This window comes from Vulpes lagopus, chromosome 4, assembly GCF_018345385.1.
Source record: "Vulpes lagopus strain Blue_001 chromosome 4, ASM1834538v1, whole genome shotgun sequence".
Lineage (NCBI taxonomy): Eukaryota > Metazoa > Chordata > Mammalia > Carnivora > Canidae > Vulpes > Vulpes lagopus.
In genome coordinates, this window is record NC_054827.1 from 85,161,620 (window position 1) to 85,427,017 (window position 265,398).

At 37.7% G+C, this 265,398-nt stretch overlaps 2 protein-coding genes and 1 pseudogene across 4 annotated transcripts; 2 read left to right on the plus strand and 1 right to left on the minus strand.

Moving 5' to 3' along the window:
- The first annotated feature begins 11,411 nt into the window (after positions 1–11,411).
- On the plus strand, positions 11,412–13,051 carry RPS23 (ribosomal protein S23). The gene is made up of 4 exons (XM_041752106.1): positions 11,412–11,555; positions 11,986–12,145; positions 12,614–12,734; positions 12,860–13,051. The coding sequence occupies exons 1-4, from the start codon at positions 11,552–11,554 to the stop codon at positions 13,004–13,006; spliced, it is 432 nt and encodes a 143-aa protein (XP_041608040.1). The 5' UTR covers positions 11,412–11,551; the 3' UTR covers positions 13,007–13,051.
- Positions 13,052–25,052: 12,001 nt separating this feature from the next.
- ATG10 (autophagy related 10) lies at positions 25,053–240,389 on the minus strand. 3 transcript variants are annotated; one of them, XM_041752105.1, is made up of 8 exons: positions 239,764–240,389; positions 227,562–227,681; positions 178,539–178,646; positions 100,034–100,172; positions 85,967–86,064; positions 27,096–27,193; positions 26,335–26,451; positions 25,053–26,219 (listed from the first exon to the last, which is right to left on the minus strand). In XM_041752105.1, the coding sequence occupies exons 2-7, from the start codon at positions 227,667–227,669 to the stop codon at positions 26,340–26,342; spliced, it is 663 nt and encodes a 220-aa protein (XP_041608039.1). In that variant the 5' UTR covers positions 227,670–227,681; positions 239,764–240,389; the 3' UTR covers positions 25,053–26,219; positions 26,335–26,339. The 3 variants fall into 3 exon arrangements, with proteins under 3 accessions (XP_041608039.1, XP_041608038.1, XP_041608037.1); XM_041752104.1 differs by lacking the exon at positions 239,764–240,389 and adding an exon at positions 239,239–239,618 and having other exon boundaries at positions 25,053–26,011; XM_041752103.1 differs by lacking the exon at positions 239,764–240,389 and adding an exon at positions 239,239–239,616.
- LOC121489420 lies at positions 206,673–210,189 on the plus strand (annotated as a pseudogene).
- Positions 240,390–265,398: the final 25,009 nt, after the last annotated feature.

Sequence of the window (265,398 nt, forward strand, 5' to 3'; positions counted from 1 at the left end):
AAGATTTTATTTATTTATTCATGAGAGACAGAGAGAGAGAGAGAGAGAGAGGCAGAGATACAGGCAGAGAGAGAAGCAGGCTCCATGCAGGGAGCCCGATGTGGGACTCGATCCCAGGACTCCAGGATTATGTCCTGAGCGGAAGGCAGATGCTAAACCACTGAGCCACCCAGGGATCTCAAAACCCAAGTTACATCAGTCCATTAGTATGTACGTCTTGTTTCTTGTAGAGGGGTGTGATGCTGTGGTAGTTAATACACATCAACTTTACTGGGACACAAGGTACCCAGGTATTTCGTTAAATATTATTCTGGCTGTGTCTCTGACAGTGCTTCTAAATGAGATTAATATTTGTATCAGTAGACTGAGTAAAGCAAATTGCCTTCCCCAATATGAGTGGCTTCATCCAATCCACTGGAGGTTGGAATAGAATAAAAAAGTGGAAGGGAGATTTCACTTTCTCTACCTATCTTGGAGCAGGGAATTCAGTCTCTTCCTGCCTTCAGACTCACAAGTTCTGGAATTATACTAACTATTGGCTCTCCTGGGTCTCTAGCTTGCTGACAACAGATATCGGAATTTCTCAGCCTCCAATAACTGCATGAGCCATTCCTACAATAAATCATATATAGGATTAATTCCGCATATGCATATATATTTGGCTTCCTCTGGAGAATCCAGACCAATACAGACTCTTATATTAAGTTCAGAGCCTAATTGCTGCCATGATTTCTACTAATTTTCATCAAATCAACTTCTGAGTTGATTAGAATTGGGTTAGTAAAAAAAAAAAAAAAAAAAGAATTGAGTTAGTAAATGAAATACTTATAATTGCTTTTTATTTAAATGTTAATTTTTCTTTTGATTACCCTTTGACTTCTTGGAACACAAAAAATATATCAAATTAGTGGCATCTGTTTATGTTCTTGGTTCTCAAGCTAAACTGAGACAAGAGTCCCGCTGTTTCATAAAAGTGTCCATTAGACAAATATTGCCGTATGCTACATGCTGGGAATACAAGACAAAAAAGACCCAATCCTCACCCCAATGAGGCTCCAAGCCCGGTGATGTGCAGAAAAGTGAACACATAATTGCTGAAGTAAACACTTTAGGGCAGTTTCACATAGCAAATCAGTGACTTCCACTGATCCTGGCCACACCTCCACTCCAAGCAATGGCTGATGAGAGGTAGAGGGAGGCAGTTATATAATAGATTGGGACAAGAGATGAGCCATAACTAACTCTTTTGAAAAGCTGAAGCAGCTTTCCAATTCTTGATTCTACTCTCTTGAGGTCAGTATGTATCTCTTACTACTGAAGTCTGTGACTTATCCCAGTGTCCTTCCAAAAACTTGGTTTTTATTCTTAACACAGCCCAAAATGAGTTTCTGTTAACTATAGTGCAAAAAGAAATTTCATTGGAAAGGTTCTCTAAGTACCAAATTTAATGTGATAATTAGAAGCATGGACTAGGAAGGGAGGTTTAAATGTTAGGGAGAGCGTAACAGACTCAGGCCCTAAGAAAAGAAAGGCCTCCAACGCTTCCAAAAATACTCTCACTAGAGACCCACGTGCAGGTCCCCACCTTGACAGAGACTGAGTTCTAATTCACAAAAATAAAATTAGTCTTGAGAATATGTGCTTTTTTGATGCTGCCCTATTGTTCAGGCCTTCATTTACAGTAAGTGCAAAATAGATTCTTTGGACAAAAATTAATCAGCACACTTAGTTTCAAAGAGAGCACTGTATACCACCATGTGCTACAAATCTAAGATGTTGTCTGCTAAATAGTTAACATAAGTTTGGAAATTTTAACTTAAAATCTGAGTAAATTTTAATATTCATTGGAAATTTTAACTTAACCTATCCAAGTAAATTTTAAATACCCATTGGCAAATGAGCACATTATTCCATACTATGAAATATGATACTCGTGGTGGGGTTCTGGTTTAAGATGGTTATGTTCTAAGACCTTGAACTCACTTCCTCCCACAGACATGCTGAATCTACCACTACATATGGAACCATTTCCTTTTTTAAAAAGTCCTAAAGGTGGGCTGAGTGATGACTGCATATCAGGCAAACAAGAAGAAAACCAAATCAAAGTGTGTGAGAGGCTGGGACACCATCTCACCATAAACCCCACCCCAGGTGTGGCAACCCACAACCTCCCAGGAACTCAAACCAGAGCTCCTCCCTGAGTAGTGACGAGTTCGAACTCCACATTGGACACCTCAACTTTTAAGACATGTACTTGAAAGATGAGATCCCAAAACATTCAATTTTGAAAACCGATGGGGTTCATGTTCAAGACCCACAAGACAGTAGTGATCTAAGAAATGATCTGTAAAGGGCTCTCTCCCTCAGATAGACTCACCCTGGGGCTCAGCTCAGAGGCGGTTGATCACATCCAGACTTACAATAAAGGAAGTTCACTCCCTAATATCAAAACCTTGACCTGAGGAGCAGGCATCTAATTTAACACACACACCCATGTATGTTTCTATATATTTGTTGTTGGAAGGTGTTTATCATGGATAAATGGATAAAGAAATTACAGTATATTTACATGGAATATTATATACATGGAATATTATTCAACCATAAAAAAGAATGAAATCTTTCCATTTGTAGCAACAGGGATGGACCTCAACGGCATTAAGCTACATGAAATAAGCCAGAGAAAAACAAATGCCATACAATCTCTCTTGTCTGTAGAATGTAAAAACAAAACAAAAGAAAACAACCAAGCTCATAGATACAGAGAACAGACAGGTGGTTATCAGAGGCATGGGGTAATGGAGAATGGGAAAGAAGGGTAAACTGCTTTTTTTTTTAGTTTAAATAAATTGAATAAACATTCTTTTAAAAATGAAAAATGACTATAATCTATGAAATTGTTTCAGATTCATTCATTTGGGTTATCTTGATAATCAGTAATGACTTCTAGAACCAACAATATTAAATCAGTGGAGAAATTACTGCTGTCCTTTTTGTACCTATATAAACCTAGAACTCCCTCATTTTTTTCTTTCTCTCTTCTTCTAATTCCTCACTCATTTTTCTCTCTTGTTCTTTTTTTTAATTAAAAGATTTTATTTATTTATTCATGATAGACACACACACAGAGAGAGAGAGGCAGAGACACAAGCAGAGGGAGAAGCAGGCTCCGTGCAGGGAACCTGATGTGGGACTCGATCCTGACTCCAGGATCACACCCTGGGCCGAAAGCAGGCCCCAAATCGCTGAGCTAAGGGGAAAAAAAATCCCATTTTACCTTACATAAAGTCCTTTAAGCAATAAAGTTTTAGTGATATAAAATGCACATTTATTTTTATAAGTTTTTATATTTATATTGTAACTTACATATTATTATATTTAAATTATCTAGAAATAGTCCTAGTGAAATTTCACTTTACTGTGGAATGCAAAAGCTGAAAGAGTGATCCCTGGCCACTCCCCATCACTTAAGATCAGCTGGTCCTCACTGAACTCAGAGAGAACAGACCTGGCCCATCACTGGATTCTTTAAATCTCTCCAAGAAATGAGATTCTAAAACTTAATATTCCATTGAGTGAAAGAAATTACCTTTCTTTTCCTAGTGAGAAAAATTATCTTTTATCATTTCTCACCACTCAAAGGTCCCTGCTGAAATAAAAGTCTACTTTCTTTTGTTTGGTTCTCAGCCAAGTTAGAGAATATCTGGGGAATAACTTTCAATATGTATATTAAAATGATAACTCCTTTCCAGAAACTTCACAAAGGGCATCAAAGACCAGCATTGTCAATTCCCCCTAGATCCTACATAGGGGTTTAATTATAATAACAAGATTTTAAAGACCAGGCCTGAATATTGTTAAGTTTATACGGTAATACACACATATTTCTTTAGTTCCACCTTGGAATAGATATGAGAAGAAATATTCGCTGCACTAAGAGTAGCTAGAATGGGAGGATAAGAAATCTCATTCATTTTGGATAAGGGAAAAATTGTGTTTAATAATTTAATCAGGTAAAATGAAGCACTCAACTTTCATCACTAGTAGTTTTACGGAGCACGTAATCATCGGTCTTATTCTTGCTGCTTCTTCATCCTCACTTAAAGCTGTTATTTCAACTTGTCACATTTCCATAGCAACTAATACCTCAATTTTTATAGTTAAAACACTTGGAGTCATTTCTAACTACTCTAAATGCTCCAATATAAATTGTCAACATCGTTTAAACCCTTAGCTGCTCTTGCTCAAAAGCTAACTTCTCTCTCAAACGGTACAAAAAATCAGCATCATTCTTGACCTAAATCTCATCAACCAGTCCAATTTATGAAAACCCATCTTTTTTCTTAGTTAGGGGGTAGGAGGACTCTGAGGTAAGTCAAACCATACTTTTCTGCCTCGCCCTGAGTGCTAAACCAACTGAAAAATAAAACAAGGGAAAAGATAAGTGGAGACCAAAATACCACTCTCATTACTGGGGAAGGCCAAGAAGGCCAACAAAGCCTACCGCAGGAACAAAATGGATTGTAATCAAACCCCTCCCCACAGAAGATGGACATGACTGCCTGCCAGGGCGGTGGGCTCTCAAGAGGGAGTAGAGGCCTGCCCCAGAAGAAACGGGAAAGGTATACTCCATGGGGAGTCTGGGTCTCTAAAAGGAAAAAAAGAGTTGAACATACCTAGACTATTTTTCCTAATTTAGCACAGATGTCATCCTTACCGGGCACAGAATGGGTAAACTGGTAGAGAAAGAAGGAGTTACACTAATTTAACTTTCTATTCAGAAGGAAACACCAGAAGAGGGAAACACTTGTTCTCCTTCTTGTCCCTGCTTTCCCAACATTTCAAGAACTACCAAACACAGTTCTTTCATAACAAAGTTTCTATCAGTTTTCATATACCTCTGGTCACCTACAGATACCAGGTTGCAACTTATAATAAGAAAGAATACTGTAATCTTAGGAGCTGTGTACCCTTTACTTTTCCTGATGCTTTGCTGGCTAAAAAATTATATTTCATCAATTTTGTGCCTTATTTACTTAATATTCATCATAATTTTTTCTAAATTCCTCAAAAATCAGGATTTTGCTTTTATGACTAATCTGGAAACCAACAAACATGTTCTGGTTAAGTAACTTCTTTAAGTCTCAATTTCCTCTCTGTAAAACAGGGCTAATAATAGCACTACCACACAGGTGTTGTTTTGAGGAACAAAAAATATTAGGCATGTGAAGTCCTTTCTCTGACACCTAAATAGAGCTCAAAAAAACTATTAGAGATGATAGTGCTGGTGAGGTCAATGATTTTGCTCTTCCCATCATGATCTAAGTACAAATTTTTTTTAAGATTTTATTTATTTATTCATGAGAAACACACAGAGAGAAGTAGACACATAGGCAGAAGGAGAAGGAGGCTCCCAGCAGGCGCCTGATGCGTAACTCGATCCCAGGACCCCAGGATCAGACCTGAGCCAAAGGTAGATGTTCAACCACTGAGCCACTCAGGCGTCCCCTAAGTCCAAATTATATTCAGAATTTTATGACATCTCTTCATCTCCAACGACCTGTGCTATTGCATCAGTTCCCTCCTTGGATAAACCAAGTCCTCTCTTGCCCCTTCATAGTGCCCTTCCCTAGCAGGCAGAGTGATATTTTTAAAATGTAGATCAGATCAGGGTGCCTAGATGGCTCAGTTGGTTAAACTTGTGACTCTTGATTTTGGCTCAGGTCATGATCTCAAGGTTGTGAGACCTCAACGTTGTGAGAGCTCATTGGGCTCCCTGCCCAATGGGGAGTCTGCTTCTCTTCCTCTCCCTCCCTCTCCTTCTGCCCCTTCCCTTGCTTGCACACAGGGGCTTTCTCTCTAAAATAAATTTTAAAAGATTTATTTTTTTTAATGTAGATCAGATCTTGTCATTCTCTTATTTGAAGTCCCCCAATGGCCTCTCATCATATTCAGAATAAAGTGCAAACGCCTTATCCTGGCCTACAGCTTAGACTTTAGCTAGTCCTGTCCAAGTCTCTAACTTCACCTTCCTCTATTTTCCTGCTGACTTACTGTGCTTCAGCCTTCTTTCTTTTCCTCTAATTCCTAAACCTAATTCTTGGTTAGGGGCCCTTTTAAGAAATTTAGGCCCAGATCAAAGAAAATTCCTTCTCTTTTCAGGCTTCAAATTAAGTAATAAATTCTTTATCAGGAAATGTAAAACAAGCTCCAAAAACAAAAACTAAATCCTTTTTTTCCTCTTCTTAGCTATAGTAATCAAATTCCTTCATTCATAACACTTTCTGACCACTGGTTTATGCCTTATTTACTTGTTTTTATAATATTATAATAATTAAACTCACTACCTAAAATAAACCATAACTCAACATCCAACTATGATCCCCACCCCTCTCTCCCTCCTCTCATCACTATTATCATCCTGAATACAGGACACAGAAGACCTGAATTGCACTATCAACTACTTTGGGCTAATTAAGATCTATAAAACATTCCTCCCAATATCAGCAGAAAATATTTTCTTTTCAAGTGTACATGGAACATTCACCATATGTGACTATATTCTGGGCTATAAAGCAAATGTCAACAAAAATCTTTTTTTTCTTAAAGATTTTATTTATTTATTCATTAGAGACAGAGAGAGAGAGAGAGAGAGAGAGAGAGAGAGAGAGGCAGAGACACAGGCAAAGGGAGAAGCAGGCTCCATGCAGGGAGCCCAATGTGGGACTCGATCCTGGGTCTCCAGGATCAATCACGCCCTGGGCTGAAGGCGGCGCTAAACCACTGAACCACCCGGGCTGCCCAACAAAAATCTTTTAAAGTAAAATAAAAAGCCTTTCTTAGACCATAATGGAATTAAACTAGTAATGAACAACACAGATATTTGGTAAATCCCCAAATATTTGGAAATTAAGAAACACAATTCTAAATAATCTATTGTTCAAAGGGGAAATTAGTAAATGCTTTGAATTGAATTAAAACTAGAATATAACAGGGATGTCTGGGTGGCCCAGTTGGTTAAGCATCTGACTTTGGTTCAGGTCATCATCTCAGGGTCCTGGGATTCAGTGTGTTCGGCTCCCTGCTTAGCAGGGAGTCTGCTTTTCCCTCTTCTGGTGCTTCTCCCCCTGCTGGAGCTCTCTCACTCTCACAAATAAATGAATAAAACATTTTTTTAAAAAACTAGAATATAACATACCAAAACTCATTGGCATGCAGCTCAAGCAATGCTTAGATATTTATACCATTAAATATACAGAAAGAACAAAAGTCTCAAATCAGTGATCTAACTTTTCACTTTGAAAAACTGGAAAATGAAAAAAAGAAAAACTGGAAAATGAAAAGCAAACTTAAATCCAAAGTAAACAGAAGAAAAAAGAAAAACAATAAAGTGAACATAAGAAAGTAAATGATACACAAAAGACCAGAAATCAATGAAAATGAATTCATTGAAATTATTACATTTCCTAATGAAATTGAATTCATAATTAAAAACCTCCCAACAACACATATAAACCTTCATATATTCACGCATAATAGAAAGTCTGAACAGCTTTATGAAGCAATTATTAAAACTCAGAAGAGAGGCACCTGGTGGCTCGGTTGGTTAAGCATCCAACTCTTGATTTCAGCTCAGATCATTATGTCAGGTTGTGAGATTGAGCCCTGTGTCAGGCTCCGCATCGAGTGTGGAACCTGCTTAAGATTCTCTCTCTCTCTCTCTCTAATAAATAAATAAATCCTTTAAAAAAATTCCTCCCAGAAAGCACTATAGTATCACAGTTATTCTAAATTCTGTCCCTAATCAAAATAGCCGAGTCCTTTCCTGTTCCTTACTGCAGGTAATTCAGTAATTCATTTCTTCTTATGCTGTTCAGAAATATCTTCCTTTCTCAAGTTCTTGAATTTATTTGTATTTGTTTTCTATTAAGAAATTAAAATTTTTGTTGTTGATATGTAGGTCCTCAGTCTGTCTGGAGTTGATTTTGTTTCCTGACATGATCTAATTTAATGTGAGGAACCTGTTTTTGTGCAGCAATATCAGTCTTCCCTTTATACACTGATCTGACACCTAATTCTGTTATCTAATAATATTCTACATTCATGAGTCTCCTGCTGGCCTATTCTATTCATTGGTCAATTTACCTACTTCTGTACTAAAACTGTATCATCCTTCTTAGCTTCATAGAAATTTCTCATATCTGATTGGGCCTAGGGCTTCATAAGTGTTCTCACTATCCCGGGCTCTTGACTCCTCCAGCCTCAATGTCATGGTTCACTGTAACTCTCTCCTTGCCATCACTCTCAACTCCCTTGCCCTTCGTTCACCCCATTCACCTGAGTAGACCTTCCCCCCCCCTTCATCTATTAAGTCATTATATTGAATGAATCTGAATACACAAAGCCATGCTGACTGATATAACTTTCTAATGTGCCCTCAGAACTGTTCAACATTCCTAAATTCTCTTCTCAAACTATCCTCCCACACTTCTAGATTAGTAGGAGGCAAAATTCATATATTGAAACCTGTTCCGCAATGATATGGGGCCTTCGGGAGGTGATTGGGTCATAAGGGTACAGTCCTTGTGAATGAGATTAGGGCCCTTATAAAAAGACCCCAATACGAAAATTATCTTTCAATAAAACTGGAAAAAACAAATAAATAAAATGGAACCCCCAGAGAGCTGCCTTGGCCCTTCTGCTATTTGAGACAGCAAAGAGAGCTGTCCATGAACCAAGAGGTAAGCTCTCATATCAAATCTGCCAGCACCGTGATCTTGGACTTCCCAATCTCCATAACTGCAAGAAATAAATTTCTGTTATTTATAAGCTACCCAATCTATAGTATTTTGTTAGAGTAGCCTGAATGGACTAAGACACTGTCCCTCAGTAGAAGGGGAATAATAAAAGTATTCACCTTTTACTGTTATAAGAATTAAATGAGTTAATAAATGTAAGGCACCTAAAACAGTACGTGGCATATTGTTTGTGTATCGAATAATAATATTTAAATAGGGTTATTTTGGATGATTTCAGACCCTATCCTCTCTCCTCCAATGTCTTTTCCCTCCTCTTTCTCTGCACAGATGGCCTTGCTGAATTCGCCAAGGAAGGAGCAACCAAGAGAAGTTCCACGTCTCCCCATCAACAAATCTTTCAGTTTACTTGCAGTTATAGCCCTTCTTTGTTACTACAGATAACCTGTTATTATTCCTAAGATCAATTCCTCCACTTGGGCACCCCTCTAGTCTCCTCAAAGACTTATTTATGCAATTATCCCCTTTCTCAAATGAACTATCCTTTTTTTTCTTCTCTACTAGAACAATCCCCTAAAAAGTGTCATAAAATCTGCCATCTTAAACAAACTCATCCTGATTCCACATCCCCCTCATGATAGCACCCCTCTTCTCCGCAGATCATAGAAAAATCCCTTCCAAAAGTAGGTCTACAGATGCTGTCTACGCCTCCTTCTTTCCCATAATCTCTTGGCTCCAGTCCCATAAGGCTTACATCTTCACCACGGCACAGGATCCCCACATGACAAAGTCACCAATATCCTCCACATTGCCAAATGCAAGACAGTTCTCAGTCCTCATCTTACCCCCCATTGTCACATTTGCTCACTTCTATTTCTCCACTTGGCTTTGATTAGAATATAGCATTGGCTTCACCTACCTCCCTTCTGCGTCACTAAGTCTCACCCAGGGCTCAGGTCTCTAACTTTCCTCTCTTCTACCTACACTCACCCCCAAGTGACCTTACCTAGGGCTACGCTTTTCAATACTGATGACTCCCTGGAACTCCATATGTATATACCCAACTACCCACTTCCCACCTCTACTTGGATGCCTAACAGGATCTCAAACTTACGCATCCATAACAGAACTCTTAATCTCCCCTTCTAAATCTGCTCCTCTCCCAGTATAATCCACGCAGTAAATAACACCGCAAGTCACCCATTTGCGCAAGGTGAAAACCCCAACTCCAATCTCACATCTTATAGCCCTCAGCAAATCCTACTGGCTCAGCCATTCACCTTATCCAACCACTTTTTTTCCACCTGACAGTCTAAGCCATCATTACTGGATATCTCAACTGGAGCATCCTAACACCCTCTCAACTGGCCTCGCAGACTCATCGCTTACAGCTTTTTCTCCTCCTATATATAAAATTATATCCTATGTTGCTGCTCCCCTGCTCAAAACTTCCCAATGGCATCCAACCACATACCGAGGAAACACAGCTTTTACCATGAGCTTCCGGCTCCAGGTTTCCCTGTGAGCCTCTCAGGCCTTACCCAGGGCCACGCTGGTCCTCACTCAGGAGCTCCCCCTCCCTGATCCTTGGGTCTGGAAAAGTACCAGCCGGGCAGCCTGGGGGGGAGCGGGGGTAAGGCAGCGATTTAGGGACGCCTTCAGCCCAGGGCGTGACCCCGGGGTCCCGGATTCGAGTCCCACGTCGGGCTCCCTGCAGGGAGCCTCTTGCTTCTGCCTCTGCCTGGGTTTCTGCCTCTTTCTCTGTGCCTCTCATGAATAAATAATTTTTTTTTAAAGTACCATCCCGTTGTCCTTCCTGGAAGCTCTACCCCATACACGGGTTTAAACGGCCCCTGTCCTTAGCAGCTCAGCTCAACGTGATCTCCACGGAAACGGCTTCTGAAACCACCCCATCCGCAAGTCCCTGACACCTACTTTTATATTCTCTATAACGCTGATCAGAATTTAAAACGTTCCTGTTTATTTCTAAATGCACTTTACATATATTTCTGCCTGCCAGCACCTAGAACAGCAATTTCATAAAAACAAGACACCCTCCCCTCATTCACTATTGCATCCCCGGAGCCTAGAACGGTTACCTGGCAGGAAGAAAACATTGTAAAAAATAGTTGTGTGATAAACCAGCATCCCAGAAATCCCTCAAATCTAGTCCATTCTACAGGAGAAACGTATGCTTTAAGAAAGTTAAATGAATCACCCAAGGTCACACAACCCGTAAGTGGTAGCTTTGGTTTCAAGGCTTGGAAACCTCCAATTACTACAGCACATCGCTTCCGAATTTTTTTTTCCCCGCAATTTACGATTCTGCTCGCGAGTCGGGGTTGAAGCTCAGGTGGCCCGCCCTGCACGCTCGCGGGTCCCCTCGCTTTGCCCCGCCTCCGCTCGCTAAGCCCCGCCTCCGCTCGCTAAGCCCCGCCCCGTGTCCCTAAGCCCCGCCCCCGCGGGTTTGCAAGCGCGCCTGCGCCCTCCAGCGAGTCTCATGCAAAGGATTCTGGGATTGGTAGTCCGCACTCCTCTTGTCGCCAGCAGTGACTTAAAACCGAAATAAAAACAATGTAAGCGAAGCGACACTGAATGCCACACGAACTGAGTAAGGCCCAGGTTCTGGGAAGTGGCGCAAGCTTGTCGTTTTCAAACCAGGGGCGCCAGCTTCGGGGCAGGCGCTGCGCAGACAGCTGCATGGGGTCCTCGGCTGGGCGGGGCTTGTTCGCGGTGGCTTGTGGCTCCTTCCTGCCTCGCTTCTCTCTTTCGCTCAGGCCCGTGGCGCCGGCAGGATGGGTGAGCTGGCGGCGGCCGGGCCGGGGGGTGGGGGTGGGGGGTCGCCGGCCGAACTCGGGGGTCGGGGGCCGGGCGGGCAGGGACAGGGCGGCGAGGAGGACGCTGCCGGGCGGCCCGACGGGGAAGGCCAGGGGAGCGCGGGCCCGCGAGCCCACGGCCCGGAGCGGGAGGGCCCATGCGGGGCCCCGGCCGCGCCGCCGCTGACGGGCGCTGGGCCGCGGGAGCTGCGCCGGGGCTCGGCGCCTGGGAGGGCGCGTCCATGCGGGCGTCCGCGTGCGCGCCTGGGTTGGTTCCGGGAGCCTGAGGGCCGCGCCACGTGCTGAGGCGGCGCGCGAGGGCCTGCGGGCTGCCGCCGGGCGAGGCGGGAGTCCTCGGAGACGTGAGGCGTGACCGCGGCGTACGGACCGACTAACCGGGGCTTCGCTCGCAGGCAAGTGTCGCGGCCTCCGTACCGCCCGGAAGCTCCGCAGCCACCGGCGGGACCAGAAGTGGCATGATAAGCAGTACAAGAAGGCCCACCTGGGCACGGCGCTGAAGGCCAACCCCTTCGGGGGCGCTTCCCACGCGAAGGGAATCGTGCTGGAGAAGGTGTAAGTGGGGGCGCAGGGCCCTCGCGGTGCGGGAGCTCCCCCGGCGAGGCGAGGCGAGGCGCGCGGCCGCCGCCGCACGGGGTCGGCAGCCGCGTGAGGTGGGGGGAGGCGGCAACGGAGGGGGTCCCGAGCGCTTCCGACGTGCGCACGGCCCCCAGCCGTCGGTCCTCGCCTTGGCGACCAGCCTTGGCATCTTTCTATTCGGGGAGATTAAGGTAAGTTTCTTGCGGGAGGTTACGGTTTCCTGGCGGTCGGGTTTTGAATCCAGGCTCAACAGCTTTGTTTCTCCGTGCGTGTTTGTTGTTTTGCATCTGGTCAAGGGGCCGGAGGTCTTGTCCCTGATGTGCTGGACTGAGGAGAAGCTTGGTCCGTGTCGGGACTTGGCTGATTTAGGAGCAGACTGAAAAGGTGGAACCCGTAGGGTTTCTAGGGAAGGCAGCTCACGGTGCTGTGCCGCTTGTGTTCCAGGGGGGTTGAAGCCAAACAGCCAAATTCTGCCATCAGGAAGTGCGTCCGGGTCCAGCTGATCAAGAACGGCAAAAAGATCACAGCCTTTGTACCCAATGATGGTTGTTTGAACTTTATTGAGGCAAGTATTTCAGTTTCTGGTATCTGTTCCTGAGAGCGTGTTTTTTCCCACTTTTTTATATGACGAATGGGTATTTTTTAGCGATTGCCAATGATACCAGCAGTAAACTGTTGATTTTATTCCAGGAAAATGATGAGGTTCTGGTGGCTGGATTTGGTCGCAAAGGTCATGCTGTCGGTGACATTCCTGGAGTTCGCTTTAAAGTTGTCAAAGTAGCCAATGTCTCTCTCCTGGCCTTGTACAAAGGCAAGAAGGAAAGACCAAGATCATAAGTTTTGGTGGTAAAAACAGGACAATAAATTTTCATATACCAGAAATGTTTTGTGTCTTATTTTCCTTAACTGCAGAGGTGACGGTGTGTGCTTAACCATTTCAGGAGACTGGGATTCATAGTTTTTCTTCTCTTCGTGGAATAAACAAATCCGCAGCTAATAAATCCAGAATAAATGCACAGTATCCCTGTGTAGAGGGCTTTTGGAGCTCACTGTACTTAAAGCAGGAATCGTGCTGGGAAACCATGCCAATGTGCATCCTGTGATCATCTCCTGGGGACCCAGTATGGTAAATAGCACCCTCACGTTGCTCCCTGTTTGGGGGTTCAAGTATCTAAAGGTTCACGATCCATGTTGTATTTGTGTTTATGACAAGAAGGGCACTGGGTGACTGAGTGGATACAAGTCAATGGATGTGTGTACACCAGGCAAATTAGACCTGGAAGAAAAACTTGGGGTGTTCAGCTATAGAAAAGATGAACCTAGATGCTCTTGGTCCTGACCTTGTCAGCAACTGATATATTTTGACCTTGGGGTTTATTTCACATCACAAAGTGTAAGTAATGAGTTAGAAATGCTCAAGAAGTGTTAATAGCTTGGCAGTTGTTGGAAGCTGGGTGTTGGGTGCGTGAGGCAAGTTCTTTTTCATTCTTATTCCAGTATAGTTACCATATGTCAGCATTAGGGTGTACAACACAGTGCTACAATTCCATGAATCCCTCGGTGCTCATCCTGACAAGTGTCCTTAATCCCACCACTTATTTTAGCTGGCAACGATCAGTTCGTTCTCTATTTAGTTAATGTCTCTTGGTATTGTCCATAAGTTGTCTCAAAATTTCCATAGGAGAAAAAATGGTAAAATCTCATGACTAAAGTGAAACTAGCTTTCTTGAATCCCATCAGAGGACTGCTGCTGGCAGTGGGTTAACTTGATCTCTGATCAAAGCATAATGTTAGGTTACGTGTAGGACCTTGGAGAATAGAACTGCTTTGGCTTTCCATTGCCCGTAAGACCAAGACCATGAACCTTTCCACAGCACAGGAGATGTGTGTTGTGTTTTGTCTGATGCTTGCCTGTTCAGCAATAATGCCCTCTCCCTCGCTAAAATTTGCATTCCCCATGCAGCTTCAGGAAGTCCCTCATGCTACCTGCTGCTTCTCCCATCTTAGACCACTGATCCCCAAACCTCAAATTGTGTTTATGCTTGCTATGAATGATTGACTTGTCTTTCCACAACATTGGAAAGTGGCTGTTTTTTCAAAGACTGAAATACAAAGTTTGGCATACAACATTGTATAAATTCAGGAGCTACATGTTAATTTGATACATTTATGTGTGGTAGTGAGACAGGCTGCCCTTGGTTTCTATTCCAGGGCTTACTAGAGCATGTAGTTGTACAGGTATTAGTTATGTCCTTCTCGAAGGCTGACCAGATGCTTTTGGATGGATATAACTGACCCAACCCAAGAGACCTCTGGGTCCTGCCCACCTGGCCTGAACCACAAGAGGCCACCAAGGATCACAGTTCATCCCCATAGTCAGCACTGGGTCAGCCACGGTACAGGGAGCGAGGAGGTGCTGCCTGGCCTTGCAGGAGGGAAGAGGCAGGGGCAGGGCTAGAAGACCGTGGAAGGGATACCCACCCACACCTCTACAGTGTGTCGTTTACTGCTCTGATGAGATCTCAGCCAAACCTGTAGAGACACACCTGGGAGTTAAGATACCTTGTGTCAGTGGCTCGCATTTGTCTGCTGGGTGCACCCTGGACACCTATAGCTAAGAGACTGACAGATGGACACCTAAATCCACCTCTGATGCCTCAAACCGCAAAGTTTTTGAAACTGATCTGTCTCCTTATGCCTCATTCTGCCTCCTGTGTATTCCCCCCCACCTTGTGACTGATGCTGTCCCTTCTTGGGTCCAGCATGAAGTGTGTGTCCCGCCCTGTGCTGTGCCTGACTGCATGGAAGCTGTAGGGTGAGAGAAATGAGACACTAATCATGGGTGCAAAATTTAAGCCAAGTCCCAGCAGATTTTTCCTATAGAGACAAAAGCTAATTCTAAAATTTTTATCAAAAGGCAAAGGAACTAGAGTAGTTAATACTGAAAGTGAAGGATAAAGGGTGAAGCAATCACAAAACTTGATTTTATGATTTATAGCTACAGTAATCAAGACGGTGTGGTATTGAAGGGGGGCAGAGACATCAACAAAATATAAACAGACTTACATAGGTAAGAACTGATTTTTGACAAAGGTACAAAAGCAGTTTAATGGAGGAAGGATAGAGGATAGTTTTTACAATAAACAGTACAGACTTCAGTTTGCTAAAAGAATGGACCTCAACCTAAATCTCACCCGTTATACAGAAATTAACACAAAATGGGTCATATATCTGCATGTAAAGCTATAAAATTGATAGAATCAAGCAAAATATCTTCATGACTTCGGTGAAGAGCTCTTGGTACACCAAAAGTACATTACACACACACACAAAAGAAAGGATACATTGGACTTTTTTCAAAATTTTACTCTGAAAAGTCTTAAGAGAATGAAAATATAAATCACAAACTAGACAAAAATATTTGTAAATCATATATCCAACAACAAACTTGAGTCGAAGTATATAAAGAACTTTCTAATCTCAAAAGTAAGGAAACAAATGGTCCTGTTACAAAACATGAATTTCCAATTTGTTTCATTCTAGTAAGATGTCTGGTGGCAGGATTTAATCATAATGGTCATGGCTATGGAAAACACACCTGGAGTCCGTTTCAAGGTTGTCCAAATAGCTAACGTTTCTCTGATGGCTTTGCATAGTCAAGAAAAGAGACTAAGGTCATAAATTATCACATTACTATAAAATTTTCATGAACAGTGGCATGTATAATCTTTATTTTAACGTATAAAATCTTTAAATGGACCATTCAAGTATTAGCTCCCATTTCTTAGGACCGTATAGTTGGGGGATTTTCTTAGGTTGTACTGAGCATTCTTAGTTTCTAGCACAATTGCTGTCCATATTATTTGGTAAAGTGATGTTAGTATGTGAAGAAGATACATGGATTTTAAACCTTATTATCATAATAATGTGACCATAGGAGTTCTAGACCAAAGCATTAAAACATTAAAATTGTATGTTTTAAGCATAAATTGTCTCATAGGAGAAAGTCGTTTTTAGAGTGACACATTTGAAGGGATTCATGAGGGGATCCCTGGGTGGCTCAGTGGTTTAGCGCCTGCCTTTGGCCCAGGGTGCAATCCTGGAGTCCCAGGATCAAGTCCCACGTCAGGCTCCTGGCATGAAGCCTGCTTCTCTCTCTCTCTCTCTCTCTCTCTCTCTCTCTCTCATAAATAAATAAATAAATAAATAAATAAATAAATAAATAAATAAATAAATAAAAATCTATCTTAAAAAAAAATGAAGGGATTCATGAGCCACAGATAACTAACATTTCCAAATATGCACATGCACAGTCGTCACCTCATTCAGGTTGTTACGCCTTTAATATATGGTGTATATCTTCAAAAATGAGGGGGCCCCTCACACACAGAATATTGGAACTTCAGCCAGACCTGATGAGCACCATCAAAATCCCTTAACATAATTCTTCCCAGACAATCTGAAGCTTTCAAATAGCAATTCCAGTGCCAAGGAGAGCTGCTCTTCAGGAGGGAGAAGAGGAAATCGTGGCCCCAGATCACTCCTTCACATCTTCCAGAAAAGTACTTTCCACAGGTCCTTACCAGTGATCTCCTTATTTGTGGTAATAAGAAGTTATTGACATGAATTCTGTTCTTTATTCACAATGAGTTTTTGTTTTGTTTTGTTTTTTTCTTTAAGTCTAGCTTTCTAAAATCTTTTTTGCTTTGGTTAATTAGAAACAGAACAGGGGTCAAGTTACCTGGGTGGGCTAAAAGTGTAGGACATACTGAACATGCCCAAATTTTCAAAAAAAGGGCAGATGCTAATGAAAATATTATGCTTCCTTACCTCTTTTACTAGTCAGCTAATGCTTAAATCTACACAATAGTGGAGAAAGCAAGGCACATTTTAAATAGTATTTCATTTCAATCACAGCTGAGAACAGTTGAGAGAAACATTACTTGTTGAAACATACCATTAACACCTTTGGAAACAGTGACATGAAATAGGTTGTTTTGTCATATCTTTTTTTTCCCCATCAGCTTTGTGACTTTATCCAGACTTATAAGCCTTTATACCTTTTCCTATATAATTTGACAGGTGCTCTGGTTTGTGTGTATTGGCAGGTAAGTAGGACCACTTTCCCCCTCTTTAGGTTCCTAGTAGGTTCCATTTTTTTCCCCAATCTTTTTATTTTTTAAAGATTTTCTTTCTTTATTCATGAGAGATAGAAAGAGGCAGAGACACAGGCAGAGGGAGAAGCAGGCTCCCTGGGGGGAGCCCAATATGGGAATTGATCCCAGGACCCCAGGATCACACCCGGAGCCAAAGGCAGACACTCAACTGCTGAGCCACCCAGGCGTCCTTGACCAAGATTCTTGATCTAGGATTTGTCTCTTTAGATTTTAAATAGTCTAGGGACCTCCTGCGACTGTATGCAGAATTTCCTCCCTCCCCCCCCCCCCACACACACTTTTTTAAAGAGAGAGGCTGCATATGTGTGCACACCTGGGGGGCAGGGACAGTGAGGGGCAGACAGAGAGGGGGAGAGACAATCTTTTTTTTTTTTTTAATTTTTATTTATTTATGATAGTCACAGAGAGAGAGAGAGAGAGAGAGGCAGAGACACAGGCGGAGGAAGAAGCAGACTCCATGCACCGGGAGCCCGACGTGGGATTCGATCCCGGGTCTCCAGGATCGCGCCCTGGGCCAAAGGCAGGCGCCAAACCGCTGCGCCACCCAGGGATCCCGGGAGAGACAATCTTAAACAGGCTCCACACCCAGCACGGAGCCTGAGATGGGGCTCGATCTCACACCCCTGAGATCATGACAAGGTGAAATCAAGAGTAGGATGCTTAACCAACTGAGTACCCAGGTGCCCCATGTATGCAGAATTTTCTGATCTATATCAGCGATGTGTGTGTGCGCATACACACTTCCACATATATGGCACACACATTTTTCTGAAAATAGGTTCTATATATTTTCAGACTTAAAGGGTCCCTTCACAAGAAAATAGACATTGTTTAAATCTATAAAACTAGATTTGGCCACATATTACCTAACTGTCCATTTTAATCACAGCTGAGAAGAGTCACAAGAAGTTGTCTACGGTTTAACATCATTTAAGAAATGTCTCCAATGTGGTGAAGATCTGTGGATGGATCATCCAGTCTGCAGCACCTGCAAAATGTACATTTCACGAATGTGTACTTTGATGTCAGCTGGAACAGAGGGCATTTCAGAAGAAAGTTGCCCCATGTCACTGGCAAAGGTATAATCAGAAAGAGGGTGCAAAGCTCCACCTCAGGGGTTGAAGCAAGCGGAGGACCAGAACTCAAATGTTTTAACATCTAAGACTGGAGTAAAACTTGTCAGAATAGATCAAATGAAAAATGTTTAGCATGCACCTGTAAAAACAAATGACATAATGTCTGCAATTTTCTTTAAAATATTTATGCAAATATAAAGTTAAGGTTAAATGAAGCAAACATGGCAAAAATCTTGGTAATTACTGATTCTGATGTATAAGTATGTGAGTTCATTATATTATTTTCTTTACCTTTGAGTACATATAAGATTTTCCATAACATTTTTTATATTACATGCATATCCTAATTGTTTAACTCTATGCTTTCTGGTTTTACCAGAACCAAGGTATGGACGGTCAGCTCTGATAGGAAAAAAAACGAAGATTTTTTGGGGCAATAAAATGGACAATAAAGAATCTGGAAAAACAACCCCAGCAGCACTGAGAAATGCATAGCATATTGAGAAGAAACAAAGCTGAGAGTCCATGCACATTCTAGCAGGACATGAAGAGAAAAATGATCGATTCTGTAATTAAAGCAAAGGAAAACAAAATTATTTTCACAGAGTTTAGGAAATCGTAAAATACAGAATACTTCTGAGATATAAATCAGTATAGCCTTACTGGTGAACAGTTTAGGGACATGAATCAAAAGCCTTAAGACACTCCGTATCCTTTGATCAGTTCATTCCCTTAGTAACAGTACAACCAAAAGAAACCAAATGTAAGCAACTGTTTCTGCACACATTTCTCACTTCTATTCTGAAAGCGCTCTGAGGAAGGGGCTGTGTCTACCTTGCCACACAGGAGGCTAAATGCTCAATGAATGTATATTAATTAAACAGTGAGGGATTAGAAACAACCTAAAAGTCCAACAATAGGATTATTTGGGACATTTTTTAAAAAGATTTTATTTATTCATGAAAGATACAGAGAAAGGCAGAGACACAACACAGGCAGAGGGAGAAGCAGGCTCCATGCAGGGAGCCCGATGCGGGACTCGATCTCGGGACCCCAGGCTCACGCTCTGGGCTGAAGGCAGATGCTCAACCGCTGAGCCACCCAAGGATCCCAAGGGACATTTTGATATAGAAGATTACTAGTCATTTTAAGTTGTTTTTTCAAAGAGCCACATGACATGGGAGAATGTTGCCAATATAATATTAAATGCAAAAAATCATAATGTAAAACCATATATGGAATGATCCTAATTAAATATATATTTAAACTAATATGAAGAAATACATCAAAAGTTAACTGCAGTTATCCATGGGTGATTTACACTTAAGCACATTTAAATTTTTCTCCTTCAAGTGTTTCTGTGGCTTCCAAGTTATCTATGAGGACTAAAATCTTTTCTAAAAGTGAATTTTAGGGATGCCTGGATGGCTCGGCAGTTGAGCATCTGCCTTCAGCCCATGGCATGGTCCAGGGATTGGTCCCATCCGCATCGGGGCTCCCTGCATAGAGCCTGCCTCTCCTGTGTCGCTCATGAATAAATAAAAAAAATCTCTTGTTTTTAAAGTGAATTTTGGTTTCACAGTCTACAGCTAGGTAAGTGTAGCATTATAAAAAGCCAACATCTTTGCCTTCCTCTAATGCAAGTTCCCACTCTCCACTCTCTGAGGTGGCCTCTCTTACAAATTGTGTGTGTGTCCTAGGTCATGTTTAATGTTTCTACATACATATACTGCATATGTACTCTAGAAAATGTGTGGTATTGGTGTATTTTTTACATAAATAGTGTTAAGTTGCATGCATATTTATCAAGTTTCTGTTTTCTTTTTTTTAATTTATGAGAGTCACAGAGAGAGACAGAGACACAGGTGGAGGGAGAAGCAGGCTCCATGCACCGGGAGCCGGATGTGGGATTCGATCCCGGGTCTCCAGGATCGCGCCCTGGGCCAAAGGCAGGCGCCAAACCGCTGCGCCACCCAGGGATCCCCTCTGTTTTCTGTTTTAACTCAGCAACCTATTCATGAGAGCTGCCTGTGTGGGGACTGGATGGAGTCATTCCCCTGAACTGCTGTAGAGCATCACATCTGAGTTAGCCATTTCTCTGTTAATAAGCAGGTATGGGCCTGGCTATTCTCTCTGAATCTATTAAAGAAAACGACGGAGGAGACCACATCCCACTTCTCAGCTGGTGTCAGGAAAATAAATTATCTCAAAGGAAAGAGTGGGCCACAGTTCCCAAAAGAGGAAAGCATGTCCAGTTCCTGGTGCCGGCAGAAAGCCCAGCAGAGCCTTCCCCTGTGCTCAGGAGTCAGCCACATATACAGACATTCCGCCGAGATGGAGTACGTGCCGGGCACCATGCTAAAGCTGAAGATCTCGCACACGTGTGCAAGTCACGATGCACGAAAGGCAGCAGAGGCACTGACCTGTGATCTCCAGGTTAACCTATCAGGCAGGATATGCTTACTTACATTTTCGCCTCGGGTTTAACAGTGATGTCTGGGTATTTGAAAACCTTCAAAGTAACCCAAGAAATCATAATGCAGCCACAGGTTTTATTTACTCTCGTGTAAAGTATATTTCAGTGTAGGAAAAAATGTGAGTTTCCAGTTTGTTTTTAATAATTTACAAATGGGACGTGGTGATCTCTAAAATCACTTTGTTTTCACAGTACTTGCAATAAGGCGCTTTTACCACTAGGTGATGCTATTGACAACACAAAAGGTAAAAGCAAAGCCTAGAGTAGGGCTTGACAACACTACAGCGTTTAAGAATAAAAACGTGAAAGCACTTTTACAGACAAGCCCTATAAAAAGACCTATGTGCATAATTAAGTATCTCAGTTGCCATGGGCACACCGGTAGTTCAGTACTGCCTATATCCTTCCAGAATAACCTTCGGCAACTTACTGGTCAGCAGTAGAAGGGGCAATCCAAGGGTCCTAGATTTGGAAGGGAGCTTATTTATCCATCAGTTTTCAAATCCCTGTTCCCTGGAGTTAGAAATATATTTACATCACCACTTAGCATGCATGCATGCAAATACGCACACACCCATATAGATTTTATATGTATGAAACCAAAGTCGTCTCAGAAAACAGTAATATTCTTACCATGTGCTTTTTTTCTCATGTATTTGTAAAATAATAGAACATACACAGATTGTTCTCTGCCCCCCAGTTCCTGGTACAGAGCTCCTAAAATCCTTATAATGTCCCACATGATAAGAGCATGGGAGGAGCATCTCTTCCAATATCTGGCCTTTGATTCTGGTTCCTGACACAGAGTTCCTAAATCCCTTGGAATTTCCTGGATGACAGGAGTGTCTTTTGTTCTAAGGAGGTGACTTTTGGTGACTTTGGTGGGTTCTTGGATAGTTTCAGGATGGGGGCTGATCACCAGATAGACCTAGCTCTGATTAGAAGCTTGGGACTTTCAGGCCTATCCTCCATCCTCTGGGAACGGGGGGTGGGCAGCTAGAAGTAGAGTTAGTGACCATGCATGCCTATGTAATGACGCGTCCATCAAATCACCAAAGTATGAGGTCCAGAGAGCTTCCAGGCTGGTGAACACATCCATGTGTCAGGAGGGTGCTGCACCCAATTCCATGGGGACAAAAGCTCTTATGCCTGCCCTATGTAGCTCTTCATTTGGGTATTCATCTGTATTCTTTATCACATCCTTTGTTATTTAATAAAGTGGTAAACATAAGGGTTTACCTAAATACTATGAGCCATTCTAGCAAATTGTTGAACCCAGTGAGGGGGTCATGGTAATCCTGGTTTATAGTCAGTCAGAAATACAGGTGACCACCTGGGACTTGTGACTAGAGTCTTAAAGTCAGGCAGTCTGGTGGGACTGAAGTCTTAAGTTACAGGATTTGATCCTCACTCCATACTGATAGTGTCAGAACTGAACTGAATTGTAGGGCCCCAGCTGGTACTGCAGGATTGTTTGTTGTGTGAAAACCCACACATCTAGAGTCTGAAGTGTTGTGAGTGTAGTAGTATGAGAGTAAAGAAAAGAAGACACACAGGGAATGTTTTCCAAGACATTTTCTATTTCATATATATATATGTCATAAACTAATAACTGGATTTTATTTGATCTCACACACTTCCTTCCATTTAATACAGTAGGAAAGAGAGGCTGAGAGAGGTGGAGTGACTTGCCCCAAGTACCACAGCCAGGACTCAGGGTTTTCAGGACACTGGCAGGTTTTGTTTTGGAAGGCTCTGGGCAAAAATTGAAAAATGTCCTTGGCACACTCCCAACCCTTTCTGTGCTCCTACTTCTACAGCCTGTGGGCCAGAACCCGCTGGTGAAAAAACTGACAAAGTGTAGATGTGATTAGTTATATGCAACTGTCATTTTAAAAATACAGGATCTTTCTAAAATGCAAACGTGATCACTTTACCTCCTCTACTTAAATTACCCCAGTGGCTCTTTCTGGTTTTCTGGCCAAATACAAATTCTCAGTGTGGCAATAAATCTCATCCAGGCCTGGCCCCGGTCCTGCTAGCCAACCTCACTCTTTATCACTTCCCATGCATTTTCAAGGACTTTCCTGCATTCTTGACCTGGTTAAATCCTAAGTTTTTCATACTCCACTCACATTCCTCTTCTACAACCTTCTCGGGCCCTTGCTTTGCACGTCTTTGCCAGCACACATCCTCTGTCCCTGAATCTTCTAGTCTGTCTTTTCCACTGGCCTGTGGTTCTTAAGAGCCAGGGTCATGTCTTTCCACTTGTCATCCCTGGCAGCTAGCCTAGGGCTCAGTATATAAGAGGAACTTAATAGGTATCTGCTGGAGTAAATATCTGCATATTCTTACTCTCACATTTTAATGGGGGGGGGGGCGGCAATCCAACTCACTGGAATATCAGCTCTCTGAATTATGTAAGAGCTGGTTTTAACAATGCAGACCTCCATTTTCTCATATCTTGAGAGTATGACTAAGAACTGTATCTATCTCAGGAAAAGTGGATGCAAAAGCCCAGTTTTAACTTCCTTTTTTTTCTCTTTATTCTAATACAACTGTGTTAGGAGGATGTTTTTTAGCCCTCAAAGTGTAGGCTAGTACCAAATGATCAAAACAGCCTCTGGTCACCCACTCAAATCCCCAGACTGAGAGCCTTCCCTGGATCCCGTAAGAGAGGCAGATAGCAACTCTTCTGTGCGCACCGCCTTGCAACATACCCCCAAAAAGTGGGTCAGTGAGTTACTTACTACCCATCGTTAAGGAGGGGAAGAAATTAAGAGTGAAAGGAGGACAATTAAATGCCAATGTGACCAAGTATAGTAAGTAATGAAAGGCCAAGTTGACCAGTGGGGGCTGTGGTGGTCAGAGATGGCTTTGTAAGAGTGAATTATATAGATTAGGTTGAGAATTGAGTAGAGGGATCAAGAAGGAAGCATATCCTTCCTATCCACAGTCAGATAAGGATGTGAGCAGAGAAGACTTGCCTGATCAGAGGCCCATTTGTGTTGGGAGGAGTTGGGCCTGAAATGAGGTGGAAGGGGGAAGGCATGCTAGCGCTGGGCAAGACGGGCCAATTATCCCTTATCACCCTTGTCCCATGTGGCATTGTGTTGGTCATGAAGCTCATTCCGGTTGACTTACCATTTTGATCTCCTCCCTGCTCTTGTTAGGCAAGTGAGATGAATATTAATGGACTTTTTAAACACAGAAAAATGGTAAAAGACCTGGGTGGCTCAGTTGGTTAAGCGACTGCCTTCAGCTCAGGTCATGATCTCAGGGTCCTGGGATGGAGCCCTGCAGCTTCATAGTTGGGCTTCCTGTTCTGTGAGGAGTCTGCTTCTCCCTCTCCCTCTGCCCTTCCCCCTGCCCATGCACACACACTCTCCCCCCACACACAACCCCCCGCCCCGGTCTCTCAAATAAATACACTCTTAAAAAAAAAAAAGAAATGGTAAAAGACTAAAGAAGATTAGGAAAATTAGCCCAAATCACACAGCTAGCAGCTAGCCAAAACTCACAGTCTAGATCTCTACACTTCTATTTCACAGACCCAAGAATTGTAGCTGCTCTCACAAATCACATAACTGAGGACCAGAGGTGAAGGGTTTTCCAAGGCTACAGAAAAGCAGAGTTTAGGATATTGGCTGGTAGCAGCTTTACCCAGCTTTAATTCTGATTGAAGGAGTTTTGCATTATATTAACTAGAGAAGAAACCCAGAGGGGAAAATCCTCATATTGCAGAGAAAGAACTGTTACTTCGACAAAACAAAATATTTTCTAATGTTTTACAACTGTTGGGATAACAGTCTGTTAGATAGCTGCATTCTTAAACATGGAAATTTTTATCAACTAAAAATTAAAAGTTTTTTTTTAAGTGAAAAATATTCTGAAAAGAAATTGAGCTGCCTGAAGAGAGGGATCTATCTGGGGAGGGAGGTCTCTACAACCTTCAAGAGCTTTGCAGAACTTTTTCTTGCCACTGATGAATTTTAAGGTCTCCATCAATCAGAGAAAAAAAATTAACTTAAAAACAACACCACCAACACCAAAACAAAAAACCTACACACTGTCCCTACAGTGACTGACTACTATCATTGCAGAATCTGTTAGCAAAGGATAACTATTATTTCCAGATAAGTACATCATCCAGATGACACATTATTATAATTTATTTAGGTTTTTTTTACCCCAGAAATGACATGGTCTGAGAAATGACTTGCTGAGAAATCTGTGTTTACATTAAGGAGTGGGGGTGGGGGGAAAATCCCTGCAGAAGTTGAAAAGATGTTAAGTGGTAAATACCAAAATGCCCAGCAAGCATGTAAGCAGGCTCTCATCCCAGCATGAATATGTGCAGCTCAGCATTTTAAAATTTACTTTTAGCTTTTCTAGCAGTTTGAATTAACCCATTCTCTACTTCTGCTCCCTGTGTGAGAGCCCAGCCCTGAACCTACAGACTAAAAGTGTGGGCTCAGTCTTCAGCGATTGGCCAGCAGATAATCCCCTCACCCTGACTGCTTCCTCCGAATGGGCTGCCTCCTGAACAAATGTCTCCTGGATGTTCTTAACAACCAGGAGGCCCAGGGCAATGCCCAGACAAACGTTAGGAAGGAAGTCCAGCTATTTGGAGCTCTACACAGAATTGGAAAAGGCCTGTTGGGAGACCAAACCAATTCAGATAAATGCCACACTAAAGGTACATCCAGACCAGAGGTTCTCCAGAAGCAAGTATGTCAAAACCACCCCAGATAAGCTGTTTTAGGAGATGGACCCCGGCATCTGCAATCATAAAAGATCCTCAGGTGACCCTAAAGTACATCCCTCTTCACAGACACTAATCTAGATTCTCTAAAGAGGCAATTACATTTTTGTCTTAATTTCAGCCCCTGGCAAGATAAAATGAAAAACAAAGCAAGTAACTCCAAACCAAAAATTCTTCCAGATTAGGGTTTCAGCATATCAGTTACTGCAGACATTTGCTTCCAATGGAAAAATAAATCCATGTCGAAATCTTGGTGAGTTGAACTACTGCACGTTATTTGTCCGATTAATCAGGGCTGGCCAGGTACAGTTCTGGTATTCTTCACGCCACAATTTCTAGGTTCTTTGGCTCAATAGAAGAAAGCGAAGAACAAGAACAAAAGCCAAGAGAATAAAAGAGGGTTACCTGAACAGTACAGACTTATTTCAAGAATAACAATTCTGAAGTAAAGTCATCCACTCCTGCAAATGGGTTTGCATTATTATAGCAAAGTCTAATATGCTTCCTCAATGCTTGGTCACTGGTTGGTTGGAAACTTAAACGGTCCATATTCAGCCTATTAAAGATGAAAGAAGACTTAATATTTGATGGGGCCAGTAGGGCCCCCACGTGCAAGAGAGACAACAGGATCTTTATAATAGCAAAATATGCAGTGCAGACTTCCCTTTTACCTTGGTCAATTCACATTTCCTTCATCCTGAGAAGCTGTTCTGGCATAACTCAGAGGTAGGTGTAGCCCAACAACTGGCCCTACAACACTCAGCCATGATGTGATGTAGTTGACACTCCTAGGAAACAAGTGAAAATACAGGCAATTCTAATGTTTTCATTGAGGTGGAGTAGTAGTAGAAAATCATTACCAACAGAAGAGAAGAACTGTCTTCGAAGACATGTGCCCACCATGTGGAATCCCAGCATTTCCAAGTGTCAGCTCCATTGCCTGACACGGACTTGAGATCCAAGGAGACTGAGGTAGCGAAAGGGGGAGTTAAAGGGCGTTGAGGCTCCTAACTCCTCTTGATGATTCCAATTTTACACTTAAAATTTATAGCACTGGCTAAGGTAGTGGAGTGTGGTGGTTAAGAGCATGGCTCTAGAGGCAAAAACACCCAGGTTAAAACCCCAGTTCTACCACTTAACTAGTTGTGTGAACTTGGCCAAGTCATTTAACCTCCCTGTGCTTTAGCTTTCTCCTCTGTAAACTGGGTAAAATAATGGAACTTAGCTTATGGGGTGTTATAAAAATCCAATGTCATTAATTATCTAAAATATTTAGAACAGTGCCTAGCACACAGGAAAAATCAATAAATGTTAGCCATTACTATTATTACAAAAAATATTTCTTTTTTAGCTTAGCTTTTAGAGTCACATAAAAAGATTTACACTTTTAAAATAAGAGTAAAAGCCAATGTATCTTGATGGTGTTTCTTACCTATTGATTTTTCGAGAATTCTTTAACACAGGAGTCATGAATTCATTCGTCTTGCAGGGATGAAGTACAAAGAAGGGTTGTCCAAGTATCGGATGCTCCTGTAAGAATCAGAGTTGGTCCCGGATTGCCAGTGTGAATTACTTCGAAAAAGTTAAAACACACAATCTGGTTTGTTAAAATAAAAGTTTTGTTTTAAATTCCAAGTTACTAAATTAAGATACAGATCAATTTCGGTTTTGAAATATAATTCATAATCCAAACATGAGAACAAGCTGGAGAAGAGGAGTCATGGATTAATACAGCCTTACAATCAAGTGCAAGGGGCACGAGGTTTTGTTTACACACTACGAACTATAGATACATTTTCAGTTCTAACTCTTTGTCAACTAGTGTTTCTCTTCAGCTGAGAATCATTCTCCAGCTTTTCCTCAAGGATGTGAGGAGCGCCTGACCTCGGAACAATACACTTCATTCACCTCTTTGTAAGAGGACCAAAATCTTCCGCACATTTTTCTACACGAACTTTGCCAACAAGTTGCCTATTTCAAGCCTGAGTGTGGCACCAGCAGGCTCACGGGGTAGAATGGCAGGGGGGAGCAGGAGCACGGCTGGCATTATTTAAATTGCTGTCCTTCTGTTTGTCCATCTCTCCTTCTGAGTTTGTTCATCTGGCTTGTTTTTCTTTTTTTAAGATTTTATTATTTATTTGAGAGACAGAGACAGGGGGAGTGAGAGAGAGGATAAATGAGGAGGAGGGACAGAAGCAGGCTCCCCGCTGAGCAGGGCCTGCTGATGAGGAGGGGGAGGAGGGGGGACTCAACCCCAGGACCCTGGGATCACACCCCAAGCCAGGGCAGACCTTTAACTGAGCCACCCACGTGCCCCTGTTTACCTGCTTTGATCATTCAGTCTTTCTCAGGCTCATAGGGCCATCTCTGTAAGTGAGAAGCCCATTGGATGGGAAGGGTCAGCAGGAGAGAACATGGGCAGAGGGAGAAGCAGGCTCCCCGCTGAGTGGTGGCGCTGACGCCAGGCCCCAGATCATGCCCCGAGCCACAGGCAGACGCTTAAGCAACTTAGCCACCAGGCGCCCTCCGCGGCCTTAATGAGAGAATGGCCACAGGGCAGTGCTGGTCAGGCTGCTGCCAGGGCGGGAGATGCACCTCATTTGGCAAACAACGGGGAGCCCCGGGAGGTTTCTATGCAGTGCGTGGCCTAGCACGAACTGTACCAACACAAAAACAGTTGTTATTATTATTATTTTTAAATACTTTATTTTTCTCACGAGAGACACAGAGGGAGAGGCAGAGACATAGGCAGGGGGAGGAGCAGGCTCCCTGCTGGGAGCCTGAAGCAGGACTCGATCCCAGGACCCTGGGAGCCAAAGGCAGGCACTTAACCACTGAGCCACCCAGGCGTCCCCTAAAACAATTATTGGACAATAAATTTATTGACTGTTAACATCGTGGATTCGCCATTATGCCAAAGACTGCAACCTCAAATATTGTTATGGTTTAAATGTTTGCGTCCCCCAAATTTGTAGGTTGAAATCCTAATATTAGCCCAGTGTGATGGTATCACAGGAGGTGGGGCCTTTGGGAGGTGATCAGGTCATGAGGGTAGAGCCTCGTGTTTGAGATTTAGGACTTTATAAAAGAGACCCCCAAACGCTAGCTTACCCCTCTCTGCCACGTGAGGACACAATAAGTGTGCGACCTGAAAGAGGGCCCTCGGGAGAACAGCCAGGTACCCTGATCTCAGACTTCAGAATTGTGAGAAATAAATGACTGTTGTCTATAAACTACCCAATCTGTGGGGGTTTGTTATGGCTGCCCAAGCAATCTAAGACAAATATCTACAAAAACGGCGCAGGTGACCTGAAGGAAGGAAGTCAGTTCAATACACCAGCAGGTGAAAAGGACTGTGGGCAAAAGGAGAGTGCTCCCAGCCAAGGCTATGCTTGCTACTCTGCTCCAGCCAACTGTGCCATGTGGGAATGCAGGTTCAGTGTGCCAGGTCCTTCCCATTTGTCAAAATAGCCTAGGAATCCAGATTTTTATGTAAAACCTCCTAAATTTAAATTTTGGCACTTAAAAAAAAATCATAGAATGGGCCAAATAAAACAAGCCTGTTGGCTGGATTTGGACGAGGGGCCTAGCTTCTTCTCTTGGCTGCTTCTCCTTTTCTCAGCCAGTCCAAGGAGAAGCTGAACTCAGAGCATCCCTGGAAAGAATTACGTGTGGTTGTTGCTGATAACTCTACCCTCCAACCCCAAAACACTCACGTCTGTGTGCATGTGTACAAACCTACTCACAGGAAATTAGAGGCACCTCCGCTGTGTATTGGAGACACTGAGTGTGGAGATTTGCGGGTGCAAATCTGTGCTGAGGGTTCAGGTATCCGCTGGGTGTGGGTGGGTGTATGTCTCCCAAGTGTCACCTGTAGAGTCTGCTCAGGGGCCTGACTCTTAGCGCAGAGCCTGAGCTCCCTTCATTCCTGATCTTTCTCTACTGTTCCCTCCCATCCCTAAGCAGACCCTGGGGTCACAGCCTAAATGTGTTTGCTTGAAGCAAGTCCTCCTGTCCAGCTTGATTGTGGCTCCCCTTGCCTGCCTTCAACTAGTATTTATTAATTCAACACTTATCTATTGATCATCTCTTACGTGTCTGCCAGGAACAGTTCTGGATATAGTAACAGAGATCACTATATCTCAAAGATAAAGCCCCTGATCCCATGGAACCTATGTGCCAGTGCAGGAAGCAGCCAATAAATACACAGAACAAATAAAGAAATAAGATAATCCAAATAATTGTAAGTTCCATGAATAAAATAAAAAGGGTCCCTTGATTTTGAGAGCATCTGGAACCCAAAAACTCCTTGTTGTTGTTAAATAAATCCCTTAAGGATGTTGTTAATCATGACCACTCTTCTAGCAATGTGTCAGAAGCACCCATAATCACTTCCACGGTTAAACTGTGGATGGCCAACTCCCAATGCTTTCTCAAGTGTAACAGCTTCTCTCAGTGGTGGCAAATTAACCAAACCATTAATTACTTTTCAAATACAGATAGAAAATTAATTTTTAAAATATCCCCACATCCTTGTTTCTAAATATATAAGAGTACTGAATACAGGCCTTGAGTTATCATGCATATAATAGTGATTATACAATGTAGAAAAGTAAAAGGTTTCCCCGATGTGATTATAATTCACATATTCTCTCATTCACTCACTTGGCAAATATTAAGTCTTCTTGTCTGATAATTTTTTAATGATTTAACCCTAACTGAAGGCAAAAGGATCCATAGTTTTGAAATGTGGCCAGGGGTGCCTGGGGAGCTCGGTCAGTTAAGCATCTGCCTTCAGCTCAGGTCATGATCCTGGGGTCCTGGGATGGAGCCCCTCATCATCATGGTCACCGGGCCCCCTGCTCAGCGGAGGGCCTGCTTCTCCCTCTCCCTCTGCTGTTCCCTGCTTGTCCTCTCACTCTCTCTCTAGTAAATAAAAAAAAAAACTTTAAGTCAATAAATAAATAAGCAAAATAAATGTAGTTAATCTTAGGGATACCTTAATGCTGCAGGAGTGAGAGAACTCAAAGTTAGCCTTGTGACCTGAGCCAATACCTGAGCCAATCAATTTATATTCAGAGCAAGGTGGAGAATTTACAAATAATTTGAGGCATCTGATCAGTGTAGACAATCAATCTGGATAGTACTTTCCAAAAGCCCTTTTTCTGCAATGGAGATTTTTTAAGGCTCGTGTGATCAGGAAAGATTATCCGTGGTTTCCACTTTCTCCCTGAGACAGCCAGAATCAGAGATGAAAGCCGTCTTTCATTTTTAGTTTAGGAATTATGTGCCGGAGTTCAAAAAAAAAATCTAAAATCCTACACCTTATTTGTTTAACATACCATTTTCAGAAATGGAAGAACATCAAAACTGTCAGGATCTTTTTAGTGACATTTCTTAGATCAATTCAGAAGGTAAATTTGTGTGAAAGTGCTACCATCTGCTGTCAGTACTAATGAACTGATGCAAATCTGCACCGAGAAAAATGTCAGTGTGGAAATACATGCAGCCAATGAACTGTGTTAGGCTTACAACTCAATAAACACTTCTACTGGAACAAAGTTCTGCTAAATGGTTTTCCGTGAAAATAGAAATGATGGGTCAGATTTCTATCTCTGTAACTCCAGAGGAGTTATATAGGCACATTCTCCTATGAAATTTAATTTAGCAATGGTTAAATGTCTCATAAAATAAGTCTGACATGAATGCTGTGAATTGGTTTCAGAACTATTAGATATGACTATCACAAGGAAATGATAATACTGCACCTTCATTCTTACATCTAATAAAGGGGATGAATTTCTTGGTTCGTTTCTTAATTTTCCTGGCTCTCCAGGAGGGCACAAATATAATTTCACATACTAAGCTTTCAGCCAGTTTCATATTCCAGACTGATCAAATTTGCCTTCCACTCGGGGCACATTCCTTAGAAATGGAGAGGGATATTTCCCTAAGCCTGCTTCCTCAAGCAGGGAAAGGAAAAAGGCTATTGAACATCTACAGTATGAGACACTGTACAAGTGCTCTGCATGGGGTCATCTACCCAAATAATTCTTTGAGGAAGGCTTCCTTTTTGCCACTTTGGAGAACAGGTTCAAAAGGGTTATGCTTAAAGGCCCCCATGTAGTGAGGGGTGACGCAGCTCCCAGGTCCAGGCTTACATCGCACCTCCTCACCCCGCTGACCAGAGGTGGCATCAAGGATGTTTAATCCTTTCTAGTCTATCTTTTAAAAAATCTATTTACTTTTATTTCAAAATAATGTATTTTCATAAAAAGTAGAAGGGCAATACAAAGAGAGAGCTCAGAAAATACAGAGAAGAATGAAGAGTAAAAGCAAGATAGCCTAGAATTGCCCGACTCAGATTGAATCACTCACTATTTGGTGAACTTCAAACTTTTGCAGGTACACACATGTAGTCTTCTATTGCTTTTTACTCACTGAAGAGAGTTATTTCTCAAGTGCCTACTGCATGCCACTCCCTGCCATATGTTTTTTGTTAGTGTTCTTGAAGTTTCTTTGTCTTCTGTCTTATGGATTTCTGTTACTTAATTTTATTTTTGCCCTACATATAATTTTGTTTGGATTTATTTTGTTGTTCTTAATTTTTAAATGTTCCATGGGTGTTTAAGAATATGTATAAAGAATATCTAGGGACACCTGGCTCAGTCAGCTAAGCATCTGCCTTCAGCTCAGGTCATGATCCCAGGGTCCTGAGATTGAGCCCCACATCCGGCTCCCTGCTCATCGAGGAGCCTGCTTCTTCCTCTCCCCCCAATTTGTGCTATTTTAGTTGCTAACTCTGTCTCCCTCCCTCCCTCCCTCTCTCTCAAATAAATAAATAAAATCTTAAAAAAAAAAAAAAAAGAATATGTAATCATGAGGTGTTGGCTAGAGTGTTTCCCAGGTGTCACTAGATCAAGCTAGGTTATTGTGTTGTCCAGTTTCTAGATTCCTATCCATGAATTTCTAAAAGAAGCTTAAATCTCCTCTATAGTAGCTGGTTTGTCCATTTCTGTTTGTAGTTTGTCGATTCTTGCTCTATATATCCTGAAGCTGCTTTATTTAAATGCAAATATTTTCCTAAGGAATGAACCTTTAATACAAAGTGATCATATTTATCTCTGATGATGCTTTCTGCCCCCCAAAAAGGACTTTAGACAAAAATATAGCTGCACCAGCCTTCTATTTACCTTATGCATTTAAAAAAATTTAAAAAATTAGAAAACTAGATATTTACTTATATTTATGTACAGTTTACCATGAAACTACTTACTGTTCTCCAAACACACTATTTTTCTTACCTCCAAACCTTTGCACACAATCTTCTGTCTGGGAGACCCTCCCACCCTTCTCACCTACTAATGCCCATTTCTCTCCTACAGATCTCAGCTTTCCTTTAGCCAGTCCTGCATCAGGTCCCTCCCTCTGTATTTCCACTGCACCTCCTGCTCAAGCCTACTGTTTAACTCCACACCATTCTGCACAGGGAATTGACTCTTTATAGGAGTCTTCTGTTACTATACTGTAATTCCTTGAGGGCAGAGGAAGTATTCTGATTACTATTTTAATCTCAGCATCCATAACAGTGCCTTTCACCTAATAGGCACTCAGTAAATACTAGTGGAATTACTGCAGAGACGAATACATGCTACTGTGCCCAAGGAAATAATTGGCACATGCAGCCTGTTTTATAAAGGGGGACATTCGTGTGCAATGCACCACTGGCCCCTGATGCCACTGTGGGGATGTTAAAGGAAAAGAAACATTTTCTGCCATTGTTACAAAACCAGGGGCAGCACATTCTGTACATTTATTATGAGTCTCCAGATAAGATTAGAATCTCAATATCTGGGATCCCTGGGTGGCGCAGTGGTTTGGCGCCTGCCTTTGGCCCAGGGCGCGATCCTGGAGACCCGGGATCGAATCCCACATCAGGCTCCCGGTGCATGGAGCCTGCTTCTCCCTCTGCCTATGTCTCTGCCTCTCTCTCTCTCTGTGACTATCATAAATAAATAAAAATTAAAAAAAAAAGAAAAAAGAATCTCAATATCTGTTTTCCCAAATATTTCTTCCAAAGTGCATCTAAGAACAAAGGAGAGGGTCTAAAGGCATAGTTAGGATAACTCTCCATGTAAAAACTTATATCAACTAGGGTGCCTGGGTGGCTCAGTCAGTTGAGTGGCTGACTCTTGATTTTGGCTTAGGTCATGGTCTCAGAGTCCTGGGATCAAGCCTTGTGTCACGTCAGGCTCTGTGCTCAGCGGGAGTCTGCTTCAGGATTCTCTCTCTTCCGCTGCCCCTCCCTCTGCTCACTCTCTCTCTCTCAAATAAATAAATGGATCTTTGAAAAAAAAAACAATTATGCCAACCCTGCAATATATTCTAAAATCAATCTCTTGGTTTCCATAAAAAACAATATCCTATAACACTACCAAAAAAATTGATGTACCATGCATGATACATATTTTATTTTAAGATTCGTTTATTTATTCATGAAAGACACAGAGAAAGAGAGGAAGAGACACAGGCAGAGGGAGAAGCAGGCTCCTTGCAGGGCGCCTGACGTGGGACTCGATCCTGGATCCTGGGATCATACCCTGAGCCGAAGGCAGACGCTCAACCACTGAGCCACCCAGGCATCCATGATATATATTTTAATTCTCTGAGTTAGCCTACCACCACTACACCACAGTATCCCCCTGACACGTGTTAGCCAGACTAAGAAACTAAGAAACACTACTAAAATATATGAAATATATAACAAACTCACGAATTTCTACTTAACTCACTCCTATATTCATGTGTTTTTCACAAATGCATTCAATAAATATCACTGAGTACCTACTGTGGGTAAGACTCCATGATAAACATTCATCCACCTATCCTTCTATCCACCTATTCATTTACTCAAAGCAATATTTATGGAGCACAATTCTGTATGCCGGGCACTGTTCTGGGCACTGGAGATATAAGCATACTCAAGATAGAAGCAAAATCTGCTCTCATGGAGTTTATAGTCTAGTTTTAGATATAAAATAACTAGAAATATATAAAATAACATCTCATTATCTCCACTCCTGAGGTTTACAGTCCAGCTGCACCCCCAATACTAAAAGTCCTGGTCTGCATCTCTAGGAGAGAGAATTCCAATAAGTCTTTCACCACTCACTCCCCTCCACTTAGGATTTCTAAAGAGAATGGAAAAAGAGGTCTTTAGGGAGAACTGAAATGTCATTTGGCCTGATGGTGGGGGGTGAGTAAGTAGTAGGACTCATGAGCAGAAACCAGAAAAGCTGGCAGAAAGACACCCTCTATGGGAGTGATTTTTCTTTCATCATTTGGAGAAGAGACACGAGGAGGCTTCCCACTTCAGAGAGGACTGTAGGGATCTCAGTGGCACTGGGAAAGAATGAGATGTTCCCCCACTGTGAGATGGAGGGTATCCTGAGGACAGTCTGCAGGTGCTGGAGGCCAAAGATGGGCTCACCAATAAATGAGAGGCAACCCAGGCCTGAGGACCCATGGATGGAAAGATTCTTTGTTCTCATGGTAAGAGCCTGATGCCTCCTCAACTACTATTTTCACCCTACAACCCTAATGCTTGTTGTACTGTGAGGGGTTTCCATAACACTGTGTTGAGTGCAGTGCAGTTGGAAACACCAGACTGTACATGGGGTGTATATTTTTATGAGCTAAGAGGGACCTGGAGTCAATTGGAACAGGACATCTCCTCTCCACTCCTCCTCTCTCCCAGTCATTAGAGCATCCACAATTCAAGGGTTACAGAAATTACTATAATACACAACAGATCACATACAGCTCAAGAGGTACCAATCCAGGAGTATGGGAATTCAGAGAAAGGAGAGGTCAGTTCTGATTGGCAGGAGGAGGGGAAACAAAGACTTCCTGAAGTCATGGCGCTTCATCCCATCCAGGACTTAAACAGAGGGCAGGACTAGAGGCAGGAAAGACAAACCTGTGGCTGTAGGCCCTAAGACAGAACAAGATTACTCTAAGCTTTGTGGGAAGGGAGTTCAGTGACGGACACACAGACTTCCATCTATTAAGTAAGATCGAGAAGTCTGGGGCAGCCTGGGTGGCTCAGCGGTTTAGCACCACCTTCTGCCCAGGGCCTGATCCTGGAGACCGGGGATCGAGTCCCACGTTGGGCTCCCTGCAAGGAGCCTGCTTCTCCCTCTGCCTGTGTCTCTGCCTCTCTCTCTCTCTCTCTCTCTCTCTGTCTCTCTCTCTTTCCTCTCTGTGTATTCTCATGAATAAATAAATAAAATCTTTAAAAAAAAAAAAAGATTGAGAAGTCTGGTAAAGTTAGAGAAGAAAAATGCCTATTTTTTTATTGTGTTGGTGACATTATTAAATAAATGAAGCGATCCCTGTAAGATCCAAAGGATTCTCTGGAAGTGATCAACACCTACATAAGATAAAGAAGCCAGGTTTGAAGTACAAGCAATCCTCTTGTGTAGTTTTGAAAAGAGACAGGGGAGGAAAAACAAGGGGGGGGGGAAAGAAATATCCTAGGACAGACATCTATCCCCAGTAGTGTGTGAAGATGCAGATACAAAGACAGTGAGAGTATATTTAAAAATAGATACATGTGGGAAAGAAATGGGCACCTTGCCCAAGTACCGTGAAAGGTCAGCGAGTTTCTCCTTGTTTCTTGGACAGGCAGAGGGAGATCAGTGAAGAAGCTACGCTTTGCTCAAGCTGCACCTGTCGGCATTTTGTGGCCAGTTAATTGGGAGTAAAACTCTAAAGGCGTTCGGAAAAGTAGATTTAAAAATAAAAAGGAGAGTTCTTCAAATTCACATGCTGCACAGAAGTCACCAGGCTTCCCAGAATTTTTATTAAAAATTACAAACATCACAGCAATAGTTCTTAGACACCACTTCCTCTGCTAACAAAAACTTTCCTTTCATGGCTCCAGAGGGAGTCCAGAAACTAATTCTCCCACTCCTGCAAACATCTACAAAGGGCTCCCTCCCCGGGCTGCTGACAGTCCCAACTCCAACTCCTGCATTAGAAAGCAGAGTCTGAATATATTTATAGACTCTATATGGGTTGTTGCTTTAAGCAACACCATTAATATGTCAGAATTCTGAGTTCCTAAACTTATTCAGTTATCAATTTGTTGTACATTATTTAATCTCTCCGTATTTTGATATGCAAACTAGAAATAGCACTGCTGATACTTCACAGGGTGAAAGGAGATAACCAACAAGACCATTATGAAGCTTGCTGGGGGAAAAAGAGCTTATGTAAATGTCTATTAATTAAACAGAAACGGCTGCACAGCTAGGTCAGGCATGATGAGAAGACTGAACAACCCATCCCAGCCACCAGCATCAAAAAGAAGAACTGAACATTTAATCCTGATAGCACTTGTTGGTTGCATTTTATAAAGAACATTAAATTGTAATATCTGTAACATGACACAGACTAGCATATTTCAGACCATCCTCAAAGAATTCTTTGATAGAACAGAAACTTATTAGAGACAACAGCCAAAAACAAAAAGAGCCAGCCAATTACTAATGAAGAACTTGTAAAAAGCTAATCAAAGCTCTCATCCAGAGAAAATGAGAAAATCTGAGGCTCAGAATGATTTTGTATATTGATGAGATTTTTATATAGCGTCACAGAAAGAAAAATACAACAGATTTAAATGAAGACAAAAAGGACTCTAAGTCTCTGGTTAAAAGCCTTGTTATGTTCCACGTCAACGTTTTTATTAAAAATGTTCCATTCTGGTGGAAACATCCATTTTTTAAAAATACCTGATGAGTAGTGGTATCGGTAGAGGACACTCTCAGTCCGTCTCTCTCTAGGCAAACGCCTAAGTGTCAGGAGAGCCAGACAGAGCCTTCATTCCGCCTCCACCCAACTAGTAGAAAATTGCTCAGAGGGGTGGCTTAGCCAAGGTCATAGCACCCAGAAATGATGGAGCTCACGTCCAGATTCCAGAACACAGCACAGTCTTTCCCTGCCATTGCCAAGCCTGCTAAGGACTAAACGCAGCACTTCGGCATGAAAGAACTTGCAGGCATTACATTTATTCTATTTTTGTCTTAAAGGAAAACAATTAGGAACTTGTTCTTTCCAAGTATTAATTCTTTTATTTTTTCTTCCACTCTGTTACATAATGGTGACAATTTCTGGCTCACTAAGTCTATTTCTGAGCTACTCACTAAAACAGTGACACTATTTTAGAGCTTAGGTATGTTGGGGTATAATAGAGAGGTGAATCAGCAATCATAAAATTCAAGGATTTTCAAGAACAAACTCACAAACAACCTAGTTCACTGATAATCAGATATTAATGTCTAGGAACTATCATACAGGAAGATGTTTTATGAGCAACACAAAATAAAATAGCAGTCTGTTAGTATAATTACTTTTTAGAATGGTGCCAAATACTATTTTAATGCAACGAAAAGGCATACAGATGAATCTTCAAGATGACTTTTTAAAAAAATATCAAAATGCTCTCTTCAGATAAATATAATCAATATAAATTCCTAATAAAAGCACCCTAGTTTACAACTAAAAGTTATGTATTTCCTTCCTGCTTCTTATCCAACTTTCGTAATAAAAGATCCTTTTTTATTCCCAGAAGCAGATTTCCCAGGGATTTAAGTTAAAATTAGTTTTTCTCTTTAGAAGATCTCTCAAAAGAGACTCTGTGAAGAAAATTCCTAAGGATGTGATAAACCCATTACAAATCTGTTATTACGTGTTTAATAATGAAAAATGTTAGGCAAAGATATATAAAAATTTAGCTACTATGAGATAATGCTCCCACTTTTTAGATCAGTAATTATTTGAAATAAGGTAACAAAAACAATACTATCAATATGCTAGAGTATTAAGAAATTACATTCTTCCATATAAAACTGAAACAACAGATTTTCTTCAGAAAACAATTGTATTCCTGGTATTTTGCAAGCAAGTAGTATGGGCAACGATGGCAGATACTTATTTTTAAAGATATTTTATTAAAAATGTAAGCAATGTTAGGATAAAAAAAATGTACATTCTAATCCCACTTCCCAGCGAAATCCATTTTTTTCATTTCTCCATAGTAACTTCTACTGGAATTTTAAGAACTGATTTTTATAGCTTGGATCTAGTTCAGTAGTTTCTAGACAAGAAAGTCTATGAAAAAAAGAAAGCCTAAAACTGAAAAAGAAAACCAGTACCAGGAAATCCAAGCAGGCTTCACACATGAAGTCAAGGCTGAGCTCAGATATCACTGTTATTCTTGCACACATCTCTTCACACCAGCGAAGTCAACAAATTTGATGATCGCTTCAGACTAGGTCATCCTTGAGTTTTTGTTTTTCCTTTCTCTTAAAGGTTGATTTCTTCCCAATTTTATTGCTATCTACTTACTTATCTTTCATAGTTATGTACACAGTGAATATATCATTTTGTGATTTTTTTCTCTTTAGCTCTTAACGTCATTTAATATATACTTTTCTGTATTTTATATACTCCTTGTAATTTTCTTTTAGTCACATAATATTCCATCTGGCTAATATAACAGACTTTACCATTATACCCCCATCAGATATTTAGAACCCTTTCCAGTTTTATACTATTATACATTGTGTGTGTGTGTGTGTGTGTGTGTGTATTACAAATTGTGGATTATTTCCTTAAAATAACATTTCAGGAATAAGTAAAAACAGTGGGGATATCTATATGGCTGTTGATCTGTATTATCACATTTCCCTGCAAAATTATTAAACTAATGTATATTGCAACCAATATAAACTACTTGACTAGTCCCTCACTGTTTTAAGTAGCACTATCTTCATGTTAGAATTAAATCCTCCACAGAAATATTTCACACAAACATCACACAGACTTTATGAAGACTCCAGGCAACTAGATTTGGCTTTATGCCACTTCTGACTTGGCCATAGGATGCAACCCTTGGGAATTACTGATTTGAGGCAGGAGAACAAACATATGGAGAAGGGTTAGAGCTCAGAGTAGGGTTGGGTGACTCTCTCAAATGCTAATAAACACATTATGTCCCTGCTGCTGCTTTTCCAGATTGGCTGGGGTAGGGTCACCAACTTCTCAGAAAGCTATGCCAAAGCTTCCGTCTCTCAGAGCATGCTTGCATTATCTGACCTGAGTCTCCAGCAGGAGACACCTGAGTGTCAGAGGGCCATGAAAATAGGCCATAACAAATCACATTAACTAAAGCTCATGCTCTCCTCAGATCCTGTGGCAGTCGGTATAAATATGGCTATAGTATTATCATATCAATCCTCTAAAAGCTCTTGACTTTTCTTGGCAAAGGCCTGGAAAATAATGTTAAGTGTGAAAACCAGCACCCAACACTGTCTATTCATTATGATTACAACTATGGATATGCTCACATGAAACCTACCCACCAAGAAAATGATATCCAAACTTTCATCTTGCGGCATGGCACGAAATAAGAATGTCAAACTGATGTAAGTATAATTGGCAGCAAACACACCTGAGGGAATGTGAATTTTCTTCAATGCTTTTTTTTTTAATGTTGAAAACACTCTATTTTTAGCATGTTCCTCATGAGGCCTATTCTTTCTTTCTTTTCTTTTCTTTTCTTTTTTTTTTTTTTTTTTGTCCTAGCTGGTGCTCCTCTAGAAGTAGGAACAGCTGCTTTTCCAACACGATGTAAAACTCTCAGCACTCATCTAGAACAGCCTCCCCATTTTGGCCTCAGGACAAGATCCACTCTGAGAGTGGCCCACCTACAGACAGATCACAGGACAAATCTAGCTCCCCGTCAAGGGCAAGGGCTCTCTCCCAGGCAATACACATACAGTAATCAGGTTGAGAGGGCATGGGGTTGTCCATGTACTGACCTTCTCTGTGAAGCGTTGGAGATACTCACCCGAGGTCGTTCACAGAGCCAAACCAACTTTCCACTAGGGAAGCCTCAGCATTCTAAAATTTTGCTTAGCTTCCCAACTTGATAAAGAAGATATTATTCTTAACACCTGGTACTCAGAAAACAAAAAGGGGATTTTATGCCAGTACTTTCACTTGCATCTTCACTCCTCTAAGTCAGCATTTTATTCCAAAGTCTTTGAGCATTTTTGTTTATACACACCTACACTTTAAAAATATGTATCAATTGGGGCACCTCGTTGATGCAGTTGTTTAAATGTCCATCTCTTGTTTTCAGCTTAGGTCGTGATCAGAGAGTCATGAGACCGAGCCGTGAGTTAGGCTCTGTACTCAGCTCAGAGTCTGCTTAAGATCCTCTTTCCCTCGGTCCTTCTGCCCTTCTCTAAAATAGATAAATGAATCTTAAACACACACACACACACACACACACACACACACACCCAGGAACAGAAGTTGACTTCTAAATTTTTCCTTAAATAGTTAAAAAGGGTGTAATTTCTGGTATATTATAAATACTGACCATTTTAAATACATGTTTTTATACATATACAGTTTTAAATAATATTATTATGTCACTCTCTTAAATGTATTCAATTGGAAATAAATGCCACAGCATTATGACACCCACTATCATTCATTTTAAAAATATATGAACAATTGGATATTTTACATTTTTCTCCTTGAATTATCTCCATTCTGCTCCTGTCAAAGAACTTTATCCTAATGTATATTTTATGCTTAAAAGCTTTTTATTGATCATATTCTTGTAAACAAAAAATAGAAATTCATTTTCCAAAATTTCCTCTAACCATTTTGCTCTAAGTGTTAAATTAACTAAGACAACTGAGTTTTCATTATAATTATTAATAATAATCAGTTCATCAAAACTAAATATGTTATAAAATTTGGTAAAAAATAAACATAAAAAGTGAAATATTTTTGGAAATCATAATAGCATCACTTAGTATATACTACAGGTCATACTTTTTTTATACAGGTATGAAGCCACTTAATCCTCACAACACCCTACTATTATTAACCCTGTTTTATAGACACAGAAACTAAGGTAGAGAAAGCTCCTCAAGGTCACAGAGCCTGGATCTGCACACTGACTCTGGTTCCACGGTCCAGTCACTTAACCACTGTCCGGAACGACTCAACTCTTAAAAATAGAGATTAAGAAAAAAAAAATAGAGATTAAGGACAGAAGAGGGGGGCTAGAATAAAGGGGGTGTCCAAGTGCTCCTTAGTGCCCTGGCTGAGCAATGCACCATGGTAAGGGCTTGGGATGGGTGTGAGGGACGATGCCTTTGTTTTCCACAGTGACAGAAAGGCAAAGAGGGAAAGTGGGAAAGGAAAATCTTGGCCACAAGTGCCTTTTTAGACAGATGGATTTTATGAGAGGGTGCATATGGAAGTGGAAGATCTGGAAATTAATTCCTTTAAAATTCTCCATACACACACACCCTCTGGGAAGTCTTCACATACACCCGAGGGTTACATACACTCCAGTATGAATGCAACTGGATTCAGTCTCTGGTACAATAAAAATTAGAGGTTTTGTGAAACATTTGTAATGCTTAGGAACAAAATTTAATTAAAATTTAAATTACTTTAACCCTTGAATTTTATTTTAAAATGGCAGTTAATTTCAATAATTTGGAAGGACACAAATGCTAAAATGTAACAGGATAGTAATAAGCATAACTATAATCTACATGGTAGTTTTATAATGATTAGATATAACGCATGAAAAGATAGCAGGTCAGTAATAGAGCCATGCATAAAACCCTCCTCTCAAAATCTTTATTTGCATTTCTATTACTGAAATCATTTCCTAATAATGAAGTTGCCATGAGAGAAGCTCCATTACTAAGGAATCACTGTTACAGAAACAACGTTATTAAAGCATTGCTATGTACAGGAACTTTTATTAGAATGATACAAGTTGTATATCATTGTAATAAAGCTTCCATTATAATCCTAATTGCATAAAGCTATGTTTGAGTATAGCGATGCTAGAGCTGTAGGACTTTTAATAAAGTATCAAAATAATGCTTTGGTAATAGGATTGTTTAGCATACTAATACTTCAGGGAAGACTGAACTGACTAATGGATGATGTCTATGCCACTGATTACACACATCATACCAAGAATTAAAAAGAACCCACATGTACTTAGTAACATCCAGCACAGTCATGTGTGTGTTGAGGTGCACACACCACAGTTCTCTTCGGTGTAACAACTCAGTACGTCCAATTCACTAACTGGAAGAACAGCAAATTGCCAAAATGGACATTTGTAACTGTGATAATTAAGAGGTTTAGGTTCAGATCTATGGAGACCTGGTTATCAAATAGTTAACAATAAATTATACAGACCCACAGACATGAACACAGACGTATCTTGAGAATTGCCTGTTAGGAGCGCTACTGGGGAAACTGAATTTTTGTTGGTGGTAAAGGGAGGGTGAGGTGGGGTGGGAGGGAGGGAGAGAGAGATTAAATATTATTTGGAGAGCTCACTCTAAGATGCTACTCTATGTCATCCATATGTGACACTATGATCCTTCTGAGTTAACAACTAGACTTAGCTGTTACTGGACTTAGGTCCATACCAGAGAGTTTGGGTATATTTGTACAAATATTTGGTTTTGTCTGCAGTCTGATAGAGTCAAGTATTCAGCTGTTCCCTCTGAAAGCATATATAACATTGACCACCAGAGACCACCAGAGAGCCATCAATCACCCAATAGGCGTGAAGCTGGTCTTTAATAGACCTGCCCTGTGCATACCTGCAAGGAAGGCCCCAGGCCATCTGAAAAGGGCTTCAGCAGAGACAACAGCAGCAGGGGCCTGAAGGTGGCTCTGCCACGGCCATGTTCACCATCAGATAATGCGGTCAAGGCCATTTTGGTTTTGAGATCACCTGTGGCCGATGGATTAACCTGGAATCTGCCTGGACAGCAAGATACTTTTACCTTTGAATACAAGTGTCTCCTTTTCGGAGTTCCCCCTTGGCCTCAGCCTTCCAGATGTGATAAACTGCAAAAGTTGGGTAGGGTTCACTTAGGGCCTAGAGGTACATTTTCCCTACTGACTCAGGTGATCAAGGGCAAATATGAGTATTCCCATAGTGTGACAGTCCCCAAATCTTTGTAGCACCTGAGAGGAAGGTACGTCAGCTGGAAATGTGATTTTTCAGGATTCTAACATTATCTCATTAAATATGATCAACCCAAACTAGTTTGCACTGAAGACAGTGAGGGACTCTTGTTTTTGAACTACTTACAAAATTTGAAATCTCTTGAGGTGAGAGTGTGTGACACTAAGACAGTAAAAGAGCTTAATTATTCAACTGGTCGACTAAACACCTGCAAAAACAGAAGTATCCAAAATGTTTAAAGGTGTTCAATGAATTTAACCAGAAATTTGAAATCAGAAATTAAAAAAAAAAAAAAACCTATTTGAATTTTGGCATTTGTGTGAATTTGCAGCTTACAATGCTCTGATGTCCTTATTTTTAACATGTGGGGGGTAGGGGGAGAGGGAAGCACCCCAATCTTTCCAATCAGGGCTTGCAAGGAAAAGCTAAACTCTCACTGTGAAAATAATAGTCTTTATACAAAAGCCTTACATCAAAGTGGTGAAGACTCAAGAGGCTTGAATAAATAAATACTGATTGATTTTTTTTTTTCCTTTGGAAACTGATTCTAACTTCACCACCTTGCATCTCCCTATCTTCTCCACAAACATTTTGTCAGCATCCACCAAAGCGTAGCTTTTCTTTACCCAGCCCACCCTCCCTTCCTCTATCCCCTTGAAGGCAGTCCAGTCCCACACACTACCTCTTTCCCTCCAGGCTGCCACAGCCTCCTGCCTGGTTTCCTTTGCTCCAGCCCCTCCACTCCCTCACCCTGCACAGATACCCAATTCATCACCTCAATTACCAATTTTATGTCATTCTCTTGCTCAAAATCATTCCTTATTACTCACAGCTTATTAAACAAAGCTTAACCTTTGGGCCATGGGAATCCCTTTGGAATAATGTGTAATGCACACAAGGCTCTGCCTACAATTCAAGGAGTTCACATACATCCTTGAAGCCTAGGGATTTGTGATCCTTAAAAAAAAAAAACAACCCAAAACTATGAAGCGTGAACTGTGTGGCCCTTGATTCAGTTTCCCTGCCAGCTGGCATCAAACTATTTTTATATTCTATCAAGAGTACCCCTAAATCACAGACAAGAGTGAAGTCTCCACTGAGTACCCACCGTATGCCAGGAGCAACTCTAAGCCCCAAAGACACGGCAGCAAATAAAACAACAAAGGTTCTTCTGTTGCTCATACTCTAGAAACTCACAGTTATCCTGATGTGTCTTGTCACACCTTGACCTACTACAGCATATCCTCAAAGGTATGCAGTTCCTAGTTTTAGAAACCTAGCTCTTCATGTATCTTACACTCTTTTCAATTGAGTTTGTTCTCTATTCTCAGTTTACCTTGTATTTCCTCACTTCTGTGCTGATCCCTCTACCTGGAATAAATCCTTCACCTCCCTCCCCATCTACCAAATATTCAAAGACAACTTCAAGCCTCTCTCTTTTCAGGAAGTCTTTCTAGAAACATTTCAGCTCACAATAAAACTCTTCTTATAATCTTTATCAGTGATCTTGTACTTTTTCATATACTGCTTATAGCTTCTCTTTAGAGCTGTCTTATTATATAACTTGTTATTATTAATTCTGCTGTGTAATCTCTGAATTATTGCCTCATCTTTGGAAAGGGGAACTCTGTTATAGATTTCTATTTCCTGACCAATGCTGTCCATCACAGTGCCTCTTAGACACACCACCACTAAATCTCTCTTTGTTGGCTATTGTGGATTGATGGCAAGAGATGATGCCACTAAAATAATAAAACTTCTCTCTAACTTTCAGAGGGGATCCCAAGAAATTTCAGGGCAGCTTTCTCTGCCTGGGGATTGATAGTATGACCAAAGTGATGCACAGCTTAGCAAACCAACCCAACCACTGTTATTTATAATTCTGATGGTGAGCCACCTATGTGCAGTCATCAGCATACAGACAATATGTAATGAGGTGGTTTATATTCTAAATAATAATTTGCTTTTGCCATCTACATATGGCAGATATTGGATGCATTCTTATCTGACCTAACCTTCATGTAAACACCTGAATCACAATCTTTGAAGGCAACAAAGGGCATCTTAAAACAAACAAAGAACCAGATAGCAAATGATAATGTACCGAATGCAGCCTTGTTTGGTGCTATTAGTCACTGTAAATGCATTCGCTATCTCTGTCTGCATCTATAACTCTCACCATCATTTCCTCACAGAGTAAACAAATGTTGCTTATAAACTTCCCCATACAGTCTGCCTTCGCAGGATTTTCTAACCTACCAAGGTGCCTTGTTAAAACCAAGTATATGGCATATAAATTACAATGCTATTCTTAGGACCGTATCAGAGATGGTGTGACTAAATTTCTTAAGCATGGGACTTGTTTTCTTTGAAACCTGAAAGAACAATATGTCTTGATTGTTATCCTGGCATGTACGGTTCTACTCATGCCTATGCAACTGCACAGTTGATGTGCCTTTGAAATCCTGAAGAATGTCATCTACCTTCCAGAGCCTGGGGCAATCTCCACATGGTTGCTATTTACCCCAGTGACAGATCTCCATAAAGCCACAATCACCAAATGCTCTACCAAATGATGATTGATGGCAAAAAATATCAGTGTATCTCTAGATAAGTATGATGTTATTTGTTATTTGAGCTTATGTCCTATACTAACCACACGGTTGTTATTGAATTTGCCGAAATCGTTAATGAAGACGATGTTTATCATCAACTTAGGATCATTAATAACACTAATAGCTAATATTTATCCTGTGTTTGCATACTATGTGCTAGGACTTATCCTAAATATTTTACACTTATTATTTTATTTGATCCATGTAACAACCCCATTAAGTACTGTCACTATTTTACAGATGAGGGAACTGAGGCATAGAGAGGCTTGGTACCTTGCTCCAAGCTTCATGATGAGTTTGGAAAAGCCAGAATTTGAATCCAAGCAGTTTGGCACTGAATCAATATTCTTAACCATTATTTTTGTTCAATGGGTTGGTATACAGCCAGGTGTCTAGTATTAATAATTCTAAGTTTTCCTCAAAGAACCTTTACCTTCACAACGAAACATGTTCCGTGTAATTGTTTGTATTATTGACTTTGTGATGACCAACAATTTGTCGAACTAGGTGGTTCCAGCTAAAACAAGCACAAAATCACCAGGAATGCTTCTGTTCTTTCTATAATACTTGGGAGAGGGTACTAGTCAAGCCATCACAGACATTTTCTCTGATAGATTCTGCTTCTATGGCATAAGAAGACACACACTAATCAGTATCACATTTTGGCCTACTTCAAGCATGACCTTTAAAACAACTCTGATACAAGCTTCTCTGTTAACACATTTACCAAAAGACTAGCAAAACCTTTATTTGGTGAATATTTTGATTGGGAGTGCAAAGTCAGGGCTTCAGACTTGGAATTAACGCTGAATTTGCTGATTATGCACTCAATGGCTATTGGCCTTCTGTACCGCCTCTATATTCCTTGAGCATTTATCAGTCTGAATCATCTATTTGACACTTAGTATTTACTTGTTGCTATCATTAATTTTTCTTATTTGTATCTGTATTTTTGCAGGTCTGCATCTTATGTTGCCAGCACCAGGTCCTTGAACCATTTCTATGTTATGGATTCGGAGTCCAGTCAAATGGCCTAAGGTTGCCTTGGCTCTCACTTCTCTGGCTTTTGGGAAAACCTCAAAGTAAACAGACACTAAAACAAGTGGCAATATCAAAACAAGTTACCTGGATTGCCCTGTTCTGTTCCTGTGATAATCTGACATCTGGGAGTTTTCTAAATTATTATCGTCCTTGGCACCTGATCTGCAGTTGTTTGTTTGTTTGTTTGTTTTTTAAACCCTATCAGATCACATCAATGAACATTTATTAGCCCTTAGTTATGCAAAAGTTACACACTGCTTAAGCATGTTACACAAATAATAACAAAATATAGACACTACTGTGGAAGAGGCTGCACTTAAGTAGGATACTGCACTTAAGTATCTTTGACCAGTTTCCAGTTGGTATTCTAAATAGGGAAATGCAGAGGCATCAAAAGGGCTTGCCATGAAAACTCAGAAAGGATCACCAGGCCAAGTGGGAAAGTGTTCCAGATGGAGGGAAGCAGCCTGGTGTAGAGACGGCCTCCTACAGCTAGAGAACAGGACAAAAAGAAGTTGTTATGTGTTGGGGGAAAGTTGGACCATGTATTTCCTCAACCAGCACCCTCACCACCAGCTCCTTCACTGATTTTTACGTATTTCCTCTCCTAATATTTCCCTCTAACATCATTTTCCTCCTAGTATTATTACTTCTCCATCCCTAATGTTATTGGCCCACTTCAGTAATCTTCTAACCAAAACCACAGGGGCTCTATCATTTCAAAAGAAGTTGGAGAATCACAGTGTATATGTTGAAAGAACAAGCCTTCCTTGATAGAGCCTCTGTTCTGTCCTGCTTCATCTCTCACTCCTGCTCCTGGTCATGGTTTGGGGACCCTGCACACACTGCTTGCTTCCTTTACTCCCCTCCTCCTTACCCATGTATAAGACTAACTACTCAGGCTCCATTTAGGAGGCCTTTGCTCATTCTCCTGGACAGGAAAATGCACTTGTTCCTCACCCACCTCTCTACACACTTTCATGATGACTCTTATCCTACTGTTCCACAATGGCTTGTTTGCACATTTGTCTCTCCACCAGAATATAAGTTCTAAGGGCAAAGACTGTGTGTTAATTGTGTCTGAACCCCAGAGCTAACACAGCTCCTTACTTATAATAGGTGTTCATTTAATATTTGGGAATGAAAGAGAAAAAAGTGAATTACTGCTACTCTCTCCCCAGAGTCTAATATTAAGACTGGAAGTAATAAAGCATGCAGATTAAATTGTACAGTTAAAATCAGCTGTATAGAAGAAATGTTCCCATGTGAAGCAAGCTTTCTCCATGTGGCCAGGTGGACTATAGCTAATCAAATGTTGGACTGCTGCAAATGATTAGCCCAGGAGTCCTCTTTGGATGGTGCACTAAATGGTGTTAGGATGCTAGCCTGACTCCCTCAGTAACATAAGCCTCAGCTAAGGTGGCTGGTGAAAATCTCTTCCCTATCTACAATGCCACAGTTAATCAGAGAAAACTGTTTGGATTACAAAACCATTACATGCCAAGACTATGTCTCTATAGAACCTAGTAAACAGTCAGTGCCTATTAAGTGTTGACTATTAATACAGTCTTTTCACTAAAAAATAAGACAATCAATGGAACCACCATCCTAGCATGTTAATTAATTCTTGGTGTGAAAAGAAATGCTAATCTCCATTTTAAAACATCAATCATGGAAAATAAACTGAAATGTGACCAGATTTTAAAATGCTACTTGTTCTAAAATCAGATGTAAATGAAAGCTTCCAGGATTCTGTAAGAGGCGATTACATGGTGCTAAGAATCTCCATTTAAACTCAATCTTCTAGGAAACTTTAAAATACTTTTTCCAGTTTGAAACTGTTCCCTAATATCACTCCTTATATGCTTTCCTTGTCTAAGAAGCTTTGCTCTATAAAAATTTCTCCAAATTTCTAAGTGAAATATTACAGGATTTCCCAGAAGCATTAGCGACGGTTCCTTAGCAACTGTTGATATGTCTCAAAACAACCTGAGACAATCTTCTCTGAGACATATAGTCTCTCCCTCTCTCTGCTAACAGAATTCCACAATATGGCACAAAAGATTCTTGTGGCTAAAAATAGCTGCCGACACACATTTTTAAACTTGACGGAGTCTTAATGATTTAAGTCTTCCATATCACAGCTTTGGATAGGTGCACCTCAACAACAGTATATCAAAGGGTTCTGTGTGGAGAGATTTTAGAATCTTTTTCTTTTTTAATCACACCATTAACACTCTTGACATTTCAGAAATAATGTTTATCGATTTTGGTGTTAGCACTCCCATAAATTAAGTGATGTAATGGACGGAATTATTGTGGTACTATAAAGAACGTGTCATTCAGATTGTTAACTACATATTAGAAAAAGCACACACTCTGGATTCATGTAAAAATAGCCCCAAATCGGGATAGTAAATAGGAGATGAAGGAAACTGACATATTCCAATGATTGATGGGTCTATCTCCACCATTCCCTCCTGGCTGTTGTACCAAAAACAACTGAATTTGTTTAATAAAAGCAATCTATAATAGCAATGATCATTCTGCATATATACATACACACACACTCACACATGCCACCCAAAGATAAGAATAAAACATATAAATTCAAGGTTATTTACCCTAAAGAAGTCAATATAATGAAAAGTATTAGGAATGGGGAAAAAAAGCATTTAGAACAAGTAGCAAGAAAGAACCACATGGTACAGAAAGCAAAAATGGCCCCTAGTAATCTGTGGGGCTCTACACTTTTCACAAGGAATTTGCTCTTTCACTAGAAGAAAGTCAGAGTCTAGCCAAAATCTGTGATGATGGTTCTGGGGTGGAGGTAGGTAAGGATGAAAATGGTAAAATCCCCATGCACTGGGCAGACTGGATGAATTCCTGTGCGTGTGTGTGTGTGGGGGTGATGTGACCTATATAGGATTTACACCTCATAGGGTTATTATGAGGAGTAAACAAAGTAACGCACATAAAAAATAACACAGTGCTTGGTATATAACAAGAGCTTAACAAATGTTAGTTGTGATCATCATCATCATCACCATCACCACCACCATCATTTCTCCATTTTATAGAGGAAGACACTGAGTTTCCAAGGAAGTTAAGTGACATACTCACGGTCACACAGCTATCGAGGAACTGGGCAGAGGCTGATGTCTGCCGAATTGCAAAGCCTGTGATCTTTCCAACTTCACCACAGGTTTAAGCATTCCTTTAGAAGTTAAGCATTTTGTTTCTAGGAAATGGGTTGCAAATAAAAAGAACATAAGATGCCTCTACTATCTTCATTCCTATAATAGTAAACTCAAATAAATCTATTGAAGACTCTTAATAGCATGAGTTTTATTGGCTAGGCATATTAGAATAATCTATTGCTAGGCTAAGACATTTCCTGGTCATAGGTTAAGTATCTAGAAGTGGCTTTTGCTGAAGTGTTGCCAGTCTGTCATTGATCCCTCGTTCTATACATACCCAATTAGCATTCTTGAAGTCACACAAGTTGCTGAGGTGACTAGTTTGTGTTGTTTCAAAACAATAATGTTAGTGTGAATGGATATAATGGATAATTTTACTATATCAGAACATCAAAACCCATTCATTTGAGAGTCCATTAAATAAGTCCAAATATAAATTAATATATATTTATGTTTTAGTTTGAATAGACAGAGAGAAAAGTACTTGAAAATCAAAGGGCAGAAGATTTATTTTTAGTCCAGGATATACTGAAGAGTTAATAGTCCTAAGCCAGTGTGGCTCAGAGACAGAGCAAAATTCACTAATTTGAATCTCTTTTTGTTGCCCTTCCTCTTTGCTCTCTCAAACAGACAAGCTAATAAGCAGTGAGGACATATCTAGGAACTACAGAATATTTCTGCAGTTTCTATTTTCTAAATCATCAAGCTGTTCTTTAGTTTTATAGAGCAGTTTTTCAATTGTTGAGGCTCTTTCTGCAGAAAGGCAATTTGATTTCTATCCTTGGCTTTTCGATTTTACATTCCATCATCACTAAACATTGATTAAGCTTGCTGCAATACACTCCCTTCTATTTGGGTCTTTGAATACTCAGAAAGTCATTATTTATTACAATGTAACAATCTGGAATATTTTTTAAATATGCTTAATGCAGGTGCCTCTTTATCAGTGTTAACCTTTGCTTTTTTTGCCTCAGAAAAAAAATGAACTGATGTTTCTTAACAAATATGGCACACCTAATTAAAATGTTTTTTTTATTTTTTATTTATTTATTTTTAAGATTGTATTTATTTATTCATGAGAGACACAGAGAGACAGAGGCAGAGACAAAGGCAGAGGGAGAAGCCGACTCCATGCAGGGGGCCCGATGTGGGACTCGATCCCAGGTCTCCAGGATCACACCCTGGGCTGAAGGTGGCGCTAAACCGCTGGACCACCAGGGCTGCCCTCAAATGGTTTTTTAAAGGACATATAAAAATTAAAATTCTTTTTCTGAGAATATCATCATTTAAAAAAAAGAAAGCTCAGGTCTGGTAGGCAGCTTTCTAAAGTGGCTCAATAATCCTTATCTCCTGGTATTCATTCCATGTGCAATCCCCTCTCCCTGCATGTGAGCTGGACCTCATTACTTGCTTCTAATGAGTAGGATACGGCCCAAGTGATGGGATGTCACTTCCATAATTAGGCTACCAAAGGCTGTGGATTCTACAATACTAGCTTTCTCTCTCTTCCTGATGCTACTTCTTGTCTTCTCACTTCCTCACTCTCATGGAGCACATTGCCATGTTGGGAAATGTTCTACGGAGAGACTCATATGGCAAGGAACCAAATGAGCCCTCATCCAACAGCCAGTGAAGAATTGAATCCCGTCAACAATCACAGGAGTGAGCCAGAAAGTGGATCCTTCCCAGCTGAACCTTGACATGACTGCCGCTGCACAGTGAGAAAGCCAGGGCCAGAAGATCCAGCTAAGCCACACCTGTTTTCCTTACCCACAGAAACTGGAAGATAATAAATGCTCTAAGCCACTAAACTTGATATACAGTGATAAATAGCAAATAAAAATTCTAAAATGCATAATGTCATCACATTCATACTATTTACTAAGTGTTCGTAAGAACTTCTATGCCAGGCACTTGGCTAGGTTCTAGGAACGCTGTGGACAATGAACACATGTGGTCCTTGTTCATCTGGGCCCAGGAGAAGACTGTCCTGTATGCCTTTCTCTGTCAATTTGCATTTGGTTCTCCACAGGAATTTGAAGAGTTTTCGCTGCATATAATAAGAGAGGCCCCTGGCCTCAGACATATACTCACCTGTAATAGGCTGTTGGTAAGCTATAGCCTGGTCTGAACAATTATCCCCTGCTCCAAGGGGTTGACAGTCTTCTTCTCAGGTACAGCAAGAGTTCTGAATATGCAGGTAGTGATACTTTACTACTCAGATTCTTTTACACAAGAAGGGTAAGAACAGCCTTGAATAAGGCATGTTAAAAAAAAAAAACACCTTATCCCATTAGCCTAATCATAATAGTAATTATAATTGGAGCCCAATTATAATTGTTGCAACAACAATGCAACTTCAAATCTTTTGTAAATTAGTAGTCGTCATGTGGTTATATTAAACTATTCCTATCAGGCTTACAAAATATCATACATTTAGCTCATTGTCATACCTATGCTTTTTGTTCTAGTTTTACTTGTCAAAAAAAGTCACCTATATTCACATTGCCTTCAGATTTTGTGGTACATTCTTTTGGTGGTAAATTTGTATTCCTGAAGATCAATTACATTTTTAGAAACATCTTAAATCATTTATACTTAAATATCTGTGGTAATCAAAGATTACCACGTGGAAGTCCATAGATATGAGCAGACATTTTACTCTTCTAGCTTCTGAAAGCACAATTAGGCCAAGGAGTAGTTTAGGGAGTACACAGAAGTGAAATTAAGGCAGAACCCCACAATCAAACTGTGAAACTGTAACCCCAAATGTTTGTGATCAATTTTTTTCAAAACTTACTTTAAAAGACAATATGTAAGGCCCAAAGTGGAGAGAATACAACTCTAGTTTGAATAATTCATAAGAATGTGTCAACATAAAAGAAAGAATTATCAGAGAACAGAGACAATGGGAGTCAGAGAGTACACCTAGACAGTGTTCATGTAGCAGCATCCAGGACAAAGAAATGTAGGAGAATTAACCCATGAGCTAAGTGCTGGATGTAATGGTGAGCACAAAGATATCACGAACTCTCCATTTTAGCAGGGCAGATGACAGACAAAGTGACTAGTTTAACCAGTAGGAATATGCATGATAGAGTCAAACACACCAAGCTAGATATTACCATTAAAATCATCCAACTTTCCTTGCTTGCTTCTAGGCTCACCAAGTAATACTCTTATTATAAGATGGCTTCCAGTAATCTTCCTCAATGCTGATCAGCTAACATAAGCTTTCACCTACATTTGGCATAGTCATAAATTAATACACCGACATTCTAAGTTTTCCCTGTTAGTCACTTCACTGGTTAGCATCCCTGAGTTTTGCCCAAAATGCTGAAGGAAGGTGGTAGCAAGAGGAAGAAAAGTCTCCAAATAGGACTTGGAGAAGCAATTAGAAGTAGCCAAGGCGGGGAGAGATGACAAGTCAAAACCATGGTCAGGAGGAAATAAACTTAGAACCTGGAAGATGAGAACCTGTTTCAAGTCTAAACAAGAAGTATGAAACAGAAATTGGAGAGTGAGAACCAAATTAAATGTCTTTGAGTTAAGATAAGTTACAAATGAAATAAAGCCAAAGAATAATGAAGGTATAAAGTTCAGGACTAAGTGTATTCAAATATGTCACAAATCGTTGTTGTTTGCTGGTCTGAGAAACAGAGAACAGTGGAATCATTTATTGGAAGCAAAAAGGGTGGATGAGGGGAGGAGTGGACTGGGGAAGAGGAACATCAATTCTATTGGGGCTACTTGAGGTTTGAGATGCCATCAAACTACCACATAGACTGCTTAAATAAATTAGTCTGGACTGCACAGCAGTCTCTGAGCTGAAGACTGAACTTGAGTCACTGACATATAAAAGATATTTAAAGACACAGAACTGGTTAAAACCACTTAGGAAGAGAATGCAGACAGAGAAGGTATCCTAAGCCCTGGGGGCACCCTAACACTGGCAGATCTAATACAGAATTAACTCGAGGAGTGGGACTGCTGGGTCAAAGGGCATGTACATTTAATAACTGTTCTAGATACTGTCAAATTGAAGTCCACTGAGGTTGTACTCATTTACTCTCAATAGCACAGTATGAAAATAGCCTTTCTTCTCATATGCTTCTCAGTATTATGTGTTTTCAAACTTATATTATCTTTGCTAATGAGGTAGTTTTAATTTTTTTAAGAATATAATTTTTTTACACTTATTTTTATTTAAGTTTGATTTGCCAACATATAGTATAACACCCCGTGTGAGCAGGGTGGGCACCCCATCAGTACCCTGCCCTCCTCAGTACCCGTCACCCAGTTACTCCATCCTCCCACCCACCTCCCAGTATAGTTTTAATTTTCATTATGCTTTGTATAAGTAGGCTGGAATATCTTATCAAATATTTAAGATGCTTGTTTGTACCCATCTATGAACTTCCTGTTCATAACCTCTGAAAGGAAAGTTTTTCAAGACAGGTGATAATCAGGATGCTTATATAGCAATGGAAAGGACCCTGTGGCAGGAAGACATGACGATGGAAAAGAGCAGGGGTGTTACTGTGAGAGCCACATCCCCGAGAAGGAAGAGGATCTGGAGCATAAGCCAGGGGCTGCGGTTGGAAAGGGAAAGGTCCACTTTTCCTATGATAATAGGAGTAAAAGTGGAATGTCTGGGTATAAATGTTGGCAGGCTTGAGGATTTGTGCTAAGAAAATGAGATGGCTCTTTCCTGATTATGTTTATTCTCACTACGAGGTATGGGGCATGCAGGGAAGACCAGCTCAAACCATGACAGGTAAAGGTATGAAACAGGGAAGTAGGAAAGTGAATATACTAAAGGAACAGCATCAAATGACCTGGCCATCTTGTGTGTCCTTTCAGGTGGTGTGGGCTTCCACAACATGACTGACTTTCTTCTCAGAGATGTTCAGTTGCTTGGAGATGGGCACAACATGAGAGAGATAGAGGACATTAAAAGGATTTGGAAGAGAATGATTACTGATCTGGGTCATCAAGCCTATACCTGCTATGGAGAGGTGTGAGAATGTTGAGGCACAGAGGTGGTGAGTGTAAAAAGCAAATGGGTAAATGGACTGAAGGACTTGGTGCAGGTGGAAACTGTTGGCATGGGAATACGTGAGTATGTGAATGACAGGCAATCCTGGAAAGCAATCAGGATGGTATATGGTGACTCAGCCCTGGCCACAAGGTGTTGTATATTTTACACCAGGTTAAAGACGTCATGAGCCTCATGTGACAGTTCAAGATGTCCAGGAAAGAGAAGGCTTCAGGGGAAGAGAGACCTAGATTCAATTAAAGACAATAATTAAAAGAGATATTAAGTGGAAAGGCTGAGAATAATTGAAAATTTCTCCCCGCCCCCATGGAAGAGGAATTACAGATAGCATAGTGAAAAGTATGGCATGGAGGGAGAAGTGGGAAACATAGTTGGGGGACAGAGGGGGCAGAAAAGAATGAGTCTGAGGATCCAGGAGAAGTTAGATGAGTGGAGGTCATAACATCATGGGTAGAGAATGATCCAGAATCTGTAGGCTGTATATAAGAAATAATGAAATCATAATAAACTATAAGATATAAAGAAATGAGGCAGTTTCCATAAATGTACACTTTACAATGATCCACAGAATAGTAAATTCCTAGCAGACAATATTGCAACTGGTTCCCTTTGGACTTAAGATTTTAGAATCCTATTGTATACTACGGAAAGAAGCTGGTTCAATGTTTTACAACTGGAAGCTATTGTGCTAAAATTAAAACCTGGAAGTGTTCTTTATGATGATAAGCCTCCTTATCTCTACAGGAGAAATTTTAAGTTCTAATTAAACTTCTAAATTAACCTAAATGGAAGCCCAGCTTATTTAATAGAATTCTAGAATTTTATATTATATGTAAACTTAGATGTCATCTAGTTCAACAAATCCATCCTAAAGAAAGAAAGGGGGAAAAAAGTTTACATTGACCCTCCCTTCCTCCAAACTCTCCAACTTTCTCAGCCTCTTCTCAGCACATATCCTTTAACTTTTGTCCTGACAAAAATATGACAGCCCCTTAAGACTCTCTTTTCCTTGCAGTCATCTCAAGTAGAAACTCAGTGCTGGGGCAGGGGAAGTTCTTCCCACTGTCAATTCCAAACAGCCCCTGCCTAACCTTCATCAAAAAGCTCCAGCTCAAACAAGTTCCATGTCCATCATAGATCTCACTAGAAACTAGACAAGTTGAAAAAAATTTAACATCTGTTTGAAGGCATTCAAGAGTTACAAAAACAAGGGATTACAGGACAAAAAAATCAGGAGGGGAAGGAAGCCGAGCAAAGTGAAGCTGGAATTTGGAACTGCCTTTTGCTTTTGTGACTGTTGATTCTGAAAGTTCATAGTCCACCAAGGAAGAGGGCCTGTGGTAAACACATGAGGATTTTGGATGGGATTTAGAAGGACTAAACTTCAAAAGTAAGGGTACTGGAAACGGATCAGTCCTTACAGCAGCTGAAGCCCAGCTTCGAAACATCTCAATCCTTAACTGGATCAATATGATCAGAAATTGCACTGCCCTAAGCTAGCTGCCTGCCTGAGGCATAAATAAATCCTCTCTGGAGAAAAATAACATTTCATAGAGTCTTAGATTATCTCTGTAAGTCTTATACACATAATATCTGGATCCTAATAAAAAGAAGCTAGTAAATATGTAGAGAGATGAAAAGACTTCACCAAAACCCAAGAGAAAAAACAGACAATAGAAACAACCCCATGATCCAGATACAGAATTTTGCAGGCATGGACTTCAGACTTCTATTAATATATTCAGGACAAGCTTGAGCATTTTGGTAGGAAACGGGACTTTTTTTTAATGAACTAAATTAAAACGCTAGACCCGAAAATACTGTAACTCAAATTTAGATCTCAATGAAAGGCTTTCATAGAATATTTACATAGATGAAACTGGAAGATAGGTCAGGGAAAAAAATCTAGAATGAAGCATAGAGAAACAAAAATGAAGAGGAAAACAGCATGACAGACATACAATATATGGTAAAGAGGTCTAAATACCTGTAGTTAGAGTCACCTAAAGAGAGAAAAGAGAGTCTAGGGCAGAAGCAATATATTTAAAGAGAAATGGCCACAAATTTTCAAAAACCAATGGAAAACATTATGCCACATAATCAAAGGGAACTATGAATCTCAAGGAGGATAGATATAGACCAGAAAACATATAAGTAATGGCTAAAAAAAAAAACAAGTTCATCTTGAAAGCAGCGAGAGAAAAACAAGGACCACCTTCAAAGAAGCCACAATTAGATGATAGCTATATACTACTACATCTATAGAAGAAATCATATCTTTTATTAAAAACCTTCCCATAAAGAAAATCCAGACCCAGATACTTCATTGATTAACTTTCCCAGACACTTAAAGAAGAAATAATGTGAACATAACATAAACTCCTCCAGAGGGGGAAAATAAAATCCCTTCTCAACCCATCTTGTGAGGTAATGTATCCTTGATATCTGAAACTGAAAAGAAAGAAAAAAAAAGAAAAATTATAGGCCAATTTCTTATGAATACGAGTGAAAATGTTCTAAGCAAAATATCAGCAAACAATCCAGCAATATAGTAAAGGGGAATTATATTAAAAACAAATTAGATTTTTTCCCCAAGAATGTAAGGTTAATTTAACATTTGAAAATCAATCAATGTAACTGACCCCATTAAGAGAATAAAAGAGAAAAGTCATTGATCATCCCAAAGATGCAGATAAACCACTGAATTAAAAAAACAGCACCTGAAAAACACTGAGTAACCTAGGAATAGAGGAAGCCTCCTTTAATCACATAAATAATACCTATAATAAAACCTAATGTAAATCTCATACTTAATGTATTGAAAGATTCCCTTTAAATTGGGAATGAGATGCCCATATCACCACTTCTATTCAGCAACATACTGGAGGCCATAGACAAAGCAAGAAGCTAAGAAAATTCAATAAAAGATATGGCACACCTGTAAGTAGGATACTCTAAAATGATATTAAAAGGGGAAAAATTAACTAAAATAAAGGAGGGATATACCATATTCAAACTGGAAGAGTCAATATTGTAAAAACTCTCCACTAACTCCAGCTTGATCTCTAGATCTAACTTAATACCAAAGTCCCAGAATGAATTTGTGGAAATTGACAGGCTGCTTATAAAATGTAAATGAAAATGAAGAGTCAGGAACAGCTAAGAAAAAGAATGAAATGAGGCAATTTCCTCCACTGGATATCAAGACAGTATAAACCTACAGTAACAAAGATAGTATGGCACTGACAAACAGAGACAACTGAATAAATAGAGAATCCAGAAACAGGCCTATTCATATGTGGGAATTTAATATGTAACAAAGGTGACAGAGCAGTGTGGAAAGGACAATCTTCTTGATAAATGGTGCTGTGCCACCAATTGTACATTCATATGGTAAAAAAAATGAAATTTGACCTATACCACACACCACAGACAAAAACCAATTCCCGGTGGCTCACAGAAATAATCTGAAAGATAAAATAATAAAGAATCTAGGTAACACAGCTGCCCAATAGCATAATTAACAGCCACAAGTGACTATTTAAATTAATTATTTAATAAAATTTAAAAACCAGTTCCTCTGTCACACTAGCCACATTTCCAGGGCTTGACAGCCACATATGTCTAATGACTATTGTATTGGAAAGTACAGATATAAACATCTTTATTTTTAGATAAATTTCTATTGAACAGCACTGGGCATAGACTACCTTCATGGTCCCGGTGTAGACAATTATCTCAAACAATCCACAGAAAAGCACAAAGCATGAAAAGAGTCATAAATTAGACTACATTAAAACAAAAACTTCTGATTATCAAGACACCAGCAAGGAAATCAGAAATCAAGCTATCATGTAGAAGAAGCCATCTGCTATACATAAATCCACCAAATTCATACCCAAAATATACAAAAAATTCCTACAAGTCAGGAAGAGAAAGACAGGCAACTCAATAGGGGGGAAAATGGCAATAGATCCGAACAGGCACTTCACAAAAGAATGTATGAATCTCATTAATTATCAGGGAAATCAAATTTAAATCACAGTGAAATACTAAGACATATCCATGAGAATGGTTACATTTTTAAAGAATGACAAACAGTTGTCAAAAGACAGAGCAACAGAAATTTCTATGCTGCTAACAGGAGTGTTTATTGATATGATAGTTTTGGAAAATTGATATTATCTATTAAACTAGAACATATCCATACTCTATGATCCAGTGATTCTATTCTTAGTATACACCTAAGAGAAGTACATATGTCTGTGCTCCAAAAGACATGAACATAGAATGACTATAGCTTAAACTTGGGGTGGGGAGGGCCATATGTCTATCAACAGTAGAAAGATAAATTGTGGTGTAGTCATACAATGAAATAGAGTACTATACAGCAATGTAAATCAATGAACTCCTGCTATATGCAACAACACAGATGAATTTCACAAACATGATATTGTGCTTTAGTAACCAAAATTAGAAGAGTACAGTACATGGTATATGATTCCATTTATGTAAAGGTCAAAAAACAGGCAAAATTAATGTAAGGTTTTAGAAACCAGACAATGGTTTTATTTATGGAAAAGGGAAAGAAAGTGAGTCGAAGCAGGCATGAGGTGGGGGCCTCTGAGACTTCAGAAGTGTACTTCTTGACTGAATGATGGCTACACAAATAGAATCACTACATGAAAATTAATATCTGCATATATCAGATTCATATACTTTTGTTAATATACGCTGTGCTTCATAAGAGAATGTTTAAAAAAATCAGCTCCTTTGATGTACATGCCATCTGATTCTAATACCTTCTACCTCTTTCTCATTGCTGTTATTTATTTATCTAGCCTCTAAAATTTTAGCATTTGATTCAGTCTTTCCTTCTACCTCAAGGCCCACTATCATCTAAGGTGACTCTCCGTCCACATGGATGAGGCATGCAACACTCTGGCCTCTCCTTCTTGAATTCCACTTCAACTAAGTACTCCAACAGCCTCACTGAAAAATTTATCAACACCAAGAGTCACTTTCTCCTCTAAAGACATTGTCAGACTAAAACACCTTATCTTTTCAGATCTCTTAGAAGATACCCCAGTCTTCAGTTCTTTAACCTCATGGGAACCTCTGGTCCACATTTTCCATGAGCTCACCTCCTTTCTTCCTATTTAAACTTAGATTCTATTCTTAGTCATTTCAATCACTGTCTTACCAATATTCTCAATTCCTTGCCTACTGTCTCTCCATTTTAACACCTGGCAAAATCCTAATTTTGGCTGATTCTATTGCACTTGGACCCAGGTTGCTAAGCAGTGCTTGAGAAGATCACATAACTTGATTTGCCTCAAGTGGACCTTCCATGCCTCCTCCTTGTCCTGACATATTTCTCTAGTCTACTCTTCCATCCCCCATGGAAGGAAGTCAAATCTTCTCCATTCTTTCTAAAGCTATGAAATCCCTCTCTGTCAGCAGATGAGATTGCTTCCAACTTCACAGAAAATATAGAAACCATAAAATATCCTTTTCTTGCCAAACTAAAAATACATCTGAATCCATAACCATATCTTGTTCTTTATAACTTCTGTTAAAAAGGAAGAGTCGTCTCTTGTCCCTCCATCACCCTCAGCTTTTCTGGGACTTTGTTCCTTCAATTCTCTTCTTCCTATATCTTCTCTCTCCATTGGCTCTTTCCTATTGGTTTTTAAAATATCCAAGTCTTTTCCATCTTAAAAAAAAACCTACCACAGTGAAATATAAAATCTTCCTTCCCCTCCATTTTTCTCTCCAAGAATCATCCTATATTCCTCTCCCAGTTAATGACAAAAATATTAATTCTGTGCCTACTTCCTCAACCCCCCTTCAGGCATCACACCATGACAGTCTGTTTATTCACTCTAGCTACACAAACAACCTGGTTGTGGTGGACCCAATGGGCACACTTCAGGGTTTTTTTTACCTGGCTTTTCTGTATACTCAGTATATCCACAGTGCCGAAACCCACTCTTCCCTAAGGCTCCAGGGCCTCAGAACCTCCCGTGATTCCTCCTATACCTCTGCCTACCCTTTCTTAGGGCCTTTCATAGACAGTCTTCTGCTCACCTCTCAAATGACAGAATGCTTTAGAATTCACTTTTAGGCCATTTTCTCTTTTCATTTTATATATGCTTGGATGACCTCATCTACTCACATGGCTTCAGTTACTATTTATTGCTGATAACTTTCAAATCCATATTTCTGTATCTGGCATGTCTCATGAGGTTCAGAGACATGACACTTGAATGTCTTGCATGCTCTATTCTCTAAACTTAGGATCTTGAAAACTGAATTCATTCCATTCCTCCTTTGTGGGTGGTATTATCCATCATCCACATTCCCTAGCACTATAATTCCACCTTCTAAATATAATATCTCTCTATCTCTAGTATCATCCTTTATTTCCACATGCCTCCACCCCAATCAAGGCCATCATCATATTTTTCTTGGTTTACTTCCTCTTTCTCCTAATTGGCCTCCTCCTCCAGTTTTGTTCCCTTCCAATCATCTCCTTATTAGAGCCAGAGAAAGCAACTCCTTGCTTAAACATTTATCTTATCATCAAAATATAAGATTCATAAGAATAGAGACCATGTCAATATTGCTAGCCTATCAATTACTATAGTGTCTGGTACAGAGTAAAAGTCAAGAAATATTTGTGAAAGAGATAAATAAATTAATATCAGTGATTTCACCTAATATGGAAATAACGTAGAAATGTCCCTGAAGACTTCATACAGATGCCACATCCGTTTTTATTCTCCACTGTACCCCAGAGTCTAGCACAAGTCTGACCCACCTTTGTTGAATCAATGAATGAGAATAAAAATATGAGATATTAATGTGCCTGCAAAAATGACATATAAAGTGCTATATAGAGGCACCTGCGTGGCTCAATTAGGTAAGTGTCCAACTCTTGATTTCAGCTTAGGTCATGATCTCAGGGTTGTGAGATCAAGCCCCATATTGGGATCTGTGCTGGGTGTGGAGTCTGCTTAAAATTCTCTCTCTCCCTCTCCCTCTGTCCCTTGTCTCCATAAATAAATAAATAAATAAATAAATAAACAAACAAACAAATAGTGTTATACAAATAAATATAAAGTTTTAAGATGCAAAGAACAAAGCAGTACTATTTTTCATATCGAAAAGAACTTGCCAGTTTACCCTACCACTGTTCTCCATATCCCCTTCTCTGCCTTATTTTTCCCATAGCAGACTATAAAATATTCTTATTTATTTTGTTTATTGGTATCTTTCCCAATAGATTATATATTCCACTAGGGCAGTAACTTACATCTGTTCTGTTACGGAATACATATGAAGTGCTCAATGATTATTATTAAATTAACTGTATCTGGGATTGTGCTAGATATATTATATATTTTATCTTATTAGTCTTTAAAATAACACTCTAGCTAGATCCCTTTATCTCCATTTTAGAGATTTTCAAAAAGACTCTCATAGCAGTAACATCATTTATTTAAGGTATATAAGAATACTACAGAAGAAACCAAAAGGTAAGGCAAACAGAAGCACAAATAAGATATAGTAAAAAAAAAAAAAAATATATATATATATATATATATATATATATATATATATATATATCAGTCATTACAATAAAAGTTAACAGATTAAACTCTCTGGTTTAAATACAAAAATTATGGACTTGACATTCTAAAGCACAGCATTATAGGAAGAAATATGTACAGTACTTAAATGTAAGAACACTATAGTTCCAGTGCCAGCCAAGATGGAGCAATAAGCTCAATAAGCCTATGTTTCTCATTGATTAAAACTCAAAAACCAAAATTTAAAAAGCAACTATCCTAGGACTCCAAAAATTTAACAATAGTAGCAGATTGGAAAGAGTAGCAAACTTGAAGAAAAACTGGTATGGGAGTAAGTTCCCTGGTGTTTCTTCTCTTTCCTAGCTTTGACCTGAGGTTCGTCCCACTGTGGAATTGTGTTAGAAGCACAGACAACAAAAACACTGGGATAAACCCCTCTTTGGACAGACAGCCAGGAAAAGGGGTCTCTGCGAGTTGAAAAAGATGGGGGGGAGATCTTTTGTTTTCTTTCCCTCTTTTTCTCTCTCACAGTCCTGCCCCACAGATGGTCTCAGCCATGGGCCTACACTGCAGTGGCAGCTAAAACTTTAAGAAAAACAAACAAAACAAACGAAAAAACCTGGTTTTTATGAGAGTTACTGTGAAAAGGAGACACTGTGATTTGAAAAGTGTGAAAGAATACATGTTTGTTTTTCTTCTCTCTTTCTTCATGCTGCTTTGTCTCAAGGGTAGTCCCAGTCACATGCAACTCTATGCACAGCAAGAGGCTAAAACTCCAAGAGAAGCTCTGTCTTTCCAGGCAGACCAGGAAAAGGAGCCTTTAAGACCCAGCTAGCAGGGAGGAGACCTGAGGCATAGACATCTGGAGAAATGGATTTCCTGATTTGATATACAAATAGGTACACGCCCCAGACTTACCCCTAAATCGTGCATGTTCAGGACAGATCCAAACCAGCCTAGCAAAAATTATGAGAACTGACCTGAAATTTATTTTTTTTAAAGATTTTATTTATTTATTCATGAGAGACACACAGAAAAAGAGAGGCAGAGACACAGGCAGAGGGAGAAGCAGGCTCCATGCAGGTAGCCCAACGTGGAACTCAATCCTGGGTCTCCAGGATCATGCCCTAGGCTGAAGGCGGCGCTAAGCCGCTGGGCCACTGGGGCTGCCCCAGCAATTTATTTTTTAAAAGATTTTATTTATTTATTTGACAGACAGAAAGAGCATGAGCAAGAGGAGTGGCAGACAGAGGGAGAGGGAGAAGCAGGCTCCCCTCTGAGCAGGGAGCCTGATGCGGGGCTTGAACCCAAGATCCTGGGATCATGACCTGAGCAGAAGACAGGCACTCAACCAACCGAGCCACCCTGGCACCCCTGAACTGCAATCTAAAATACTACTCAAGCCTCAAAGAAATGCCCAGGAAGTGCATGCAGAGGAGAGATGCAAAGCAGCAGAGCAAATGCTTAGAAGATTAAACTAACATTGGAAACACCACTCCGAGAGGATGACATAGAACTTGCAGTCTGAACCTCAGTGGGCTGACAGCCTGCTAAGATAAACAAACAAACAAAATCAACATTCTCTTGAGAATGTTATGACTTAATAGTCATATGAATTTCATAATCTAATAGCCTAATGACTGGGATATAATTTTAAATTACTTGACAAACCAAGAACCAGGAAAATTTGACCAATTCTCAAGAGGAAAGACAGATCCCAATTGCAGAATGTCCCAAATATTGGATTATTACACAAACACATTAAAGCAGCTATTGTACATGCTGTAGGAGGTAAAGCCAAATACTCTTGAAATGCATGAAAAAATAGAAGTTCTCCACAGATACAAATAAAAAAAAAAGAACCAAGTGGAAACTCTGAAAAATATAATATCTGAAATGATAAATTCATTGGATGGGTCTCTGGCAGAATGAAGACCATAATGGAACAAGTTAGAAAATCTGAATATAGATTAACAGAAACTACCCAATCTAAAGAAGAAAGGAAAAAAAAAAGATTTAAAAAATTGTGGGACTCTATAAAAGTGTCCAAGACTATTCATGTCCCCAGAAAAACATCAAGAAAAAAACCTGTACGTTAATTTCTCTCATGAAAATAAATACAAAAATCCTCAACATCAGCAAATTGAAGCATAGAGAGAGAAGCCTATTGGGACGCCTGGGTGGCTCAGTGGTTGAGTGTCTGCCTGTGGCTCAGAGCGTGATCCTGGGGCTCCAGGATCAAGTTCCACTTCTGGCTCCTTGCATGGAGCCTGCTTCTCCTTCTGCTTGTGTCTCTGCCTCTCTCTGTGTCTCTCATGAACAAATAAATAAAATCTTTTTAAAAAGCCTTTGACAAAATTGAATATCCATTCATGATTTTTAAAAAATTCTCATCAAGCTAACAAAGAGGGAATTTCCTTAAGGAACATCTAGTAGAGGGGATCTACAGCTAACATTTTATTGAATGGAAAACAGAATTAATTACATTTAACAGAGAAATATTGAGTGCTTTTCTTCTAAGATCAAGGAAAAGGCAAAGGTGTTGTCTCTTATATTAATCAAGGTTTTCCAAAGAAACGGAACCAAGAGGACGTGTGTGTGTGTGCATGTGTGTGTTTAGATGGATGACAGATAGATAGATAGATAGATAGATAGATAGATAGATAGATAGATAGATAGCAAAAAAATATTTTAAGGAATTGACACTCACATGATTGTGGCAGCTTTGCCAAGTTCAAAATATGCAGGGTAGGCTATCAGCCTGGAGACCCATAGAAGAGTTGCATTTAGAATTCAAAAGCAGTTTGTTGGCAGAATTTCTTCTTGCTTGGGGAAGCCAGTCTTTTTCTATTAAGGCCTTCAACTGATTGAATGTGGCACATGCACATTATAGAGGGTAACCTGCTTTACTCAAAGTCTACTGATTTGTATGTGAATCTCATCTAAAGAATACCATCGCAGAAATATCTAGAATAATGTTTGACAAATATCTGGGCACTATGTCCTAGTCAAGACATATAAAATTAGCCATCACAGCTCTCATCACGCATATTCAACATTATCCTGGAAGTCTTAGCCAGTCAATATGGCAAGAGAAAGGAGAAAAAGGCATACAGGTTAATAAGGAAAAAAATAAAACTGTCTTTTTTCACAGTTGACACAATTATCAATATAGAAAAGCCCCAAAACTATAACAAAGCTCCTAGAACTAGTAAGTTAATTTAGCAAGGTCTCAGGATATATGGCCAATATATAAAAATCAATTGTATTTTCTATTTCTATATAATAACAATGAACAGATTTGAAATTTTTAAAAATACTAATTATAATAGCATCAAAGCCTGAAATACATAGGTAATAATTTAAGAAATACATATAGGATCTAAATGCTTAAAACTATAAAAAGCACTGATGAAAGAAAGCAAAAAAGACATACAAAAATAGAGTTATACCTTTTCACATAGTGAAAAACTCATTATTGTTAAGATGCTATTTCTCTCCAAATTGATCTATATAGATCAGAGACAATTCCATTAAAAATTCCAAATTTTGTGGATATTGACAAGCTGGTTCTAAAATTTATATGAAAAGGCAAAGGAATAGCTGACACAATTTCAAAAAAGAAGAACAATGTTGAGAGACTTACACTCTGAATTCAAGACTTAATATAAAGGCTACAATAAGCACGGCAGTGTGGTATTGGTGAAAGGACAGAAAAATAGATCAATGGAAAAGAAAAGAAAGTCTAAAAATAGATCCACTCATATATGGCCAATTGATTTTTGACAAAGGTACAAGGTAACTCCATCAAAAAAGAACAATCTCTTATCAAATTGTGCTGGAACAACTGGACATCCACATGCAAAAAAAATAAAATAAACCTGAACCCATACTCATACCTTACACAAAAATTAACTTAAAATGGAACACAGGTATATGTAAAAATTAAAGCTTTAAAATATCTAGGAAAAAATCTTTGTGATCTTGGCTAGGCAAAGAGTTATTTGATATAATACTAAAAGTACAGTACAAAAATATTTTTTGACAAACTGGACTTCCTATTATTTAAATGCTTTTGCTCTTTGAGTGACACTACTAAAAGAATCAAAGGAGTCACACACTGGGAAACAGTATTTGTACATCACATATCTGGTAAAGGACTTGCATCTAGAATATGTAAAGAACTCTCAAAACCCAATAATGAGAATGCAAAGCATCCAATTAAAAAATGGACAAAAGATTTGAAAAGATATTTCACCAAAGAAAATACAGGAATGTCAAATAAACACATCAAAAAGATACTCAACACCATTAGTCATTAAGTAAATGCAACATAAAAACATTTAAAAAATGACATTATTCTACATTAATTGATATGGTTAAAACAAATTTAAAAACTGACAATGCCAAGTGCTGGTGAGGATGTAATTTTCTGACATTGGCCTTAGCAACTTCTTTCTAGATATGTCTTCTCAGGCAACAGAAACAAAAACAAAAACAAAAATAAACTATTGGGATTACATCAAAATAAAAAGATTTTACACAGCAAAGGAAACTATGAACAAAACAAAAATGCAATCTAGTAAAGGGAAGATGTTTGCAAATGATATATCCTATAAGGGGCTAATATCTAAAATATACAGTGAATTAGGGCACTGGGGTGGCTCATTTGGTTAAGCATCTTGATTTCAGCTCAGTTCGTGATCTCAAGGTCATCAGATGGAGCCCTGCATGGAGTTCCACACTAGACACAGGGTCTGCTTGAGATTCTCTCTCTCTCCCTCTCTCTCTGCCCCTCCTCCTGCTCATGATCTCTAAATAAATAAATAAATAAATAAATAAATAAATAAATAAATAAAATAAAAAATATAAAGAACTTATGTCAACTCAGCACCCCAAACTCCCCCCCCAAATAATCCAAATAAAAATGGGCAGAGGACCTGAACATTTTTCCAAAGTAGACATACAGATGGCCAACAGACACATGAAAAGATGCTCAACACACTACTCATCAGGGAAATGCAAATCTAAACTACAGTGATGTCAGAATGGCTCAAATAAAAAAAGACAAGAAACAACAAGTGTTGGTGAGGATGTAGGGAAAAGGGAACCCTCCTGCACTGTTGGTAGAGATATAAATTGGTACAGCAGTTAAAGAGGTGCCTCAGAAATTTAACAATAGAAACATCACCCTTCTGATGATGACATGAGATGATAAAATGCCTATGTGATAAGATGAACTGAGGTGAATGACACAGGCATTGCAGTGTAGTGTCAGGTTACTACTGACTCTGAGGATCTGTCAGGAGAATCATCTGCCTCCAGACCATGGTTGATCACTGATAATTAAAACCTCAGAAAGCAAAACTGTGGATAAAAGGGGGACTACTGTGTATTGTATAAATCTATATATGACATTCTGAGAAAGGCAAAGCACAGGCACAGAGAGCAAGGGTTGGGGTGAGAGAAAGTGTTGACTACACAGAGTAGCACCTGGCAGTCTGGGGCCAGTAAAAAAGACTGTACAGTATCCTGATTGTGGCAAGAGTTACACAACTCTATGTGTTTGTCAATAGTTACAAAACTGTTCACCAAAAAAAAGTCAATTTTACTATATGAAATTTTTAAAATAACGTTCTATTTACCAGGAAAAAAATAAACCAGAGAAAGATGAATAATTAAAAGTAGATAAAGATTTATCAAACAAATACCACCTAAAATAAAGTTGGTATAGCTATATTAATGTCAGGCAAAATAAATTTTGGGCAACTCGTCCAAAGACATATATATATAGCTTGTAAAAAGCACATCCAGCCTTTAGTCCACCTCTTTCTTTCTTTCTTTCTTTCTTTCTTTCTTTCTTTCTTTCTTTCTTTCTTTCTTTCTTTCTATAAAGTCTATGCTCTTTTTTAAATATATATATCTTAATGACTCAGGGTCTATTTATTAAGACTTAGGAAATTTATCAATTAAAAAGAAAAGTTTGAGACAATTCCTCACAAGCACAAAAATTTCACCATGAAATAAATAGTTTTCATATGCTGAGAAAAATCAGTAAATATTCTTCCAGAAAAATGTTTACTTAACTAATATTGGCGAGACTGTTTTTGTTTGACTTGGAGATTTTTTTTTTTACTTTGTTTTCTTTTCATGAAAATAGAAACAATCCATCACTCCCACTCAAAATTTCAAAATTTTTCTAAGTTCTTTCTTAAAAAAATCAATCTTTTTCTGAAACTGACTTCTGAAAAATAAATATTAGCATTTAGAATTGAAAAATCCCTGCAGCTGAGAAAAATGATCAAAGGAACCTGCCTGGTTTTGATTGAAACATCTGCAGGAAAAACTAGGGGAAATTAGCTATATAATGTATCCATGTGAGAGCTGAATGTGCACATATATATACCTGAAAATGTTTAGGGCACATCACGCTCCTTTCCAGAAGTTAACGGTGAATCATATTAAGTAACAACTTACACTAACAAAATTAGGATGCTCGGTCTTCAGAAGAATCAATGTGAAAAGTCATGCAAAACAGCAATTAAATAAAGTTTCAAGCAAGTCCCCAAATCCCAAGAACCTATTCTAGTACTGTTCCCTTCTGGGATTTTCTTTTCAATTAAAATGCAACAGCTGCCTGTCCTTAGAATATTGCGAAATGAGAGTAATAACCTCTCAGACCATAGATTCAGATTGTGGAAACTCTGCTTCTGAAAGTGAGTTTAAAGTTGAGGTCAAAACTACAGAAAACATGTAGAAAATGTGCGTTCTAAAGAATGCAGCCTTCTATTTTGGTTATTAAATGGGAACGTGGTTTATTTAGCTCACCTAGTATTACTTAAAATGTCTACAAATAAAATCTAGAATTGGGCAGGTGAATTAAATGGAAACCCCATGGGAAATACACTGCATTACCAGCTAAATCCCCTTAATTAACCTTCCCTAGGCCCAGTCCCTCTCTCATTTTTCACTCATATTTTCACTCTTAAAAATGAGGGCTTCTCTTTTCCATGGCAGGGCATGTAACATCACACAGTAATTAGGACTTGGAGAAAACACTCATAGATCAGGAAACAGACTTCATTTCCTGATGAACACTAGCCCTTGGCAAGGGTTCTCAGGGTACTTGGACTCAGATGAGGTAAGTCACCTGAGACCCTGAACGTGAACTTCGTATGGGTGCAAAAATAATTTTATCTATAGACACAGACAGACAGAAATAAACTAAAGGGCCCTTAAAATTCCCAAACTATCATGCAGAAAGTCACCACTATCCTTAGACAGACTGGTTTGGAAAACTTCTCATCTCAGAATGTCTGGTTGGTTATGCTATACTTCACATTCCTTCAGTCTCCACCCAATCCTGGCTGAAAAGTTTGGGATGGTTAAGAAGATCTTCCCAAATTTGTTCTTTGTGGGCCAGAAGAAGACAGGAGAACTTTTCTTCAGGTAATAAGGGAATCAAGACCCAAGCCAATGTTGGGAAGAGAGAGCTGAGGTTTGTGCATCAGGAAGATCACTCTCAAATACCAAGGTCATGAAACCAGAGTGTCAACACCAGAGTTAAACAACAAAATCCTTGAAACCAGACAGGAATGAGACAAGAGTAAAAGCAGACTTTGCAAAAGCAAGGAAAAAAGGGTGTCCCGGGTGATTTCCCTGAGCCACCTTGGTGTGTCTGCAGATTGGCCTTGGTATCTAAGGTATAAGTGAGCTGAAAGAAAAAAAGGAGACACTACCGGGACTCGTGGAAACTTAGTATCCTTCATTTCAAAGTTAACTGGCTACATTATTATTATTATTATTATTACTACTACTACTATTACTATTATTATTATTATTATAAGGGAGTTCTAGAACATACCCAAAGGGCCAAAAGTCTGTGCCTTGTGAGATGCCAGAATGGACAGCTAAATTCCAACACCCTGATCATCTTCCTTCAGAGTCATATCATTAGTTGTTAAAACCAACTTGTCTGACAGAATGAACTCTGTGACATCCAAGGCTATGGAATCTAAGAACCATTTTTATTCACTCACTCTGCAAAATAACTTTGGCAGATGCAAAGGTAGGCTTGGCCACACTGATCTCAGTTAAGACCAAAAGGCTTTTTTTCTGAGCAACCTGCTAGAAACAGTATAGACTTATATATTCCTGACTCAACTCTCTCAAAAGATTGACCTGACATGTCTCAATACTAAAATTCCCTTTGTCAAGAAACAAGGCAAGGTTAGTTATCTAGCTTAACATATTCAAGAGACCAGCACTAACGGACATTTAGCCTTTCTTGCTGGTGACATTGATGTCAAACATGCCTGTGAAGAAATTAAATAAAACGTGGAAAATAATTGCATTTTATTGGTTTTTTTCTATGTATGAGATGTACTTTGGAGGATCTAAAGTGACCATTTTACGGGGCTCTTACAGGTTTTTCTCCTTTATGGGCTGTTTGAAATTAATCTGATTATAGATCATGGAGCTCTCTGCTGCATATTAACATATCTGGCTGTTAATATGGCTGTATATTAACAAATCTAAGTTTTTCAAACCTGCCTACTGCCATGTGAGGGTTTGAGCAACAGGTCCTTGAGTTCTTGGTTATTAAGGACTATTTGAATAAGGCTGGGGGGTGAGGGTGCGGGTAGGGAGAAAGCCTGACAGAAAGAGTCATATTGATTAAAGGAAGCTACTTAGACATGTATTCAATTCAATTTAACTCCTTTTACCAGCAAGTGGTTTTAAAAATTGGCTACATTATCTGTAGCATTCAACTCGAGATGTATTGTAGGGTATGCAAAGATATATCTATGTCTCAATAGGAAGCTGTAGGTTTAGCCACAGGCCTAGTAACAACTATAGATTGTAGAATGAAACTGCTCATGGCATTTCGGGGAGAAGCACTGTGGAGATAGATTCCCACAGGCACTGATGGGCTACTTCTGTTCTCACAGCCTTGGGACACGGCTCCCATGATTTGCCAAGCGCATTATATAAAACACAGCACACTAAAAAGCTGAGGGTCTCTCCTGAGAAAGGAGATTCACTACCATAACTCTTTGAATGTTATTTTGAATGAGAACTACAAAACTCTTTATTTAGTTATTTATTTAGTTTATAAGTAAATACAACCCCTATGTACTCTAGACCAGCTTCTTCCTCAATAAGCTATCACTTTGTGCCTGTTATATACTGCTGCAGGAAACGTGAGGCTCCACAATTATTCTATTGACCACTGCAGTGCTATATTTTATACGAAATAGAAATTATGCCCATGACTCTTCCTTTTCACAGTATTAATGGATTAACAATAATAATTACTCACATACCTAGCATCAGTGCTAGGAATCACATGCATTCACTCACATAATTCTTACAACAACCTAATGAGGTAGTCCTTATAATAGTCTCCATATAGAAATAATTTTCCATTCTGAGAATGAGGAAGGGGAAATGTCAAGTAATGTGTCCTTGAATCTGTCCTTAGTTGCAATGTTAATAAGCAGAACTTGAATAAGAACCTAAGTGTTTCTGACTTCAGAGCCAAACTCCCAACCTGTTGAAAAAAAACTATCCGTGGGTCCAACTATATATTACTCTAGCAGTCAAAGTTCAGTTGCAAAAAACCAGAATCTACGCTGACTAGCTGAAGCCTTTATTGGGAGGGCTAAATAAACAAATTCTAAGTGACTTTCCAAGAACAACTTCCGAGTTCATACTGGAGAACTGGACACCATGCGACCAACTGCTTCTTGTCAGATCAAGAATCTGCCATTCTAGAATCATAGCCCCACTCTCGTGATCAGAAACCTCCCTCTACTATGGCCCCACCAGGGCCACACCACACCTGCTGCAATTCACACCAGCAAAATGACTGCCCCATCCTTGGCCTTTTGACTCACTCAAAGCTACTGACTGAACAATGGAGCCAGAGAGAACCTCCATGACCTGCAGTGTTTCCAACCAAGTGCAGCCTCCAGCCCTTTTGCCTTCCAAATCCTGCACAAGTGCATCTGATGTGAAGAACCTTAATCAGATTCAGACCCCTCTCCAAGAGGGAGATAGAGATTGTGTTTTAGCTTTCCAGGGTCTGCAGTACAGGAAGAGCACAAGACAAGGAGGGCAGGGTGAATGTCGAGTTCTAATGCACCATAGTCACTACAAGTTCCAAGGATTTGGATGTCCTGTTGAGGGGTCTCCTGATTAGGGTTGCAAAATACTGTATACCTAGGAAAAGTTTCCAGAGTTTTCATCAAATTCTCAAAGAGGTCCATGACCCAGAAAGGGGACATATCTACTTTAATATATCTGTAATATGACAACAACTTGAGAACAAGATTAGCACTGTGGGAGGAGCTAAGACATAGTGATTAAGATAGGAGCTCAAAAGCTTATTAGCTCAAATTCTGGTTCTACCACTTAGTAGACGCATGACCTTTAGCAGGTTGTCTGATGCCTTTGTGCCTTAAAATTTGGGGAACAGACCCAACCTAACAGGGATGTTCAGAAGATTAAGGTAAATGGTATGTATGTGTATTCAGCAGAATGCTCGGCACTTGAGAAATGCCCCCTAAATGTTAGCTATTGTTACCAGAAAAATCCTTAGACAAGATAAATTCTAATGTTAAAAGACTTGCATTCATGCCCCACACATATATTTCCACTTTCATAAGCTTACAGAAGTGAGTATTTGATGTCCTGTGACAGTACACAGAAAGACAAGTGCCTGTTTATATGGTGATGACCTTATTCTATTTAAAGAATACATTAATCCAGCAGCTAATTACTGACAGGAGGAACAGTTTAACAGTACCAAAACCAAATTTGCCAGTTTGGGAAGACGTTCTTTGGGACCCACATGGATAGTACTTTGAAAGTATTCAAAATGCTAACTCTTAATTGTTTTCAGGAAGGTGTATTAATAGTTACATCATCTGGCAGGCCACTTCAGATACAGTCTTACTCAGTCAAATATTCCATACAAGTCTTGTTATCTGGGGGAGGTGGATGACATAATTCTTGCTGGCAAAAATCTTGCTATCTGATATCCTATCTTCTGTACTTAAAGGAGCAGGACTTACAGGCTTCCATAATTCTGCTCAATCATTTGTGTAAATCTAATAAGGCTTACAAAGAAAAAAAAAACAGCCTCAGAACTGCTGGCAGGTACTCTCTGGACAGGAGAAACAATGCTCAGTGTTGGCAACAATGGAAATCAGACCCTTTAATTATGACCATACGTCAACTTCCCTAGTGTCTAAAGTGTATGTGCCAATGAACTGCAAGAAAAACCTACATTTCAGCTATTCATCAGTAACTTCAGTATTCAACTACATGGTTCCAATCAGAAGCCTAGTTGACATCAGACTGTAGCACATTAAGAAGAACAATTATGACCAGTGTCAGTGAGCACTTAGGGAAGTGGGTTCTCTAATATACTACTGGTAGTACGATTTAGCACAACTTTTCTGATATTGACATGGAAATATTTAACAAAATCTTTAAAACTGAATACTTACTGACTCACCAGTTTCACTTCTAAGAATTTATTCCAAAAAAATAATCTGACAACTACATAAATTATACTTACAAGGATGTTCACTTAGGACTTGTTTGTAATACAATTAGAAAAGAACTCAATGTTCAAGGTATAAAATTGGTTAAAACAATTACAGCATGGCCTTAGAATGGAAATCTATGCAGTTATTAAAAGGAAAATTTTTTAAATTTATTTATTTATAAATTTATTTTTTATTGGTGTTCAATTTGCCAACATATAGAATAACACATGAGAATAACAGTGCTCATCCCATCAAGCGCCCCCCTCAGTGCCCGTCACCCAGTCACCCCCATCCCCTGCCCACATCCCCTTCCACCATCCCTAGTTCGTTTCCCAGAGTTAGGAGTCTCTCATGTTCTGTCTCTAAAAGGAAATTTTAGATGTATTTACATTTTGACATGAAAAGACACCTGTGATGTAAATTTCAGAAATCCAGTGCATAGTATAATCTCATTTGTATTTGTGTATATTTATATATAAAATATACATATATAGATATATATTACGTATGTATATATAGTTAAATAAATATACATATGTATAGAAAGCTATGCACTGAAAGGTTAACAATGGCACCACTGAATGTTTGAGATTATGAGTACTTTTTCCTTGCTTCTTGCTACTCTATATTTTGTTAAAAATCATCAGTAGGTATTACTTTTGTTAATTAGAAAAAAAATAGCAATTCTTAAAAATGCAAGCCCAGATGATAGCACTTTTATCTGAGGACAGTTTAAAGCACATACCAAGAGTCACAAATTCAGGGACGCCTGGGTGGCTCAGTGGTTGAGCGTCTATCTTCAGTTCAGGGCATAATACCAGAGTCCCAGGATCAAGTCCCTCATCGGGCTCCCTGCATGGAGCCTGTTCTCCTTCTGCCTGTGTCTCTGCCTCTCTCTTTTTCTGTAACTGTCATTAATAAATAAATAAAATCTTAAAAAAAAGTCACAAATTCAGAATCACACAGAATTTCTAAGCTCATTCTTTGTATCTTTAGAAGATACATAAAGTAAATAAGTATAGACAAGGCATGAGGCAATAAGGAAAGCAACTGACCATGATTAACTACAGAGCATATATCCGGTTTAAAGGCATTCAAGTTTAAAAAAATTTTCAAGCACTCAACATCCATCTCCAGGCTGATTCTAAACAGTAAGTTGCTAATAAGGGCCTTTGCTATATAAAGAGAAACACACAATATATATTACTGTAACTCTCACACAACTACAATTGGACATCACTCCCTCCCCATCTCCTAACGTTGGTTTAAGTGGTATTTATAAAAGAGACCAGCTTCTCATATTTGTAAAATTGTCTTCCTAAAATTTAACACAAGAAAATTTTGTCTCTGTTGATAAACTTGTCTCCTTCCTTCCACAACAGAATAAAAACAATGGATTTAATTGGTTTTCCCTGTTACTCGTTGTTCGAGAAAACTCAGAAATGACCTGTAGCTTAACTTTTTCTGCTACAATTGTCTTTTCCTCTCCACCATTTAGTTCTTATTCACTTGCTTTGGTGGTTATAGTATATGCATTACTCTTACATTAGACTGTATGTCTACACCACTTGAGATATTTTTGAAATTCAGATTGGAGAGAAGTAAAAACAAATTAATATACTGAAAAAAATATCAGCATGTAATACAATAATTGGAATGACTTGCACACATACTTTATATACTTTGGTATTATACCTACTTAATGGCCAAGTTATAAACCATACAATATAAACTGTAAATAAAATATGGGGAATGAATGTAACAGTTCACATGGGAAAGAATCAGGAAAACAACAGATGAGAAAAAGGAGCTGAAGGGGCTAGGAGGTGGAATGAAAAAATGTGCAATAATTGCATGGTATAATATGTATGTCATGTGTAATTTGTATGACATAGTATGTATGTATATGATAGGTATGTATGTATCATACAAATTACATTGTGCCAAAAATAAGATAAAACAAATAGCACCTCTTTTAGGAAGCTTATACTCTTACAGAGGACTCAAGACCTGTCTGGATAAGTGTTTCTGCAGTGTCTATCTTCTTCCTTCTCTGGGTCCTGTGCCAGCCTTTCTGCTCTCCCAGGCTTCTCTCCTTGCCTATAGCTGCTGCTTTTCCACCTACCCACCAACAATCTTTCTCAAAAACCAGAAACGAGAGTATAAATATTCCTCAAATGTAAAGTTTTGGAACTAAGATGTTTATTAAAAATTAAAATTGATGGTAGGTAATTATCAAAATGAAATGTACTAAGATGAATAATATTAAAATTAATTATAAATATTTTAAATGGTATTTTATTCTTATATTTATAAGCTTCTCCTTTTTTAGAAATAGAAATTTCAGGATCAATGAAATGCTGGGAAATTCTGAAAGCCCTCATATAAATTCAAGGCATTTGCTAAGTCAAAAGTGCAACTTTGATGCTAAAAAGTTAAGCCATACTCTGCTCAACCAGATATACATATAACAAAGTACATTAACCAGTTTCTTGTTTTTATTACATTGTGAAATAAATTTCATTTTAGAGAAGTGAAACTCAAATATATCAGGATAAGCTGGTTATTTACAAAATATATATATATCTTGTTTAGTTACCTTCAACTCTCATTAAAATGGAATAAAACAAAACATCTTAGAAATTAATTTAAGACAAGGATCTTACATAATAAATTACCCCCCACTATTACTTAGATTAATTTGAACACTTACTTGGTGGTTAGTGGCCAGAAAACTATAAAAAAGAAAAGCTGGGTAAGAAAGTAATATCATACCAATGCCTAATGAGCACCTAGGATAAAGTTAAGGCTTTCCAAAAACATTCCAGGGTATAAACTCAAAGAAAATTTTGAAAGAAATTAATTATTTAGTCGAAGATCATGAGAACAAAGTTTCATATACTTCTTAATGTAAAGAAAGTCTGAGGAACAAGCAAAACTTAGAAAAATGTGTTTTTCACCCCCAAAACAAGAGAAGCACAATGAAGTGTGAGTGACAGTGGGTATTTCTGAATTGATGTTTTTTAAAAAATATGGAAAGTGAAGTACTCACAGCATCAGCATTCAGTAAATATTAAAAGTCACAATCCATGTGCAGACTAATACTCTATAAATAATTACTAATAAAGATAGAGAAAAATAGCACTGTCATCATTACCCTAAAACACCAAAGAAAACGAGATACAAGTGATGAATGCATATTTCACTCTCCTAAGACAGTAGAATGTGCTAGAATCATCGAGTATTGGTAAAACATTAGAAAGTTTCTATAAAAAGTCTGCAAGATAGATTACGGCACTATAAACCTATCCACGGAAGTGACTTATTAATGTCCAGAACGAATATCTGGAAACCCAGAATCAACAAATTAGCAGCAAATTACAGAGAAAACAATCACATGATGTCTGTAGTTCCATTTAAATAAAACTTCACCATGGAAGAGTCTACAGTGGTGCTGGCAGGGATTCTCAAGCAGCAGCAGCAATCCATAAAAGGCTTCTTAATTTTCTTGTCATTTAAGAATTAAGCCACTTCCAGTTCACACAGATCCTACCAGGTGCACTAAATTGATGTCATTATGAGCCATCAGGAAATACCCACCGAGACCTATACCAACACGGAGAAGTTTTGTTAAACAGCTGTGTGTTTTAATTGATTTGTATTATTTAAAATAGGAGCAGTTAAAAGTCAGTTATCGGATGTTGTGTAAAAGAGATGCCTAAAGACTCCAGGGAGACTGAGTTCAGAAGAAAGCCAATCACTGGAACTTCACTTGAGCACTTAAGATTATTACAAGAGGAAGCACAATTAAATCATCAGTTTATCAGCCATCATTATAAATCACTAGGCAACATATCAAGCTTCATTATTTAAGACTCCTTAACCAGTGGCTTCCTGCATCACCGAGAGTCAAAAGCAATCTACTCACCAAAAGGTACCTGAGGAGTTTTATTTTTTGTTGTGTTTGAGTTTTGTTTTGTGTCTTTTTTTTTACCCTGAGAGATTTATGATGGGAAAAAAAATGAAAACTCACTGAAATTAATTACCATATTTTTGCATGTTTTAGACATGATGAAGTCTTCAAAATGAAATTAATGGTATTTGGGATATGTAAAATATATATTGCACAGTTTCCTCTTTACTCCCCGCAAACATTTAATTCAGTTCTCTCATAGTATTTGTGTCACATGAGGAAATATAACAAATTTTTTTTCAACTTTATCCATCCAATCCCATTCATTTACTCGTACTCAGACAGCCTTGTGGAATCACAAAATAAAGTACCTCCAAAGTCTTGGTTTCCAAATTTAAAGTGCACAGTTCAGGTGTTAGAAAATATCTGAAGGGAGATAAGACACCGGTTGAGCTTTGTATGCAGCCCTCTTTTTCAGTCTTCCCAGCAATCCTATGTAAATATTGCCATAATCTTTAATGGAAAAATAAGACACAGAGAGTTTTTGATTTCTGCCCACGTTCATACAGCTAGAAAGCAGTGGTGTTCATTCTGGTTCCAGTACCTTGATAAAGGCTCTGAAAGAAAGCAAGCCTCCTTGGAAAATGGAGGGGTAAGTCAGGGCATGATTTGCACAATATTAATGTGCAACAACTTGTCAAACCAAAAAGCAAGAAGCTTTCAGAGCTACTTGGGTTATATCAAAATAACTCAGGAGCCAACTTAAGGAGACTTAAAAAAAATTTTTTTACTTAAATTCAATTTAGGGGGATCCCTGGGTGGCGCAGCAGTTTAGCGTCTGCCTTTGGCCCAGGGCGCGATCCTGGAGACCCGGGATCGAATCCCACGTCGGGCTCCCAGTGCATGGAGCCTGCTTCTCCCTCTGCCTATGTCTCTGCCTCTCTCTCTCTCTCTCTCTCTCTCTCTCTCTCTCTGTGTGTGTGTGTGTGTGTGACTATCATAAATAAAATAAATAAAAATAAAATAAATAAAAATAAAAATAATTCAATTTAGGTAACATGCTGTATTATCAGCTGTATTATCAGGTAGAATTCAGTGATTCATTAGTTGGATACAACACCCAGTGCTCATTATATCATGTGCCCTTCTTTTTCTTTTTAAAGATTTTATTTATTTATTTATTCATGAGAGACACACACAGAGAGAGAGGCAGATAGGAGAAGCAAGTTCCTCACAGGCAGCCTAATGCGGAACTGTATCCCCTCACCGTGATCACACCCTGAGCCGAAGGCAGACACTCAACCACTAAGCCACCCAGGCATCCCTCATGTACCCTCCTTAATGCCCATCACCCAGTTATCCCATCCCCCGACCCACTTCCCCTCCCGCAACCCTCAGTTTGTTTCCTACAGTTAAGAGTCTCTTATGGTTTGTCTCCCTCTCTGTTATTTTATTTTTCCTTCCCTTCCCCTACGTTCATCTGTTTTGTTTCTTAAATTCCACATATGAGTGAAATCATATGGCATTTTTCTTTCTCTGACTGACTTATTTCACTTAGCATTGTTTCATCCATGTCATTGCAACAATCAAGCAACAATAAAGATAATTACTATAATGAACTGAAATGCATAAAACATTTATATTCATGAGTCCACAAAGATACACAAGAAAACTTTCTTGGTCACCTTTGGACGCTAGAGAACCAGCTCATTATCTTAAAAGCTAGAAACATTTATCCTGCACTTTCTATACAAGCATACCTCAAGTAATAAGCTGGTGAGGGAAACTGCTGTTAGAAAGCAGTTCAATTAATAAATAATGAGTGAGGGAATTAGAGCATCACCATTTGCAAACCCTAATGAGTTAATGGATCTAGGCAGTAATCATGAATGGCTGCTAACACCACAAAAAAGAACAATAACCAAACATTATGTGCCTTTTGACAAGAGTATCCAAAATCACCTATGAAGTATTGCCCCCCAAAACAAACCTGAATCTGATCAAGCCTCCAGATCTAACTAGCAGTTTATGGAAAACTCAGGAAGGAATACACCAACCACCACCAGATATTAATAGGAAATAAACAAAACAGACTACAAATACTACAGTACAAACAACCTTGTTTCTTCAACAAAAATTTATAAGGAAAAAGAGAGAGGAATGAGAATCTTTGTTTCAAACGTCTGAAGAGATGCTAACCATTTTAATGTATAAACCTTATTTGAATCCTGATTCACAGAAAGTGTAAAAAAATTTTTAAAATTGTGGAAATTTAAGCATCAATTGGTTATTTAATGATATTAAGAAATTACTAACAATTTTTTGTGATAACAGAAATGTGGTTATGTTTATTAAGAGTCCTTACCTTTTTTTTTTTTAAGATTTTATTTATTCACTCATGGGAGACACAGAGAGAGAGGTAGAGCACAGAATGAGGGAGAAGCAGGCTCCATGCAGGGAGACTGATGCAGGACTTGATCCCAGGACTCCGGGATCACGCCTTGAGCCAAAGGCAGACGCTCAACCGCTGAGCCACCCAGGAGTCCCAAGTCCTTACCTCTTTTTAATTAAGCTTTTTATTTTGAGATAACTATAGATTCCAAATGCAGTTGTAAGAAATCATACAGAAAGATTATTCATATCCTTCACCAGCTCCCCAGTGGTAACACCTTGCAAAACAATAGTACAATACCACAACAAGATACTAACATTGATAAAGTCAGATATAGGACATTCCCATTGCTACATTTCCATTGGTTCCTTCATGTTGCCTTGCATAGCCACAATCTCTTCTGTCCCACTTATAACTCCTTCTCTAACACCCAATAACAACAAATCCCTTCTCTAATCTATATTTTTGTCATTTCAAAATAAGTGGAATCATAAACTACACAACCTTTTGGACTGCCTTTTTGTACTCAGAATAATTCTCTGAACACTCATCCACATTGTTCAGCATATCAGTAGTTGGTTCCTTTCTATTACTGAATAGGATTACCTAGTAAGAAGTACCATTTTGTTTAATCTCCATGGTCTGAAGGGCATCAGAGTTGTTTCCATTTGGGCAATCATGGATAAAGCTGCTATAAAAATTGGTACAAAGCCCTTATCTTTTAAAGATATATACTTAAATTTGAATGAATGAGATAGGATGTCTAGGATTTGCTTTTTAAAATTCCAGATTAGGGGCAGCCCGGGTGGCTCAGTGGTTTAGCACCGCCTTTGGCCCAGGGTGTGATCCTGGAGACCCAGGATCAAGTCCTACTTCGGGCTCCCTACATGGAGCCTGCTTCTCCCTCTGCCTGTGTCTCTGCCTCTCTTTCTCTCTCTGTGTCTCTCATGAATAAATAAATAAATAAAATCTTAAAATAAAATAAAATAAAATAAAATTCCAGATTGGGTGAGATACTAAAAAAATAAGACTGGCCATTAGTTTGCAAATATATTATTATAGTATTTTCCTTACTCTTGTATATATTTATAATTTTCCATAATATAAAGCTTAAAAACAAGAAAACAGTAAAAAAAATTACTTATCTGACTGTTTACACACCCACATACATAAATACAAACATCTTCAAGCAAAATTCAAGGTATGCTTTCTTATCTTATGACTTTTAGTCTGAGCCAAGATTGCAGGGGCTCTTTACCTAAAACATACAGCCCACACCTGCAAGTAATTATTATTGAAACATTCACTGTACCAATTTGGGCAGATCCAACGTAGGCATCTGTTAACTTTCTTTCAGAAGTTCTTTATTAGGCTACAGGGTTGAAATAATAGGTAATTCGTAATGTTGGACAGAAGCAGGTAAGTAATCACCATAATCAAATGTATGAGATTCATTAGTGGCTTGTCATCAAAAGAGAGGGTTCATATCTGACATGAACAGGTCCTTATCATCAAGACAAATGCTCAGAGAACAGAAGTGTGATTACTAAAGATGAAGAGCAACAAACTATACGAGTACAATCAAGCCTGGAAATGAAGTGAAATGCATTTTATATTGCGCGAAGGCTGCTTTTGTTTTTAAGCCACTCTGAAGGACAGGATATTATTATCATGTTCAGTCTGCAAGCTAATGGTTCTTTAGTGTAATTTTGCAAAATGCTATCTACTGTTTGGTGCCACCAATATTGTATCAGCTCATTCTCCCCTAGTGCAACCTCCCATTCACCCCACTGAGGACACTCTACTTTTTCTCCACAAGTGGCTTTACAAAAATGAAGACCTACTCTCTCCAAGATCTCAAGCAAAGAAGAGCACGTAAATACCAAACCATTAACTAATCTGGGATTAAAAGCCAAGACCACAAAAAGAGATGGTTCATGATGACTTTCAAATGCCAAGTAATGCAATGGTGACAAGTGAGTTTCCCTAAGTTTTTAACGCCTGCATATGCACTGTGATGAGCAATTCTAAATCTTAAACAAAGTTTGTTGTCAAAAGTGGGAAAGCTGTCCACAGATTAATCCCCATAAGGCAAATCCCAAAGGAATATTTAAATGCTACAGTTGTGTTGTAGTTTGGTTATATCAACTATTTCTCCCATTAAGTTAGCCACACACTTGAGTGTTAGAAATAATAATGCGTATTGTGGTTTGATTTGATCACTACTACTATACTATGACAGGTAGGAAAAGATGGTCCACTAACAGGCTGTCTACACAACATGTAAGTGTCTACAAATTAAAAGATATTAGTCAATTCCTTTAAAAGCAATCAATGCACAGATTGGTTCATTTGGTTGGTTTAACAACTTAGTTCTATCAATAGCAAGATATCTATTGGCAACATCATATTAGGAAACTAAGAACATACAGTTGAGTTCAGTCTTGTTCAAATGTCACAAGTCAAAACACAAACACACAGAATTAAAACCCAAAATGACATAGATCACCAGAAATTGTGCTATAGGCTTGCACTGAAATAAATAACAGGACTGCTAGTGATAGTAAAAGGGAAAGGATGAGAAATGGGCTCAAGAACATAATGCAAAATGTAAGTGAAAAGGAGCAGAGAAAAAAGGCACTAAAGTTACATACATATGTGTTTTTGGATGTCTCTGCCATCTATCTTTTGCCTCTAACCTTTGCCATCTTCCTTGACTCTTACAACCAAACATTTTCTGGGTCCTGTGGATTCTGACACTACAGTATACATTTTTAGATAGCCTGTGGTCACTGGCAGGACACTGGAAGCTGAAACTCTTAGCATTCACCTTGACACTTTATTTTAAAAAGATTTTATTTATTTATTCTTGAGAGACACGGAGAGAGGCAGAGACACAGGCCGAAGAAGAAGCAGGCTCCCTGCAAGGAGCCCAATGTGGGACTCCATCCTGGATCCCGGGATCATGCCATGGGCCAAAGGCAGACGCTCAACCACTGAGCCACCCAGGTGTCCCTCACCTTGATACTTAAAGGTTAATCTAAAACGCTTTGATAAAATAAAATGTTCTTGCCAAAAATCTTCATGATGGATTTTCTTATATATCTCATTATTTTTCTTCATAGCAACCCCATGCCTACAGTCTACAGAACTGGGATTTCAGAGGGGGCCATTTTTGTGACCTGAAGTGGTCTTAAGAAAGAATCATGAGAGAACAAAGAGGAAATATAAAGACAGAACAAAGGCAACAGGAAGACATTAAGTTTGGAAAGAATTCCAAGAACAAACTGCACAGAACGGCTTCTGGGAAATGAACAGCCATGGCTGGCAGGAGCTGAGCCTGTGTGCAGTGGAGTAAAAGATAAGTTTGAAAGGGCAGGTTGGAGCAAGGGAGTGGCAGCCACTGGAGCCCAGGTGAGGCACTGAGACCACATGTCACAGGCCTTTGGATGGCTACTGCAGGTCTGTGCACAGGCAAGATATGTGTATCATGGTTAGGAGGATGTGACAAAGGGTAGGGGCAGGAAGGAAGGAGCAGAAGACCAGAGGTGTGAGGCCTTACTAATTGTTCCAGGTAAGGCTATAGGACTTTATCTAAGAGGGCAACGGTGGGAAGGGAAAGGAAAGGACTAACTCTAGGGGCTGTGTGAAATATGCATGTATTTAAACCTAGTTTTGTCCTCAATTAAAACCTAGAAAATGGTCATTTGAAGTCACTGTCAAAGAACTACTTACAAGATGCTAAGGATTCTTACGTTGATTGGGAGGTAAATTGTCATTATTATGATCAAACACATAAGAGGGCATAAAAATTCTAAATGGCTGATAAAATCATTTTTAAAGGAAGCTTTGATTAAGCTTAACAGAGGCTGGGAAAAAATAAGTTTTTTTATATAAGTAAAAATTATTTTTAAGGAGACCATGATTGGTTGCAAGGTGATGAGTATTCTTAAATTTCTAAAATAATTAACTGCTGATTTTAGCAAGGCAGTAATAATGACTTATATGATTGACAGATCTATTTTTCCCTACTTTTGCAAATCCAGTTTTTATATCTACTTTTGCAGATGTATTTTCTCTACTTTTTTCAGATTGCTATTGAAAATCTATTATTAATCAGAAGTTAATTTTTTTTGCAAATGTACCTATGAGTAAAACTCTGAAGCACTGTAGGTAACACAAGCTAAATCATGTACTTCTTAGTGAATATGCCAACTTAGTTTCTATTCTCTTTTACTTAATACATTTTTATTGAGCACTCACTATATGATAAGTGCTGTGCCAGTGCTGGGTGCATGATAAGGAGAAAAAAAGGGGTGCCTGAGTGGCACAGTTAGTTAAGCATGAACTCTTGGTTTCAGCTCAGGCCATGATTTCAGGATGGTGAGATCGAGCTCAGCACAGAATCTGCTTGAGATTCACTCTCTCCCTCTCCCTCCCCCACTCCTCACCCCACTCATGCTGAGCACTCTCCCTCTCTAAAATAAATAAATAAATATTTTAAAAACAGAGAGAGAGAGAGAGAGAGAGGAAAAAAAAGTTCTGCCTACATGGGAATGCACAGTACAATGACAAAGAAAGACATTAATTAAAAGAAAACTATCCAAATATATAATTTAAAATTGTGATAAGCACACACAATTGCTTTGAGAGCTATAATAAGGAAAAGAAACGAACTCTGAGAAGGTGTTTCAAAGGAAACTGTCTTTGAGCTGAAATCTGTAAGGATGTAGAGGAATGAAATAGGGAAAAAAAGAGTAGAGGAGAGAAAACTAGAAGATGAGCAGCAGAGGGAAAAAAATCACATATAATAAAATAAAAATACTCTCTAACCTGTTGGGTAATGGTGTCCCATGGCTCCTGCAGCAGCCGAGTCTTATAGCATTCATGAGTTCCTTCCCATATGTCCTTCAGAGCTAAAGGCCTTCCATCTGCAAAAGCACAGGGCAAAGACCATTGGTCAGTAATCCATTTGACACAATGGTGCTTGGTGTTTATCTGAAACTACTAGAAGAATGTTATGATTTTAAAAAAAAGAAATCTTTGCTAGTATACATATTACTTATATATCAAAAGAGTGCTATATGAATTACTATTTTCTTCCTGAGGGAAATTTAAACATTCAAGCTTCTCTCCTTTGTAACCATCTAGCAGTTCAATTATCTGCTCATTCATTGCCTATAGGAATTACACAAAATAAATAAGGTCCAAATGTATTTTAGAGAAAACTGATAGGTACAAGCACAGGCAAAGGACCAGGTACACAGACTCCCATATTCACAAGGGTGCACTATGAATACCTCTGAAATCTTAATACTTCCTCTAGTTCTGAAATCAAAGACGGTACATACACATGCTTCTTTCACTCTCTCATTGACTATCTGTAATGTTCAAATCACTCTGTTGAGTACCATGGGGAATAGAGAAAAGGAAAGCACACAATTTCTCCTAGTAAGAAGCCTACCATCTATTAGGGAAGCTATGAAAAGTATATCAACAGTATATTAATACTAAAATACTAGGTAGAAAGTGGTTGTTGCCAAGAGGAAAACTGCAGTTCTCACACAGTCCAGAGGAGGGAGACAGTAACATCCAGTGTTTGTGGCAGGTGGAGAAAGGGAATTGTTAAGGGTGGAGGGACATGAGCAGGAATTGGCATGAAGAGATTAGGAAAATATCTAGTGAACAATAATTCTGTTTTTCTTTAAACAGCTTCACCAATTCACTTATATTCGTAACAAGCCACTATGGCACAAGTAGAAAAACAGGTATTTAAATTTGTAAAATAAAGTAGAAAGAAGAAATTACCTAGAGACTTTGAAACTGCACACTGCTGGACAGAATGTGGCCTTACTACTAAAATTGAACGCTACTTGGCCCATTCAGAGCTATCAAATCCTCAGAACTTATGGGTGTGTTCTTTTTCTCAGGCAAGTGGACAAGAGCATTTAAAGAAAACTCATCAGTATATCAAATCATTAGACCTAAAGATGTATTTGGTCATTGGATGCAATAAAACTAAGGGAAATAATCCACCCCAATACCTCTCACACACACAAATACACACCAAAGCAAAAGGTATTGTACTCAGACTCCTGGAGTTTAAGTAGAGATGTACAGTGTAGGAGAAAAGCACTGGACTTGGAGCCCACGCTAATTTTAAACTCTGGTGTTGGCACTTATGCCCTATGTGAAAGCAAGTTACCTGGCTTTCAACTTTACCTGTAAATGAGGATAATTATCCTTCTCAAATCTTGTTCATGTGAACAGGCTTGCATAAGTGAACACACCCAGGACTGTGCCAGGCACACAGTCAGAGTTTAATACATAGCAGGTATCTCCTCCCAGCCTCCACTGCACCACTGCAGTACTTCTCATACTAGAAAGCTAAAGGATTCATTTATAGACCACTATTTCTTAGAATTTTCTCATGTTTCTACACCATGCACATTGTGTTTGACGATATAATATACTAATACCATAGGCAGGACATTTCTCATGTTTGACCTGAAAAGTTGAACTTTCCCTCAACCTTTATTTTCAATAAATAGCAATAGAATATTTTGATACAGTTTCAATAAGTATCTTCATCTTGGCATTTATCTGGCGACAGGAGACCATTATCTTGTGATAAATAGTTTTATTCCATTGACATTTCCATGTCTGTAAAATGAACAAGATTTATTCATCCAATTAACATTTGAATGTCATGTTTAGCTACAAGTTAAAAACAAGCTGCCTTCAGTGTCTGTTTTATATTGTTTTCTGAACACATTTACAGAACAGGGCAAAACTTTGCCCTTAAGGTAAGCACTACACATCTTCAAAATAAGCACATGCACACACACACGTGTGTGTGTGTGCGTGTGTACTGATGTTGGAAGAGGGGAATAGGATCTTAAGTACCTCAATGTCAAATAGTAAACCAAATAATCAAATTATAAAAAGAAGCTTTTACAATAATTTTCAGATGTCAAAGTTGTAAGAAATCAAGTTGTAGGATAATAAAATGTGAGAGCTGGTGTAATTAGTCATTTTATAAATAAGGAAACCAAGGTCTTGGGAAATATACATCAGCCAAAATTATGCAGCCAGCTCCTGGCTGCGCTGAGCTGGAATTCAAGTCTCAGTGCCCTTCCCGCCATTCCCTACAGCCTCTGAGGGTAGAGACTGCGCCTATGCATTCACCACTGCAGCCCCACCATGTAGTTCCAACTTTCATTCATACATTGCAAATGCTTTATAAATATTTACTGAATAAATTATAAATGAAAGGACGCCCTCCTTAACTTTATTTCCTCCAAAACAGATAAAGGCTTTGCAGATCTAGAGAAGAATGTTTGGTTTAATATCTGGCCATCAGTGATGATTTTAATTTTACTCCTTAAAATATTTCAGCCTACAATGTAAGGATGGAGTGAGTGGCTCGGATATTACCACCGCCAACATACTCTGCTGGAACCATTCATACAAAATGCAATAATGAGCAGCTAGCAACAATGTGGAAAGACCCAGAACAAATGTAATAGAATATTTTCATTAGATTTGATGCCAGAATTGAGCGTATGTGACGTAAGTTTTCAGATAACACCAAATTTACTGGAAAAAAAGTTAACATCTTACAGCACAAGACCTAAAAAAAGTAATCTGGTCAACTTAGAATAAGAGATACAGAGTTAAAAATAATAAATTCAAAACATAAAAAGAGGCGTGATGCTCCTACGTGCATGTTTCTAAGACTGCTACCCACTTGCTAGAAAGAGAACAGTGAATAGATGTGATTGCATTCTCTAACGCATTTAGAGACTGTTTAAAAATGCACGTATTAATGATGATCAAATGAGCGCGTGTGCAGGCTACTATGATAAGAGTGCATCTCTCCAGCTTCTGCTGACGATCTACAATGCAGATGATCTAGGTAATATTCGCTCTCACATACAGATATGACAATAATGACTTCATGAACTGTGATATGGGTTCTTTTCTCTAAGCCTTCATCATCAACTTGTCTAGTCACAGCTCGTGCCTTCATGATCAAAGACATACAAAAGTTAGTTTTGTGATCTTTTCTGCTAAAACAAAAAAATTTGACCTAATCAGCAATATCTCCAAAACCATGCCATACGCTACTGATGCATAAAATATATTCAAAATATGGTTGCGATTCTAATTATTTTAAAACCAAAGGGAACCTTCTGAAATTCCACTGAAGCCATTAAACTGAGATCATCAAATATATTTCAAAAATCACGTCATAAAACTGAAGCTTAAATATTGCAGAAACTCAAAGAACTTTGTGATTTTGACTCTATCTATGTATTTATGAAAACCAAAGACCCAAAACCTCAACCTAAAATTAAATTGTGGGCATAAACAAATACTTGGTTAAGCTCATGAAACACATTATTACATGCCTTCATGTTCAGTTGAAGGTATCTTCAATCAGAAACTTTATGCCCTGTTAAGAGGGTCTATTTTTTTCTGTCTGGCCTCAGCCAGAGGAGACATAAGCATACTCAATCAACAACTCTCTAGTTATAGACCCATGATATTCGATAGCACCAATTTTAACATGCTTAGAAATTTCATTAATCTCACTGAGGCTGAGAAGTTCAGTAAGATCCCCTGCATACTTGAAAAATTGAAGCAGAAGCTGAAATAATTTCAGCAGCAATCCACAAAGTAAGCATGGTAAATTAAGGCCATTTATTTAGCAAGTGTTTATTGAGTGCCTACTGTGTGCCTCTATCTCCTGGAATGATAATACATATTAGAGCTAAAGGAATACTCTGTCAGCGATCTAGAATGTCAATGACAAAAGAAGAAGATACATTGGATGAAAAATAGAATAATTAAAAAGTACAATCTTTAGCAACTGCCAGTAGCATTTAATTTAGCAATTTTCATATAAAATCTCTCAATTGAATAATAACCTACATGTCAAGTAATCTATACATAACTCAAAACGTGCAGCTCTCTAAATTAAATTTCTCAGGGCTATTAGTTTTCATGAATCAAATAACAGCATGAGAGATTTCACTGGTACCACCTAACTGTAGTGAAAGCATGCTGAAGTCACCTTTATCCTATTGTTCATGGTTTCACTAAAATTTCCTAAGCCCTAAAATGAAGATTGCAGAGAGTAAACATTATCTACAGTAAGTTTAAGAATAATGTTCTGAATGTGGCCACTAGAAATAAAAAGGAAAAGTTGGATTATTCACACTGAAATATGTCATTATTCAATATATTGTCTTCAAGAGAGCTTTGAAGGATATAAAAATTCATGTCATACTCCACAGTAAGGCAGAGATGATGCTCCACCAAAGGGGAAAATTCATTTTTGCTTCAGTGAGAAAATTACATTGTGATATGAAATGAGTGTTAATTGTTCAGGTACATTCATATCAGTTAGTATGCTGCCTAATTCTGTCATTTTTATTTATCCTTACATTCATTTTTTAGTACTTTATATCTTTATTAATCTTAATTAATCTCAGGAAATCTGAATGAAAATTCCAAAAATACAGATTATGGCAACTTCTCTCTACTGACATATGATATTGGTTAACTTGTATGTTTCTTAGATTTTGGTTACTTTATCATGCAACAAAAAAATGAGAGTTTGAATCTCAACCCCATAATTTTTTATGTACCTTTGAATAAATCATTTAACCCCTTGAAGCACTCAGTTTTTTGTTTTTGTTTTTAAGCACTCAGTTTTTATGTACATGCACAAGGATAATCACAGCTCCTACCTTACACTGTTATTGTGCCTTCAGGATATCGTGTTATTGTGAGGATCAAAATACATAACACGGCTAGCATTGTTGAAAGATACTAGACGCCAAGCCCCATTTCATATATTAGCTCACAAACCTCAAAACTCTATGAGGTAGGTATTACTAGTATTATTATTACTATCTCAATTATTTTCCAGATGAAAGAAAACAAAAAGTTTAATAATTGTTCCCCAGGACATGCAGTTAGTCGCACAGCTAGGAATCAGAACCAAGGCTTTCTGGTTCCAGATCCTGCACCTTCACCACTATACTCAATGTCTCTGTACCCAGGAGCTCTCAGCAAACCATTTAAAGCAATGCACATGTATTAGTTGTGCTGTTGTTCTCATCACTGGTAGTCTGCACCCACACTGCCTAACCTCAGAGTATCTAGGATCTTGCCTTTCCTGGGTTTTAGGGGTTTTTAAAAATTATTTATTTATTTATTTGGCAGAGAGAGAGCACAGGTCGGGGGAGCGCAAGAGGGAGAGAGAGAAACAGACTCCCCACTGAGCAGGGAGTCCAACGCAGGACTCAATCCCAGGACTCTGGGATCATGACCTGAGCTAAAGCAGATACTTAACCAATTGAGCCACCCAGGAGCCCCTGTCCTGGGTATCTTACTAGGCTGGCTTGCCCTTTCACTCATCACTGCATGGACAAATCCAACGTGCAGCCCCAGTGTCTCCTGATCACTGCAGCTCAAGATAATTTCTGTCCTCTGAGCCCTAGTAGCAATTTTTTCCCCAGATTTACTGAAATATAATGGACATACAACATTGTGTAAATTTAAGGTGTACAACATGATTTGACACATGTATATTAGAAAACATTTACCACCGTATGTTAGTCATCACATCCATCACCTCACATAGTGTGTGTGTGTGTGTTTGTGTAGATAGAACATTTAAAATCTACTCTCTTAGTAACTTTCAAGTGTATGATATTACATGTTGTTAACTACAGATACCATGGTATACATTTTTAGATCCCCAGAACTTACTCATCTTATAAATGAAATCTGTACCCTTGGACAGATCATTTTTTCCTCATTTTTCCTATTGTCCAGCTCTTGGCAACCACCAATCTACTCTGCCTGGTGGCAATTTTTACCTCTATTATGGCTCTTTTTTTTTTTTTAATTTTTTTTAAATTTTTATTTATTTATGATAGTCACACAGAGAGAGAGAGAGAGAGGCAGAGACACAGGCAGAGGGAGAAGCAGGCTCCATGCACCGGGAGCCCGACGTGGGATTCGATCCCGGGTCTCCAGGATCGCGCCCTGGGCCAAAGGCAGGCGCCAAACCGCTGCGCCACCCAGGGATCCCTATTATGGCTCTTAATATATTCTACTTGTTACAGTGAATTTCAGACTTGTTTTGTTTCCTTCATTAGACTATATGCTCCTTGAGGGCAACATCCAGCTCTGATTTCCTTTGTTCATCTCCACATGCCACAGATATCTTCATGTCTTCTGCAAAAAATATTTTCCAATGATTGGAGAGATGAACATTCAATATTATTTCTAGAGCAAATAGCACAATTATTACTAAGAATAATGACTGAATAATCATGATAAAAAAATCACAATTTATATATTTTTTAAAAACCCATATTTATATAAATCTATAGTATCAAGTAGATGGAGACATAGTGGATATATGATTTTTCAGCATCCAAACATACTTCAAATTTGGGAGAGAAATTCAAAAATAAGTAGAAGGCGGAGCCTCATTTTTCACCACTAACACCAAAATGAGGTAGACATTCCTCATTTTGTCATTCTAACGCAATCAGTTGACTCTAAGTTCTACCTTTCCATTAATTATTTACAACCAGGTATATCTAACGAATACAGCCCAAATAAGTGGTTTGAAAGTCTTGCTTAATCGTTATGTATTTTTTAAATTACCCAGTGCAAATCTTTTAAGTGTTATATATTTGTCTAGTAATTGGAGTAAAAACAAATGTAAGACATCTTTTAATTACATGAGAAAGTCTATGTATGTTGCAATCTATTTTTATGAGAAATACGGCAAAGAGGACAAAGAAGTGTAATTTTGAGTAATTATAAACTGTCCACATACTATGTTAGATAACTGATAATAATGCAGGTGATGCTATAAACTGTCACTTAAGTTAAACACTTACCTAGTAGAAGTACATATAAACCTAATGAGGAATCTCTTAATCAGAAAATGTCCCAAGTGAAGCAACATTGGATCCACAAGATATCTGAGACATCAACTTTTTTTTTTTTTTTAAGATTTATTTATTGGAGAGAAAGAAAGGAACAGAGAGTGAGCAGGCGTTGGGGCAGAGGGAGAGAATCTTCAAGCAGACTCCCCTCCTTCCTCCCCACCGCCCCCCACAGCTATTTGGAGACTGACCTGTGGCTGGATCTCACAACCCTGAAATTATGACCTGAGCCAAAAACAAGAGTCAGACACCTAACAACTGAGCCACTCAGGCACCCTGAGACATCAGCTTTGAGATATTCCCTATTCATCAGCATTCCAAGGACCAAATCACCAGATGAATATTTATAATGTTAAGTCTTCTGGTTGTAAAACAGAAGACACTCTATACAAAGTGTTCTGTGGCTTTGATTCCAACCTCTTGGTCTGGCATCCCAGTACTCAGTATTTTTGGACTCCTGGCTCTCTTCAAACTGCAGTACCTCAAAGGGCAGCCCGGGTGGCTCAGCACCACCTTTAGCCCAGAGTGTGATCTGAAGACCTGGGATCGAGTCCCACGTTGGGCTCCCTGCAGGGAGCCTGCTTCTCCCTCTGCCTGTGTCTCTGCCTCTCTCTCTCTCTCTCTCTCACATGAATAAATAAATAAAATCTTAAAAAAAAAAAAACTCAGTACCTCCAGAACTTGGACCTACTATGCCTATAGCAGTACCTTGTGTATCAATCTAATTTGATCCTCTCCCCAGAGGATCCTCTACCTTCTAAGCATAGCACATAATACATAAACTTAAAGAGCTCTGCTTTGACGACTTTAAAGAAGGAGAAAAGCAATAACCTAGTTTCAAGGTGAGCAGTGTTATTTTTCACCAGATTTAGAAAACAGGCTAATGAATTTCTGTGCTGTGCACACAGTAGGCACTCATGTATATTTTAATGGATGTTTCTCTTTTTTAAAAAACATTTTATTTATTTATTTGAGAGAGAGCACAAGGAGGGGAGAGTCAGAGGGAGAAGCAGAAACCCCACTGAGCAGGGAGTCAGGACAGGGCTCAGTCTCAGGACCCTGGGATCATGATCTGAGCCAAAGGCAGATGCTTAACCAACTGAGTCACCCAGGCGCCCCATGGATGTTTCAAATAGGAACCATTCTGCCAAGAGTAAGCAAAGAAATGTTTCTTCCTTCCAAAATACGAACCATTTTGCCAAGAGTAAGCAAAGAAATGTTTCTTCCTTAAGCAAAGAAATGTTTCTTCCTTACTCTATCTAAGAAAGCTAAAATATAGTCTCTTGAAGGTAAGAAAATAAATTTACCTTTTCATGTCCTCTCTGGCCCTTGTATCCACTTAAAATCTGTTGCTTTTTGTATATATGGTATTTTGTACTAAGACAGGTTAGAGTAAATATTTTGGCTAATTAGTTCTCCCTGTAGTTTTGTTTCACACTTCTCTAGCATTTTTTTCTTTAAAACATTTTTAAAACTGGGCATGATTTTTCAATGGGATTCTATTCCCATCATATGTTTTATTTTTTTTTAATTTATTTATTCATGATAGACATAGAGAGAGAGAGAGAGAGGCAGAGACACAGGCAGAGGGAAAGCAGACTCCATGCAGGGATCCCGACGCGGAACTCGATCCCGAGACTCCAGAATGGCGGGCCCCGGGCCAAGGGCAGGCGCTAAACCGCTGAGCCACCCAGGGATCCCCCCATCATATGTTTTAAACAAGCATCCTAACTTTCCATACTATATCAAGTATTTACATGGTTCAACAAATAATTCTTATTAAATTTTCTCAATTGTTTGGAGTTTTCAATCTAAATATCTTTGTATTAATCAAATAATTTTTCATTATTTTTCTGAATAACTTTCACTGTTTGCTCTTAAATTTCATTTTATTTCCTAGAATCTCTTTCAAATCTACCAAAATTCGTGTTCCACTCCATTATCATAGCTTTATAACTTTTTATAAGTAATTGTGGCACATTTGAACTTTCTTAAAGATTCTCTACAGTCAAATAAGACTCTAAATTATCTGTCCAATCATTTTCAATGTTCTGCTCATTGTAATAATTAACTAGAATCATTTTGCTCCAATCTTTAAGTACCTCTCTAATCCACCTTTTCTTTCCTGTTCAACAAGCTGCCTTAACTCTCACTGTGCTGGCAACCCTTCCAATCTATTATCTCTTTCATAATTTGACCTCAACGTATCTTTCCAAACATTTCTTCCAGTTAATCTTTGGGAAACCTTTACTCCAAACTGGCCTCGCACTGTTCGCCAAATATGCCATGCTCTCTTCAGCCCTACAGCTTGGCACTCACTCTCCTCCTCATCTCCATTGCTTTTCCCAGGCTTTTCAGAAAAGCCAACCTGTAAACTTCTCTTGCAAGTTGTTGGACAGAGCCTTGGACATTTTACTTTTATTCTCCAACTTCTCCAACTCCCATCTTTCTGTTTTCTTGTCATTCTTTTCTATGTACTCTAAAGACTTCCTCTTCCTCTTGTTCCAGATCATGTTGAACAAGCCTCTTCTTCCCCTTCCTTGATGTTTTATACACTGCTTAAGTCCAAACTTTCCATTATTCTTACTTTTTTGCTAGCCTTTATCATGGTTTGCCTTTGAGAGATCATTATTTTTTGGCGATTTCCTTCTCTCTGTTCCTCCATGAGCATCCTTTGGGCATATAACAAGTGGACAAATCTTCCACATGAAATATCTGGGTTATGTTTTTAGTTCTATACTATTACTTCCTGGGCCAATAATAGAATGGATCTCCAGAAAGAACAGACATTCAGTTGCTGAATGGAAGAAATGTTTCCTTCCCTATTCAAAAGCAGCTCTTCTGACTAATTAAAGAAATATGTCAAAACAGTTCCCAAGAAGAACCCATATGTCAGCCAAAGAATTAAATATTTTGAAAATGAGAAGAACCACTTGGTCTATTTTTCAATAGAGATTGAGAACAAAGGAAAAGAAGAAAGAGCAGGAATAAATCAGAATTCAAGCTGAAATAAATATAGAAATCTCTAGTTGCAATGAAAGGGGAAACCATGTAAGCTTAGGACTCTGGTGAAGCCCTATGACATTATGTTTATAATTAAGGTTTTAACTACATTCCTAACACTTGCCACCAGCCTTTGACCAAAACCAAGCTCTCAAAAAGGAAAAATAGGACATAAAAAGGTGCTGGAATCAAAAAAAAAAAAAAAAAGGTGCTGGAATCATGGGCAATAGACAAAGCCTTTTGCATGATACAAATACTCTTCTTTAAAATAGCATGCTTCAAAAATAGTTGGGTGGACGGATACAGTGAGCACTGAAGATGTCAGTGTTTTGTGAGAATGGACTCATAAACTACTAAGCACTATCCAAATATAGGCTATTTATTACTACTTCACAGGAATGTAGTTATGTCTTACCCACTGCTGGGTAACGAATGGTATTGTGTTCCACTACTTCTTCCAAATTTCAAATGACAAAAGTAATTAGGGGAAAAAAAGAATACAGGAAAGGATTTATTTCTCTTCTTATATCCATGTTACCCCCTAGGGAACCCAGGTCCTAAATGTCCAAGTAGTAGGAATGAGAGGTACTCAGCAGCAGAATGCTATCACAATTTGGCTGTGTGCCTTCAAGGATCCAACAAAAATACGTGTTTACAGAAGTGGAGCAGCTACTCAGCTAGTTTAGATGCCCACTCTTTGAGTACTCAAGATTTTCCATTTTCCTTAGTCAACCACTTCTGTAATCTATGAGAAGGATCAAACTAAAGAGTAAAGGCACATACATGTTTTGGGTCCTGAGTTTCCCGGAGACAACAACACCACTCTTGTACATCTTCCTTATAACCTATCAGAGCAGTTCTGCAATTTAAAAATCAGGCACTATCACAATGTTTCCATCTTTGGGTTGTATGCAGAAATGGTTAGAAATCCCTCATCATTGATTAATTCAATAAATACTTGCTGAAACTGTATCACAGTTGATACTGTGGGTGTCAAAATGAATAAGACAAATAACAAATGTCACATACTTATTATTCTCTGTCTCTGTCTCTCTTTCTCTCTCTCTCTCTTTCTCTCTCTCTCACACACACACACACACACTGCCATGAGTAAGGCTTATTACTTTGTAGGCTGTAGGTACTCACTATTAATTTCCTTCCTCCCTCTTTTTTACCTTACAGCTCTATTTTCTCACTTACCATTTTATAGGGGACAAACAATTCTGTAATACTGTGATATTACATATGATATGATGTGAAATGAGGTGCTGTGATATGATATGACATGGGAGTGACACAAGCATGTGCCATGTTAGCTGAATCCTAGGCAACAGTATGCCTGGTGGACACTGGCCAATATAGAGGAATAAGAAGTAATCACAATCCAATGGATTTGTATTTTAAGAAACACAATAAATATTTCTTCTAGAATCTAAACCAGCTGATAAAAGAAAAGGTCATGTCAATTTAAATGGGAACTACTATTACTAATTGCTTTACTTAAAAAAAAAAAAAGGTAGCAGAAGAAAATGCAGAGCAGAGCAACTAATTTTTACTAACAACCAAATGCAAAAGAAATTCTAAATATCTGTCAAAAACAGGCTAAGTGAACTATTTCTGAAGCAACAAAAAAGACCCCTGAGCAAGAAATTTTATAATCATCCTCTTTCTAGGTCGGAACTCTGTTAGAATAAGACAAAGAAAAATCTGGACCTGGAGTAAGAGGAAGATGTTAGGAATCCACACTGACAGAGATCTGGTTAACAAACAGATGGAGAGCCAGAGTAATCAGATATCACAGAAAAAGGGAATGGGTTAAGGGGAATAAATGAAAAATTATGACTAGAAAGGGCGAAACATTTTTTTGAACATCCATTAGGTTAAGTTAGTAGAAAAGAGAAAAGAAATTCTTAGGATATGATAAAAGAAAGAACCATTTTTCATATTTCTCCACAAGAAAACATTCAGTATGCTTTGACAAATTAGTTAGATATTTTAATGTACCTGAATAAATACCAAATGAATTCTGGAATTTGAAAATCCCTAGTGCTCATTCCATACAACACAGAACGGGGAGGGAGGAACAAGGAAGGCTGCCATATAAAATAAGTAGCTCATTTTAGTTTTCTTTTATTAAGCATAAATAAAAGGTGTTTTACAAGTATATAGATAGGATCCAAGAAAGCTAGTGGAGTATTTGTTTATTATTATTATTATTTAAGAAATAGAAAACCATCATAAAGAAAAGCTCTTAGGAAGTCTACAAATTTCATTAAAATATAATTGGACTTGCAGGAACAATTACTGTGCTGTACTGTAAGGGGAGCTGTTGGCACATAAGAGCAAAGTACACGTATGAGCTCATCTACCAGCCTAGGCAAGACCCACTTCCAGCTAGAAGCAGTTATGTTTCAACACCTCCGATTCCCTAATGCTGACAAGCTAAACAACTTGTTTTGTCTCTGGGAGCTCTTCTCTGGTGATTAACTGCTTATGGTGCATACTAATTATATGAAAGTACAGTATTGAAGAAGTAGTGTCCTATTTCCTCTACCTGCAGCCTTGATATGTCTTTGAATCTAGAAAGATACTAGGTAGAGCCACTGCAAACCAAATCCAAGAGAAATATTTCCCTCCCCCATGGTAAACAAATATATCCCCTTCTACTTTTTAGTATAACAAAGTTCACTGACAACAAACCTCCTTTAACCTCTGGGCTTCAAACCAAAGAGAATTACAACAATAAAGTGAGTGTTTCTAAGGCCTATAATAATCATATGGATAAATCTGCAGCAAGAGTTCGTGAATTAGTAACTATCAGTGTCCTCAATTCCCAAGTCCCATGTTGAAAATTTACCCCAAATTGTCAGTTCTTAGGAACTGCACCTCAGATTAAAATCTTCTCACCAGGGAGTCTATGAGAATTTGTTCTTGTGTTTTAAATCCTAAGTGCTTGTTAAATCGCCAACACTGCAAAATTAGAGACCATTAAACAATATAAGGCAGCAAGTGATTAAATCTACCAAATACACATTCAAAGCAGCTTAAGCTACTTTTTAATTAAAAATAAAATATCACTGGCTAAATTCAGATGTCTTAGCTATCCAGAAAAAGTTAGAAGGCTGTTCAAAATGCAAAATGCTGCTGATAAGGCCAGATAGAAAAGGAGAAATGAGAAATAGGGTAGGGGGTGAGCTGGGGAAGCAGCTCCTCTCCCTCCCCGAGCCCAAGGGGGCAAGGCCTTGCAGTGCTGACCCGTTTTAGTCAGAGGAATAGAAGGGGGAGTCACTGCTGCCCTAGAGGGTAAGAACTCCATGTGGCTGCTGATTAAATAAGCTTTATTAGCCAAGGCCTCAGAGGAGACAGGGTGTTCCACCTTCTTGGCAAGGGGAATGAGTTGAGTAACAGCATGGCAGGAAGCTCCGGCAGTGGAGATGTATAGATGGCCGAAGGATATGTTAGTGCTATTTTTAAATATAGCTTGAACTAATTGATAAACAGTTCTCAAAATAATTATTAGCATTTGGGGAAGGAAGCATGGGGGCTTTTGAGTTAGCAGAATTGCTTAAGACTGAAAGAAATTTTTACTGTAAAGTTACAAGTACATAAACATTGTAGCTTTAAGTTGTTCCTACTTGTTTAAGGAAAAGAGAAAGGGCCAGGGGGCTTAGTCAACGTCGGGCAGGAGGCCAAGAATCTGAAGATCAGACTTAAGGCTGGGATGATATCATTCACTCTGAAGTCTTGATACTCTTTCTAAAGCATGAGAAAATTTACTGGTAAAACCTTACCTCACCCACAGTTTTCTTATTTTTAACTCTATTTTTTTTTTCTCTCAAGAATAATTTTCTAAATCTGCTTTCTGCCTTATATGTAAATGTTATGAATTTCCATTTAGCAGGCGACATGGTCTTACCTAAAAAGCTTGCCCTAAAGTAAAGCACAGGCACTTGGTAGCTACAGGAGTACAAGACATGATACTCATATTTAATCACTTCGCTTCCCGTTGTGGTCTCAGTCTTTTCAAAATCATCCAGGGGTAATTCTAAAGCCTCCTGAAAAAGAGCAAAGCAAAAATAAAATGTGTTTATCAGTTAAAATTTTTAAAAATGGACATTAACACAGAAAGAGAAAGAGGAGGATTTCTTCTGGCAAAATAACAGTTAAATAAATATAGGACTATGAGGTAAGGAAAAGGGAGTTTCCAACATTAATGTTTAACGTTTGAGTCCTGGGTAAATAGTAAAACCAGAAAACATTAGCATTAAGTAATTCCAGATTGTTTTTGAGAGACAAAGCAGCTCTGGGTAAAGAAACAGGAAGGGAAAAAAAAGCAAAAGATCTATTGCAACAGCAACACTGAAAAACCTTTACAATTTTAGCAACAAGACGATGGCTATACAAGCTACCTTCTTCCCTACCTGTGAAAGCTAAAAACATCCTAACAATTGAACAAGAGGCTGTGAAATGTCCCTAAAGATTCTATTGTACTTGCCAAAAGATGATTCATTGTGTGCTGAACAATTCCCAGTTCCATTTTGAATAAGAAAGTGATTGTGCAAGAGGTTGAGTTTGTTAGGTACATTTCAAAACCTGAGATGAGTCTGTTTTCTTTATTATTGTGCTATCTGTGGTATATTTCTACAATAAATCTTGATATTTATAATAGATGGCAAATATTAATGCCAACTTAAACACGGTTTTTGTAAGCAAAGATGGTTATAGCCAGTTCACTTCTCACTAATCATTCTTTACTGGTGGATTTTTTATTATTATTATTTGTGGATGTTTCTGAGGAATTTATCTTAATGTTTGGAAGCAATTAATTGGACATGTTGAGCCAGAAGCTAGGTTCATCCACACTCATTTATTTGAGTTGAAGAATTTCCTTTGAAATTAAATTAAGTAAAAGAAAACAAGCAGGTTGGTTTGGCTCATTTCTACCTCTCATTAAAGCAGTAATAACAATGAACAACTGGAAAGAGTTACAGGAAATATTTCAAACTTTATCAATATGAAATAAGGTTTCCTGTGGAGATAAGTAAAGCCACAGACTACTCTCCAGATCTGTATCTGCTTTACTAATTCCCCACTCACAGTCAATTCATTGGGGGAGATATTACACTGGATAAATCACAACTGAAGATACTTACAAAATAGTTTTCACTAAACTCCAGTAAACACTATCAATTAAACACAACAAATTAAATAACCAGAGAGAAATCACTGGAATATATATTCCAGATACAGAAAGTTAATGCAGTAGCGAGAAAGAGATTTTTCTGTTTTTTTATTTGAATTTTCATTAGGCAAATTTACCTATATCTCCTTTTGAAGCAGTTCTTCAAATCAAATTCTTTCTTTTGGTCAAAGATTAGATTGTTTAGCATTTAGAATTTCCTTTCTTTTTAACATTAAAAGCAGTATGTCTTTGTGAAAAAAAAAATCATTGCAGGGGCACCTTGGTGGCTCAGTCAGTTTAGCATCTGACTCTTGATTTCAGCTCAGGTCATGATCTTGGGGTTGTGAGATCAAGCCCTGTGTTGGGCTTTGTGCTTAGGGTGGAGCCTGCTTAGGATTCTCTCCCTCTGCCCCCTCCTCTTGAAAAATCACTGCAAATACTGCACAAGTACATAAAATAAAAAGTGAAATAAATTCCCCTCATACCCACACTTCTATACCTCAGGTATGTAACCATTTTTAACAGATGAATGTATATTTTTCCAGACTTTTAGAATTTTTTGGCCAACAAACACATACACACACATACATCCACCCATCATTAATTTAATCATAAAGTATAGGGGAGCCTGGGTGGCTCAGTCAGTTAAGGGTCTTGATATTGGCTCAAGTCATCATCTCAGGGTAGTGTGATTGAGTCACGGGTCACTGCATGCACAGCAGGGAGTCTGATTCTCTCTTCCTCTCTCTGTCTGTCTCACCCCCTACTCCCAGTCTTTTTCTCTTTCTGTAAAATAAATAAATAAATCTTTTAAAAAAGTAAAACCAAAAAATATTTAAAAATTCATCAAATACACAAAAATTAGAAACAAATAATGTTCAAATACTTATGGGATATGGGAAAAGACATTCTCCTAAATTCTTGCGGAATATAAATTTATAACTATTTTTCTGAAGATTGGCAGTTATCGCTTGATCTTTAAAATGCACATACCCTTTTATACAATATCCCCTTTAGGAATCTGTACCACAGAAAAAGAGATGTACTAGGATATATGTGCTATGATATGTATTGCAATATTAGTTGTAGTAGCAGAAAATTATAATCAATCTAAAATATCTAGCAATATTGAAATGTTAAAACAACAAACTATGGCATAGTCATGCAATGGAATATAGTGAAGTCATTAAAACACAGCAAAATCTACAGCACTGACATGGCAGGACATGATAAGATGTCCATGAATGAAAACTGAAAAATTAAATCAAGGAATATATGTACATGAATTTTTTTTAAAGAGAAAGAGAGAGAGGGTGCATGTGTGTGTGCAAAAGGGGAGTGGGGGCAGAGGGGCAGAAGGAAGGGAGAGAGAGAATTTTAAGTAGACTCCCTCCTGAGCAAGGAGCCCAAGGGGGGCTCAGTCTCACAACCCTGAGATCATGATCTGAGCTAAAATCGGGAGTCAGAGGCTTAACTGACTGATTACATAAGAATGAAATCTTGACATTTGCAGCAACAGGGATGGAGCTACAGGGTATTACGCTAAGTGAAATAAGTTAGAGAAACACAAATACCATATGATTTCACTCATATGTGGAATTTAAGAAACAAAACAAACGAGTAAGAGGAAAAAAAAGAAAAAGGCAAACTAAGAACAGATTCTTAACTACAGAGAACAAACTGATGGTTACCAGAAGGGAAGTGGGTGGGTGGATGGTTTAAATAGGTGATGAGGATTAAGCAGTGCACTTGTTCTGATGAGCACCAGGTGTTGTATGGAAGTGTTGAATCACTATATTATACATCTGAAACTAATATTACACTGTAGGTTATCTAACTAGAATTTGAATAAAAACTTTTAAAAATTTGCTAACTTCCTCCTGAAAAAAAATCTATCTACCCAAAGCAATCTACACATTCAATGCAATCCCTATCAAAATATCAATAGCATCTTTCACAGAACTAGAACAAACATTCCTAAAATTTGTGTAGAATCACAAAAGACCACAAAACAGAATAGGAATAGAACAGATAGAATAGAATGGAAACCCAGAAATACACCCACAACTACATGGTCAGTTAATCTTCAACAAAGGAGGAAAGAACATACAATGGGAAAAAGATGGTATCTTCAACAATGTTGGGAAAACTGGACAACTACATGCAAAAGAATGAAACTAGACCACTTTCTTACATCATACCCAAAAATAAACTCAAAATGGTTTAAAGACCTAAATGTGAGACATGAAACCATAAAAATCCTAAAAGAGAGCACAGTCATTAGTTTCTCTGACATCAGCCATAGCAAAATTTTTCTAGATATGTCTCCTGAAGCAAGGGAAACAAAAGTAAAAATAAACTATTGGGACTACATCAAAATAAAAAGCTACTGCATAGTGATGGAAACAACCAGCAAAGCTAAAAGGCAACCTACTGAATGAGAGAAGCTATATGCAGCAAATGACATATCTGATAAAGGGTTAGTATCTAAAATATATAAAGAACTTACAAAACTCAACACCCCCCCCCCAAAAAAAATCATCCAATCAGAAACTGGGCAAAGGACATGAACAAATATTTTTCCAGAGGAGACATGTAGATGGCCAACAGACACATGAAAAGATGCTCAACATCACTGATCAAAATTACAATGAGATATCACTTCACACCTGTCAGAATGGCTAAAATTATCAACACAAGAAACAACAGGTGTTTGTTAGAGTGTGGAGAAATGGGCACCCTCTGGCACTGTTGGTGGGAATGCAGACTGGTACAGCCACTCTGGAAAACAATATGGAGTTTCCTCAGAAAGTTAAAAATAGAACTATTCTATGATTCAGCAATTGCACTACTAGGTACTTACCCAAAGAATACAAAAAAAAAAAAAAACTAATTCAAAGGGATACATGCACCCAGATGTTAATAACAGCTTTATTTACAAAAGCCAAATTATGGAAGTAGCCCAAGTGACCATCAACTGATGAACAGATGAGGAAGACGTGGCATGCACATACAATGGACATTTTAACAATATTTGCTCTTCCAACCCATGAGTTGGAATGTCTTTCCATTTCTTGTGTCATCTTCAATTTCTTTAATCACTGTTGCTTTATAGTTTTTAGTACTGATCTTTCACCTCTTTGATTAAGCTTATTCCTAGATATTTTATCATTTTTGGTGCAAATGTAAACACAGTTGTTTTCTTAATTTCTCTTTCTGTGGCTTCATTATTAGTGTATAGAATGCAACATATTTTTGTTCATTGAACTTTACTGAACTCATTTTATCAGTTCTAGTAGTTATTTGATGGAGTCTTTTGAGTTTTCTATAAATAGTATGATGTCATATGAAAATAGTGAAAAACTTACTTTTTTCTTACACATCTGGATCCCTTTTGCTTCTTTTTATTGTCTGATTGGTGTGGCTAGGATGGAGTACTATGTTGAATAAAAGTGAGGAGAATGGACATCCTTGTCTTGTTCCTGACCTTAGGGGAAAAGCTCTCAGTGTTTCCCCACTGAGTATGGCATTAGCTGTAGTTTTTCATATATGGCCTTTATTATGTTGAGGTATGTTCCCTCTACAACTACTTTGTTGAGGGTTTTTGTCATGAATGGATGTTGTACTTTGTCAAATGCTTTTTCTGCATCTACTGAAATAATCATATAGTTCTTCTTTTCCTTTCTCTTATTGATGTGATGTATCAGGTTGATTGATTTGTGAATATTGAACCATTCTTGCATCCCAGGAATAAATCCCACTTAATCGTGGTAAATGATTTTTTTGATGTACTATTGGATTTGCCTTGCTAGTATTTTGTTGATGATTTTTGCATCTAGGTTCATCAGAAATATTAGCCTATAGTTCTCTTTTTTTTTTGTGGTGTCTTTATCTGGCTTTGGTATCAGGGTAATACTGATAGACTATCACATCTGATATGAGGTAATACTCATAGAATTCCTCTTCTATTTTCTAGAATAGTTTGAGGAGAATGTATTAACTCTTCTTTAAATGTTTGGTAGAATTCACCTGTGAAGCCATCTGGTCCTGGACTTTTTTTGTTTATTGGGAGTTTTTGGATTACTAGCTCAATTTAATTCCTGGTAATCAGTCTGTTCAAATTTTCTACTTCTTCCTGCTTCAGTTTTGGGAGATCTTATGTTTTTAGGAATTTCTTCCAGATTGTCCAATTTGTTGGCATATAATTTTTCAAAATATTTTCTTATAATTGTATTTCTGTGGTGTTAGTTGTTACTTCTCCTTCAGCAGAGCAAACTAATGATAAACACAATGACCTGGTGACTCTCCTGAGAATTATGCAAGTGATAAAGCCAATCCAAAAAAGCTACAGACTATATAATTCCATTTATAAAACATTTTTGAAATGACACAATTTTAGAAATTAAGAACAGAGAACAGATTAGCATTCTGGGTGGGTGGAGGCAGGTGGGTTATTATTACAAGAGAGCAACATAAGGAATCCTTGTGGGGATGGAACTGTTCTGTATCTTGACTCTCCTGGCAGATACATGAACCTACAGGTGATGACATTGTATAGGACCAAGTACACACACACACACCCACAGAGAAACAAGCAAAACTGGGAAATCCAATTAAGATTAATGGATTGTATCAAAGCCAAGATCCTGGTTGTGATATTACACCATAGTTTCACAAGATATTACCTCTGAGGGAAATCGGGTAAAAGTACATGGGATCTTTTTGATTACTTATTACTGCATGTGAATCTACAGTTAACTAAAATATTTCTATTAAAAAATGAAAAGGAAAGATAGCGAGGCAATTTGAGTCTTGTTAAAAATGAATTAGAATGTCTAAGACTTCAGGTGCTAACAATATAGATGGCAGAGGGATCAGGTTAATAAAGACAGGCTAATGTCTGGGATTTGCTTTACACAGGAGAGGGGTCAGTGGATGGAGGTATGGAAGGGGCATGATTGGCCATGGAATGGTAGCTGTTGGGGTTGCTTAATGAGTCCACTGGTATTCATTATTATAACATTCTGTCTACTTTTGTTAATATTTTAAATTCTCCCAAAAAATATTTAATAAAGGTTTCTGATACCATGTTGCAGTATAAGGAACCTTAGAACTTTAACAGTGAAAGGGACTTATTAAATCATTTCATTTGGTCCAACACTCACCTTGAAACAAACAACAAAGCCCAGAAAGATGGGTAATGTCACCTCTAGTTAGAGGCACAGGGAGGCCTGTAACCCACGTGGAGACACTGAAACATTGTTCTTTGTACTATAGTATGCCACTTTTTCATTATTACCATACTTAATTTGGACTGATGTTCTGGGCAACATAAGATTAACAGTGACATTTTGAGTAAGTCTGTTAATATTTTTTCCTTTTATCATGTTTTTAAAAAAGGATTTGGGTATATTTAATTAGGTTTAAGAGTTACTAGAAAAATAAGTCAAATGTACCTTTATTTTCCTCAAAATGTTGCTATTTCATTAAATCAGAAGATACCTGTGTTTACAAAATTACATTCATCAAGGAACAAAAAGATTAAGTGGTTCACATTAATTATAGAAACCTTGATTTTATTGAATTCAATTAACAATAAGTTGACAGTGATCTCTCATTTAGAAAATCTGATATGAATTAAGCTTTACAACTAAATCCCATTAAATAGGGATCATGCTGAAGACACTTCATAGATATTTTATTGAAATCAAACCCAAATAGTGTGTGGGACTTAGGAAATGAGATCCATATCTCTATTTAGCCTACAGGGAAAAGTAATTGAAGAAAGAAAAACTTTTCTTCTCTCACTAAAAATCTCTATTACTATTACTGAGCAAATCTAAGTAACAAGCTTTATTCATAATGTCCCCTTGAGGAAAAAAAGAGTCTATTTGTTTATCTTCTACCAGCCAGGACTTTAATTCAAACTTAACATTAATGGGCCAGAATCATAGCCAGGAAGCCAAAGCATGACAGGGGCGCAGCACTGCTTCAGAGGCAATCTGCAGCCGTGTCCATCAGTGGACACATAAGCCATCTAATAACAATAGGAAAATGGGCTATGTAACAAACTTCATTTGATTTTCTTGAGCCAACAGCTTTTACTCTCTTCATACGTGATAAAGACTGAGGGCGCCAGGGTGGCTCAGTCAGTTAAGCCGCTAGGGTCACGTCATGATCTTCGGTCCTGGGATCAAGCCCCACACTGGGTGCCACGTTCAGTGGGAAGTCTGTTTATTCCTCTGCCCCTCCCCCTGCTCATGCTCTCTCTGTCTCAAATAAATAAAATCTTTTAAAAAAAGAGAGACTGATAAAGCTTTTTGACAAATCAATGAAAAATCAATTCCTTAAAAAAGAATTTTAATTACTAAAACTTATAAAGTGAATTAAATATAAAAATAACCTAAGTGGGACTCTAAGCAAAAGCAGACCTTTTTTGGTTCCACATGTTTTATGGTGGGGTGTTTTCATTATCTTGGCTCCTAGAATGAATTTTTTCATGATCTCTGTGGCTTTTGAGTAAATGAGTCACACGAGCCTTTCTGAGTGATGCCATTCTTTCAGCAATTGTAAATGTAGTATCTAGTACATAAAACAGGGTTCAACACAAGGCAGACGTGTGTCTCACAGTCCTCAGGTGCCATTGAAACAACAAAGGGTGGTCACCAAGATGACCCCAAGGACAGCATCTCAGTGATGCTCCTCCTGGGATAATGTTTCCAGGAATATTATCACTACTATTCCTGATAGAAAGGAAAGAAAAAGAAAGAGAAAGAGAAAGAGAAAGAGAAAGAGAAAGAGAAAGAGAAAGAGAAAGAGAAAGAGAAAGAGAAAGAGAAAGAGAAAGAAAAGAAAAGAAAAGAAAAGAAAAGAAAAGAAAAGAAAAGAAACACCCATGATTCTTTGCTCTCCCAGCTTCCTCAGAAGGGAGAGAATTAGCATCAGCATGGCCAGTGTGGGTTCCCACTGAGAAAAAGAATCTGTCTCCTGTGCGGGATTAAATCCTCCTCTGCAGCCTGGCATGCTCAAGGGCAAGACAGGAGGGAGGCGACACAGAAACCAGCCAAAGCACATCTGGCAGTTTTCTGAATGTTTACAGCTGGCTCCCTTGTGCTTCTTAGGCCCTGTTTCCTTTAGAATGGTGCAGGAGATAGCAGGGCAGCTTCTAGAGTCGGACACCTAGCAAATCAGATGAGTACAGGCGGACTGTGGAAGAGGCTGCCTCTTAGATTCCATGCCAGACAACACAGCTCCCCTGGTGGGAGGGAACAGTAATAATGCTTAATAGCACCTATCACATGCCAGTGACAATTAGCCCTTCCGTGAGAACAATATACAAAAAGGGTTGTTTTCTGAGGAAAAAATCAGAAGCGGTCAGAAGGACTTTTTAAAAGAAAATTTTGGTTCTTGTCATCTACTTTTTAGGATTCCTGAGCAGCTAAAAGCAAAAGAGTTAGCAGGATAAGGAATTTTAAAATCTGACATTCCTTGGGGAAATCATGACTAGCTGGAGAAAGACGAATAGAATTTTACCTGGTATTCTGAGCTTCAGAATCAGTCAAATGTGATTCTGTTCGGAATTCCCCTTTGCTTGTTATATAAGAAAAACCAGCATCAGTTTACATTTTTTCAATGTTTTTTTCCACTCTGCAAAGACCATCAGAGGGGCGAGGGCAGGGGGACAGGTAGGGAATATTAAACATTTGTATTCTTGGGCTCCATCCCCAAACTTCTGCTTTTGAACTCAATACTTCTGGGATGGTACTTAAGCATCTGCCTTGTTTACAATGTTCCAGATGATGCTAATGCAAGTGGGCAGCAAGCCATTCTAGAAAGACTTGCTTCACATATACATGAAAGGTCCGCTTGAAGATGCTTTACTTTTTAGTCTATGGGATTGTAGTGTCAAGAAAGCCTTGGTGTTGGGCTATGCATTAACCAGCGTTGCCTTGAGTGGCTACTCATTGATGTCTTCAGGAGAATCGCTATCTCAGTGGGAACCCATGCACCTCTGTTAACCTAAGACATCATCAGCTCATCACCTCCACTCAAGGGACAGAGACCCTGGCTTTTTCCCTTATGTCCTCCTACTCCCCCCTCCAAATCCTTTATTTTCTCTTTTTCCTTTGAATTGATTAATTCTCGCTAAAGTATCAATGGCCATTAATGGCTTTGTATGGTACTCCTGTTACATTCAGTTATAGATCTGTAGCTAAAAGTCCTAATCAAAAGCAATCTTTACTAGTAGAATTTGGGGTGCCAAAATGAAGTAAGTTTTGCACTATGCATGTAACCATTAATGTGAAAGACTTGCCTTATAAGCCATTCTGTTTTAAAATCAGAGCCAGAAAATCCTTCCCTGTGCTACAGGGTAAATCAGTTTCCAATAGATTTATCCTCACAGAGAATTAGAAACAAGAGTCATCTTTTATATAATATCCTCACAAAATTATGAACCAGTGTATTGTCTTCAGATTTCTCTTTCCCACATTAAACAATCCCAGTTCTTCTCATTTTTCTTATATCTCTAATTCCAGAAGTCTCAAACGTTTTCTTAAAGATCCAGAGAGTAAATAATTTAGGCTTTTTGGAACATAGGTCTCTGCCATTGTAGCAAATAACTAGCCATTAGCAGCAGCATGTAAACAAAAGGACCATACACAGTGAAACTTTATTTACAAAAACAAGGTATGGCCCATAGACCCCAGTTTGCACACCCTTACAAATCCTATCTCATGGCTTTCTTTAATTTGACCGTGTTGTACTTATATAAGTAGACAGCAGACCTTATCAAAGAAGCTTTATCTCCATTTGGTGAACTTTCTCCCTTTTCTATTTTTTTTTTTCTATCTTAGAATGTTACATTGGATTTCCTGTGGGGATAAATTCTGAGCCTTAAAAGAATGATGCTAATTGAATCCAGTAGGCTGAAGTTTGGCTGAAGTCATTTATGAAAGCAGAGATAGCGCTACCCTAATTTAAACAAGTGAGACTTTTAAATGTCTTGATGAATAAACTGCAAATTCCTTCAGCATATGAATAAACTTCTATACTCAACTCCAGAAATGGGTAAATTTCACTGCCAAAGAATGAAAATGATAAGGTCTTGATAAACAGGCCAAAAGGCAAGCACTGCACTACTTGGAGAGGGTTGTGCACCCTACACATGGGGGGGCCCTCGCACCGCATGCATGAGAAACAGCATATGGAGGAATGAGCAGAGAACTGGTCTCAAGGACCTTCGAGTAAGCCAGCAGCTAACCTCTACTTCCTCAGGACTGTGACAGTTAAGTGGATGCAAATATGGCTTCATTTGTTTGCTTGTTGACTTTTTTACCAGGAGAATCCCTTAAAGAGTTCTACAGGTACCTACCATATGTCAGGCACTGTACTTGTGCCAGGACAAGTCGTGGTGTGACTTTGATTTTTTTTTTTATTAAAAAAAAATTTTAGAATTTATTTATTAAAGAAAGAACAAGAACGAGAGAGAGCGAGCACATGAGCAAGGAGGGGAGGGGCAGAGAAAGAGGGAGAGACGGAATCCCAAGCAGACTCTGCACAGAGCGCAAGCACGAAGCCCAATGTGGGGCTCAATCTCACGACCCTGAGATCGTGACCTGAACCAAAATCCAAAGTCTCACACTTAACTGACAGAGCCACCCAGGCACCTCCATAATGTTACTTTTAAATAATACTCTTTCAGCATCAATGAGAGCACAATAAAAGTCCTCCTCTTTCTACTGGGGTGTGAGAATACACTCAAAATCTCAGATAAAAACAGCCAGATATTATAGAAACATAGCATAATCAAGTGTGGAAAAGGGCATGGAATTTGGAGTTAAACCTAGATTCGGTTCCTGGCTCTGCCTCTCACTGGATAGATAGATCACTTAATTCCTCTGAGTCTCAAGCTCCCTACTTGTTAAATGAAGTCACTTTTCTCCCACTTTTCCCTTGTTTGAAGTATATTAAACAAGATAGAGTGTAAAACTATCTGACAGATAGTAGATGTACAGATTAATTTATTCATTCATTCATCATCAAATGTTATAGAGTATCTTCTGTGTTCTAGACCAAGGGTCAGCAAACATTTTCTTAAAGAGCCAGATAGTAAATATTTTCAGCTTTGTGCGCCACATGTCTCTGTCAAAACCACTCGACTCTGCCATCGTAGCACAAAGGCAGCCTAGACAATATGTAAATTGAGCGTGGCTTTGTTCCAATAAAACGTTATTTATGGACACTAAAATTTAAATTTCATATAATTTTAATGTGTCATGAAACACCACTCTTTTCATTCTTTTTCAACCATATAAAAATGTAAAAACCATTCTTAGCTTGTGAACTGTATAAAAATAGGCAAACAGGCATTAGTTTGACAACCCTTGTTCCAGACACTGTCCTAGGATCTGGGAACAGAGGGCCGAACAACAGACACTGTGCCCTAAAGGGAAGAAATATGTTAAACAATCACACAAATAACAATGAAATTATCATCATAATAAGCGCTACTAGAGAAAATGTGCAGTCCCCAGAGTGCATATAATTTTACACATCTATAAATTCAGTGTGTGGGATTCTAACCTTTTTTGTTTCAAGCTCTTTGAAGTATAAGCCAATTTATGTAGTGCAGACCTCTTAAATATCCCAATCACTGTTTCCCAAGGTTTATTTTTAGTTCAATGACCATACCATCCAACCAGATGGATTTTTGGGAGCAGTTTTTTCATCCGCATTCACCAGACTCCTCATCATCTAGAATATGTCACCTCTGTAACCTCTAACAATCCAAGCTTCTTTCTCACAAGCTCTTCTTGCAGCCCACTAAAGGATCACCTTGCACACTTCATTCCGTTCACTAGTGTCCTCCTGCCCTCAGCAACGGCTTCTGATTGACAATGTCCTGTACAATTCCTTCTCAGCTTTGCACATACTCACATACATGCGCATACGTGTGCACAATGTGTGTGAACAGAGCATTACACATTCATTCTCTAGCAATTACTAAGCAGCTATTATGTGCTGGGCATGGTGCTGCCACTGGAGAGAGGCTGGTGAACAAAATAGACATGGCCTGTGCTCTCAAAAGAGCTTATAACCAGAGGGATTATACTTATTTCATTAAAGTGCTGCCAATGCTCTAAGAATGTAAGAGAGCCCCTGGGCCCTTCTCTGGTCTAGGGTCAGAGAAAGGCTGCCTCTGCCACGGTACACACACAGCCTAAGATGCGAGTGCCTCGAGGGCAGGGCTTATGCCTGTCTTATTCACTCAGGTATCCAAGGCATCCTGAACCGTACCAGGCAAATAACAGACATACGATCAATACCTGTTAAATGAAATAAATGAATGGAATGAGTGTAAACTTTCTGTTGCCATTTCCATTCCAAAAATCAGAGGGCGGTACATTTTTTTTTAATTGTGACTCCAGAAATCAAAAAATGTAAGTAAGCACTCATCTTTAAACTGTGCATATTTACCTTCTGATCAATTATGAACATGTATTTCCATATACATTATGTACATCATAAAACTACAATTGAACAACTTAAAAGACAAATTTGAAGAACTGTTTTTCTATTAGCTGTTTTAGTTAGGTGATAATCTGAGCACTGGTAGGAGGAGCTTCCCACCTGCTCTTTGCTCTGAGCACCAAAGAACCTTCACTGGCACCCTGTTCTCACCTCTTCTTTGGGCTTCTTGCCCATTTTGCACTCAGCTTTCTGGGCCGGTGGCTATGGCTAAATAAAGTCGTAGAGTTGATTTTAACGTACGCGTTGAAAAAGCACCAAAATGGTCACACATGTAAATAGCATGCAAATGAGCACACTGCTGCCTGCCTTTCACTGGGCTCCCAGCTCCTGAGCCAGTGAGGCCCGGCAACCAGCCTGATCACAGTTCAGGACAATCAGACAGCCACATACCAAATGCCCAGCTCTTGCCTGCCCAGCAGTCCTGCCTCTCTCCCCAGCACCGGGGGCATAGCCTTAACTCAAGACTGACTCTGAAGGGCCTTTCTCTTCATGAAGAATCTTGTTCTAATCTGCATATGAACAAAGAGCCCTGGTTTCCAAAGTATGATCAACACAATAAATAAAATGTTACAGAAAAATATAGTCATTTTATTAATGGTGCAGATACCTTCTTGCCAGTAATATTTTGATAAGAACAATCTGATATGCTCCAAGACCACCCAGTGGATGCCTGAAACCACAGATAGTACTTGAATCCTATACACTCTATAGAGTTTTCTCCTATACATACATACTTATGATAAAGCTTAACTTACAAATTAGGCACAGTTAAAGCTTAACAATAATAACTAATAATAAAATTGAATAAATATAACAATATACTATAATAAAGTTTATATGAACATGGAGTCCCTGTCTTAAAGTATCATATTTTACTGTACTCCTGTGATGACAGGAGATGATAAAAGCCCTATGTGATGAGATGAAGTGAGGTAATGACTTAGGCACTGTGACATAGGATTAGGCTACTACTGACCATTGGTTGATGGAAACCAGACAAAGCAAACAGCAAACAAGGGCAGCTACTGTATATCACTGGCTGTGTTTAGTAAACCATGACACTGGCATTTCAATCTCCTTCTCCAGTTATATATAAGAGGTTTGTCTTCATGTTCTGGATGCTTTTCAATGAGTTGCTAATCAACATAGAGAGCTTCATACTATCGGCAGGTACAACACAGAGACAGGTTGAGAGTTATCCTTAACAACAGTAAATAAAAATCTTATCTGAAGTAGTCTTAGTTTCAAATTTGGACAGCTAATTTTTTGAAGGATCTGATTATATATCTTTACACATTGCCATTTTTTTGTGCATTAGGGTTTCTTTGCAGGAATCTGTAAAGCCCCCAGTCTGACCAGTAGTAACTGGGTTAACTGAAATTGGATGGTATCATCCTGGTAAGTCTAGGTCACAAAAAACTGAAGTGTGTGACAAAGATCTGAAGGAGTGAAGGCACCACTATCAGCTCCTTCCTATCGTCTGGCTCCCCTTGTGCCTTTCGATGCCTTGAGTAACATGTGACCCCTGGTCCTCTGACACATGAACTGTGTGAAGATTCAGCATGAGGCCATGCTTACATATTAGCAAAGCATCATTAAAAAAATAAATAAGTAAAAGTAAATATAAATAGTAGTTCAAATGTTATTTCTTATATTTCAGTGAACTGTTTCTGCAAACTCACTGGGGTGCACATATCCACTTAAAAAACTCTATGCCAGTCATTCAGACCATTGTTAAACAAAACATAAAGAAGGCATAATTTATCCTTGTCATCCTCTACATTGTTATTCATGGCTTTGTTTTCCTCTTTTGGCACAAAGCTTCCAAACTCCTCCCTTCTGATATGATCTCCAGAGCAAAAAAAAAAAAAAAAAAACAAAACCTGATAAATTTACCAACAGTAAATGTTACAAGCTAGGCATTTTAATCCAACAAAGAGTCTTTGCCTTTGAAGAGAAGTTTCCCTGAACAGGAAAATCTTAATGAAGCACCACTCACCATATAGTTTCTGTAACAGAGAACACAACATGGGGATCTGGGGGCAGTGTTGGCTTCTCTAGCACCCTTTAGAACACTCTGGATGACTGCCTAGTGTACTGAGAATGCCAGCCCCGTCAGCAACCATGCAAAGGGGCATGTGGGCATCACCAGTGTCCCACGATCCCTCTTTCAGGCAACAGAAACTGCTCCTAGAAGGAACTACAAACATTTGACTTCTAATTGCTGGATCCCCATGTCTCCCCGGTATCAAGCCTGTGCATTCAACCAATTTTTCTATTTGTAATGGCAATGATAAATCAACTTTCAACAGAAGTTTCCAAATCAGAAAATAAAAGAAGCTTAAACTGGTAATACTGAATTAATGCATTTTCCTGGTTACTTATAATGGTAAAGTATTATTTGCATAGTGGGAAAAATGCAAATTTTATTAAAGTGCTGTTAGATAAGGCTTTTAGACTAACTTGCAGAACCCTAGAAAATTATACAGAGTGACTTGATTTGTCAATTCTAACCTCTTTGGAATCATTTGCCTGCACAGTTGCCACACTTGGAAGAAAAACCAAATCCAGAACTGACTTGTTTCCTAAATGAATTGGGAAGTTGTCGTTAAAAAGCATCTGCTACTTTATTGCATTCACGTAAAAGCATTCTTGTGCTGCTATAACGGACTATTGAGCAGATGTTTTAGAGCACTATACTCACAGCAATACGTGTATCATAAAAAAGATAAGGAGCTACAACGTAATTAATGATTTCAGTTCCATTATAAATGAATTTCACTTTTGTAAAAAAAATGGATTTAGACTTGTATCAAGAACTTCAACTTTTAATTCAAGCAATTGACTTGCAAGAAAGTGAACACAAAATCATTTACAGCAATAAATAACAAAGGTGAACCTCAGCCTTACAACCAACATGATGAAATCTGAGATTGCAAGGAAGGCTTCTCCACACCAAATCACCCTACCACCTCACCAGGCATCAGCCAGAGAATTAGCCATTAGATATCAACTTCGTTGTGCCTTAAACATCTTCAAGCCAGGAGAATATGCATCTAAAGGTGTGTGTGAACATCTACATATCAGTTATAAACTGGTAACCTGTTTCTCTTACTCCAGTAAGATCCCCCAACTCTAAGTAATGAAATTTAAAAACATGAAAAACAGTGTCCAAAAACTTCATGGAAGTCTGCAAGAACATTCTTCTTTAATCCAAAAAACCGGCTGTGTTTGGGGTCCATGTCTTAGAGTGACTTACTCCTCCCAGAGTAGAATTTGAGAGGAGGATTTGAATGCAAGCAATCTATTTGATGAATGATTTCAGGAGCACCAGTAAGAGTGAGGAATGAGGTAGGATGGGGGAAAAGCAATACAGGGTACATTAGTAAGCAGATTATACTGCAGGCACTGGGGGTTCATTCGCACTAGGAACATCTGACAAACTATGGAATACTTTCTACCCACCCAAAGGAGTTCCAGAAGTTGGGATGTGTATTCACCAACACTTAATCTGTTACAGATTGAGGACTGCTTTGGTGTGCTAACTGCTGGGATGGCAGGGCTGCCTCAGATTGGAGCAGAATATGCCCTTGTTGCCACAGAATGCCCTCAGAGTTACACGTGTGTGCAATACACACTGAGCACACAGGAACAGTAAATGGCATGGAGATATGGGCGAGGTTGATGACCACCACTGCCAATCTGGGCAAGAGCCCAACAACAAGTGTCCAATCTCTTTTCCATAATTCTCAAATTGAAAAAGCTCTACAATTTTTAAAAATATGTTTCTTCAGGATGTCTGGGTGGCTCAGCGGTTGAGTGCCTGCCTTCAGCCCAGGGTGTGATCCTGGAGTCCCAGGATCGAGTCCCACGTCAGGCTCCCTGCATGGAGTCTGCTTCTCCCTCTGCCTGTGTCTCTGCCCCTCTCTCTCTGTGTCTCTCATGAATAAATAAATAAAATATTTTTAAAAACTAAAGTATATTTCTTCATAAATTTGGCACCAAAACTCATTTGGTGGCAAATTCTTACCTGAGACTTATATTATTTATTCTATTTGTATGAATACTGCTTAAAGAAATATTAATATTGTTGCCATAAGACACTAGTGAGCATGTAACATAACACAGAATTTACTTTTAAAAAATTATATTACTTTACTAAAATCCCAAAAATCTGAATTCCAAAATACTTTGAGCTCAAGGCTTGTGGGAATATAGTTTTTGGTGCCTTCTACCTTTCTGTAGATTTGTCTTGAGCATTCACAAAGTAGTATAGATAGAAGCATGTTGACCTCCTCAAACAAAAGTCACTGAATGAATTTCTAATCAATTATCAGATTAAGAAATATAAAAGAGAGAAAAGGAAATGAAGAGGGAAAAAGCATAGGAAGAAGGAGGATAGAAGGAAAGAGAAAGACAATCATACTATGATAAAAACTCTAAAAGCAGTTGGGGCACTGAGTGGCCCAACTGGTAAAGTCCCCAACTCTTGATTTAGGCTCAGGTCATGGTCTCAGGATCATGAAATGGAGCCTTAGAATCGGGCTCTGTGCTCAGCTGGGAGACTGGGTTTCTCTCTCTCCCTCTCCCTCTGTCTTCCCCCCCATTCAAGCACTTTGTCTCTTTCATATTAAAATAAGTAAATAAGGCAAAAAGCAATCAAAAGTGAGAGCTAGACTAGAACTAAACAAAAGTGAACACAAACAAGTTTTGTGCTGCTATTCTCCAATTATACTATTGCCAAAATATAGTCCCCAAAACTCTGATATAAAAAGATAAAGGAGAGAAAAAACAGAAATTATGCACATAGAGGAAATATATAAGAACTGCTTGAGGAAATTCATAATAGGCAGTTATCAAGATTTAAAAGGGGATCATAACCCACATACCCAGAAGGAATAACTCACCCCTCTCATCTGTAACCACCACTGCAGTCATCAGCTGAAACTTTGCCTAACCCATGTCTGTGCAAGAATAGTCTCCCTTCACCATGAGAACACAAGCTTCCTCCTTATTAAATTTTGGCTCTGTCCTCAAATATCTTCACTGATTATCAGTCTAATGCTTGATAAAAACCCCTTAACAATGAGATTTTGCAATTATTTTGTTTTTATGTACAAGCCTCTGTGACCTGGGCTTATTATGGAATGGCAGCTATAGTTCTTAGTAATGCTTTTCAGCTATATGAGTATTTTTATTCACCAGGATTCTTGGAGGCCTCTCTTTACCATAGTCCATCATGTTGAATAGCCTTAAAATCTCCATTTCAAATACTTAAACTCTGCATCTTCAAAAACTACCCCAGGAACATGAAAACCCAACTCAAAAGTAAAGATTTTAACGTATGAATATCAATAAAGATCTCAGTATTTTTAAATAGGTGATCTAAATGAAAAAGTCCATGTAAAACATCAAGGACATTACTTAGCATGTAAGAAAATAATAATGTTAGACTATTGTTGTTATTATTGGCTGGGTGGTAGAGTAATAGGTGCTTTGCTTTAAGAAGAATAATCCAGGGGCACCTGGGTGGCATAGTCAGTTAAGTACCCTACTCGGTTTCAGCTCAGGTTGTGATGTCAGGGTTGTGAGCTAAACCCTGAAGCAGGTTCCATCATCTATGTGGACTCTACTTGAATTTCTCTCTTCTCCCTCTCCCTCTGCTCCTCCCCCCAACACACACACACACACACACACACACACACACACTCTCTCTCTCTCTCTCTCTCTCTCTTTCTCTGTCTCTAAAATAAATAAATCTTTAAAAGAAGAAGAAGAGTCTGGAAATGAGTAGAAGAATGGATAGGAACTTAGAGAAGACATGGTAAGATAAGTTAGAAGCCTATTTAAATAGAATGATCCTCAAGAAAGGTCATAAGAGATTAAAAAAAAAAATAGTTGGGGGAGGCACCTGGGTGGCTCACTCAATCAAACATCAGACCTTGGTTTAGGCTCAGGTTATGACATCAGGGTCATGGGATTGAGCTTCATGTTGGGCTTCACACTCAGCCAGGGGTCTGCTTGGGATTCTCCCTCACTCCCTCTACCTCTGCCCCACACCCCACCCCCACTCACACACAGCATCTTTCTCTCTCTCTCTCTCTCTCTCTCTCTCTCTCTCAAATAAATAAATAAATAAATAAATAAATAAATAAATCTTTTTTAAAATAGTTGGCAACCATATTTGGAAAGATGGAACAAATGAGAAAGATGTTCCAAGAGAGCAGTATTTACTTGTATAAGCAAATTACTGTTGGATATAAGGGGCCAAAAACAAGTCTATTCATTTAACACCAAGGTTTTAAGCCTGGATAACTGGGAAGATGATGGTGTCATTAATAAAAAAGGGGACATTAGCAGCAAGTACTATTTTGGAAATGCTGATTTAAAAGATCTGGATCCTATGAGCCACCGAATTTACAGGCAAAATTCTAAAGAGAGATGGGGACTGCAGGAATGGCTTTAATAATAGTTACCACTGGGCAGCCCAGGTGGCTCATCAGTTTAGTGCCGCCTTCAGCCCAGGGCGTGATCCTGGAGACCCAGGATCGAGTCCCACGTCAGGCTCCCTGCATGGAGCCTGCTTCTCCCTCTGCCTGTGTCTCTGCCTCTCTCTCTCTCTCTGTGTCTCTCATGAATAAAGAAATAAAATCTTTAAAAATAAAAATAAAAAAATAATAGTTACCAGAATTTTAGTATGAACTAGATATATATATATTACATGTGTTATATGTATACTATGAACTATTCATGCCAATGTGATAGGCAACTTTATGCAATAGGTATTTTTATTTTATCCAAACTGAGTCCTAAAACTCTTGGCTATACAATAAGATCAATTAGTAGGAGTAAACAATTTTAAAGCTTGGATATATTTTTATTTTGACTCATCAGCATAAAAACAATAGCTGGGATGATTGTAGTAGATAAAATTTCTAATGGAAAAAAAAAATGATGAGACCAAGGAAAAATCTTGAAGAACACCATCTGTCAGAGAGAAAAGGGATGCTAGCAATAAGAATAATTTTACAAAAAAGAAAAAGAGATAAAAGTGACATGGAGGTTATAGAAGGAAAACCTTCCAGCAGATTATGGTCAACAACCTTGGATGTTAAAGAAAAATAGAAGATAGTCTGAAGAGGCAATTTGAACTGATGTTTCAGCTGTCACTGCTGTCTTTTAAGAGTAATTTCAAAAGCATACTGGGAGAAAATGCAGAGCTGTAAGGAGAGGTATGAACTTGTGGTGAGGAACTATAAGTAGCAATAATAGATAATTCTTATAAGAAGTTACACTTAAAAAACCCAGAAAGATAACATTTAGGTAGCTTGAGGGGATACTAATATCAAGTAAGAACTTTAAAATGTATACATGCAAATCTGGGTTTATCTGTAGGCTAAATGGAATAAGTCAGTGAACAAGGAGAAACTTAGGATGCTAAAACAGCTGCAAATTTGGGGATGGAACCAAAAGATATCTCAGTAGTAAAGTAAGGAGTAAGTGTCTAACAGATCAACCCTCCTACAAATAACAGATATATATATTCTAGGTGGAAAAACCTATGTTAGGGTCTTGGAGACTTAACAAAAGTAGACAGATTTTGGATAGGAGTCAATATCTGGAGCAAGTGACTTGTTTTTTACAGGTTTGTTTATATGTTTCCTGGAAGCAGCATCAGTGGCAGTGGTGGTGGCAAAAGAGCTGAAGGAGCAATTAGCTAAATTTAGCAATTAGCTAAAACTTCTGCCACTTTTCTGACTAGAGACACAGTGAGAAAGAGCCTGGAGCAACCACTGCTGGTGGAGAATAAAGAGGATGTCTCAGAAAAAAAGGAAGTTAGAGTAGGAGAACCACAAATTCTATGTTTAAACTTAGCCTAAGTCTCTGGCCGACTCCTGAATCATGCATATATAGAACAAACTGAAAAATAGTGTACAATTAAAATTTAAAGAACTGAACAGATATCTAAAGCACTACCCACCACACACATGACAGTTTACAATTTGAATCTGACCAAATCAACTGAATGCTGAAAGGAAAACATCAACACTCTTTGAAAGAATGTAGCAAAATCCAGAGCCTTCAAAACATGATAGCTACAATTTCCAAGATCAACTCCAGAATTTTTCAACATAAGATGAATAGGGGATATGTGACTCAATCTGCTGAGAAAAAAAATGACCCAGATGTTGGAAATAACAAATAAGGACTTTAAAGTAGCAACTATAAGTATACTCAGTAAGGTAAAGGAAAATATGCTCAAATTGATTAAAAATATGCAACATTTCAGGGAACATAGGAAATGCAAAAAAGAAACAAATGGAAATTTTAAATTTTTATGATTTTAAAATTAAAAATCAAAATTAAAAAAATCTGTGATAAAAATTCAATGTATGTGACTAATAGCAAAGGGAAGATAAACAGAGGCAAAATTTACCAAACTCTAGAGTAGATGAATTGAAATCAACTAATCTAAAGAAGGAAAACAATAAAAAAAAGATTATCTAGGACTTCTAAAACATTTTTAAGCATCAGTCATATAAAAATGGAGTACAAGTAATCAGTTAAGAGAGAGAATTGTGCAGAAAAATAATATTTGAAGAAATAGTATTTCTTGTGACAGAATTGCTCTCAAGTTTGGTGAGGGAAATAAATTTACTAACTCAAGTTTAGAAAACCACAATATAGGGGCACCTGGGCAGTTCTGTTGGTTAAGTGTCTGACTCTTGGTTTCAGCCCAGGTCATGATCTCTGGGTGGTGAGATGCTGTGTTGGAATCCATGCTCAGCCCAAAGTCTGCATGGGATCTTTTCCCCTCCCTTTTCCTCCCCTTTCATGAATGTTCTCTCAATTTCTCTCTCTCTCTCTCAAATAAATAAATAAATAAATAAAATCTTTTAAAAAAGAGAAGACTACAATCTAATTAATTCAAATAAATCCAACATAAGCACATAACTAAACTGATGAAAACCAGTAACAAAGAGAAAATATTAAAAGAAGGCAGAGAAAGCAACACATTACACAGGAAAGCCAGATTACAATTACTATGTATTTCTATCAGACACAATGAGAGCCAAAAGGTAACAGGACAGTAGTTTTAAAGAAACCTAGTCTGGTGAAAATATCCTTCAAGAATATGGATGAAATAAAGATATTTTCTGATAAAGAAATACTAAGGCAATTTATTATCACTAGACCTACACTACAGAAATGACAAAGAAGTTCTTCAAGGTGAAGGGAAATGATACCATAGGAAAATTCAGATTTTGAAGAATGAGTGAAAAGCACTGGAAAAGGTCAATATTTCAGCCAATATTAAAGACCACAATTTTATCTTAAATTTAAAAATAATATATGTATTGGGACACACATTCCAGTTGGTGGAATGTGTGGCTCTTGATCCTGGGGTTGTGAGTTTGAGCCCCACACTGGGTGTAGAGATTACTTTAAAAAAATCTGAAGAAAAAAATAATACACATGAGAATTTAAAGAAAAACACTATTACAGTGTCATGTGGAGGTTATAATATATGTACGTATAATATATAGGACAACGATAATATAAAAGATGGTGAAGGATGTGGTAAATTAATGTATATGACTGCAAGGTTTACATATTTTATGTAAAGCAGTATAACATTAACTTTAAAAGGTTACAAAAAGTTAAGGATGTATACTGTACATAATCATTCATAAAATAATGCAGAGGGATAGCCAAAAAGTCAATAGATAAAATGAGATTCTAAAAATTCATCCAAAAGAAGGCAAGAAAGAGGAAACAAATGAACAACAAAAAAAGGGGGGGGACAAAAAATTATATATTTCATCAGTCATATTCTTACATTAAATATTAATGCACTAAACACTTCAATTAAAAAGTAGCAATTATCAGAATGGATTTTAAGAAAACAGTGTAGTCTTTGTCTACAAGAGAAAACTATGTACATTGAAAAAGATAGATCATGTGGGCAATAAACATTAAGTCTGATGTAGATACATGGTATACATAATATATCTACATATATGTATATGTATATGTAGATATATTAACTCTGATAAAAAAGACTAATATAAAGAGTATCACTGAAGATAAACAGGGACAGTTCATAATGAGTCAAGTTTTCAGATATCAGTCATAAATGTATATGTATCTAATGACACAGCCTAAAATTGACAGAATTAAAAGAAGATATAGAGAAACAATTATAGAAACTTTAGCTCCTCTTTCTCAGCAATTGATAGAAAAACTAAACAAAAATTTAGATACAACATCAAGGATTATTTGACTTACATTTATAGAATAGTGTACCTCCAGAAATGCAAAATATTGATTTTTTTTTTTAGAGTGGGGAGGGGGCAGAAGGAGAAGAAGAGAGAAAATTCCAAGCAGGTTCTACACCCCGTGCAGAGCCTGACATGGGCTCAATCTCACAACCCTGAGATCTTGACCTGAGCCTCAATCAAAGCCAGCCAGCCACTCAACAGACTGAGCTACCTAGGTGCCACTATTTTTAAGTACACACAATACATTAACCATAATAGACCATATGCTTGGCCAGTCTCAATAAATACAGAAAGACTGAAATCATACAGAGTATCTCTGACCACAATAAGATTAAGTTAGAAACCATTGAAAATAAGATACTTAGGAAAACTCTATATATTTTCAAATTAAACAACAGATTTTTAAATAATCCCTGGGTCAAATTAAAACACCAGAAATGTTACTATACAATATCTCATACTTAAAGATAATAAAAAAAAAAAACAAAATAACATTTGTGGGATGCAGCTAAACTAGTGCTTAGAGGAAAAATAGTAGCTTTAAATACTAATATTAAAAAAGAAGAAATGTCTAAAATTAGTGACCTAAGTTTCAACCATTAGAAGAGCAAACTGAACCCCAAGCAAATAAAGGGAAGGACATGACAAAGATCAGGGCAAGATCAACAAAATGGAAAATAGACAAACCAGAGAAAAAATAAGCCAAAAATAGATTCTTTGAAAAAAGTCAATAAAATTGATATGTTTCTAGTGAGACTGATCAGGAAAGACAACAAAAACCACCAAAACCAGAAATGAAAAAGGGATTATCACTAAAGATTCTACAGATATTACAAGAATACTAAGAAAATGTTATGTATGTCAAAAATTTTAGATATGTCCAAAAAATTAGATAAAATGGATAAGATCCATGTAAAGAAACAATTATCAAAGCTCATTTTAAAATAATAATAACATTCTGAATAACTCTACATCTTTAGACAAACTGGTTATAGTTTAAAATCTTCTCACAAAAGAAACTGCAGAACTGTCTGTATTTTTTTAAATAGGTATACTGTGTGTAAATCACACCCCAAGAATTTTGGATTATAAAAATATATATAAGAATGATCCTTAAGACAGAAGAGACTACCCTAAGGAAAAGAAAGAAATTCCTGGCCTTAGGCATAAGTTTAATATACTCATTATTATTTTCCTTTTTTGTTTTTCTTTTTTGGTTTCAAGTGAGCTACATTTGCTGGAACCTCTGGGCATTTTGCCAAACCTAGCTTTTTTTTTTTTTTTCATCTGTTCAGTATTTTGGGGGTATATTGTGACCGATATTTTTAAATGAAAATTTAGCATTACCTTCTCATTTTTATGCCCCCTTAAAACTTGAATTATGACTGAAACTAAAAGAAGGCATTAGGAAAGAAGTATTTTCTGCACAGTCCACATATATTTTAAGTAAAGGGCACATCAAAATTGAACCCTCAAAAGCAATTTTCTTAATTAGCTTAATTAGTAATGATTATGCTGAAATCAAGTTTATCAGTACAAGAAACCCTTTAAAGCGTAATAGGCTTCAATAACAAAAAAAATTTAACTACAGGTTATTAATTCCTATACCCTACCCCAATTTCAATCCTCATTAAGTGGCTTCAAATTTCGTTCTTACCAAAATAAACCCCAAAATTCAAATAGTAACATCCTCATTGACAATATTTTCTACAAATATACAAAAAATTTGTCTGCTGGATATACTAAAAAGCATCCATGAACATAAGGGGAATAAAACAAGTGGTAGATAGTTTATTTTTAAATCAACCATTTCCTTTCATTTTAACAAATGGTTTGGGTTTGGATTAAGTTCTACAAGCTCCACCTCCAGCTTCTAGTTCTAAAAAGCAGTCTCCATAAATAAAGCAAAAATGTCCAAAGGAAACTCAGACTAATTCACAGCTTTGCAAAGGGCCCACTCTATTCTTTAGGTTTATCTGTGAGCAAACAAATTAGAAAATGTGTGAAGAGGGCATTGGTATTCCAGGTTACTCAGTGGCTCCTCTGGCAGGGACACAGAACTGAAGCAATCTATGACCCCTTCAGGAGTTTCCATGACCTCCCTTCAAGTTGCAATTCCTTTTACCAAGCTGAAGAACTAACTACCATAGAACTGGAGACATGACCTTTTCAGGATAAGGGCTCTGGGATGGTATAACCCTTACTCCTAGGTCCATGTTAGGGTTATTGAACCCTATTTTGTTGAATGCAATTTTATCAGATATTGTGAAGACTTGTGAACATAGTTCATAAGACTTTCAAATAAATTCAGGGCAATAAATATGGATCTTCCTACTGGAAATATTATAAGTTTTATTTTTATTTTTTTGAAATATAACTTTTTAAACCTAAATGGGCAACTAACACTCTTACTCTCCAGCATGGTTCAGGCCACTTGACCTCCAAACCATCTTACTGATCCTTGTCTTAAATCTTGGCTGAGTATAATAATTCCTTTGTGCCAAGTACTTAGTTTTCTTTCTTTCTTTCTTTCTTTCTTTCTTTCTTTCTTTCTTTCTTTCTTTCTTTCTTCTTCCTTCCTTCCTTCCTTCCTTCCTTCCTTCCTTTTTGTTAAAGATTTTATTTACTTATTCATGAGAGACACAGAGAGAGAGGCAGAGACACAGGCAGAGGGAGAAGCAGGCTCCATGGAGGGAACCCGATGTAGGACTCGATCCCGGGTCTCCAGGATCACACCCTGGGCTGCAGGCGGCACTAAACCGCTGCGCCACCGGGGCTGCCCAGTACTTAGTTTTCTACTCAGCCATGGGAGATAAAAATGTTACCTAGAAAGGAGAGGATACTATCAACAAAGAGTGAAATTTATTAAAGAAAGGGGTAGGGCTAATAAAAACAAAACAAACAGAAAAAGTGAAAGCAAGTATTCTTTCTCATCTCTTATCCACCACCAAAATCAATCTCTATCAAGAAACCCATGGTAAGGTGATTAGATGACTTCCCCTTAATGGAGTCATTTCCCTCATATTCAAGATTTGCCTAAATTGAAAACACAAATGCTCTTTCTACAATTTTTCTACACTTGACTAAGTCCTAAATATGTATGCAGTCCATCTATTTTGTGACTTTTCCCTCATGCTTCAGAGCCTTTCCTACAGGCTCTGAAATCTCCTGCTTAACTAATCATTCCATAATATCTATGCCATTACCAAAGATGTTTCTAAAACGGGGCCAAAAAACATCAGAGGATCCAACTTGACTACCAATGATCAAGGTTAGTTTCTACAACATAAAACAACTGATGAGGAATCACTAGGCTCTAGATTTTGTATAAATTGAAAGAAGTCAGACATTTTTGAAACATGATGTAATTTCTAAGTCTTGTCAACAATCAATCTTTCAACCTAAACTTACTAATCATCTAGTGGGTGCACAGTACAATAATGATGGGGTCTATTTACAAGGAAATTTGTCATACTACAGGAGTAGCAGCCCACCCAATTTATGAATTCTGAGTTACCAAACAAATCCTCATAAGGACACATACATAAATATAATAAGCAGTGAATTCCTGAAGCCAAATAATTCTTCAAGTGTTTTTGTTTCCAAATAATTTTTTTTCTTTTTCAGTTTTGATCTTTAGTTCTCTCTGACTACTTGAATGTTAAGGAACCATTCTATTGCTAAAATAATTTGTTTTGCCAAAAGAAAATGAGAATAAAAGCAAAATTGTGATCTTTATTGTTGTTTCAAAAAAAGTAATAGTAACTCAGAAAGCCTTACAAATCAAAGAATTAGTTTCCCCGTTCTATCACACATTTTAGTATATCCACAAAAATTATAATAATATCCTTATGCCTTAGCAATAATTTATAATGGCTAGAAATTCGTTCGTCTTTTAATTGCTTTAAAAGTATTATCACGATTGAAGAGTAAAATTTATTCAAGTGAAAGGAGCACTGGACCATGAAAATTTGAAGAGAAAATTAGTTTAGGACATACATTTCATCTAAAATAGAAACCTCTTTCCAAATTTGGTCTCTTCTCCTTGCAATTCATAGTCAGGTGAAAATCTTAAGGCATATTATTAACTGAACAGTACCAGTATTGAAGGAATTTTATTTGAATTTCATATGCATAGGGTGTTGAAAGTCTCCAAGTTGAGAGTAAGCAATCTGATTATCAATTAAAGAGTTCAGACTTGAAATGTAAAGCAAAACAAAGGATAGAATACTTTAGTAATCCCCGCCTTCCTAGAACTCTTCCAGGGATTCAAATTTCCCTAATACTGTATCCCAAGACATATTCCTCCTTGAAACTTTCTCCCCACTCCCTTTGACAACAACACTACCACCTGATTCTTCTTCTAAAACTATGGATATCCTTCTCAGTTGCTATGGTTAATTCTTCTTTCTCTACTTATCTTTTAAATATTTGTTTCCCCTAGACTTCCATCTTCAGCCATTACTATGCTTTACTTTACTTACTCTTTCCATTAATCTCAAATATTCCATGACTTCAGGTTTTTCTTATATTTCAAATCTGAATCTCCTACCAAGATCACTTTTGAAGTTTAGAAATCCACATTTCCAACTGGATGTCTCATGGCATCTCAGTGCAGTGTGTCCAAAATATAATCCATTATCTTTTCACTGAAACTGCTTATTCTCACATATTTCATATCTTAGTTAAAGGTATTAAGATTCAACCATAAGAGCTGTGGTATTCATTAGAAATTTACATTTGGAAATAAAAATGTACTGAACTCATGAAACTAGTCAGCTGGCCAACAATAATTAATTGAGTTGATTACTATAACCAGATACTACACAAGGTGCTGGGAATAGAGACATAAGCCAGAAAGACAAAGTCACTTCCCTCATGGAGATCAGTTCAAAAGGGAAAACAGTCATTAGTTACAAGTATAATTATTTTTTTATATTAATTACAATTGTAATGACAAAGGAAAAAATAACCTATCCAGTCACCCAAAGCAGTAAACTTGAAGACATCTTCAATAGTTTTCTTTCCTTCACACTCAATTTCTAATTAGTGCCCAGATCTTATAAACTCCATCTCTGAAACCTTCTGATTTATATCTTTCTCTCCATCATTACTATCTTGCTCATTTCAGAACTTCATCATCTCTTTCCTTTCACTGGTCTCCCTGACTGCAACCTCTCCTCTTTATGTTCCAGTCATGACTCTTCTCTTTCTATAGTATAGTATAGTAATGGTGTCACAGTCTTCTTGAAAACCATTTATGAGTCCTATTTAGTGTGAAGAATAAAGCCCTACATCCATGGTTTCCATGGTTCTCACTGTCCAGCCTTCATTTGCCTTTCCAAACTTATTACCTCCCTCTCGTTTTTCTGCACCCTGGTCTCTAGCCATATCATACCTGTGTTCTCTCAAAACTTCCTTTTCAAATACTCATTCTCAGAAAAATAAAACTAGCTAGAAGGCATTGGATTCCTGTTTCGAGTTAGGATTCTAGAGGCCTGACAAAATCATGCGAGTAAAACTCCCTTTTCTTGACACAGTAGGTCAAGGAGAGGGATAGTTAGTGTACTTTGAAGGTACCAAGGCAGACTAAGAGATGACAGCTCAAAGTCAGGTCAGTTATCTAAAATGAATGCAATGCCAACTGGGATATGAAGAATAAAACCTGACAGGACAAAGGTTGTAGAACAAAAAGTATCCGAGACAGGGGCACCTGGGTGGCTCAGTGGTGGAGTGTCTGCCTTTGGCTCAGGTCATGAGGTATCATGTTCTGCATCAGGCTCCACACAGGGAGCCTGCTTCTCCCTCTGCCCATGTCTCTACCTCTTTCTCTGTGTCTCTCATGAATAAATAAATAAAATCTTAAAAAAAAAAAAAAAAAGAAGAAGAAGTATCTGAGGCAAACAATGAGAAAATGAAACCAGAAGTATTAAGTTTAAAGTTCAGGATAGGGATCCCTGGGTGGCGCAGCGGTTTGGCGCCTGCCTTTGGCCCAGGGCGCGATCCTGGAGACCCGGGATCGAATCCCACATCAGGCTCCCGGCGCATGGAGCCTGCTTCTCCCTCTGCCTGTGTCTCTGCCTCTCTCTCTTTCTCTCTGTATGACTATCATAAATAAATAAATAAATAAATTAAAAAAAAAAAAAAAGTTCAGGATAGACACCAATGGATTTTGAAAAATCTGATCCTCACAGTTGCCAATATTGTATTGGCAATTTATTCTTCAAGATTCCTCTCCATGAAAACCATCTGTCATCCGACCCCATTCTCTTTCCTAGTAAATCCTTTTCTCCATAATGTTCCCAGAGACTTTTGCATATGCTGCCATTATAACAATCGGCATACTCAATCACAATTACTTGCTTACAGGTCTGTTTACTCAGCTAAAATATGAACAGCATGAGGTAAAGACTATGTCTAATTCATCCTTTCATCCTCAATGGGAAGACATAGTAAATTTGTTAAATTAATGAATAAATATAATGAAGTTGGAAGTGAATAAATGAGTATAGGAGTCCTAATTTAATGGTACCTAATTAAGTACAAATATTTGCTGTTAAACTTAGAAATTGACTTCAGGAGCTTGTTGCTTTTGATTGTAGAATAATGTGGATACAGGAGGAGAAAAATACTTTTTCTTGGCTTTAACTAAAGAATTCAGAAGTGTAAGTCAAAAAGAAATATTCAAATAGCTCAAGAAATGTATAAGTAAAACCAGTAAATTATCACAATGTCAATATGATGCCATTCAATAATATCTAGTTATGCTTTGCTTTTAAATAATAATGTCCTTGTGAGGCAATGGTATAACACACATTCCGCTTACTGGTTTATTCCTAAGCACTAATGGCTTAGTTGCTGAGGCCATCCTCCCTCAACCTTCCTGTCATGAAATATAAAACACGAACACTTGTAATATACATATAAAATGTATGTTATATGGCTATTCATTTACTGATGAAAGAAATTCTTGCTTACCCTGAAACTAGAAATATAAGTATAAATAAATTTATAAATTATATTTCATAAAATAAATTTTATTTTATAAATAAAATTATACTTCTCTACTTTAATACCCAATTTAACCAAATATGTGCATCACTTGTATAATCAATAATTATTATCTACTTATCTTGAAATCTTGAGAACATACAAAACAAAATTTTATCATCTTTATAGTACATAATTCAATGCCAACTACCCTCATAAATACAATATGAATTTGATAACACTCAGAAATAAATGGGTTGATTTGATGACCCCAATAGCCCCTTGCAGATAAATTATCTTATTTTTTATTAAAGGGTTATTTTATATTAGAAAAAACTATTTTATATTAAAGAAATAGAGACTATCAAGTATAGTGGAACAAGCATTTTACAATGAAGAATATCAACATGGCCATATGCCAAGTTAGCAAACCTGCCTTTAAACTACATTGCTATCTTCCAGCAATAATTAGCAGTCAGCACCCTTATTTTCTACACAAACTATGCTCTCAGTCTTTTGGCTGGTCCCATCTTGTATGCATGCCAAATCTCTTAGGGAATTTGACCTTGCTGCTTCCTCTCTTGAATCTGCAACTGCTACTGCTCCTCTCGTTCCCCTCCCAAGCTATTACCTGTATTTGACCTTCGGGTCTGGATCCTATAACGTGCCAATCTGATCCAACTTGCCATGAAAGACTCTACTCTGCTGATCTGTGTACCCAGCTCTCTATCAAATTTGGCCTTACCTACCCAAAAGGGAAATTTGCATAATAACTTGCCAGGAGTCATGGAGCAAGTGGGATGGAGAACCAAGTGTTTAAAATATGATACAGTGTGATGTCACAGAAAAATCAATAGAATTCAGAGCTGAAGAATAGATTTGAAGCCTAATTCTGCCTTTAATGGTTGAGGAAATGAACTTGGAAGAAAGGTTGAGCAAGGAGCCCTCCCAATTCAATACAGTTTACTATGAAAACTTCCCATCGTATATAAAAATATAAAACCATTAAAATACCTTTCAGCTATCTCTGGAACTGTGAACATTGGCCAATCTTGTCTCATCCACTCCCCAATGAAACATTTTTCTGCTAAAGCAAACTCTGGGTATCAATGTTTCATCTGAAAACTTCACTGTTGTATATTATTAACACTAATCTATCACTATTATCACACCTAACAAAGTTCATACTAATTCCATAAAGCTACCTAATGCCCAAGCCATGTTTAAATTTCCTAATTTGAAAAAAAAAATTTCCTAATTTGAACACCAAAACCCCAAACAATCTGATTAAAAAATGGGAAGAGGACCTGAATAGACATTCTCCCAAAGATGGCCAACAGACACATGAAAAGATATTCAACATCACTTATCATCAAGGAAATGCAAATTAAAACCACAATGAAATACCATCTTACACCTGTCAGAATGGTTAAAATCAAAAAGACAAGAAATAACAACTGTTGGAGCGGATGTGTAGAAAAAGGAACCTTCGTACACTACTAGAGGTACAGCCTCTGTGGAAACAGTATGGAGGTTTTTCAAAAAAGTAAAATATAGAAATACCTTATGATCTAATAATTCCACTAGTGGGTATTTACCCCCAAAAATGAAAATACTAATTTGAAGGGGTATATGTACCCCCATGTTTACTGCAGCATCATTTATGATAGCCAAGATAAGGAAGCAACCCAAGTATCCTTCAAAAGCCAAATGGATAAGAAAGATGTTGGACACACACAGACACTGGCATATTACACAGCCATACAAAAAGATGAGATTGTGTATGTGCAACAACATGGATGGACCTAGAGGGCATTATGCTAAGTGAAATAAGTCAGACTGAAGAAGACAAATACCATATGATTTCATTCATATGTGGAATCTAAAAAAACCCAAATGCATAAAAAAAAAAGAATTAGATTTATAAAGAACAAAATGATGGTTGCCAGAGGGGAAGTGGAGAAAGATGATGGGCAAAATGGATGAAGGGAGAGGGCAATAAGAGGCTCCCTTTAGGTTCCCACGCTACCCTTAAAATCCCAATTAATTCAAAACATGGCTGAAATTTTATACAACAAATAGTAGGAAAAAAAGACTATTAGCACTATTATAGCCTGGAAACCTAATAATTATGCATAATGTAATTTCTGTATATAAAAGTGCTCTTTAGGGTAGAGAAGAAGAGAAGAGAGTCATTGGAAACATGTCCATTTCTTCCACAGTGAGGAAGTAGCAACATTGGAAGATATTTTACATGGAAAGAGCCCTTCCCTGGCTGAGTTAAAATGTATAGCCATATACATGGGATATTTATAAATGAGGCAGTATAAATAAAAATCACACATTCCAACAAAGGTAGTTTCTTATAACTTATTTAAATAAAGCAATATAAAGGCTTTGCCTGATTATTCCCTCCTATACCACAGTCTCAAAGAAAATTTCATATGATGGAGGGTTGGTGCAGCTCTTTCAAATCTTAGCAAAGATAGAAATCATAGACTAAAAAGATTATTAGATTTGACTATAATTGTTTTTTAATTATTTATGTCAGTAAATACTGCAAACCAAGGTAAAATACAAAAAAACTAAGCAAAATACTTGTAACATACACAAGAAAGTGCTAATATCCTTAACAAAGATTCTCAAACCTGTAAGAAGTGAGTACCTTAATACCAAAATGGAAGAAGAATAAGCGATTTATAGGGGAAGGGATACAAATGGCTAAACAAAAATGTTCTAATTTCACTGATAAACCAAGAAATACAATTGAAAACAAAGACACACTTCTTTCATTCCTATCAAACAAGCAGAAGAAAAACTTAATTTTAATTGGTAATCTCTAGCCCTCACTCTTAGAGAGACACTTGCTAGAGAGAGCACCAACTATTGGCACCTCTACAGTACAGCTAGTGTCTTTCTCAGCCCCCAAGAAAGAATGAGTATAATATACTTGAAGTAAGTGTTCACCCCACTAAATATGCAAAATGCATCACATAAATAAATGTACAATATCATTCTCAATAGTTCTGGTAGAGAATTTTATTAAGGGAATGGGCATGAAAACCAAAAAACTTTACTTTTTATGTAATATTACTTTATCTCTATTATATTTCACATTAAGGGATTTTAAAGCCTTTTTAGTCTGCTAGTCTGCATCTTCTCTGCAATGCTTCTTGGCATTGACTCATTAAGTATTCTTCATCTGATTCAAGGCAAAATATGCTTCTGATCAAATATGCACTCACATGCTCTTTGGCAAGCTACAAACCAAATTAGAAAAATCATAAATCTGGTGCTAAATGTTCTGGAGGGATGGTATGTGCTATACCTTCCTTATCAGAAAAGCACACATATGGATTGCAATATGTCAACAAACTGCGTCTGTGACTTTTCTCACTCCTAATTTTAAAAATCATAGAAAGATCAATAAAATAAACCAAACCATATTACTCTATTTGGATTAATAACTAACAAACCCATCTCCTTACTTCTCAAATGGAAATCATTCAAAATTACTTTGAAAGACACTTGAAATGTACTTGAAATGTACATTTTAATAACTATATCTGCATAAAAGTTAAAAATAAATACATTTGATATCCCAAGGCTGGTACCAATTTTAATATCACTAACCGCTTATACATATGGTTCTCCAAAGAAAGTTTGCTGTTAAATAGCCTATAAAATCATTCTGTCACTTTGAATATGCCCCTTCATTTAAGAAAACCTTCAGTTTCCTTATTTACATCAACAAAATGACATAACAAAAATGATCGTCACTAACCTTTATCCATATATGCAAATGTGCATATTCACTCCAGTTTTGTCATTTCACATGAAAACATTTTAAAAGTTTTTTAATAATTATAGCATTAGTGTTCAGCAAACCATGTACATAGTAAACAAAATTCTTTGCAGTTCATAAGAAATCATATATAATTCTGTATATGATCATCTAGTAAAATGAACAAAGACTGAATTTTGCAAAACAAGGCTTAGGTATACAATTATGCTCTAAAAGAATAAATCTTTCTATATAAGTAATAAAATACATTAATCAAAATTCTAACAGAAGACTAAACATAAAAATTACTTTAAAAATCTAAAATAATGTATTATCATCATTAAAGTATCTATGCAAAAGATTCTAAAACCTTTCAAATATGTTTCATAAAATAATGGTTAGCAAACACTAATTTTAAAAAATTCATTATAATTACTATTTAGTAAATAGTTATTTCAGGAATAATACATACATAGTTCTGATCTATGCACCATAAAGATCAGAAAGATGTGTAAGATATCTTTCTTGGACTTATCAAGGAGAAAACAATCTAACACCAAAGATAAGACATAAACATCTTAGACTGGAATTTCACAGCTTGAGGGGTGTTCAAGTTTATTTAATCCAATATATGTAACTACTCATGAAAAATCTTGTGTTCTAAAGAGGAAAATTTCTTTCTGATCTCTTAAAAATTTTATAAGGGAGACTGGGTGGCTCAGTCGGTTAAGCGACTGTTGATTTAGTCTCAGGTCATGATCCCAAGGGCTGGGCTCCACACTCAGAAGGGAATCAGCTTGAGAATCTCCCTCTGCCCCTCCCCTGACTTGTGCACGCACTCAAGCATGCTCTCTTCCTCTAAAATGAATAAATAAATCTTTAAAAAAAAAAAAAAAGCTCACCTTTATGCCTACACAAAATGACTGTAAGTCTTGTCTTCTCTTGAATTATTCCACTGTAAAATGACTCTACATATCCTTCACACACTTTTCTTCTGTAGTATTGATTTTATCCTGAATGAAACACACATACACATACAACAAACATCTATCTTCTATTATTTGTTGTGAATATTTTATCTGCTACAATTTTTCCTTTAACATTATTCATATTTTGTTGTTGGTTTTTGTTTCCTGTTGATTTTTTTTTTTCATTTTGATGCAGAAAAACCAATAAACCATTTCTTCATGGCTTCTTTTTTGATTTTTTTTAAAGATTTTTTTTTTTTTTTTTTTTTTTTTTTTTTTTTTAGAGAGAGCAAGAACATGAGTAGGGGGAAGAAGAGGGAGAGACAGAATCCAAAGCAGACTCTGTGCTGAGTGTGGAGCACAACATGGGGCTAGATCCCATGACTCCAACCAGGATCGAGACCTGACAGGAAACCAAAATCAGATACTTAACCAACTGAGCCATCCAGATACTGCTTCTTCATGGTTTCCATCTTGAGGCCATTCTTAGAAAGATTATAGAGTCACCAGCATTTTCACCTTCTAATTGTATGGGTTTGTTCAAAAATTTTAACTCTTTAGAGGCAGCCGAGTGGCTCAGCGGTTTAGTGCCACCTTCAGCCCAGGCAGGGCATGATCCTGGAGACCTGGGATCCAGTCCCACATCTGGCTCCCTGCACAGAGCCTGCTTCTCCCTCTTCCTGTGTCTCTGCCTCTCTCTTTCACTCTGTGTCTCTCATGAATAAATAAATAGAATCTTTAAAAAAAAATTTTTAACTATTTAGTCCATCTGCAATTTTATTCTCAGGTATACGATGAAATAAAGGTTCAATCTAATCCATTTTCCACATGCTTATAGCATTAAAGTTGCATGAGGATACTAAAAAAAAAAAAAAAAAAATTTAAGGACAAGAAAAGAGAATAAAAGAAAAAATGTGAATCACACACAAAACCAAAAACAATTAAGCCAGCATCATATTTCTCCATAGCAACTTTCAACACCAGAGGACAACTGACCAGTGTTCACAGAGTTTTGAAAGAAAGAAACTATGTCCCAAGAGCAGTCTGCCTAACCAAGATGATTGCATAGGATAAATACAACAAAGGATATTCTCAACATGAAACTGCCACCTATGAGAGCTTCAAAAAGAATTCTTCTTAATGGTGGAAGCTGGACAACTAAAATATAAATCAAAATTAAAATTCAAGGGTGAAAAAGCCAAGGTTAAAAAAAATCGTAGTACTGAATTCTAGTTAATTATATTCTCATTAAATACAGAATAAGAATTAAACAAGTATAGGCCTTAATTACAAAACAGAATGTGAATGTTATAAAGCTCAAATTACTAAAAATATTGTGTAACAAACAAAAATAGACAGAGGACAGGAAGGTAGGAAGGTAAAGTATATTATGCACATCATTCAAAACAGATCACAAACCGAAAATCTGCAACTTAAAATCATGAATCTAACCTCATGTTTTCCATAATCTCTTTACAGATCTTCTAAAATATATATTACTTGTAGTGAAGTACCTACTTGGAAGTTCTGCAGTTCTTTTAAATACATTTAGTTTCTTTTCCTTTTTATAAAATTAAGTAAAAAATATAATCCTTTAGGGAGAAGAAAGAAGGAAGGGAGGAGAAGTAGAAGGGAAAAGAAGGTGTATTTCTGACTATCTAATGGACTATGGTGGTTACCTGTGGGGTGATTTTTGAATTTCTTCTTTGTACTTTAATTTTTATAATGAACTTATATCATTATACAAAGATAATAGTGATTCTTTTTCTCAGTTACAAAAAATCAAATTAAAAGTAGGCATTAAATAAAGATAAATAATCAAGGTTACAGGGGCATTGTACATCTTTTGGAAGCTACAGAATTGCATTTGACCTACAAACAACACACCTGGATATCAAAGCTATAGTTCATAGATTTTGAGCCAAGATCCTCCGGGATCTTTTAAACTTCTCATAAACAGAGTTGGGAGGTAGAAGCCTATTTTGTATTGTAAGACACAAACTAAAGTTCTGTGCATATTTAGGAAGTCTGATCTTCTGAGTAAACAAATCCAATGACCCCTACTCAGCCCCTATCTTCAACTGTCCCCTGCAACAGGTGACTCTGCTAAGACACCCTCCCTTATGCTCTGGACAGAGGCTTCAGTGCCTTGCATACAGCAGCAATACAAATACTGTTGAGTGACGAATGGGACATTCTCCTGACTGCTCTCATCTCTGTCACTGTCTCTGCAGGCTTCTGCCCAAGCTTCTTTCTTTCCCCACCCGCCTACACATAGGCATCCCCCAAGGGTGGTTCTCACTTCACACCTCCTCTCAGTCTAATTTCCCTGAATTATCTCATCCACTCTCAAATTCTAGCTCCAAAACCTAAAATGGGAAGTAAGTGCTAGACATCTCTACAAAGATGCCCTCCAGCGTCCTGAATTGGACATGCTCAAGTTGAATTATCTTCCACCTGCCCCTCCCACTCCTGGCCTATCTCTCATCCCTCTTGCCAACCAGTATCTCCTCTGACATCTCCAGTACAGGCAGTGGCAACACACTTAGCTTCCTAGTCACAGAGAATGAGAACCTGGGAGTTGTCCTCAACTCCTTTCTTGTCCTTGTGTCTACTCCTTTTATACCTCCAAAATGTCTCTCACACACATTCCACCCTTCCTGTCCACACTGACATCATCTAATGCAAAAGCAGAACACTATGACGAAAACAATACCAGGTCTGGATTCAAAAGACCTAGGATCTGAGTACCAGGTCTGCTCTGAACTTGCTTTGAGATCTTGTACACATTGCCTAATGTATTTTTAGTACAAATCTTTGTATCACAGGGTAACTCTAAAGGATAAATATGTATCTATACCCTAAACTATATATAGTTTAGGGACAGTATTATTTTATATATTGTAATGTGTGTGGATACACACATACATACATAAGTGTCCATATAAACACATGCACACATGCAAACATGTATGACATATATACAAACAAAAGACATATTATTATCTAGGCTGCTATAATATCTCATACAAAAATGTCCAATTTTAGGGGCACCTGGGTGGCGCAGTCAGTTAAGCATCTAACTCTTGACTTTGGCTCAGGTCATGATCTCAGGGTCATGTGACTGAGCCCTGTGTCAGGCTCTGTGCTGTGCGTGGAGCCTGCTTAAGTTTCTCTCCCTCTCTCTCTCTGCCCTTCCTGCCACTACTCATGAGCATGTGCTCATGCTCTCATTCTCTCTCAAAAATAATTTTTTTAAATGCTCAATTTTAATATCTCAGTTCTCCAGGCAACCTTTTACCCTGAATGCAGGATTATTTTATTAAAACACCATTTGTTTCTTTTTTATGGTCTGCAACTTGTTCTCCTTTGCCAAAATAAAACTAAAACTCCTTAGCATGAATTTCAAAGCGCTCCTTAAATTTCTGACCTCATCTCTGAGTATGTACCCTGTATCACCCATGTTCTACCAAAGCACAGCCCTATAATTTCCTTTCCCCAAATATACCCTGCGTTTATAGTGTTCCTTCCAATCTAGAATTTCCATTTTAGGAAACTTCTCCCTTAAGGTCCAATTCAAATATCACCCTTTCAATAATACCTTCACTGATCTTCATCTAAATAAGTGGCCCATATTTTACCTTATAAATAGAAGGATCTTTATAATTCTCTCTTCAACTAGATGATAAATTCCTGCAGGACTGAGACAATAGTGTATTCACCTTTGACTCCATTAATTGTCAAGTCTAATACACAGTATACAACACATTTAAGGAACATGAGTAGAAGTGAATTGCACAAGTAGACTACTTTAAGCCTTTTAATTTCAAAGAAGAATTAGAAGCATATAGAAAGTTAAAAACATATTATATAGTTTAAATGTATACACAATAAAGAATTAGGTCTAGATAGCTTTTTAAATGAAAATGATGGAAAGAATTTTAAGATACATTATTAAGCTTCAAGCTAAACAAAAATATTGTTTGGTGCTCCCTCTGCTGGCTTTGCAACAGCAATTTATAAATGTTGAACAATAACACTACAAAGAAGTAAACATAGATTCAGCTTATCTGCTCCCTGTATATACCTTCCACAAATAGCCAGAGTTAAAATTTTTAATTGAGTTCATTTGGAAATAACCCTATTTACAAAAAAGTTGGTCTAACAAAACTGTTCATAAAGAGACAAAACTGATCTTACCATTTCAGTTATTATAATTACTGTCAAAATTCCTGTATTATACCTTTGTTTTTTAATTAAACCACTCACTTTATGTGTAAACTATTTCAAATTTTAGCTGAAACTACTGAGAAACAAAGTAGGATGAGATCTTTTGTTTCCTAGTTAATCAGAGCTTTTAAAAATTGATGAGGAATTTAAGAGGTTAAATTCTCCCTGTGTTTCTAAACAGAGTTATTCTGAGTACCCTGAAGGCATTTAATTCCAAAACAGGAAGCCACATAGAGGAACACTTGGTTACACTAATGTTATGCAGATCTTTTGGAACATACTTTTCTAAACACTTGCTGAAAGAACCTTTTCTATACTGCACGCTATCACATGAAGTCGGAGAAGGGTCCCACGGATACCGTGGTGCACTGACTGCTCAAATTGCCCTGTATTACTTCTCTATTTCCCTCCACTTTTCTTACTTTAAATGGTCTTCTGCTTGCTCAAAGAAAGAGTGGTAAGAAAATGAGCTTAGGGTCAAGGAATGTTTATTCACACAACACTGTTCAGTTGTTTTGGCATATAGGTGCGTAAGAGCTATGATATGGCTTCTAGGAGTCAACTTAAAAAAAAAATCATTTAGAACTGATGTCCCAGAAAGATTAACCTGAGACCAGCAGAGACATCACTGTTAAAGGTTAGTGTCTTTTCTAATAAATTCGTGTTTTCTGTGCTTTTAAGTGTACTATAAAATCTCTTTAATCTAAAACATGTTAAAAGAGATCTCACCCTTGTCATTGAACAAAGAACAATAGGAAACCACAGGGAAGTAGGCAGAGCAGTGGATTTATGTAACTAAGTGGCATGGATGCTGGAGCTACCTCTGTTACTAAGCAAATCACTTAACGTGGTAGGCTCCATTTCCCAACTTTGAAGTAAGGGTTCAGATTCAGACTACTAGTGATCACCAAGATGCTACATATGATGTTGTGACTAAACAGATGGAACTAGAGCCCAGGTCCACTTTAAGTGACAGGTATAAGGCAGGGGGAAAAAAGGAGAGTGCACTTTCATATGCCATTTGATTTCACATACCATTTCAATACCATCCATGTTGAAAAAAGAGCTCTTTTTCTTAGTTTCTATACCAGTTTATGTTCAGTTATGTTTTAAAGAAAGTAAATGATCACTGAGCAATTATCCTTCTGTGTTGGAAATTAAGGTTTCATGCACATTCTTGATTTTCCATAAAAGTGAAATGCAGTAATATTAAAAGCAGTAAAATTAAAAGTCTAGTCAGAAGAAGCCAAATAGAAAAAAAGAGTCAATATATTTGGATCTGCTTATGGTTACTTTCAAAGAATTTATGAAAATATTTATTCCATTCTTAACATTTAGGCAGTAAGAATTTTGTTGAAATCAGCTTGAGAATGTCAAAATAGTATTTTTAATCTATTCTGCAGAGCTTGGGAATTATTTCTCCTTGAGAAATTGCCATGTGTTGGGGCGCCTGGTGGCTCAGTTGGTTAAATGTCTGCCTTCAGCTCAGGTCAGATCCCGGGTTCCTGGGACTGAGCCAGAGCTGGGATCCCTGCTCAGTGAGGAGTCTGCTTCTCCCTCTCCCTTTGCCCCTCCCCCCTTCACTGGTGCTCTCTCTCTCTCTCTCTCTCTCTCTCTCTCTCAAATAAATACAAATCTTAAAAAAAGAAAGAAAGAAAAAGAAAACTGTCATGTGAACAAGAAAAGGATTTTAACCATGACAGTATGTTACTGATGGCATTCTTGTGCTAGGATTCACGATGTTTACCCCCACCCACCCTGGGACAGCTGAGATGAGAGACTGGTTGGTGAGTAGGTGCCTCCCTGTTAGGGCCATGGGGCAACAGCAGCCAGGCCCAGAGGAGGAAGCCGAAGGTCAGATACAGAGGATATTCCCAGGCTCACTGTGACTCTGACATCCAAAGCATGGCAACCTCTAAAATGCTGAGCTGCTGTCTTCTGAGCAGGGCTGTCAAATCTTAGATTTGTTTTTGGAAATTCAGCTCATGAATATGTCCTCTAACGTTCAGAGGGCATCCTCACTGAAATGTACAATTACATATATGACTGTAGCAAAGAAACCCTTACATCCCAAAAGATTTAACAGCAATTCATCATCCAGTGATTCATTTCACTTTAAATTATTGAATGCTCTATTCAGAAATGATACAACAAGGTTTCAGAGCTGTAAATTAGCTGGCAGTTAGTATCGAAAAAAAGGCATTCTGAAGTATGGAAGAAAAATATTCAGAGTATGTGATTCATTTTCATTTAACATAATATATATCCAATGTTGAATGAACACAGGAAACTTATGATGTGGTTTGTTGTAAAATGAAAACAGTAGTGCCCAATAAAAGTTATGCTTTTTTCATTCCTTATGGTAATTCATTTACCCTATTAGCCAATACCAGTGCAGTGAACTACTGAACAATTTCTGAACATTTCTGTAGAGAAAATTTCATTTCTGAATAAAATTACTGACATTTTCTGAGAAAATGTCAAGGAAGGCCATTTATCAGACTCCAGCTATATTGATGTCATTATGTGCAAATGTGTGACATCAAATGCTGACATTATTAGGTGTTCATCATAATAACTCAGTCCTTTCTAGACTCTATGATGCAGTATGAACTGATAACAATCAACTCATGTTATGTCACGTTTATTGCAAAACTCATACATCAATACTAGACATTTTGAAATAAAAATACATATAAATGAATAGAACTTTAAATGTTTTTCCCATAGAAAATAAAAAGATCTTATTGATGATCATTCAATATAATTTCACATAGAACTTCAATGATAAAGCTTAAGTTCTGTGTCCCCTTTAAGACCAGTAGGTCTCTAGAGTTATACTTCCTTAGACCCTTGCCAAAAAGTTAATTTAAGAAAATAATGGTGTTTGAGAAAAAAACTGTTAGTTTTTTTTTAATATTTTATTTATGTATTCATGAGAGACACAGAAAGAGAGGCAAAGACACAGGCAGAGGGAGAAGTAGGATCCCTGTGGGGAGCCTGATGCGGGACTCGATCCTGATCTCGGGTCTCCAGGATCATTCCCTGGGCCATAGGCAAACGCTCAACCATTGAGCTACCCAGGCATCCCACTGTATAAAGTTTGATCCAAAACCAATAGAAAATATTTTAGTATTATGTAAAAACATATTTTATTTATTTTTAAAGATTTTATTTATGTATTTATTTATTTGAGAGAAAGAGAAAACACAAGTGAGGGGATGGGCAGAGGGAGAGGGGGACAGAACCCCAAGCAGACTCCCCACTGAGAAGGGAGCCCGACAGGGGACTCAATCTCACGACTCTGAGATCATGACCTGAGATGAAACCAAGAGTTTGATGATCAACCAACTGAGCTACCCAGGTGCCCCTCTAAAAACATAGTATTGAACATGATAAGACAGACACTAAAGGGGGCTCAGCTCATGATCTCAGGGTTGTGGGAACAAGGCCCCCATTGGGCTCCCTGTTCAGTGGGGAGTCTACTTGAGATTTTCCCTCTCCCCCTGCCCCTCCCCCCACTCAGGCTCACTTTCTCTCTCTCTAAATTAATCAATCAAAAAAAAAAAAAAGACACCAAAGAATATTAGTATATGATATATTTATAAAAGGTTAAGAGAAAAGAGTCACAGGTGCCTGGCTGGCTTAGTGGAGCAGGTGACTCTTAATCTCAGGGTTGTGAGTTTGAGCCCCATGTTGGGTGTAGAAAGTACTTAAAAATAAAATCCTTAAAGTAACAAACAAAAAGAAAAGAAAAGAGGCCAAATGAATCTAAGTATAGAAGTCAGATTAGTGAGCAAGTAATGATTCGAAGTGGCAAGAGAGGGTCCTGTGGTTCAGTAATGTTCTGTTTTTTTATCTGGGTATGGGATACATGGGTATGATAGTTTTGTGAACATTCATTGAGTTTAAATTAATTAATTAATTAGAATAAAATAAAATAAAATAAAACAAACCCGTAGGCAGAAGCAATGGGAGACCCAGTGAAGCCCGCTTCAGGCATACATACATACACTGTAATTTAGTATGGATTTCTAAAGGAAAGAGAAGTCTTTCAGAGAGGAGGGAGACAAATGGAAAACAGGACAAAAGAGGGAAGTTGAGTAATGGATCTATTAACATACCACAGATGTGTGGTAGAAAAAGAAAGGGGCAGGCAGGTGAATCCCAATCTCATAAGCACAAAGTGACAGAGCTAAACTAAGAGGTCCATGGGATAAGAGTTGGGACTATGGGCTCAGTTGGGTCCCTGTCATATTAGGACCTCATTTTAGAATGCAAAGAGAATCATAATTGTTGATTTCTATGTACCAGATACCGTGCTAAAAACTTTACAAAGAAATTATTTTACATTTTACTAGACCAAGGATACAGAAAGAGCTCAGAAGTTGTTTACTGAATTTAATTACCATAATCCTTACATAATAGGTATTATTATCCTTGTCTGTAGATATAGAACCTGAGGCCTGATGAGTTATTTATGCAAGGTTTTAGAAAAAGCAAGTGGTGGAAAAGGTTTATCCCTTTTTTCTTCAGGAGTTGCTGGGAAGAAAGAAGGAAAAGGTAAAAGTAAGCAATCCCTCCATCTTAATTTAATCCTTCTTCCTGTAAAATAAGTCATGATCTTTAGAAGGTATGACTCAAGGCAGTTCAACACAGAGCCTATAATATTAGCTAAGGATTTCATCTAAGGATCAAGTTAGGATCTCCCAAACTAAAAGTTTTCAAACTGCATGTGAGATAAGACCTATAAGCCAAGAAAGAGGAGGACCAAGCAGCTGGGATGTAACAGTTGCTTCCACAAAACAGAGCTGAGCTGCCCAAGTATTAGGAAAGGGCATCAGTTACACACTGGTAGAAAGGACGGTCTCCCCAAGAGTTCCCCACAGCCCTGTACCATATGAACCCAGGCTGAAGTAAAATGCTTTCCAGAATTGTTCTCTGTAACTAAAAGGAATAGATACAGATACTTTTGTACATATACATGTAGATACAAATAATCAAAACTATGCCTTGAAAATGAATATAGGCCAAGTGTGGTCAGTATTTTTATATTTTGGAAAATTCATTTAAGTCTCTAAAAGAGTACTTTAACAATGTTTACCATTAATAATACTTGATTTACTTATTTGGAATCTTGACAACAAAGTTTCTTTTTCTTTTCTTTCTTTCTTTCTTTCTTTCTTTCTTTCTTTCTTTCCTTTCTTTCTTTGTTTTTATAACTAGGCAAAGAACTTTATTGGCCTTGTTTCAAACTTTATTCCCAAGCTTCTTCAGCTTATTTCACTGCAAAGAATGAATCATGTATAAGCAAAAACTGAAAGGAGCTATAGTGTCCAAGGGGCTTGGGCTTAAAAATATCTACATTAGAGATTAGAGATCTACATTTTATCAGATCTATGAACAAAATTTTAAAAAGCAATTATAACATAAAATAGCAGCTCCCAGGGCACCTTGGTGGCTCAGTCTGCTAAGCAACTGCCTTCAGCTCAGATCATGATCCTGGAGTCCTGAAGAGTTCCACAATCCTGCTCCCTGCTCAGCAGTGAGTCTGCTTCTCCCTCTGGCTCTGGCTCTTTCTCGCTTGCTCTTGCTCTAGGTCTCACTCTCTCTCTGCCTCTCAAGAATAAATTTTAAAAATCTTTTTAAAAAATAGCAGCTCCCAATCACTTCTTCAAGTTTTATCTTCTTCAGAAGTTGACTCAATTCAGTTTGCTTCATTCTTGGAAGCTTCATCAAAATGCTCCACAAGATCTGAAACTTCATCATGATCACCCTATCCGGTAGCAAGCGGTGCTTTTCCATCCACAGACTGTTTGGGCAGAGCTTCAGCCAATCTTCTTAAACTAGTCAGACTGTCTACACCAAGCTGGTTTAACATACTGGGTAGCGTATCTGTCGGCTGCTTTGTTTCCGCATGGCCTGCGATGGTGAAAGTGCTCACCGCCAGCGATGCCTGAACTTCAGGGTTGTTAAAGTAGATCACTATTCCTTGGTTTGTGAACATATTCACTTCTTCAAAACCAGAGATATTGCTTAACCCTAATTTCTTTGAGGAGAACTTAACTTTATCATTTGCTGTAGCTGTTCTATGAACCACCCTCCTTCAGTGAGCAATTCCTTTCTCACCAATGCACACTTGTGCTTACCTTTTGGCGAGTTTCTCCTGGTTCATGATGGTTTCTTTGATCTTGTTGAAGGCAAAATGGGATCACATGGGGGACTAGGGTTGGTGCTCAGGGGGTCTCCAGCGGACCAGCTGAGATTAGGTGCACATACACACACACACACACAAGACTCAAGATGGCAGCTAAAGCCAAAGTTTCTTTATTGTACATAGATCTTCTTCTGTTTCTGATGGAATAGGCATCCAATAACTATTGTGTCTAACTTTTTAATATCAAGAATGGGCACAGGTCTAGAGGTAGTACTAAAGCATTTTCAGTCTACCTCCAACAGACTTATGGTGCAGACAGGATACTATAGTTTAAAATCACAAAACTCATAACCTCAATATGTTAGATCTCTTAATCATAGAATTGTAAATACAAATCCAAAACACATACCACATCAACATCCTAATATGTTCTGAAGAAATTCACATAATCAAAACAACAAAAGAAAATAACCCACCATAAAATGACTGAAGCTATACATTCCATGTGCCATAAATATTAAAGTATAACTGTCTTATAGCTATACTAAATGAAATTTGGTTCAACCAATTGATCAATACTTCTGGTAGCAAATTAATCAATAAGAAAATTCATAAAGCACAATACTTCAAGGGTCAGAAAGATTGCTAAAAGTGCAAAGTCATTATGTGTCCACAGAATACTATTTCACTAGTGCCTTCCATTAAAAGAAAATGCTAGCTTCTGAAAAACATGAAAACAAGCCTTGTGAATACAGAGTATTCATTTAAAGGAACAATTGTTCTTATTTATCTGTAATAAGTAGAAATCTAATTTTATCAAAATCTCTTAAAAGAAATGTTAATCAAACTAAAACTGGGCTGGCCTCTGTGTGTGTGTATGTGTGTATATATATATATATATATATATATATATATATATACACACACACACCCTCGGCACATAGTATCAGAAGGAACTGTACCTATCATGTCTCCCCCTAAAATGTCCCTGATAGGCAATTTTCTAGTTGCTTTTGAATGTTCAACAATAGTCACATTAGTATCTCTAAAAAAGCCCACTCAACTTGAGGCACATAAAAATATTAGGAAATTCTTCTCTATATTTGGTAAAATTTGTCCATTTTAAGCTCCTACCTACTGGTTTTATTTGCCTCCAAGGCAGCCAAGTGTGGTCATGAGACTAAGTTGTGGCCAAAAAAATGTCAGTGGCAGTATCTGTGCAAATTCTAGTAAGGCTTCTTAAAAGGGAGAGGTGGGGGCAGCCCCGGTGGCGCAGCGGTTTAGCGCCGCCTGCAGCCCAGGGCGTGATCCTGGAGACCCTGGATCGAGTCCCACATCGGGCTCTCTGCATGGAGCCTGCTCCTCCCTTTGCCTGTGTCTCTGCCTCTCTCTCTCATTCTGTGTCTCTATGAATGAATAAATAAAATCTTAAAGGAAAAAAAAAACTCTTAAAAAAAAAAGGGAGAGGTGTACCTTTCCCCTACATCATACTCCTACTTCTTTCTGCCATCTGGAATAGGGATGTGACTGCAGGAACTCCAGTAATTTACCATGAGGTGATCTGGAAGATGGAAATAATCATTCGCTGAAGACATCAGAGTCAGAGTCCTCAATGACTCTGTAGAACAGTCTTCCCAGCCCTGGTTATCCATCCCCAGAATTCACTTACACAAGAGAATACCCCATGTGTGTACTTGTTATCCAGAATTTAGGAACTTAATTCCTGACTCATATACTGAGTCTGCAGATATGTTTTCCATATATTTTTTAAGATTTATCTATCTATATTAGAGAGGGGGGGTTGGAGAGGCACAAGAAGAGAATCTCCAAGCAGACTCCCTGCTGAGTGTGGAGCTGACATGGATCTCAATCCCATGACCCATGAGATCATGACCTGAGCTGAAATCAAGAATCATGTAGCCAACCGAGTCACCCAGGCATCCCAACATTTTCAGTATTTGAAGAACAACATCATATCTACCTATATCCTCTTTATTCTTAACTTTTTCAATTTCATCTGGGTCACCCTCGTTTATACAGGCTCAAGCCTTTCAGAATCCTTCTTAAAAGTCTCATAATAGAACTCCACCATAATAGCATCCACCAGATGGGAATTGACCAATAGAAAACAGAGGGATTATTCACTTCTTTGTTGTCATTCCAAGACAGCCTGATGCATTAGCTTCTTTAGCAATCCTCAAGACTAAAGATTCATACCCTAGTTATAGGTAGCCAAAAAAATACCTAGTTTTTACTTTGTTTTGTCTTCTACTGCAAATACCTTTAAAGCAGGCTTTTCCTACTTTGTATACATTTACTAATTTGTTGTTTTTCTTTAATCCAAGTGAAAAATTTCAGATTTCTCCTTATCATATTTTTTATAGTCTATTACTCCATGCAATGGAAATAAACCTTGAACCCCAATTTTAGTATTCCACTTAATTAACTATCCTTCTTCATTAGCTTCTTGCTTTTGCTTATTTATTAGCAGGTATCCTGTGTTCCCACCAAGTCCTTTGCAAGAACTTGACATGTTCAAGGCAAAAGACAGAGCCCTTTAGTGATCCACTGAAGATTTCTCTCCCAGTGGGCAAGCAGCACATAATCAACATTCTAGTGATGCTTGTCCAACCAGCCCTGATTCCCAAAGACCTGCTCCTTTCAAGAACTCAGGCCCCAGAACAGGGCCATAAGAGGCCACCGGTGGCATGTAGGAAGCCCAAAACCTGACTATTGCCATGCAGAGAGAGACTGGTTGGGTGTCCTGACTCACTGCACTGGGAGGTAAGTGTGAGGAGGCAGAGGCAGTCAAAGCTACAGCACTCATTTATACAACAAATACTTAGAAAAAAGGAGGTTTCTACCTTTAAAAAGAAAAAAACTTTTCTCCTTAAAAAGAAAAAATTATTAGTTCATTGAGTGTAGGGTGGAGACTTGACTAGTGATTGATTGACAAAGCAGTGTAAATTCCTAACTACCCCCATTTGCATAGATATTGATTGCAGTGGGCTTCAAAAGACTGATTATGCTGCTTCTCAGATTTGAAATGAGTGTCTTATACCTTAGCCCTACAGAAAAACCGAGATGCAAACATTAAAGAACTTAAATATGCACATGTGAAAATGTATTTATGATTAATGATAATTTATTAAGTGCAATACTGTGCTAAATTAATATATGCAGAGTAAGACTGACTTGTGCTGATGGAATTATCTTGTTTATGATTACTGTTATTGACTTTAAAAGAGCTACACCGCTATTTTCTGAACAAGAGGCATAGTTTAACACACACAATGCAAAACATTTAGATATTTACTGCATTGTCACTAATCATTAATTTGATGTAGGTTCAGTCATTGTAAATTAAAGGTTCCTGTATCTATAAATGTCAGTTCATTTATAAAAAAGAATATACAAGGTTGCCTGGGTGCCTCAATAGGTTAAATGTCTGACTTCAGCTCAGGTCATAATCTCAGGGTCCCCAATCAAGCTCAGCAAGGAGTCTGTTTGTCCCTCTGCTACTCTCCCCCACTCCTGCACACCCCCTCAAATAAATAAAGAAATCTTTAAAAAAATGTTTCTAATTTTAAAAATTGTATAGATTTAAAAAGAATATACAGAAAGAATATTTAAATATACATTTATTATTTCTGATTAAGAGAAACATATATAGCAAATTATAATACTTTATCAATTAATAATTTACACCATTATCCCTTACATACATCTTAACTGATATTACTCAATATATAAACAATCACTGTCTTTATTAAATATTGGTATCATTGAAAACACTTTTTAAATTTATTATACTGCTGTAAGATAGAAGGTAAACTGGATCCATTCTTCTCTTTGGGGAGCTAAACTTTTTTTTTTTTTCAATTAAATAACATTCAAGCTTGGCCAACAAATTATTTAGATTTTTCTTTTTGTGTGTGTGGTTTTTTTTTCCCAATGAGTAGTTTAAGAAAATATAAACCTAGGTAGGTTACAGTTTGAATCACTCGAGTAGCTTTTTATTTTCCTTTTGGTGAGGAAAAGAAGATCTACAAATTAGCATGGTTTTGTCTAGTTTTTGGTCATGGTTCATGTCAATTCAAGTCCCTACTTAAATCTAAATTAAATTAAATTCAAGATGTAATGCTGCTTTATTGTTCTTATAGATTCATTTTTCTATCTTCAATGCTGTCAACAAGTCTATGTGCTTTGGGTGAACTGAACAAAGTTCCATGCAATTTGGTCAGGCTGACTTTTTGGGATCATTTAAAAAAGAACTATCTACTCAGTACTTGTGAACTCATTGTTCTTGCAGTGAACTAGAACTTCAATAAATCTTATTCAATTCTTAAAAGGCCCTGAAAATTTTTCATTGGTCCTATTAGCTAACAGCTTGGTCTTTAGGTCAAATCAAGTACGAAAGTCTAGAAACAATGATCCCTTTATTTGAATAGTGTTAAAACTAACATTAGCGAATAATTAGAAAAAAGAGGCTGAGCTCAATGAAAATAAATTCAGTTCACTATTAATATATATTTTATTTCTTTAGATATTAATATATTAATCCTAAGGAAATACTAAAATGTTTCATTCTTGTGTCTCAAAATTGATTAATTAATCAAAATTAAAAGTATTCAACACCTTTACCTGGCCTTCGCTTCTAAGAGCCTGGGCTGAAAGACAATTTTCTTGACCATCGTAAATGAGACAATCAAAACTATACAGAATCCAGATTGAATGTCACAGTGGGAAACAAGATTTGCATAGTGCAACAACTGATCCATTTTCATATGGATCTGATCCTTTATTATTTTTTTGTTTTTGTTAAACCAGTTTTAAAATATCAATTCTCTTCCTTCTGAGTTCTCCAGCTCCATACACCAATTTTCTTCTAGGCCCACATCACTGCGGACATGGTATAATAAACAACACCTCAATTTTATAAGATTGCTTTGTTTGGTTTTGTGAGCAATATGAATGATAGTTTAAAAAAAGTTCTGCTAGAGTAGAGATATGCCTGTTATTTTGCACCCTCTAAGTCTGGCATCTTCAACTATTAAAATGGAGCTACTATCATGGGAAATTATTGGAAATGTATTTTTAAATTAAATGAAGAAAATGATTCATGTTTCTAGTTTGCGTTTAGGTTTTCGACACGGCTATCTTGTTGCTGAGGTTGAAATTCTCGCAGCATGAATCTATTGTAAGTTCTCTTGAGACTTCTTTGGGCAAATATTATGCTGTAATTTAAGATGGTCCTAGACCTTTTGATAAACCTTTTCACATAATTTAAGCGACTGAAAAAGACCTTCTAAATACTTTGATATTTTACTACTGCATCATCATAGCTCTGTGACCTCTGATCTTTATTCAGGAATGTTTGGGTTTGGCAAAAAGAAGGTGTTTTTAAATTTTAATACTAGTATGTGTAGGGATAAAGGTCATTAGCATCCATGATAGTAATAATAATACTTTGTATTTACATAGCATTCTTCCTCAAGAAGAAAAATAAATTCCTTCTTGAACAATAAAAAAAATGAAAGTTGACTGAAAATTCTGTTTTATAAAGTATATAACAACTTTAAGATATTTTAAACATAACTGGCTATAATTCTGCAGAGGATCTACTTTGGCTAAATTTAAAAATAGATTATTGCTTCAAAAAGCATACACAACTACTACTACATAAATGGAGCTAATTTACCTTAACCTTGAGGTAACTCAGAAGATATTTCTTTGTACATAATTCATAGGTATCTCTTTGGAGGTATTTCTCCATAGATAGTTTAAGAGAAATATATATAATAGTATGAACATTAAAGATAGTAGTTAAAAGACACAAGATATTATTTGACCAGATGATTTTACAACAAAAATTGGGGCAGTAGGGTATGGCTGAGCACAGTATGAAAGGATATGGAATTACTAATTGGTTATTTCCCTTGCTAAGGAAAGGCATTAGTCTATGTTACATGTTCACAGAAACTTTCACTCCAGGATGAAATGCTAAATTACCAGGCCAGCTCATAGTTCTCACTAGGATGCTAACATCAGCTAACAAACTTTGTCCTATTTTGGGTAGATGGGTCTCATTTTGAGCTCTCAAGATTTCGATAATAAAGCTGGCCTAGTAAGCCTATAAGCTATAGCCCCCTCACCTCCCTGACTCCAAGCTTGGCACAGGCCCTCATCAAGGAAATATTGTAATGCAAAGGAGAGCCAAAGAGCTAGAGGGCAGCAAAAGAAATTGCAAAGCAGTACTGATACCACGAACTAGAAAAGATTTTAAGGTATTAAAACAGCAATATTCCAACAGGGGAAGGGTTCCATTTTGAGCTAACTTTGGATTTAAGTCATTCCACAAAAGACATATCTGAGAGAGAAAATAGGCTACAAGGTTTAAGCTGTTCTAAAACAAATATGAAGTTAGACTTACAAAAGCTAACTTTTAAGCTGCTCTAATAGCAAAAACGGCTAAGATTGACATCTGCAGAAATTTTAAACTCAAATCATATGGCAAAATAGACAAATCTTAGAAATAGATGTGCGAGTGCACCTGCTTTTCTCACAGCAATGCATAAAAATACTCCAAACCCAGACAGACTGTAGAATTGATGCTTCAGGAGTCTTTGTTGGACTATAAAATGATATCCATGTGATAGCTAATGTGCCAGTGTTTTCATGTGAAAGATTAGTAGTATCTTTCGTAATAAACCCTAGTTCTTCTTGTACAGTATTAGTGGCAAGCAACTACATGTAAGGCAAAGAGAGAAGCTGATCGACTTCTTGCCTCTGCAAAGTCTCCAGAGTTGAGCTGTCATAGGGTGCACAGAGATACAGAAATGTTTTTAAGAGTTCAAGATCATTAATGTCTATTAATTTTCCCAGTAAAGTAATACAACTTGTTTTAAGAAACACAGGTTCTTCTTGTGCTTTAGAGCCAGGCTGTGTCTAGGAGTGGTTAGAAATCCAGAGAAATCTGAGAGAGCCTCATGACGAAAGGCACCAAATCACTGCCCAGACTTCTCCAACAATGCTATAAACCCTGGCACTTCCTGCCTAACACCAACCCTCCCTATCCAGAAAGAGCCAAGTAGGAGCCACAGTGGGCTGCAACATACTGGGGGAAGACAGGACAAGAGGAACTGCTGGCTGCAAGTATATCACCACTCCTGGTTAAAATGAAATCAGACAAAAGAATCAAAGATCACATTTTAGACAAAAATTGAGCCCAAACGAATTCAAGATGTCTCACACATAGAGATACTTAGTATTTGCTAATTGTACCGTGATAGTAATAAACTCATCCCATCATCCAAGCAGATTTGATGCTGGCAAACACTATTCTTAGTCCCTTATTTTATTCATTAAAAAATAATTTAAAAAATTAAACTACTCTTAGTTGGATGTTTATATTACCTGTGGCATAAATATAATATATATATATAATAATATAATAATTTATGGGATGATTTGCTAGGATAAATTTTGAGAATTAGAATTGCTAAGACAAGTAACTATTTTATATCTTCATACATATTACCAGATTGCATTCCAGAAAGACTAAGGCAATTTACATTCTACCTACATGTATTAGAAGCTGTTTTGCCACCAATATTTATCATTTGTTTTCTGCCTTGGCAATATGTAAGGTGAAAGTGGTATGTCTCAATCGTTTCTATTAGTATTTCTTTGATTAGCATTAGAGTACAAAGCAGCCTCACACATGAGTTCAGATGAAACCTAACTAACCAAACTACAAACTCTTAAGAGAGATACAGCAATACTGTTGGTTTAAGCCCGAAGTTTTGGGATGGTTTGTTACACATCAACAAAAATCAGAAACATATTTTGTTGTTTAGTGATATTAGTATCACATTTAGAAAGCCCCTGCCACTTAATATTCTAAAAACATAAACCTATACTTTTCCTTTAGTGCTTTTATATTTGAATTTGTACTTTTAGCACATGATATGAAGATGGTACCCAATCTTGTTTTTTCAAATAGTTATCCGTTTATCCTAATAATATTTAATAAATAACCATTCTTTCCCTCCACTGATTTGAATACTACTTTTACCATATACTAAATTCTCGGGATAACTTAATGGGATAAATCCAAAAGAAAAATGTCCAAACTCACCTTCAAATACAAAAGTTATTAAACCAAATTAGTAATGTTTTCATTAAAAAATTCTATATTTCCATCTTAAGTATGTATATGCAAACTTTATTGTAAATACAATTATTTTTTCACTTCAGGAAGAAAATCAGAAACATGTGTTTTCCAACATTTTGTTATGGAAATAATCTTATAATTCAGAAAGCTTTTTAGTATTATATTTACTATAATATGATTTTACTGGTACTAATTAACCCTGATTTTAAATGTGGTGTCTACAGCTCCCTGACTATGTATTAACCAAATGACCTTAAGTCGGTATTAATCCAACTGAAAACACTTCTTGAAAAGCCTTCACTGCAATCTACAAATATTAGGTAAAATTCAAGTCAATTTTTTTCCACATTACAAAACTGGGAAAAATAGATCTTGTTAAATTTTAGGTAGGACTCTGTCAACATGCAAGTCTCCTGGGAATTTCTTAGTCCCCTAGCACAAAATATGTAAGAAGACATTTTATGGAAATTATTTAATAGCAAGATTAAATCCTATGTCCCTACCAACAAAGCATGCTAACAATATTAAAGGAGCAATCCAATTCTTAACTTGAAGTGAAAAAGTACACATTCAAATAATCACTCCTGAGTTGCCTTTTAGCTCTACTCCATTGTCAAACTTTCCTTTATTAGTGTCATGGAAGCCACTGAATTGAAGAGAAGGGGGAAAAAAAGCTTTAAAAAGGCAGACATAGCAGGATAGCTGACTTCTAAATGGGGTCCCTAGAAAGAATTGCCTGCCTGTATATTACTCCCTCCCCACAAAACATCCCAAACTACTAGGATTACTCCACTTAATATGGTCATGTTGCCTGAAATCACCTCAATTAAAAGAGATTCGTTTCAGTCAGTAAGTTTTCTCTTTCTAAAATATACAGAAATCTCTATGATGTTAAGAGCTTATCAAACATCATCACATTTGTGTTAATTTGTTCTTTCAGTGGATTTTTCTAATAAGTTGTGGAAACCACCCACACTGGAAGAATAAGATTTTTCTAGTTACTTTAAAAAGTACCTTCATTCTCTCTTGTTAGCTTTGAAAGCTAAAATCATTTTTTAACAAACTTTTAATCTTGAGATGATTATAAACCCACATCAGATACACACGTATTCTAAAAAATAATACAAGAAGTGTGTCCTTTACTCAATTCCCCTCAACTGTTACTTCTTACAAAAATATAGTGCAAAATTAGGGACACCTGGGTGGCTCAGTCAGTTCAGCACCCAACTCTTGATTTTAGCTCAGGTCATGATCTCAGGGTCGTGAGATCAAGCTCTGAGTTGGGCTCCACACTGGGCATGGAGCCTGCTTAAGATTCTTTCCTTCTCTCTGTGTCCTTTCCCCCAACCCCATTTACGCTCTCTCTCAAAAAAAATATTTATATATATATATATATATATATATATATATATATATATAGAGAGAGAGAGAGAGAGAGAGAGAGAGAGAGAGATAAATATATAGAAAGAGAGTGCAAAATTAAAACAAAGGATATGAACACTTCCCCAGTACAGGGAAGACACAGAGCATTTCCATCACACAAAGTTCCCTTATATGACCCTTTCATAGCTACACTCATTTCTTTCCTATCTTCACCCTCTCCTTAAACCTGGCAATTAATAATCTGCTCTCCAATCTATAATTTTATCATTTAAGGAATGCTATATAAATAGAATCATACATTACATAATCTTTGGGGATTGGTTTCATCTACTCAGCATAGTTCTCTAGTGACTCATCTAGGCTGTTGTACATATCAGTACTTTGTTCCTTTTTATTCCTGTATAATATTCCATAGAAAGGCTGCACCACAGTTTTGTTTTGCTTTTTTTAACTATTCATCCATTAAGGGGTTGTTTCCAGTTTTTCATTATTACAAATAAAACTGCTATAAAAATCTGTGTACAGGTTTTTGGATGTACATATGTTTTCACTTCTCTAAGACAAACACTTGAGAATATAATTGCTAGGCTGAATGGTAGTTGAAGAATTAGTTTTTAAGAAAATACCAATTTTCTTCCAGTGGGGTTAAGTCATTTGACATTTCAACCAGCAGTTTATGAGTGATTCTCTTTCTCTGTATCCTTGCCAGCTTTCATGTTGAATCTCGGATTTTTGTTTTAAATGTCTATTTTAGCCATTTTGATAGGTATGTACTGATACCTCATTGTGATTTTAATATGCATTTTTATGTCCTCTCCAGTAATCCTTCATGTCTTTTGCCTATTTTCAACAAGATTGTTTCAAGAGCTCTTTATATATTCTCAATAATAGTCCTTTAGTTGGATATGTGGTTTGTAATAATATCCCCCACTCTGTGACTTTTCTTTTCATCCTCTTAACTAGGTCTTCTGCAGAATAAAACTTTTTAAGTTTGAGGAAGTCCAAATTATCTATTTTTCTTTTTATAAATAATGATTTTGGTCTCAAGTCAAAAAATTCTTTGCATAGTCCTAGATTCCAAAAGTTCTCTCTTACTTTCTTCCTAGAAGCTTTATAGTTTTATATTGTATTTTTAAGCCTATGATCCATTTTGACTTAATTTCTGTATGAGGTATAAGACAGGTCAGGGTTCATTTCTTGCTTCTGGATGTCCAATTTCTCCAGCTACAGTTGCTGAAATGGCTATCTTCTTCAACTGAATTGTTCTTGTACTTTTGTCAAAAATCAGTTGGATATATTTATGTGGGTCTATTTTTGGAGTCTATTCTATTTCATTGAGAACAATGTATTTATCCCTCCACTAATAGCACACAATCCTTATTCTTGTGACCATATGAGTCTTAAATCAGGTACATTGATTCCTCCCATTCTAGTTCTTTGGCCTTTTCATAAAAATTTTAGGACAATATTATCTATATCTATAATAAGTCTTGCTGAGATTTTTATAGGAACTGTGTAAATCTATATATCTACTTAGGGAAAATAGATATCATCCAATTCTTTGGAGCAACTGTAAGTGATATTTTTAACGTCATTGTACACATGCTAGTATACGGAAAAACAAATGATTTTTGTATGTTTTCTTGTATCCAGTGACCTTGATAAACTAACTTATTAATTTTAGGTTTGTTGTATTTTTTAAAAGAAATTTCTTAGAATTTTCTTTTTTTAATTTTCTTCCATTTATTTATTTGACAGTGAGCAAGAAAGAGTACAAGCCAGAGGAAGAGGCAGAGGGAGAAGGAGAAGCAGACTCCCTACTGAGCAGGGAGCCCAATGAGGAGCTCAATCCCAAAACCCTGAGATCATGACCCAAGCAGAAGACAGATGCTTAACCAAATAAGCCACCCAGGTGCCCCTTCTTAGAATTTTCTACATAAAAAATCATGTCATGTCATCTATAAATAGAGATAGTTTTATTTCCTCCTTTTCAATCTGCCTTTTACTTCCTCTTCTTGCCTTACTGCACTGGATGGAACTTTTTTCACTATTTGAATAAGAATGGTGAGGGGAGAGGATCTTGATTTGTTTCCAGCTGTAGGAGGAAAGCATTTGATCTTTCACTATTAAAAAGAACACTAACTATACATTTTATCAAATAAAGGAAGTTTCTTCTGTTCCTATTTTTCAGTTTGTATCATGAACAGGTATTGGATTTTGTCAAATGCTTTTTCTGTGTTGATTAACATGATGTCATTTTTCCTCTTTACGTAGTTAATAGAGTGAATTACATTGATTTATTTTTCAAATAGTTGAACTACTCTTGCATCTGTAGGACAAATCATATTTGGTCATGGTGAATTATTTTATATTTATATTGCTGAATTCTATTTGTTAATATTAGTTAAGGATTTTTACATCTATATTCACAAAGGATATAGGCCTATAGTTTTAATTTTTGTACTATCTTTTGTTTGATTTTGGTAACAGTGTTATACTAACTTCATAAAATGAACTGGGAAGTGTTCCCTCTTCTTACGTTTTCTGAAAGAGCTTGTATAGAACTGGCACTAATTCTTCACATGCTTAGTAGAATTCTCATTTTTCAATCTCTTTTTCCTATACCCCAGTTCTTTCCTTTATTACATAGGTGATCTAGACCTTTCACTGACCTTCCTTCAGGTTACTCAACAGGAAAATGGGAAAAAAAAAAAAAACAGGAAAATGGAAATAGTAAAGTTTACCCCACACAGTATTTTTGAGTTAAAGGTAGAGTGCTTAGAAAACAGTATCTGCAGGTGCAATTATGACTCTGATTACTCCCTATACCTAATTAGTCATCAAGCCTTTCAATATTTCCTTTAAATATCATCTCTGGCGTGAGGTCTGGGATGAGGTAAGAGAGGTACCTAGGGCAAAAAACTTAAGGAGGCTCAGTTAGTATGCCTCTCTTGCCTTACATTAGCCCTAGCCCTGCTCTTCCCCTTCACTTCTTTCTACTGCAATCAGCCTAATCCACCCCTTTATTCCTATATATGTGGACATTTTAACAGACTTCCTATGGTCAAATTGAAATCTCTCCCTGTTCTAACCTATCAAGACATCTCCAAACCTTCTGAAAAATAGAGCTCTCTGGCAGTGCCTGGGTGGCTCAGTTGCTTAAGCGTTAGACCTTTGATCTCTGCCCAGGTCTTGATCTCAGATCAGGGTAGTGAGTTCAGGCCCCACGCTGGGCTCCATGCTGGGTGTGGAGCCTACTTAAGATAAATAAATAAATAAAGCTTCTGTTCAAATATTGCCAAGAGTGCCTTATGATTACACAATGTAGTTCAAATCCCTTAGGAAAAGACATAGGCATACAATACTGTCTTAAAGGCTCACCACCGGCAAGCAATAGAAACTGACTCTAGAGCTAAACAAAACAAAAAGTGGTTTTTTATTAAAAGGATGGGTGGTAGTTACCAGAATTTAAGGAAAAACTTAACTAGCTCTGGGGATCTAGTTGAAAAGACCTAATAGACTCCTCAGGGCACCACAGTCAGAATGAGTCAACTCCATCCATTTTCCATCCTTGGGCCTCCATCTGTTAGTCATGGGCTTACCCTAGGCCAGGGGGGATGCAGGACACTTTGATTCACTGTCTTGAAATAATTCTCAGTTAAGGAACATAAGCAAAGATTCCTAAGTGATACTGACAGTGATATTCACTACTGTATCTCCAGCATATAGAACAGTTCTGAAATACAGTAGGAGTTCAGTAAATATCCACCAAATGAATCAGTTAAGAGAAAATAAAAGTACCTAATCAGAGAAGTGAAAAATGAGTGCTGAACAGGGGAAATTCACAACACATGTCAATACAAAAGCCCTCCACAATCTAGTCATACCTTACATGGATCTGTTCCATTCATTAGGGGATGGATTTCCTAAGCCCCCATAATAACAATTTCCATTATTACACAGCACTTCTCAAAATATTGAGTGATTATACGTACTCAAGTTCATACTGTCCTTGGACTTTTCATTTACCGAAAACTTCATCCATTCTTCGGTCCTTAGCGTTGCCTCAATTCTGTTATGAAGCCTTCCTAAATAATTTCAGACCATATTTATCTCTCCCTTCCTTGAAAATTTGTGTCACTGCTGTGGGTTGCTATTTGACTTTGGGTGCGCTAACCTTGTCTCAAAAACTAACATTTGCTTAAGTGCTGGGTCTTGTAAAAGAGGGTCTTATAACTCCCAGTATCATTCCCCTAATGAACTGGGCAATACTCTGCACCTACTATATTCTCGTTATAAATTGAAATGAAAGGATTAAGGCCAATATTTTTGAAAGATTTATTTTTCTCATTGTAACCAAAACCCTTACTAACCTACAGATGAATGTATAATTAAGCCATAAAATATTGTTCCTCATCAAAATTAGTGTGAATTTTCATTTTGGAAGTGTGCTGATATAAATTTTATAAAAATCTATGGTGAAATGATTATAATGCACTTATGAAAAAACGTTATACATTCTGGTAGCTCCTCTTTCCTCTCTCTCCTCCTCACTGTCACAATAAACCATGCCTTCTGAGTGTATACAGGCCCCTGTGTGGTTTCCTGCCTTTGAAGCTGGGTGGCCTGAGACTCATTTCTGATCATGAGAATGTGAAAGAAATGATGTTGCATGATTTCCAAGGTTAAGTTTGTAAGAAGCCTTTCTGGTGTCATTTGAGTCTCTTGGACTCTGTGTTCTGGGAAAGAAGGCTAGCAGCTAAGAAATCTACCCTAAAACATCCATGTTTTAGAGGTCATGTAGAAAGAAAGAGATATCCTGCCAGCCCCAAGTATCCCAGCTATCTGAATTAAGGTGTCAAAGGTGAGCAAAAAAGCCACCTTGGATGTAGAGTCCTTTTCAGACATCAGGTGACTCTAGTCTCAGATTATTACTTAAAATCACCACATTTTTCAGTGTTTTTTTAGGTAGCAATATAGAGTCAAAATATATACTTAAAACAATCACTTGAGCACATGCAAAGGAGGATTATAATATACATATGTTTTGTATTTCAGTTATATCCCTAAAGCTATTACTACTTTGTCTATTGTTGCTTTTCATGGTTTTATTTTGTTAATTCTATTGCCACTTTTAATTTTATTCCATTATTTCATATTATAAATTATAATGGGCTCATAAATAACAGTAACATAATAATAGAAAGTATTTTCTTTATGGAATCCACTCAACTTGTTTGTTAAAATACGTAGCTTTTAAACATGTTTTTGAAAGTAGGAATAACATCTTGATTACTTTTTCTTTATACTAAGTAGTACATAGCAGTTATTCAATAAAACTTGAGAATTGAATTGATGAGCAATGGGAAATGATCATTTGGTGAAGAACTCATTCAAAATCTTATAATGAATCCACCACTGACCCAGTTAAAAATTTTTTAAAGACTTTTTATGTGACATCCACAGTCACATCTGTTTAAAATTCTTAAGCTTTTATTCTAATTCAATAGTACCAATTTTAATTCATTATTACTCCAAAATGCATGTTGTAATTAACCAACAATCAATTCACAAATATATTTTGACATTTTAAATGCATCTGTGGACCTAATATGAAATAATTAGAAATAAATACAATAGTCCTTTAATATAGCTTTTGAACAAAGCTACAAAACCTTTTCTAAAAGCCTGCTCAAACTTTTTACCAAATTTTTGCAAATATCCATTGTTACTTTACAGGCTTAGTAGAACAAGAGTGTCTTAGAAATTTAGTGAGTACCTACTGCAATTCTATATTCCATGAGTGCCATTAATAATTTAAAATTTTCTGCTATAACTGTGTATATACCTAGTTTACAAAATCAATTTTGAAGAACCTTGATTGTGACTATCTGGAAAAATCATAAGTATATCTTTGTTTACTAAAGCCTCGGTCTTCCATACTTACTGATTTGCTTTCTATTTCATGAAAGTAAATGGATTTCTAATCATTTCAGTAGTTAGGTTAAAAAAGAAATGAAAATAGCTGGGTGACAGGCACTGAGGAGGGCACTTGATGGGACGGGCACTGGGTGTTATAGTATATGTTGGCAAATTGAATTTAAATTAAAAGAAAAAAGAATGAAAAGTTACTAACAGTTGGATAAAAGGCTGAAACTTTGTCACAGTGCACTTTTAAAAGAGAAAAATCTAGACGTCCATCAGCCAGAAAATATATAAGGGACTTAGAATAAATTAAGGATGTTCAAAGACTCTCAAGAGGGTCTTCAAAATGAAGCTGCCCGTGAGACATGACGTTAATCAAGTAATTGAAGGAAAAAAAAAAAAACTCAGCCTGGCTAAGTACCTATTTACTGAGCTATTTCTGGGTTCAAGAAATGAGAAGATCTAAAAGAACAGGTATTTAGGTGTTCCTAAATTACACTTCTCATATTTTTACTACCTTCTTCAAAATTTCTCACATAGTCACTTCACTGAATTCCAGAAGATATGTATTGCTATGGCCAAGGGGCCTAGAAAAAAAAAAGTCTGATTTTACCTTTTTATCTTCATAAGACAGAAGTTTAATGACTAGGACTGGAAGTCTATCCAAAAAAAAGACTGGCTTAGTTCAGCCAGAACTATACAGCATCAAACCAAACTGCAAAACAAAGAGACAACAGGAATTTGAATCAAATTACAAGGGTGTGGTCAGAAATAACTGGAGATTCATGAGGGACCAAGGATAAGGAAAAGCAGGAGGTGGGCCAATCAAATGCAAAATCCAGTGTCAGATTAGCCTAAAGTAGGTCAGGAATCACGAATTCAGATCCCAAAGGGGGAAAGTAAGGCACAGGCTGACCCTGGTAGAGAGAAGAAAGCTCTAAATGGTCTCTGCAATACATAGGATTGCACTTGGTATTTGCTCCACCTCGACCTCATTGCAATGCATATGATAACTCCTAAACACCTAGCCCCAAGAGTCCCAATGTAGCCTTTACACACCTTCCAGAATTGAGGAATTTTCTCCTGATATTCTTACAGCAATGGTCACAGAAGACAAATGAATGATTACACCTTTGCAATATCCTTACTTTTAACTTCTTATATAGGAGATGACCAGGTAACTCCAAAGAGGTAAAATAATCATTTTATCTTCTGAGATTTCTGGTGTCTTCTTCTTTGAATATAAAAAAGTATACTAAACCTTTACTAACATTAAAGTAAAAACTAAAAGAAGGGGAACTATCAATCTAAGAAATCACAGTGGAGAGTGGCTAGACAGAAATGTATTATATCTTTTGAATAATATAAATCATAAAATCTCAGTATTAAAGACCCTGAGACCAACTGAGATGCTTGGAAAGATTATGATAGAAGAAAAATGATTGTATTACACTCAAGTTAGAAAGTCAGTATTATTCCATTCGTAAAAACTATGTTCCCACTGCACCAAGACCTCACTCCCTAATAATAATTGATCAAAGGAGAGAGTTTTCACTGCTTACTTGTATTACAGTCAGTGAAAGATCAGAACCTATAAGAACCTGCCAACAAAATACTCCAGACAAGTGCAAAAATCTATGAAGTATAAGGAGTATAGGCCCCACACTATAAAGAAAAGAAAATGTTACGGCTTTTTCTAAAGCATCAATCAAATCAGAACGAAGTGCCACAGAGAGGATTTTGCTTTATGAAGCGCTGACTTCCTTCAAGGTCATTCATGACGGTGATGCAAAGATGTCTGCAATACTGTGCTTTCTGTCTCGACACTAGAGAACTGCCTAAGGTCCTTACTTAATGAGTTTACAAGCTGAGCTTCATCTTAATAGAAGCAGTTGAGTTCTAAAAAAAAATTTTTAATCTCAGCTCAGTGTAGTCTCTCTCATAGCTACAAAAAAAAAAAAAAACCAAAACTCTTATTATAAGGTAATGAATGTGGAGTTAAAATAAATATGACATCCAAAGGGCCACTAAATATTGTCATTACAAATGTCAGTTTCTCTCATTGTGCTCTCTCATTAGTCATCATTATGCTCAAAATCTACAAAATATTTACCTTTTAGCAATGAATTTTATATTTGTTGTTCTCCTTTCTCCAGAAGACACCATTCATTAACTAAACCTCAAATCTTTGAAAGACAATCCAAGCAAGCTACAAAGGATATAAGAAGCCTAAACTAATAGTTTGTGAGACAAGATCAGAAATAGGCAGCAGATAAATCTGAAAATGTGGACTTAGCATACAAATATTTTTAACTATCAGAAGGTACCTATACCTCTGCATTAAAAAAGAAGACCATTGAGTACTCTCCATACATTTAATGTTATTCTATTACTATCCTATTGAGGGAGTCCAATTTAGTCTATTAGTCTATCAGTGTGTTTTAGTCTATTATTCTATCAATGTGTTTTATATGCTGTCTGGCATTGTAGTGTGAGAGTCATCACTGATGACCAACCATATATTCACTAAGCCCTCTGGTTATACTTAAGTAATTCCATGGTAAACTAGCTTCTCTGAGAATATTATTACAATCAGAGGCCCTCAAAAGGATCACTGCATTTTGCTTTTCCTCCGAAATCCTCCTATCACACTCAGAGTACAAGAACCATATGGCTAAGAAAAGCAGATATATACCAGGGAAGTTATCAAAGAGGACCATATCCAGGGTCATAGGAGGAGCCAAGAACTTCTAGTTGTCTCTTTAAGTCTGGGTCTATAAAAATGATCCAAATAAAACTGTTGAAAAGAATTTCACAATTTAAAAGTGTCATAAAAAGCTGAATAATAATACTCAGTACAAATAATAATATTCAATGCCAACAATGAAGAAAACCTAGAAAGGCTAAAATAGACCATAAAATGGCATCAAAACTATTTTCATTTTCCCAAACTCTCCTGAGAAGTATGTCTCTACTTCTTAGGAGCTTTGTATCTTTGGGTACCCTTTAACACAATGCTTAATGCTCAAAAGATATTCAGAAGCATTTGTTGAATGAAGCAATGAATGAAAAAAAAGTGAAATTAAAATGTAGGCACTAACTCCCTGAGTTACTAGAAATAATATTTCACTAAGTTCTTAAGGGTAATCAGAGAGCTTAGCTTATGTGGATTAGTCAATATTCAAAGACATTTTTGTTTTGGAAAAAAAAAATTATTTCACTGGAAATTATTAATTTATTTACTCCAAATTTAATTTTATTACACTAAGCAGTAAACTATATGATAACATAAAGAGATGTCTGTAATTAAACATTGTTTATTAAAATAATTATAGATTAGCAAATTAATTCTAAATCTACTGAATTTAACATATAATATAGTATAAAACCTTCAAAATGTAAACTAAATACAAGCTAAATAACTTCTCTTAATAACCTCATTATTGAAAACATGTAACCTTATTATTTAACATGATTGTTGGACATCCCCTCACAATGTCCTTTAATTTCTCTCACCTGCATGTTTTCAGGAACTGAAAAAAACCCTAGTCCAACCTCTCTAAGTTCTCCTATGCAAGTTCTTTATATCTTGCCCTCATGGTATTTCCAACTGCCTGCCTTAAACAAAGAGTCCTTGCTGGCATTGGCTTGTTGCTAGTCAGTATTTAGCTCTCTCTTTCTGTAGCTAAGAGAGAGCAACCATCTGCTTCCCACAGCTTTTCATTCCTCTGATAGCTTTCTGCTCTTTCCTCTTCCAACTCAGAAACAGAAAGCGAGAGATAAAACAAAGCATCTTAGGTCCACAACAAGATGCAGAACACCCAGGAGAGTTTCCTCCCAATCAGGAAAATGCTTCCTTAGCAACCACGTTACTAGGGCCAATTAACCTCCTTTCTCTATCAATATTCAATTTACTTTAAAGCCCTTTTTGGTTAAGCCCTTCAGTTTACAATGAGCTTTCTGGCAGAGAAAAAGGTAGCTTCTGTCTTAAAGGAGCCAGGCCTGAACGTCTGTTCAGGGGATCTGTACTTAACACAAGCATTAGGGGATTTCTTAATGTGATGTAAGAGGCAAAAAACATAGAAGAGGCATAGAAATTAAGTACAATCAACCAACATATACCTAAAGTGAGACTGAAACATTTCAGAGCAAGCAGAGATCGGGCACTGAGGAAAATAAGAGATGGAAAAGATGCTTTGTAGCTGCCATCGCTTCATACTTGCCTTGGCTGATTTATATCCCTTCCCACAACCAACAAAGCCCAGGTTACCACTAAATAATCACAGTATCAGTAGAATCCCAGAGAAAAGATGCATGGAAGAGAGGAGCACAGACAGCATAAAAACCAAGAAATTTCCTTTCAGGCAAGAAAGTTAAAATTTGGAACAAAAGAGGAAATAGCACGTCAAAGTCATGAACTATTTCAGAAGTAGTAAAAACTATAATACATTGAAAGAAAAGGAGGTAATTTTATAACAACGTACAATTGTACAATGCTAATTCTCCCCTCTCCAAAGTTCCATGCAAATGGAGGTTATATTTTTTCTAAGTCTCACAATTACATTATTATACTGTATTCCAGTTAAGGTAAAGAAAACTTGACCAATATTATACAATAGGTAATTAGTTCTCTTCTGATGTTCATTTTCCAGGCCCTGATGAAAAATCTTTTGTTGAATAATTTCTAGGTTTCTTTAAATTCTACATATAATGCAATATGGAACAACTTGTACACCGCAATTTATAAGGGGCACTGTTATAAATCATCCTTTGGCAGTTTCGGTAGCAGCTCTCCAATATCAACATGCGACACCACTGTATCTCCAAACAATCCTTGCTGCTAACGGTCACAACACAGAATTTCAGAACCAGTTTTGTTTTCCACTATAGTCAATTAACCATTGTAGGACTCTACCCCTCTTGCATACATTGACTCTGAAACAGTAAAGCTGCCTTAATTTGCACCAATAAAGATCAACATTTGTTCATTCTTGCACCCATTATCCTTTTTGATCCTCATAAACCGCCCTGTGAGGCAGGGACCATTATCATACCCTCCAAGTGTTGACATGTCTAATGCTGAAAAAAGAGAGGGGAAAGGAATGTAAACTTTATGAAACACTGCCAGCAATATGTGTTTTACTTTCACAGCAGTGGCCAGGTGTTTCTTCCATGGTATCATTTAATGCACACATCAACCCCGCTTAGGCACAGCCTCTGATTCCCCACCACTTGACTCCCTTAGGTATTTGTGGCCCAGGTTCACAAAGGAGAGATCTGAGGCTCAGAATGGCTGTTACATGCTCAAAGTACACAGTTAAAATGAAGGAAAGTGGGATTTAAAACCAAATTTGCCCAACTCCAAAGCCCTTGCTCTATCAACCATGCTACACCACCTGCTACCCAAAGCTCACAGCAGCCCCATTACACTACTCTAAGAATCCTTTTGACTAACATTAGTAATCACCAAAAGTCTAGGTAGTATTTTCCAAATGAGGATCATAAGCCATCAGCAGGTTCTGAAATCAAGTGGTGGACCTCAACTAGCATTTTTTTAAAAAAATTAAATACAGCACAGTAGATTAGTAAAGCAGGATATATAAAAACAAATTATTTCATAAAACCTAGTTTCAAGTATGTGTATGTGGAATGTACTAGGTCCTGCTGTACAATATATTTCTTACTGTGAGTTTATATCAAAAAGTTTGAAAGGAACTGGTCTCAGAGGATGCTCTCACATAGACACAGAGCATGGAGAGACTTATCAAAGGACTAGAAACTATTCCATGTTCAGCTCTGTTCACTCAAATAACATCAGGAAACACAAGACAGGAAGTCTCTTCTCTGACAAGGCAGAGAAAGGATTACCTAGAATCAGCATAGGAGGAGGATGCTGATTGTATAATTACACACCTCCTCCACAGCAGCTCCAGTCCATCAAGTAGATAGTATGGTTTATTTTTTACAGCACTAATTATGTAATTATCCATAACATTAAATCAGTTCCACCTGATTCAGTCTATCACAGGTTTCCTGAAACATTCATTTGTTTATTATTTTTAAAAAGAACACTAAACTACCAATCATATGTAAAAGCTCCAGTGTGGAAGCTGTATAAACTTTAAAAAAAATCTTCGGTCAAATATGACATTTTTGGTCATTTGGGATAAATGGCAATTGAAATTTCATGTTAATGTACCTTGGAGCTTCTATAAACAACAGATTTCAGACAAGTATATTATTGGTGTTTTCTTCATTATTTCACTATTTCATAAAATGCCTATCATACAACAATAATGCTACGTTGGATATTTTCGCAAAAAGCTTTTCTAGAAGAATGAAACTTTCTAGTGGCGCCTATGTGGCTCAGTCAGTTAAATATCTGCCTTCAGCTTAGGTCATGATCTAAGGGTCCTGGGATGGAGCCCTGTGTTGGGAATCCCTGCTCAGCAGGGAGTCTCCTTCTCCCTCTCCTCCCTGCTTATGCGCTCGCTCGCTCTCTCTCTCTCTCTCTCTCTCTCTAATAAATAAACCTTTAAAAAAATAAAACTTTCTATAGGTTGTTCTTTATAATACATCTTCTGGTATATCCCTCATTCAAAATGAGTTCCTGAGAAAGTGCTACAAAATAAGTAAGCTCTGGATCCTGTGCTGAAGGAGCAGCGGTTGATTAGGGGAGATAACACTAGATGCCACAACTTCCACTCAGCTGCTTCCCATCACCTCTGAGCAAAGATATAAATAACCCCAGCTACCAACCAATACCTGCCACAGCTGCAGAACATCCAGAAAGACTCACCAGTTACCCTCAAATAAGCAAGAGACTAAAACAAGGAACAGGGACAAGGACCAGAGCTAGGAGAAAGCACTCAAATTATAGACCTCATCTGATTTATCCACACTACCTCTTCACTCTTGCCTAACCCTTAAACATGTCTGACACACTCAAACACTACTCATCCATGAAATGCAAAAAAGATCCAGCACACTCCAAATTGCTTGGGACAGTCACTCAGGTCCTCTTCCCTTTACTTTGGGGGAAGAAGGAGGTGTCAATGATTGTACTGCACTTCCTGGGGCTTCAATCTCAGCTTTAACAGATTCTGACTTGGTTGTCTCTCTGATTCTCAGTACTCCTTACTAACTTGAATGTAAATTCCAGATTTAGGAACCTCATGACACACCAGCAAGCTGGTTAATGTCCTAACTTGGAGAACCTACTACCCTCAGAAGGAGGAAATGTAGACAAACCACGCTAAAAAAACTCTAACTACTTCTCAAACCAATCTAAAGTCTTAACACTCTCACGTTCCACCCAAAATTGCTTTTAGGGCAGAGCCTCTCTTTTTTCCCACCACTACCTTCTATATCATTCCCAACAACACAAGACATAATAAGTGGTAAAAAAAAAAAAAAAAAAAAAAAAAAAGACACCAGACTCCTCCTGGCTGGTTAACTCCAACACCCTGTGTCACAAAATGAGTATGATTTGGAAAAACATTTTTGGAAGTTAGAATCCCACTTCAAGAATGTCCAGCATATGCTACAGCCTCTTCCCCAAGTATTGAGAGTCAGTGTAGAAACCAAGATTGGTCGATGGGTTCATAAGGCAGCCAGAGGGACAGAGGGACAGATGGAATCCCAGTCCTCAAGTTTTTTGTTGTCAGATTCTAACCATGTGTTTTTAAGTCAGTCTGATTTGTCAGAATGCCAACTGTCAAACTGAAAAGCTATGGGCACTGCAGCTTTATTTGAGGTAATTGCCCAAGATTCTATAGTCATGACTCTTGATATGGCTTCTCATTTTCAGCCCCATGCTTGCCCTCTGGATTCATCTGTGTTTGCATGAGTTGACCTTCAACACAACCCATGGATTCCTGACTTAGGGAAGATATTAGCCATGGAATAATAGTGAAAATAACCTGCTAGAATAAAAATAATCCTTTGTCAACAGTCTCACAGAGGCAAAAAAAGAAAGAGAATTTAAGAAGAATAATTGTCAAATGTTGCAATGTGGTCAAGGAGGATGAAAACACTAGATGTGATTACAAGGTAACTAGTAACTTAGAAGAAATCAATTTCCATACCTTGATTTTGATAGATATCAACAGAAAAAGAGCTGTAGATGAAATGAGTGACAAGGATGAAGGTATTATAGATTATTGAATCTATAAGAAATGAGATTATTTCTTATTCAAGAAATCAGGTGGTGAAGGAAAGAGGCGAGCTGGGATTATAGAAGAGGACTAGGAAGTGGCAACCTCAGTATGGCGTAAAGGTATAGGAGTATGGGACTTAGGTGTTGTGAGCGTTACTGAGATGGCAAGGTCAAAACTAAGCAAGAAGGTAAGAGAAATAAAAAAAGGGACTGATGTTATTGAGGGTCTTGAGACAAAAAGAGTGTACAGGGATGCCTGGGTGGCTTAGTGGTTGAGCATCTGCCTTCGGCTCATGACGTGATCCCAGGATCTGGGATGGAGTCCCATATCAGGCTCCTGCATGGAACCTGCTTCCCTCTCTGACTATGTCTCTGACTCTCTCCGTGTCTCTCATGAATAAATAAATAAAATCTTTAAAAAAAAGTGTGCAGAGCACATTCAAAGGGAGAAAAAGTTTAAATACAGTTGAAAATAAGGAGGTTTATAAACAGGAGAATTTCATAGTTTGAGATTATCATTATATTATTTCCCCTTTGTTTCATATCCAACAAACCTAAAGAGAGGTTGAGAGTGAACTATTTCATAAATAATTATTGGAAAGAAAGCACTAATAATGTCACTTCAGATTTATCACTGGTCATTTTAGCTATCTCATCCAAGAAAGAGCCTTATCACTTTCAGAGTACAACTACTTGTCTTTCCCTTCGAAATAAGCTAGGGACGAGCAATAAGAGTATAGAGACCACATTTAATCAGCGAGACAGCTGTACCCTCTGACCCACCAGCCAAAGAAGGCATTCTTTCAGGCATCCATCTGGATGTTCTTTATGTAACACTGCCAGCTTGACAGCCTTCCTACTCTTTTCAATCCACTCTAAACTATAGCTGAGACAGACCTGTCTTCTGTATTCTAAGGCTCCTTTGGGGTCAGCTAGAACTAGATGTAGCTTTTCAAGGATTATCACAAATGCAAAAGACTAATACTGTGCTGAGAGCAAAGAATACCTCTAAAACAATAAATCTGCAAGCACCATATCCCATTTATGAAATCAAAAACAAAACTGTTAAAAACACTTTAACACCTTAAGAGTTTTTCCCCTTAGCTTTTCACTTTAAAAATTAAGTGCTGCTTAATAGACAATAAATTAATAATGATAAAATATCCTAACATTGCTAACTTTTAGCTAAGTTAGCAGTGTATTAGGAGAAAATTCTAGATAGTTCAATCCACAAAAAGCAAAATACAGACTATATTAGTTTTCGGCATTTATATGCCAGGCACTAGGTTAGATGCTAAGAACATAGTGGAGATCAGAGTAATCTAACCAGATCAATGCTCAGACTCTAATAATACAATTCTGAACCACTAATTCAGTTTGAAAATGTTTTATTCTCTTCCTGAAAAATAATCCGTCTGCATTTTTAATAAAAGCTCTTTAACCTAAGGTACTAGTGGAAGAAATATTGGGGGCTATAGAAGAAATATTGCTACTTTATATAAGTAGCAAACTCCATGTATGACTGGCCCTAGTTCTGATCAATGGTTCTGTAGTAATATAATATACTATACACAGTTAATCTTTATCTGACAGCTAAAAAAAATCCCTAAAAGTAACTAATTTCACTCAAGCTACTAAAAAACAACCCTCTAAACATCTGAAGATTATAGTTCACCATGAGATCACACATTTCCATTGCAACAATCAATTTCTTTAGAATATATGACAACATTGTTTTTGAGTCCTGCATAGGAATTTATGCTAATGCATATTTTTTTCATTCCGGAAAATATATTTTTTTTAATTAACCTTTTCAATTTAAGCTCTAGACAATGTATCCCTTTACACACATGGCGTTTCTACTGGCTTCAAAAAAAAAAAATCAAAGGGAGAGAAAGAAGTACAAAATAACGGTTTCAGTTTCATTTATTTTAAATTCAATTATAAAATCAAGATCTCCTGCTCAAAAATTCTCCATGAAAAAAGACCCATATAAAGCTTGAAGCCTTCTATCAATCCATTGAGTATATTTTTTAAAGCTATTTCATGGAAAGCATCTCAAACTCATTAGAAGAAATGAGAGGAACATGTAAATAGAACAATTAAAGTAATACATTAAGTGTCCTTCTCAGAAACAATTGGTTCTTGTTAGACCTTTACAGGTGGACATAAGCATTCCACATTGAAAGCCTGTGAGGTTTTTTTTACAGAAATAACAGTTCCATAGTCTCTCAAGTACATATGCTATGGCTAGAAGTAATCTTACTTTTGATTTTTAAAAAAACCCTCAATATTAGAACTATACATAAAGGAAACTTTCAGATATAATGTGCTGCAGAGTTAAAATACGATGATTCGATCTGGTGCCTTTATGAAAACTTTTTTCCTAGCATGATAAATAGAAAAAGAATTACTTACTACCTGAATTGATTCAACTTGATTTCTCTCAAAATTTAGATGCTCTCTTTGCTCTGCCAAGGTGAATAGAGCACAGAGAATTTTAAATGTAGAAGTAATCTTAAGAAGCGACTTAGGTTATAGGTTCTCAAAGAACCCAATACAGTTTCTGAATTTTTGCGAAGTTATATTTATTCAGGTAGCAAGGGCCTGGAGAAAAAGGAAGAGTCAGGAGAATGTGAAACATTTCCCTGTAGACTCCCTGGCTTAACAAAAGAACACCACCAAGTTGCCTTAACACTCCTAAGATTTCATTAGATCAAACAGTTTTAGTGCTACATCTTTATATGTAATTTCTGATGAGTTCTAAGAGTAAGTTAACACTTCTGTCATATAGTAAAGAAACATAATTTGGTTAAAAAATACTATAACCTGTGCAATAATCCACAATTTTATTAGAGCTGCAAATCCTAATCAGACCTGATTGCTTTTGAGAATATCCAATACTCTCCACTCTCAAATACCACATCACTCTATGCCATATGTTTTCACTCCAAATTAAATAAAGTTAATAATAAAAAAAATAATAAAATAAATAAATAAATAAATAAAGTTAATATTTGCTGTGTCTTTTAACTTTTTCAAAATATCTCAAGAAAAACATAGAAGTGGGATTGGGTCTGCTGTATTAATAGTTATTTTCTTTAGAAATCCTTTTATCTATCAACATTAGATTCATCATAACAATATGTAACTACTGAGTGACTACTACACATGCTTCCATGTGTAACATTGCTTTAATAATTTCATTTTCATATACTGGGGGAAATCATGCTTATTACTCATCATTTACATTTACCAACATGTCTATACTGTAGTCTAAAAATAGCAGTTGCTTTACAGAGAAATTGTTAACACCAACTGAGAACTGTGGCTTGTCATTTATTCCATTATTTAAAAAAAAAAACAACACAATATTCTGACATAGGAGTCTATTTTGGACATACAAAATAGAACTCATCCTAGAAGCCACTAAAATCCTTAGGGCAAATGAGTATATTTGAAGACCTGGTTACCTCAGAAGATCATCATTTTCTTGAATATGTTCTTTCGGCAATTGAGATCATCTCCAGTTACTGATTCTTGGCTATATGCTTCAGGGAATTTATGATAGGTTGTTTTTGTTGCGGGCTCTCTATTATATTTTACCTTCCCTGGACTAAGGTAAGTCCCAGCTGGTGAACAACAAGGCCCTAGGACAAAAATCCTTTTTTCAGTAGCATACCATTGCTATTTTTATGACTCTATCATTTTCATAGTTTTAAAAAATGTAATCTGAAGGTACAACCTGAGGCTCTTAGGTAATGAAGATAATAAATGAATAAATAAAATATGCTCCGCACCCATCTCTAATACCTCTTCAAGAGGAAGACATGGAACATTAGCTATCTAACTTTAGACAGAAGAATCCAAACTTCAGTAATATAAAAAATGATTGACCTACTTAAAATAAATATGTTTAGGTATCAGATATGAATTAATCAAAGGGCAAAATCTGGGCATCTCCATTCTATGAAAATGATTCAGAATTTCATAAATGAAGAAGTTAAAGATAAAACAAAACTGCAAAGCAACGTCAGCCAGAAACTAGTTCTATAAGGTAAGAATTTCTCAGATATTTTCCACTTCTAAACATTCACTGATCATTTTTACTACTGATTATTAACAGTCAATACCCATGTTGAATATTCATCTCATTGTTTCTTTTTATTAAGAGTGGTTTAATGTGGGACGCCTAGGTGGCTCAGTGGTTGGGCATCCACCTCTGGCTCAGGTTGTGTTCCCAGGGTCCTAGGATTGAGTCCTACATCGGGCTCCCCACAGAGAGCCTGCTACTCCGTCTGCCTATGTCCCTGCCTCTCTCTGTGTCTCTTATGAATAAATAAATAAAATCTTAAAAAAAAAAAGAGTGGCTTAATGCTATACATTATGGAAAACTATCACCTTGTTTCTCCACACTAGTCACTGCATTCTATTAGCTAATGAGTTAATCTAGAGTCTTACAAAATATTTTTAAAGTTTGGCAGTTATTTTGTTATAATATACACATATCATTTTAATAATGACAAATTTTCATCAAAAAATTAAGCTTGTGTTCCCACTTCCATTTTTAAATTATTATTTAATATATATAAGGCTTCAATTACAATAAAATCATATTTGTTAAAGCAGACCAATTATTAAATGTTTCTTACTATTGTTAAATAAATGATCAAAACTTAATTTATCTAAGAAAAGTATTCATTTAAATCCCAAAAATCATAAGGTGATAAAGTGAAGTATTAACACCAATATCTATTTATGGAAGTAAATGTTACATAAGATATTTCAAAGACCACTGCTGGTTATGTTGGGTCCTGGTGAAAATATTCATTTATATCAAAGATTTTAAATTAAGGCAATGGATTTCTTTCGGTCACTGCTAAAGAAAATATCTTGTTCAAAAATTGCCAGTCTTGGTTGTTATTTCACAAACTCAGAAATGTCACAAGCAAATCATATTAACTACTCTGAACAATAAATTTCTTATCTACTATGATTAGACTAGAAGAATTCCTATTCCTCTAAACTAGTACTAAACAACACCCCAATATATTTACTAGATTTCTGAATATCATCTCATTCTTTTAACTATCATTTTGAATTATATGTTAAAAATTCAAAGATGGTATAGAGTATGATTCTCACAAATTACTTCATTTATATATTCCATTATATTTTGCTTTGATTCTAAAAATCCTGTGATTGTCTACATACCATTGTAGATAATCTTATATTCATAAAAATTATGAATCCAACCACTTTTCTACAATCAAGAAAGCTGGTTCTGGTTAGAACAAGGAAGTGAGTTGATTTCCCACATCATACATGGCCAAAATTTAAAAAAACAAAAATGAAACAACTATTCACAGAGGCATTCCTTTGAATATCTTTAAACTGACATTGTAGAGATATGGAACTTTGGGGCTTTAAATTCTTTTTTTTTTTTTTTTAGGATTTTATTTATTTATTTGATAGAAAACAAGAGAGCATAAGTAGGGAGAGCAGTAGAGGGAGAGGGAGAAGCAGGCTGCCCGCTGAGCAGGGAGCCCAATACAGGTCTCAATTCCAGGACCCACAACTGATAGCAGACATTCAACCAACTGAGTCACCCAGGTACCCTGGGCTTTAAATTCTAAAGAGAATGCAGAGGTCCCCTCGCTTAGTCTTTTATACAATGCAGGACTCATTTCTATAATAATAGAGGCTAGGTTACCACAGCGGTGGCCTGAGGACTATCTGCAGAGTGTAAGGATAGTCTATGCGACCTCCACAATTTTTGCTTTGTTTTGTTATAATTAAGCCAACACACAAAAATCTAGATCTGTACCTCATCTTTCAAATCCACCTGGAGGGACGCCTGGGTAGCTCAGCAGCTGAGCATCTGCCTTTGGCTCAGGGCGTGATCCCGGGGTCATGGAATCGAGGCCCGCGTCGGGCTCCCTGCATGGAGCCTGCTTTTCCCTATGCCTGTGTCTCTGCCTCTCTCTCTCTCTCTCTCTCTGTATCTCTCATGAATAAATAAATGAAACCTTAAAAAAAATAATAAAAATAAAAAAATAAAATCCACCTGGAGATGCATAGCTACTGCCCCTATCGGATGAGTCATGCCATCTCTACTTCTCCAGTGTACTTCCCATCGGCCCACTTGACTCACTCATCATCTATCTGCCTTGTGTTTTAAGCATCCAAGCATTTCAGGCAATGACCACTCAATGTTCCAGAAAGAGGGTTATCCACTCTGTTGCTGAATATCATCACGAAAGGGGAGGGAGTATACAATTTTGCAAACTGACCAATTTCACTCTAGGCAATGCTAAACATTAGAGAGAACTACCTAGAAAAATTTTCAAACAGGAACTAGTTCTATCTTCAGAAACTCATTATTTTCAACTCTTACTTGTGTATTTATTATATTTTCTAGTTATTAGTGTTCTTTACATATGATAATAATAATAATGTATTTTCTTTATCTAGATCGATGGTTCTCAAACATTTTAGTCTCAACCCATTTTCCCAACAAGCTTGTTTTAGAGAGTTATAGCTATTGACATTCACTGTATTAGCAATTAAAACTAAAATTGTTAAAAATATATTTATTAATTCATTTAAAATACATGTTAACATAATGGTATATATCTATGAAAAATAAAGATTTTCCAAAACAGTATTGTCTCCCTCCTTTGATCTAAATATAGAACTTAAATATATACTTCCCTGTAGATCCCTTTTTGTTGGTCTCACATTACTCTTTGGCAGTAGATACTGCTGATACCCATTCCAGCTCTCCTTAAGGCCAGTGCACCCATCCCACTTAGCTGTTTTGATCATTAGCTGATAATACACAGAAGAGTCACTTAGTAACTCTGGAGCCACCCTGCTTGGGAAGCTATGTTCAACTCCACTTCATCCAATGGTTGATAGACAAGTCAATAATTGTCACAGAGTACAAAAGACCGATCCCAATGACACAAAGTGGAACTAATTCTGGGTGTCCTTTGTGCTCCAGACCTTCCCATGGGATCAGACCCAAGCTGGTTTCTAACGGAGACCACATTCTTCTTTAGCTTTTATCTCTTGTCCTATCCTGCTTCTGTCACTCTTTCTTCTACAAGCTCATCCCTAACAATACACTTGAACAGGCACCTCCATCATAGGCTCTGCTTCTGGCAAACCCAACCTGAGACATTTCTCATCCCACCAAGATTACTGCAATATCGACTCTATCATACATTATATTAACTAACCATCTCAGCTGTGCAGCATCTCAAATATGCTAAGCATTCTAATCATAGAGTAATGCAGTGGTTCTCAAAATGGGATCCCTGGGCCAGCAGCAGCAGCAGCATTTGGGAACTTGTTAGAACTGCAAACTCTCACGCCATATTCCAAGCATACTGAATCAAAAATGCCATCATAAAAATGTGCCATAATTAACCAATCCATTATTATACACCTCAGCAGTTCCCATTTCTTCCTAGTATACATAATATTAAAATGAATGTACTTACAGATAAATCTCTGTATGCATTTCTAATTATTCTATGAGTATTTGTCTGCAATCTACTTTGAGGCAAAAGAATTAAAAAATAAGATGTAGGGCAGCCCAGGTGGCTCAGTGGTTTAGCGCCACCTTCAGCCCAGGGTGTGATCCTGGAGACCTGGGATCGAGTCCCACATCGGGCTCCCTGCATGGAGCCTGCTTCTCCCTCTGCCTGTGTCTCTGCCTCTCTCTCTCTCTCTCTCTCTCTCATGAATAAATAAATAAAATCTTTAAAATAAAATAAAATAAAAAATAAGATGTAAAAATAGATGAATAGAGGGACAGACATATAATAAAGCAAACACAGCCAAGTGTTAATGAAAGAATCTAGGAGGATATGGACATTGACCACAAAACTTTCGCAACTTTTTCATGTTTGAAAAAAAAATTTTAAGATTTCATTTATTTATTTGACAGAGAGCACAAGCAGGGGGAGTAGCAGGGAGAGGGAGAAGCAGGCTTCCCATGGAGTAGGGAGCCTGATGTGGGGCCATATTTGAAAATTTTTTAGAAAATGTTTAAAATGAAAAATGTTGAAAAGATTTGTATTTGATGAGGATAATTCCTAGAATTGGAATAAATTGTTCATAGTATGTGCCCATCTTTATACTCTGTGAAGTTAAAACATCAACCAGAAAGTGTCAGTTCCCTCACACTGTCAACACCACTTTTTAGTGCTTTTCAAATCTCTGCCAACGTTTTAGGCATAAACTGGTAATTCATCTTTTAAATCACCATTTCCATGTGCATTTTTAAGTCAATATGTAATGAATTTAAAAGCTTCCTAACATGCCCAGCCTCAGATTTGATGTTGGTTATTTGAACTAAGAAGCAGTAATCAGGATTTGAGTGCCCACCCAGGGGCACTTAGCTTATTACCAAACATAATACCCTCAAGAATAACTTGCAAAAACTGAATCACATTGGCAAGAGTCACTTCTAGGCCAGTATCATACATGGGCAGGGAAGAGGGAGGGTTAGGGCTAGATTGCCAAATGGGTCTACTTTAACAGGTCCTGGAAAGGGGCTCTTCCTTCACAAGAAAAGTGCCCTCTCCCATTTTACTTACTGAAGTATTTTACTTCAGAATGGACTCTACAAAATTATGGTATAGCCACAGAATGAAACACAATGAAGCCAATTAAAAAGAACTATGGAATCCTACATTTACTGACATGGAAAGATCTCCATGATACATGACTTGTTCATTGGACAAACAAAAAAATATGTGAGTGCGTGTATGATAGAAAATGTGTGTTGGGGCACCCGGATGGCTCAGTCAGTTAGACAGCTGCCTTCGCTCAAGTCATGACCCAGAATAGGGCTCCCTGCTTGGTGGGGAACCTGCTTCTCTCCCTCCCTGGCTTGTGCTCTCTTCCACTCTCTCTGTCCCTCAAATAAATAAATAAATACATAAATAAATATTTTTTTAAAAAAGAAAATGTGGAGAAGTATATTTACTAAAATATTAATAGTGGCTGCCTCCAGTTAAAGGACATATGGGAGGTTTTTTTACTCTATGTATTTCTTTATTGTTTATATTTGCCATGGATATATAAAAATTCTTATTAACAATAGCAATATAAGACGGCTATTTGCATTTTGATAAAAATAAAATTGAAAGTATCCCAGAAAACCACTAAGCCATTAGCACCTTATTAAAATTTAATATAGCAAGATTTTCAAGTCAAGGTTAAAGTCCCCTAAGGAATAAGACCTAGATACAGCATATTTTAAAGGACATAGGAGAAAACAGTTAAGGACAGACTAGGCAAAGAGGTCTCCTGCCATGTATTAATCAGCTGAGGGACAGATCTGTATTGTCCTGGGAGGATCTCACTGGGGAAAAATCAACAGGCAACAGAAGGTATCTGTGATCTTCTAATCCACAGTCTGCATAGACTCAAAGTGGATCTTAACTTTACCACAATTTCTGCTTTCAATATTATACAAGAAAATACCTTCTAACCCATGATGTTCAATTCTCTCCCTACAGCAGGCCCAGGATCCAATGCCAGTTATGTTTTTCAAATACATATTTAACAGATTAAAACTGTTTAATTTATACTTCACAAAGACTGAAAAGGAGAATATGATATAGTAAACCACTTACCTCCATGGGAAGACATGTCTGTACATGGGCAGATGTTCCTGGAGGTGACATCGGCATCCCAGGTTTAATTTGAAAATGTATTTTGCACATGTAGCCTTCAGAACAGTCCTGTGTTCCACACAAAGAATACAAAAGAAAATGCCAATTATCTTAAGAAAACATCATTTTAAGAACTACAGTTTCTCATAAATTTAAAGCTGAGTAAAGAAAAGTATATTAAATGATATGAGATAATATGGATATATAAATCCATTCAATAAACTCTAAACAGAGTAAGCTTTCATTGGATGTAAATTTTAATCCCCTACCTTTATCACTTACTAATATTTCCTCTTCTCTTAGATATCCCTCCCCCTTTTTCTTCTAAGCAGTCCATAGCATAGAAGTCATAGTTCAAAACTTTAGCAGTTGGTAGCTGCTAAAAAGCATTTAAACTTATAAAAATATTTTGTGACATATTAATATTGATTTCATTGCCTATATAGAAAAAACTTAAAGAGTATTTGCAACAGATCTTGAAGCTAGAAGGGACCTTCCACTTTAATTTCTTGTTCAAGGCAAGATCTCCATTACAACATCACAGGGAGGTAATTATGTAGCACCTGCCTAAGCACGTCCAGGAACCTTTCCTTTACTCCCTTTTATGACCACCACCTCTGTTTTGGTGCATGGTACATAGAGAAAATATTATCTTATAATGCACTGAAATGTTTCTCTTTAACTTTAACTCACTGGTTTTAGTTCTGCCCTCGAGAGTCGAAACTCTTCTCTATAAAGTTATTCTTCAAAGACTTGAAGACAATTACCACCATTTTCAAATGTTCCATAGAAGATATAATTTCCAAGCCCTTTATCAGTTGTACTTCTCACCTCTTTCTTATACTTGCTCTTAAATACACTAATGGGGGCAGCCCCGGTGGTTCAGCGGTTTAGTGCCACCTTCAGCCCAGGGCATGACCCTGGGGTCCCGGGATCGAGTCCCACGTCGGGTTCCCTGCATGGAGCCTGCTTCTCCCTCTGCCTGTGTCTCTGCCTCTCTCTCTCTCTCTGTCTCTCTCTCTCTGTGTCTCTCTCTCTGTGTGTGTGTCTGTCATGAATAAATAAATAAAATCTTTTTAAAATTTAAAAAAAATTAAATATGCTAATGGATAATGTTTATCTAATCATCATCAGTTCCATTTTTTTAAGCAAAACTTGGTTGAATTCAACAAAGTCATGTATAAAAATGTAATACATCCTTATACATGTACTCACTTATCAATGAATATTATTAATTCTCCACCAATTGTCACACTAACACATTTTAACAGAATTTAGCTGTAATTAAGGAAGATGTGATTACTTAATCTGATGCAGTAACAAAAATACAGAATAGCATTCCAACTAAAATAATTCATAATTCACTTAAATATTTTTACTAAGATTTAAAAACTCAGTTTTTACAACACAATAAGGAAAGAAAAAATTTACAGTGTTTGTAAATGACTTAACATTGATTTTTTTTTTTTTAATTTGTGTCATGTTGGAGCACCTGGGTGGCATAGTCAAAGTGTCTGACTCTTGGTTTCAGCTCAGGTCATGATATCAGGGTGGTGAGATCGAGCCCATGTCAGTCTCTGTGCTCAGTTCAGAGTCTGCTTAAGACTTTCTCTCTCTCTCCCTCTGCCCCTTCCCCCCCTCTTTAAAATTAACAAATAAATATTTTTTAAAAATTGTGTCATGCCAACTCTGTAAGAGCATTGGATTTTAAGTAACAGTACTAGGTTAAATAATGTCCCTTCATAATCCCTGTCCACCTAGAACCTATGAATGTGACCTTTTGGGAAACAGGATCTATGCAAATGTACTAAAGTTAAGATGAGGTCATACTGGAACAAGGTAGACTCTGCATCCAATATGACTAGTGTCCTCTTAAGAGGAAAATTTGGCTACAGAGACACAGATACACAGGGGAGAAGGCCATGGGAAGACAGAGGCACAGACTGAAGTGGTATATCTACAAGCCAAAAAATGCCAACAATTGCCATCAACCACCAGAAGCTAGAAGGGGCAAGGAAAAGTTCTTCTCTAGAGCCTTTAGAGGGAGCATGGTCCTGCAAACACCTTGAATTTCAACTCCCAACCTCCAGAACAGGAAGAGAATAAATTTAAGTCATTCAGTTCATAGTACTTTCTTATGGTAGCTCTAAGAAAGTAATACAGGAACTATATTTTCCAATAAACTTGGTGGCATATTTACAATGCCTCCCAGTTAGCTGGACATCCCACCAGCCCTCCTATATAAGAACCCTGCTGGTTGGTCCTGATCAGCACCAGTTCTATTGGCTGGACCCAACTTATTCTGATTGGTTGATTCCACTGCCATGGATGGCTAAATATTTAAGTATCATTCCTCCCTGTAAGGTAAGATATCAGGTATCCAAAACTATCACCTTTAAAAAATATATTTTTATTTATTTATTTGAGAAAGCACATGTACTCATAAGCAGGGGGAAGGGCAGAGAGGGAGGGAAAGAATCTCAAGCAGACTCTGTGCCAGTGTAGAGCCCATAGGAGGTTCAATGTCTGACACTAAGAACATGACCCAAGCAGAAACCAAGAGTCCCTCGCTCAACTGATTGAGCCACTCAGGTACCCCAATACCATCTCCTTTTATTATTTCATTAAACTTATACATTTTGTAGATGGAATTATTGTTTTAAATTCTAGCTCTGCATCACCCAAACACAAGCACAGCCTCTGATGGCACTCAACCACTGAAATATTTTCATTTGGACAACATAAATGACTTAATATTGGCTTAAATCAAAGATATATGTAGTGATTGTTACTTTTTACATCAGGTATCTATTTCTTCTTCTTCTGAAACAGTAGCCAATTTTCTTCTAAGGAATCATTCCCTTCTCCCCTATAAGTATGGACATGGCTGCCCTACACTCAGAACGATCACAGGACTCTGATCTGGCCAATAAGAACATCAGTCTTGCTAGCCTCAGAGACTCGGGCAGGGGCAAAAAATCTACTCAAGGCCAATGAAACACAGTTAAGGACTTTGGTTAGGGGAGGGGGAAGATACTCTCTTTTCTACTGGAATTGAACCAAGAAGATAAAGTCTTGGCAGTGTTGGCAGCCATCATATAATTAAATGGAACCTGAGAATGAAGCCATGCAGAGGAAAGTAAGACCATGAAATGCGGAAGGACGAGATCTTGATTACACTATTCATACCAACCATACCGAAGCTAGTTCTACCTTCAAATTTTTCAATTACTTGGCCTCCAAAGCCCCTTCTTGGCTTCAGCCAATTTGGATTGGGTTTCCTGTCACTTGCAACTGAAATAATATTTCTATAAAATGCCCTATATTATGTTATTAGGAGTTTTTTTTTAAAGATTTTATTTATTTATTCATGAGAGACACAGAGACAGAGGCAGAGACACAGCCAGAGGGAGAAGCAGGCTCCATGCAGAGAGCCTGATGTGGTACTCAATCCCGGGACCCCAGGGTCATGCCCCGAGCCAAAGGCAGACACCCAGCTGCTGAGCCACCCAAGCTCAGGAACTAAATAGTTTAAAACAAGGTATGATTTTTCCAGTATCCTCCTATGACCATGGAAGGAGTCTCTTAAGCAATAAAATAGTTTGACTTGAATAAATAAATAAACAAACATGATTTCTATTGTATTTATGAACACCCTCGTTATAATAGATAATCAATAGTTGATTATAAAAAAAATTTTTACCAAATATAGTAAATCCAAAATGGTATGTGATTGTGAATCAAAAAGTACCAGCAGTCTGCAATTTAAAAATAATCCAGGTATGGGGGGGGGGGGGTACTCTTAAGACATGCAGAGAAAAGTTAGAACTAAGCTGTGTGTGCTGAATCTGATTCATCAAATGAGAGTAACTATTCTATTTCATGAGTGCTGATCAGACAACCTCTCCTTGAGATCATCTATAATTTAGTAAAATCCTAATTACAAGGCAAAATATATCTCCTTTGACATCAAGAGGTTAAGTCCAAAATTCCTATGCACCTCTGTTATAAAATTTAAATATATTATCTGATCTCTTTTCCAATGAATTGACAGATATGTCATTTTTAATATTACTTATAATTTAAGGGATTTTATTTCTGTTTTAGGTAATTCATGATGCTACTATTAGTGTAAGTAGCATCATGCACAAGGGCTTTTGATTCAGCCTCTATCTGGTCATGGTAATTTTCTTTTTGGTATCAATCTCTCAAACATCAAGATTAGCCTTGAAAAATTAAATATAGGGGGAAAAAAAACAGTTTAAAGCATTTTAGCTTCCTTTCAAACATTTACTTCCACAGAAGTAGGCCTTTCTCCTACACTGCTTTAATTTAAGGCAGAAAAATGTTTTATTCTTCACTGTTGGAAGGTTATTTTTGTAGAAACAAGCAAACGTAAAAGCATGAGAACTGCCCCCCTGAGCTAGCACTGCCGTCCATCTAGCCCAATAAATGATAATTAACTCAAATTTTGACTGACTTTTCTGGTCGACTTTCAACTCTAGCTTCCCCTCATTCTTTCTGTACTTAAGATAGCCTACAATTTAGTGTTTTCTTTAATTTTTAACATATGTTAGTTTTGTTTCCAAAGTTAGGACCTAGGCTCCAGGCCATAGGGAAGAAAGGGTCCTAACTACAGAGTCCAGTTCCACATAAAAACCTGGCCTCTGGTCCCTGAAAATACCCTAGACCAGAACAGGAAAAAGTAGGAACAAAAGAAATCTTGCAATTTATCCAGCTCAACCCTCTCATTTTAGAGATAAGAGGGTGAAGGACTGAAGTACTTTTGAGAGACTTGTCTTACAGCTAATTGGAGGAAGTGCTGGAAGTGGAAAGGAGGCCTCTTGACCCAGGGCTTGCTACCACACTCAACAATTCTTCCAGAATCAGGATCATGGCAGAAACATGCTTACTGACTCTCAGGGAGTGGTGTAAGCCCACGCTTTGCACACTGAGTAACAAACTGAAACTGTTCAAGCGTGGTCTGGGGACCAGCAGCCTCCATGTCACCTGGGAGCTTGTTAGACACACAGAATCTCAAGCTCCTCCTCAGACTTCCTGAATCAGAATCTGTACTTAACAGGACCCCAGGTGATTTGTGTGCACATTTGGAAGCACTGAGGCAACATGTACTGCAATCCCTGATTCAAAGGTATGGCAAACTGATTACATTAAACAGTGGTTCTCAGCCCTAGCTGGGGTCCCCCTCAGACCAGTGAAATCACAATCTTTCTACAGTGCAAACTTCAATGTAGCAACCAGCGTTGAGAACTACTTTACTTAATTAATTCACTGAAGTTCCCATTTTAAACTCTGAGAACAGTCAACCAAGTAAGTATTCTGTAGCTGTCTTAGGAGAAATGGCCACAAACAACTCCCAACCTCCAGGAATACCATGGCCCACTTGGAGCTCTCCATAGGCAAAATTGGCTTCTGCGAATTCTCATCTTGAGCGAATTCTCATTTTGACAGTACCGAGACAACTTTTTAAGTGGTCTTTACTACCACCTCAAACTCCGCTTTCTGGCAACTTGCCCAGCCTTGACCCAAGCCTCTGTAACTGTCATTAATCTAATAACTCAAAACTGTCACCACCCCATGTCCAACTACACTTTAGCCATCGGAGCTCCTTACTGCCCATCTGCCACTAAGCAGGTTGCTTCACTCTGTCACTGCAGAAGAGAAATAATAGAAAATGTCCAGGTGTTGTTCCCCAGACACCACTAATGAAAAAGAGAACACTTCCGCCTCATAGTCAAAACTCAAGTTATCTACATAGAATACCCTTCACATTACACCAAAATGTGGAATAAAGAGTTAAATGAGAAAAACAATACCATCAATGTGCTAGATGAAAACACTGGAATGAATGTGTACATACATAAAGATATATATGTAATTTCATATTTATATTTATGTATGTATTTAAGGATATTTTAAAATAAATAAAAACCCACAGTTATAATAAAATAATAATTTCTATATCATGGAAAAAATCTTAACACCATAAAACCAAAAGATAAATATCAAAATATGAAAAATACATTTGTAGCCCATATCATAGGACTAATTTTGTCAATATATAGTTTTAATTTCCCCCAATGTATTAATAGTTCCAGTAAATCAGTAAGAAAAAGACCAACAGGGGTGCCTACGTGGCTAAGTTAGTTAAGCAGCTACCTTTGGCTCAGGTCATGATCCCAGGGTCCTGGGATCAAGCACTGCTTCAAACTCCCTGCTCAGCAGGTGGTCTGCTTCTCTCTCTCTCTCTCCCTCTGTTCCTCTCCCTGCTCATTCTCCTTCTCTCTCCCTCTCAAATAAATAACTAAAATATTTAAAAAATAAAAATAGAAAGACCAACAGCTCAACAGGAAAATGAGCAAAGGATATAAACAGGTCACTAAAGAGGAAGTACATATGGATATTAACCATATAAAAATAAACCTATTTTACACATAAGAAAACATTACCCATAAGAAAAATGCAAATTAAAACTACGTGATACCATTTTTTACCTGTCAGATTGACAAAGACCAAAAGCATGAAATAAAGTGTATAGGTAAAGATGTAGAAAAAAATACACAGGCACTGTCATACATTGCCACGGGCAGGGTAGTTTAAATTAATATAACTTCACTGGGGAACAAGTTGGCAATAACTAACCAAATTAAAAATGCACATATCTTCCACCCAGAAATGCACCTTATAGATATAGCTGTACATGCAGGAAATAAAATTCATGCAATGATATGTATAAAGTATTGCTTTAACAGCACTCAATTGGAAATAACCTAAATACCTATCAATGAAGTTAAATTATGGTATATCCAAATAATGGAATGTTATTCAGCCATAAAAAAAAATGAGTAAGTTCTCTAAGTATTGATATGGAATAATAACAAAGGTAGATCACTGAGGGGGGAAAATGTGCAGAATAGTATGTGTACATATATATTATGCTACCATTTATTTAAATATAATTGTATACATCTGTGTGCGTATTAAATATATCTGGAAAAAAAAATAAATATATCTGGAAGGACACCCAAAACACTGGTATCATGGTGACCTCTGAAGGTCCAGGTGAGGCAGGTGGGAGAGTTAGGAAGTTAACTTATTTTTTTTAGTGTACAAACCCTTTTGTGCCTATAAATAACACTTCATATTAAAGAAATACTTCATTGACTGCCCTTTGAACATATGCCTTCAAGCTATCACACTGCTGTAATAAATTCCAATTTTGAACTTCTAGGGAAAAAATGTCCTGGAAGCCATATAGAACCCTACAGAGACAACCAAATTTTCTAGTGTAGTGATGACTGAGTATTGGATGGAGATCTAAGGATTTCCTAACAGAACAAGTGTGTGTCTGCTTTCTCACAAATTGCCATGGGCTATGCCACCCAGATAGCTGTTATGCCTGTTGGAATCCAGCTATCCAAACAATTATAGGGCTTCTATTATTGAATTTTAATAAGGGTTTAATGATCTTCTCTAGAAAAACACTGCTATCTAAAATATATATATATATAGGGGCACCTGGGTGGCTCAAGCATCTACCTTCGGCTCAGGTCATGATCCCAGGGTCCTGGGATCGAGCCCCACATCAGGCTCTGTGCTCAGTGGTGAGTCTACTTCTCCCTCTTCCTCTGCCACTCCCTCCTTTCATGTTCTCTCTCTCCCTCACTCTCTCAAATAAATAAAATATTTAAAATTAGATAGATAGATAGATAGATAGATAGATAGATAGATGCTTATCTAAGGGCCTCAGCTCTACCTTGCAATAAAATATTGCATATAGTACTTAAACTCAAGTTAACTGCCCAGAATGACCAGCTGCATGCAGGGCTTGGCAAGGCTGTTGGGGAGGAATTATGACAAGCGGAAGTTTCTAGGTCACTGCCAACACTGATGAAACAACATGACGTTCAGGGTCAGTGGAACCCTGAGGAAGAGGCCAAACCTAGGCCACAGATCTTGAGTGATTACTCTTTCCCTCCGTAAGAGATCAAATCAATACTATCAGCAGCTGCCCATAGCTGATTAATGATAGGGGTGAAAAAAATAAAGTAAACACTGCTGCTGAAAAGCAAAGATTACACTGGGTAGATCAGACATTAAACTAATATCTGTCTATTTTTTTTAAAAGCCAAAGTCAGATAGCATAGGAAAGTAATCGTTAAGGATTGAGAGATCCTCCAGAACACAATTCTAAATATGCTAGTGTTGCCTCTCCTCTTGCCCACTCTTAACACCCACGCAATCTCACTAACTGCAGTTTCAATTTCTGAACCCAGTTACACCTTTCAATGCATGTAGATCCAGGCCATGGCTGACTCTAATGCCTCTGAGTCAATATCCAGTCAAAGTAATCCATGAGTAACTCATAAACTTTGACTCAGGTAAAAATTCAAAAGACCAAAAACTCAAGAAACCAAAAGGAAAAGAGAGGGTATAACATACTTCACCTTTGAAAAAGAGCTTTGTACATCTCTAATTTTCCCTAGTCTTATAGTATTTTGGAGTTTAAAAAACATAACAGTCATTTATTAAATAGCCCACACTTATTTCAAAACTTTCTAGGGGAAAGGAATGGAGATGCAGCTCAGCTTCAGTTGAGGAAGCTGGGGCTGTCCTTTTGAGAAAAAATTAAATCTTCTGACTGGGGCCCATCCAATTAAGGCTGAAACCCCCTTGCTTCACCATTTACATGACACAATCCATAATTATTGCTTTTATCTGTGTGACCTACTGTGTGAATGCCTACTGAACACATCTGTTCATTGGCTGGAAATTAAACCACACAAAAACACTGTAACCACTGGCCCTTGACTGGAGGCTCTCTGGCTCTTCCCAATTAAAAGAGCTTTCTTGGCCTGGCTGTGGTATGAAACGAAATGAGAATCTGTAGGATTTTGACTGAAACATTCTCTCCACAGCAGAAGCATATCAGACGATTATACTACCTTCTATCACAATACTTAGTCCAGCAATGAATCTTTTTACTTTAGCACACTCACTATAAACTTTTATTAGATTTAAATTTCTAATCAATCTATAAACAAAGCACAAAGAACTAATTATAATTAATGAACAAAATCTAAATATCATAAATCTTGATGATATAAAAATAGTAATATAATTAATTTTAAAATCAGAAGAGTGGGGACTCCTGGGTGGCTCAGTGATTGAGCCTTTGTCACAGTTCATGATTCTGGGATCCTAGATCAAGTTCCACATCAGGCTACCCACAGGGAGCCTGCTTCTCCCTCTGCCTGTGTCTCTGCCTCTCTCTGTGTCTCTCGTGAATAAATAAAATCTTTTAAAATAATAAAATAAAATAAAAATCAGAAGAACAAGAAGGAATGTGGGAGATAGTATAAGCACATTAATCCCTCATCTATCACAGCAGAAATCAATCACTATTATCCAAAGATGAGAAACTGGTAAGTAGAAGTACGTTGTTTAAAGTTACAAGGATAACTATGAGAATAACCAAGGAATTAATTCTTCATCAATAGGGGCTCCAGTAAACAAATGTAAATCATCCATACAATGGAATACTATGCAACCATCAGAAATAATGAGATATTTCTATATATGCTCACAAAGAAAGATACTATGTTAGGTGGAAAAGGTAAGTTACAGAACAATGATCCCATTTATGTAAATATATTATAAATGTTCATTCATATATTTATGTACATAGAAAACAAACTACAGACCTAAATCAGAGGAAAGGGAAGAAACTATTTTCACCTGCATTTTATATACTTAAGTATATCAGAGTTTTACAATGGCCATATACTGTTTTTCCTTGTAAAAAATAAATAAAACAAATAAAGTAAAATAAAGACCCAACCCATGAAAGAAAAAGTAACACTGCACTAGGAAGCCTGAAATAGGAAAATCCTATTTTCCTTCCACTCTATTATTCTAAGGGAAATAAGTCAATCAGAGAAAGATCTCACTCATATGTGGAATTTAAGAGACAAAACAGAGGATCATAGAGGAAGAGAGGAAAAAATAAACAAGACAAAATCCGAGAGGGAGACAAACCATAAGAGGAAACAAACTGAGGTTTGCTGGAAGGGAGGGGTCTGGAGGGATGGGGTAACTGGGTGATGGACATTAAGGAGGGCACATGATGTAGTGAGCACTGGGTATCCTATAAGACTGATGAATCACTGAACTCTACCTCTGAAACTAAATGCATTATATGAAAATAAATAAATAAATAAATAATATGTTAATTCATTGAAATTTAATTTTAAAAAATTGTTTTAATTTTCCTTCCACTCTGACATCAAAATTATTATAAGAACCATAAAATGTTCTTGCATACAATGTTAACTTTTGTTTTTATTTTGTCTCCTTTTAATTTTTATTTTTTTAAAGATTTATTTATTTATTCATGATAGACTCAGAGAGCGACAGAGAGAGAGAGAGAGAGAGAGAGAGAGAGAGGCAGAGACACAGGAGGGAGAAGCAGACTCCATGCCGGAAGCCCGACGCAGGACTCAATCCCGGGACTCCAGGATTGCGCCCTGGGCCAAAGGCAGGCGCCAAACCGCTGAACCACCCAGGGATCCCTTTTCTCTCCTTTTTAAACTAACTCTCTAGTTGCTAAACCAAAACAAGGGCAATATTTCTTTCCTAGAATTAGAGCATATCTTCACTATTTTTCAAATGGACATTTTTTTTGGCCACTTAAAATTTCAATTTTAAGGGCTTTCAATTTTCAACTTCATTTCAATGAAAACATACTGAGAAGCCTTGCACTGTGCTCATTTACCTAAAACCCTGGTTTTCATATAATTGTCCTAGCTCCCTCTCCCTGGGAGAACTCAGACCTCCTATGTCCCCCTTCTCTTCACCTCCAACCCCTTCATAGATGGGCAGTGAATTAATATAATCAATTCCCTTGCCCAAATGCAGGTCAAAGCACAGCAAAGCACAGTGGCCCCAAGGAAAAAAAGAGCAGAAAGATCTGCTCTTAGCCACTTACCAGACCAGAAAAAGTTACTGAGCCAATTTGGTGACCTTATCTGAGAGAAGCACACATTTATATGTTTACATACCTACACAGCCTGCTTATTTCATAAAAGTTTAAAAAAATGATTAGAGTTTAAATGATGCTAAATTCCTTCCCTTTCTTGGAACCAAAGCATCAAAAGTAACTTTAAATCACATTGGTTCCATTTTCCTTATTTCAACAGATATCTCTACAATATTAAATTTCACTATTAAGCATTTTGTGGGATTTCATCCTCTTTTTCCTCTTTTGTTTTTTAATAATGTTTTCAGGTTTTCTACTTGCCCATTTTGAGTTTTCAATTTTCAGTTCATAGATGTGGGACCTCCATCTGTGCCCTCATACTTTTTTTATATTAAACAATTTGGTTTTGCCTCTTAGTGAATTCCTGCTTATTTGTGCCCAAGGAATGGCCAACAGCTTCTATAACTGATTAGAGGGAATGTGGGGAACCTGGTGCAGAAAAATAATTTTTCTGTGTTTCTGCTTCCAATTTAACTTTATAGAGATTTAACGTATTTTGTTTGCTCCAGTTGAAATGTTCTCAAAGGTTTATCATTGCTTTCCCAATATTGTAGCTTAAAAAACAAACACATAAATGACCCATGTTCTAACTTCCCTGTCTTAATTTATAGATTTAAAGTTACGCCAAATCTTATTCCTTTCATAAGTATTTCCTTTTTTATAACATTATCTCTTCTAAGTAAATCATTCAAGAGAATTAAGAGTACTGAAGTAATTTTATACTTAGAGTAAATTGAAAGAAATTTGATAGTCTCACAGTAGAAAATTATCAGGGTAGCAAGTTGTCACTTTGATTTCAAAGCTCTAGTCTTACAAAGCAGTACAAATAATTTATTAACTTTCCTGGTTTTTCAAGAAATAAAGGGTGCCTGAGTTTAGGCAGTTTTACTCAGAGAAGGCTCCTGCTGTGAGAGTGAAAGAAGGCAAAGTGGAAGTAAGAAAGGCCTTCTTGGCACGGGTGCCATACAAAGTACATAAAATGGGTGGCTTAAAACTATGGACATGTATTACTCTCTCACCGTTCCGAATCTGGAGGACAGATTCCAAAATCAAGGTGCTGACAGGGCCATATTCTCGACTCTAGGGAAGAAATCTCTCTTGCCTTTTCCTAGGTTCTGGTTGTTGCCCGAATCGCTGCTTCTGTCTTCGTGTTTATCTTTGTGTCCAAATCTCCCTGCTCTTAAAGGACATCAGTCATAATGTACTTAGGACACACTGCAATCCAGTAGAGCCTTATCTTAACTTGATTATATCTGTAAAGACTCTATTTTCAAATAAAATCACATGTACAAGTTCTGGGTGGACATGAATTTGAGGAAACACCATTCAACTCAGTTCAGATGGCAAAGCAGAAAGAGGTGGGAGAAAAGTAGTCACACAGCTCCTGCAGCTTACCCAGAGGAACAGCCAAGGCAGGATGAAGCCAATGGCCAATACTTCAGAAGCTATTTCAGCCTGAGCACACTAGGCCAGATTCTAATGGCTCCTCCTGGAAACCAAAAAAGTTTTGACCAATCATGGGGAAGAAGAAGCTGTTAGAGAAGGCTGCACAACAGTAGTACAATTACTGCTTTTTATCCATAGGGCCTGGATAATATGAGATTGAAGACTTAACTAAAATCACTCTATTTGCCAAAAAGGGCATTTAATATCCACTATTTGGATCAATACCAGGTATGTGGCAAACTCACACTGTTGGCAGAGAAGAGGGAAAAGAAGGAAAAAGAGAGGGAAGATGTTATCCATTCAGCCTTATTTATTAATGTAACAAAAGTGCCCTGACATATTTCCCACAATGAGTCACAATCTGCCCTCTTAGTCATTTCCATTCCAAGCCTGTACATGTTTAAAGCTCTTCTACTGAATGCCTTCTCCTTCTGTATCTTCTATCGGAACTCCTGCTTCCCATAGCTTGACATGAGCAAGTGACAGAAGAAGAAAGTCTGTTGCCTCTGCATCACGGCAGGAGGTAGGAGAAAGCTGGTCTGATAAAATCCAATAGCGGAAGGAACAGAAGCACACCCCCTTGCCTCACACATATGCTACAAATCTTAGGGAGACATCTTTAATACTTCTTCATTTCCAAGAGTTAATCATGTTCTCCTACTGCTGTATTCCCAATCTTAGGTTTGGAAACAGACCAGTCAAACTGATGATCATATATTTACCAATAGCTTAAAATCTGTATTTGTTAAATTTACATTTCATATAATGGCAATACACACTATATCCTTCAAGAAGCTTTACATTCTTCTGTTTCTTTAATCTTCTATAGAATAATGGAGACTAGACTTCACTCCTATCTTAAACAACTAGAAAACGAAACAAAAGATGTGAAATCAGAATTTTCAGATATGGGACACAGGAAATGCAGGACAGTGATCACTAAGAGATGGGAAATAAACAAGTAAGCTCTACAAATGTCTCAGTTCACTGCCTGAAGAAAGTTCTCGCAAAAGACAAAATAGCAAATGATTCCATGATTTGCTTAAACGATCTAAGAGAATCAACAGAAAAAGTAATAAAAATAAATAAGAGACTTTCAGGCAGTGGCCAGGAAAAAGATCAACATATAAAAATTATTAATTTTACAACTATGATAATAATCCATTAAAATCATAAAGATAGAATGCCTCATTCCCAGCTTGAACAAAAATGTCAAGTATGTAGGAACATACCTATCATGTGAGGAAAACCCTACAACTTTACAGTAAACTATGAAAAAAATCCAAAGTATTTTTATGAAACTTGTAAAATTATTTTAAAATTTATGTTAAAAATGCACAGAAGTAGTTAGTATTTTTAGAAAAGAGCAATGAATGGTATAATTATCAGATATCAAAATTAACTAAAGAGCACTAGCAATCATTAAAATCTATGTTATTGTGACAGAAAAGAAAAATAGATCAAAGATGAGAATATGGAGTCTAGAAGGAGACTCATGTTAGAATTTAATATATAATTTAAAGAATTGGATCATAGATGAAAGAAGAGATGAGTCAATAATAAACATGAAGACAACTGGTTCACCATTAAATAAAATAAATAAACTATATTACTATCCCACACAATCTCCAAACTAAATTCCAGATGGATTAAAGTCCTAAATATAAAATAATAAAATAATAATGGCTTAGAGGAAAATAAGAGATAATATTTTCAGAAGAAGTTAGGAAGGATTTCCGGAGCAAAACACCAACTCAGAAGCCATAAAGCAAAATACTGGCAGATTTATTAAAAATTTAAAACTCCTATATGACAAATGATACTATTAACAAAGTTAAAAGAGAAGTGACAGTCTAGGAAAAAATATTTGCAATATATATATGAAATGAAGGATTGATAGTCATAATATATAAGTTACTCCTACAAATCAATATTACAAAGATAAACAACCCTACAGTAAAACGGACATAGGACATAAACAAAAAATTCCTAGAAGAAATACCAGTGACCAATAAGCATATGAAAATATGTTCAACTTCAGCATAATGAGGAAAATGCAAATCAAAACAATATATCATTTCTACCTTTTACAATGAGAAAATTAAAAAAGATCAGTAATATCTAATTTTATACAGTATGAGAAAATGGGCATACTCATATACTTTTTTTTTTTTTTCTCATATACTTTTTGATGGGAAAATTAACTGCTACAGTATGGTTGGGGAGAAATTTTGTCCATGCTCTCATTCATTCAACAAATACTATTAAGCACCTACTTCATGCAAATACATTGTACTATGACCCAGAGATACAGCAGCACAGTCAAAGGTTTTTCTCCTCATGGAGCTTGCATTCCGGAGGACAGGATACAGGGTGGAAGAGATAGCAAATAACTAAATACATAAAGTAAGTGGTTTTAGGTTCAATCAAAATAAATTAGAGTAAGGAAAACTGAAAATTATCGAGTTAGTTTGATGCTATTTTACATAAGGTGAGTAGATAGCAGGTCCTCACTGATAAGGAGAGCAATGATGTATCAAAAGTAAGGGAATAAGTCATAAAGCTATCTAGGAGAAGAACATCTAGACAATGGGAAGTTCCAAGGCCCCATGGTGTAAACAGAAGGCATATTAGTATGACTGAGCAGAATGACAGAATAGGAGAATGAAAGAACTTAAGACAAGAAAAACAATAGAAAGGGTGTGAACACCATGTAGGCCTTGGAAGTCATGAACAAAGCTTTAGAATTTATTCTAAAACTGGAAGTCACTGGAGGCCTCTGAGCTACAGAATTCTATGATGGGACTCACATTTTTAAAAGATCACTCTAACTGCTGTTTCAAGACCAGATTCTAAATGAGCATTAATTAGGAAACTATTACAATAAGCCAGGCGAGAAATGATGCAGCCTGGGAAAACGTGGTGCAGTCCAGGTGGCAAGAAGTGGCTGATGATGAACGTATTTTGAAGATTCAGTTAGTAGGATTTACCAATGATTAAATATGATGCAAGAGAAAGAGATGAGTCAAACCTCAAGTTCTTGTCCTGAGCAATTGGAAACTAATATTTCTTGAGATAGGGAAGTATGTAGAAGAAGCAGGTTGGAGTGGAGAAGGGAGAAGGTTAAGTAAAAATGTGTTAAATGTGCGATGCCTTGTACACATTCAAATGCAATGTCAGGTTGCTGAATATAAAAGCTTAAAGTCCAGGAACATGATAAGCACCAAAAATACAATTTTAAGAGTCACCAGTGAATATATAGTATTTACAGCCAAGGAGCTGGATAAGATATCCTAGAGAGTGAATCCACCTGGAAAAGAAAGGAAGTTCAAAGATTGAGCCCAAGGGCATTCCAGTGTTCAGCTGTTGGGAGATGAGGAGGAAGCCAAAAAGAAGCAATCTCAAGGGAGACAGAAACTAACAGGTCAGTGTCCCAGATGCTAAGCAAAGAGTATTTTCAAGAGCAGAGTGATAATTGTGCTAATTCTGCAGTATCTGTCAGAATTCAAAGTGAGCAGAGTCTCTCATTCAGCAATCCCATTTTGAACTATTTATTCTATAGTAACATATAAGCACATATGAAAACTGCTCTACATGGACATTTATTAAATTATCATTTGTTATAGCAAATTAAATGCTCATCAGCAGGGGACTATTTAAATTACAGAGGATCTGAACAAGAGAATAATTTTTTAAGAATAGAAGAGGTAGGTTACTGGAATGGAATGATCTCTGAATATTAAGTTTAAAAATCTACTTGAAAAGTAATCATGCAGAATGATTGATTCCAGACACACGGAAAAAAGAAAACATATATGTATGCTACCTGCAGAACAGACAGGATGGTGTGATGAGACAAAGTATGAGCTCCAAAACAGACTTCCTGGGGTATAAATTTGGCTTGTCACCCTAGGCAAGTTTCTTAACTTTTCTTGGCCTTCCTTCCTCTCTCTATAAAATCCCTTAAAGCGAGATTAACTAAGGATTAAATGAATTAATATAGAAAAAGGATCAGTATCTGATACATAGCAATCACTCAGCATTACATAGTAATAATGTATTAATAATGTATATAGTAAATAATAACTGCACATAAATTCAGAGATTTTGACGTTTACTCTCCAAACTGTTAACACTGGTTTTCTCTGAAGTTTGGGACTGGGAGTTAGCAGAGGAGATGAGAGGTGGCTGACAGGGACTTAAACACTTCATTATATATATGTCTTTATTACTTGGATTGTTAATAACATAGTCATGCAAATTTTTACAAAAGTCAATGTGCATTTCTTATGTAATTTTTACACTTTTTTAATTTAAAGAGGAAAAAGAATAGTAAAAATTTATGAATCTTCATGGCTTTTTGGTGATTTTTACTCAGTAATCTATGGTTCAAACTGACATTGAAAAGATAAATCAAAGAATTAGGATAATGTGAAGCAGATGATGTAACATTTTCTAGTCATTTCAAAGAAAGATACACAGACAAGCAGCAATATAAATAGAAGAGTCTGAATAAAATGAAGTAAAGGGAAGAGAATGAAATTGGGCAGTGATTTATAGATTCTGAATTTAACCATTTGGGCAAATCAAAAATGCTATCCATCTATCACATTTGAGAGAGGCGTCTCACCCAGCACCTCTGACACATTTCCAGTGACGGAGATAGCATGTTCTCTCAATCAGTTCCACCTTATATTAACCAAATGCAGTCCCTCATTGGTCCTACTTGTCTCATCTGAAGCAACATAGAATTAAGACTCTCTCTTCACCAAGAATGACTTCTGGCTACGTATTTTGGCCCCACTACCTTGTCTAATGGGCCCAGCCCTGTCCATTGTGATCAGAAAGGGCATTCCAAACAGCAGGCTGCTACAGTTGTTCCACAGCTAAGATCCTTCCCATTCAGGGATGCCAACAGGTAGAATGGTTATGACAATGTGGATGTGCAAATGCAGGACTTTTGACTTTTGAGTAAATTCTGCTTGGAGAAACAACAGGTATTTGCAGGAGGCAAACGCTAACGTGTGCTCTATGAGGATTCAACCCTTTTATACATAACTCAAAGTCTTTCTTTCATTACCTCTTTGTCTTCAGTACAAACCCTTCAGCAGCTCTTCCCCAGACCTTCCCAAGGTGGAGCTCACCACTTCATGTATGGCTCTGCCTCTAATTACTATTTATTGCATTTGCATGTGGTTTTTTTCTCATTATAATGTCATTAGCATGCAAGGGAGCCCGGTTGCCAGAGCAACCAGGAGTAGGGAATGCACCGCACAGCCTTTAATGAAAACTTAACCCTACTTCGTTTAATTCCCACTGTGTTTTTTTGGCTCACTTCACTTTTGTGGTCACAGGAATGAAAATATCCTGCAGTTACCCCTGCTTATGTAGTGTTGCCCCAAGGTCTGGGGAACTTATGTGTGTTCCCCTGAACATACTGACAGCACTTTATATTTCTCATAAGTAACCTTGATAACTTCCTCTGATAACAATAAATTCTTCCGATCAACACTGCTCACTCGGGATCCCTGGGTGGTGCAGCGGTTTAGTGCCTGCCTTTGGCCCAGGGCGCAATCCTGGAGACCTGGGATCGAATCCCACGTCGGGCTCCTGGTGCATGGAGCCTGCTTCTCCCTCTGCCTATGTCTCTGCCTCTCTCTCTCTCTCTCTCTCTCTGTGTGTGACTATCATAAATAAATAAAAAAATTAAAAAAAAACACTGCTCACTCAACACAGTCCTCTATCTAAAATAGTCTATTTTTCTGCAGATTAAATATTCTCAGGTTTCTCAAATTTGATATGATTTCTGCAATCCTTACTCACCTGTCAGCCCATTCTAAATGATTTGGCTGAGATCAAACTCACTACTTCTAAAGCATCCCACCCATCTAGTAACCTTCTCAAAAGAAAAGAAGAGACATGACTTTGTCTCTTAGTTTGACATGACTCTTTTTTAGCCAACCTTATCAAAGCTGGGTATAATAATAATAACAATAATAATGGTTTGTCAGGTGATCAAATCAACATTTAATTTAAAAAGAAATAAACAAACCAAAACCTCAGATAAAAAGGGGGAAATGAGATGATATTCAGGAAGAATAAAAAAAATAAAACCATAAAGTTAAGTACAAAAATCCAAGTACACACCTATAAGAGCTCTTGCTTAAGAAGAGTTAGAGATGCCTTCAAGTTCAATAGAAGCAAAGTGTGACAGGCTGTCACGTATGGATTTCTTAGAACTCAGTTTGTAATTGTAATAGTTGCAGAATAAGGTAAGGAGAGCAAGGTCAACAGTACTGTAGAACTGTTTTAAGAAAGCAAATCTTGTATGAACTAGCAACTAATGGCCACAAAAATCTATTATTTTCTGGAATTGCTGTCTTTTACAATATGAGGAAAGACAGAATCAGTGGAGCCAACCACTAAAGTAAGGCAACCTGACAGGTTAGAAGCAACCTGAAACAAGCTCTCGCTTCTGATGAAGCAGACTTGGAGAAGAGAACCATCAAGAATGCTACTGTCCAATAAAGCCAGCTCTGGTGACAGAAAACTTTCTTGTGCTGCCCAAAACGGTAGGCAGTAGCCACTTGAAGTGTAACCAGAGAACCAAGGGTTTTGTTTTGTTTTTTTTAATCTTATTTGATTTTTACTTAATTTATATTTCAATTTGAATTACCACATGTAGCTAGTAGCCACCATATGCTATATAAGTATATATATATATTCTGATGACATCTTAAGATCAGACTATATTCATCAACTTCTCCCCAAACAAGCAACTGAAGTGGGACCCATTAGTTCTGAGTCATAACCAAGGAGGAGACCCTAGTGCAGGATCTACTGTAGACCACATCCTCCACAGGAGAAGGTCCAGGCTGTGAAAATAGTCTGCACTGAGATCAGGGATGGGAGTTTCTAAGGAGTTAGGTAGTTAAGATTACTACAGATTTGAGAAGCAGTATAGCAGAGTCAAGTACATGGATTCTATAACCAGACTGCCTGAGTTCATACACCAGCTCTACCATGAATAAGAGTGACCTCAGTTTCCTGACCTATAAGATGGAAATAATAATGAGTACTATTACCAACCAGTGTGAAATTAAACTGAATACATACAAAACACTAAAAATAGAACCTGACACAAGTAACTACTAGTATTTTTTTTTTCCCAAAAAGTAGGTTTCTCCTTCAAAAGTTAACTTATTTTGATGAATCCCCGTGAGTGAATTATAGAAGGCTAGGATAACCTATTTCTCTTCCCAGGTCTTTATTCTTCTACATAATTAAGAAGCCATCTGAACAGCTATTTGGCTTAATCCAGCTGAGTGTAGTTCATTATCCTCTTGCCATCTCCCCATCCCACTACTGCTGGCCCTTATCTCCCAGCTTAGTAAGACATAAGATACCGTAGGCTGTGCCCCATCACCCATGCTAGTTGGTAAATATATTTCCTGAAACTTTATCCTCTCCTGGTCCTTGCTTTTTACTCCATTCTCTGAAATCCCTTATTGAATTTGAGACCTGTTAGAGTTAACACTCTTGCCTCGGCTTTCCAGACTGTCATAGGATTCAGTCCAGTGCTTCCTAACCCTTTTCACATCATGACACACATAAAAATTCATATTTGAACAATATAATGGAGTAAATATGAGGGACTTTGGTGGTGTATATATGAAACTCAGTGAAACAAAAATCTTTAAATATATTTTCTTTTCTTATTTTTTTTACATTTTCTTTATATTATAAAATTATTAGTCAATCACCATTCCTACCCCCAGCCCCAAGCTAATCTATTTTCTCTCTCTACAGAGACAAATGATAGAAACTCCTTTCTCATCACTAACCAGAATTTGGAAAATTCAAATCCAAATTGTACTTCAAAATTGCCTTCGCTCAGTAAATCAAACAGATCTTCCTTTACTTTCATCAACAGATGTAGTGTGAAAATTTCCTATGATAGTATAAACAAATTGTGAATATAACTGAAAGCATACACCTAAATCCATGATGCAGCTCTTCCTTAAGTATACAAGATGTTGCTCTACTTGTCCTAATGATCCTTCTTTACTATTCAAATCGTGCAACAAACTAAATGCCACAAATCCATCTTTTTTAAGCACACGTTTCCAAGGCCAAATTTTTGCACCGAATCCATAAATTTTGTCAGTACACACGAATTCATTGTTATGAGATCCTGGCAATTTTCTATTAGGTTTATTCACTCAGCTAACGAAGCTATTTTTTTCAAGGCAGTAACTACCTTTTAACAAATCTTTAACAAATCAGAACTGTTTACAGAAAAAGTCTGAATTCTCCTTCTAGTCCATAAACTTTTGACAAAACTCTACTTTGGATATACACTGCCTCTCAGTATGAAACTGTGGAAAGCTATATTCCAAGCCCATTTCTTCATGTGAAGCTAAAACAGATGTGAATAAAGCAGCTTCAGCTATATTATATTCTCCATTTAGATATATCAAACTATGTGAAATTCATGTACAGGCAATCTTTTACACAAGAGAGTTTCTCTGAGAATAAAATACCATATTATTTGAATCTCACTGTTTTCACGACCCTTGATGTACAGCCATTATGTACTCCTGTCCCTGCACTCACGCCAGCAGTATACAAACCCAAGCATGTTTCCATAATACCTTATTTGTTTCAAAGTATGAATTCTCCACCTTCAATATTTCATCCCCAGTAATTTCTTTTGGTACTGCTTTACGGAGTGCTGATATTCTTCCCAGCATTTCTCTTTAGGAATTCTAACTGTGCTGGAATTTGGCAGTTTCTAACACGTGTTTGATTTCACAATACTCTGGATTAATGTTTTCTTTACGTCACCTGACATGTCATCAATATATTTACAAGTATTATTTGAGAGTACCACTTTTTCCCTCTCTTTTGCCTTACTGACTTCAATGTCTAGACTGGCTGGTAAAATGAGGGCTTCTGTCCTTGTGTGAGGCATTTTGGCTTTAGCTTTTAATGGTGTGACCTTGTAACTGGTTTATTTAGCTTAGTCTAAATAAACTGAAAAAGCTCATTGTTGGAACTAATCTCAAAAATAGTTTTGGTTTTTTGTATTGATTTTGCAAAACTTAAGAATGTTCCAGGCTTTTCCTGCACAGGGTGAGTTCTTGTGGTGAGGTGCCAGCACAGTTTGCTTTGTACCTTGTCTTCACAATAATCCTTCCTACCAGTAATGCATTTAGGCTGAGGGGAAAAAAGTTACTGAACACACAAATTCAAGTTTGGGAAGATTCTCATTTCATTACCTAACTAGTGACTTCAAATTATTTTTTATGATGGCTTTTCAGCTTTAATGAAGTTTATCCATTAAGATTGAAAAGTACAGTACCTGTAAAATTTAAATCTTTTTCAAATATAAAGAACTAATGGGGCCTACAGACTTTTACAACTACATAAAATTTATTTACAGGAGTAGAGAATCTTCTATGTTCATTAAAATGTTTTTAAAACAAATTTCATAAATGTTCAAATAATTCATCATTGATTTTTATTTATTCCAAAAATTAAAATTTTGACATTTTCACAAAATATATGTAACATATCAACTGATGTGTGATTAAAAATATTTTCATAGCTGTATTTTCTAAAGCTAGAAAGCCTTTTAATGAATAAACCTAATTAAATAACATTAATCATTACTCGATTTTTAAAAATAAACATTTTCTAATTTCCAAAAACAAATAATCATTACAAAATTCTTTCAAGAATATAACTTTAGCTAATTGTTAACACCAAAAGCAAAAACTAAGTAAAGTAATAAACCAAGAAGTAACAAAATCAATGTTTTATTTAGCAACACTCAGTATCAGAAAATGGTAATAAAAGTAATAAAAATAATCATATATAAATTCTATGTCAGCAAAATTATAAAAAATGACGATGGTGATAATGATAAACTAAGATAAACTAAGCTGAAATTAAAATACAAATATTTTACATGTATTAAAAGACAAAATCTTAAATGATGAATGCAAATCCAAATATTCATCAACAAATGGATAAATAAAATGTCATATATACATATAAATATGTATATACACATCCGCAATGTAATATTATTTAGCTTAAAATCTGAAATGTGGATGAACCTTAAAGACATTATGCTAAGTGAAATAAACCAGTTATAAGAGGACAAATACTATATGATTCCACTTAAATAAGGTACCTAGAGAAATCAAGGTCACAGAAACACAAAGGAAAATGGTGGCTGCTAGGAGGAAGGGGAAATGGGAAGTTATTTCATGGGTATTTCAGAGTTTCAGTTTACTAAGATGAAAAAGTTCTGCAGAAGGATGGTAGTGATAGCCATATAACAATGTAAATATACTTAGTACTAATAAAGTTTAACTGAATTGAACCACTTGAAAAGGAGTTAAGATGGTAAATTTTATGTCATGAATTTTCTACCAGAATTTTTTAAAGTAATTTAAGTTGGGCAGCCCGGGTGGCTCAGCGGTTTAGCACCACCTTCAGTCCAGGGCATGATCCTGGAGACCCAGGATCGAGTCCCACATCAGGCTATCTGCATGGAGCCTGCTTCTCCCTCTGCCTGTGTCTCTGCCCTCTCTCTGTGTGTCTCTCATGAATAAATAAATAAAATCTTTAAAAAAAAATAAAGTAATTTAAGTGGCAAAAATGATACCTTTTCGTCTCGTGTGGTGTGTATGTGTGTGTGTGTGTGTATTTATCACAGTTATAAAAATTCCTTAAAAATTACTGATGAAAAGTATATCATAAGTATGTAATCAGACATACTGGGAAGATTCAAGGTCCAGTATCAAGCACAGTTGCTATATGATATGGCTACTATGAAGAACTTCCTGGCCACAGGTGCCAAACTAAAATAACTGCTGACTTTAGGGAGTTTACATATAGAGTTATTTAAATAGTACTCAAATATCATTTCAACTACTCTAAATTTCTGAATGGTTATACAAGACATTGTTAGTGAATCATGACCATTAGTATCTTGAGCCCACTTACAGCTTATTCAAGTTATTCAACTTCCAACTTTCTCTGTGATCAGCCTCTTATTCCTCTCCCAAGCTCAGCATATTTATTCTTGGACATCCTCTGAGTAAATCTCATCTTAGCTCAACCAGAGTTTGGGATCCCTACTTCATGAATGCTATCCCAGGGTATCTCCCCTCCAACACCATGGGTATGAACTCATACCTAGACTGGCTACAAAAAAGTTAATTCATCATAACCTGCCTTACTAGAAGCAATATGTGGGACAAGGTGAATTATTTGACCTTCAAGACTCTAAATTTCTATTTCTATGACTTATGCACATTTTTATGACTCTAGGTTATCTAACACATAAATCTCAGCTTTATATTTTGATTGTCCAGGTATCAACAATGAATAACATACATATCAAAGAGACATCCCTTACCATGATTTTCAGTAGCATTAAAATATATATGCTTGGTAAAACTGAGAAGTAAATGAAACTTGCTACTTTTACTCTAACCATTTCTACTACCACTTTGTTGTCAAGGCCCATGGATTATCACATGGTGGTTCAAAGTTCCTAACCCTTCAAAAGTGCTACAAAGAACATAGCTCAGCTTTCTCTGTTCTTCACTTTCCTCCACCTAAAACCCTACCCTAATTTTTAAAGCTCTCTACTTGGCAATAACCCACTTCCATTTGGACACAAATCCTGGTCAGGCTTTCTGATTTTCTTATGAGAATGTCAACACCAACTCCCACTCACTGGACACTGGAGCATATGAATCTGCCCTTAATGGGAAACACAGAACATCTTCACTTCAGGTTCTACTATCCAGCCCCTGGCTCATTAACCATTCAATGTCATCAAGTGGTTTTGTTAAGGTCCTGAAATTATAAATGATAGCCTTTTCTTTTTTACTTAAATTTGAATATCAAATGTTATGTAATGGGGCAAAGGAACATAAATCAACATTTGAAAATCTCATCCTAGACCAAATGCTTTTCAAACCATCTGTGGTAAAAGATCAGGAATTTTATTTACAATCTGTCATAGACACGCTTTTGAGAAAAACACTAAAATGAATTACTAGGAAAAAAAGAAATAAAAAATCCCAAACATACAAAATATAAGTCCCAGTTTAAGAAAAAAAAGGAAGAAGAAGAAGAAGACGAAGATGACAATGATGGTGGTGGTGGTGGTGATTATTTTAGAGCAGTTTTAAATTCACAGCAAATTTGAATAAAAAGTACAGAGTTCCTCCCATATATACTCTGCTCCCACATATGCATAGCTTCCCCCATTAACAGTATTGATTTTTAAATTATATTTGACAGGCGTAATCTCACTCTGTCAAATTATTTTTTTAAAGATTTTATTTATTTATTCATTAAAGACACAGAGGAGAGAGAGGCAGAGACACAGGCAGAGGAAGAAGCAGGCTCTATGCAGGGAGCCTGATGTGGGACTTGATCCAGGATCTCCAGGATCACACCCCAGGCCACAGGTGGCGTTAAACTGCTGCGCCACTGGGGCTGCCCCTCTGTCAAGTTATTTACAAGTTTCTAAGCACTCATTTTCAACATTTGCACTTACCTCCTTACACTGGTACCAATCCAGGACCACACTTTTAAGTAGCACTGCCTCTCATCCCAACCTATCTATCTACCTCCACCCTGCACCAGAGTCAAAAACAATCCTCTCCATAAAAGAACCAGGAAGACATAGAATGGAATATGCTATCGTTAGTGAAAAGCCACTTGGGATACATACACATCTGCCATCCATATATTTTTAATTCATGGAAGCTGATCCTTTTCCATAAGCTATTCGCCAATCTAATACATTTTCAGGTTTATGAGAGTAACAGGGTATAGGAAGAGTCTTATATATGACTTTCACTCTGAAACTTCTCTTTTTTTTAGGGTGGTTAAATAACCTATTCTAGTTAGTGATTATTTACATAATAAAGATCCATTTAAATGCACACACACTACACCCTCCTGAAGCCAGCAAGAGGTGAACATGAAGATCTGAGACCAAACTTCTCTATGTGTGCAAAGCGTGCTTCCATTGTGCTATCACTTTACAAATAAGAAATAAATATTGGGTTTATAAGACTTAGAAGAAAAGGTTTATGGCTTTGACTGTTTTCCATTACTGGAAAATTTACATGCTGAAAAGTAGCAAAAACCAGTGCAAAAGAATAAACAGTGGGTGCACTTCAAGGGCTTGTTTCTTTCAAGGATCAGGAGTAAAATTGAGTTTTATTAGCTGTTTCATTAAGTTTTACTTTGAAGAAAAACAAACAGTGGAGGCATATGTGCAACATCTGATGAAAAAGGATTTCATTCTAAACAGTCTCTGTACAAAACTCATTAATGTAACATTAAATGTGAAGACTTGTCTAGCAATTTTAGGATAATTTTACTCATTTTGGTTTATTTATAATTTCTGACACAGTTTATTTAACATACTCTAATCTTTAAATCACCATGTGTACTAAACTAATATATTACATCTGTCTTTTCAATGACATTTTGCAATAAATATCTATAGCAGCTGTTAAAAGCAATTAGTATATGAAGTTTGTACCAAATCTAAAACCTAAAGTAAAATAATACAGCTGGATATTGATAACTTGGAAAATTCATGAAAGCAGATCAGTTCTTCTTAATCTAACTCTTATTTACAAATACTTTCCTTATACGACAAGACACTACAAGTTTCTTTTTAAGAAATATCTAAATTTCTGTGCTATTATAATCCAATACCTGGAATCTAGGCATCGAATGTATCAAAGTATTAAGTAAATATTTTTTTCCTCAGAGCAAATTTAAACATGCTGGATATTCATCATATTCTCCTGGAAGAATTTACTCAATCACTATTTTTCCATTTTAAGACGAAATGTTGGTACGAAGCAACTAAAGTTTGTTGGTAGAAAAAAATACCTATATCCTAGCTCCATTATGGGGGTTATATAATAGTGTGAACCTCTGGTGTGGGGCAGATTAAACTTCAGCTTCAAACTAAGTGAATGAATTAAATATTAAACTATAGGTTAGTGGTTAAGATTATAGTCTTTGGAAGCAGATACACCTTGGTTCCAATCTTGACCCTGCCTCTGACATAAAGCCCAGGTAACACTGGCTGGACAAGTCTCTTAACTTCTCTAAGCCTACACATCTCATCTGAAGTAGATATAATAATAGCTAATTCATAGGGATAGTGTGGAGATTAAATGAAATGAGGTATATGTAAATAATAGCGCAATGATGATGTTTTGAAATGGACTTTGCTTTTAAAAAAAAAAATCTTACCCATTTTAATCCAGATAATATAACACACAGTTTTAAAAGTCAAACAGCACTAAAATCCATATATATAACAAAAATCATCAGCCCTTCTTACTCCTCCCCACACTCTGGTCAGGCAACCATTTGCAACTTTCCTTGCTATATCTCCTGGCATTCATCTCCAAATTCCATACATTTTATAGACATAGCTTTCTCCTGATAGATCAAGTTGAGGATGACCCTCAAACTAAAAAAACTACAATCATTAAAAAATGATTTCTGTGAAACTTATACATTGGAAAGAACATATAGAAGAAACAGACTCCACCTTGGGAGCTAAATAGTCCAAATCAACTGTAACCTATGATTAGAGGATCTCTACTCCCCAGTACAAATAGGAAATTTTTCCCCTCCAATAACTGCTCTTAACCCTCTTGTGTGGAATCTCCTTTCCCACCTGTTAAGTGTAGCAGACTGACTGCAGAAATGACCCCAGTTTTTCATTCCTCACTAGATACTAGCCTTTGGGTAGCCAACTCCCCACAACGATTCTGAGCTGAGCCCCCAAGAAAAGTTTAAATAGAAGTCTTAAAGAGTGCTTGAGTGTTTTTATTTTCTGCTTTTGGACCCAACCACCATCAGAAGAACAAGCTCAGGCTAGCTTTCTGGAACGTAGAACCAAGTCAAATCATCCCAAATGAGGCTGTCTTAGACAAGCCAGCTCCCAGCCAACCCTCAGCTGACTGTAGATACATACACAAGCCCTGTAGACATCAACTGAGCCTTTCACAGATCAACAGAATGGTCTAACTCATTTATAAGCTTCTCAGAAATAATAAACGGTTATTTTAAACTACTAAATTTTATAACAGCTTATTATACAGCAATACCTAACTGATATATTAAAGATCCTTAAATAACAACTTGGTGCTGCACTCTAACTTTTTAGGTGCTTTCAGTTATTAGAATTCTATCCTTCCAACAATTAAAATTCAATCTGATTATTATTATCGTGATTTTGAAGACTTCAGACTCAAAATCAACTTGAAGCTCTTTTCTCCCTGTAGTTCAACCCACAGTCTCTATAGCTTGGAATGGAGACACGAAGCATGGCCTTGCTCAAGGGAACCTGCTATCCCTCACCACTTCTTCTAGGAGCCCATGGCTTGAGAATTGGAAGTAGGAAGGACAGTCATCCCCTTGCTTAACTATATGGACTCACAGTCCTCTCTCTGTTGTTTGCTGTCACATCTCTGGTTCACACTGACTGGATGTCAGTATCCCTGGGTATGGCAGGCATGCGGCTGCCAGCTCCTTTATGGGGTGATTGTATGGGCTCTTCAGAAGATCCTGCAGAGAAACAGCCCCTTGGACATTTACTTATACAGGCAGTAACCATGCACACTCTACCATCACAGAGGTCCCTTCTCCTCCTGGCTCAAGCAGGACAACAGAAAAATAGGTCAAGCCTAGCTACTCTCTGGAATGAATATATTTAAAAAATTAAACAGTGTCCTCTCCCCCTGTACTATCACTCTCAACTCCATTTAGACATGTTTCAACAGAAAAGGGCAGACTAGCCAGTCCATTGCTAAGCAAATGCTCAACTAGGTAATGAATAGACCTTCCTTCTGACCTGAGGGCATCCCATACTCTACAAGTGGCTCCTTGGACAAGGAAAGGAAAGGAAAGATTTAGGAAGAGAAGGAATCACTATTCATCACAGACTCTCCACTTTTCCACTAAATCCTATTCTCATATTGGGATGTGGTTGGGAATCCCAGTTCTTCAGGAATGAATGGTTCCTTAGAATACTCTCTACAGGCAGGTTTCTGGTCCCAGTGGCTAGTAGATTATTCATAGCAATCCAAATATAGAAAATTAGTTACTCAGGGTATTTTGTCTTCAGCTTAAGGCCTTAGCTGCAATTCTGGAACAAGATAAAATGGCCCCACTCAACGCACTGTTATATGGTTATTTTTAAATCTAAAGTATGCATTAAATTCCACTATACTGCATATCATTATAGAAAAATTCCATTTTTACAGAAATGCCAGTTTTATTAAAAAGACTGCCCTGAAGAGGTTATTTGAATGATACTTATTAACTTTTTATGTAAATTTTATGGTGTTTTCATGGATCCTAATTCACCAATTAAGGGATAAAAGAACATTGGCATTTTTTTTTAATTTCTCATAATTTTTCAAATAAAACTTTTTACCTGATAAAGTTCTTTGGACAAAATGTGAATTTTTATTTTATACAGAAAATCTGATATTTAATCATTCATTTAACAAATACTTGTTTGTGTATCTACTTTATACTTGGTAATAGTCTAGGTGCACTGGGCATATCAGCAAAGATCTCTGTCCTCATAGACTAAGCTGGGAAAGAGAAACTTTAAACAATAAACATAATAAAAAAGTAAATTGCAAAGCATGTTAGAAGGTGAATAGTAGTATGAGGGAAAAGAGTGGGATAAGGGAAGTCAGAAGTGACGCTGGCAGGTAAGGGGACCAAGTGATTCGACATGTTGTAAAGGGTGGTAGAAAGTCTTCAGTAAGAAGGTAACGTGAGAGAACACATGAAGGAAGGGGGGATGCTGAGAGGAGGGCAGTTAGCCATATCTGGAAGAGGAATGCTCTACAAAGATGAGCCAGCCGATTTAGAGGCCCCAGGAAGGAATGTTTGTCTAGGGTTTCTCTAATGTGTTTGAGGAACAACAAGGAAGTTAGTGTGCCTGGATAGTTGTGAATGAAAGGAAAGGAAATAGGAGGTGAAGTCAGAAAAGTAATAAGAAGGATGAGGAAGGAACAGATCACATAGTTTATAATCTGTTATAAATGTTTGTCTTGGGGCACCTGGGTGGCTCAGTCAGTCGAGCGTTTGACTCTTGATTTCGGCTTGGATCATGATCTCATTCATGGTCCTGGAATCAAGCCCCACTTTCGGGCTCTGTGCTGGCAGGGAATCTGCTAGAGGATTCTCTCTCTCTCTCTCTCTCTCTCTCCCTCTGCCCCTTCCCCTGTTTGTGTTTGCATGCATACTCTCTCTCTAAAATAAACAAATAAATCTTTTTTAAAATAATAAATAAATGTTTTGGCTTTTACTCAGAATTGAGAAGTGACACAATGTGACTCGCATTTTAAAAGGTTTACACCATAAGAAGGCAAGAGTGGAAGCAGGCAGATAGGAAGGTAATCCTAGTAAAAGTTGATAATTGTTTATACCAGAGTGGTAGCAAGAGATGATGAAAAATGGTCTGATCCTAGATATTATGAAGGTGGAGGCAACAGGATGACCTAATGGACTGAATGTGGGGTATGAGAGGAATAGAGAAGGTAATGATAACTCCAGTAGCTTGAACAACTGGAAAGATGGAGTAACCATCAACTGAGAGAAGATTAGTTTGGGTGGTAGTGGGTAAGTCTGGGAGGAGGAAGACTCAGAGTTTAATTTTGGACATGTTGACTTCAAGCTCTAAGAAGAGACATTAAAGTAAAAATGTCAAATAAGAAGTTGGCCTTATGAATCTAGAATTCAAGAGAGAAGTCTGGGCCGAGAATATACATTTGAGAGTAATTAGCATTTGATGCAATTTAAATTATGACCTCCAGGTTCTCATGAGAATAGCTAAGAGAATGAGACAATCCCTGGTGTGATTCCTTCCTACACAGCTGTTCGGTAGAACAGTAGTCATTTATCTCTGTCTGCCTTTTGCCTCACCCAAATGCATGCCATTACCCCCTGGAAAATTCTATGGATCTGGACAAGACCCCTCTTTGGTCCCAGAAATATCTTTTTGGTTGTGAACCAAAGGCTCACAAAGATTATCACTTAAAGGTGGATAATGATGAAAATGAGCACCACTTATCTTTAAGAAGAATCAGTCTAGGGGCTGGTGCAAAGGAGAGATTGCACACTGTTGAAGCAGAGGTAATGAATTACGAAGGCAGTCCAATTAAAGTCACACTGGCAACTTTGAAAATGTCTGTACAGCCAACAGTTTCCCTTGGGGCTTTGAAATAACACCACCTGTGGTCTTACAGTTGAAATGTAGTTCAGGGCCTGTGCATATTAGTGGCAGCACTTAGTAGCTGTGGAGGAAGACACAGAGTCAGAAGAGGCAGAGAAAGAAACTCCTTAGTATATCTGAAAAGAGTTCTGTCCCTGGAAGTGGTAGCAAGGTTCCAAAGAAAAAAGTAAAACCTGCTGCCAATGAAGATGATGATGATGATTTTGATGATGAGGAAGCTAAGAAAAGGTCCCAGTAAAGAAATCTATATAAGATACTCCAGCCAAAAATTGTGCAAAAATCAATCCAGAATGCAAAAGAGTCAAAAGCATCAACACCAAGATCAAAGAATCTTTTAAAAACTAGGAAAAGACTCCCAAAACACTGAAAGGACCTAGTTCTACTGAAAACATTAAAGCAAAAATGCAAGCAAGTATAGAAAAAGTTGGTTCTCTTCCCAAAGTAGAAGCCAAGTTCATCAATTATGTGAAGAATTGCTTCCGGATGACTGACCAAGAGGCTATTCAAGATCTCTGGCAGAGGAGGGAGTCTCTTTAAGAGAATAGTTTAAACAGTCTGTTAAATTTTTCCATCTTTATTTCATTTCTGCAACAGTTGATATCTGGCTTTCCTTTTTATAATGCAGAGTGAGAACTTTCCCTACTGAGTCTGATAAATGTTGTCCAGGTTCCACTGCCAAGAATGTGTTGTCCAACATGCCTGTTTAGTTTTTAAAGATGGAACTCCACCCTTTGCTTGGTTTTAAGTATGTATGGAATGTTTTGATAGGACATAGTAGTAGTGGTGTTCAGACAAATGGAATGGTGGGGAGACAAAAATATACATGTGAAATAAACTCAGTATTTTAATAAAGAGCCCAGCTAGCTCAGTCAGTAGAGCATGAGACTCTTATTTTAATAAAGTAAAAAAGAAGAAGAAAAGAAGAAGATATGGACAGCATGGTCACTAACATTATAAAGCTGTAGAGACAAGAAAAACAACAGAGGTGACGGGAAAGGAGTGAAGAGGAATATAGAGGGTAAACCAAGAGAGTGAGAACACCAAATGTAGAAAGTATAACAAGAACTGGATGATAAATCCTACCAAAAACTATTAAAAGATAAAAATTTACTAATGAACTTAGCAGTAACGAACTTACAGTTCTCTGATGACATTACATAATAATATCATATCCAATGTCTCATTCCACTTAAAAGGAATTTTGCTATTTAATGAAAACTCTCCTAAAACAAATAGTCTTTAAATACTGATCAATGACCCACTTATTTCAAACAATACATTACCCAATGAAATGAAATACAATGACATGTATTTATTCAAATAACAAACTGGAAAAACTCCTTGCAACTTTTATGATTTTAACTCAATGAAACAAATGCACGCAGAATGCTTGCTGTGCTAAGCACCAAGGATACACAAGTGAGGACAGAAAAACAAACTCCTGGCAGTCAAGCTTTCTGACTGCTATGGGGGATCAGGCAAGCCTACAGAGAAACACACGGAGAATTGTGCGACAATTATATGGAAATACAGAGGAGGGGGCATCTAAGTAAGACGTGGGGGTCAGGGTCCCCTATGTAAAGGAGATGATGCTCAATTCTAATCTTGAAAAAATATGCAGTGATGACGTGCAAAGGATTTAACCATACAAGTCACAAAAAAGGTATCAAATGACTAATATATGAAAATACCTTTCAATGAACTAGCTTTTAGGAAAATGCAGATTAAAGTCACCATGTGGCCTCACAAGGCAGGGCTTCAAATCTTCTCCAAAAAAAAAACAACTTTGAAACTGTTCAAAATTGCTTAAAAAAAAAAAAAAAAAAAACCCATTTCAGGGACACCTGGGTGGCTCAGCGGTTGAGCCCATCTGCCTTCCGCTCAGGGCCTCAGGGCGTGGTCCCAGGATAAAGGATCAAGTCCCTCATGGGCTCCTGCAGGGAGCCTGCTTCTCTCTTTGCCTATGTCTCTGCCTCTCTCTGTGTGTCTCTCATGAACAAATAAATAAAAATCTTAAAAAAAAAAAAAATTTCAGGAACCAAGAAACCAACCAAAGTCAAATAACATATTAAGAAGGACTTATTCATAAAACACTGTTGAAATTTGGTTATAAACAGTAGAAATCTGCGGCACTCCTGCTTGCAGCTACTGCCCTCTGTCCTAGTGGTCTGGGTGGGTGTTCTCCCTGGATCACAGCTAGGACAGCTTTAAGACCAGAGAGGTTCAAGTGATCCAGAGCTTAAGATGAAAGAAAATATGCCCTTTGGCAGTGTCTCTAATAAAAGTAGCAACCTCACTAGCAAGTCTGAGGTAGCCACCCCAGCTAGGACAAGCAACCAACCAGAAACATAAAGGTAGTAGAAAGGTCCTGGTAATGAGAGACCCACAGAGGGACTTGAACTCTGCCAACACCCCTAGCTGCCTTCAGCTCACGTGCCCCAAGGAAACCAGGCGGTCTTCATGTCCTGGGCTGATGGTGGGCCTGCACACAAGCACAGAGGACATGAGAGAGACCAGAAGCCAGGGTAGACTAGGGCTCCCCAGCACATACAGATCCTTCAGGCAGACAGAAACCTTACTCCACCATTGACACTCTGGGTGTTGGAGCGTAACTCTGACCAATCAGAGACCACAAAGCTATGCATAAATATAATGTTGAGCAAAAGAAGTGATGAGACTCAAAAGGGTACATCTTTTTTAGGCACAAGCTGTGTATGCTTAGCAAAGGTACCTGGACTATATCCTGAAATAACGAAGAATCACTGAAGGATTTAACCGGGGAGTAATGGATTGGAATTATATTTTATAAGATCACTTTGGTAGATCAGAAGACAGAGGGCAAGATTAGACGCAGAGAGCAGAAATAATAACCTGAACCAAGACAGTGGCAATTGCAAGGAGAGCAAAGGATGAGAAGGTAAGTGAGTATGAATGATGTTGAAAGGGGGAATAAACTGATGGGGTGATCCATCAGATTAGGTATTGAGGAGACAGAGGAATATAAAAGCCTTCAGGTTCAGGCCTGAGCCAGAAGGATGGTGGAATCACCTACTAACCAAAGAAGTCAAATGAGGAGGCTGAAAGATGATGAGCTCAATTCTGATTACACTGAGCTCAAGGTTTACAGAACTCTAATGTGTGATACTGTTTATATCATTAAACACAGGACCACTGTGGTTCAATAACCTGAGTTCTCACTCGGGTTCTAGCTCAAACTTGAGCAAGTCAATTGTTATTTTGGTGCCAAAGTCTATCATTTATTCAAGTTATCTTGATACAAAATGAAGAAAATAAGACTGCCCTATTTACTTACAGGATTGTCACAAGCATAAAAAGAATGCTGTAAGACAAGAATACATCTGATTGCTGCTATAGTACACAATTTATTCTGGAAATTGTAACTCATATGATCAAAAAGAAGCCGTAAATACTGGAAAAGAAATCATGTTTTCACTATGTCAGATGACATGGAAAACATGAAATAATTATTTTTAAAAGTACTAGAAGTAAAAGACGGTTCATTTAGGTAACCAGTTTCAAAAGATACCTAACAAAATCAGTCTTTAAGGTGGAAACTTATCAGGGTACCTTGATTATGGCAGCTCCATAATTAAGCAAATGACTCTTAATTTTGTCCCAGATCATGATCTCAGGATTGTAAGATTGAGCCCTGCTCTGGGCTCTGTGCTGGGGGTGTGGAGCCTGCTTGAGATTCTCTCTCCCCTCTTCCTCTACTCCTTCCCCACCCACCTCTCTCTCTCTCTCATTCTCTTAAAAAATATTAAAATTAAAAAAAATAAAGCGAAAACTTACTTTTTTCCTAAAAGGTAAGACAATGTTATAGATATGTAATTAAACTCCAAATTTATAAATTTAAAAGAATAATCATTAAAATCCCAATTGGGAAATATACATATGAGGGAAATTCACCAAAACAACTACAACCGTACTAGAGTATGATTTTTGATTATTTTTTTCTCTATATTTTTACAAATATCTATGATCATAATAATATTGTCTATAGTTGAAGGCCTTTTCCAAGGCTTTGGAAATAAGCATTTTTCAAGTTCAAGTTAAAAATAACTCATAATAGGTCAGAGCAAAAAGGTAAATTATTTAAAGGGAGAGAATGGCTCTCCAGACAGCAAGATTTGACTGTAAGCTGATGGCAACCAAAAGAGACTGGTCAGTCATTAAAACTTAAAAAAGAGAGAGACAGTGAGAGAGAGAGAGATCAGTGAAGTGGCAATGTCCACTGCACAGTTCAAGAGAGAAATTCTTACCCTACAAATCTAAAATTGCAACCTCTCCTCAATGGTAAGACTACCCCTATTGCAGAGCAAGATATATGCCACTCTCAGATTATGCCAATAAATATCTCAGTTATATAGCTATAGATGAGAATTTGTGCTTATTCTTTGTTTATACAATTGTGACTGGCCTATCCACAAAACAAAAATGAGTCATCGGGCAGCCCAGGTGGCTCAGCGGTTTAGCGCCACCTTTGGCCCAGGGCCTGATCCTGAAGACCCAGGATGGAGTACCACATCGGGCTCCCTGCATGGAGCCTGCTTCTCCCTCTGCCTGTGTCTCTGCCTCTCTCTCTCTCTCTCTCTCTCTCTGTGTGTCTCTCATGAATAAAGAAATAAAATCTAAAAAAAAAAAAAAAAAAAAAGAATCATCATGACAGGAGAACTCCAGTTTACTTGACAATTCTATTTATTATAAATTAATAAATTAGATTCTATATACACTCCTCCCCCACAATATATATATGAACTTTAGAATTTGAGGGTAAGATCTTGGGCTTCATGAACTCACCACTATAAAGATAACTCTCCACAAGGCTTTTGAAAATACAGCCTACCATCTTTCCCAGTAAACCCAAATATCACTGTTAACTGAGAAGGTGGTTTAATTGTTAAACATGCACAATTACTATCACTATCTAAATTTTAATTTATAAATTTTTAAAGTATTATAGCTTTTCTTTCTTTGATACTCTTGATAATCTTTAAAGTGATGTTCAAAATTCATAAGTGATACAACCTGTTCTTCTTGAAATGATTGCTTAAGATTTGCATATGCTTAAGTGACAAATCATATCATAACACACAATAAATTATGAATGAAAAATCTAGTGTAACTGACTATGATTCAATGTTTATTACAAAAACACAGCATGCTGCTCCAAGTGTAATTTTCTTCTAATCTCCAAAGATAAACTAAAAAAAAAAAAAAATCTACTTTAGTCTAATCAAGAGATTATACCAATACAACATATTTAATCTTTATCTAGTGACATTTGAGCCCAGAAATAATATTTCATTAACTCAGAGTGGATGGCTGAAACAAATACAGCATTACACCAAAATTTAATAGAAGTAACATGCTCACAACTTCCCTAAAAATGATTATAATATAGTAATAATTTATTTTAAATAAGCTGAGGAAAAAGAAGAAAAGCAAAACTTAAGTATTTCAAACCAACAAATGTGGTTATTTGTTACTCACATAAAGCAACATGGTATCTAAGAAACCTGTGAAAACCTGTGAAGAGCTATTACATACCTCTCACTTGAAAAAAAAAAAAAGAAACCTGTGAAAAATGTCTATTTCTTTTAGTAAACCTTAAAATTGTCATTTAACTTTAGCAGAGAAATCTATCTAAGCATATTGTGTACACAGTTCTGGAACTTGGTTGCACAATATGAATGTACTTTACTGAACTGTAGATTAAAAATGACTAAAATGGTAAATTATATGTTGTGTGTTTTTTACCACAATTTTAAAAGATTCTAGTTACTTATTTATTTGGGAGAGAGAGTGAGTGCACAAGCATGGGGTTTGGGGCAGAGAGAGAGAAAGAAGCACACTCCCAGGACCCAGAAATCATGACCTGAGCCATAGACGCTTAACCAACTGAGTCACCCAGGTGCCCAGTCATAGTTTTATTTTATTTGTAAAGATTTTATTTATTTGACAGATAGAGAAAGCATGAGAAGGTGGAGGGGCAGAGAGAGAAGCGGACTCTCTGTTAAGCAGCAGCCTGATGTGGGACTTGACCCCAGGACCCTGGGATTATGACCTGAGCCAAAAGCAGATGCTTAACCGAATGAGCCACCAAGGCACCCGGCCGTAATTTTAAAAATAAATCTAAAACTTTTAGAAGTTTTAAAAATGTAGAAATAATGTCTTTTGAATCTTTTTCTGAGTTCATTCATTAATTTTAATATATAATGAGACATAAATTTAGGTACTGATTTGAAGTACTGATAATTTTAAGATGGGGGGGGAATGAAAGCCATGTTAATTAAATTGAGATATGTTATGTCATTTTATATATGCTAGAGATGCTTTAAAACACTATGTACCTGGCTGTGAGTTGATAATTGTGGGGGCTAGGCGATAGGTACATGTGAATTCATTACCCTATTTTCTTTACTTTTGTACCCTTGAAATTTTTTTATAAGACATTAAAAATAGGGGCACCTGGATGGCTCAGTCAGTTAAGCATCTACCTTCAGCTCAGGTCATGATCCCAGGGTCCTGGGATGGAGCTCCGCATCAGGCTCCTTGCTCAGCAGGGAGCCTGCTTCTCTCTCTCCCTCTGCCTGTGGCACCACCTACTTCTGCTCTCTCTCTCTGTCAAATAAATAAAAACTTCAAAGAAAAAAAAAAAAAGACAAGACAAGACATTAAAAATAAGGACATCTGTGCAAATAAGCAAAGTGTGAAACTCAGGAGGGCAGCAGATTGATGGAAAGGACAAGGTGGGTTTTCTACCAAGCCACAGTTAGAAGATGGCATAAAGTAAAATACAGAAATATTTTACAATCTATTTTTAAAAATATGAATTTGATATAATTAGAATAATGTTGAAGGATTTTTAGGAAAAGTAATGTGAATTTAACCAGAAAGACTACTAAAAGGAAAAAATTAAAAAATCAATTTAAATTTCTAAGAATAAAATGAAATTGTAAAGTTTTACTCTGTCTAAATTAGGAAATAAGCCCTTTCAATCAGCTGTTCCTAAGCTGTAAAGAAAGTAATCAAAATATTTCTGGTGTGTTGCTATGTAAGTTTCAAAATATAATCAAGTAGGTTTAACTAACGATAGAATTAATTGGGGGGGGGCTTTAATTCTTCTTTAACAATAACATACAAATAATCTAGTATTAACTGTATAAAATCCAATCTCAAGATTTGTATACTATTTCATTTACAGTATCTAAGTATCTCTCTTCCTATTTTTGCTATACAAAGGTGAGAGAAAAAAATTGAAAACCGATAGGAAATTATTTTATCAATAACCTATGAAAAGTCAAATCACAGGACTGAGCTCCAAAACTAATGTATTCATATCTAGTAGGTAAAAACAAAAAAACCAAAAAATTTAGAAGGCAAGTTGTTCTGAAGTATTAAACTCTGCACTAATCACCAAAGGAGATCTAAACCTAAAATAAGAACATTTGTAATTATTAATAAACTCTGTGGTAAAGAGTAAATTATGACAAGATAGAAGAAAAGGAAGCATGTGTAAAATACACAAAATAGAATACTATCAAATTCAAACCTATATATATATTACCCATATTCAGTACATAACAAGATTTTGCCACATTTCCGTCTCCTATCCCTGATTTGTTTTTTATTTTGTTAAGCTAAATTGGTGTCACTTTATACTTTTACTCCATAATCAAATATCCCTAGTTGTCTTTAAAAAGGTCCTTTTACAGTTGATTTGTTTGAGTCAGGATCCAAATAAGGTTCACAAATTACATTAGATTACGTCTCTTGGATTTCTTTTAACCTAGAGTAGTGCTGCTCAAAATATGGTCTGAACTGCTGCCAGTTCAAGAACTAATTGTTGTCAGTCCAAAAACTGTCACCGATCCTCAAAAGGTCAATATGATAAATTCAGAAAAGAAACATAAGGACTTAGAAACTTTCATACAAAACATCCAAGTGCATGGTCAGTGGACCTATGACCCTGAATCAGCCTGCTGGTCATCATCCTCCCATGTTGACTCACATATAACCTGAGCTGCACACTGGTCCCCTCTGCCCAGAAAGGATTTTTTTTTTTTTTTAAGAGAGTCGGGAACAGGGGGCAGGTGCAGAGGGAGAGAGAGAGAATCTATATATTTTTTTAAAGATTTTATTTATTTATTCATGAGAGACACAGAGAGAGGCAGAGACAGACAGGGGGAGAAGCAGACTCCCTGAGGGAAGCCTGATGTGAGACTCAATCCCAGGACGCCGGGATCATGACCTGAGCCAAAGGTAGACACTCAACCACTGAGTCACCCAGGCGTCCCAGGAGAGACAACTTAAAGCAGGCTCCACACTCAGCACAGAGCCCAACACGGGACTAGATCTTACAACCCTGAGATTATGACCTGAGCCAAAATCAAGAGTCAGACACTTAACTGAGCCACCCAGGCACTCCCAGAAAGGTTATTTTACAAACAAAACTACCTTGGTCCTCAATAACAGATAGAGGTGCAATCCTCTACTCATGTCTTTACCTAACCATTAACTTTTTAAGTAAATTGGGTCAGTAGATCTTTAGATTTCTGTATTTCTCTATTTGTTTCCTGTGGTATCAATTAACTTGGTTCTCTATCAGTTGACTTCCTAATTGATTCTACTCAGGCTCAACATTTCGAGCAAGAGTATTTCATGGATAATGCTCTGTGATTTCTGTTATAAAACTTGAGCAACTATATATTATCTAGATGTACTATTTTTAGTAATACCATGATTAATCAGTAGGTTCAGGTGATGATAGTTAAATCTCTTCTTTGTAAATTCCCCATCAACCTTTTACCTAATAGTTTCATCCACTGATTACTGTCACCTAATTCATTTCATTAGGGATTGAAAAGTAGTGATTTTCTAATTCTACCATCCTTTCTACATTTATTAGATGGAATTCTGGGGGAAAAAGTTCCCTTATCAAATTAGTATATTTAGGTACCATGAAACACAGATAATACAGGAAAGGTAAGGTAAATGCTTATTTCTTTCCTTTTGACTAACAATTTTCAAATCAAAAATATTCAATGAGTTAGGTTTGGAGACCCTTCTACTCCACTCTATCCTGTATTTGTTATTCTCTCTCTCTCTCTCTCTCTCACACACACACACACACATTATGAACTGATGGGTTTTTAAGATACTTGTATTTCAGAGGTGCCTGGATGGCTCAGTCAGTTAAGTGGCTGCTTTCAGCTCAGGTCCTGATACCAGGATCCTAGGATGGAGCCCTGCATTGGGCTCCCTGCTCAGCATGGAATCCATTTTTCCCTCTCCCTCTGCCCCTCCCCACCACCCTACCCCCTATGGCTCATGCTCTCTTTCCCTCAAATAAATAAATAATATCTAAAAAAAAAAAAAAGATACTTGTATTTCAAGCAATTGCATTCATCATTATTTGCTACCTTTTGCTCTTCTTCTTATCCTGAAGTACTCAGAATAATACACCAAAGACCAGCACATTATATTTGATGCTAAATAGTTTTTCAGTATTTTCTGAAAAAAAGAAAAAACTAAATTTCACTTAAAGCATTATTTCTACAATAAAAGACATTGAAAATTTCAAACAACCAACTACAAATCATAACCATAATACGACTTTCCATGTGTCAGAAACTGTACTAAATTCTTTGAATGTAAATCCCATTTAATCTACACAACTACCAAACTGTATGATGGATATTATTTTTATTCCTATTTTACAGGTAAAGAAAATGAAGTTTGGGGACCTTAAGTCTCTAAGTCCAAAATCCAGCTGGTAAATGCTAGAACAAGTATTTGTAGCCATGTCTAACTCTGAATTCCATGATCTTAATGAATATCTTTACTATCTGACAGACCATTCTGTTAAACAATGGCTCTCAACAAGAGTATACCACCTTCCTGAGGGGTATTTATAAACAAATCTGAATGTGTGATTGACAACATGTGACTCTTTAAAGGAGGCTCTATATATAGGAATAAACAAGATCCTTTTTAAAAATAACTTTCAGGAAAAAAAAAATAACTTTCAAGGGCAGAGGGAGGCACTACAAGGTCTACAAGCAACCTTTTAAGGGTAATACATTCACTCTCTTGACTACAGTGAAGGTTCATAGGTCTCTCTATACACGTCAAAACATCAAACTGTGCACTGTGCAGCACTGTTGTTTCCCAATTATGTCTCAAGATAACTATTTTTTTAATAAAATAAAATAAATTTCTGGAGCCTATAAAGTAAAACAACCGTATAGTTATTCTCTCTAAACAGTCCCACAAAAAAAAAAAAAAAAAAAAAAAATTAAAAAAAATAAAAATAAAAATAAAAATAAAAAAAAAAATAATAAAAAAAATAAACAGTCCCAAAAAATTATTATAATATAGTAATAATTTATTTTAAATAAGCTGAGGAAAAAGAAGAAAAGCAAAACTTAAGTATTTCAAACCAACAAATGTGGTTATTTGTTACTCACATAAAGCAACATGGTATCTAAGAAACCTGTGAAAACCTGTGAAGAGCTATTACATACCTCTCACTTGAAAAAAAAAAAAAGAAACCTGTGAAAAATGTCTATTTCTTTTAGTAAACCTTAAAATTGTCATTTAACTTTAGCAGAGAAATCTATCTAAGCATATTGTGTACACAGTTCTGGAACTTGGTTGCACAATAATATGAATGTACTTTACTGAACTGTAGATTAAAAATGACTAAAATGGTAAATTATATGTTGTGTGTTTTTTACCACAATTTTAAAAGATTCTAGTTACTTATTTATTTGGGAGAGAGAGTGAGTGCACAAGCATGGGGTTTGGGGCAGAGAGAGAGAAAGAAGCACACTCCCAGGACCCAGAAATCATGATCTGAGCCATAGACGCTTAACCAACTGAGTCACCCAGGTGCCCAGTCATAGTTTTATTTTATTTGTAAAGATTTTATTTATTTGACAGATAGAGAAAGCATGAGAAGGTGGAGGGGCAGAGAGAGAAGCGGACTCTCTGTTAAGCAGCAGCCTGATGTGGGACTTGACCCCAGGACCCTGGGATTATGACCTGAGCCAAAAGCAGATGCTTAACCGAATGAGCCACCAAGGCACCCGGCCGTAATTTTAAAAATAAATCTAAAACTTTTAGAAGTTTTAAAAATGTAGAAATAATGTCTTTTGAATCTTTTTCTGAGTTCATTCATTAATTTTAATATATAATGAGACATAAATTTAGGTACTGATTTGAAGTACTGATAATTTTAAGATGGGGGGGGAATGAAAGCCATGTTAATTAAATTGAGATATGTTATGTCATTTTATATATGCTAGAGATGCTTTAAAACACTATGTACCTGGCTGTGAGTTGATAATTGTGGGGGCTAGGCGATAGGTACATGTGAATTCATTACCCTATTTTCTTTACTTTTGTACCCTTGAAATTTTTTTATAAGACATTAAAAATAGGGGCACCTGGATGGCTCAGTCAGTTAAGCATCTACCTTCAGCTCAGGTCATGATCCCAGGGTCCTGGGATGGAGCTCCGCATCAGGCTCCTTGCTCAGCAGGGAGCCTGCTTCTCTCTCTCCCTCTGCCTGTGGCACCACCTACTTCTGCTCTCTCTCTCTGTCAAATAAATAAAAACTTCAAAGAAAAAAAAAAAAAGACAAGACAAGACATTAAAAATAAGGACATCTGTGCAAATAAGCAAAGTGTGAAACTCAGGAGGGCAGCAGATTGATGGAAAGGACAAGGTGGGTTTTCTACCAAGCCACAGTTAGAAGATGGCATAAAGTAAAATACAGAAATATTTTACAATCTATTTTTAAAAATATGAATTTGATATAATTAGAATAATGTTGAAGGATTTTTAGGAAAAGTAATGTGAATTTAACCAGAAAGACTACTAAAAGGAAAAAATTAAAAAATCAATTTAAATTTCTAAGAATAAAATGAAATTGTAAAGTTTTACTCTGTCTAAATTAGGAAATAAGCCCTTTCAATCAGCTGTTCCTAAGCTGTAAAGAAAGTAATCAAAATATTTCTGGTGTGTTGCTATGTAAGTTTCAAAATATAATCAAGTAGGTTTAACTAACGATAGAATTAATTGGGGGGGGGCTTTAATTCTTCTTTAACAATAACATACAAATAATCTAGTATTAACTGTATAAAATCCAATCTCAAGATTTGTATACTATTTCATTTACAGTATCTAAGTATCTCTCTTCCTATTTTTGCTATACAAAGGTGAGAGAAAAAAATTGAAAACCGATAGGAAATTATTTTATCAATAACCTATGAAAAGTCAAATCACAGGACTGAGCTCCAAAACTAATGTATTCATATCTAGTAGGTAAAAACAAAAAAACCAAAAAATTTAGAAGGCAAGTTGTTCTGAAGTATTAAACTCTGCACTAATCACCAAAGGAGATCTAAACCTAAAATAAGAACATTTGTAATTATTAATAAACTCTGTGGTAAAGAGTAAATTATGACAAGATAGAAGAAAAGGAAGCATGTGTAAAATACACAAAATAGAATACTATCAAATTCAAACCTATATATATATTACCCATATTCAGTACATAACAAGATTTTGCCACATTTCCGTCTCCTATCCCTGATTTGTTTTTTATTTTGTTAAGCTAAATTGGTGTCACTTTATACTTTTACTCCATAATCAAATATCCCTAGTTGTCTTTAAAAAGGTCCTTTTACAGTTGATTTGTTTGAGTCAGGATCCAAATAAGGTTCACAAATTACATTAGATTACGTCTCTTGGATTTCTTTTAACCTAGAGTAGTGCTGCTCAAAATATGGTCTGAACTGCTGCCAGTTCAAGAACTAATTGTTGTCAGTCCAAAAACTGTCACCGATCCTCAAAAGGTCAATATGATAAATTCAGAAAAGAAACATAAGGACTTAGAAACTTTCATACAAAACATCCAAGTGCATGGTCAGTGGACCTATGACCCTGAATCAGCCTGCTGGTCATCATCCTCCCATGTTGACTCACATATAACCTGAGCTGCACACTGGTCCCCTCTGCCCAGAAAGGATTTTTTTTTTTTTTTTAAGAGAGTCGGGAACAGGGGGCAGGTGCAGAGGGAGAGAGAGAGAATCTATATATTTTTTTTAAGATTTTATTTATTTATTCATGAGAGACACAGAGAGAGGCAGAGACAGACAGAGGGAGAAGCAGACTCCCTGAGGGAAGCCTGATGTGAGACTCAATCCCAGGACGCCGGGATCATGACCTGAGCCAAAGGTAGACACTCAACCACTGAGTCACCCAGGCGTCCCAGGAGAGACAACTTAAAGCAGGCTCCACACTCAGCACAGAGCCCAACACGGGACTAGATCTTACAACCCTGAGATTATGACCTGAGCCAAAATCAAGAGTCAGACACTTAACTGAGCCACCCAGGCACTCCCAGAAAGGTTATTTTACAAACAAAACTACCTTGGTCCTCAATAACAGATAGAGGTGCAATCCTCTACTCATGTCTTTACCTAACCATTAACTTTTTAAGTAAATTGGGTCAGTAGATCTTTAGATTTCTGTATTTCTCTATTTGTTTCCTGTGGTATCAATTAACTTGGTTCTCTATCAGTTGACTTCCTAATTGATTCTACTCAGGCTCAACATTTCGGGCAAGAGTATTTCATGGATAATGCTCTGTGATTTCTGTTATAAAACTTGAGCAACTATATATTATCTAGATGTACTATTTTTAGTAATACCATGATTAATCAGTAGGTTCAGGTGATGATAGTTAAATCTCTTCTTTGTAAATTCCCCATCAACCTTTTACCTAATAGTTTCATCCACTGATTACTGTCACCTAATTCATTTCATTAGGGATTGAAAAGTAGTGATTTTCTAATTCTACCATCCTTTCTACATTTATTAGATGGAATTCTGGGGGAAAAAGTTCCCTTATCAAATTAGTATATTTAGGTACCATGAAACACAGATAATACAGGAAAGGTAAGGTAAATGCTTATTTCTTTCCTTTTGACTAACAATTTTCAAATCAAAAATATTCAATGAGTTAGGTTTGGAGACCCTTCTACTCCACTCTATCCTGTATTTGTTATTCTCTCTCTCTCTCTCTCTCTCACACACACACACACACATTATGAACTGATGGGTTTTTAAGATACTTGTATTTCAGAGGTGCCTGGATGGCTCAGTCAGTTAAGTGGCTGCTTTCAGCTCAGGTCCTGATACCAGGATCCTAGGATGGAGCCCTGCATTGGGCTCCCTGCTCAGCATGGAATCCATTTTTCCCTCTCCCTCTGCCCCTCCCCACCACCCTACCCCCTATGGCTCATGCTCTCTTTCCCTCAAATAAATAAATAATATCTAAAAAAAAAAAAAAGATACTTGTATTTCAAGCAATTGCATTCATCATTATTTGCTACCTTTTGCTCTTCTTCTTATCCTGAAGTACTCAGAATAATACACCAAAGACCAGCACATTATATTTGATGCTAAATAGTTTTTCAGTATTTTCTGAAAAAAAGAAAAAACTAAATTTCACTTAAAGCATTATTTCTACAATAAAAGACATTGAAAATTTCAAACAACCAACTACAAATCATAACCATAATACGACTTTCCATGTGTCAGAAACTGTACTAAATTCTTTGAATGTAAATCCCATTTAATCTACACAACTACCAAACTGTATGATGGATATTATTTTTATTCCTATTTTACAGGTAAAGAAAATGAAGTTTGGGGACCTTAAGTCTCTAAGTCCAAAATCCAGCTGGTAAATGCTAGAACAAGTATTTGTAGCCATGTCTAACTCTGAATTCCATGATCTTAATGAATATCTTTACTATCTGACAGACCATTCTGTTAAACAATGGCTCTCAACAAGAGTATACCACCTTCCTGAGGGGTATTTATAAACAAATCTGAATGTGTGATTGACAACATGTGACTCTTTAAAGGAGGCTCTATATATAGGAATAAACAAGATCCTTTTTAAAAATAACTTTCAGGAAAAAAAAAATAACTTTCAAGGGCAGAGGGAGGCACTACAAGGTCTACAAGCAACCTTTTAAGGGTAATACATTCACTCTCTTGACTACAGTGAAGGTTCATAGGTCTCTCTATACACGTCAAAACATCAAACTGTGCACTGTGCAGCACTGTTGTTTCCCAATTATGTCTCAAGATAACTATTTTTTTAATAAAATAAAATAAATTTCTGGAGCCTATAAAGTAAAACAACCGTATAGTTATTCTCTCTAAACAGTCCCACAAAAAGACTGAGATAAAGACTGAGGTTTGAAAAAAGAAAAAAAAAAAAAGACTGAGGTTTGTAGGAAGTAAGCAAGTGACTAATTCATAATTTCCTTCGCAAAAGTGGTACAGCACTGCAGAAATTAAGTGGCAAAAATACTAACCTCTCAAAATTCAGAAGAGAGGTATCTGCTTTGCTGACAGCCCCCTTTACTAATTCAGATCAATAGTGTGCACTGAGGTAGCGCTTGGTAAGTAACCACAGTCATAGTGTGCACTGAGGTAGCGCTTGGTAAGAAACCACAGTCATATCACACACACACACATCTCAACCCAGAAATCATCAATTGGCCACTCATACTCCCATATTATATACCACTAGCATGTTGGGTTTGGTCCTATTTTTGAAAACTCTTATTAATTAGTCACCAATATTTGAAAATTTAGAGATTTCTCCCCCCAAAATATTTTACTTTTCTTAAAAGGTCTGGTAACCCTTGGGTCCATGTTCCTAAGCTGGTAAGAAGACAAACATTCTGCTTAGCCACAGGCCTTAGGACTCAGTGTCCATATTGTCTTGTACCCGGCAGCTTGATCCGTTTATGTTACCATGCCTGGACTCCAAGGCTTTTGAGTCTGTAGTCCTTGCCCTAAGGTTACAAAGATTTTCCCCAGTGTTTTGTTTTGTTTTGGTACTATCTATGGGCTCATCCCCACATTAAAACAAAACAAAACAAAACAAAACAAAAAAAAAAACCTGTCCTTAATTAGAGGTACAATTCTAACTCTGCAGGGTAGGTAGTTTTCCTAACTCAGCAGGCAGTGGCAACAAATACGAAACCAGACATAGCCATATCCATCCCTGAGGCACCAGCCAGACAAGAATAAAAACAAATCCTGGAAACTAGTTCTTGGCACACTAGTTTCAACAAATTCAGTGAAGAAATTTTTTTTAAGATTTTATTTATTTATTCATCCAAGACAGAGGCGGAGACATAGGAAGAGAGAGAAGCAGGCTCCATGCAGGGAGTCGAGGGAGTCGAATGTGGGACTCAATCCCAGGACTCCAGGATCACGCCCTAAACTGAAGGCAGATGCTCAACCACTGAGCCACCTAGGCGTCCCCAAGTGAAGAAATTTCTAACAGATATTTTTATTATTCAATGAATCTCTCTCCTGGAGACCTTCCCCAGCACCCTTCAATGTGTGTGTGCGCACGCACACACATACACACACACACACACACAGTCTCAGCTCCCTCCCTAACCTTCTCCTCCCCTATTCTACTAGATCACTGAAATGGTAACTGGAGTATCTATTATTCTAGCTCCAGTTTAAGACAAAAGAAAATTCCTTGGGGTATCTGGGTGGCTCAGTGGTTAAGCATCTGCCTTTGGCTCAGGTAGTGATCCCAGGGTCTCAGGCTCCCTGCATGGAGCCTGCTTCTCCCTCTGCCTGTGTCTCTGCCTCTCTCTCTCTGTGTCTCTCATGAATAAATAAAATCTTTTTTTAAAAAAAAAAGAATAACCATATAAATTATTACAAGTCAAAAGATATCAGAAACCTACATTCCTTCAATGAATTAACAGCCAATATACATTTTTTTTAATCATTATATATCAGGGGATCCCTGGATGGCTCAGTGGTTTAGCGCCTGCCTTCAGCCCAGGGCGTGATCCTGGAGACCCAGGATCGAGTCCCACGTCGGGCTCCCTGCATGGAGTCTGCTTCTCCCTCTGTGTCTCTGCCTCTCTCTCTCTCTCTCTCTCTCTCTCTCTCTCTCTCCCTCTCTCTCTGTGTCTCTAATGAATAAATAAATAAAATCTTAAAAAAAGATCATTCTATATCAGAAACATGGATATTAAGTTACGATGAAGACAATAAAAGATAAATAAAAACTCAAACATAATAGCAAACAAAATTATAAAACACTCGGGAAAAAGCTTAATAAAATGTGCTAATAATAAAGTCATGTTATTCTGGAGCAGGAGATACCATAGGGGCTTATGACTGTCCAACCACTAACTTAAAGAGTGGGGCTGGTGTCTCCCATGATACCCTCTGAACCTCACCCCCATGATAGCTTAGCTGGCACAAAAGAGAAATCATGGCCTTTCTCTCCAGTGACACTGTGGATCAGATCAAGACCTGCATTTCCCTGGCTTAGCTCTGAATCAAGGAATCAGCTCAAAACTATTCACATATCTCTGAGTTCATATAGCAAACAGAGCCAATAAGCAGAAAATTGGGAATTACCACTTTTTTAGGAATCAGATTAAGACATCACACAGAGAAAATTTATCCTTTCAGAAAATTATCTCAAGAAACTTTTAAAGAGATTTTTGCAGGGAATCTTACTAAGTGTATGTGTGAAAAGAGATAAATCCATAGGCCTTTTATATTATTATTATTACTGAATAGAACCAAAAGAAAGAATGCTTTGGAATGTGTTTACATTATTAAGAAATTCTCAATTAATTCATTTCTTAATATTTCAGAATTTGTGGTTGTTTGACTATAGTTTGGTTTCAGGATTATCTTTCCACTCTCTGGACAAAAGTACTTTCCTAAGAAAATTAATAGTGTAAATAAATGGTTTGAAGCACCACAGAAGCATCTGTTTACATTCAGATAATTAATATGCTAAGCATTCTTATCTATTAAATTAAAGCAGGTCACCTAAGGACTTTTCTAGATAATACTTCATTAGCCTAATTATAATGAGTATATATAGTTGAAACAATAAAATGGACATCTGTTTTAAAATATTCTTCAATTTAAGCCTTTTACTAAATCAAACTAGCTTTCACACATTAGTTTCAATTACTGAGGTTTTATATGGCCAAAAAAAACCTTCATTAAAATAGAAAATAAAAATTTCTGTTCTTACCTTTGAAGTTCTCCATTCCCAACCATCACCTATCTCCTGTGAATGTTTAATGAATTCTGCACAAAAATGCTGGAACGTTTTTTCTCCAAAGAACTCATCTTCTTCCATATTAAATGATAACTGCAATATAAAAACTAAGTATAAGCATCAGCTGTAGAATGAATGCTAAAAGGAATTCTGCTAAATCACTTACTTCTTTAAACAAACCAAAATTTGGGACGTAGAATGGAAAATATCCTCAGAGCCATTCCAAAAAAGCACTGTTTCCATCATTCTCACTCTATCCCCATTTTTTAATCAGAAAGAAAATGTGATCAACATGAAAACTTAAAACCTAGATTTATAACAAATACACATCTACAGTTCAAAAAGTTAAATATATCCATAAATTTAGTTTCCAGAACTTAATCTTACTTCTTCTAAGCTAATGCTTCCAAACAATCTCCTCAGAGCGTCCTTCTCTACTTTCTACCTTACTTAGCTTTTATATAGATAGTATGGCAGTGCTTAGTAGACCTGAGCTGTTCTTCACACATTTTTAGAGTTCAACTCACTAACAATTGATGTTCTAAAGTCTGAAAGTTTTGTTTTTCAAGGTGTAAGGTTATGATCACCTAAGTAATTACCTACTCTATCAAAATCCACAAATGTAACAAATCAAGCAATAACCACATATGTGTTAATATATAAATCTGTCCAAAACATGAACCACTATTTATAAAAAGAGAATTTAGAACTAGAAGGAAACTGATAGATTATGTAGTTCAAGACCCTTAATGAGAAAAGTTAAACCAAGTGAATTCCCACATTCTCCTCATTGGTGATAAGCACCATTAGGACAACTAGCACTTGTTAATCGATTACTTTGTCAAGCACCCTGCTAAACACTTTACATACCCATTTAATCTTCACACAACCCAAAGACAGTTGTTATCTCCATTTCCCAAATGAATAAGAAAAAAGTAATCTGCTCAAGAAATGCAAATAAGAAAGGATTCAAACGCCTGTTTGGTTCCTCAGCCAATGATTTGTCTATACTAGTTGATTTTCAGTCCAGTGTTCTTTCCAATTACTGAAATTTAGTAAGACTTATACAGAAATTTGTTTTTTCACCAATAAACAAATACTGAATATTTACACTAGGTTCTTTGCAGGTGAAGGTTATACAATTTTTAAAAAAATTATAAATGTATATATATATATATAGTCCTTGCCTTGTAAGAGCTCACATTATAATGAAGGGACAAAAGCAATAAAAGTCATTACAGTAGAAACTCTCTTAACCAACCCCCATTCAACCAACATGCCAGGTTAACTGACATAATATCCATTCCCTTGGTAAACATTGATGCCTACAACATTCTGATCATGAAGTACCTCTGCTCCCATTAGTTTAAGTTCAAAACCACATCTGTATATTATAAATACATACTTTAATTAAATGCTATACAAACCAAACCAATAAAATACAAGTAAAAAAGAAAAACTGTTATTTCTATGACTTAATGCCTTGGAAAGACTTTATAAAGGTAAGTCTCTATAAGAAAAACAAACTATTATTGAAGTAGGCATGGACAATGCAACTGAAAAGAATGGTGGGGGTAAAAAAACATACAAACCTAGGATTCCATGCTCAGATTACTACACAAACGGCTTAAGAAATCTAGAGAAACGGAAAATCTAGAAAACGCATTCTGCACTCAGTGTATTCATGAAGGAACAATGAATTCCATTCAAGTACCCATCTCTACAAAAATCCCTTGACCATACATGAGACAACTGACAAATGTATTTCCGTTCTGAGTCGAAATAAAATGTTTCATGTATACATGAATTTTTTTTAACTCTTGCTTTAATCAACTGTTTCAATTAATTGCTCAACTCGCAATCCTGACAGCATTGGAAAACAGGAGTTCTATTTAAAGTATATGCAAAAAATAAAATAAATAAAATAAAATAAAATAAAATAAAATAAAATAAAATAAATAAAGTATATACAAATGATGGAGTCCCTTACAAAGAGGGGATGGTGTGGGAGGGTGTGTGGGGTGGGCGTGAAGATGAATCTTTAAGGTATATAAGAGTTTTTGTAGCACAGATTGTCAGTGGGTGAAGCACAAGGGTTAGAACAGTGGTCCAAGCAGGGAGGATGGTATGAACAAAGGCAAGTTAGGGTGAAGAGAATTCTAAGTCCGAACTCAAAAACATGATGCAGAAAATGTAAGGTGATGATAGAGATAGTCCAGTCACATTCAAGTTAAACTTGTCTGCCCTCTATTGGAGCAGAATGGCAGAGGAAAGGCTTCAAGGGTACAAGATTGAAAAGTTTATAAACTTCTTGAAGGGAGACTTATGTGCCACTCAAGAGTTTGGACTGGAAGGCTGTGATTACCTTTAGCAATAGTCAGCTCCCCAGGGACAAGAACCCGCAGGGAGCCGAACTGAACACATGCAAAGTTCAGGTTTTGCTGGGTTGATTCAACGGAAGGAAGGATAAGGGGAGGAGAAGGAATGAAATATGTTCATGAGAAAAGCTCAGAGTTCCAGATGAGGTACGAAAGGAAAGATACCAAGAGAAGGTTGAAGTGGCTGGGAAAACATGGTTGTATCAAAGAATATTAGATATCCACAACAGCTAAGAACAACTGTAGCAAAAGGAAAGAAAGAAGACCAAGAAGACACTGAGACTTTAGAACTTTAGGAGGTCTTAGCAAGTATGTAAAGTAACTTACAGAAAAAGGTCATTGCAGCTCAGGAAGTTTAGAAAACTATGAGGCTTGTGTTTGCTGTTTTCCACGTGGATGCTGAAGTCACTTAGAATTATCTGGAGAGTTGGTGGGGGTAGAGAGCTCTTTAATGAAGACAGAAGATCAAATGAGAGATTTGTAAGTGACAAGGGACAAATGGTAGAAGATGGAAGAACACAGAGATGGTAAGTGATACACTATATATAATGTTGAATCCATCAAGAAGAATCACTAATAAATTAACAGAAGTCGTCCTGATGAGCCAAAACACAGTCTTGGATTCCTTCTCAAGATGGTGCTAAAAGCAGCCACTACCAGTGAATAGGAAAAGTAGGTGAGAAAAAAACCCAGCTCACTATATCTGGTAGAGATGAATTTCATATGATAAGAAATTCCTCAAAAGATCTTCAAAGGAGTCCCAAAGGAGCAGGGATAATTACACCAAAGCCAGAGAAGCGGTGGCCTAAAACTGGCTCTGGGGAAGTGGGCTACCAGCAATCTCCATACTCTAAAATTTGCAGGGTGGAGGAAGGAGCAGCTTCCACTCAAAGAGTTTCAGTTTTTATTTGTTGTTTTTTGTTTCAAAGCCAAGTTTCCTTTAAAACTAGTTAGTGGAGCACAGACCTGTGAAGATGTTAACACCCTGTGAGATATAAGTGTGGAAACTGATCCATACTATATCTCCCTGCCCCCCACCCAATCCTGGGGATTCACATGTATATTGTGATGGGGAAACCATTAATTCAGGGTTTCCTGACTCTTTTGACCATAAAATTCTTTTTCTGAAATCACTTAATTTACTCCACAGAATGTAGTAAAGACAATAATGGGTTAAGGATTTAGATAAGTTTGTTTACTAGGGATGTGTGCTCCTGAGCTCACAATGGAAAATCTGAGAGGGTAGGAAAACAGTGGGAGAACAGATTTGGGAAAAGAAAGCACCAAGTACAGGAATATAAGTATGTAAGAGACAATGACTCAGGGAGTCATCAAACGTTTCAGGTATGTGAAAGAGGTCTCGGGGTTATACACCAAATCCTGGTTAAGGTGCTTCAGTGCAGACACAAGTTGAGAAAGTAACATCTAAGAAAACACTAAAAGGAAGAACAGAAGCTAACTCAGCAAAGGAGGAAGGCAAAGGAATAGAATGTACACAATTCTGAATATAAGGGAAGGTCCGGTAATTAAAGAACTCTTGCTTGACTGAAACACAGAGGTAGAGGAAGGGTACTGGGAGAGCACTTGCTGATGAGGACAAGAGGGCCTGCTAGCCTGAGGCCTCAGAAAGGTTTTGACAGTGGGAGTAAACAGATCAGATTTGCATTCTGGTTTCCAGTGGAGACTACAGGTCTTGCCTGACTAGATGAACATCCCAGAAAAGTCTCTTGCAACAATCCAGGAAAGACAAAATGAAGCCAAAAAGAGCCAAAGTTTGGAAATAGGGTAGAAGAGGGAGAGATTCAAAAGACATTTTGGTAGTGTACTCATTACAACTGGTGGATCTTGGTATGTGAGGATCTGTGAGAGGAAAGATTCAGGAAAGATTCCCCACTCTTTGCCGTAGGTGGTGGTACACTGAGCAAGAACAGGTTTGGAGAGTGAGATGGATTTAAATTAATCACACTGACTTTGAGTTTGAAATGCCCATGGAATAACCATGTGAAGAGAATCTAGCAGTCATTTTGAGATGGATCTGGAACTCAGAAAGAAAAAGAAATCGGGGCCGGAAATATTGATTCTAAATCAACATCATATAGATAACAGAACACATTTGATCACTCAGGGAAAGGATACAGAAATTAAACAGGAAGACCAAAATGGAGCAGTCAGAAAATTAGTTTTTCTACCTTTATAATGACCCTGACATAAATTGAGAGATATTAAATCAAATTGAGAGAAATTGAATTTAATTCATTAAAAAATACTAATACATCTTGGCATATTTTATCAATTCCAAACAAACCCTTACTTAACAACAAAATTGAACTAAAGTAAAAACATTTCATCCCCTGAGCCCCCCGGTTACTTGAGGTTTACTGAACTATTCAAAATGTTAGTCGAAACATAAAATTTCACTCAATAGCCATAGTTTATCTAATTAACAGCACGGTGCCACTAGCAAGATGACAGCACATCAAAGCACTAATTAATATTTGGTTGAATACTTATAAAATTATCTAAGGACTGAGCTTTGCTGAAGGATGTTACATATAATAATACAAACACTTATGGCTTGATTACAAAATTAGGAACTCTATTATATTAAAATGATATCCATCTCAGTTTGAATCATCGTAATATGCCATAATGAAATATCACTGAATAATTATTGTCTCTTTGCTCAAATAAGAATATTTCAACTCATTAAAAATGAAAATATAATACAATCGACATTTTCGTATGTACTTTTCAATATATGACACAATATATAACCCTCCTTGGTCCTCTACCAAATTCACAGACTAGTAGAGGCAGAAATTAGAATATTAAAACTTCCTACTATGAGATGGCTAAAATTATGGTCAAAAATGGAAATAACCACAACGGTAGTTTAGTTATCAAAAATGGCAAGAATTTATTTTGCAAATCTAAAACCCTTAGACATATGAACAGCTTCTGTTTCCAGATTTATGCTCTCTCAAATAAATAAAATCTAAAATAAATAAAATAAAAACTAGAGTTTAGCTCTAAGACTACACTGTATGAAGCTTATACTGCTGCTATTAAAAACAAAACAAAACAAAACAGTAAATTCTAACACTATAGTCACTGTTCAAAATATCCTTTTTTGTTAAAAACAATTTTTTTTCACTACCATTCTCCACTTTTTGTATGTGCTTTTTAATCTAATGTGTGGGGAACTAATTTTTTGTGTTTATTTAATTTTGTTTTATTTTGTCTTATTTTATGTCTGAAACATTTCTTTTCATGAACCAAAAATCAATGTACACCAGAATTACAGCGAGACTAAAACACTTACAGAAATATAAATTTCCCCAGATCATTTACCAGAAAAATGTGATTACCACAGAATACACTATGAATACCTTTAAACATTAAAGATAATTTTTAACTAATAAAAGTAGGCAACTTCCTCTGTATTTGTCCCTCCCTGTAACAATTCCACATTATTATTATAAATTTACATTTAGACTCTTTCCTAAAAAAAAAAAAAAAGAAAGAAAGAAAAGAAAAGAAAAACATGCAATTACTAGCTAAGGAGGTAAACTGAACCAATATCTTTATGAGAAATTGGCTTATATTCATTTAGATATCACTTACCTAGTAGGGCCCTTGGACAGTGGTGGTCCTCAAATTTCAGAGACCAAAGAAGCAGCCAGGGTACAAATTCAAATGTGGAATCTAAGGCCTAGGCCAGAGAGATTACCTGATTCTGAAGTCCCCCAAATAAACATGTATAATTAGCACCAGAGATACTTTTCAGGAAGAACCACGCTAGTAAAGTGAGACAAAAATTGGATTGTTTTGATAGGGCTAGTGAGTGACCTGATTTCAAGGCATTTGACAGCCTGGATGGGCACAGCAGGGATAGATGGACTGAGCAATCTAATTAATAGCACAGGAAAGCAGCAAAAGGGAGTAAGTTTGGTTCAGTCTTGACAGCAACGAACCAGTAAGCTCGGTACTCCCTCCTTGCCTTGCCAGTGAAATATATATCCCAAGTAAAGTTTAAATGAGATATATTATACCTGGACTGAAACTAAAGAATGTTAATTGGTAGCTGGATGCTTGCTGTGGCCTCTGCAGCAGGAGATCCAGGTAGGAAGACTGTAAGTCATCTCACTCTACCACATTCTATATTTCCTTTAAAAAAAAAAAAAAAAAAAAACCCTACCCTCAGGAGCTCCATCCCCTATTGACTTCCAAGCCCACTGCTAACCCTCCTTCAAGGCAGTTGTCTCACAATAATAAAATGTTTGTGGCCAGCAGTGGAAAGCGACGTCAAGTAGAGCACTGTATACTACAAGGTAAGGTCAGCAATAGGAGGCTGTGGGAACAGCACACCCCTCAAGAGTACAGTCTCACCACTGCCACTTTCCCTGCAAAAACTAAAAAAACTATAAACCATTTCAAATCACAGAGACACACTCCCCTTGTTATAGTCACAGGACTGAAAAACAACAGCAAAGGAAGACCTCTTCTGAGAACAGAAAGATCTACCATTCATAAATTTGGTTGAATCTTTCAACCTATTCTCCTACCTCACACGTAGATGGAAAGTCCATCAGCACCTAGAGGAAGTGAGAGCGATGCAGAGCGCTTGCTCACTCTGACAAGCGTGAACAGTACCATTCCTATACAAGTCCCTCTTCTGTTGAGGTAAGAAAATCAAAAACGTCAATAACAGTGTGGGACCAAGACGATGCTCTTGAGCCATAGGCAAGAAAACCACCACATAAAGGGAGAGAGAAAGCTCCCTTCTATAGTGGCCTTACATTGGGAATCAGAAGAAAAACTTGGAAATTATCAACTTTACATTCCCAACTGAAAAAGACAGAGGGAAAAAAAATTTTTAAAAAGAAAGAAAAAGAGGGAAAGAAAAAACAAAGCCTCTAAAAGCAAGAAATGAGGTGGGAAACAACAGCTGAGAGCAAAAAAGAAACTGAATAAGAAAAAGTTGGAAGGGAATTCAAATATACAATAAGAGCAAAGATTTAAATTCTATATGAGAGGCAATAAAGAAAAGAACAGAAGCTAGAAAAAAAATCTAATTAGTATTTTAGCATATACGTGTGAGATGCTCTCCAAACACAGAAGAAAAAGGATCAAGATGAAAACAAAGCATATTGATTGATAGAAGGACAAAGAATACAAATGCAATCTACAAGTAACTGGCATTTCTGAACTGGAATCATAAGCAAACATACCACTGAAAAATTATTCCTGAGCTGGGAGTGGGGGAGATCAAACATATTTACTCTTACAAATTGAGAGGATTCACTTTGTTTCTGAAAAAAACTGTTGAAAAAAACAAAATGTTATGCCTAGAGGTAGCCTAGTGGAATATCTTAATTAAAACAGAAAGAAAAAACAAAGACACAGACAGAAAAAAAGAGTTTACGTACAAAGGAACAAAAATTAGGGTAGCCTCAGCCATCTCCTTCACAGCAAAGAACACCAAAAGTCAACAGAGCAATGTCTAAATACCTGAGAATCTCTGATTATCAGTTTGTGTCTTAGCACCTATAACAGAGCTACATTACATAAAAGTTATAATGAATAAAAGAAAAATTAAATATTTTGTGAATTTATTTTATATATCTCTACCTCTCAATAGTACATTTCTTCAATTCAACATTCAAGCCTATTCACCAATTGGTCTTTTCCCATCCAAACAACAGATTTATACGGCTTAATCTTTCTGATACCAGTGTCATTATTTTTATATTACCATATTTTTTATATGAAACAAGATTTCTCTGCAAGCACGTAAGAGAAACTATTCCACAACTGGTGATGATTTCAGCTGATCCACCAATTTTCTTGTTACTTCTGGTTTTTGTGCGTGGTGGGGAGGGGCAGTTTAAGATGTATTTATTTAAGACAGAGAGAAAGCACAAGCAGAAGGGACAGGTGGGAGAGAGAGAATCTCAAGCAGACCCCCCTGACACGGGCCTCAACCCCAGGACCCTGAGATCATGACTTGAGCCAAAACCAAGAGCAGGATGCTTACCTTGAGGGGCTGTGCCACCCAGATGCCCCCTCTTGTTGCTTATGAATGGGACTTGAAGAACTAACTCTAGTCTACATGTATGCTAATGAGGCCAGAACCAGGAACTAATGGTGTATGAGTTTGGCCAAAGTCATTCAACAAACAAGAAGAGACCAAAAAAAGCAGTACTGTATCAGAAGCTACAGACTCAGTACTACTCTGAAAATAGATAATAGAGCAATGTGTTTTTAAAATATACTACCAAGTGCCATTAAAAAATTTGCAGTTGGACACTTTTCAATGAAACAAACATTCCCTTTTTCTTCTAACAAAGTCTTCATTAAAAACTAATGTCCTTTCTTATTTCCACAAGCTTTTACTCATTCACTTGGCACCTATAATATCCTAGCATATTGTTGTATGTGTCCTCATAGAAAGGAGTGTCAAATGTTTCCTAGGAAAATCAGAGACTAAAAGAGAGTCTGGAAGACTTGAATTCAGTTCTTCAATATGGTATGTGAATAAGGACTTACCAAGTGGAGACAGAGCCATGCCAAAAAGATGGAAAAACTCAACATAGGGCCTGAACAGAATTTGCTAAGTTTTGGGGCACCTGGGTGGCTCAGTGGGCTAGGGGCCTGCCTTCAGTTCAAGTCATGATCCCAGGGCCCCAAGATCAAGCCCCACCTCAGCCTCCCTACTCAGCAGGGCATCTGCTTCTGCCTCTGCCCTCCCCCTGCCTGTGTGTGTGTTTTCTCTCTCTCTCTCAAGTAGATAAATGAAATCTTAAAAGAAAAAAAAAAAAAGTTTGCTAAGTTTTAAAAATAAAATGGCAATACTTGTGCATAAGCTGGGTAGTAAAGTACAGGCATATATGGTCCAATGACTCCCAACATTAGGAGGGACCATTTTCAAAGGGCATATCTGGAAATGAGTGAGATAATAGTGGGCCCTTAAAGAAGGAGAGGTTGTAATTGCTACTGCACTTCAGTGCTCAGGGATTGGGTACAAGGAGCATCTTACAATGTATGAGGCAGCCCTATACACACGCCAGTTGAGCTCCCCTTAAGAAACGCTGGAAAGTAGGCTGAACCTTAACAAAGTCTAGAAAACTGAACCATAGTGTAAGAAACACTAGCGTATCTTTGAAATCTGAGATCACAATCTGCATTTGACTCAATAAATATTTACTTCTAAGAAAGCTGTGTTTTTCCTGAGAAGTGGTATGCTTCCTTCTTTCCTTTGGCCACCATGAAGCTGAGAAATTCAGCTATGTGGAGGTTGGCAAGTTGAAGGAAAGACAGCTACTGATGACCCTAAAACTCTAAAGAATTCCAGTTAAAGCAGTGGGCAGTAAGAAACCATTGCAGGTTTCTGAGTGAGCTAGCGTAGAGGTGATTTTTAAAGTTTTCTCCAAAGGCTATTACATGACGGTAATACGAAATACCTCTAACCTCAAAGCTAAACTCATAGGAAGTTATCTTCCTGGGTTCTGTAAACCTATGAGATCAGCACTTCCGGGCCTGAGGTACTCAGAGGTGCCTCTGGTTTTGCACAGTTTTCAGCAACCTCTCCCTGACCCGGATGCTTCTAGGCAGCGTTGATTCTCCATTCCCCTACTTTCTAATAGTTTCATACCTAGTGGGCTTGGCCCCTGAAGACATTTGTTTTCAGCACGTAATCACTAAATAATCTCTAAGGCACTTTGTTGTTGTTATGGTTCCTGACTATATTTATTATTCAAACACTGCCTGACATTTTTCCTAAAGCGTTGCTTATCTTTCTCAGAAATTTATAAGCATTAGGAACCGCTATCAAGCTATAATTTGTCACAAAACATTATGCCCAACTTGACTGTCTCACGATGTAGCAGTGTCTCCGTTAATATTAAATAAAGGGGGAAAGGAGTGGCCAAGGGAGAAGGTAAGGAGAAATAATCTCCTAACAGTCTATCCATATCCAAATGAATCCAGTGTAGAACTAGGAGGAATTGTTTCCACTAACTTCCTCAATCAAAACACCAACAACGATTTTTGATCCTTGTAATTACAATGCCTTAACTTGAATTTCTCAAGGGCTCAACGTTGCTTTTTTTGATCAGATTTTCATTTTGTAAATGTTTCCTTCTGTCCGTATTGGGACTCTTCCGAGGCGACAAGGGAAGGATTCTACTTGGGGTCCCACAATGCTGCCGAGTCCTACAGTGGGCCTGTTTCCCAATTCTGAGAAGTACGGACTTAAGTTTTTGCCCCCTGGAGACTGAGGTCACTGTGCAATCATAACTTTTTAAGTTATAAACATGATTCGCACAAAGCCAGTCCGTGGCAGAGATTTACTGGACTCATGATGAAGGAGAGAGCTGAATGGGGTCAAAATCTTAAAAATCAAAAATAAATAAAATTAAAATTTTGGCAATACGGCAATGAAACCACAATCTTCAGGGGTATTTTTTTTTCTCTCCCAGTCAGGAATAATTTGCACTTCCAGTTAAAAAAATAAATAACTAGGGCAGCCCGGGTGGCTCAGCGGTTTAGTGCCACCTTGGGTCGAGGTCATGATCCTGGAGACCCGGAATCGAGTCCCAAGTCGGGCTTTCTGCGTGAAGCCTGCTTCTCCTTCTGCCTGTGTCTCTGCCTCTCTCTCTCTCTCTGTGTGAATGAATGAATAAAATCTTAAAAATAAATAAATAATAAATAAATAAATAAATAAATAAGTAAGTAAGTAAGTAAGTAAGTGCTGGGCCTGAGCCCTGACCAACACAAAGTCGAGCAAGGGCACAGTGCCCTAGATGACGGATTCATCCGCAGGTGGGCCTCTCAGGCATGCAGGGCTCCCTTCTCAACTATCCTGCTACTTTTCCTCGATGTTCGTAAGCTTTGCCATCGCAGATGTTCGCGCCTCTAAATGAGTCGACTACGCCCCAATCCGTGATTTCAGACGCTACGCGTGGAGGGGTTATTCGGGGGACGCAGGGCTGCCGGCTGTGAATGCCAGCCAGCCATCCCTCCCAGATTCTCACGGAGTCCGAAACCCCTCCAAGTTGAGCGGGCCTGGGCGTCGGGGTCACCGCGGGTCACCGAGCAGCCTTTGTTCCCGGGTCCCCGCGGGCGCCGGAGCCCGCTCAGCGCGACCCCGCCGCCCCGGCAGCCCGCTCCGGGGCCCCGCCTTCGGGTCTTTGTTCGGGGTTGGCTGCGGGAGGCCCGTGCGGCGAGCGGCGCGGGCGACGGGGGCCGACGGGGGCCGCGCGAGTACTCACCCCGCTCCGCTCGGCCCCTGACCCCGCCCCCGGCCTAGCGCAGGCGGGGCCGCGGGCTGGGGGAGGGGAGCCGGGGCGGTGCCCAGCGCTCTGCCAGCGGCCGTCCGGCCAGCGGGCCCGGGCGGGGGGGTCGACGGGCGGGCTCCCGGGGGCCACGGACGCCTCAGCACAGGACGGGAGCGAACGCGCCGACGGCCCCCAGCGGGCAGGCCCGGCCCTCCCTTCGCCACAGCCGCCGCGGCGACCGACGCGGAGCATGCGCACCAGCGCCTGCCGCGCCCCCTGGGCCTGGCTCGCGCGGGGGAGGGGCTGACGTCGCGGGCCGCGCGCGCAGGACTCGGGCCAGGGGGCGTGGCCTCGCAGCAGCCCCGGCCCCCGCGAGCCGAGGCCCCGCCCCCAGCCCAGCGCCGCCGGAAGCGAGCCGTGGCCGCGCGCTCCGCGAGCACGAGGGCGGCCGCCCGTGCAGGTGCCGCAGGCGGGCGGCTGCGCCGTCGCCACCTGTCCTTCCAACAGATAGCCACATACCTGGAAAACCAGTGAGTGACTGCTGGAGACGGGGCGGAGCGAGAACCTTGTCCGAGGTTGGAGTCCAAGCCGGCCGGCGTCCGTGCACGCGCTGAAAGTCCTGTAAGCGCCTCAGCCACCAGTCACAAACACGGCTCCCTCCTTTGACCTAAGGACCCAGATAGACGGTAGCAGTTCGAGAGTTCCAGTAGTACCCTCTGGGGCACGTACCTCAGGAAAAAAAAAAAAGAAAGAAAGAAAAAACAGCAGAATTAAAATGGGGATGGGGGGGCGACTGTGGGGTAAAGACCACAGAAAAACGTAGAAGTAACTGTGGTAATCGAGCTGAAAGACTGAAAATGCAACAGCCGACATCTGAGGGGAAACTAGCATCTGCTCCTTGTAACACAACAGAATTAAATTTGTGTGGGGAAAAAAAAAGCGTGGTGAGTTGAAGACGTGAAAGGAAAACCCGCCTTCAAGCGCACGGGGCTCGGTTATGATCTTGTACCACAGTTACGTAAGAGGTCACCCCTGGGGAAAGCGAGGTGACGGATACGTGAGGTTCGGCACTATTTTTGCAGTCTCTTGTGAGTCTGTAATCATTTCACGATAAAAAGTGCTTAAAAAGGGACAGAGCACTGATCAATGGTGACCAGAGAAAGGGGTTGACTAAAGAAGAGCTTAGGGAAATTTGGGGGAGGGGGAATGATGGAACTGTTCGATAATTTAATTGTGTTAATGATTACACCTTTTTGGGGTTTTTTTTGTTTTTTTTTTTGGGGGGGGGGGTTTAAAGATTTTATTTATTCATGAGAGACACAGGTAGAAGAAGAAGCAGGCTCCACGCAGGGAGCGCGACGTGGGACACGATCCTGGGACCTCGGGGTCACGCCCTGGGCCACCCAGGTGTACCCTGATGACACCGTTTTTTGCTGGACAAAATTCATAACAGGGATAGATTTTACTGCATGTAAAATAAAACTCAAAAGATAGGGCTAGTAAGTGAACTTCCTAACATGTTTGAGTAACTGTGGATATAAATGAATTCGATAGTTGCCAATTAAAAACAATTCACCAGCTTTTTTTTTTTTTTTTTTTTTTGTACAAGGAAGTGAGTTCTGAGTGAGAACTTTAGTGAATGGGTATTTCCTTCGACTTTAAATGGTTCCTCAAAAACCATAAAACTTTCACATACAGAAATAAGAATGGGGCAGCCCCGGTGGCGCAGCGGTTTAGCGCCGCCTGCAGCCCAGGGCATGATCCTGGAGTCCTCGGATCGAGTCCGGAGTCCTCGGATCGAGTCCGGAGTCCTCGGATCGAGTCCCACGTCAGGCTCTCTGCATGGAGCCTGCTTCTCCCTCTGCCTGTGTCTCTGCCTCTCTCTCTCTCTCTCTGTGCATCGATATGAATAAATAAATCTTAAAAAAAAAAAAAAGAAGAATGCATTGCTTGGCATCGTATCCAATAATCTAGAAACACTTTCATGCATCAATGATACCATGTTAACAAAAAAAAAGTTTTTTGCACCTGAGATGTTTTTAAGTGTCATAATCCACCTGCCAAAACCAAAGAAACAGAGCAAGATAAATCAGGTAACTTCTATATACTTCCTTTCATCATATCACTCTTGACAAGAAACAGCCCTGGCCTGTTTAGGTGTTTACCCTACAACACTTCAGAGTGCTTTAGGGCAGAGTCTGTCATCAGTGCATAGCCAGCCTCTGGCAGAGTTCCTCACTAGTAATAAGTATTTGTGGAGTAAAACATTGATCACAAAAAGAGAAGGAAGCTAAAATTTGAGAACCGACCATAAGCCAGAAGCTTAGTTGAGTTTAGCTAACCATGTAATAACCACGCAAGATAACCATTTTATAGATAAGAAAACTGAGACTAACAATCAATTCCCTTTCATTCCTTGTTTCATTGGATTTCTCAGTTTTATTTGATCATGTTAATCACATCTACAAAGTCTTGCTTCCCTTAGCTCCCATAAATCCACAGTCCCCTGATTCTCCTTTGAGCTCCCTTGACCACTCCTTTACTTTAACCTCATAGGCTTAGGTTTGTCCATCAGATGTATATTAATTCACAATAACCTTTAAGGAGTATGGTCCAAGAATGGGACACAAGTCTAAAGTTGCATGGTAGGGGCACCTGGGTGGCTCAGTTGCTTAGGCGTTCAACTCTTGGTTTTGGTTCAGGGTCCTGGGATCAATCCCTGGTCAGGTTGGGCTCCCCACTCAGTGGGGAGTCTGCCTGAAGATTCTCTCCCTCTCCCTTTGCCCCTCTCTTCTGCTCATATGCTCTCTCTCTCTCTCTCTAAACTAAAACCAAAAATCTTTAAAATTACATGGTAAATGTCATATTTTATCTAGTCAGTTCGTATCACTTGTACTTATTGATAACTTATTGAAAACTCATATCCCATGGGCCACCAAGATACGAGGAAGGTAGGAAATGTAGTCTCTAGCTAAGTAGCCCAGGGTTCAGTCAAACCTTGACAGAATGGGATTATTTTATTATTAAAAGGAAGAAGGGCAGAATGGATATTGGGGAGAAATAGCTCTCTCTGCTGCAGCTTATAGAGGGCACATCTCTTTCACCATCCTCCAAGAGGTTCTCAGGGAAAGATAAACTATATAAAAGAAAAAAGTTAGGAGAGGTAATCTGATTGGATGGCAGAAATAAGAAACATAAACCTGTTTGTACATAGCATCTATCTAAAAAAGTGAAAGAAGAAAATTATAGTTTGGCAAAACTATAGAGACAGTAAAAGGATCAGTGGTTGCCAGAGATTGGGAGAAGGAATATGTGGAGCGTACAGCATTTTTAGGACAACAAAACTATCATTTTTGATACTGAAATGGTGAGTATATGACATTATGCTTTAGTGAAAATCTATAAACTTATACAGCACAAAGAATGAATTCTAGTATAAACTGTGGACTTAAGTAACAATCTACCAATACTGCTTCATCAGGTATAACATGTACCACACTAAGGCAAGATGATAATAAAAGGGGAAACTGAATGCATACATGAGAATTCTGTTACAATTCTAAGAAATAAAGTCCATTAATTATTTTTTAATGACACTGAAAAAAAAAAAACCAGTCTATATCAAAGAATGAGGTTTCAGAGACAATAACCACAGCAGGGTGATTCAAACTGTCCATCACACTACTTCCTGTTTGTTATTTTTAGTACACCTGCAGTACATACATATTTTGGGGGTTTTTGTTTTATTTTTATCATCAACATTTTAAATATAATTTACATAAAATGCTACCGTTTTAAGTCTATAGTTAAGTACATTTTGACAGATGCACCCATGTAACTATTACTATCATCAAAATAAAGAACATGTCTATCATCCCAAAAAGTGACCTACTACCCCTCTACAATTAATCACTTCCTCCACCCTCAGACCCTTAGCAACCACTCATTTCCTCTAGATTAGTCACTCTGGTTTTGCCAATTCTAGAGAATGGTATCATACAGTACGTAAAGCACATATGTGTCTGACTTCTTTTACCCAGCATGTTTCTGAAATTCATTGATGCATTTATCAGTAATTATTTCCTTTTTATTGCTGATCAGTATTCCACTGCATGAATATACCACATTTTGTACATCCATTATCTAGGAAGGACATTTAGGTTGTTTTCAGCTTCTGGCTAGTATAAATAAAGCTGCTTTAAATAATCATTTAGGGGACCCCTGGGTGGCTCAGTGGTTGAGCACCTGCCTTCAGCCCACAGCGTGACCCTGGAGTCCCAGGATCGAGTGCATGGAGCCTGCTTCTCCCTCTGCCTGTGTCTCTGCCTCTCTCTGTGTGTCTCTCATGAATAAATAAATAAAATCTTAAAAAAAAAAAAAAGAATCTCAGCAGCAAAATGCTGTAGCTAACAATGTATAGCATAGCAGTAGAATTGGATAACTGTGCTTGTATTTTGAAGATCTTGAGAGTCTAGTTTGTATTATAAAGGGTATAACACATTTCAGGAAATAACCCAATTTGAACTCTCTGAATAAAGGATGGGATATTTTAGTGAATTTTGATATTTAGTTTTTCTTTGTTTTCTAATATTCTAATTTGGACATTTTTATCTTTCAAGCATCTTGAAGACACTTAGGAACCAAAATTTTTGTTTTAAATTTGTCAGGTGAATTCAGAGTTCTAAAAGGATCAGTCTGGCGGTGATCTAATACTACTCAGGTTGCTTGTCTTTTCCTATTGAAATTGGCTGAGAAGGCCCTTTGTTCTTTTATTTTGGGGAAGTACAGGAAAAAACTATGCATATCTATAGCATATCCTTCTGGGTTATCATTACTAGCCTCGCCTCATTCAGCGTCTTTAAGAAATTTTGCTGCTCTTTGTAAATTGTAGGTAATTGACAGATATACGTAACTTTCGTCCTGTCTGGTAGTGATTTTAATTGATTCCCCCATTTTACCCATGGAAAAATCAGTTCTGTCCCATTTTTCCTGGCTCCCTGATACCACATGAATAAAATGTCTTTAACTATATTCATTTTTCTATGTGTTTGGAAGTCATAATTTTACTTTCTCTAAAAATTACATTTTAACAGAGGCCTGGCAATTTGCATTCGGGAATCCAGTAGGAATAAATTCTCACTGTAGTCTTTCGTCCCAGGTCTTATTGAAATGTTCAGGGCCTTCAAGGCAGTCCAGAGTCTTTGGAGGCATCCAGGACAGCTGGTCAGGCAAACCAAAATCTTGACTAAGATGATGTGAGGCCCAAGAAAAGGTAAATGAGAAAGTAGATAAATAGCAAACTATCGTTGATGAAAGAATATACCTCACCTTTGGACTTTGTGGGGAAAAAGTCAAACAGGATATTTGCAGCACCCTATATCCAGAATCCATTGATTTGTAAAGCAATGGGTAGAGAATAAAGAAGTAATTACAGAATCTCAAATTCTTCAGAATTTTTGGTTCAAACTCCTTGTGCCTTCTAAGCACAGGTTAGATTCTTTAGAACTACAGAGCAAGATGTTCTCCCCTGCTAGATTTTGCACCACTTATCACCCAGCAAAGAAAATAGCAGAAGGGTAATGATACAAGATCAATGTACATACATAGGGTCTGTCTTTTTTGCTCACAAGGACTTGAATGTCCTAGTTCAATAATGACCTGTTTCCTTTAATGTTCTATGGCTATGTTTACTGATCAGGAATTAATTCTGATTGTAGGATTTGATTGCATATTGATATGTGCGTTATAATGATGTTTTGCATTAAAACAAGTTCAGCCTGCAGTCCTGGAAGGCTTTGTGCAATTTTAATTCACAACGCTGCCCTAGATTCAGACCAAATCAGAAGTTGCTCCCAAGGCAATGACTCTTTTTAGGCTGCCTCTTAAAATAAATAACAATAATGAGTATTTGCTTGGCCCCCTCATCTGCATTATCTCCATTAGAGAGATGAGAGGCACGCTGTGGAAAGGGTACCAATTTGGTGTCAGGAGGTCATACAGCAAGCTCTATTTCTGCCACTTACTTGATTTGTAGATTTCAAGCAGTCACTTACCCTCTCTGAGCCTCAGGATCTATTTATTTATGAAATGGAATTAGTAATAATCCTACCTTTACAGGGTGTGGAAAACAAAAAGATACACATTTTCAAATTTATGAGATTGATATGTGGGGTAATAGAATAATACAATCATTAGTATAATCAATAGTCTGTGTTTTCTAACATAGAAAGATGACCAGGTACAAAACAATATGTTAAAGTATAACTTCATTTATGGCCCTATAGAAAAATAATAAAGGGTTACTTACAACTAAAAATTAACAATAGCTATCCCTAGTAAAGGGATTATGAATGACTTTTCTTCATACTTTTTTGGTATTTCAGATTTAGAAGACAATGTATCACCAATGTGTTACTTTTTATAATAAATATAAAGAATGCTACCTCCAATAAAAAAATTAAAATTGATGTCTGCAATTTTTAGGTGAGAGCCAATGATTTACAAAATTACCTTTACTGGATATATATCTGACACAAAAGAATGTTATCTGGATATAAATTATGTCCTGTTGTTCTGTAAAAGGTATAACAATGGAGACAAAAAAGTCAACTTCAAAGGGAGAAAAGCCAAAATGTGATGGCCAGCAAAGGATGATAATGGGACATTCCAAATGTACAATATCCTACCCTCTGCAAATCAGTGATGGCCATGAGAATGTCTTTTCACCATTTAATCTTCCTCAGATTAAGGGGCTAATAGTATAATTATGTAGGCAGAGATAGTAGAAGGATATAAACAGGCATCCTTATTCTATATATACTCAAGACATGTTAAGAGGCATATTATGGAACATGAATAATGATAGGAAGAAAGAGGATAAATATTACATGTCTGATGAAACAGGCCACAGTTGAGTAGTGCTGCTACATCTTTGATGTAATGTTTGACTGCTTTGTATTATGATGTTTTTAATTATTTATGCTGTTGGTGTGTGTAATAAAGAAGAGGTAAAATTTATTGCCATACAGACTTTTCTTTGATATTGGTTCTTTTTTTTTTTTTTAGATTTATTTTTAAGTAATCTCTACACCCAGTAGGGGGCTTAAATTTACAGCCCCAAGAGCAAGAGTCACACCCTCCACTAAATGAGCCAGTCAGGTGCCCGATATTGGTTCTTAATACACACAACATACTTGTAATAGTGAGATGTTCAGTCTCGTCAATGGGGAAATGCTGATATTCCACTTAGCTGATTGGTCATGATGGTCTTCTGAAGATGGTCTTATAGGGTGATGTAACAGCCATTGGGTGGAGTATAGCACTTTAAAAGACCAGTTAAAGAATTGCATTGCCTTCCCAGATGCTTATGAATTCCATTAGTCTCAATAAAGCTGTTTAGTTGGAGGTTACTGACTTGTGTGATACTTGGTCTGGAGATTCCACTAATCCAAAACCGCCTATGGCTCTAGCCAGACTGTATCATGTTAGAGGACATCTGCCCAGAATAAGAACATCAACCCAGATGATATGAAAACACTCTGCATGTGGGCTATACCCTTGTCTTTGCTAAGCAGTGCACGAATATGTGATATCTTCATCTTTCAGAAATCTAACTAAAACAAATCTGTATTGGTATATGCAAAAGGTGATATTTGGTAGGCAGTTTGGTATTTAAATGAAAGAGTCAGTCTGAAAATATATATAGTGAAATTATCTCCCATACTTACCTAAGCCATATTAACTCTATATGCTTGGCAAAAAAACAAAACAAAACAGAAAAATACATTTTTCTTATACCATGGACCCTAAATGCAAGCCAACAACTTCATCTGGTGTTCAACTCAAGAAACAACCTTCTGTTCCAATAGCAGAAGAAAACTGGCTGTGTATCATTTCTTGACTGATGATAGTATATACACTCAAAATCATGTACATAGTATTTTAGATGAGATTTTTCAAATGCAATTTTAACTCTATTTTTGCCTTTCACATTGACTTTAAATCGCCACCCCTTTAGAAAAAGTCACTTCCTTGTATTTGGGAATATCATTAATATTCAGGTGACGGTTGCAGCTATGGTCGCAGAAGACACTATTCAAGGGAGATAATATAGAGCAAGAAGAGATGTGAGGGTGGAATCTTAGAGACCATCAATATTTTAGAAATAGGTAGGAGACCCCACAACGATTCTAAAAGAATTATTAGGGAGATAGGAAAGACTAGATAATAAAACACCAAGAAGAGAGTTCCCAAAGAGTGGTTAGCAAGATCAAAAATAAACAAGTCAAGGGCAGCCTGGTGGCTTGGCGGTTTGGCGCCGCCTTCGGTCCAGGGCATAATCCCAGAGACCCTGGATCAAGTCCCACGTCGGGCTCCCTGCCTGGAGCCTGCTTCTCCCTCTGCCTCTGTCTCTGCCTCTCTCTCTCTTTCTGGGTCTCTCATGAGTAAATAAATAAAATCTTTTTAAAAAATAAACAAGTCAAGGAATATAAATACTGAAAAGTGACCATCGGATTTGGAAATTAAGAAGACACTGATCACTTAGCAAGAGCAGTTCTTATATTACGGTGGTGGTCTAAGTCTGTTTCCAATGGATTACAAAGTGTATGAGTCTTAAAAAAAAAAAAAAAAACAAGAGAAGCAAGTGAAGATCTCAAGCTTTTCTATGAAGAAAAAGGAGGCAAATGATAAGGTGGCAGGTTGCAGAGAATCAGAGGCAAGGGAGGGTACATTGGTATTTCACTTCTCTAGTGGGTGTGGTTCGATCCAGTATATTAGTCAAGTGCAAAAACTGAAAGGAAAGAGGAGATAAACTGAGGCAACACAGCCCCCAAGGAAAAAGGAAGAAGTTGAGTCTCAAGTACTAATTTGGACCACCTGGAAGGAGGACAAAGGAGAAAGACGTAGTGATAATAGAGAAGATGTCTTTGTATTTAGGAGAGAAGTGCAGTGGAGTAGGACCTGAAGAAAGTTCATTTTGGGTAGCTTCCATCTTCTCTGTGAAATGGGCAGTTAGCATAGCCATTTCTAAAAATGCAGAGAGGGACTTAAAAACATACATAAAATTTTGTAATTGTCTTTAAAAGAAATGAGAGAAGCTGAGAAAGCATAGATAGGATTTGAGGGCCTAAGACTGGATTCCCATATTTGTGTAGGTACTACTTCCCACACTTTGTGTGATTGTTGGTGTTGCTGTTTTTTTCCAGTACGATTCATCCTGCTTGGATGAAGAAGTATAAAAAAAGCAGATTAGTAAAGAAGAACTGAAGGAGTAGAATAAATTAAGATCGTTGGTAGAAGAGTGCTAGAAATGAGATGCATGGGATCTGTTCAGGATGATAAGGAAATGATGCTAAGAAGGCATCAATGGAGTTGGAAAAAGCAGAGAAATCAAGGGACTAAGATTACCATTAAGAGAGTAGACTTGTAAAAACAGATGGCTGGTAAATAGGAGGATATGTTTGGAGGAGAGATGGATGTGTGAGCTTTCAGGTATATGTATTAGTGAGTTCCAGGTGAGGACAAGGCCCATGACATCTATCCAAGGTGAACTGCTGAAATGGAATGGAAGTGAAGCCATAAGCATTGAATAGACCACAGAACTGAAAGCATCGTAGTCAATGGGTCATTCAAGAAGATCTTGGAATTTCTGCAGGAGTCAGGATGGAAGATAATGAGCCTGGTACCCACATTTCTCGGTCACCTGGCTTTGAAGAATGAAGAGGTAGACCAGACCAAGAGTGGTGGGCAGCAAAGCAAAGTTTATTGACAGTACAAAGCTTCCGAAGAGGGAGGAGACCTGAAAGGGTTGCCCTGGGAGTTTCTAAGTCTAGGGGGTTTTATGAGATTGTTGGTGGGCTGTTTTAATCCGATTAACCCTCCATGAGCCTGTCACACAATCAGGTTTTTGTCATCTACCTATCTCTTGGGAAAGGGTGGAGGGCTCCTTCCAGGGTGGTGTAAAATCCTTTTAAGGGTGATTTCCTCTTAGAGTGGGGACCCTTTGTCCCTGCTTGCCTTTCTTCCAACTATCCTTTATTAGTACCAAAAATCTAGATGAACATGGAGAATTAAGAAAAAAGATGGTGATGATAGTACAGATGAGTTGGTATAGAACCAACTCCAGAAAATTTTTGCTTGATAGGGAAGTAAAATGATCTAGATATGGCACTTTGGAGCTAGGAGGATGCTAGCAATAGTTCCAGGCTGTTAGGAAACGAGCCAGGCTAAAGTAAAGTGGAGGCTTCAAAGAGACCCGTGTTTCAAATAGGTGGGTGTATTAGTCAGGGTTCTCCAGAGAAACAGAACCCATAGAGTATATATAGATATGTAGAAAGAGAAACATTATGAGGGACTGACTCACAGGATTACGAAGACGGTACTGCCTACCAGCCAAAGGCTCAGGAAGCCAGTGGTATAGTTATAGTTCAGATCTGAAGCCTGAGAACCAGGACAGCCAATGGTGTTAGTTCATGTCTGAGTCTAAAGGCCCAAGAACTGGGGGCTAATGACCAAGATGAATGTCCCAGCTCAAGCAGAGAGAGCACATTTGCCCTTCTCTTACCATTTTGTTCTATTCAGGCTCTCAACCAATTGTATGATGTCTACTCACAATGATGAGGGTGATCTTCTTTACTCAGCTATGGATTCAAAAGCTAATCTTTCTGGAAACACCTTCACAGTCCCACCCAGAGGTAATCTTTTATCAGTTATCTGGGCATCTCTTAGATTAGTCAAGCTGACAAAATTAACCATCACTGTAGGTCCACATTCATACAGGCTCTCTGTGGAAGATAGAAACTGTTTAGCCTATTAATGTTCATCCATTCTTTTCACAAACTTATAGAGAATATAGCATATGCCAGGCACTGTACTAGGTGCTAGAAATACAAGAAGAAGACAAGCAGGACCCTTGCCTTAACGGAATTTAGAGCTTTTAATCAGTAAGACCCCAGACAAATACACAGAAAAGTTTTGAGCTTGAGCATGTTATGAGGCTCTATATCTGGTTGTGGGAGGAAGGTTAAAGGCTAAATCAACCAAAGCTTTCTCAAGAAAAAAGATGTGGAAGCAATCTGGCAGGAATTGATATTGATAATATTGATAAGCCTGCCCCATCTTTGAAAGTCACTGATAGAGCTGTTTACCAAAGAGCAAACACTAGTTTACAGGATCTTTAGGGGTTATTTACATTACAACAAGGCATAGAATCAATTGATATGGAAATCAGTGAAGAATGCTTTAATAGCAAAACAACCACAGAATTCTATAATGTTATTCTAAAACATAATACCTAAGAATCACATGAAAGCTAAATTTAAATGTTTTATGCATGCAAGATGGAACATTTCTTAGATGCTTTTAGAAACACTATTATAGATTGCTATTCTGAGTACCAAACGACAAGAGCTGTGAAAAGAACTACACATGAATTATAGGTAGATAATATGTGACTTATATGTAAATTACATGTAAGATCAGTATTGCTTTGACACTTGGCAAGCTTTACCAAAGAAGAATATTTCAATTACAATCAGCAAATTTCAGAGAGAAGCATTCAACCATTTTAGATCCACTTTGAATAAGTTTTCCTACATCACCAAATCTACGAATACAGTCAATACATGAATAATTTTCGATAAAAAGCCCCATAGTGTCTGGAAGATAAAAAGTAAACTAACAATATCACATTATCAGAGACAAAACTTTCCATAAATAAATGTAATACAATGATAAGATATAAAATTTAAAACAAAAGAAACCACCAAAACCTTTAAAAATAGCTAACTTGTGCTGTGCAATAGGGGAGAGGATAAAAAAGAAGAAGAAAGAACATAAAGCAACAAAAACTTTTCACAATACACCCATATTCCTAGAGTACAAAATGTGCAAGCCTCAAAGCCTGAAGGCAACAGCTCTCTTTAGCCCTCTCAGCATACCCTCACAACCTGAGGCTTGAGCATAAGCTTTTAGGGCCCAGTAAAGCCTGTGGGAGGCTTGCCATCTCAGGTTTCACTGTGGATAAGGCTCAGTGAACAAATACCAGACTGAAACACAAGCTGACCTTCCCTTAGGAGGAGGGATTTGGCTTAGGATGGGTTTAGGGATTTCAATCCTGTTTGCTTTCCCAACCTCCACATGATCGTGCCAGAGGCCCCCTACCTTTCTGCTGCACCACAAATCTTTCATTGGTATCACTTGTCTCTTAGAACATATACATTCCAGGAAATATTTATTAATATTTCATAAAATAACTGCTCTTCTGTCCTATGTCGAATAAAATCGGGAGTATAGTCACATAGAAAACCTGCGAGGGCAAGATATAAAACCCGAGAGCCACTTGGTCATTCAACAACTACTTATTCAGTGAGCACAAAGCGCTTTGAACAAAGCAGTATAAAGATGAAGCTCTTGGTCACGAGCAATAGAAACTGACTGGCTAATTTTAGCAGGAAAGGAATTTATTGGCAGAATTTCAAATAGCTCATAGAATCAACAGGAAGACTAAAGAACCAGGCTGGGGGGTGGGGGGGAAACAGGCAGGAGCTAAGGGCGAGTGATGGTCAACACCACAAGGTCACGTCCAGCTTCAGCTAGGATACTTTTGTTAACGCACCACAGGTAGATCAGGCCAGATGCCACGCAGGAAACACTGGCCACTGGGAACATATTTTAACTCTCCTTACCTATTCACGTGATTCACTTCAGATTCAAATTCCCAAATCTGATTGGCCAAACCCAGGTTTCAGAATCCACTCTTGGATTCTGGCATGGGAAGAGGGGATGCTAATTGGGCTTTGAGACAGGAGTGAGGGCGCTGATTCTCACCGAGACCCACACAGTGAAGGATCTCCCTGAAATACAGAGGCTCTGAATGCTCGATGGCCAGAGAAATTGGAAATATTCACTTCAGTCCCCAACTTTGACTATTTGATATATACTTTGTCCCCCATACTTCTCCAAAGGAATGCTATGGCCATCACTGCTACATGTTGTCAGTACCCTCTTATTTTTTAAGAGACGTTGGGATGATCTTCCAGATAATATTTTCATTACCATCTTCCCTCACCCTTAGAAATTAAGTTGTTCTCCGGAGACACAACCACTGATCCTGATTTTGAGGTAATATTAAAGCACATCTTCTATAGAAATATCACTGTTGGGGAAAGGATTATAACCAGTTTATGTTCCTAGCAGTGAAAAGATTTCTTTTTAAAAGATCAATTTCTAAACAGTGCATTTTTTATGGGATGCCCAGGTGGCACAGTCAATTAAACATGTGACTTTTGGTTTCAGCTTGCGTCATGATCTCAGGGTTCAGCCCCACATCAGGCTCCATGCTCAGTGCAGAGTCTGCTTGAGATTCGGTCTCTCTCTGCTCATGCTCTCTCTCTGTCTCTCTCTAATATAAAATAAATTAAATCTATTTTTAAAACTGCAGTTTTTTCAAACTGTTGATCGATAGTGGAAAGGCAAACCTAAATCACACAATAAAAAGAGTACAAAAGGGTACGAGTTCTAGCAGCACTGTTACAATTGCAAAGACAATTCTAGACCTGGCCTCTAAAAGCTTAGAGTACGGCAGAGTGAGACATCTGAATAGACCTTTGGAATGTAATGTGAGAAGTACTGTAATAGAAATATATGCAGAATTTGAAGGGAGAATGTAGGAATGACCCTAATCTCAAATGTGGGGGACAGGTTGGTGAGGGTGGCAGGAAATACTCCCTGGAGGATGTGAGGACATGACAACCTGAGCTCTCTCCTGAAGGATGAGTAGGAGTTAGCTTCTATCTTGTGAGCGTATTTTATAATCAGGAGCAATAAATCACTCAGACAGCAGTTATGTTGCATTTTTATTGAGAGCACTTCCAATAGTGCCCTTTATTTCACCTATCATAATACTTATCATGCTGTATTGTAACCACCTGCGCTCTTGTCTATCTCTCCACCAACCTCTAAGCTCTGTAGTGAGAGGGACCATGTCAGTCCTGGTTATACCTGTATTCTTGGCATCTTGCACAGTACCTGGCACAGGGTGATAAATACATGTTTGCTAAAGGGAGAACAACATCAAAACATTTTACACAGAGAAATAATTGCTGGAGAAACACTCTTGACAATTAGTTAGGACTGTTACACTTTAGAGGCAGCTCCAGTATAGCTTACTTTTCATCAGTACTTATGACAGTAAAGCCATAAATCTCAGGGTTATATCTTTGATCTGTAGAAAAAGATCCAAAGATTCAACTACTGCTTACTAAATAAAAATGCAAAAGAGATTAAGAGTAATGGTGTTCATCTTTTTTACATAAAAAAAGAAGGGTTAACTTCCAAAGTCTTTACTTTCCCATTAAATTAAATGACAAGACTTCTTCTAAAAACAAACAAAAAACAACCGAGATCTTTAAAGGGAAGTAGTACTACATGCTGCAATGTAATAGGAAGGAGAAGTATAAAGGTAATCTAATATCCCTGTTCTAACTGGAGAGGCAGGAAACTTAAGGTTGAGGGTTAATGCTTTCCGATACATGAAAACCTACTGTGGTCACATGGAAAACAAGATCCCAATCTATAAAAAAAATTGGTGTTTGCAAATAAACTGAATTCTAAAGAGATGATACCAATAGTTCTCAATTAGGGTGCATTAGAATTACTCAGATTACTAACACACAGATTACTGGGCTCCACCCCCCAGAATTTCTGCTTCAGTAAAGACAGAATGAGGCCAAGAATCTGTAAAAATATGATCGTATTCAAGATATTAAAAATCCGAATTGTATTTTAAGGATTGAGAAACTATAAAAAAGAAGTGGTTGGTTTGAAAAAACAGTATTTCGAGAAGGGAGAAATACTATGACTTTTTAACGATGACGACTAAAGAGACAATTAGTAAATCAGAAGAAAGACATGGAACAATTAAAAGAGAAGGCAGCTACTATAGAGATAGGAAATATGAGAGGTTAAGAGCAGGGGAACAATCCATTCTGTTCCGTCTGGTACTTTCCTGGTTGAAAATCCCACACCCGCAGAAACCCCTCAGTCATGAGCAAATTGGGTGATTGGGCATCCTACTTATTAGACATAAAGAAAAGAATGAGAAGGACCAAACAGGGATTCCAAGATGAAAGAATATTAAGAATGGGCAAGAGAAAATCTTTAAAGAGAAAGCAGATGTGAATTTTATAGAATTGATGAATGTGAGTTCTAAGAATAGTAGTGTAAGATTCTTAAGATCCAGGGATCACAGATACCAAAAAAGATAAATAAAAACAAATAGACCCAGATGCATTATAGCGAAATTTTGGGAATATATACTACAAAGAATAAGTATTCAGAGTTACCACAGAGAGAAAACAAATTACCTACAATGGGATAAAATGTAGACTGGCAGGGAATAATATGAATATTATACAGAAATCCATATAATAATAATTTTAAAGGCCTGAGGTGAAATAACTTGCCACCAAGAATTCTGTACCTAGGTACACTTGACTGGCTCAGTTGGTAGAGCACGTGAATCTTGAATCTCAGGGTCATAAGCTTCACATTACTCATAGAACTTACTTTAAAAAAATAGAAAAGAAAAGTTAATTAATCAGTCAATTAATTAATTAAAGAGAGGCAGAGACTCACAGTGTACCCTGCCACAGACTAAGCTTTCCTCTTCACCAAAGAGTGAGACACTGGGGGCTTATGTACCTGCTGACAACCTTTGCCAGATACTGTCAGTGATGTTCACCTCAAGCCTCTTTGTACAACACAGGGAAATTCACACTTGATCTTAGCCAAAGTCCACAAAGCAACTATACAACAGAGAGAAATCCAAAGTTACCAAAATTGAAAAAATAAAGCTGAAACCAGTGTGGTAAGGAAATCACCACTAGCAAATGTGAGAGATTTGTCGATAAAGGGAACTTAAAAGCTTCACAATTCATGGTAAAGCAGGAGACGGGAGAGGACACCTTGAAACCATAGAATGGAGAGAGTCCGGATTGAGGCCTTTACCAAAACTAGCCAAGATCTTGGAAAGGCTACAGTGAGAGGGTAAGAGACAGAGAGAGAGAGAGAAAAAAAATCTCTGTTGGAAAAAAGAACCATTAAAGGAAAGCTGTCTCTCACAGCCCTCATCATGGGGTGAGGGGAAAAGAATTTACTTGGTGAATTCATAAGCACAAACCTGTCTACACTGGGTTTGGTATGCACATGAATTTGTGTGGTCTAGGAAAGTTCCAAATGCTTCTGGCCCAGCAATACCCCAAGCCATCTGGCAGAAGCAAAGGCAATTCCTCACTAGAAAAATGTACCTTCAGTTCGAGTTTTGCCATACTCAATTCCACCATAAAAAATATAACTGTGACTCTGTGTGTGTGTGTGTGTGTGTGCTTTATTGATGTAAGTTAATAGCTCGTCTGATGCGTATTATGCAACTTTGTTATTCAAGCAGCTCAATATATCATTAGTGCTAAAATTGAACTTCTTTTAGAATTCAATAGTTGCCAGCTTATTTGCTCAGGTATACATTCCTGAAATCTCCTGCCCCACATTTTATAAAGGCATTATATGATGTTCAAAGAACTCCCTCATTTGTGACAATCATTGTTTGACATTCTAAAATTTTAAGTCATTTGATCTACAGTTAGATTTTAAGAAAATTATACAACTCCCTGGATCTTTAATTATATACTTACCAAGCCATATATAGCCAATCCTTCTAAAAGGCTTCTTTTATTCAAAATAATAACCTTCTCTTTAGTGTTTCCTCAACAACTACTAGCCTCTAATAAAAGTTGTCACGATTGTTGGGGGTTTTTTTGTGCTATATTCTGATACCCTTTTTAATACCTGGCATAGTATGAATTATGTGATGAATTATTTAATATCTACGTGATTAGAGAAAGAGAAGGGAGGAGGAATTCAGAGTATGGATGCAAGTAGAGGGAGGTTGTTGTTCTGGGTGTTAAGCATTAGCTTAGCTCCTGAAACTTTTTGGAACTGTAAACTAAATGTCCCAGGCCTCACCTATGTGGCTTGAGGGCATCATCAACTTTCATAGAACAGTGGAACCTTGGCACCCTGCCAATACCTCCCTCTACCTGAAGTCCTTCTATAGTCCTTCTAGTCCTGTTTCCAATACATTCAAGAGCCTGTGCTCTCCTACTTTTACATCCAATCTCCTCTGTACAACCATCATGAGTTCTACAAATTCCTGTGGACCCCACAGCCTGCACGAGGATACTTCCTCTGCTCCTTAGGAAGGAAGGTGACTTGCCTAGAGTGCAGTCTCCTTTGGCAAAGCCTTCAAGGTGTCACAGTAACACCTTCAATCCTCCCTACTTTGAAGCCAAGCTCTTTATATGCCCTTTAGATGTGGAAATGGAGAGAACGACCATGTTGCAGAGTTTAGTCTTGGTCTCTGGGCAGGTCTGGATGATAGATGTCACCTTATCCCCTCCATCTCATTGTTGCTTTGGTCCTTGGCCTCAGACACACAAAAGCACCCCTATTCTCCACTCCAATCACTTAAAAAATTGGCAAACATACTCCAGCTTAGGCTGTGACATCTAGCTATAAAATAGTTTCTTATTCATTCAAAAAACATCTGTAGAGTGCCTATTAAACGCTAGAAGCTGTGGCAGACACAAAGAGGAATTAGAGGCAGCTACTTGGGCATGAGATTGACATGTTTCCACCCAAAACAGAGGCCAAGGAGTCCAGTTGAAGTGTATTCTCTTAAAGAATTTTTTAAAAAATGTTATTTATTTATTCATGAGAGACAAGGAGGGAGAGGCAGAGACACAGGCAGAGGGAGAAGCAGGCTCCATTCAGGGAACTGGACGTGGGACTCGATCCTGGGTCTCCAGGATCACGCTCTGGGCTGAAGGTGGCGCTAAACTGCTGAGCCACCCCGGCTGCCCCTCTTAAAGAATTTCATCAATCCTAACATCATCCATGCTACATTTTGAAATTTGACATTTAAAAATCTTACTTAGGACAATGGGTATATAAGCCAAATCAAGAAAAGCCTACATTGCTCCCAAAGGGTAATGAATGATGGTGAGTTTTATTATTCAGGAAAATGAATAAAAATTCAAAGCCATTTAAATCGAATACCTGCCTGTCCATAAGGAGCCATTATCTCCTTGTACCTAAGCTACCATGGAGCCATCAGATACTTTTTGGAAGCTGTACTAATTCTTTCAGTAAGTTCCTGCCTTGGACAGTGATGGGCTAAGACTAGAAAACATGGCTCCTCTAATTAGCATGCCTTTATCATCTTGGCCTGTGATGGCAGATGACAAAAAGTTCTACATCACTGTAGACAAATAAATGATTCATATCAGAACAGACACCTAACTAACTGATGGTTAGGAGGAACTTAAGTCATAATATTGACACCTGAAAGAGATGCTCACTACCACAGGGCAAAGACATTCAGAAGTAGTTTCCTACTGTGTGGAAATGTATGCAAGAGGGATATATTTAACATGACCAAATTAAAAAAAAAAATCTACCTCTTGGATTTCTCTTCCCTCTGAAACTGTGGGATTTATAGCCATATATAAATACTTCAGATCCATGCTGTGTAATACACTAGCCACCAGCCACATGTGGCAAGTCTGAACTGAGATGTGCTGTAACTTAAATTGTATGCTGTATTTCAGAAACAATAAAAAAGATGTCATCAATACTTTTAAACACGGATCATATGTTGAAATCAATAGGTTAAGTAAAATACATTAAAAAGAATTTAACTTGTTTCATTTTCATTTTTAAATGTGACTAAAAACTTTATATTATAGCTTGCATTATAATTCCACTGGATAGCACAGTTTTAGATACAGGCGGATTTACTGTATTTAGAGATAATAACATGGAACTGGCCCTTTTGGGTTTAGATATCTACATGTTCCACTAATACTATCTCTGACAGGGTTATTCTCATAAGCAAATGTCACCGTTCTGTGTTCTATGAGACAGATAAATAGTAAGCTGTGCCTAGAGTAGGCCAACGTTCTATCATCACATGAATTCAAAAGAAGGTTCACCATGAAGAAGCCTACAGAATAGGGCCTTTTCAGACTATGGCTTCAGCTACATGAGCTAGCATAAAAAGCTAAATCAGATAAATCTAGCGCTGATCCCAAAAATATCCTCTTTTTTTTTTAAATTTTTATTTATTTACAATAGTCACACAGAGAGAGAAGGAGAGGCAGAGACATAGGCAGAGGGAGAAGCAGGCTCCATGCACCGGGAGCCCGATGTGGGATTCGATCCCGGGTCTCCAGGATCACGCCGTGGGCCAAAGGCAGGTGCTAAACCACTGCGCCACCCAGGGATCCCTCCCAAAAATATCCTATGGTCACTACGAACTGATAATCTTTGGCCCAAATTGAAAGAAAAATTCTACGGAAATGAATAGAATATATGTGTGCATCCTAAAGTTGAGAGACTGAATAACAAGGTGAATGGCACCGAAAACGTCCTTGAATAGACTGAATGATGTCCCTTCCCATTCACATATTGAAACCCTCACCACTGGTGTGATTGTATTCGAAGACAGGGCCTTTACAGAGGTAATTGGAATTAAATGAGGTCATAAGGAGGGGCCCTAATCCCATAGGAGTGGTGTTCTGGTAAGAAGGGGATGGGAGAGGCATCTGGTTAAGCATGGGACTCTTGATTTTGGCTCAGGTCATGAGCACAGTGTCATAAGATGAGCCCAAGTAGAGCTCAGGTCATGAGATCAAGCCCTGCCTTGGAGCCTCTCAATAGGCCCCCCCGCTCACCTCCTCCATCCTCCTCTGCCCCTCTCCCCTTTCTCTTTCTCTCAAAAATCTTTATAGAAAAAAAAAGGAGATGGGACACCAGACTAGTCCTCTGTCTCCCCACCATGACCCTCCAGTGAGCACAGAGGAAAGGCCATGTGAAGATACAGTGAGAAGGTGGCAATCTGCAGCCAGGAAAAGAGTCCTCACCAGAGACTGAATTTGCCAGCACTTTCTCCAGGAGAAGCTTCCAAAACTGCAGGGGAAAAAATGTCTGTTGTTCAAGCCAGACTGCGGTATTTCATTATGGCAGTCAGAATAGACTCAGACAACCTTAAAGAGAATGCTGCAGAAAAGTTTATAAAACCATTTTAGTGGATCTTTTACTGCCTGCCCTTGTTGCTGGTGTGACACTATGTAATGGAGAGTGGTCCTAATACCGTAATGGTGACACAGAATTATTAAAGAAGTCAGCAACACAGTCCAAGGTTCAGGAATGGTAACTTTCCCATCCCTGAGAGGATATTTTGAAAATTTTAAATTCTGCAAAAAGACTGCTGAGATATCTATATGTTCCATGGGACCTTTCTAAAAATTTTCTTGCTGAGAAAGTACCTCAGAAATTTCAAGAGAAGCATAAAATCTTAGCTGTAGATGTCATTCTAATGAATACCAAAGAGATTTTTATCTTGTCCTTTTAACTTGTATTCAAACTAGCCCTTAATTTAATACATCTTCACCTAAGTAGTTCTCATTAATAAGAATATGCTTTAAAATCAGGCCATTATCTATACTAAATTAATGCAATGGAGCATTTATTTTAATTCTAGACAGGTGGGTATCAAACTTCTCTGGCAGTAAGAATCATGTGTGAGCTGTGTTAAAAATACACATTCTGGGTTCTTACTCCCTAGAGATTTTGACCAGGGCGGTATCTAGGGTGGGGCCAGACCTTTACATTTGAAATACACCTCAGGGGATCCTGAGCCTTCCCTAGATCACACTTTGAGAAATGCTATTCTAGGTGTCAAGCAAAATTGAAGAACAACTTCTCCTAAATTTCAGTGGAAATATACTTAATGTCTGCATGCTTACCACGAGTATAATTACATTTTGAAATGTATTATGGGCCCTCATTTGTTTCACTCTCAGTTATATCCTCAACAATGGTAATTTGAATGAAAAGATTTTTGTGTGTTAGGTTCACTTACTCTTTCACACACAGACTATGCACTAAAAATCAAATCAACACTCCAGCTGAAGGGGCATTTTTAAAAAGATGTAAAGGAACTTTACAATACGAAGGAAAATTCCACAATAAGTTTTGATCTAAAACAAAGAATGAAAGGAGAAACGTATTTATTCATACAAGTATGTATTAGTGACAGTACTGGTAATACATATTCGTCTAGGCAACAAATATACGTGAGATATTGTGCTAGCACTGTGGGAGAGATGAAGATGTATGGAGAGAGATCCATCCTCAAGAGGCTTACAGTCCAGTAGGAGAGGTCAGGCTCCAGCACATATACTGACATGAAATATAAGAAGAGCACATCGAACCCTGTGGGAAGCTAGGGAACAAATATTCAGGATGATGGCAGCAAAGGCTGATAGGGGAAAATGGTGGAAGATGAAGCAAGGGAGTTACAAGCAAGGCTCAGATTAGGAAGAGTCTTGTGTGCTATATTTATCCTAAGAGCTCTGAGGAGCCGAAGGTAGATTTTGCTTTTTGAAGATTCTATTTATTTATTCATGGGAGACACAGAGAGAGGCAAAGACATAGGAAGGGAGTCTGATGCAGGACTTGAACTCAGAACCCCAGGATCACGACCCAAGCCAAAGGCAGACATTCAACCACTGAGCCTCCCAGGAGCCCCCCTTCGGTAGATTTTAAGGAAGGGGATGACATGCATTCACTGCTCCAGTAATTACTGAACACCTGCTGCATATCCAGCACTGAGTGAAACAACCCGAGTTGCCTGTGAAGCTATTAAACCATCTCTGAGCCCAGGCCCCTGGGCTCAGACCCACCCAATTAGACACTTTAGTAGGGCTGGTGGAGAGCCTTCTTTCTCAGTGATTCTGATGCACGGCCATGTTAGGCGACCCCCCAAAGGGCGTGTTTAAATATATATATGAAAAACTCTGCCCAAAGGTAGGTCTTCACAGGAAGAGCATTTGAGCAAAGGAACTGAGCTAATGATAAAATCGGATGCTACTGCAATCAACAGGACAGGAAGGAGCAAGAGGGAGGGTGGGCAAGTAAGGTAGAGGTCAATTGATTGGGTCACTTAAATTCTTGAACAAGGAAAAGACACTCTGAAAAATTATTTTAGGAAATTGTTTTGTCTGTGCCGTCCAGAATAGATTAGAAGGCGGCTCTGGAGACACACACACCAAGAATTGCTGAACACAGTAATCCAAGCATAGGATGATGGCAGATGGTTAAGGTGATGACCGAAGGGATGGAGAACAGTGGATGAAACGAGTGACAGCATTTGGAAACTGCCACATGGCTTGTGACTTGTGTCACTAATGAAGGAGAGAAACACAAAAAGCAAGAAGGGAGAAGAAAGAAAATAAGGCCAGTTAAGAAGAAAGCAGACAAGATATTGATGAAACTTGCACTGCAGAAAAGATACTTGTGTCTAGAAATGTAAACTGCTAGTTGTTTGTATACAGCTTTTAATGTAAGGTATTTGGAACTGCACTGAAATTGGCCATTTTGCAGATGGAAAACTTAAGCATAGAATGACAAATACTCCAAAATGTCAAGTAAAAGTGGCAACTTCTTTTGAGACTCAGACCTGAAGTTTTTTATTGTTATTATTTTTAAAATTAATGCCAAACCCGCAATCTTGTTACTATTTTTTAAGTATTAATATAAATTGTTACTATTTATAGACTTTTTTTTTCATTGAAAACCTAAAACTACCTCTTTGTTCCTCTCCCCTTGCTTTGTTGAGGTGTCGCTCCTTGTGCCCATGCTTTGGTTGGAAGTCAATTATGATAACAAGGGTGAAGAGGGAATAAGAAGCCTCTTGCCAGGGCCTCCTGCCAGGGACAGATGCACTCACGCTCTGTTGCTTCCTGTGCACAAAGGATACTTAAGCTTTAAACTGAAAGCTTGAAAGAAAACAAGGCCACATACATGTGTGCAGGCTGTGCACTGCACAGCTCTGGAGCGCTGTTCACCTCTGTAGATTTGTATATTTAATTTCCAGCAGATGGAAATGAAGTGTTTGAGGGAGGGGGAGAATTGTTTATCCAATTCTCACTAAGGCACTATATGGATTAGAAACGATGCTAAAGAAATCCTCTTTTTTCAATGTTTCTCAAACCATGGTCTTAGGACTAAGTACATTAAAATCCTTTGGGAATTGACTTAAAAACAAAGATTTCTAGATCTCACTTGGGACTACTAAGAAGGGCCCTGGATTCAGCATTTTGAACAAAGTCCCACCAGGCCATCCTCACATTTAAACACAACTTTTCAATTACTTTTCAATGGATCATCTTCCCTCAATCCATCACAATGATATAAAGAACTATATATATTTTAAATCATTTTATGATAAAACAAAAGAACCAGAACACCAGTTCCTAACTGCCCTTTGTTTTAGAATTAAAATGAGGGGGGGATAGGGTGACTGGGTGATGGGCACTGAGTGGGGCATTTGACGGGATAAGCACTGGGTTTTACGCTATATGTTGGCAAATCGAACTCCAATAAAAGTATATATTTAAAAAACAGAATTAAAATGAGGGAATAAAAATACAAATGTAGATGGTGAGAAGAAAGGTCACAACTTCCATGTTAGAGATACAATGATTCCTCAAAATAATGGAGGAAATACCATACTAGGTCATATATCTGCCCTACTCAACCCAAAACGTCAGATTTTTCTTTCTCCATGATCCCAAAAGTCTATATCAGGAGTATTTTTTAAACATCACCCTAATTTGTCCATTATGGGTCATTGATCAATTTTTTTTTTAAATATTCTATTTATTTATTCATGAGAGACACAGAAACATAGGCAGAGGGAGAAGCAGGCTTCCATGCAGGAGCCCGATGTGGGATTCTATCCCGGAATTCCAGAGGCAAAGGCAGACGCTCAACCACTGAGCCACCCAGGCGTCCCAATCAATGTTTATAAGCTCTCATCAAACATATTTATGTTTTCAGTCTGCACAACCCATGAAACAATATAGGTCTTGTTTATTACTTAACATGTACATTTTCACCTATCTTTCTGTGTACTAAAAGGACCTCTGTCGGGCTTTTAGGGCACTCTCAGTGGCTGCACCATGGGACACGAGGGACAAAACAGTATTTGCCCTAGCCTTCCCAGTGTTTCTTGATTTACAGGCTGCAGCCAAGCTCCATGCAGAAAGAAGAGCCTTAATCTTTGTCATAATAAAAACCACCATTGCCTTTTCATCATTTTAGTTATCCTTGTAAGGATATTCTTTTTTTTTTTAAATCCTTTTTGCCTGTTTTAAGATTTGGTGACCTGAAATATATGCAGTTGTCTGTATATCTACATACACACCAACATTGTCTCATAGGCATAAATCATGCATGTGTTGCTTCTAATACAATTCCTCATCATGACATGGTTTTCTGACCTTTTGAGCTATTCTTTGAGACCTAAAAAAAAGCAATCCCATATATCGAAATATCAGATATTGAAATCTGATAAAAATGGAAAATCATCCAGGTAGAAGAGCCAAGATGAACTGAATTACATTAGCCACCTGTTTTCCCATGAGCAACATCACCTTCCATCTTACATAGACTCCCCCTCAGCTGCTTGGCTTCCATCCAAATCCACAGTTTAGCCAGGAATGTCCAAGGCAGGAAACTGCACTGCAGGGACGTGATGAAAGGGAAGCATCCCACAAAGCATCACCTGGACAGTGGTGATATTGCTCCTTCCATATGCCTCATGATTACTTAAAAGATTCAGATCCTGACCTCCATGAGCATTCATCCTGTGGCATGCAAGTATTGATAAGTCCTGCTTTAGGGAGGAAAATGGTCTAAAGAATGCACAAAAAGCCCAAGCTGGGCTACAGAGAAGCACAGACTTAGGTGCCATTTATGTTGAAGGTCACTGCATGTTTTGCAGTGATGGTGCAAGCCAGCTGAGCAGTGGCACCCTGAAATCCCTCACTGAGGTACCTGACCTTTCCCTCCTACTTTTGCTCATACAGTGTTCTGATCCAGATTATTGGTTCTTCTGACCGGCTTCTCTTTAAATAAACCCTCTGGTTCTTTTTTACTTGGTTGTTGCCCCTTTTGGGGTTGTTGCCCCCCATCTAGGATGACTGAGGAGCCCTTCCTATGGACTCCACTGCTTGCCTCAGCTGCTCATGCCCAATTCTCAAACATAGTCTTAAGTGGACACAGTACCTCCATGCATTCAGCAGGTTGCATTTCTTCTGGGTTTATTTGCTCCTGGATATGATATGTGGATGCTGTCTATGAACTGAGAAGCAGGCTCTCTTCAGACACCAAATCCGTCAGCACCTTGATCCGGGACTTCTAGCCTCCAGAGCTACAAGAAATAAATATTATTTTTAAGCTACCCAGCCTATGGTATTGTTGTTATAGCAGCCTGGACAGACTAGGACAGAGAGAATTCAGAAAACTGATCTAATGTGAGGGGAGGTGTAAAATCAGAAGCAAAAGATGCAATAGTCAATAAAAGTACCAAGGCAGTGAATTAGGATGGCATTGGGGAAAGGGCAGTTTTTTGGTTTTTTTAAGACCCTAAGGGTGCATGGGTGGCTCAGTTGGTTAAGCGTCTGCCTTTGGCTGAGGTCATGATCTCAGGGTCCTGGGATTCAGCCCCATGTCGGGCTCCCTGCCTAGTGGGGAGTCTGTTCTCCCTCTCCCTCTGCCACTCCCCCCGCCACTCATTTTCGCTCCTCAAATAAATAAATAAAAAGCTTTTTTTATAAAGATTATTTGTTTATTTATTTATTCATGACAGATACACAGAGAGGGGCAGAGACATAGGGAGAGGGAGAAACAGGCTCCCTCCGGGGAGCCTGATGTGGGACTCAATCCCAGGACCCCGGGATCACAACTTGAGCCAAAGGCAGATGTTCAACCACTGAGCCACCCAGAAGTCCCAATAAAAATCTTTATAAAAAAAATAAAAGCCCCTAGGGATGAGTCCTATGCTTTGAAAGCAGTACCATTCAGGGTTAGACCTCACTCCTCTCACAGCCTGAGTTTTCAATCAGCCTTACATTCTGTGCTTTGACTTACTCCTGATGTCTCCAGCACCAATCCCTTGCCTCATTGTTTTTGTACTCATCTCTCTCACATTTTGCATTTGACTGTGGACACTACTGCTCTGATTCTGAC

What these genes read in the sequence shown, in the direction of transcription:
- RPS23 (XM_041752106.1), top strand. An exon ending in GGAATCGTGCTGGAGAAGGT is followed by an intron (nt 12,146 to 12,613) that starts GTAAGTGGGGGC and finishes CTTGTGTTCCAG; the next exon opens with GGGGGTTGAAGCCAAACAGC. An exon ending in GTTGTTTGAACTTTATTGAG is followed by an intron (nt 12,735 to 12,859) that starts GCAAGTATTTCA and finishes ATTTTATTCCAG; the next exon opens with GAAAATGATGAGGTTCTGGT.
- ATG10 (XM_041752104.1), bottom strand. Translation starts at nt 239,496, where the DNA reads ATGCTCCGCGTCGGTCGCCGCGGCGGCTGTGGCGAAGGGAGGGCCGGG. An exon ending in CTTTAGGGCAAGCTTTTTAG is followed by an intron (nt 86,065 to 100,033) that starts GTAAGACCATGT and finishes GTGCTTTTGCAG; the next exon opens with ATGGAAGGCCTTTAGCTCTG. An exon ending in AATTCTCGAAAAATCAATAG is followed by an intron (nt 26,452 to 27,095) that starts GTAAGAAACACC and finishes CTTGTTTCCTAG; the next exon opens with GAGTGTCAACTACATCACAT.